The sequence below is a fragment of the Mesoplodon densirostris genome, chromosome 2 (genome assembly GCF_025265405.1).
Source record: "Mesoplodon densirostris isolate mMesDen1 chromosome 2, mMesDen1 primary haplotype, whole genome shotgun sequence".
NCBI classification, from domain to species: domain Eukaryota; kingdom Metazoa; phylum Chordata; class Mammalia; order Artiodactyla; family Ziphiidae; genus Mesoplodon; species Mesoplodon densirostris.
In genome coordinates, this window is record NC_082662.1 from 19,859,649 (window position 1) to 20,148,006 (window position 288,358).

At 45.5% G+C, this 288,358-nt stretch overlaps 4 protein-coding genes, 1 long non-coding RNA gene and 1 other non-coding gene across 13 annotated transcripts; 3 read left to right on the plus strand and 3 right to left on the minus strand.

The window, feature by feature from the left end:
• Nucleotides 1–56,010: 56,010 nt before the first annotated feature.
• GRHL3 (grainyhead like transcription factor 3) lies at nucleotides 56,011–78,786 on the plus strand. The gene is made up of 15 exons (XM_060080915.1): nucleotides 56,011–56,190; nucleotides 58,960–59,021; nucleotides 61,216–61,561; nucleotides 61,819–61,892; nucleotides 62,352–62,505; nucleotides 62,711–62,822; nucleotides 64,217–64,311; nucleotides 66,562–66,720; nucleotides 67,300–67,378; nucleotides 67,500–67,633; nucleotides 69,344–69,378; nucleotides 70,577–70,665; nucleotides 71,517–71,602; nucleotides 74,095–74,159; nucleotides 78,672–78,786. Exons 1-15 carry the CDS (start codon nucleotides 56,125–56,127, stop codon nucleotides 78,784–78,786), a joined length of 1,671 nt encoding a protein of 556 aa, XP_059936898.1. The 5' UTR covers nucleotides 56,011–56,124.
• Nucleotides 78,787–84,307: 5,521 nt separating this feature from the next.
• Nucleotides 84,308–134,294, minus strand: STPG1 (sperm tail PG-rich repeat containing 1). Its single transcript, XM_060080929.1, has 9 exons — nucleotides 134,222–134,294; nucleotides 126,130–126,270; nucleotides 118,137–118,255; nucleotides 107,633–107,734; nucleotides 103,138–103,308; nucleotides 98,316–98,424; nucleotides 94,375–94,540; nucleotides 86,165–86,364; nucleotides 84,308–84,384 (listed from the first exon to the last, which is right to left on the minus strand). The coding sequence occupies exons 2-9, from the start codon at nucleotides 126,254–126,256 to the stop codon at nucleotides 84,308–84,310; spliced, it is 1,071 nt and encodes a 356-aa protein (XP_059936912.1). The 5' UTR covers nucleotides 126,257–126,270; nucleotides 134,222–134,294.
• Nucleotides 134,295–138,321: 4,027 nt separating this feature from the next.
• On the plus strand, nucleotides 138,322–187,788 carry NIPAL3 (NIPA like domain containing 3). 4 transcript variants are annotated; one of them, XM_060089152.1, is made up of 12 exons: nucleotides 138,322–138,431; nucleotides 141,290–141,622; nucleotides 157,845–157,913; nucleotides 159,530–159,701; nucleotides 162,281–162,340; nucleotides 166,305–166,450; nucleotides 170,553–170,649; nucleotides 173,086–173,221; nucleotides 175,106–175,194; nucleotides 177,224–177,287; nucleotides 178,993–179,087; nucleotides 183,940–187,788. In XM_060089152.1, the coding sequence occupies exons 2-12, from the start codon at nucleotides 141,530–141,532 to the stop codon at nucleotides 184,137–184,139; spliced, it is 1,221 nt and encodes a 406-aa protein (XP_059945135.1). In that variant the 5' UTR covers nucleotides 138,322–138,431; nucleotides 141,290–141,529; the 3' UTR covers nucleotides 184,140–187,788. The 4 variants fall into 4 exon arrangements, with proteins under 4 accessions (XP_059945135.1, XP_059945138.1, XP_059945137.1 ...); XM_060089155.1 differs by having other exon boundaries at nucleotides 141,290–141,595; XM_060089154.1 differs by lacking the exon at nucleotides 138,322–138,431 and adding an exon at nucleotides 138,463–138,522.
• A 3,683-nt stretch (nucleotides 187,789–191,471) lies between these two features.
• On the minus strand, nucleotides 191,472–208,129 carry LOC132483653 (uncharacterized). Of its 4 annotated transcripts, XR_009531097.1 has the most exons (5): nucleotides 208,034–208,129; nucleotides 198,817–199,069; nucleotides 192,608–192,791; nucleotides 191,936–192,054; nucleotides 191,472–191,826 (listed from the first exon to the last, which is right to left on the minus strand). It is a non-coding gene; the product is annotated as an uncharacterized LOC132483653 (long non-coding RNA). The 4 variants fall into 4 exon arrangements; XR_009531099.1 differs by lacking the exons at nucleotides 191,472–191,826; nucleotides 191,936–192,054; nucleotides 208,034–208,129 and adding exons at nucleotides 203,321–203,373; nucleotides 205,404–205,453 and having other exon boundaries at nucleotides 192,081–192,791; XR_009531098.1 differs by lacking the exons at nucleotides 191,472–191,826; nucleotides 191,936–192,054 and having other exon boundaries at nucleotides 192,081–192,791.
• Nucleotides 208,130–208,412: 283 nt separating this feature from the next.
• RCAN3 (RCAN family member 3) lies at nucleotides 208,413–236,935 on the plus strand. 2 transcript variants are annotated; one of them, XM_060089157.1, is made up of 5 exons: nucleotides 208,413–208,503; nucleotides 215,788–216,042; nucleotides 232,155–232,328; nucleotides 233,433–233,604; nucleotides 234,606–236,934. In XM_060089157.1, exons 2-5 carry the CDS (start codon nucleotides 215,848–215,850, stop codon nucleotides 234,788–234,790), a joined length of 726 nt encoding a protein of 241 aa, XP_059945140.1. In that variant the 5' UTR covers nucleotides 208,413–208,503; nucleotides 215,788–215,847; the 3' UTR covers nucleotides 234,791–236,934. The 2 variants fall into 2 exon arrangements, with proteins under 2 accessions (XP_059945140.1, XP_059945141.1); XM_060089158.1 differs by having other exon boundaries at nucleotides 208,414–208,503; nucleotides 215,791–216,042; nucleotides 234,606–236,935.
• Nucleotides 224,841–224,913, minus strand: TRNAS-GCU (transfer RNA serine (anticodon GCU)). The gene has a single exon. It is a non-coding gene; the product is annotated as a tRNA-Ser (tRNA).
• Nucleotides 236,936–288,358: the final 51,423 nt, after the last annotated feature.

A 288,358-nucleotide genomic window follows, 5' to 3' on the forward strand; every position in this document is an offset into this window, starting at 1 on the left:
GTCCGTGTCTGGAGGCAAACCGGTCCCTTGGGTGACTCGCAGCCCTGGCTCAGCTGATTGGGTCAAGGCACAGGGAGAGGCGTGTGGGTGCGAGGCTCTGCCCAATAGGAGAGCTCAGTGTTGGACGGTGGCAAGTGGACCCAATCAGAGCTTCCCACGATCAGTACAACCACGCGGGGCACCCTGGGACCGGAAGTTCACATTCAGGGACCCAAAAGGTGGTTCTTCTGGGCGTCCATCTTGTTTCTGGAGGAAGGGGGCACTCCTCCTCAGGCTTTCACGTGAGGCCCCTAGGAGGTTGTTTCAAGGCTGGTGGCATTTCCCCCCAACCCCCGACTCTTTCTTTAGTCCAACTGGAGGTCACAGGTGTGCCCCTTGGTGGCCTTATCCGGGGAGGTTTGCTATTCCTTTTCCCTGACATGGTCTTTCCTGTGATCATACACAAGCCCCACCTGCTCCAGGACGCGTCCTAGCACCGCATTCTCTTCTTATAAGAAACAGAGCCCTCTGAGAAGTTGGTGACTTGCACAGAGGTGCACAGCTAGCACAGAACAGTTAGCAGTCAGTCCTTGGTCTGTCACCATAGCCTGCTCTTAGCCAGGCACCTGTAGTGTCTCCTGGAAGCGGTCCTGAATCCCATCCTGTTTTGCACAACCCAGCAGCAGTATCAGCCGTGGTTACTGAGTAGATTTCTCTTAGCTCCAGTTCACAGGCTCAGAGGGGTGCAAGGAGCTGCTCCAAATTGCCACAGATGAGAGTGTCAGAACACAGTTTTGAACTCCGGTCTGTATGAATCCAAGATCATAATACAGTATTTGGACTTCAAAGTAAAACTTAGCTTCTGATTAGTGTTTTGTTGCTGAAAATTTCGCCAGTGCTTGCCTTGGCTCCTCACAAACCTGAAGGAATAGGAAGGGCATGATATCTATATACTGAGGGTTTAGCATAGGGCTGAACACACAATAGGTCACAAATATGCGCTGGCTTGGTGAAAGCATTTTCTCTCCACTCTTTGCTTCACTGCATAGTGTCATGATTAGGTCACCCAAGAGACACCACTACCCGCATATGAATCCATCAATTCCAAAGGAGTGATTGAAGGAGGAACAATGAATGGTCAGCCTATTGCTTCACTGGCAGACCTGTGGTGAATTTCCAACCCTTCAAGGCTGTTGGCGGGGCCCAGCACATGGGAGAGAGTACAGGCAACTGAAGCAGAAATAGACAAGTGGGACTACCTCAAACTAAAATGCTTCTGTGCAGCAAAGAGAGCCCATGGGGCATAGCCCTTGCTGTGAAACCACTGTTGGTTCCAGAGCAGGGAAAATTCTTTCCTACCCACCTTGGGAGGGATGGGCTCCCAAGGGCTGAACACCCAGGAGTCGAGGATGTTAATAGGGCCAGATGCAGGTGTGGTAGGTGGTCACGAACTTTTCCAGTCCCTTCCCCTCTCCTGGTCCTGTGACCGTCTCCACAGCCAACAACCAGTCATCCTATGTGCTGGAGTTCACAACACGCTTTCACATACATGAGCCCATGTCCAGCCTCACAGCAATGCCTTGCAGGTAGGCATGGGTGGGAGGCAGCTTGGCCTGGTGAAAGGATTCAGGTTGTAAAGTCCTCAGACCTGGTTCAGATCCCAGCTCCACCACTTACTAACTTACTAAACTTCTCTGAATCTGGGCTTCCTCTGTAAAATGGGGATAAGAATAGTCTCTCCATCTTAGGGTATTGTGGGAATTTGTGTTAAAATTAGGTATGCCTTAAACCATGATGATAGAGTCTTTTGCCCATTGGATACATGACTTACCCAAGGTCATCCAGCTCTTAAGTGGCAGATCTGGGGCTCACACTCAGTTCTCCTGGCCCCGCCTCAGGGACAGTACCAGGAGGTGCTTATTATATATTCCAGCCAAGCTGTATAGGATTGGAAAAGGGATTCAGGCTGTCCTTCAGTTTTTATCATGCTTCTCAGGGACAGGAGAGGGCATCAAGCTAGGAAGTCGTTTGGCATTCAGAGGAGGCAGTGTGGGTGCAGGGCAGGTGGAAGGAAGCAGGGACTCCCTACGATGTGCCTGCATCCTTTCCAGCCCCCCCTGCCTAAGGCCTCCTTCCTGCTAGTCTTCTGCCTGGTGCTGGAACTTTCCAGTCTCGGTGATTTCCCAAGATGAATGCACCACACCTCAAATAAGCTATTTGCCTAAATGATAGGATGCTCTTGGTTCATCCAGTGAATGAATATTTAGGAAGTCTCTACGAAACCCTATAATCAGGGCTGGAGGGCGGAGGTGCCAGACAAAAAAAGATCTGGGCCCGCAAGCGTCTTCCAATATAGCAATGGATCCAGGAAGTAGTAGTGGGTGGCTGTATTGCTGTCCCCTCCACCTAATTCCTGGTTCAGACACACTAAGTTTCTTTTAAAATCAGGGTCAGTCCCTCTGTTTAACTTGCATGCAGCGGGTGGAGTTTGGCTTCTTTTAGTCCCCAAGGGCTGTCTGGCTGGGTGGGTTTTGAGAGAGCCAAGAGCAGATAGCTAGTTAACATTCCCTGGGAGAGGGAAGAATGAATCATAGGTTGTCTCGGGCAGTGAGTGCCAACTGGCCCTGTATCATATCAATACTCGGCAGTGGTAAATAGACTACCAGAGAAGAGATCACTGCAGCCACTATGCCCCTGGCTCTCAGGCCCTACCCAGAAGGCAGCTGGTGTTCTGGGAAGGCAAGATGTCAGGCAGAAGCTTGGATGCTTTTGGCTTCGTATTGGAGTCTTCTTGAGCCTATGATCTCCTTTGTTATAGGTTATCATGGGATGTGACAAATTTGAGAAGTGCTATTTTCAAGGCCTCTTTGGCCCACTTTCTTTTCCTTTTCCCCCTGAAAAAGAAATGAGTCATTTTATTATTAAACAAGTAATACACATCTAAACAATTTGGAAGAGGGAAAATGTAAAAAGAATTTTTTAAAAACCATATTTAGACCCACCACCCAAAGTCAACCACAAGTTTTGGTATATTTTATTTGAATCCCTTTTATAATATCATTTAATACAGACCCCCTCCCCTTTTCCCTTGACCTGCACCCACTGCTCCAGTGCAATTCTTGAGTATAGGAGAGAGGCCATGGGTCAGATTTTGCCACCAGAGTCACCAAACCCCCAGAAAGGCCCTGAGACTGGCTTTGGCCCAGGAAGTGGGTCAAAAGTCACTCCTCATTATCAAAATATTAGCAAAGGCCTGAGATGCTTAATCACCACTGGTGTGACAGATATCTGGGGAGGAGGGGAGGGAACGAGGGCAGGGCGATGTGAATAGCTATCTCCAGCCCACACTCCCTTGGGAGGGGTAAAGGAGAGGATGCACTCAACGGCTTAGCGCAGGACCTGACCTATAGTAAGCGCTCAGTAGGTGGGAGCTGCAATTATTTGTGTTATCAATTATCATTAAAGAAAATTAACTGCTACTGAGGGCGTGCTTTACTCTGGCTACATCTAGAAAGGATTTCAAGCCCATGGTTTCAAATCTAGAAAGGATTTCAAGCCCATCGTTTCAAATCCGAGTCCACGTCACACCCCACAGAGGTGACAATAAAGATAAAAAGGAAACATTGGGTTTGGTGCCAGGCAATCTATAAAATAGAGTGCTGGGCAGCTATTAAAACCATGCGAGTTGCCGTATTTATTGCCAGTATTTCGACTGCCGTGTTGAAGTGTTCAGGTGTGAAGTCAAGGGGAGCTGTGAGCTTCTGTGAGTCACATACTCCCAGAGCCTCAGTTCCTTCTCTGTCAAAGTCCTCCCTGTGGACTTGTTGAATGATTCTATGAGTGCTGGTGTCCCCAAGTCTGGCAATTGGATGAGAATCTCAGGAATGATGATACAAATACAAATCCCTGTATCTCCAGCAAGCCCTCAGGCAGGTCTAATGCGGTGGACGGCAAACCTGCTTTGGGGAACCGTGGAGTCAAGGTTTGTAAATGAGCTTAGCACAGTTCTTGGCATTAGCAAGTGCTCAGTAAATGAGAATGATTGCTGTTACCAGAAGCCTCTGAGCTGTCCTTGAGCTCCCTATTCCTCACATCTGTTGGCTGACTTCATAATTAAGTCTAAATCCATCCAGTGCTCACCATGTCTACTGCCACACCCTAGTTACTCTAGCGCATGCCATGTGGATTCCTGCACTTGGTTTCCTTGCTTCCTCACTTGGTACCCCCTAGTCTAGTCCTCACCATGCAGCCACAGTAATCCTGTTTTTCAAATGGCTAAAATCAGATCTTGACACTTAAAACAAAATCCAAACCCTTCTCCATGATTTGCAAGATCTGGCTCCTCCCTGTCTCTCCAACTGTATCTTGATGTCTCACTCAGCTCCAGCCACACTAGCCTTCTTGCTGTTCCTAAAACAGACCAAACTTGTTCTCACCTCAGGACCTTTGCATTTGCTGTTTCCTCTGCTGGATCCAGTCCAAGCCCGGGCCATTCTCATCACTCAAGACTCAGTTCAAATGTCACTTCCTCAAAGAAGGTTTTTATGACCACCTTTTCAAATGTTGCCCTGACATATTGCATTTTCTTCTTTTAAAATTTTTTATTTTTAAAAAAAATGTTATTGGAGTATAGTTGATTTACAATGTTGTGTTAGTTTCAGGTGTACAGCAAAGTGAATCAGTTATACATATACATATATCCACTCTTTTTTAGATTCTTTTCCCATATAGGCCATTACAGAGTATTGAGTAGAGTTCCCTGTGCTATACAGTAGGTCCTTATTAGTTATCTATTTTATATATAGTAGTGTGTATATGTTAATCCCAACCTCCTAATTTATCCCTCCCCTACCCCACCTTTCCCCTTTGGTAACTATAAGTTTGTTTTCTACATCTGTGACTCTATTTGCATTGTTTTCTTTACAGCAGTGGTCCCCAACATTTTTGGCACCAGGGACCGGTTTCATGGAAGACAATTTTTCCATGGACCAGGGTGGGGGAAGGTTTCGGGATGATTCAAGCACATTACATTTATTGTGCACTTTATTTCTATTATTATTACATCAGCCCCACCTCAGATCATCAAGCATTACATCCCGGGGGTTGGGGACCCCTGCCTTACAGCACTATCTGAAATGAACTTTTTTTTTTTTTTTTTTTTCAGTACGCGGGCCTCTCAATGTTGTGGCCTCTCCCGTTGCGGAGCACAGGCTCCGGACACGCAGGCTCAGCGGCCATGGCTCACGGGCCCAGCCGCTCCGCGGCACGTGGGATCTTCCCGGGCCGGGGCACGAACCCGTGTCCCCTGCATCGGCAGGTGGACTCTCAACCACCGCACCACCAGGGAAGCCCTGAAATGAACTTTTAAATTTATTTTACTTTTATTGGTTTATGGCCTGATAACTCCAGTGAGGAAGAGACCTTGTCTATTTTGTTCATTTTTATTCTCAGTCCCTAGAGAAAGGGCCTGGAAAATATTTATGGATATCATAAATATCTTCTTGAATGAATGAAGGTATTGTTACTCTTGTTATTAATATATTAAAATGTCTGTGGTAGGCTAAGGGTAAAATGTGGGTTTCAAAACAGTAGGTCGTGATTCTCCTTTTTCTAAAATTTCATTTCCAAAAGTAGGTCGTGATTCTCCTTTTTCTAAAATTTCATTTCCAAAAGCATACACACACATGCAAAATTATACTTACCCAAATGTATATGTAAATTTACAAGGGGATACATCAAAAAGTTGAGTTTTTTGTTTAGAGTTAAGATGCATGTATTTAAAATCAGAAATAATCTATAAAACAATTTCTATTTTGAACAAAACTGTGTTTAAAAACTCTTTTTTTAAAAAAACAAAGAGAGCAACCAATAGGAAAAAGAGAGGGCTCAGTGTACCTAGAACGTGGGCTTACAACATGAACCTCATATTTCACTTCATTTCCAAATTTTTCACTGCCAAGGAGGTATTGAGCTGCCCCAAGGCAGCATATGTGTTTGTCCCAAGAGACACAGTCTCTCCTAGCGTTCGCCTCTGGGAGGAATAAAGCACGGGAGGAATCTCGAGGTAAGGGGCATTGTGTATCTTGGGGAATAACATCCTCGCCAGTGACACCGACACATTCTTCAGTGACTGCTTATCACATTCACCCTCTATAAAAATCGAGGGAGAATATCCTATCACAGCTCATCAAAGATATTTTTGCATGCAGCAAAATTAAAGTAACTTGGGTACATTGCCTAATACATGGCACTCTCAGACGCTCCTACGTTGCTGACAGCAGCATCGTGCCAGGCTGCGCTCCAAGCACTTTATGTACATTAACTGCTTTAATCCTCATAGTAACCCTATGAGATAGATACTGTTATACAGCTAGCATCATCCCCATTTTACTGAAAAAGTTCAGCAACACGCCTAAGCTTGCACAGCTAGCAAATAGTCAAGCTGTGGTTTGAACCTAGGTGGGCTGGCTCTAGCATCCTGCATTCTTCACCACTAAGCAATACCACCCCCTGAACTAGGGGCTTCTGGGGCAGTTATGCATCTCTTTCGACTCACGGTGATTTCTTCGTTTCCTGTCCACCTGGATATTTTGACGCTCAACTGCTTTCATCGTTCGAGCCAGCTATGTCCCATATGGTCCTGTTCTTTACTGAGGCGTGGCTGAACATAGCTGGTCCAGTAGGATGAGATGGTAGGAGTGTGGGTTTGGGGGACAGACTGCCTAGTGTTTGAACCCCAGTTCTAACACTTTTAGCTGTGTAACAAGTTATTTAACTGCACTGCACCTCAGTTTCCCCATCTAGGAAATGGGAGAACTTACACCTACCTCTTGTGGGGGCTGTGGAGATTAACTGAGATCACCAGTATGAACGTACCTGTTCTGATGCCCGGCTTTATTGAGCAGGCATGTGATAAGGACGAGTTCTTCTCTGGGAGCCAAGTCCAGCAGCCATTCACTTATTCAGCTTCCTCTTCCATGGGGAATAATCTTAATACCTGTTTCATAGAGTAGTTCTGGTGATTTAATACAATAATGTACGTAGAATGCTTAGCAGGGTACCTGCTACATCCTCCATACTTAACAAACGTTAGGTACCCTCATTGTCATCATTGTGGTGCTAGCATAGCAAGGTCGGTAAGAGAAGGGGCTCTCCAGAGTCACCTCACCTGGATTCTGGGGCAAAATTTCTTCACCTTTCTAAGCCTCGGTTTCCTGGTCTGAGAAATGGGATAATAATAGTACCAAATGTGACAGTGTGTGTAATGCTTTGGCACACGGCCCTGCAATGAAGCCCTCAGCTACCACACTTGCTAATGTATGTTTACCCAGTGCCTACTCGGTCCTAAGTACCCGTTCCTCTGGGGCAGGAGTTGTGCTGATTCTCCATCTGAGGGTGCTTGGCTTGTAGACCACTTGGCCCGTGCCTGCCACATGCTCTACAATAACCGGCTGTCCCCAGGAAAGCTAGCCGGGGCCCTGGCCGAGTGGGCGGGTGGAAGAGATTCTGGCTTTAAGCTCAGGAATGAGCACATCCTGATGATTCTGTGCTTGGCAGATGCTGTTGGAAAGCAGAGACCTACCTTCAGGGCTGGGCCCTGGCCGAGGTCCAGAGGAAGCCCTTGGTCTTGCCGGCGCCCTGAGCGCGCACCAGCTTTGGGGCTGAACAGAGCTTCCTTTGTGCAGTGACAGCGGCAGGTAGCTATTTCTGGGCGGCAAGTTCCTCACCAAAGGGCAGCCATTGACTTAGTAACTGGGGAACTGCTGGGCTGAACCAGCTGGGCTCAGGGGCTGTTACTGTACCAAGGGGGGACCCCAGGACCTCACAGCTGGGGCCCCTCCACCCCAGGATGTCCGGTCCTCACACAAAGCCTGAGGAGAGATGAGCCAGAAGCAGCACAGGAGCAGGTGACAGATGTTATCCCCACAGTGGGCTTTGGAAACTTCGAGGAGGGGAGGATTCTCAGAAACCCCGGAGTCCTCAAGCCAGCAAGTCTCAAGTTCATCAAGTCCTCACAGCAACTCTGCCAGGCAGGGATTTTTTTTAAATTAATTAATTAATTAACAAGCCGCTCAGCTTGTGGGATTTTAGTTCCCCGACCAAGGATTGATCCTGGGCCCTTGGCAGTGAGAGCTAGGAGTCCTAACCGCTGGACCACCAGGGAAGTCCCCAGGCAGGGATTATTATCTCACCTTAGACGATGAAGAGATGATTCTCAGAGAGGTTGAAGTTGAGTGGTCCAAGGGTACCCAGCTGACTCCAAAGCCCTCCCTCCTGCCCTGCCTGGTGGTGTTGAAAGAAGAGGAAGACGAAGAGAGCTGGAGTCACTATTTCATCCTACTGAACATTCAGTGAGCATTTACTATGTGACAGGTGCTGAGCCAAGCAATGTATGTGCATTGTCTCATTCAGTCTCAACATTTCCACTCTGAGGTGGGTACATTATCACGCCTCTAACAGAGGAGAAAACTGAGACCCATGGAGGTTATTTGTCCCAGGGCACACCACTAGTAAGTGGCAGAATCAGAATTTGGACCCAAATTTCTCTGGCCCCCAAAGCCAGGAGCTTTCCTTTCCATTTTGCATGACTCTTCCACATGCTGTAGAACCTGGAAGAATGCATTTCAGAGTCAGGGGTGGTGGCTGCAGTGGTTGAGGAAGTGGTGGGGTGGAGGGTGCTGGGGAAGAGGGGGAGGAACAAAGGCCAGAGCAGGCAGGGTAAATGGGGAGGTATTACTGCATACTGACCGAAGCAGGTTGGTAACACTGCGAGGCTCTCTAAAACCCATTGTAATAACGTATAACACACTTACATACAGAAAAGAGTAATGTACATTATAGAGAAGTGTAGCGATCATGAATTTTCACAGACTGAACACTCCCATCAGCACCTAGATGAAGAAGCAGATTTCCAGTGACCCAGACCCCTCGTGCCCCTGTCCTGACCACATCTAACCTCATCAATTGATCATATCTATTTTGTTCTTCTGCTAAATGAAACCACACATCATGGATTCTTTTGTGCCTGGCTTCTTTCATGCAACACTATGTCTCTGTATAGCAAGTATGTTCTTCAATATTTTATTTTAAACATTTTCAGACATACAGCAAAATTGAAAGAATTTTACAGGGACTCCCACAAATCTGCCACCTCTATTCTGCTCTGAACCTTTTAGTGCACTAGCTTTTCTTACATATAAAGCTATCACTCTATCCATTCATTAACATATGTATTTTATTATGCATTTCAAACAAAGTTGCAGAATTCAGTTTCCTTCCTCTAAATACTTCAGCATGCCTGTCATTAAAGAGTTGAATGTTGGGCTTCCCTGGTGGCGCAGTGGTTGAGAGTCTGCCAGCCGATGCAGGGGACACGGGTTCGTGCCCTGGTCTGGGAAGATCCTGCATGCCGCGGAGCAGCTGGGCCCGTGAGCCATGGACGCTGGGCCTGCACGTCCGGAGCCTGTGCTCCACAACGGGAGAGGCCACAGCAGTGAGAGGCCCGCGTACCGCAAAAAAAAAAAATAAATAAATAAGAGTTTAATGTTTGTTCACAATGTTTGTCCTGTTGATACAAAATTTATATATAATGAAATGCACAAATCTTAAGTGTGCAGTTATTGAGATTTGATAAACATATACACATGTGGAACCCCCAACCCTATCAAGATATAGAACATTCCCATCACCCCAGAAAGTTCCCTCCTGCCCTATCCAAGTCAATACTCATGCTTACCTCCTCCTACTCCCCCACCCCACACCTCTAGGTAACCACTCTTCTGATATTTTTCTACGATAGGTTATTTTGCCTATTCTAGAAGCTCATATAAATGGAATCATACAGTATATACTCTTTTGCGTAAGGCTGCTTTCACTCAGCTTAATGTTCTTGAGATTCATCAATACTGTTATACATATCAGTAATTTGTTCCTTTTCATTGGGTAGTATTCTACTGTAGGAATGTACCACAGTTTTTTTGCCCATTCTTCCACTGATGGATACATGGGCTGTTCCCAGCTTGGAGCTACTGTGAAGAAGATGCTATGAACACTCTTGTACAAGCTCGTTTGGAAATATATGCTTTTATTTCTCTTGAATAAATACATAGGACTGCACTTTGTTATTATAAAAAATTGACATCCTTTTCCAAGGTGATTGGTCATTTTCTGTTACCACCAAAAATGAATGAAAGTTCCAGTTGCTCCACTATCTTGTCAACATTTGGTATTGTCAGTCTCTTTAATGTTTCAAATAGGTATATACTAATATCTCATTGTGGTTTTAATTTATATTTCCATGAAAAGGTGGATATAGCTCCATGCCAAGGGTCACAGCTTAGCGAGCAGAGTACATGCTCTCTTGCACAGACCACATCCTGTCCAACTGTACATGGCATCCCTGCTTCCCATCTTCCTGTCTAGTGGGCACAGTGAATAAGAGCCAGCCCTTGAAGTACCATCTTTATTTTAAAGAAAAATAGCATTTATAGTGGTTGAGAATGGCCTCTACAGTCAGACTATCTGGATTCAGATCCCAGCCTCACCACATAACAGCTGGGTGGTGATGAGCAAATTACTTAACATTTCTAACTTGTTCTCTCAAATCTACTCATAAGTTTGCTGTGAAGATTAAGGAGATAATATACATAATATGCTTAGCACAGTGCCTGGCACACAGTAAACACTAGTAAATGTTAGCTGTTTTGTTATTGTTATATCTGACTAGAAGAGTTATATATGATTATTGTAGAAAACTTAGAAAGTAAATAAAAGTAGAAAGAAGTTTAGAGTCATCCTAACCCCACTACTCAAAAATAACTGTTATTGGGGCTTCCCTGGTGGTGCAGCGGTTGAGAGTCCGCCTGCCGATGCAGGGGACACGGCTTCATGCCCCAGTCCAGGAGGATCCCACACGCCGTGGAGCGGCTGGGCCCGTGAGCCATGGCCGCTGAGCCTGCGCAAGCGGAGCCTGTGCTCCGCAACGGGAGAGGCCACAACAGAGAGAGGCCTGAGTACCGCAAAAAAAACCAAATAAATAAATAAAATAACTGTTATTAACACTTGGTGCTTTTTTTTTTTTAGTATTTCCTACGTAAAATTTTTTTAAAAACACAGTTGACATCATACTCTATATACAGTTTCATATCCTCTTTCCTATATTTAACTCGACATCATTAACATCTTACCATGTCATTGCATATTCTTTGAATATTCTACACTTAAAGGGTGTGTAATGTTCCAGCAACAGATGTACGACACTCAGAATGTGTCCTACGTGTGTAAGGTGATAAGGCAGTGAGTTCAGGATCAACGACTCTAGATACAGTCTTGACTACATGGGATATTTCCTTAGGAAATTTTTAAAGCCATTGACAAACATTGCCAAATTGGAGCACCATGTTAAAAACATATGTTTTCACTTTTCCCTGAACATAAATGTATGAGGCAATAAAAAATGAAAAAAAAAGTGTTGTAAAGAAAAAAAGTGAGACAATATATGAATGTGAAAAAATATTCTACAATATAGAAAGTAAAAGTCTCTCCTCCCTCTCTTTATAATCTCACTAGTAAAGGACAATCACTTTGACATACGTGCTTCCAGACCTTTTTTCCGTACATATACAACCATAGGTATAAGTATACTAACCCAGGGGTATGGGGGTTCTGGATCCTGCCCAAGCCTGGTTCCAGTCCTGACTCTGCCATGTGTAACTGTGTGACCTTGGGCAAGTTAACTAGCCTCACCGGGCCCTGTTTTAAAGGTCTCAGGCTATTGTTTCTGTAGGGATATTCAAACATCTCCAAGGCCCTCAACCTCCTCAACCCTGGATAGCAGAAGGAAAGTGGATGAGCGCCCATTCTTGAAGCTGGGAGTCACCTGAGCCCCTTGGGCCAGACTTCCCTGCTGAACTGCTTCCCCATACTCCCCACACCACGGGCAAATTTGGGGCCTCCGAGAATTGCAGCAGCTAGAATGGATTCACCTGGACAAATGGGAAATAGTACAAATTTCCTATGCAGATGGGTCGCCCAATGCTCATTCAGGAGGGTGTGGTTACCTGGGAATAGGTGGGTGTCTGGGCCTCACGTACCACTTAGAGGCCCAATCAAAGTCACCCTGTCCCTGTCGTGGGGGTGGGAGGGATACCACCACTTAGAGCTTCCTCAAAAACAACATCACCCTCTCCAGCCCAGGGAGTCAAGCTGTGGTTGTCACTGTGGCACAGGGGGACAGCTCACTGGACTTCTTTTGTTAATTTAATTTTTACTTTATATTGGAGTATAGTTTATTTACAATGTTGTGTTAGTTTCAGGTGTACAGCAAAGTGATTCAGTTACACATAAACATATATCCACTCTTTTTCAGATTCTTTTCCCATGTAGGTTATTAAAGAATGTTGAGTAGAGTTCCCTGTGCTATACAGTAGGTCCTGTTGATTATCTCTTTTATATATAGTAGTGTGTATCTGTTAATCCCAAACTCCTGATTTATCCTGGACTTTTAAATAAATGTGGAGCAAGTCACAGTGAGCAACCCTCACCTCGTTTAGGTCTTCACCAGGAATTGCCAAATGCCACCTTCAGTTTACTAGCCCAGGATCCCAGTCACGTGGGTGTTTTCATTACCTCTCCAAGTTGACCTTATTCAACAACACAGGGAAAATCAATGGTGTGATTAATTATTAATCAGTGGTGTGATGAATTGAACTAAAACCACAAGACACGCCCTGTTTTGTCTGGAGACTCCGCAGAGCTGCCTCCTCCAGGGGGAGGGAACTGGGCCACTTGTTTGGCTTATTTACTTACGTGCAGGCATCTGGCCTACTACATCGCATAGTGATTCATTTCAGGACAGGTCCATCGGATGGGACAGCACCCAAGATGGAACCAGGCTGGGAAAGGATGCTGGAATCCGGGAATCAGCTTCCCTGTAACCTCAGCAGCAGAATTCTCCTGTTTTCCATTCACCCTCTCTCTCTTTCATGATGTGTTTCCTCCCCGGAAATCTCATTAACCCTGAGACTTTCTGAACATTTTCCCCAGGTAGATGGGGCTGGCCTTTGGAGGGAGGGGTTACTCAGGCTGAGTTTCCAGGAAAACCCCACGTGCTCAGGATGCATCTGTGGAGCCCCGGGAAGGTTACATAACCTCCTCAAGCCTCAGTTTCCTCACCTGCAAGAGAAGCTTCCTTGTGGGGCGTTGCAGGATTTCAATAAAATGACACCGTGTGCCAAGCTTGCTTCCAGGCCTTTGCATATGCTGTTCACTCTCCCTGAGACACATTCCCCTCTGCCCACCGCAGCCCTAGCCCCTCCGCTTGATTGACACCAACAATCTTTCCAGCGGAAGGCAAATGTTACTTCTTCAGAGAACACCCACAGCCTGGTCAGGTGCCCGGTAAAGAACACCCACAGTTCCTCCTACTTGCCCTCTCCAGCATCTCCACAGCTATGGTTTAAGTAATGTCCATTTCCTCGGCCCATACTGGGGGCCCCACAGAGTAGGGCTGGGTCTGAGTGGCTCATGCCTCCGTCCCCAGTTCCTGCACAGATCGGAGCCTTGGTGGGCACTCAGGAAACATCAGAGTCCTTTTCAGAACCAAGGCCTGTGGATCTGAAACCTCCGACACCTGCCCGAGGCCCTTAGGCTTGGCATCTTGTGGGATAAAGTTTGAGCAGAGGCCAAGGAGACTGCGGCAGAAGCCTCGGAGTTCAGCCTGGGGTGCCCCGTGGCTCTGAGCCCCAGGCTGAGCTCCCCTAGAACTTGGGGTTCAATCTGTTCCCTGATTCTGAGGTCAGATTAGGGGTGGGCAGGCTCAGACAGGCCAGTTCTGAAGCACAGCCCACTGGGGCGGGCAAACCCTGGGCCTCACCCTGTACCCAGCGCACACACAGGCTGCTACACGCCTGGTGAAACTCAGAGGGCTGCTTCCCCCATGCAGTTCCACCTTGTGTCCATTCCAAGAGAAAGGAAAGCGCCTGACAGACAGTGTGGTCCCATCAGTCTCCTGCCCAGAAGGGAAAACACACAGACACACAGGCTAATAAGCACACACGTGCACACACACACTCCACTCAGAGAAAACTCTGGAGCCAGGCCCAGCCCTCTGCTGTGGTTTTTCACGGGCCCAAATATTTCTCCTCCTTGGGTTATGGGCTGAGGAGGGTGGGAATCCTGATAAACATGGCCCAGGGCCACGGGGACCTGGTTGTCTGTGTGCCCTGGGCAGTTACACTGAGAATAAGAATAATGCCAACAGCAGCAGGCCTTTTATCAGAGACTTACTATGTGCCAGGCACTGCACAAGGCTCTTGGGAGACAGCAATGAAGAAAAGAGGTAAGAAGCTCTGCCCTTGTGCAGCTTATGGTTGGCGAAGACAGCTAATAAATGAACTAAATAAGTAACTTATATAGCGGGTTAGGTGACAAGTCCTACGTAGGAAACTAAAACAGGAAAGAAATGTGGGGCTGGGCAGGGGACGCTGAAAGTCTAAACAGTGTGACCAGGAAAGGCCTCCCTGAGAAGGTGACCCCTCACGGTCTCACGTAACCTTCTTAACAAGCTCCTGAAGTTATTGCTATTTCATCCCCATTTTATGGATGAGAGAGCTGAGGCTGAGAAGGGAAATGAACTTGCTCAGGACCTGTGAGGGCAGAGCTGGAATTTGAACCCAGGCCTTCCTGACATCAAAGCCCTAACCTGCCCTGAGAGCCTGCCTGCCGAACTGAGGCCCCAGCCTGCCATGCCCCTTGAAGTGCAGGCCTGCAGGACCTGGAGCTGTGTTCAAAATTCCAGCTGCTGGGTTACCTGAAGAGGGCCGGGCATGTGTCTCCAAGTCAGACCTGTTTGGGCTGGACAGCTCGGCCCCTGAAAAAGTTCTTTTGTGTTTTCTCAAAGGGCCTCACAAGAAGGTTAAACACCCTCACATTAGTGCTAATTTGGGGCTGCCTTTCCTATTCAGCCAGTGACAAAGCCGGGTGTTTGCACAAGGGCCTGAGGAATGGGACCACACGCACTGCCAGGGAGCAGGCTCCGTGCCCGCAGCCACCCTGCCCTCCCAGGCACCTGTTTCTCTCTGCAGAGATTCCTGGTCCTCCTGCTCTAGCTCTGCCCCGCCACCATCTGAACAAGACTTTGTCCCCCGCACCCATCCCTGTAAAAACCCACTGGGGAAGAACAGAAGCCCCATGTACAAAGGAGACCGTCGGATCTTGATTCAGTTATGAACCCCCATTGACATGATCCAAAAGTGATTGTCATAACGAAAAATGGAAACAACCTCATTGTCCATCAAAGGGAGAAATGGTTAAATAAACGAGAGAACATGCACACCACAGATATTTTAAAAGAGTGAGGCAGATCTGAGGGTACAGAAACACAAAAAGTGCTGCGCAACCTGCTGTTATGTGAAGAAAAAAACCTGCAAAATAATATATATATATATAGTGGGCTCTTATTTAAGCTAATTTAAAAACAGTCCCAAGTAGGTGCCTATAGCCTTTGATATGATTGTAAACACATACGAGTCTGATTAAGAAGATTTAAAAATCATTGCACTTTGGTCAGAAAAATAATAAAAATATGTTATAAATGCTTAAAAATATAGAGGGTCTGAAAAGAATCCATCAAATTATTAATGGGGAAGGAGCAATTGGATGCAGGTGGGGATGGAGAAATGAAGGCAGACTTTCAATGTTTCGTTGCATTTTCCTCTGAAAGTTTTAAAATAATGGGAATATATGTGTGTATATATATGTACTTATGTATGACTATATCTGTGTGTGTGTGTGAGAGAAGTACTTTTTTAAAAATAAATTTATTTTATTTATTTATTTTTGGCTGTGTTGGGTCTTGGTTGCCGCGTGTGGGCTTTCTCTAGTTGCAGCGAGCAGGGATTACTCTTTGTTGTGGTGCGCGGGCTCCTCATTGCGGTGGCTTCTGTTGCGGGGCACGGGCTCTAGGCGTGTGGGCTTCAGTAGTTGTGGCACAGGGGCTCAGTAGTTGTGGCACATGGGCTCAGTAGTTGTGGCTTGCAAGCTATAGAGAGCAGGCTCAGTAGTTGTGGCGTACGGGCTTTGTTGCTCCACGGCATGTGAGATCTTCCCGGACCAAGGCTCGAACCTGTGTCCCCTGCATTGGCAGGCGGATTCTTAACCACTGCACCACCAGGGAAACCCGAGAGAAGTACTTCTAATGAAGAACTCCCATTTTGTTATGCACAGCCAATTCTCGTTATTTGTGACAGTTACATCCTATGACGTTGCCACGAACCAATGAATTGAATGAGACAATTCTGAACCAATGATCCTACAGGAAATACAGGGTTAAGTTCCTGCAAGCCTCTGATCACAATATTTTCATCCACTGATTAACATACAACCTTGTTTTGTGTGTTTCTGTTTAAATGCATCTTATTTAATATAAATCGTTGACTCACTAACATCGACCCCAGCCTGTAACTCGTGGCCGATTGAAGCTTCTGACACATGTGTGTTCTCCGTAAGCCCCCTCACGGCTTTCCTACTGTAGGACACCGGACAGCACTTCAGCACTATGCTTGGGAGCCATTTTAAACAGCGAAATCAGCAAGAAAAAGCACAAAAATGTGAAAAGCACGACACCAAATAGCGCATAAAAAGGATCCATGTTTTTGTTTTTCTTTTCCAGCCGCACCGAGTGCTCGTGGGATCTTAGTTCCCTAACCAGGGATTGAACCCGGAGTCCTCGGCCGTGAGAGCATGGCGTCCTAACCACTGGACTGCCAGGAGATTCCCCAGGACCTATGTTTACAGTATAAGAACTGACATGAGAAGGCAGAGCCACGGCCGGGAATGTGCTGCTGGGCGACTCAGGTTTTTGTCACTTTGTGCGTGTCCCAGGATGATCACGAAAAGTGCCTTGAGTATTGATTTGGAGATTACAAAGAAATTTTAGCGAGTAGGCATGTTCACAAATGGGGATTGACTGTATATACTTCAGCCTTCCTCCCACACTTGGGATCCCTCTTATCTTGGGTTTTTAAGGTTCCATTTGGCTTCCGCAAGCTCCCTGGTGCTCACAGCAGACCGCTGTCAGGCTGTGTGATCAATATCTGAGCTCAGTTTCCTCTCCGTTGCAGGGTCGAGCGTCTGCACACTGCCTAACACAATGCCTGACATGTAGCAGGTGCTCAAAAACGGCCACTGTTACCATCACCACCGTCGCCCCGTGATGGGCACTGGGGGTTCCACTGAGGTTTGGCAAAGGGCTGTTTACACCAGAACTCCAGGCTGGCATCCTTTTCATGTATTCTTTGTCCCACCTTTCCCTTCTCTGGCTGCACCTACAAAAGCAGACGACAATCTGAATATTGGAACATTGAAGCCAATAAAATTACTTCCTAACACCAGGTCGAATGGGAAATTTTCCCTTTGAAATGATGGTCCTCTTCTCTTCTCTCCCATTACCTCCGGTGTGACCCTGGGGCTCTGCTCTCTCCTTGGGATTCCCATGAGTCTGCTTAGCACAGATCTCGCTGCTTTAGTTAACAGTCAAAACAAAAAAAACTTCAGGCTCGGAGCCAGGTTGGCAACTCACTAGGGCTGGGCTGCTGCTTACTCATCAATATTCTCTGTGCTCAGCACAGATCAGTGCCTTGTGAAAGGCTATCAACTGAAAAAATAGGGCCCAGGAGTGAACGGAGCTTCCCACTCCAAACCTCCCCCAGTACCAAGTAGAAGGCAAAGAACACGTGTCAGCAGTGTGTGCTCAAGAAGCAGTATCTCACTTACTGCTATTTTTCAGCTTAGTCTAGTGTATCTAAACTTCCTAAATGGCCCTAGACAAATTTTTTCACTCTAATGAAACTGTGATTTCATTAGAAATTTCACCCTAATGCAACCTGGGAGAATAATGTAAATTTCAATTTTTAATTTTAAGAAACTTTTAATACTGGAGAGAATAGTCAGAAAAACGAAGGGAGCAATGGACAGAGTTAGCACTCAAAATATATTTGTGGAGGGGTAGGGAAAGGGAGGAGGCTAAATGCCTGACAACTGGATGACCAGACAAACTAGCAAATGAACCAATGCATGAATGAAATGGAACCACTGTATCTCCCCCACACCTGACCACAGCTGGAAAGGGAGAGTGGTGAAGTGAGTTGGCCAATATAGAACAGGCATTAGCACAGCAGGTATACTTGTTATGTGACTGGCTCTGTGCTGTGCCTTTTGAATGTATTAACTAACTGAAACCTCAAGCCAATTTCTAGAAGATAAGTATTACTGTCCCCATCTTACAGATGAGCAAACTGAGGCCCCTGAGAAGCAAAGCAACTTGCCCAACCTCACGAGGCTGGTTAGCAGGGCAACTGGACTTGAACCCACACGGCTGGCTCCAGAAGCTGCCCTCCCAGCCACTACAAGACACTGTCCCTCTGGGCTGTGATGGCTCTGGCTCCTCAGAGACACTCCCAGGAGGCCAACACCCTACTTGGTGGTGCGAGAGAGGGGTTGTGCCCTGCTCAGGATGGTGCCTAGATCCTGCTGCCCAAATCACTGGGTCTGGCCTCCTTTGCTGCCTCTTTCCCATTTCTCCACAGTCTGGTTCCAACAGAACTTTTTGTATCTTATCTCCTTCTTCTTCTTTTCCTACACTGAATGCTGCGTCCCAACCCAGCTGCTCCCTGGTCACACCCATGCGTTCCTGTCTCTACGCCTATCCTACTGCTGCTCCTGCCCTGGCCCAGAATGCGTTCTATTGCAATCCTCCCCACGTTTCCAAGCCAAGCTTCCATGCTACCTAGCCCATGAAGCCCTCCCTGGTTGTCCCTGCTGGAATGCATCGCACCTTGCCTGCCTTTAGGCATCAGTATCTAACTCTTATCATACCCCCCCACCCCACCCACGCCCCGCCCTTGTCCTCTCCCACTCTTCCCACCATTCCCACCCTAAGAAAGTCTCATTGACCAACAGCCTGCGCTGCACCTTCACACCCCTCCCCACCCCAGACCTTAAGATGCCGGAGAGCAAGGAGCTTAGTCCGCCTCATGCCCTTGTCCCCACAACCTGGCACCACAACTGACGTAGTAAATGAACACGCTTCTGACCTTTTGGATACAATGAGGGTATTAACAGTAAAAGTCGATGACAGTTTAAAAGTCACCTGCTCCATGAGTCCATGTTCCGCTGCTAGCTGCTAATAACATGCTGGCGTCCCAAAGTCCTTAATTCCAGGACTCCTTAAGACTCCCTCGGTACACACCGCTTTTCATCACGCTTCTGTGCCTTTGCCATGCTGTTCCAATATTTGGAATGTTCTTTCCCATTTCAGTTGCTCAGAGAGAGAATCCAATCCTTGTAAACTTGGTTCAATGTCCCCTCCTCTAAGAAGCCTTCCCTGACCACTCAGCGCCCTCCTTTGCCCCAGAGTGAACCACTTCTTCTTTCGAGTTTCTCTGCACGTCACACCTACCTGGGTGGTTACCAGGCTTGCTGCTGTACTGCAATGGATATTTCCATGTGTCTGTCCCCTGAAAGCTCTTTGAGGCCAGGAACACGTCACATCAGCTCTATGCCCCCAGGACCAAACATGGTAATGTTCAAGCGTATTTTGGGGTAGATTTCTCCCAAAGTAAATCTATGTGTATTTGGATAAATTACTACACATGTAGTGCTTAGAACAGTGTCTGGCACATAATAACTGCTACAGACATATGAGCAATTGATACAGCCCAACGGAGCTGTGGTGAGGATTAGATCAGATCATACTTAAAATGTGCCCTGTCCAGAGCCTGGTATATGGTAAGAGTTCAATCGACGGAAGCTGTTATTTAGTATGAATTTAGCTCAAATTCAGCACATTACCTATGAGCTCTTGGGGAAGAAAAACAAACCTGGACAGAAACTCCAAGGCTTTCGATCTCACTCTGCAATCTCCTGTGAAAGGGAAGTGGGTGTGTCCTGCTGCCTGACTCAGAGAAATGCACCCCCTCCCACCTGGTCCTACCCGTCTTCTTGTGTCTGCCCATCCATGCAGTGATCAGACTTGACCTTGGAGAGTAGCAAAGATCCTATCACTGCCCCAGGGTGGGGGCTGGCAGGAGGGGTTATAATTATGGGTTTCACTGAAATTGTGGATATAATGAACACTGCTTTCTGCAGCTCCTCTAAGGGTTCTGTGGGCCCCTCCACGACCCCTCCTGCCTGGGTGCCCCCAGAAGCCGGCACTCCCAGCCCAGTGACTAACTTAACTTACTGTGTGTGCTAAGCACTTTATGTGAAGTATCTCATTTAATGCTCACAAAGGGCATTCTTTTCCCCATTTCACAGATGAGGACACTGAGGCTCAGGGAGGCAAAGCGGGTGGCCAAGACAGACTCCAAGGTCTTTTTGACCCTCGGGCCCGTGATCTTAACCTCCACCCTAGTTTGCATCCCAAATGGTACCAAAATCTGGTAGTAATCATACAGTTAGGAAACTGGGCTCTGGACCCCAAGAGCCCTGGGTTTGATTCTTGGCTCTGACCTGTGTCATCCTGGGCAGTCACATCACCTCTCTGAGCCTGGGTTTCCTCCCAGGTTTGTTGTGAGGACTAGCTGAGAAAATGTATGTAAGTGTTTGTAAGTGCCTGGGACAGATAAGGGTTCAGTAAGAGTCGGATAACATTCATTCACTGTCATTGTCGTTGTTAGGCTGCAGAGTCCTGAAATCACTGTCTACATACATACAGACATCAAGGCATTAAGAAACCTCTTGGTATTAGACATGCCACATGTGACATTTCCAATTTTGTCCAGATCCTGAGTCATGAAAAAATGCACTGAGTCCTGGGGTTTCCATTTTGCTTTTATTAAGCCATCAAGTTGTGGGATGTACAGTAAGCAACAGGATCTTGAATGGAAAGCAAATGAAATGGATTCCCGATTTGCTGCGTGAGTTGCATCCAGTCAATGAACCTCTCTGTTCCTGAGTTTCTCTCTGAGGCTCGTAATGACCATAGGGTAGAGCCTGGAGCTCTCGGAGGGAAAGGGGTTTTAGAAGCCCTGGGTCATCCTGGCCTCGTTTCCCTTTTCCTGTCTCCTGTTTCCGTGATGAATGACTGGGAGGGGAAGATGTGCAACAGGGAGGAGGAAAGGGAGGGGACTGTTATTTACTGATCTGGGAGCACCTCTCCAAGACAAAGCACAGAGCCTCGTGTCTCCTGTGACCCACTTCCCTCTGTGGCCCCGAGCAAGTATCACCCTGGCTTGCGGTGACTATGCTACGATCACCTCCCTCCAACTTACTCACCTCTCCCGGCGAGGCAGGAAGGAAATACCGTGCCTGGCATTGGGCAATGCCAAGGCCCAGGCAGGGCTCCATTAAACCCTGAAATGAACCCCGGGTCTGCCAGGCCCCATCCCCAAGTGTGCTGGGGCTTCCTAGGTAATTTGTGAGCTTCTTCACTTTGCCTGTTATTATGTTCCTCTTATTAACGTGTGGGCTTAGGACATTCAGGACTTCCTTAATTATGGCTTCCTCCTTCCTGAGCATTGTGTCTTAGGATTTTTGACACTGTTCCAGACAACTCGGTCTTTCCACTGGAAACGATGAGAGACGTTTGAGAAGGTGCGGGATGAGAGACGGAGATGCCTGGCTCCTTCTGGTGGGAGACTGGGAGCTACTTCAGCTCAGGCCCAGATAGGCTCTTGCTCCCAAGGGCCACCAGCCCACCACCTCCTGTCCCCGGCAGGCAGACCCCACACACAGCCAGAGTGGAACTGCAGAGATTCCGTATACACATTTCTTTTAAAATTCAGAGGCCTGGCACTTGGTCTCTAAAGGTAGTAGAGTTCTATCTGGTTCACTGCTCTTTTGAGCTTCCTGGTTTCTGAGGTAGGTCTGTGGGACAGCTTTTAACTTTTGAGGCACTTTTCCCTCAATTTCTCTCGGGCTGAGATGGGTGGGGGCGGGGGAGGGTTGGAGGTGAGGGGACACAGTCCCAGTGAACAAAAACGCCTTTCTTTTCATTCCATGGCATTCGACACACCAGCACGCTTAATAAAACAGGTGGCAGGCCCTGCGAATCCAGGTGCTGATTCAGCCCTGACACCACTTCCCTTTCATCTTGGGCCTCAACTGTTTAACAGCCGCTTAAGGAGAAGAGATGGAAGAGTTGATCTCCTTAATACGCCCTCCTGAAACTGCTGTGCGTAATCCTGCTCCTCTCCCCAGAGGCTGGGGGCATCATTTCTGGTTATATTAGTAATTTATCTGGTGTGTCTAAGAAATATTGATAAGGTCATCCTAAAAAACAACAACAAAGATGAACCATTGATATGGTTTTTTGGGGGTGAAAAAAAAGCAAGTTTATAAAACACAGAATCTGGTGTGCAATTCCATTTTTTGGTGGAAAAAAGATCCACTTATGGACAGAAATACAGTTTGGAAGCTTTAAAAGATAGCATTGAATGGTGGTATAATACGGTTTAAAATTTTTTTAGTTATTTATTGCCTTTGGCAATTTTGAAAAATTTCTCCAACAAACATACATAATTAGAAATTTTCTTAAAAAAAGAGAAACCCACACCCCCCAGGATATCCATAGTTAATCAAACCCAGGCTTAGCTTAAACTGTCTCTCCAACGCAGACAAAAAATCTAGATGTCAGTAGCTAATTTCCACTTTTATCCCTCATTCCTCAATTCAGGCCCACCTCCCCCCAAGCCCAGGGGGTTGAAGCTAATGAGAAATTATCGTTCATCATTTGTGTTTGACTCTGTAGCACATTTTTTTCCCCTAGACCTGGCTTCTCCCCATAATAAGAGCTGTCACCAAAGTACGCAGGGGTGGGAACGGCTGTCTTTCCACAGCCCGAAAATGTTTAGTTTCCCCAGCCTCTGCTTTCTCCTGAAAGGCCAGGGATTAGAACTACTGTTCCGTTCTCAGAGGGGGTTTGTTTATAAAAATTTTCTGTTTAAACCTGGGTTGAGGCAACCAGAACCTCAACTGTGGAACCAGCCTTCTCCCTCCCGTCTGGCTGGGGCTGTATCCTCTGCAGAAGCCAGGAACAGGCGAGGCCTCAAAGAGAGGCTCCTGTTACTGTCTCTTCAGCTTTCTCGAAAATGGCCTGCCTCCCCCCTCACCTGAAGTTAAGCCTGGAAAGTCTTGGCATCACGTCACTTTAAGGAAGGAGAAGGGCTTATAAAAAAAGATCTAGAAGATCGGGAAGATGACAACCGGTCGTTTGAGAGTAAAACAACATTTTTGGCTGATGAAGCTTGAAAACTGATTTTGAAACCCCAGATCCTAGTTCCCCGGGGAAGGAGAGAAAAACCCTCCAGGCAGGAGTCAGCTACTGCGGGCCATTGCTCCTCAGATGTTCTCCTGAGCTCCCTTCCACGCACGGTCACAAAGCACCGTGGCCCATGAGGAGGGCCTTCCGAGTGGCCCAGCGCTCCCTTGGGCCTGCTGCCCTGCTGCTGTTTCAGATGACAGGATGCAAGCTTCAGAGGGAGGTAACCTCCCAGGAGATTATATTCACCCCAAGGACGACTGGTGTGAGGAGGGCTTGGGGGAGACAGAGTATTCGAATGAATACCACGTGCACAGCGGGCACTCGATAAATGAATCTTGGAAAGCTGTCGTTAGGAATGTGAACTTTGGAGCTGGTGGATGTGGGTTCACATCCCAGTGCTGGCACTGAGACCTGAGTGGTCCCGAGCAAAGGAGAGCTGAATGCCCATGACCTAGGGCTGCCGAGGAGATGAAGTAGGAAAGCTGTCATGCAGTGCAGAAATGAAAGCGTAAAACAATAACTTGCAGCACGAGGGAGCTTAGGGAGTGTCAGAACTGCTCTGTATCTTTTTTTTTTTTTTTTTTTTTGCGGTACGCGGGCCTCTCACTGTTGTGGCCTCTCCCATTGCGGAGCACAGGCTCCGGACGCGCAGGCTCAGCGGCCATGGCTCACGAGCCCAGCCGCTCCGCGGCATGTGGGATCTTCCCGGACCAGGGCATGAACCCGTGTCCCCTGCATCGGCAGGCGGACCCTCAACCACTGTGCCACCAGGGAAGCCCCTGCTCTGTATCTTGATTATGGTGGAGGACACACAGTGTCATGCATTGTCAAAACCCACCGAACTGCACACCACAAAGAGTGAATTGTACTTGATGTAAATTTTTTAAAAATTGGTTATCTCAAAGATTTCTTCTGATTTTGACATTCTATGGATTTCCTCACCTGTAAGACAGAGTTGTTATTGGAAAGGAATGAGTAAACTGCTATGTTTTTGCATTGTGATGGGAAAAAAAGATGTGTATCCTTTTATAATTTCATTCATTCACCTCAGTGTCCTGATACCCGTCTGCCTCTGGTCCCTTCAGGATTTACCCAGGCCAGAGATGGCCAAGGATGCCACTCAGAGCCTCTTGTGGTCACCTGGAGCAGCAATACCTCAGAGCTGCACCATCCAGTATGGTAGCCCTGGCATGTGTGGCTACTGAGACTTGAAATGTGGCTATTGCTACTGAAGAACTGAATATTAAATTTTATTTAATTTTTAATTAATTTACATTTAAACTTGGAAACTGAATCAGTGTAAAATATTTTCCTATTAAAGATAACTTTATTCAGACAAAGACAAATATCATATGATATCACTTATATGTGGAATATAAAAAAATGATTCAAATGAACTTATTTACAAAACAGCAACTGACTCACAGACTTAGAAAACAAACTTATGGTTACCAAAGGGGAAAGGTGGCAGGGTGCAGGGTGGAGGATAGATTAGAAGGTTGGGATTAACATACACACACTACTATATATAAAATAGATAATCAAAAAGGACCTAGTGTATAGCACAGGGAACTCTACTCAATACTCTGTAATAACCTGTACAGGAAAAGAATCTGCAAAAGAATAGACATATGTATATGTATAATTAAATCACTTTGTTATACACTTGAAACTAACAAAACATTGTAAATCAAATATACTCCAATATAAAAAAGAAAAAAAGAAAAAAAGGATTAAAGAAAGACAACTTTATTGCTTTGGTAGGACTACATTTTTTATTTTTAATATATTGTATAATTAATTTTTAAAATTGAGATATAATTCCTATATCATTAAATTCACTATTTGAACGTATGCAACTCAATGGCTATTCATACATTCGCAAGGTTGTGCAACCGTCACCACTAATTCCAGAACACCTCTTCACCCCCAAAAGAAACCCTGTACCTATTAACAGTCACTCCACAATCCCCCCAACTCCCAGCCCCTGGCAACTATCATCTACTTCCTGTCTCTATGTATTTGCCTATTCTGGACATTTCATATAAATGGAATCATGCAATATATGGTCTTTTGTATCTGGTTTCCTTCCCTTAGCCTCTGTTTTCAAGGTTTCCTGATGAATAATACTCTATTGTATGAATATACCACCTTTTGTTAATTCACCAGTTGGTGAACATCTAGGTTTTTCCACTTTTTGGCCATTAGCCCTTGAAAATGTAGCATCCAAATTGAGATGTGTTATAGTATAAAATATATACCAGATTTCAAAGACTTGTACAAAAAAAGGAATATAAGATCACCTCATTAATATTCTATTTATACTGACTACACATTGAAACTATTTTTAATACATTGGGTTAAATAAAAGATATCATTTTTTAAAAAGAGAGCCTAAGAACAGGGCAGGGGAGGTGTGAGCTGTTGAGGAGGGGGCGGGGACTGTCCCCCCAGGATCTCGCCCTTCAGTGCCCCCTGCCCAGTGGTGAGCCTGAATGAGGAGCAGGGTGGGCCAGGCAGCAGGAACAGCCACTCTTGGAGTCACCCTGCCTTGGCACCGAGGGGAGCTGCAGAGAGGACAAGTCCAGGCGGGAGTTGGTGAATGATCTCCCCCCTGGGAGGGGAGCCAGGACTGGAATTATTGGACAAAAGGAGTCATTGGAGCGGCCAGTGACAACAGCGCCTTCTCCTTGCATCTGGCTTGTGCCGGCCCACAGAGTTGCATCAAGTCCCCACAAGCTCCTGGGCTCCTCTCCTCGCCTGGGAGCAAGGCAGCAATGGGAGAGGCTTGTTTCCTCTGGGCATCAGGTGGCTGGCTCCTGAGCAGCCATTGTGAGGCTGGAGCCCAGGCCCTGCTCCGTCACTACCTTGCTGTGTGTCCTTGGGCAAGTCCCTTCCACTCTCTGGGCCTTGTCAGAACTGGATTAGATGATTTGGAAGGTGTTTTCCAGCTTTAACGTTTTAGGGTTCTGCAAAAAGTCCTGAGTTAGATGGATGTGAGCTCAGTCCTGGCTTTATCCTTACCAGCTGTGTAACTTCTCATTTCCCCGTCTTTAAGACGGAGAAAATAGGGACTTCCCTGGAGGTCCAGTGGTTAAGAATCCGCGCTTCCAATGCAGGGGGCGTGGTTTCGATCCCTGGTCGGAGAACTAAGATCCCTCATGCTGCATGGCGTAGCCAAAAAATAAAAAATAAATAAAAAAAAAAGATGGAGTAAATAATTGTTACCTCACAGTGATACTGCAAGGTTTAAAAGACATAGTCATTGCTGACACTTAGCACTCACTATGTACCAAGCACTGTCGTAAGTGCTTTGCACAGATGAGTTTATTTAATCTTCCCATCAAACCCTCTAAGGCAGGCCTCATTAGTCCCATTGTCCAAATTCATATAGTGAGGATGCTTCAGAGCAAGGGTTTTGAACCCACAATGCCCCGCTCCAGAGTCTGTTTCCTTATCCACAGGCCAACCTGCCTCCAGCACAGATGGGAAGCATAATAAATCCTGGATTTTTATAATAAATGTTGGAAGGGAGAGGAAGGCAGAATCCCATGATTCTTAAAATACCTCTGTTGGAATCATTATTAAGCAGATGGGGACACCAAGTCCCAAAGGATAAGGTGACGTGTCCTGGGCCACCGCCAAAATGGTGACAGTATGAAACCTGATTATCCTGGCTCAGAGATCCCCTAAGTATTTGAAACTGGACTGGATCTCTAGTTATACATGCAAATCTGCTGGCAGATACAGAGCCCCGGCCCAGGCTGATCTCAAAACTTATCACATGGCTGATTAATATCTGAATATCAGGACAGTGCTTCTGGAACTGCCTTTGCCTTCCTCTGTGCAGAGTCTCTGAATTTCCGCCAGGTACCATTCTTAGTTGTTAGGTTTTGCATTACTAAGAACTGGCTGTTCAGGGCACTTAAAGTCACTCTGTCTTCTGAGACTCCGTTCAGATATTTCGTGAGTGTTTATTATGAATAGAGCATGTACTAGGCATGGGAGCTACACACAGAAGGAACTGCCTCCCTGCCCTGCCCTCTGGGAGTTCCCAGTTGAATCAGACAGATAGAAGAAATCTCCTTGCTCAAGAATAATTGCTTATAGATGGACAAAAACGATAAAAGCCAGTGTTGGTGATGGTACAGGGAAACAGTCACTCTTATTCCTTGCTGGTGGGGAAGGAACTTGGTGCAAACTTTCTGGAGCGCAGTTTGGTAACAGGCATAAAAAATCATAAAATTGTGCCTACCCTAAAAACCCCTGCAATTCTACTTCTTGAAATTGGCCCCAAGGAAATAATGATGGCTGGGCACAAAGATTTAGCCATAGTTAATTTCACGCAGCATTGTTTATAATAATGAAATATTGGATATGACCTAAATATCCATCAGTGGGGGACTGATAAATAAGGTCAGGTCTTCCATATAAAGGTCGTCACGGAATATCTGATGTTGGAAACAGATTCAGATTGTTGGCTAGTGGGGGTAAAAAAGCAGGTTACAAACAGTATCTATGGTGTGATGGCACTTTTTTTTTGGAAGAATATGCATTTGCTATAATAAGAGCTAACATTTTGTTGAGTCACTTTTAGGCATTGTTTCAACCCTATAACATAGATGCTCTGTTTAAAATTAAAAAAAAAATTTATATCATAGATGCTCTTTTTATTTTCATTCTACAATTGAGGAAATGAGGCTCAGAAAGTTCTAGAGACTAGCCCAGGGCTTCCCTGGTGGCGCAGTGGTTGGGAGTCCGCCTGCCGATGCAGGGGACACGGGTTCGTGCCCCGGTCCGGGAAGCTCTCACATGCCACAGAGCGGCTGGGCCCGTGAGCCATGGCCACTGGGCTTGCGCATCTGGAGCCTGTGCTCCGCGACGGTAGAGGCCACAACAGTGAGAGGCCTGCGTACCCCCCCAAAAAAAAAAAAAAAAAAAAAAAAGAGACTAGCCCACAGGTATATAGCTAGGATTAGAGTCCAGCCAGAGAGGCTGTGCATTTAATTGTGGGGCGATGGTCTTCCTCTAAACAGAATAAAGGGTAGGGAAGAACAATGGTGGTTCTCTTTGGATGGAAAATTATCAGAATTTAATTTTTTTCTTCATTACATTTACCTGCATTTTCATTTTTTTCCCCCTCTCAAAGACCATGGGTTGCTTTTGAAATGAGAAAAATCATTATTTTATTTCAAAAAACACTGACCTGTTGAATTCTACAAATCAAAGAAACCAAAAGCTTGACCTGTCAAGAGGGTTTTTCCCTGGCAAGTCCTCCACTTGCCAGAGGGTTGTTTCAGGCTGAGGGCAGAGAACCCTAAGTCCTGATCTTTAGAACTGTAATGGGGGAACCTCATCCCCTGCCAGTCCCCCTCAGGCAGAACCCCAAAGGGCAAGGTTCCAGCTGGTGGGTTCCAGTCTTCCCATCAACCCCTGAATTCCAAGGCCAGGACTTCACCAGCAATTCAAAGGTGGGCACTCAGGTCATAGTGGCACCATTCTTCATATTGCAAGGCTTCCAACCAATCCATTTCAGAATGAGGTAGGCAAGGAGAAGCCCAAAGCAGGTGGCAAAGATGCTTAAAAAACAAAAGAAAGATTTTTTTTTTGTCCCAAATCAGCTAGGGATCCCCTGGAGTCATCCCCACCAGGGAGTTAGCTGACTTTTTTTTCTCTTGGGCTGACTGGCTGCTGTGATATGTTTATGATGAAAGTATCTGTCACAACAGCTCTTAGAGGACTATAGCCTGGGTTTCCACCCTCTGAGGAAGGGAGGGGTTGGGAGCAGGCCAAAGCACTGTTGGGGGAGGGGGAGGAGGAGGCAGGCAGTTGTAATCATAGTAAAAATAGCAAAATGATAATAATAATAAGCTCAACAGACGTTTACTGAGAACTTACACATTCTGAGAGGTTTACATGCATTGTCTCATTGAATGAATCTTCCCTTAAAAGCCATGAGGTAGGCACTGTTATTATACCAGTCTCGACGGTGGGAGAACCCAGGCTGAGGGATATTAAATAACTTGTCCATGGTCATGTTGTGCGGCTGATAAATGGTAAAGTTAGGGTTATAAACCCAAGTCCTCCTCTTGTTAAGTACCCACTTCCTGGAGCTGTGGGAACCCCCCAAAGCCTTTACATTTCCCAGAAAACACACACACACACACACACACACACACATTTTCAATTTCAGGGAAACTGCTGTTTTCAAGTCTCTTGGCTAGAAAGATGTCACATTTCTCCTGGATTTATGTGAAGCCACTTTGGAGGCAGTCCAGCTAAACGGCTCTGAGATCAGGCAGTCCTGGGTTTGCATCCTATTTCCAGCACGACACATTTCTGTGACCTTAGGCCTCAGTATTCTCGGTGTACAATGGAGACTCATAATAATAATACATACACACACACACACACACGCACGATCACATAAATCTTGGAAACAAAGATACTATTAATTTGCCTGTATTATAATGTAATACAGCTAAACCATTCACATTTGTTATGCATGTTTTTCTGTTTTCAGACTTAATGGCTACTCTGAATTTATCTCATGGGGGTTGTGTGTGTGTGTGTGTGTGTGTATACCTATATATACTTGTGTAAACACATGCATATATACATATAATTAAATATATGTGTAAGGAACTTAGCGCACAGCTTGGCACACAGCAGGTGCTTAATACATGATAGCTGTTTATGTTGTTCTTTATTTTTATGAATCTAGCCTCAACTCAATCTCGCAAACATTTGTCAAATACTTGCTGTGTGAGGGCCTTCCAATAATAATTCTCACGGAAGGCTGTCTATGTTGAGTGACGGGCTGCCACTATAGACAGAGTGCTTTGAGAGAATAACAGACAAAGGAGTGCATTCTTGGCAGGGAGATCTAACTGGTAAGATTTTAATATTTAGATTAAATTTACAATACAGGGAAATACACAAATCTTAAATGTACAATTCAATGAATTCTGACAAATGTACACACTCATATAACCACCACTGGAGTCAAGATATAGAGTATTTCCATGCCTCAAAAGCCCCTTTGCATCCTTTCCAATCAATTCTACTCCTCAAAGGCAATCACAGCTCTGATTGTTTTTTTCCACAATAGATTAGTTTTGCTTATTTTTGATCTTCGTATAAATGGAATCATTCATAATGTCCTCTTTTTGTGTCTGGCTTTCATTTAACATGGGTGGCGGGCTCTGAACTGAGTCTCGTTGCTAGGATTGAATAAGTATCAGTGGGGGCAGGGGAGGGAATCTGAGGCAAAAAGAATAGCCTGAGAAAAGGCTGGAAGGGAGAAAGACAAACATAGTGTTTTGGGGGAGGTGCTGTGACTAGAATAAGGGGTACTCAGTGGGGAGTAGTAAGAAAGAAGGATGAAAAGGTAGGTTGGAGTTTTATTTTGCAGGGTTTTCAATGCCAGGTCAAGGCATGTGGACTTGATCCTGAAGGAAGCAGGTTGCCACACAGGATTCCTGGACAGAAAAGTAAACTGATGAGACCTGGGTTTTGAGACGATATATACACAACAGGAAGCATAAAATGGAGTAGGAAGAGTCTGGAGGCCAGGAGACCAATTATTTGATCATTCATTCATTCACCCAAAAAGTATTTATCTGATTCTGGGCTCTGGACTTTGATTATTCTCCGGTACATTCCATCCCTGGCTCTGGTCCTTGGAATAGGAAGTGAGTAAGTGCTGTAAACCCTGTCTGCTGGTTGTTTCAAATTCTACTCCTCCTCTTCCCAAATTCTGAAAAATCCCTGATTTTTTTCTGAAAGTAGCATCCTCCTCAAATCTTGTTAAGAGAATCTTCATCCCCATTTAGTATCTATTTCTCAAAGACCCTACTGAGCAGACATCACCTTAGATTATTTTGCATGTTAGATGAGCCCAGAGAAATATGAAGGTCAATTTTATACTTTGGTGGTGGGCTGGGGGTAGCACTTCTCTAAGTGTGTTCCACAAAGGATCACTGGTTCTATGGGTTTTATAGGTATGTGGTGGAGATGGGGGCAGGGGGAGATGATTTCATGGTCATCTCAGTTTGGGAAATCTTGGGTTGAAAAAACAAACAAAACAGGATTCCTAACTGCAGAATTTTTCAGAGACTTGACTTAATAGCTGTATATTGTTAATTTCTAATAAGAGCATCTGGTATGAAGCTTTTCGATCCCAGAACCTTTTCTGCCTGGAGCATCTTTGGCATTCTTGGGTCTCCCAGAATGCATTTGTGGGATTCCCTGACATGACTTGAGAGGACTCGGAAGCAGTTTGGGTCCAGGAGAGTTACAGAGCAAACTGCCCAGGAAGGTTGAGCCAGAGCAGGGTAGAGCCCACGGCTGTGAAGAAGAGGGAGCTACTCCTCAGGAAGGCAGAGGGAAAGGAGCAAAGGAAGTGGGCTTGAGCTGGGCCTAGCAGTTACACAGAAGTAGGAAGAGGAAAGAAACTTCCAGCTAGAGAAGGAACTGGCTCAGGGCTGGACTGGAGCCTGGAAAGGACATCCATACTGCAGAATTCTTACAGAAACTTTATCTTCAAAACTGGCTGCATCTGGACCCTGCATTTGCTGGACAGGAGGAAAAGGTCCATGGTTACTGGCCATTGGACATGACAGTGATCAGGAAACAGCGTCTCCTATCGCAATATCTATCCCTAGAACCAGCCTCTTTCCCACAGACAGAGGAGCCCTGAGCTGTCAAAGGACAAAAAGATGATCAGGTGGGTCTTCCAGAAAACAGAGTCTGAGATTTCATAAAAGGTGAGCAGATCTCTGCCTGGGCAGACTTCACCAAGAAAGCTTCACTTAAGTTTGCACACTGAAGTCATGGCTACAGCAGATGTTCTGCAATAACACAAGTCCCAGCACCACCACTTACTCTAAGCAAATCACTTTACTTCTCTGGACCTCAGTTTTCTCACCTGAAAAATTTAAATCATATTTTTTCCCCACAGTGAAGCCAATTTTTTTTTTTTTTTAAGTAAGATAATGGGTATAAGATGTCCGGTACGATGTTGGGTATTCAGGGCTTCATAAAAGATACCTCTGTTTGTTAGTTACCACCAATAAATTCCTCTTAGGCCCACTGTCTCTGTAAAGGGAAATTTGTTACGTTAAAATGGTTAAGTGATGTTTCACTATAGAGGGTAAAAACTAGTAGAACGAGTTGAAACCAATTGCTTTTCATTTTCTACAAATCCCACACACCTCATCCCCCTGCGGGTTCAAACAGAGCATAAGAATAACTCAGTGGGACTCTGCACTAACGGAGACTCACTGGGGTGGGACTCTTGTTCTTAGGGATGCTGACCGCCTCCTCCATTCCCAGCAACTGTCTCCTGCAGGGGGTGGCTCAGACTGCTGGGGGGGCCAAGAAGGGGGGTAGTGTCAGAGGTCACTAGACCAAGAAGAAAGCGTTCTAGTTCCCTGGCGGGGCCTGTTTTATGACAGATCAGAACATTCCCAGGCTCCAGAGGAAACATCCCTCCCTTGCCATAAACTAATCCATTCTGGTAGAGTGAAGGGTGGTGCTTGCTCAAGGCACAGAAGGGTAAAATCCCAGGGTATGATGTTGGGGGCTGGCTAGTTCACTGTGATGCCTGCTTTGCTTTCTACACGGAGTCCTGGATGTGGCTCCAGAAAGCATCTTGGGGTCTTTTTTAACAGTTCCTTGGGTCAAGAAGCTTCAGCCTAGAGGCTGCTGGATGGGGCGGCTTTTGAAGATGGTGTCAAGGTCCTGGGATTTGTGAAATGTAATCTTGTCAGATAAAGGCATCTGGTACTAATTCTTTTTTCCTTTTTTTTTTTTTTTTTTTTGTACCTTCGAAGTCACAGTTCACAGATCTTACACAGCTAGAAAGAACCCGAGTGACCTTCAAACCCAAAACTTTCATTTCACAGTTGAAGAAACTGTGGCTCAGAGAAGGGAGTTAACTTGCCTAAGGTCAACACAGCCAATGAGCAGCAGAGTTGGAACTCAAACCCCAATCTCTTGACTCTGGGTCCAGTACTGTCTCCCCCACTGCAAGACTTTAGTACTGATAACAGCTATGTACTGGGTACTGTATTAAATGCTTCACATGCATTTAATCCTCATAACCACCCTATGAAGTAAATACTTTTATTATTCCCATTTTACAGATGAGCAAACAGACTCCGAGACACAAGTTAGGGAGCTCAGGGTCCTGGCTAACAAAAAGCTGAGCCAGGTTTTGAACCTGGGTCTAGGGCTCTAGAGACCTGGAGCTTGTCATCATTAACACTAAACTATCTAATGCACAATAAGTCTTTAAATTGAGAACTTTAACTTTCAACACCCCAAGCCACCTCATAGGCTTCAGGGAACCCCCAGGGACTGGAGAGTAGAAGAGAGTGAAACGTAAGCTCCCGAGCTTGTCCCATCCAGACAGGGTTGTGTCTGAGATGCCACTTAGTCCAAATGAAATACTGTGACCCTCTATTGCCTCATCAATCCAGAGGCCACTAGTAGTTTGGAAATATGTACAAACAGCCAAAGCCACTGGCTAGAGAGTCAAGTCATGGTCATCTGCCTATCAAGACTCGTATCTCCACGGAGATTTCCCCAGGGCCCATCAATGGGTAAAACTGTGGGTATCTGCACATGACCTCAGAGGGTACGAATGACTGAGTTTATTGTGAAAGGGGAGTAGGTTGAGGCTGAAGGAAATCTCTCTTTAGGGAGAGCTGTCAAGCTGTGACTCAGATTTCAAAGGCTCCTGGGCAGAGGGGAACACTGATGCTCACATTCCCTGTGAGGCTGGGGAACCTGGTGACTAACTTCCATCACCAGGCACACCTGCCCTGGGCTGAGTGGCAGGAGCAAAGGAAGAGGCAAGAGAGGAGCTCACTGTTTCACTGGGGAGGCCAGATAGGCCCATCCCTAAGGAGAGCAACAATAGCTCACTTTATCGGGACCTAGTGTACAAGAGTGGTGTAAATGTTTGGCATGTGTTACCTCATTTAAAACCCTACGGTGGGGGGAGGGTAAGCTGTGACAAAGTGAGAGAGTGGGGTGGGCATATATACACTACCAAATGTAAAATAGTAGGAAGCAGCCGCATAGCACAGGGAGATCAGCTCAGTGCTTTGTGACCACCTAGAGGGGTGGGATAGGGAGGGTTGGAGGGAGATGCAAGAGGGAGAAGATATGGGGATATATGTATATGTATAGCTGATTCACTTTGTTATAAAGCAGAAACTAACACATCATTGTAAAGCAATTATATCCCAATAAAGATGTTAAAATAAATAAATAAATAAAATAAAAATAAAAACAAAACCCTACAGGGACTTCCCTGGTGGCGCAGTGGTTAAGAATCCACCTGCCAGTGCAGGGGACACGGGTTCGAGCCCTGGTCCAGGAAGATCCCACATGGCGTGGAGCAACTAAACCCGTGCCCCACAACTACTGAGCCTGCACTCTAGAACCCGTGAGCCACAACTGTTGAGATCACGTGCCACAACTACCGAAGCCCGTGCGCCTAGGGCCCGTGCTCCACAGAAAGAGAAGCCACCACAGTGGGAAGCCCGCGTACCGCAACCAAGAGTAGCCACTGCTCGCTGCAACTAGAGAAAGCCTGCGCACAGCAACGAAGACCCAAGGCAACCAAAAAAAAAAAAAAAAAAAAAAAAAACCCTACAAGGTAGGAGTGACTTTAAAGATGAAGAAACTGAGGATCAAAGAGATCAAAGGACTTGCCCAAGGTCACACAGGCAGTAAATAGTAGAGTCAAGATTTGAACTCAAGTAGTTCATCTCCAGAATCTAAGCTCTCAGCTAGATGTGCTGTACCGTCTGTGCGTGTGTGCATGTGTGCATGTGCATGCATGTGTGTGTGTGTGCTGGGGCAGGTGCTCCTGCATCACGTGGAGGGTGAGATTAGAGAACTCTCATGGAATCCTCCAAGACACATGAATCCGTGAAATTCGATAGCAAAAAAGATCGAGCAAAACTCCAGCTGTAGATAGAGAAACGAGGAAAGGTTTTCCCCAGTAGAAGGATTTGATGAAGGTTCACCCACCAGGCTTCCTTGTGGGCAGAAAGAGACAGTATTCGTTTCTCTCCGCAGCCTGTGGTACACATGCTTGACCAGAGCAGGTCCTCACTAAATTTACTGAATGACTGCTTGTTCAGGCAACAGAAAGTGGTGGCTCGGAAACTGAGCTTTTGAGCCAAACAGCCTGAGTTCGGTTCCCAGCTTGGTCACTCTAGGGCCGCGTGACATGCTGAGGTTCCTTAGCCTGTTTCCACACCTGTAAGACAGAGATGATGGCTGTAACTAAATCTTTGGGCATTTGTGAGGATTGAGTGGAACAGGGTGGGTAATGTGCTTAGCACAGTCTGGCATATAGTTAAGTATTAAAAAAATGAGAGCTACTCATTAAAGAATACCTTTTTAAATAAGTATTAAAAAAATGAATAACGTGTGAACACAGCCGGGTCAAGAAGTGGAGGAGGTCCCAGAGCAATTGGGGAATGCAAGGGGGTGGGTGATGGAGCCAAATAAATGAGCCTAGTCTGGGAGGGAAAGCTGGCCACAGCATGGCACGTGCCCAGGCAGTGTGGGCAGCCTGTCCGGAACACCGGCTGAAAGGTGAGTTGGGGCAAGTGAGGGGCGGTGAATGGTTGGTGACCTTTGAGTGACCACCTTCCCAAGGGCAGAGTCCGAGGGGCCTGATCCTGGTGTAAGATATGGCTCTTAGGCCCCTCTAGGCCACAGTTTCTAAATCATTCCCCTTTCTCTTCCCTACTGCTTGACCACCTTTCCCCAAACTGAGGGACTTAAAATTCTTCTGGGCAGGCCAGCCGTGGATTCAGAAAAACCCTTCCCTGAATGCGCAAGGTCCAAGGTCAAGCACTTAACCTCTGACCACATGGCCTCTGCCTTCTCCAGAAGGTACTGAGCTCAGAAGGCCCTAGCAAATCCCTTCCCCTCCTACCACATCCCCCTCCAGTGAGATCAGATCTAAACAAACACCAGAGGCAGCCTAGGAAGCAAAACCCTTAAGGAAAAGGAAGGGACCTTATGGGTTAACTGTGCCTATTTGAACCTCCCTGAGCCTGAAGCAGGCCACACCCATCCCATCCGCCCCACCCGACCCCACCTCACTCTAACCTAGGAAGGCAGCCCTGACCCCAGACACTCACTTCTTCCATTCAGCACTGGGGTACCAGGACCCCCTCTGTCCAAGCCAGGCCTTGGACATTTTTCCTCTGTAGTTCCGCAAGGAAATCCTCATCTGAATCCCCAAGTCCCCAGTTTGACCCCTTCAGATAGATGAAAGAGAGAGGGAAATACATTTTTAGCCTTGTTGCCAGGGTGGTAGGGATTAACAGGTGTTTCTCAGCGAACCTCTCTTATTTGGAAGTGGGCAGTATCTTAATGGCCCTTTTCTGATGCAGGCTGATGATGGCCCACAGTAGCAGGTGGGCTACTAGGGCTCGAGGCCAGGTCCCTGGAGAGAGTGGACCTCATGGGCTGAGCCAGCTGGGTTCTGTTCTTTCCAGTGGGTCCTCTCCTTCCAGGATTGAGGCTACATTCTTCCTGGCACTCCTCTCTCTAGCTGCCTCCTGTTCTGTCTGGTTCCTGGCAACAGAGAAAGAATCTCCAGACAGCACTCTGGCCGCTTCTTCCTTCTCAGCTCAGGGGTAAAAGCCTTCTCTGATTTATTACTCTTTAATAACTGTAAATAGTTTCTTTTTTTTCTATTAACGGAAGAAATAATGTCGACAGATAAGCAAAAAGAATAAGCTATAAATCACCCCTGATCCTATCACCCATGATACTCTCTGGTGTGTATCTTTCCTCTTCTTTCTCTATTCATGTAAATGGATTTTAAAAATAGGAATCGATTAATTTACTAAAGGTAGAGTAAGTGAAAGACTTAAAGTAGGGAATCAGACCCAGGTTCAAGACCAGCTCAGAGACTCCCTGGAAATGACCTTGGGTAAGTCACTTCACTCCTAGGCCTCATTTTCCTCATCTGTAAAATAAGGATAATAGTACTTACTTCACAGCTGTTGTCTTGAGGATTAAATGAGATTAAACAACTGAGCCCGGTGCCTTGCACACAGCAAAGACTCAAAAATGCTAAGTATAGAAAGTAATTTCCATGGTGCTAAGGGGCCTTCTGTAGCATCCTTTTGAACCATGACTCAGTATCCAACGACAATTCAAGTACCTTAGTTTACTTTACTGAGTCTCTGCTGAAGGGTATTTATATTAATTCTAATTTTTCAGGATTGTAACAGTGCTCTGATGCATATCCTTGCAGACAACTCTTTGCATACAGATTTGCTTAGGTGAAATTCCTATGAGTGAAACTGTTAGATCAAAGGATGGGCTAAAATCTAAAGCCAAAGTTTGGACTGATTCACACTCACTCTAGCAAGGAGAGAGCCTGTTTTCTCTCACCCTTGCCAACGCCAGGGTTCAGCATCTTTTCTTTCATCTTTATCAACTTGATAAGTGGAAAAAACAAACAAACAAACCCTGCTTGTTTGCTTGTCTCCAGGGTTTTCAAACTTTCTCTTTTTTTTTTTTAAGGGGAGCTTTCACGATGACCCCATGATTCCTCATGTCTTTCCATTCCTCTAGAAGGAATGTAGGTCATGTTATTGGCAGAACTGTGATAAAAATCTAAAGTACAGAGTGTAAAAGGGCCTGGAGGCTGCCCACTCCTTGTCCTGACTCTTTATGAGCACAACTTCCAGGTCCTTCCATGCCTTCAAATCAGGGCTATATTCTGTCTGCTGTGTGGCCTATCCCTCCACTTAAGTCCAGTGACAGGGTACAGAAGAATATTAGGATGAAATAGACCTTTAGGTGAACATCCAGGATGGTACTTACGGGACCCACAGGATCCATAATGGTGTCTACGGTAACGCTTTATCCCAAATTTGAGGTTCCAATCCAAACTCCTTTGCTTAAGTAGAGGTGCTTTCTCTAAACCTCAGTTTATGTATCAAATGGGGCCAGTAATACATTCTGCCTCCACCTCTCTGTGGCCTTATCAGAGGAGATAAAGCATAGGAAAACACTTTGTAAACTGAAAAGAGCTTTACACATAGAAGGGGCTGTTTCTAAGGGAGGTTGAGGGCTGAGTGCTGTGAACTAAGCTGTGTATTGAGGCTAGAAATAGGTGGTGGCTGGGGACCCCTTCCTAAGCTGGGTGCTCACCTATAATACCAGCTACCTACTCCTTGCCATTGGCTCTACATTGAGATCTTATTTAATCCTCAGGTCAACCCCTCTGAGGGATGATGGGGACACTGAAATTTACAGAGTTGAGTCACTGGTCCAAAGGTATACGCTAATAAAAGGGAGGGCAGGGATTCAAACTTTGGAGGTCTTCCCTGTGAGGTGGGCGTAGAAGGCCACACAGCTGAATTGCCCAGAATGTCAATGATCTTGTGTAAATTATACAGTCATTCATCTTTCATTTATTCAACAAATATTTATTGAACACTTGTTGAGACCTGGGACAGGTGCCATGTGAGATTTATTTTTCCTTGTAGAGTTTCTGCAGTCCAGAAGCTAACAAATCCTTCCTATCTTTCTTCCCTCCTCACCTCTTTCCTTCCTTCCTTCCTTCCATCCATCCATCCATCCATCCTAGGCTTTGTTCCAAAAAGGAACTCAGGAGACTGAAAGGACTGTTTCCATGGTTTTGGGGTCAGGTAGAAGTTGATTTGATCCTATTTCTGTTACTAAGAAGTAGATAGCCAAGTGACCTTAGATGAGTTACCTCACCTCTCTGAGTCTGTTCCTCTTCTGTAAGATGGGGATAATTATGACAACTACTCCATAGGACTCAAGAGAATTACATGATATGCAATAAAGCTCCTGGACTGTGCCTGGCATGTACTAAGGACACTGGGTTATCTCCTTTAATCCTCACGGTGATCATTTCACTGAGGAGGAAACGTGGGTAATGAGGAGGTGAAGTCGCTTGTCCAAGGTCTCGGGCAGTTGACTCCAGAGTTACTCCTTTAGTAACTTGGTCAGTCTCTAGGAGTTTGCCAATCTCTGTCTGGGATGAATTATGCGATCGCATAATGCAGGGAGGTGTGAGATAAAGCACCTAAAGACAGTATCATAGAGTAAGTGCTCAGTAAATTATAATAATTCTAATTAAGATCCGATTCCTGAGCTGACTAGAGCCTGCAGGTTGGATAGCCCCCCAATCTCTATCCATGGACCTCACAGGGAAGCTCTGAGCAAGGACTGAATTTTTACTATCTTTAGCTCCATCTTTACTCCAGGAAGAATAGGGACATGATGACCATTTAGTCAAAGGGCATTTATTTTGGTTTAATGACATTTACACTGGGGCTTTGTTTAGAATTTCTAATTACAAAGGCACCATCAATACAGAAAATTTGGTGGGAAGGGGAGATAGGGAAACAATTAAAATCCTATCATTTCAGCACCCACAGAGAAGCACTGCTGACATTTGGGTATTTGTCCTTTCTATATTTTTATATAGGCCAACAAATTTTCATTAAGTTTGGGATAATCATGAAGTTGTTTTTTTTTTTTTAAATAAATTTATTTATTTTTGGCTGCGTTGGGTCTTCGTTGCTGCGTGCGGGCTTTTCTCTAGTTGTGGCAAACAGGGACTACTCTTTGTAGCGGTGCGTGGGCTTCTCATTGCAGTGGCTTCTCTTGTGGAGCCTGGGCTCTAGGCATGTGGGCTTCAGCAGTTGTGGCTTGTGGGCTCTAGAGCTCAGGCTCAGTAGCTTTGGCACATGGGCTTAGTTGCTCCATGGCATGTGGGATCTTCCCAGACGAGGGCTCGAACCCGCGTCCCCTGCATTGGCAGGCGGATTCTCAACCACTGCGCCACCAGGGAAGCCCAACCATGAAGTTTTAATGTGTTAGAAAAGGAAGGGCTGTTAGCAGGACCATCATGCTCAATAGTGCAAGTCTGCTGTAAACAGCCCTGTGACTGTGCAGTGTACAACCTTCACAGGTGTACAAAGCAGCCCTGGCTCTCAGCACTCACTTAACTCAGTGGTCCTAACCTTTACTCCTCCACAACATGCCAAGAATGTCACACTCTTTTGGAACAGTGGCTCACGGGCAGTCATGACCCTGGAAAGCAGAGGGAGGAAAGAAGGACTGTGCCATCCTCCAGGGGGGCAGATCACGATGTCTGGAGGAGGAATATTTCTTTTCCAGAAGTGATCTAGAAAAGAAAACCTAGGTGACAATATGTACCTCCGCCCTTACAGTGATTCACTAATCTTGTCTTATAGAGAGGGAAACCAAGGCTCTGAGAAAAGAGATTTACGCAGTCACACAGCTAGCTGGCAAGCGGCCAGCGGTTGGGCAGAACTTGAACCCAGGATAATTCCTAACTTAGTCTAGTTCTACAAGAGTGGAGGCAGAAAGATGTGGGTTCAAATCTCAACTCTTTCACTTAATTAGCTTTTGACTTTTGACAAATCATTTAACCCCTCTGAGTCTCAGTTTCTTTGCCTGTAAAGTGAGGTAACAGCTTCCTCACTGGGTTTAAATGAGAATTAAATGAGGGGAAAAAAAGCTTTCCTAACAATTACTGAGTTCTCTGTGCCAGGCGCTGCACAATGCATTTCACATACATTATCTCATTTAATTCTCACAATAAGCCTATGAGGCGGATACTATTTTTATAACCATTTACAGGTGAGGAAACAGGCTCAGAAAGCTTAAGTCACTTGCCCAACATCACACAGCCAGTAGGTGGTTGGGCTGGGATTTCAACCCAGGTCTGCCAGTCTCAGAGCAATGCTATCAGATGACACAGATAACTCTTAGCACTGTGTTTGCAAAATACAAACATGAAATAAATAGCAGCCATCATTATTTACTATTATTGTGAATATAATTATTATGTCACATATGATTGGATAGTCTCTGTTTTCAATCTCCTCTGGCAAGAAACCAAGAACTGGGCCAATCTGAGAAGGGGAAGAGATGCCAGCCCAGCCAAGCCCTGGGCCATGCCCATGCTACAGTGAAGGAGAGGGGCAAGAGCGGGAGCAAAGCTTGGGTAGTGAATAAAACCTTGGCGTCTCTGAGGCTTTCAACGAAGGCCTACAACAGCCAGTACCTCCATATTGGGAGGCTTAGCTCCTGCTGGAGGGGTCTGGTGACCTTATAAACTGACTCATGGTACCCTGCCTACCTACTCCAGACCACTAGTCCCTCCATCTCATCCAGGGTGCCTTCTGGAGCCTTCCATGTGTGGGGACATAGAAACCCTCTGCCCCATGATTTGGGCCTCTGCTGATCTCTGCAGATGGGTGCGGGTGATTAAAGACACAAGATCCAGAGGTAGAGGGAAAGGACCCATTTTAAAGAGCCCAGCGAGCACAGACACGCTGCCTGGAATCCCAGCCTCCACCTGAGCCCAGCCAGCATGAGTCACCCCCACGGCCCTTCACCTGTGAGTTGCAACACAGCTGACAGAAACTCCACAGCCTTTCAGGAGGTGGGCGGACAGGTACACAGACAAGTGTGCCATCCCTTGGGCTATAGTAAGCTCTGCAGTTACAACTGGCACCAAATGGCCCTCCTGCCACCAATAACCCCTGTCAAGTGCTTGGATACCCAGGCTATGCTGTCAGATCAGATTCCAGATCTAGCTCTACCACTGCCAGGCCCTGCAGCTCGAGTAACTTATTTAATCACTTCGTACCTCAGTTTCCTCATCTCTAAAACAAGCATAACAGAAGTGCCCATCACATAGGGTGGCTGTAAGGATTAGATGAGACAATGTATGCAAAGGCTTAGCACAATGCCTGACGCACGCGGTACACTGAGCGCCCACCATGTGCCAGACACTGTAGAAGGCGCTGAAGCTACAACAGTGAACAAGACAGACAAGGTCTCTGCTCTTATGGAGTTCACACTCTAGAAGAAGGGGAGAAAGACAATAAACAATTAGAAACATGTCCAAAAGTCATAAGGCATTTGCAGAGAACCAAAATTAAGTGGTGTGATACAGTGACTGAATGTCTACTTTAACAAGGGTGGCAGGAGAGGCCTGCTCTGAGGAGGTGGCTTCATTAGCAATTATTATTATTATTTGCTATTATTTGTCAGGACCCCCTTGGCTATCTCCAACACAGCCTCCAGTGAGAAACCAACCTCTGACAGTTCTCAAACCCCCTTTCCATAGGCCTGACTGCAACCCAAGGGGGCTCCTCTGGATCCTTACTTTACCTTGAAAACCTCCATCAAATTGGCAGGAGTAGCTGAAACCCCGCCTTTCCGTGAGAGAGAAAGGAGTGGGGCGAGGTGAGGCTCCCAGGAAGACAGAGCAAAGAGATAATTTGCCAAGAGGTGGGTGGTGGGGGGAGAGCAGAAAGAGAGAAAGGAGAAACAAAAGGTACCAAGATTGGCTTAGATTCAACTTCAAATTAATCCTGGTGGAAGCTCTAAAAAAAAGCTCTAGCCTTCTCCTGTTTGTGTTTGTGGACCTTCTGGGTTTACCAACCTTGTTTTTTACAGGAGACAGCTCATGGCAATTATTCCACAATTACTTAGTCTAACGGGCATCTGATTTCTCCTGCATTTCCAACACAGAATGAAGCACTTATTAGAGTTCGTGAAATGACTGGCGAGCCAAGGCTTTGGAGGTGACTGACTTCGACTTTTCCATCCCTTCTGTGCTGGCCGGAGGTATGTGGTTTGCTCATCCCTCATTCAGATCTGTATCACACCAAATAACAGGCTGCCTCCCACCCCACTGCCTCACTCCCCCACCACCAACAACCACCCCCCCCCCCGCCAGACTATAAACTCCTCTAAGAGCAGTGACCCTGTCTTTTTGGCCTCTGTCACCTCAGAACCCAGAGTAGGGCCTGGCACACCACAGGTGCTCAATAAATGTCTGCTGAATTGTGGCCACTGACTTCAGCTCAAAGGGAAAGCCAAATTTGCAGTGAGATGACTGAAGATTCAGATCTGGGCTCTGACACTCACTAGCTCATGCCCTTGGGCAAGTCACGTTACCTCTCTGGCTTCCATTTCCTCACCTGTGAAGTGTATTGGGGAGGAAGAGAGCGTGATAATAATAGCTACCACAGTGGGTCACTGTGAAAGTCAAAAGAAATCACCTGAATAACTGTAGAAGACTGTTCAGAAATAAGATGTCGTTATCTTAAAGGGAAGCTCTAGGAAAAAAGGAACTTTTACAGAGACCCACAGGGGAAGATCTGCTCTCTCCTTTGAGAATTCCCTGGTGGCTGTGAAGTAGCTGATGCTGGGTAGAAGAGGGGCCCAAGGAATTTGTGGGGGTGGGGGGATGTTCCGGGGTATCCAGGATACTAACTAGAAACAGGAATCGAGATTTCCTGCAGCCAAGTATCTGTTTGTCACTGTACTTTTCCTCTGGCTATCTTCTCTCCAACATTTTTTTCTCCTCCCTCCTCCTTAATCTCCACCCCCCACCCCCTCACCAAGGAAGGAATTGGCCAGCTCCACCCAAGGCTCCGCCCCCAGCTCGGCAGGCCAAGAGTTAACAGCTGCACCTGTTGAGGTATACCTGCTGTCGCCGGCACCTGTACCTGTAGCCAATCAGCGGCAGAGCTGCCGGGAACCTACCTGTCAGCAGAATCCCGACACTGAAACCTCAACATAAATCAAACACTTCCCTGGGCAGGGAATGTCTGTGTCAGGCGAGAATTAGAGACAAGCGGTCAGAAGAGCCTTGGTGCCCGGTGCCGATCCATCCGTCAAGCCTGGGAGCCTGGGAGCAGGAAGATGTCGAATGAACTTGAGTGAGTAAACACCGGTGGATGCCTGGCGCGCTGTGAGCATGGAGGCTGGATGGGGTTTCTAGAAGGGGAAAGAGCAGGGAGGCTGGCGCCAAGATTCACAGAGCAATTTGTAAGGGTAAATGAATGGGCTGACGATCTCATTTTGGCGTGCTGAGGCAAGCCCCGTCTCAAGCTAGAGCTGAGTGATTCCCTGGGAAAAAAATTTTTTTTTCCTTTCTCTCTCTGCTGAGCAGTTTCGAGCCAGGTAGGGAAACACAGGACTGAAACTGTGAAGGCTTTCAGCACCACTTTCTGATACTGTGAAGGGGGCCTTGGAAATCAGAGACAGCTCCAATCCCATCTAGGCTTTCTATCTTCTTGCCAAAAGGAACTTCTTTGAGGTGGTTCTAAGAACTGTCTTAGGCAGAGGGTTGGGTTTCTCTAAAGGGACTTGTTTGTTGGATTGGAACAGTCCCAAGTGGGAAAGTGAAGTGTGCTGGTTAAACATATGCACTCTTTAGTCAGCTTGACCTAGGTTCAAATCCAGGCTCCATTCCTCATGGGCTGAGATCTTGATTTGGGCAAGTCATTCAGCTGACCTGCGCTTCATTTTCCTCATCTAGAAAATGGGTATAAGAATGTTTTGTAGGATTCTTGAGAGAGTTGTGTGATAAAGGCTGTAAAATGCTTAGCACAGAGCCAAAGTCTGAAGATGCATTCAGTAAAATGTGGTTGATTTCATTCCAAGGCGGTTCTAAGGCTGAGGAGGCTGAGATATGGTTTTCAGTGAGGTCATCCCTATTGCCTGACAGGACACAGGTGCCTTCCTGCCCATATGTGGGATTTAGAATCCCCGCTGGCTGATGATGACTTTCACCATGGACCCCTGGCTTGGGGTCCAGACCTCGGAGAACGTGGGATGAGGCTGGGATTCTGGGCTGCCGTAGCCTGGGTTTGGGAAGCTGGCAGAAGCCAGGCTTCTAAAATACAGACTATCCCTCTTCCTGCCACCCTCAGAGGTGAGTAGGCAGAGTCAGGGATTGAACAATCTTTGTTTCTAGCTACTCCTTAATAGACCGTTTTAAGAACTTGAAGACCTGAGAGCAGAGCAGTTGGTGGGTCCTGACCGCAGACAAGTCTCCACGATACCAGTCAGCTCTTGGATTCTCTGGGGTTAGCTAACTATGTTCATGGTACAGTCACTGCGCATCGGATTTCTCTTGAATGGGCTTCCTGGGGCTGATAACATGGTAACAACTAGGATAAGAACAGGGGCAGTGGAGCCAACACCTGGGTTCAAGTTCCAGCTGCCACTAATTAGCTGTGTGACCTTGGCCAAGTCACTTCACCTGTCTGAATGTCAGTTTCCTCATCTGTAAATTGTGGCCATATTGGGACCCACTTAATGGAGCTGTTGGGGTATCCAGTAACTTTAGACAAGCAATTGACTTAAAGGCTGGTAAGGAGCAATCTAAAATAGCCTTGTTACTTCATACAGAAATAACCAATCAATGAGCATTTCTGAACCTCTTGCCTTCTATTTTTCCATACTTTGAAAACAAAAAACATCTTCTGATGTGTCTCCATCCCACTCAGATCTGTTGGTTAAAACAGCAGAGGCTGCGGACAGAAATGTATTCATTGGTGCCCCTTAGGGGGTAAATGTCCTGAAGCTGGATTACTTGAACAAAAAGGTTTCCTGCATTTCTCCTCCTTAATGATTTGAGTTTGAAGTCAGAACTCCTGACTGTAGAGGCTTCTCCAGTTGGGGTGGGGTGAGGGGAACCTGTGCCTGCTGTGTAATTGCTGGCAGACTCTGAAGTCACCACTAAAGATTACAATGACAGCGTCTCAGTGCCTGGGGGCTCAAGTGCCTTTACTGATAAGGGGGGTTGAGGGGTGGAATCCGCTGCTTGGCCTGCAAGTTTTGAGCTCCTGCTGCTGCTGCATTCCCCCCAAACGTGTAGAGTTAAGAGGACTGGTCCTAGCATCCATTCTCATCCCGACAGAATCACCACCTCTCGCTGGGCCTTGGTGTAGTAGGAAAAGCCGGACATGCACATGACTCTAAATTCTGCCACTTAGCAACTTCAGGGTCCTGGGGAATCTGCTTCTCCTCCCTGACCATCAGTTTCCTCCTTTGTCCAATAAGGACTATAAACACCCACCTGGTCAGGGAAACAGTGAGCTCCCGTATGTAGGCCAGCCGGCCCGGAGGAGAAGCTCCATAAACGTGAGCCCTATTACTAGGCCACTTCGAAGGCCAAGGTGGTGGAGTTAAAAGCCAGCTCGAGGCAGCTGGCGGGTGGAGCGCACGGGACTTTTATGTGGTCAGGCCGGGAGCATCTGCCAGCCTCCAGGACGCCGCAAACCTCCTGTGCCTCCATCCCGCTTTCCTGGGCGCCTCGGGGGCTAGAGCCGGTCGCAAAGGATCCTGGGGGTGGCGAGGGCGCAGGAAGTCGCTGCCGGACGCCCACTTCTCGCGGGAAAAGAGCTCCCAGAGCGGGCGACGGGCCCCAGCCGGCCGCCATGTTTAGAGTCCCATCTTTAGAGTGCGCGAGGGCCTACTGGGTGCCCGGCCGGCCTGTGCTGTCCTGTCCCAGCCCGTCGAGGATATGAGAGGATTAAGATTAAGTGATCAGCACGTAGTAAATCTATCGAATGGACGAGAGGGAAGTGAGCGAGGCGCGCCAGGATTCCCCTCTGCAGCCCCACTCGGGCCGCAATCTGGGCCCCCAGCCGCCGTCTGGAATCATCTTCCTCCCCAAAATCTTGGAGAGCCGAAGCGGAGGGTGGGAGGGGGACCCGACCCATCCACCGCTCCACCCAAGCTCCGGGAGCGTTGAGCTCCAGACTGCCTGCAGCGCTGAAAGAGTTAACTAGGAACGCCTCCCGCTGTGGTTTTGTGGTCGAAACCGTGATTGCCAGGAGCAAATTTTTGTCGTGCACGGGGAGGTGTGTTATTAAAAGTCGGAGCTACGCTGCTGGTGAATGAAAAGTTAAAAATCCTCGTTAAGGCCGGGCTGTAAAACAGGCGGACTGGGCCCCCAGTCCGAGAGGCCCCTCGACGACCCAAACGGCGGCGGTCCCTGCCACTCGGCCCGCTGCCCTCGCCCAGGTGGCCGGGTCGGTGCCTGGAGCCAAGAGGGTCGTCAGGGGTCCACATAGAGGAGGAGGTGGGGGAGGAAGGGCCTCAGGGCTGAAAACACAAATAGCATACCCGAAGCGCCCTTCGGTTAAAACAAAAATAACAGCCAAGCCTTTTCTTGAGCGCTGACTCCACAGCGGACACAGTGTCCGGTACTTGATAAATACATCATCTCCTGTAACCCTCCCAGCAATCCACTGAAGGATGGGAGTATAAATATAAGGATGAGAGGATTTCAGCTTGCCCCAGGCAATATCTTCCCAACATCTCGCTGAAAAGCTGAGATCTTACCAGGGGCCAAAAGGATGCCCACACCAATGTGCTACCCTGCTTCCTACCAGCACAGATGTTGAAAAAAGACTAAGAGTTGTGCCAACTGCTACCAGTGCTTATTTCTGAGCAGAGGAATGCAGGTGAATTCTAGCCTCTGCTTCTAATTTTTCTATATGTTCCATATTTTATATACTATGTTTTACAAATCTGTGTTACTTTTGAAATGAGGAAAGGAAGGAAAGAGTCATTTTTAAAATTTTATTTATTTATTTATTTATTTTGCGGTGTGCGGGCCTCTCACTGTTGTGGCCTCTCCCGTTGCGGAGCACAGGCTCCGGATGCGCAGGCTCAGCAGCCATGGCTCACGAGCCTAGCCGCTCCGCGGCATGTGGGATCTTCCCGGACCGGGGCACGAACCCGTGTCCCCTGCATCAGCAGGCGGACTCTCAACCACTGCACCACCAGGGAAGCCCAAGTCATTATTTTTAAAAGAGAGAATTATTGGTTCACCTAATTAAAGAAAAAACAGTGTTCTCAAAGTGTGGTCCTTGGACCAGCATCATCAGCATCATCACCCGGGAACTCCTTAGAAATGCAAATTATCAGTCCCACCCTAGACCTACTGAATCAGAAACTCTGGGGGTGGGGTTCAGCAATATGTGTTTTAACAGGCCCTCCAGGTGATTCTGATGCATGTTCAAATTTAAGAACCATTGGAAGGCAGGAGATTCCCAGATCTACCGCTGACCTACAGTGTAGTAGCTGAGTCAGCAGGCTGAGAGCTTTGCTATGGGGTCACACCTGTGTTTGAGCCCAGCTCTGCCATGTACGGACTGGGTGACTTTTGGATGAGCTCCTTAACCTCTGTAAGTGTCAGTTTCTGCATATGTAAAATGGTGATAACACCCACCTCACGGCATGTATGAGAATGAAAAGGCACAAGGGCTGACACATAAAATAACTTAGCTCCTTTCCTTCCCTTGTCTCCTCTCCCCTTTCTGGAACTCAGCTTTTCCATTTGTAAAATGGAGCAAATAATCCTGGCTGGCTGCCCCTTTCTTCTGTTCCTTTTGCCTCCTTAAAAAGGTCAGAGCAACTGATCTAGTGAAAGTCTTGAAGGGAAATTCTCTCACAAATATTTGATATTATTTCACTGGGCCTTCCTAGGAGGTCAGCAAGAATTGGGAACTTTTGAGGGTGGGGACAGCATGATATTTACGTTTGTGTCCCAGTACCCAGCACAGGGACTATTCAGCAGAGTGAATGAATGAATGAAAGGATGTGTTGCCCTGTGTCTAGAGGTAGATTGCAACTTCTTTCACATCTCAGTTGAATAACAGAGGAAAAAAATAGGAAAATTGGACAGGAAACCAAGAGGAGAATATAGCATGAAAGAAAAATTCCCATCGAGGAAGGGATTTTCAAAGGGGAGAAAGTGAGTTTCTGGTATAATTAGAAAATGGCATATAATTAATTTACATGCAACTAGAGGTGTTGGCTGGAGCCTGACGGCTCTCAGTTAACTTGCCCACCTGGATCCAGATGGTGAAGCAGGCAATGCTTGCCCCTCTTTATCTGGGAATCTCCAAGCATCAGGTCTCCTTCTGCCACTAGTAGAAGGAGAAAGTGAGGTTGTGAGTTGTCATGCAATTTTCTGGGGGCTACCCCACTAAGTGAGTATTAGTAGTAATAGTTCATGTTATTATGTGCTGGCATTGTGCTGATCACTTTGCCTCCATTATCCCATGCCTCCATTATCCCATTGCATTTTCCAACAGTAATACTTCACAAAGTTCTAAAGATTAAACAAAACGATGACTAGAAATTTTTGGGCCAGCACCTGGCACTTAGTAAGCCCTCAGTGAACAATAGCTATCATAATAACTCTGTGAGGTTAGTGCTCTCATCTTCCCCCTATTTTTTTACAGGTAAGAAAATTGAGGCACGGAGAGGTCAAGTTGCATAAAGTCACACAGCTAGTAATAGCAGAGCTGAAACTGGAACCCAGATCAGCATAGCTCTGGGGCCCACCCTGTAACTATTAGTTCACACTGCCTCATTCAAACTGGAGTCATTATAGAGCCATGCCCTAGGCACTGCCATTTCCCAATTGAGGCCCCCAAGTGAGCCCCAGCATGTGATAAGTCACATTTCACAACCTGTGCATCAAGAAACTAGATGGGCCACTGTCAAGCACAACAACCCCGGAGAGCTCCTGTCATGCCCAGGGAACACCTTCCATGGGGATGACTGAAAAATGATTCCTCCGTGAGCAGCTGTGGCAGGGCCTCCCTGTGGGTAATTAGTGAATGTGATTGATCACTGCTGATGAGGCTGTGTGGCTCACAACAGGGTTTGACAAGTCATTGGGTATATCTGGGTGTCAACACCCAGCTCAGGCAGCCCCTGGAACTCTTCCTCCTCAGGCTGGAGGGAAGTGGGGCCCAGATCACCAGATCTGTCCTATGTCAGGCACCTCCTTTGGTGAGGTTTGAGGCTACCCCCTTGGTGGTGAGTTTTCTTCCCCCATCTGTAAGATTGAGTCAGAGGCCTTACTTTTCCATCTCTAAATTATTGAAATGCCTTTGAGATAAGGTAGTGATTGAGCTGAGTACTGGACAGGAAGCTAGGAGACTTGAGTCCCAATCCAGTTCTGTGCTGTGTGTCCTTAGGCAAGTCACACCTGCTCCCAGAGACTAGATTTCTAGGGAATTCTCTGGCAGTCCAGTGGTTAGGACTCGGCTCTTTCACTGCTGAGGGCCTGCGCTCGATCCCTGGTCGGGGAACTAAGATCCCACAAGCTGCGTGATGCAGCCAAAACAAACAAAACTAAAAAAAAAGAGAGAGAGATAGAGACTTGATTTCTAAAGTCTCTTTGCACCCTAACTAGAACCCAGAAAATCTCAACTAATGGCGGAGACACATTTACTTACTCTCACTGGGAGTTTTAAGTGGCTCAGCCAGAATGCAGTGAGCGTTAGAGTCTGAAAGGACTTGGGATGAAACCCTACTTCACCACTCTAGGCACTTCACCCCTCCAGGCTTCTGAGGAGGCAGCCTTGTGAAGGTTCTTGATGATGGAAGACAGAGACCTCTGTTCTAGGCCTGGCACCATGAGGTACCATCTGGGTGGCCTTAGGCAAACCGGTGGCCTTCTCTGTGGCTCATTTTATCCTGCTATGAAATGGGGATAGTCATACCTTCTCTCCCTACCTTACAGGGGCGTTGCAGGATCAGAGGTGATGACAAATGTATGAGAAGCATGTTGAAAAATATAACACGCTATGCAAATGTGAGGGATTATCAAATCTCAGACTTGAGTTTCCTTCTTAATGGGCTGGCCTTCCTTGAAACAAGGCAACATATGCAAAAAACCTGGCTCACACCTGTCACACAGTAGGCAGACAAGCTCTGGGAGCTGTCCCAGGCTTCTGCCTTTGTCTTGCCTTTCACCTGGAAAGTCTAAAATCCTCCCCACCCATCTTCACGCCCCTCTCCCCCTCCACCCCTCTTCTCAGCCAACATCTAGTCATTCCCCAAAGTTTAGGCAGGTCAGAAGTCCTCCTGCTTCTTTTCCTTCATAGCTTTCTTCACCTGATAGTAGCTGTCCATTTGTTTTTGTGGTCATGTCTGTCTTGCCTGCCACTAAAATGCAACCTCTGTGACAGTAGGGATCTTGTTGTCTTGCCCACCTAGGACAAAGCCTGGCACATAGTATAATAAATATTGATAAATATTTAGTAAAATGAAGCACAGATGGTTAGGTGGATGGATGCCACCCAGGTTTATTGTTTTTTCCCCTCTCTTCTACATCCCTTCTTGGAAACTAGTGGTTGGTGGAAAAGTGACTAGTCATGGAGTTAGATTCCAGGAGTCTGGCCTTGTAACTCACTCAGCCAGTCCCCTGGAACAGGTCACCTAACGTCTCTTTCCTTTGTCTATTTCCTGGTCTGTAAAGTAGAGATAATAACATGTCATGTATGTCGGGAGGCTCCACGAGATAATGAATGTGAAAGTCAAGGCAAGGGGTTATTACACTGTCTCTTTTGTTTTTGATGTGGAACCTGGTTCACAAACAGGAGGCTTGGAGAGGATGTTAGTTTAAGAACCTTAGGCAGAGTCTCCGCTTTACTTTCATTTGGGGGTTCTAAGAAGATGATGATCATGATGATGATGACGGTGATGATGCCAATTATTTACTAAGTGATGATTCTCTGGCAGGCTCTGGGCCAAACACATTTCTTTTTTTTTTTCCAATACACGGGCCTCTCACTGCTGTGGCCTCTCCCGTTGCGGAGCACAGGCTACGGACACGTAGGCCCAGCGGCCATGGCTCACGGGCCTAGCCGTTCCGCGGCATGTGGGATCTTCCCGGACCCGGGCACAAACCCGTGTCCCCTGCATCGGCAGGCGGACTCTTAACCACTGAGCCACCAGGGAAGCCCCAAACACATTTCTTATGTTAATGTACTTAATTCTCCCAACAACCCATGAGATTATCCCCACTCTAAAGTAGCCAGCCCTGGTAACTCCATCACGTGACTGTGCTCTAATTTTCTTCACAGCACTTATCACTAACTAAAATGAACTCATTTATCTACTTGTTTACCGTCTGTCTTCCCCAATTAGATTGCAAATTCCAAAGGGAGAAGAGCCTTATCTGTCTTGTTCTTGGCTGATTCCCCAGTGCCTAGAAGAGTCCCTGACTGGCACACAGAAGATGCTCAATAGACCCATTTAACAGATGAGGAAATAGGCTTGGAGGGGCTGAGTACCTTACCCAAGGACACATGGTTACTCAGGTCTCTCAGGCTATGACCCTGTTGCTCCTTCCTCCCATGGTGTTACAGATTCTTCTGTGCTGCGGCCTGGTGGAGACCTGATGGCTAGAAGGCTGCCCAGAGCCACTTCTTCTCCCTATACCCTCCTCCCCCATTCCCCTTTCACCTTCTGATGGCTGAGGAGTTTGGCCTTGGACAGGGACACCAACAGAGAGTTTGTGGAGGCCCTCGGGGAAGGTGACCGCATAGGTTCCAGTCAGCTGGTTTCCCCTCTTTGTTCTGGCTGTCTCCCGTTAGTAGGGCTCACTCCTTCCTGGAACGCTTTTCACATCCTTACCCACTGGGCCCTCAACTCTCAATTCTAATCTTTAAGAGAACAGGGAGCGAAAAGTTTTTGGATCAGTACTTGGCACTGAGTCAACGCTAACTAACCTTATCCATAGCCAAGACTTTCTAGAAGCCAAATGCTTAGTCTTGGAATGTGACACTGACTGGTAGCATACTTGGGAACCGGGGCTCTAGAGCTCCCAGCGCCCGGCCAGGAACTTTTCCACTCACCACACTTCCTCACTCAGTCCCTCTTGACTTATATGGGTGGGAAATCCCTTTCTGTCTTGCAGTGGAGGATTGGTTCAGTTTATTCCAGAGGAGGGGAACTGCCAGAATAAAAGAGGCATTTAAAAGGAGACTAGCATGGGGTTAAGAGCTGCGTCTCGGAGTCCAACAAGTCCAGGTTCAAGGTAAGCCTCTGCCACTTACTAGCTGAGTGACCTTGAGCAGGTAATATCACCTGAGTCTCAACTTCCCCTAAACCTATTGTGCAGAGTAGATAAGATGATGCATAAGAATAGATGGAACAGTGTCTACCTATGGTAAATTGTTGAGGTACGGTAGCTGCTGTGTATCAAGGAATCAGACTTTGGGATCCCAACAGGATGGATTGGTGACCACTGTAGACCAGAAAAACCCTCCAAATGAACAGCAAACATTGCCTGTCCTTTCGTTTCTGATGTGACTTTATCATTGTCTTCTAAAAATTAACTTTTGAATAGGGTAAGATAACTGATGGCTCATCAAAGCCGATAATGGTCATTCCACCAGAGTCAGCAAATTGGGGCTCCAGGCCCAGATCTGCCAGTGACTTGCAGGGTGACCCTGTCTTGTACCACGTTGCAAACCTTTGATGTCTAGCTCCAGGCTGGGCCGAGAGCACAATTTTTTTTTTTTTTTTGGCATATTACTCCTTTATTAGAAATTATAAATGAGGAATTATTTCAACACCTGAAGACCAAACTACAGCATAAGATTCCATAGGCTCAAGATTTTTGACATTCTGGAAAGAGTATTCTGTAAAGTATATCCTTTCCGTGGCATGGCAGCATCATTCTTTTTGTATTAAGCACTTGTTATGTGCCAGAGACAGTTTTAAGCATTTTTCCTGTGATGTTGTGCTCAATCCTCATCATCCTACATGGTGGGTGCTTTTATTAGACACATTTTATAAACGAGGAACAGTGCTAAGCACTGGGATTCCTTATTGACCCGGAGAGTGGTCCACCAGGCCTTTCCCTGTTTCTCCTGTGCCCCCTTGGTTTAGGAGTTCCATTTAGGCTGGTACTGGGAGGGGTTGGGGGCAGCCATCTGGGTTTGCTCTGTAAGTTCCTCTAACCCCAGGCCCAGGAGGCAGCTGGGAGGGGCCTTTTCTCGCTTCTCCATCTTAAGACCCTTGATTTATAGAAGCAGAAACTTGAGGTGTGCCTCCCTCTACATGCCCCTGGAGCAGGAATGTTTCTGTCATCTCTCTTTCCTGTGTGATAGCTCCCTCTCCCTCCCTTTCAGAGCCCAGTACCCCACACCCTGGGGCTCAGTGAGATGGGAGACACTGCCCTGGAAGAAGCCCCTGGGAGAGTGCCACCCTCGGCCTGTCTGGGTGTGGCCTGGCTGCTGTTCCCACTCTGTGTCTGAGAATGTAGGCTTGAGCCGCAGGGCAGCAGGAGGGCACTTCCTGTGGTGTGATTTGTGAAGGTCCTTGCCCACCCACCAGTCTGCCACAGTGCCTGCAATTCCACAACTAGAGCATTTTTCTGTTGTGGCAGGGATTGCCCTCTTGCACTATGGTAAAGCTGTATGACTTAGTGGAAAATGTGTGGCTTTGGTACTAGACAAGCCTGGGTTTAAATCCTGGTTGTGTCATGGACTAGTTGGGTGATTTGGGGGCATTTTCTTGTCTCCTCCATGTCTCGGGTTTCTCCATCTGTGAACTGCAGCAAGTGATCCTTACCTCTACAGTTCTTGTAAGAAGCAGAGCTGATGAGTGGCAAGTGTTCATATATAGTATAGTAAGTGGCAGCTGGCATTATTCCTGTGTCTAACATTAGAGAATCTATGAGACTCACCTAGAAAGGGGGGCACCGGGGCACCAGGACACCAGTCTCAGGAGTTCTCTTTTCTCAGCCTGGCTGTCCCCAGCTTCTCACCTACCAGTATCCTTCACACATTCTTTGTTCTAAAGTGAACATAAGCAGAACTTTCCCACCTCTGTGCCCTTGCTCATGATTAAGAGCATGTTCTACACCAGTGATTCACAAAGTGTGGTCCCCAAACTACCAGCATCAGCATTACCAGGGAACTTAGGGGTGGGGCCTGGAAATCTGTGTTTTAACAAGCCTTCCATGTCATTCTGTTGCAGCGAAAGTTTGAGAACACTATTCTATATTACAGCAGCATCCTGCTCAAGCTTGAATCCCCTCTGGGCCACTCGCTAACCCACTTACTGGGACCTTGGGCAACTCCCTTAACTTCTCGGAGCTTCAGTTTCCTCATGTATAAAATAGGAAAAATAATAGTACATGCCTCACAGTGGTGTTGTGAGAATTAAATGAGATAATCCATGAAAAGTGCTTAGCTCAGTGCCTAAAACATGGTCAGTGTTCAATAAAGATTAGACATTATTTTTATCATCATCATCATTAATCTGTATTATGTTCCTATTCCTGGGACACTCACCCTACATATCTGAGTGATATAATCCCCCATGCTGAGTGTCACCAACTAAAATGTCTGCCTCCTCCAAAGAGTCTTTTCTGATCTCTTGCCTTTGAGCCTATGTGGCTTGTATTTGTCCAAGTTCTCAGCGCAGTGCCCAGGTTCTGCCTGCCTAGGGGTGCCCTGCAGCATTCCACTCCAGTTCCTGGCATCTGAGCAGCTGCTTGGGCACTCCACAATAAATGTTGGTCTGAAATGCCATTTCCCAAGACCAGGTTCTGCCTATGGGCTTCCTTGCTCTGGCTCTTTCTGTCCCTCACCACACTCTCTAAGTTGAAATGATCTCCAGCCTTCTGTGTCTTTCTCGGTCTTGAGGAGAATTTCATCAGAAGAACTCATGCTGAGTTACCTGGAAATTTTATTCTTTGCAGCTTGTCATTGTTGTTTCCCATCCTTGTTACACTAATTCCCCTTGAATAAGTATCTACCATGGGAGCATTTTACTGAATCTTCTCTGAAGCCTTGCGAGGTTGGGATTATAGTCTTCATGTTGTAGATGAGGGAGCTGAGGCCCCAGGTCTACAGCTTCTACATGGTAACACTTGGTGGTGACCCAAAGCATCTGGCTCCAGAGTTTGGATGCATTCTACTGCTCCATCTGCCCAATGATGACAGAAGAAGCACTTTCAAGTTTTCAAGGCTGGTAACTCTCTGAATTCCTGGGTGTTGCTCTGAGGCTGACCATTCACGGAAATTCTGCTGGGACAGCCTAAATTTGACCTTCCTTACTTGCCTTTCAGTTTCAGATCTGTACGGCTGCTAAAGAACGACCCAGTTAACTTCCAGAAATTCCCCTACACTAACGAGGATGAGGCCTGGAAGACCTACCTTGAAAATCCCTTGACGGCGGCCACGAAGGCCATGATGAGAGTCAATGGAGACGATGAGAGCGTTGCAGCCCTGAGTTTCCTCTACGATTACTACATGGTACATTTGCCACCTCTGGGCATGCCCCCCTCTAACTGACTGTGTGTCTTCGCTTTCAGGCCTCATGGCTCACTAGCCCACCATGACCACCCCTAACCCCTCACCATGGTCTTTCACACCTCTGGGCCTTTGCACATGCTGTTCCCTCTGCCTGGTACCCTCCCCTTTCCCCTAGCTAAACCATACTCTCAGCTTTGGGCCTCAGCTTCATTGTCAGCTCATTCCACCAGAGGTGGGGAAGGCTTTCTGGGGTCTCCCATTCTGTGCCCCCTCTGGGCACCCTCAGCAACCACCATCCTTTTCCTTGAAGCTATCCTTAGAAACTTGCTGTTTGTGCATTTATTCCCCCGTCTCCCCCATGACACTGAGCTCCTGGAGGGCAAGAATCATGTCATGATCATTACTGAGCCCCCAGCACCCCATACTGCCTGCCACACAGTGCTCAGTACATGTTGATTGAATGGATCAATGCCTTGGCCTTACACACCACAGCAATACCCCCAACCTACCATCTTCTTTCTGCCCCTGTACCTTAGGTCATCCCAGTTGCCCTGTCATCCCCACCTGCCTATTCCACCCCCACCACCTAGAACATGCCTTTTGCTCTTGAATCCATTCCCTTCTTTCAGGGCCCTTCCCAAGGCCCACCTTCTCTTGGAAGCCATGCTGCCACATCACCTCTCCCTCTCCTGAGTGTCTCACCGTCCTTCATACCCTCGCTGCCATTATATGCATTGTAATACCTCCTGACAGACCATCTTGTATTATTCTATACTTGTTTCCTGGGCCTTGGCCTTGACTCTGGGAGACTGTCAGTTCCTGAGAACAGGAATTAGGCCCTCTCATATATGCTAAGTGTGCTTAAACCTGTCAGTAACCATAAGTACATAACACACGACATCACCCCTCTTCCAGTGCCTGTGCCACACATTGCTAATGGATTACAAACTGTATTCTCACTGAGGGTATATGAGGACACAAAATCTTTTTCAACCTAGTACTCCAGGCAGCCACTACCCATCTGTCTGAATTGTCATATGACAGCAAACTTTCTTGCTCTTCCTAGGCTGGGTTATTGCTCCAAGAGACTTTCCCAGATCTCAGGCTGGGGGACATGAATAGCTAAATGTTGTGATAACGGAATCTGAACTTGAAGATTTAAAGCCACCTTGTAAATAAGCCCTCAAATTCACAGGCCCAAGAAGTAGTTTATCTATTCTACTACACAAAGGAAGGTAAACTCTATGTAAATTCAGAGGCCAAGGGGGGAAGTGGCCTCAGATATGAGAAAGCCCCAAATTATCTCTCTGGCTTTGGTTCTCATCCTGGAGTGGTATGGTTACCCTACCTTACCTTCTCCCCAGCAGACAGATAACATCCTCATAGCATTTGATGGAAAAGAAATTGGAGCCGACTGCCTCAGCCTGGGGACATGGTAGGAGCCAGAATTCTAGGTCTGAGCTTAAACTCCAGCCTGGGATATATAGCTTGAGGTTGGGCCATAAAATAAAATATAGCACCATCTCCCCTGGGCAAGAGGCCATTCTCAGGGCTAGAGTGGTGGGGACAGGCTCTGAAGGTGATGCTTGCAGTGGTTTATTGCAATATAGTGTTCTGGTGAGATACACCTGCCCACCTCTTCCCATCCCAGAGCATGTTAGATTCAGAGCAGCACTATGTATAGTAAAGACATGATCTAATGGTGTGGAAAGAGCACCAAGTTGGGAGTTCGAGACCTGTTCCTACCACAAGCTGGCAGTGTGGCTTTGGGCAACATAGTCCTAAAGGTGACCACTTACCATTTCTTACTGAATGCTGGTTACTGTGCCAGGCGCCTTTCCTCATGCTCTTCCATGGGGTGAGACTAAGAACCCAGGCGTTGGAATCACTAGGCTGGGTCGGAGACCTTGTTCTGGCTTTATTAGCCTCAGGGAGAAATGACCTGGATGTTCTAAGATACAACAATATTATGATCATAATCATGAAAGGTAACATTTACATAGTCCTCTCCCTGTGTCAGGTGCTGGTCTAAACATTCACAACAGTCCCAGGGGTTGGTATTACTATTATTATTCCTGTTTTACAGATGAGGACAATGAGGAGCAGAAAGGTTAAGGGACTTGCGCAAGATCACGCAGCCAATATGTGGCAGATCTAGGCATTAAACCCAATAAGTCCACACTCCTAATCACTAAGATGACGGAGCTGCTCTTGGCTTCAGTTTCCTCATCCATATAATGGGGATAACATTAGTAGACATTATAGAGGTGTTGTAGGGATTAGATTAGAGGACACAGAGAAGGCACATAGCACAGGGTCCAGTGCATAGGAAGTACTCCATTAAAAAACAGTGAACAACAACAAAAAAAAACCAGTGAACATTATTTTTATTAATAAATCTTCACAATCCCTTTGAGGTAGAGTTCATAATCCCCCGCTTGACATATGAAGAAACTGAATCTCAGAGAAGCACAGTCATTTATCCAGAGTCACACAGCACTTTTAAGTGGTAAAGCTAGAACTTAAGCTAGGCCTGCTTGACTCCAAATTCCATGATTCCTAACTGCTAATCTTGGGGTACTTCTCCCCACTCTGTAACTTGGGGCTCAGACTAAATGATGGCCTGACAATTCGAAGGACTGGTGGGTTTTCTCCCAGTGACCAAGGTAGCTACCCTGCCTGGCAAAGTCCCCTGGCGGGGGTTGAGGCTCCTAACAGCCAGATCTTACCCAAGAGCTATGCATAAATCCTTGCTTCCTCTCCTCTCAGGTCCCCAAGGAGAAGCGGCTACTGTCCTCCAGCAATGGGGGCCGGAACGACCAAGGAAAGAGGTGAGGCTCGTCGGCGCCACCATCTCTGTCCCTTTGCCCTTCCCCACCCCCACCTCTAGGCCCCTTATCCCCTGGGCACAGGAGGTACAGTCCCTAGGGCCCACCGTACTCTTAGGGACCCACAAAGGCATTGTAATCTATTTTAAAGTCAGAAGAAAACAATGAATATGATCCAACCTGGGTTATATTTGTACTTATATCAATGCAATTGTAAAAGGTTTTTAAAATATTTTTATGGAGGAAGGGATCTATGAAGGCAAAAGAGAGTAGGGCCCACAAAATCATAGTGAGACCTTGCCTGAACACACAGATACACACACAAACACACACATCCTAGGTGCCTGTAGGCCATGTGGGCTGGAGTTTACTGAAAACAAACTTCAAAGCCATAGTGGTGGAAAAGCCCTGACGGAAGCTTTTCTGTCTTAGCTCCAAAACCCTCCTTGCAGCCTCAAAAGGAGGGGACACCTATGTTCCCGTATTTCTTTCCCTTGGCTCTCTTGGGCCTCTGCCTGGCATTAGTGCCTCGGGGCACTGATGTTCCTTTTCTTGTAGAAAGCAGCCCAGGCCGTGCTCATGACCAGATGGGCACTGGAAGGACCCTGCCCCCCTTTCTCCACTTTTCCTTTCCCCCCACTGGGCAGGGCTTCTGATGGGAAACCTTCTGGTCTCCTCTCTGCCTTCGAGAACATCCAAACTGCTAAGGCAGGCATTGCGACTCTTGCAACGGCCTCAGGGCCCCTCCACTGCTAGAAACGGTAGGCTTTGGTGCGGGAGACTTTTCTCAAAACTAATTTTTAAAAATGTGGTCAGCTTTTCTGATTATAAAATAATACCTACTTGTTATAAAATATTCAAACTCTTTAGAAGTGTATAAAGTAAAAAAGGAAGGAAGGGGAGGAGGGAGGAATGAACTGGTGGATTACATAATATATTTGTTGATCTGAAGAAAATTGTTCATAGGTGTATGACAGTTTTAGGGAAATTATGAATAGACAAGTAGAAAATTATTAAATGAAAAAACTCATTAATATCATAATTCCAATAACAACAAAAGTTGTTCTAAGAAAAGTTATAGTAAAATATTTGGCCAGCCAGGAAACAATATTGGTATAATTATAATAATTAAACTATCTATTGTTGTAACTATTTTAAAATTTAGTTTACTTTTTAAAAATAAATTTGGTGTAGTAACAAAATAAATATCCAGGGCTTCCCTGGTGGCGCAGTGGTTGAGAGTCCACCTGCCGATGCAGGGGACGCAGGTTCGTGCCCCGGTCTGGGAAGATCCCACATGCCGCGGAGCAGCTAGGCCTGTGAGCCATGGCCGCTGAGCCTGTGCGTCCGGAGCCTGTGCTCCGCAATGGGAGAGGCCACAACAGTGAGAGGCCCGCGTACCGCAGGGCCAAAACAAAACAAAACAAAATAAATATCCATACTGGGGCTGGGCATTGAGTAACAGAAGTATGGTGGTGGGAATGGAAGACTGGCACAATTAAAGGAGAGCACCCACCGATAATAGAATCATCTTATTATAAGGTCTGTGTGTTCACTCAATGTCTCTGATTCTGTGAATCTCTGGGCCTTATGTGTGAAAATAGTCTATCTGGCTCTTTTGACAACCAAGTGAGGACCATATGTAAAAATTCTTTGGATTCTGTAAAATTAAATGCCTGAAAGACACTGTTATTTTAGCTAAAAAATAAATAAAGTAAAAAAGTAAGTTTCTTGTAATCCTACTTCCCTGCCCCCCTTAATAGTTTGGGGTATATCCTTTCAGCCCTTTTTCTCAACGTACATTAACTGTACTCACAAATACCCACTCTTCCCCACACCATGGACGACTCAATATGGTTTTTTTTAGTGTGGGGACATTTGACTCTGGATAAGAAATAAATAATTAAACTTTCAGTTTTTTTAATTACCAAGTACTGTAATGGATAAAGCAGACATTTGCCCCCTGAACTCTGAGCCTGTACTTGGTTCCATTCATGACACCCTCCTCCCTGCTCATCCCTGTGACACACTGGCTTGCTGCAGTATCTTGTTTCACACATGTTGGTAAGACCTAACATTACCATGGGTTAAAAGAGGTCAGTATGTCAGTGTGATGGTCACCCTCCAGTCCAGCCAAGGAACCCCCGCCCCTCAGAGAGAAGAGGTGCACCCACTTATCCCTCCTGTCTCTCCTCAGGTACTACCATGGCATGGAATATGAGATGGACCTCACCCCCCTTGAAAGTCCCACGCACCTCATGAAATTCCTGACAGAGAATGTGTCTGGAGCCCCAGAGTACCCTGATGTGCTCAAGAAGAATAACCTAATGAGCTTGGAGGGGGCTGCACCCACACCGGGCAAGGCAGCTCTCCTCACCCCAGGCCCCAGCAAGCTGGAAGCTGGCTCTGTGGACGGCTACCTGCTGCCCACCAGTGATGTGTATGATAATGGCTCCCTCAGCTCCTTGTTTGAGAGCATTCATGGGGTGCCTCCCACACAGCGCTGGCAGCCTGACAGCACCTTCAAAGATGACTCACAGGAGGTGAGGGCCCACCCCCATATCCCTCACGGCATCCCTGGGTCTAGTCACACGTGTATGGAAGGAGAGAAGACAGTGAGGCGGTCAGAGCTTTGGAATCCATGGGAAAAGGAGTCCTTGAGCTGAGGCAGGGCTGCCATGTACTGTTGTCCAGGTTGTACACTATGCAACCTTCACAGTTGTATGCAGTGGCCCTGGGCTGAGGTCCCAGCAGAACTGAATGTGGTCATTTATTTTCTCTGGATTGTGTTTCTCTGCAGTCGCTGCTCTTCCCAGATATCCTGAAAACATCCCCGGAACCCCCATGTCCAGAGGACTATCCCAGCCCCAAGAGGTAAGTCAGTCTCCCTGGACCCTTGGCCACCTGGGCAGTGGGCTGCAGAAAGACCCTACTGTCCCCAGAACAGCCATCGTCAGTGAATGAAAAGAGGGGAGTGAAGGCACATAAAAGAAGAGAGTCATTTCTACATCCCTTTCCTGGGCTGTGACAAGGACCTCAGAGCTTAACACCCTGTTAGAAAACCAAGGTTCTGTTGTCCTAGTCTTCCCTATAACTTTGTCACCCCTCAGGGGTCTCTGGTTTCCATTATTCATTATTCAGGAGGATTGTGGCTCAACAAAGCCATTAAATAGAAACTCTGAAAAAGAGGAAACTGAGGCCCCGGGAAGTAAAGTGATTTACTGAGGTCACATAGTAAGGCCATAGCAGAGCCTCGGGCTTCCTGCCCTACTGCCCTTTGGGATACTCCTGCCTCGGAGCCCAGCCTCACTCTCCTCTCCCTCCTCCCCGCAGTGACTTTGAGTACACCCTGGGCTCCCCTAAAGCCATCCACATCAAATCGGGTGAGTCACCCATGGCCTACCTCAACAAGGGCCAGTTCTACCCTGTCACCCTGCGGACCCCAGCAGGCGGCAAAGGCCTTGCCTTGTCCTCCAGCAAAGTCAAGGTACTTGGGCAGTAGGTACGGGGATCGGGTCAGCCCTGCCTGCCAGGGACCCCAGGGAGAGGGTGCTGTTGTATGACTGCCCGTTGCCACGGAGTGGGGGAAACTAAGCCAAAGGGCTGGGCCATTTGACCCGGGCTCTGGCAAGGGATGAGGCTGCCTGGGCCTCTTCTGAGGCTGGGGGTCACAGTGACTGCTGTGCTTGCAGAGTGTGGTGATGGTGGTCTTCGACAACGAGAAGGGCCCGGTGGAGCAGCTGCGCTTCTGGAAGCACTGGCATTCCCGGCAACCCACCGCCAAGCAGCGGGTCATCGATGTGGGTGAGAGCCCGCCCGAGCCCTCCGTCCCAGTCTCTCTTCCTCTGTCTCACAACACACACACACACACACACACAGACACACACACACACACACACACACACACACCCCACTTAGGCCTTGCTTGCTGTGCCCCTTTTTCCCAGCCCCCTCTGACCTCTGCAGGACTTATTTCTGACTCCAGCAGCCTGCCTGGCCCCTGTCTCCAGTTCAAATGCTGTGGGGTTTGCAGGGATTTGCATCTGTTGGCTGGAAGCAATGACTTCTTTTCTGTGTTGCTTTGAGATAAACAGGACCCTGGGGACCCTAGTAGTGTCAGATAAATACACCCCTGGGATGCTGACCTGCTTGTCCCCATCAGGGGGCTTGGCCAATTGAGACACAAGTGCATAACAGTGCAGGCAGTGGGTGATTTGGAAGGCTTGAAACACAGTGCAAGGGCAGGTCTGCCTTGAAGCTGGAACCTTTGGGCTTTGTCAGAGGGAAGGGTACAGGGGAAAGGCCTTCTGTGTGTGCCACCTTGTCCCGGGCCCCGAGATGAGTGGGAGGCACAGTCCATCCTCAGATCTCCAGGTTCTGGCTCTGTCACTCTCTTCCTGGCTGTGTGACCTGTGTCACCTCCCCTTCCTGGGCCTTGGTTTCTTCAGCTGTCAGTTGGAAAAACGGCCGCTGCCCTGCCTGCCTACAGTGCTGTTTCTGCCTTGGAGCCACGTGTACTAGAGAACATAATACAAATAGGGATGATTCAGTGACCTATCTGAGAGGCCAGTTAGTACAGTGGTTAGGAGCCTGGGTTCAGGAGCCAGACAAAGCCGGACTCCAGTCCTTACTCTACCTTTTATTAGCTGTGTGACTCTGGGCAAGTGACCAAACTTCTCTGAGCTTTATTTTCCTCATGTGTCAGCTGAATATTCATAGCATTGTTGGGCTTGCCATATTGTAAGTGTTCAGTAAATGACAGTAGTCCTCTCATTTATTTAATATGACTGGTTCAATACTAGTAGTACTGGTACTACGACTTTTACTATGGCTATTACTACCACTATGACTGCGATTGTTACTACTACTACTACTGCTTTGTCTGGGAGATGTCCTAAATCACAGTCCCATGAAAAGTATAAGCTCCACCACAAAATCATGAGGGCCCTGGCCTAGTTGGCAAAGTTAAGGAGTCCCTCTGGAGTTTGGACAGATCTGCTTCTCAGGCTGGACCTCAGTTTTTCCACCTGTAGCCCAGGGCACAGTAACTAATTTCCTCCCTGCATTGAAGCATGGTCCTTGGGGGAGAGGATACAAGTCCCTGCCAAGAACAAGGCCCACCCCCTAAATGACCCCTCCCCATGGGGCCCCCAAATCCCTTCCCTTCTGACTCTCCTTCTGGTCTCCTGTGGTTTCAGCTGACTGCAAAGAAAACTTCAACACTGTGCAACACATTGAGGAGGTGGCCTATAATGCACTGTCCTTTGTGTGGAATGTCAACGAGGAGGCCAAGGTCAGTGCTGGGGGCACGGCCAGGACGGGGCTAGGCTGCCTGGAAGTCCCCATCCTGGGAATAGGGCTTACCTGTACCTAGGACTGTGGCAGCTGCTCCGATGAGGGCACCAGTGGAGGAGGCAGGATACATAGTGGTGGAGAAGCCAGAAACACTGGGCCCACTTCCCAGCTCTGTGACCTTGGACAGATGCCTTAGCTGAAAATTGGGGTGTAACCATAGCACCAACTGATAGGTTGGCGTGAGGATCAGGTGAGATAAGGAAAAGATAGAGAACAGCCTGGCACATAAGCAGTGGCTGTTGTTAATTAATCCAATCCACCTATTTACCAGATAGGAAAACTAAGCCTTGCGCGTGGCCACACAGCAAGCTGCTGCTGACACCAGGTTTCCTGACTTGTGGGCTAGAGCTGAGTGTTGCAGGAGAAGTGCTTTGGAGTCTGGTAGATGAGGGCTTAAACCCATTACCTCATTTCTTGAGCGCATAGGAAGGGAAGAGTAATCTGCCTCCTAGAGTTGTGGTGAAGGTCCTATGAGATCACGCACGTCAAAGAGACAGGCACGATGCCGGGCCCATCAGAGAGGCCTGAGAAATGGAGCCTCTGGTGATTTTTTTTCACACCAGTGATTAAGCCGTTTAGTGCTTGAGACCAGACTTGAACTCACCTGTGCTGCAGTGTCCCTCTGTGTCTTGGTTTTCTGTTTGGACAGGTGGCATCATGGAAAGGGCACTAGTCTGCGACTTGGGGACTCGAGTTGGGTAACCCTGGGCCTGTCCCTTCACCTACCTGGGCCAGACTTACCCCATCAGACCAAGGTTGGGTCTGGCTCTTGGCAAGGGCCTTTCTGGCCTAGAAAAGCTGGGGACCTAATCCCTGTCTCCCTGGCTTGCCTCATGGGGCGGTCCAGGCTGCCTGGAGAAAATGGAGGTGAAGGGACTCTGAAAACAACAAAGGGAGGCACAAAGGCGAGGGATTATTATTATTCAAACAGACACCAGGGACTGGGGGAGGAGCTGGGGCCTCCAGTTCAGGGAGGTGGGGAATGAGTTTCGTGGGAAGGGAGAGGTGGGTTTCGGTTGGGATTTTCTCACAGCCTCTTAAGCCCCCAGGCTTGGGTCTTTCTCAGGCGTGAGCTGGGTGGGGGCTGCATTAGGGCTGAGCTGGCTGAGGGGGAGGTATGTCTGGCATGCACCTGTGGGCCTGGCTCCCCCAGCCAGGGAAGGAAGGGGGTCTGCTCAGGGACCACACCCCACCCCCACTTGTGCAAGTCAGGGTCGTTTCCAAGGGAAATGCCCCAAGGAACAGGGGCCAGCCTGGAGTGGGGTCTGGCCTAGGGTCCCACAGAGGAGTCAGCAATAGGCAATCACTAGGTGAGCTTGCCAAGAGATGCCCAACTAAGACTGACCCCAGACTGCCATCAGCTGCACGTAGGCTTCGGGTTGAGACTCCAACTGTCCCACTCACAACAGTTACAAAATATCCAAGCCCCCTAGGTGTTCTACCAGCCTCACAGCCACAAGAGGTAGGTTTAATTGTCCCCATTTTGCAGATAAAGAAACTGAGGCCCATGAGATTAAAGGACTTACCCAAAGCCACATGGCTTGAGTGGCAGAGGTCTAAGTGGCCCGATGTCCAGGCTCATTCCACCATGCCACCCTGCCCAACCCCCTGTGGAAACGTTAACAAGTCACATCCATGCTCAGAGCCTCCATTTCCTCAGCTGTACAATGGGGGTGACTGGTTCAGCTATGGCTAGAGCTGGTGGTTGCCATGCATAGGGGCAGTGTCTCACTCTCTGTGGCCCAGGGCCAGCAGGAAAGTGGTCTTCTGGAGCTGGGAGGGAGGGGGATTTGGCCCTTCTCTACCTCCTTGCTCTGAGTTGGAAAAAAATGGGCTCTGGATTTTAAGCTCCTAAAGGACCCTTAGTCTCCCTCCCAGGGCCTTGATCCTTTGGGCTGCCCTTGGCAATCTAGTGGAAGCTGCATTGTCCACTGATGAAGACCTGAGCCCAAACTCCGGTTCCCTTATACATTCCCTGTGTCACCTTGGGACAGCTGCCACCCCTCTCTGAGCATCAGTTTCCCCATCTGTAAAAGAGAGGTGGTGATGTTTGCCTTCCAGGGGCGTTGTGAAGTTAAGAGTGCCCACCAGACACACAGTAGGCTCCATAATTATACAGGGTGGTTATGGAACAGCAGGCCTGGTGACCTGGGTCAGCTGTTTAGCTAGCTCCCTCATCTGTCCCCAGGTGTGTATCGGCATCAACTGCCTCAGCACAGACTTCTCCTCGCAGAAGGGGGTGAAGGGTGTCCCCCTGAACCTGCAGATCGACACCTACGACTGTGGCTCAGGCACTGAGCGCCTGATACACCGAGCTGTCTGCCAGATCAAGATCTTTTGTGACAAGGTGGCTGGGGTGGACCCTCTGCTGGGCCCTGGGAGGGAGAAGGGCCAGCCCCCACCTGTGCATCCTCCCCAGCCATTCTGGGTGTGTCTGTCTCTGTTTCTTGCTCTCTGAATGTCTCTCCCTGTGTGCTTGTCATTTGTCTGTCTTGGTTTCTCTATGTATATTTTCTTCTGCTCTCAGCATTTCTGTCTCTCATCCCTTCCTCTTTCTGAAGATCTCTTTCTAGATCTCTGTAAATAGTTCTCCAGGTTTCTTTTTCTCTGTGTCTGTCTGTCTTTTTCACATTTCTCTTTCTTCTTATCTCTCTCCGAGTCCCTTTCTCTTTTCTGTTTCTCTCTCCCCACACCTCTCTGTCTCTCTCAATTTCTTCTTTCTCCGTCTTTCTATTTCTCTGTCTCTCATGGTCTACCTGACCTCAGGGCTGGGCTGCCCTGGGCTGGGCCGAGGGCTGGTACCTTCCCGTCTCCTGGTCTCACTCTGGGAAGAAAGCAACACCAGAGGGCTGGCCCACATTTAAGAGGCAAAGCAGCCAGCCCCTCCCAAGACCATCGGTGACCCCCTTTCCCTTATCCCCCACAGGGAGCGGAAAGGAAGATGAGGGACGATGAGCGGAAGCAGTTCCGGAGGAAGGTCAAGTGCCCCGACTCCAGCAACAGTGGTCAGTGGGGACGGGTGACTGCGGGGCTGGGTCAGGGTGAAGGGTACAGGAGACTAGAGGGCAGCGGTCGGAGGCGTGAATGGAGGGACCTCAAGGCACGATGCCTTCCTTTTCCCATCAGGCATCAAGGGCTCCCTGCTATCCGGCTTCAGGGGCAATGAGACCACCTACCTGCGGCCTGAGGCAGACCTGGAGACCCCGCCAGTGCTGTTCATCCCCAACGTGCACTTCTCTGGCCTGCAGCGCCCTGGAGGGGTAAGGGTCTTGGGCTGAGAGAGGGTTGTGGCCCCTGGGAGGAGCTGTCTTAGCACAGACCAGCAGGGAGCAACCTGCTACTCAGCCATTACAGGCCAGTTTAGATGTTGATAGGTCCTGATATCATCAAATTATCTTTATTGAATCCCAGGGGACTAAAAAAATGTATATATGGTCATGTAACTTCAGTGACCTTTTCTACTGAAGAGAAGAATGTTAATAAAGAAATGGACTTCATACCCATCGAAATGTTCACTCCTGGAGCACACACAGGGCAGGTTTCTAATATCAGAGTCCCACGTTAGACTGTAGCCACATCGAAGCTGGGTGGATAATAATCATCATAGCAACACTTGTGAGCGCTCACTGTACTCCAGGCGCTGCTCTAAGTGCTTTCCCTGCATTATCTCCTTTAGCCCTCACTACCTCCCTGTGAAGTTGTTAATAGGATTCTCCCTGGATTCATGGCATGGAAATTGAGGCTTTGAGACCAAAATTACATAGGACGTGGCAGAGCCAGGATTGGGACCCAGGCAACCTGGCTTCAGAAACAGTGCCCGTTACCCTGAGTTACACCACCTCTCAACACAGGGAGCCATTTACCAAGCACCTTGACCGGCCAGCGGTGCTGGGCCCAGCCTTTTGCTGCATTGTCTCGTTTCCCCCTCACCTCACCTGGGCAGCCCAGCCCAGCCATCCTTTGAGGTAGAGACTGTTATTCCCATTTTCCAGGCAAGGTCACTCAACAAGTCAGTGGCAGAATCAAGACCCCAGAGCCTGTCTGTGAGTTTGCTTCCATATTAAACAATCTGACTGTTGCCTTCCACTGAGCTCCCACCGTTTAGGTGGGAATGTTTGCAGAAACGGCCCTCGGTGTACAGATGTGTTCAGTGCAGTGACTTCAAACAATAAGATAGATTATGGTGCTGAAAGAGTAGCCAGTCCTGAGGTCAGCCCTGGCGCACATTCAAAGCCTTCTCTGCGTCCGCCACACCCCCTTCACTGCCCTGGAGTAGTTCTGTGGCCCCCATAGCACAAGAGGCTGCATTAACCCACTCTCTCTCCCCAACCAGAGGCCTCAAGTAGGGAGATGACCACTTGAGCTCAAAGCTCCCTGTGGGAGGAAGAAGTGGGGCGCCAGCGCTTGTGCCTGTGAGCCTGAGAGAGGGCACCCGGGGAGCGGGAAGGCAGAGAGCCCGGTGCTGAACCACAGTGCTGCCCGCGTGGTGGTGCCCCAGCGACCCTGCCCTCTCGGGGCCTGGCTGTGCCACCTCACAGGGCTGCTGATGGCTGCACCAGGTAGTGCAGTGCCAGGCACACGTGACGGTTCAAAACGACTGCCTCTTCCCCTTCCACTTCTTTTACCTCAGCTCCAACTCCCTAGTTACCAGCTGCAGGACAGTCTGCAGTTCCAGCCCTTCTGGGCCCGCTGGGGCTCAGATGGGATTCACTGATTCTGCCACCCTTTCCTTAGCACCTCATGTGTTCACTGAATCCTGACTCATCCAACTGGGGCTTGGTACTTCCTTTCAACTCAAGGTCTCAGCTCACTTGAGGGGACACATCTGAGCAGAATGAGCTAGAAAGCCATCGAAACTGCATTCCCCCGTATCTCCCCACAAAGATTGTTCATCCCAGAAAGCCTCCAGCAGCTGAGGGCTACTCGCATCTTCCTGTCTGTGACGGAAAATGTCTTTCTCTTCGTTGCAGGCAGTGCCCTCAGCAGGACACGGCACCTCCAACAGGTACGCAGAGAAGCAGCCAAGGGCCTCACCTCCCTGTCTGTCCCCCCTTTACTGCTCATAAGCTCCCAGCCTGCTCTTCCCTCTGCTGTCCCCCAAGCCAGAGGCTGGGCCCGGAGGAAGCAGCCTCGAGACTCTGCCCCCAACCCCCAAGCTAGACTCATGCTCCTTTCTCACTGAAATTGCCTGAGTTTTTATGGGTTTGTTTTATTTGAAAAGTTGGAGAATCTTTGGCGAGACACCTGCTTGTAAAATGGGAAAGAGAAAGCCTCTGAGATGGTGGTACAGATTCGGAGAGTAAGGAGGGCAACTGTGTGGGAGGACCTGGGGGGATCAACCCCGTGTCCCCTCCCCCCACACCCACCAGACCAAGAGACCAAGGGGGTGGCCAGGGCCCCTTGGGCCTTCAGCCCAGGATGGACCTCCACGTCCTTCCCTCTGTCAGCCACAGTCCCTTCCCCTCTTCAAGCCTCAGCTAGAAATGTGTCAAAGAAGGAAAATGGCCTCATGAGGATGAGGCAGATATGAGAAGTGGCATGTAATAGAATCTTTGTAAATGGGAAAGCACTTTATGAAGATCATGTATTGTTGATATCAGTCTCCTCCTTATAAATAGGAAGTACTTTTCATAAGGTTCTTTCACACCAAATTATGTCACTTATTACCTCACAACAGCCCCAGTGAGTCAGGCAAGCAGGGGTTATTGCTCTACTTTATAGATGAGGAAACTGAGGCTCAGAGGAAGTGAAATGACTTGCCCAAGGTCACACGGCTTTTAGGAAGCAGAGGCAGGCTGGAAGCTAAGTCTGACTCACTCTAAAATCCACAAGCCTCCCTCCTCCCACTGACTCACGTCCAACTTGATTCTTTCAAAAAAGAATAGTACTGATGATGAAACAATAGTCCATATTTATGGAGGGTCTGCTGTGTGTCACACACTGTTCTAAAAGCAGCGTGCATTATCTCCTTCAGCCTCACAACTTTACGCAGCACCCTGCTATAGATGGGGACACTGAGGGGCTGTCACCCTGCTAGTGAGGGGCAGGGCTGGGATTTAAACCCATGCAGCCCAACTCCAGAACCTGCTCCTGTAACCTCTGTCCCACTGCTTTGTGCCCACCCTCATAGGGTCTTCTTCACCTCTGGGGCCCCTCAGACTCTGGCTTCCTCACAGGCCTCTCTCTCCCTGCCATCCCCACAGGCTGCCTCTGAAGCGTACCTGCTCACCCTTCACCGAGGAGTTTGAGCCTCTGCCCTCCAAACAGGCCAAGGAAGATGATCTACAGAGAGGTAGCCTCACTCCCACCCCATCTGTCCTCTGATCCCAGCCCCAGCCCCCCATGAGGCCTCCCCAAAGCCTCAGACTGATTCTGGTCCAGGCAGCCAGGGCAGCGCCCACCCCAGCGGGGACAGCACGAGGGGCTGCTTTACTCCCTGGAGTGTGGGGCTGGGCCAGGATTTGAGTGAGGGGGTGGAGCAGGTAAGGAGGGCATCCAGGGTGCTTGGAGAGACAGCCACGGAGCTGGGGGGCTTCTGCCTCTGACCTTGTTTGAACGTGGGCATCCTGGGGCAGCTGGTAAGGCAACAGGCTCATGATGTTGGGCAGGTCCTCCCCACTTCTCTAATGGGGGTAGGAGTGGGGTGGGTTTTCAATACCTGGCTTTCTGTCTTTGACACAGTAAGTCTGTGACTTCCTGAGAGAGGGGTGCTGTAGCTGACCATCAGGAAGAAACCAACCAGCAAGCAAGATCAAGAGCTTCCAGCAACCTGGAACTGAGCCTTGCACCCCACTTGGTGTTATATCAATACTGCCCACAACAACTCTGTGAAATAGTGGGTGGAGCTGCCTCCATGTTCCATCTGGAAAAAATGAGGCTCAATGATATTAAAAGAACTTCTTCAGGGTCACAGAGCTGGCAGGTGGCAGAGCAGGGATTCAAACCCACCAAAATCAGCAAAGTCTGAGCAAGTGTGTGGGACCTGCAGAGCCAGGTGGGGTATTTCCCAGCTGGGTACAGACCCTCAGCAAGGATTTGCTCTTTTTGCAGAAATCAATCTTAGGTTACAAATAATATTTTTTAAGATTCTCCCACCCCCAGATGTTCCCTTGCACCATTAAAAGCCACCCCTTTGCTTCTCAGTGCTGTTGTACGTGCGGAGAGAGACTGAGGAGGTGTTTGACGCCCTCATGCTGAAGACCCCGGACCTGAAGGGCCTGAGGAGTGCGGTAAGAGGCCTTGTGGACCCTGGCCGCGGCCCTCTCTGCCCTCCCATCTCCCCCGACTCTTCGCCATATAGTTCTGATTTCCCACAGGAAGACTCTGGGAAGGAATATGCTGGAACGCTGGCTTTCTGGTGGCCCATCCGTCCCACCCATCTGAGGGTGCCTGTGGGGCCCGGCTGGTGGAGGTGTGCCTCTGAGATGTTATCTCCCAGCCAGAACCCGGGCTCCACCCTGGGAGTCGCACACACCATAAATCCTCCTTAATCTGATGGCTGCTGTCTGACAGGCCAGAGCTTTTTGTTGGCTTTGCAAACCTGTTTCTATTTTAATGGGAATGAAACCCCAAAAGGCCAGGCCCCAGAGATACCCTTTTTTCTTTCCCAGAGGGCCTCATTCCTCCAGCTTGTGGTTGGACGGGGGGCGCTGGCTGGGGCGGCTGAAGGTGGTGTCTGGGCAAGGAGACCTTCCCCAACCCCCCAAACCGCCAGAGAGCAGGTGAAACAGCCCTGAACAAAATCCACAGCAGCTTTGTGGTTCAGCTAAAAATTGAGCAAACACAGCCTCCGCCAGGGCCAGCTGTGTTTCAAGGTCGAACCACACAGAAAAGCCTGATGGTTCTAAGATGTCAGGTTGGGGAAGGGAAAATGAATCAAGTGATAACCTAGCTGCCTTTTATTGAAGACCCACTATGTGTCAGGCATCTTGTCAGGCATGCTGCATTTGCTAGCTCACCCTATTCTCTTAACAACCCTGAAAAGTGGGTACTATTAATGATCTCCTCATTTCCCATAAGGAAATAGCCTCCCAGAGGTCAGGTGACTTGCCAAGGTAACTTAGAAGTGACAGAGCTGAGGTTCTAGCCCAGGCTCTCTCCACTCGGCTATGTTATCCTGTTCTCTTCACATAGCATCAGCCCTGCTTGGCACCAGCCCCAGGAAGTTGGGCTCACAAAAGGCCATTAATGTCACTAGAATACAGACTCAGAATCTTTGGGTTGGACGGTACCTTAAAGGGTCAGCTCCCCATCTGGTGCCCAAGCTCTCTCCTCAGTAGCTCTTCCAAGTGGGTGCCCTCTCTTGACTTGCATACTTCAGGGATGAAGAGCTCATCGCTCTTGGGGCAGCCACACAAAGCAGTTGTCTTTGTACAACATATAGTTAGAAAGCTCTTAAGTTCTTGCTTAGACTGACTTGAGATCTTCCTGATAGCCTCTAGCCACATTGCCTGCCATTAAGATAAGTAGTCTAAGAACTTTTCTTGCCTGGAGAGACCTCTGTCAAGGCAGAGACCAGCTGAGGAGCTGAATCGGCTCCTCTTCCTGAAAGGCCCAGAGAGGACAACCTCCACCTGAAGCTTGTTGCTTGCCGTTCCCTGCAGCTCCAAGGCAGCCAGTAGTACTAACCAGCAGCATTTGACCGAGCTTTCCCCAGGGATGGCACTGGGCCGGGCCCTTGACATAACCGTCTCAATTCCTGTGCAGAACCACCTGTGTGTACATCCCATCCTGGCACCCATTTTTCAAATGAGGAAACTGAGGCTCCATGAAGTAAGGTGACTTGTTCAGAGTTCTGCAACCCCAGGTGGTGGAACTGGGACCAGACCAGTCTGTCTGCCCCACAGGAGACTTCAGGAGGTCTGGGGAGAAATGGGCTGACTGTGTGAGCTCAGCCAGGTCGCTGAGGCCTCTGAGCTGCAATTTCCTCACTTGTAGACTAAGCTCCAATGTTCTGGGATGTGATGGGCGCAGGAAATCTGGGTTCTAGGCTAGGCCTTGGGTGCATAACTTATCTTCTTCAAGTTCAGCATCCTCACCCATCAAATGGGGTAAATAATTCCTGCTAGAAAGGGTAAGTGGGTTATCCACCCCTCCCCGCCCACACAACAGGACAAGAGCATCCCTGTTGCACCACTTCTGAAGTAATAATGACCATTTATTTGAGTACTGACATTTATTTAGTACATGCCAGGAACTGTCCTAAGTGTTTTACATAGATCAATTCATTTAATTCTGTCAACAACCCTGTGAGCTAGGCACCATTTCCATCTCCACGAGAGGCTTGCACAGCTGGTCAGCTAGCTGGTGAGTGGGGAGCCCTCAGCACTGGAACAATCCAAATGTCTGATGATAGGCAAGGATTGAGGGAAATGGCAGATGACCTTTGGAATAGTTTACAACCACTAAACATGCTGTTGGTCAAGAGTTTGTTGTGATATGGGAAGGCTTATAACATACGATGATAAGTAAAACTATCTATGTGGGATATAAAAATACCCGTGTATATGGCCAAAAGACAGGAAGGAATACACTCAGATGTTATTAGTGTTTATCTCTGGGATACAGGACTACGGATGAGTTATAATTTTCTTCACTGTATTTTTCTACAATACGGGTATATATTACTTTTATAATCAGGAAATTAAAAATCATGATAGAAAAGACTGGTATAAACCCAGTTTTGGCAGCAGATGGTGAATCTCCTGTCATCCTCTTCCAGATCTCTGAGAAGTATGGGTTCCCTGAGGAGAACATTTACAAAGTCTACAAGAAATGCAAGCGGGGGTAAGTGCCCAGCACAGCTCTCCCTCCTCACACCCCCACCCTGCCCCTTTCCCTCTAAAACGTTGGCTCAGGGAGCTCCCAGCAGGTTCGCCCTGCCTGGCAGAGGCCTGCTGCTCGGAGTTGAGCTGTGTTTGTACTTGGCTTTGTGGAGAGGTAGAGGTGATGTGGAGTTGGGGTGGAGAGTGCCCTATCAGGCCAAGGCCACCTGCAGAGACCAGACACTGATCACTGTTGGGAAGGAAAGGAGTGGGAGACAGATGCAAGGGTCCTCATACACCACCTACTCAGGGGGAGAGGGAAGCACAGGGCCACATGTCAGAAATAACCAAGGTAACCAAGTCATTTGACTCTAATGGTAATGATGATAGTGACTATCATCATTTAACCACCTACTACATGCCACATACTAGGCTAAGCTTATCTCATTTAACCCTCACGGCCATACCATGAGGTAGATACCATTACACACATTTTACAGATAGGGAAGTTGAGGCTCAGAGGTGATAAGCAACGTTCAGAGGGGCAGGAGCAGTGGAGTAAAGGCACAGAAGCAGAAGGGCCCAGAAGAGTTGCTACCGGCTGAATCAGAGGGTCCGAGAAAGAAATGGCTGGCGATGAGTCTGGGAAGGGAGCTGTGATTGGACGTCATTTTTTTTAAATTAATTAATTTATTTTTGGCTGTGTTGGGTCTTCGTTTCTGCGCGTGGGCTTTCTCTAGTTGCGGCGAGCAGGGGCCACTCTTCATCGCGGTGCGCGGGCCTCTCACTATCGCGGCCTCTCTTGTTGCGGAGCACAGGCTCCAGACGCGCAGGCTCAGTAGTTGTGGCTCACGGGCCTAGTTGCTCCGTGGCATGTGGGATCTTCCCAGACCAGGGCTCGAACCCGTGTCCCCTGCATTAGCAGGCAGATTCTCAATCACTGCACCACCAAGGAAGCCCCCTGGACGTCATTTTGAGGGAGCCCAGCCAGGGATGCTCCACAGGCCTCCTCCATCTTCAAGTCTGGATGAGGCAGGAGGGAGTAAAGCTTTACCTTCCAGGGGGCCGGGCAGTGACTGCCGCCTGCCACGGGCTCCAGAGGATTAGTGCTAAGGACCACAGTAGCCTTTGCTCTCTGCCCAGGAGATCCCTCCTTGGCAGGGGTGGCATGGGGGGGTGCAGTTGGAGGGCCACATGGTGACGGCCCTCCCAGGCTTCCACCCCCGTCAGAGCCAGTGAGCTGGGCCTCTGCATGCAGCCCTTGCTGCGTAGGTCACTTCACCAGCCCAGCATGGGGGCCCCTGTGCAGTGAGGAATTGTGACTGCCATTCCCTGCCTAGAGGACCCTGGACTAGGGCCCTGGGAAACACCCACAGCCCCTCCCTGCCCCTGAACAGCTCGGACTGATCCTCCAGCTCCAGACAGCCTGAGACTCAGTCCCGCTCCTCTTCGTGGCTCTTCCTGGAAGGTGCTCAGGCTTTGCCCTGGGGCTACTGTCTGTGGCTCTTCTTTCAGGGACTGCAAAATGAGGCATGTTTTGTACTCAAGCTGAGGGCCCATCCAGTCAGGCCCAGGGGCCACCTCCTTCCTCACAGACAGGCCTCCTTCCCTCCCCTTTTTGGCTCCCACCCAGCCTCCCATAGAAGGGCCGGCGGTGGGGGGAAGGTGTGCAGCCCTGCAGCCCCTGGGAAAGGATCGTTTGGTTTTGGTTGTATGAATGTCTAGGGTTCTTTGTGTATTTTTTTCCTTCCAAGTTTCGGTTTCAAACTGGGAACTGGAGCTCACATGCTCTGTGGAGCGGAATCCACCTCATAGCGGAGGGCAGGCTCTGCTTTGCCCAGACAAGCCCAGCCCCACTTCCCCTTTGGTGCCAGTGTCCACACCCCCTGACTGCCACCCCACCTGCCACCGCCGTCCTCTCTCACAGATCCCACCTCAGGCTGCGCTGAGGGGCTGGGAAATGCCTTGTGTATGACTGCGCACAAAGATGCCCCATAGCCCCACTGGCTGAGTTGCGAGTCTTTCCCTTAAGCCCCAGCCAGATATTTCAACTATAATTATAATAACTTCCATTTGTGGAGCACTTCCTACATGCCAAGCGCTGGGTTAAGTAACTCCCAAGCATCATCTCGTTGACCATTTGAATTTGGTATGATTATTTCTACAGATGAGGAAACTGGGGTTCGGGATAGTCCCAGGGTTACAGAGTTAGTAATGGCAGGAGGAAGCATGGCCTGTCTAAAGCCCACGCAGGCACCCACTGTTTTATCTTGCCTCCTGCTTGTTCCCTTAACCGCTAAGCAATGTGCAAATAAAGGCTGTGGCCAGGCCAGAAGATTTATATTTGCCCAGCTCCATAGCCCAGGGCATCACCCAGCAGCCCTTCAGAAGCACCTGCACCCCATACACACCCCAGCCATGAAACCTCAGGCCTAGTATTGTCTGCGATGCCTAAATGAGAAGAATCCCCCAAAAAACCTATCGGGAGAGCAGAGGCAGGCTCATTTGCTGCTTCCCTCATCTGAGGAACAGGAAATTGTAATCACTGGCCTCGTTTATTTTCACAGAACCCTCCAGAAAGTCCTCTGGACAAAGGTAGATACAATCAGCTTTACAAGCACCACTGAGTGTGCTTGAAAGATTAACAAATACATTGTTTTTGCTGGCGGCTGGCCAGGGGTTCTATGCGAACTAGGACAGAAGACAGCCAGAAGCTGGCAAGTGACAGGAGGCCCACATTGTGGGACAGCGGTTCCTGACAAGCCCCTGCCTCTAGGGCCCGGTTGTCATTGACCTCTGAGAGGAAAGGGTCTGTGGGCCTGTCTGGGATCCCCTGTGCGAGGGCATGCGCTCTGGGCCTTCTGGGAGGCCCTGCCTGAGAGTAGGCCTTCAAGTTAGTGCACGTAGGGCACTTAGTGCCTGGCACCTAAAGCACTCAGTAAATGCCACTATAGGAGGAGACTAACAAAAGCACCAACACTGACAAACCGCCCACCCCTCTGCCCCAGCCCTGGTCTCCTCTGGTCTGTTCCCAGCTGGCAGCTCCCAGACAAAGATCCCTCTGTGAAATGAAGGAACTGCACACAGGACCCAAGGAAGCAGGATCTTATAATTAGATGCTGGCAGTCAGCACCCAGCCCTCGGAGCCTGAGCCCAGACCTCCTTCCAGAAAGCAGCAGCTGCTTGATGCTATTGCAGAGACGACTGGACGTGGGCCGTAGGCTTCAGCCCACTGCCGTCTCCATTACACATCCTGAGCTGGGGGACTCGGGTTGGGGGACAAAGCCACTGCCTCTCCTGGGGTCCCCGGGGAAAACAGACGGCTGGCTACCTGCCAGGAGTAGTAGTCTGGGATTCTCACCGCCCTCCCTCCTGTCCCATTTAAATAATCTTGCCTTATCTTGAACTCTCCCCCAGCCCTGGATTTTGCCTTCCTTTTATATGCCACTTCCTAGCTTATAATTATAGGGTTTTGGGTTTTGTTGTTGTTTTTTTTTTTTTCTAAAAAAATAATGCAGTGGAAAGAGACAAAAGTCAAGATTCAAATTCCAGTTCTGCCATCTCTTAACTGTGTGATCCCAGGCAAATGACTTTGCTCAGGTACCCCATCTATGAGCTGAGTAATACGGTTATAAGGATCCATTCTCCCGGGCCCTGGTAGATTCAAAACTCCTGGAGGGCGGGACCTAGGATCTCTATGTGGCCCTTGTTTTTGTTTGGAGCAAGGTCTTGAATATGGAAAGACCTCAGCAGATGCTGGTGAAGTGGATGGAGGGGTGGATGGAGGAAAGCACCCGCCCCCATTACAAAGAGGAAGCTGCTGTGCTCAGGACAGGTCACAGCCTGGTGGGTCCTTCACTGGGGAGGCAGCTCCTAGAGGAGTGCCCTTGGCTATACTGTGGCTTTGACCCTCTGCAGAGGGCCACATGCACGGAGGCTCTGTCCCTCTCAGGTTGGCTCAGGTCCTTGCCTGAAGACTGTGGGGGGAGAGACAGCCAAGCCCCTCAAGTCCACGATGCCATCCCTGAGATTTCAGCTTCCTGGGGTGAAACCGAGGGGGCCTTGCGTGGCACCTGCTTGTGGGTCAGGCGGGCACATCCGAGTGACACATCGCAGCCTCCTGCTGAACCCAAACCCCACGGGTCCACCCGCCACACCTCCTGCACTTGAGCTCACACTCCGCGTCCGAGTGCTCAGTCTGGCCTGGCGACTAAGGTGCGCTGTGCTGGTTGCTCAAAAGTGTCCACACTCGTGTGTTTGAGGAAAGGCGATGTGGTGCAGTAGGTGGGCGTGGCTGCCAGCAGGCCTGGGTTTGAGTTGGGCTCGGCCACTTGGGAAGTGTGTCCTCCCCCGTAAAGTGGGACGGTGAGTGGTCCCCTTGTGGGTTGTTATGAGGATCAGAGAGAAAGTCCAAGAGGTGCCTGAAGTGCTGGGGGCGCCCGGTAGGTAGCAACCACTACAGTCCCCCTTTACTCAGAGGCCCTGTAAACAAGGGGCCCAGCCCATTCTACACACACCTTCTCTTCCCTTCCAGAATCTTGGTCAACATGGACAACAACATCATTCAGCATTACAGCAACCACGCGGCCTTCCTGCTGGACGCGGGGGAGCTGGACGGCGGGGTTCAGGTCGTCCTCACGGAGCTGTGAGCCCTGAGCCCCACGCCTCAGGCCTCCTGGAGTGGACTGCAGGCAAGGAGCAGCTGGGCAGTGGCCCCCGCCACACACAACCTCTCCGCCTGCCTCCGTGCTGTTACCTGAATGCCTTCCCTGAGGGAAGAGGCCCTCAAGTCACAGACCCACAGACGTCAAGGCCAGGAGGGGACCTGGGAGGTGTCCTGATCCGAACCCTCATCTTGTGCTTGAATCTATTCTCTGAACTTCCGGCCAGAGCCTGCCCGGCCAGGGACAGCATCACGTTGGTTAACAAGCCCAGCAGGCTGTTCCCTCCTCGCAAGACCTGCTCTACAGCCCCTCTCCCGCAGGCTGCCGTTCGGATGCGGGAAGCAGATCCTGTCTCCACAGGCTGACTTGACTCTTCCATCAACTTCAGACCAATGAGTCCTCACCCTTTGGTCAGTTAGTTAACTTGAAAACACTTGATTTTCAGTGCAAATGACTTTTAAAAGACACTGTAGTGGATACACTCTCCTCATAGATGTACTTCCTCAACACTAGACAGCAGTCAGAGCCGACCGACTGGAACAAAGTGGCCTCGGTGTAAAACGACTGCCATGCCTGCTCACTACTGTATACATTTCTTATTTACAATTTTCATTTATGTTTTATATATATATAAGTATATATTGTATATATATGCAACATTTTATATTTTTCATGGATGCGTTTTTATCATTTCAAAAAATGTGTATTTCACATTTCTTGGATTATTTTTTTTAGCTGTTATTCAGTTATGCATTTTGTATACTCGTATGGTATTCAGTAATAAAATTCTATGTATGTATTACTTCAAATGCTACACTAGTTCCTTTTGTGAAAGTCTTCCAGAAGGAGAGGGTGAAAGTAAACAAGGCCTCTCTCCTTCTCTATCCTATAAGTGGTTTGCCTCGAACTTGAAGGGCGCTGGTAAGTGCTGGGCCCTGGTGAAGCAGAGGTGCCACCGTGGAAGGCGGCCGAGTCCTGATGCCCAGCCTGTCCTGTGTGGCCTGTCCTGTGTGGTCCCACAGGCTGAACGTTATGACGTCAGGATCACTGACTCTGGCCGTGTGACCGCGCTCTCCTGCCAGTTCTGCCCCCATGCTCTCGACCAACTCACTTTTCCTGTTGCCGGCTCCTACCGGCTCACAGACGCGATCCAGCCATCTCTCCCCGACTCTGAGGTCAGTGACGTCCTGTTGGTATGTTGGAGGGAGTGTTTACACCACAGGAATTGACAAATGCTACAAATCAAGGCCTTATTTTCCCTAGAGAACAAACGGCAAATCAGAGCTTCCTCCCTCCCTCGTCCCTTCTGGCTTACCAGCACACCACCAGCTCTAGTCCTCAGCTTCTTTGGCTGTAAAAGGGGCGGGGCTGTAAAATGGGTCATCAGGTAGCTACAATCTTTGGAGCCCCAGGGTTCACTGGTGGGTCTCAAAAGCCCCTACAATGTGGGGGAGGAGATAGCAGGCAGCCCTTGGGCATCCTCCCCAGACTCAGTTATAGCAGCTCTGCTTTCCTTTGTTTACATACTAAGATTTATCATATTAACTTTTGTCTGAACTAAACTTAAAGAAGTATGAAAACCGTGGATGTCTCCAAGGGCCTTCCGGCTCTGACAGGAGGTCTAGAGTCTTAATTCCCAAGGCCCTGTGGCCAGGACTCAGGTCAGGCAAGTGAGGCCCTAGCCTCAGGCGCAAAATTAAGAGGAGCCAAAGAGCTCAGTAATCAAGTTAATTCACAGTCCAATGCAATGCTTTTTGAAATTAAGGCCAAAAAAACATGATAAAATATCAAAACTTTGACGAGAGGGTCAGTATTACTGATGTTTCCTGTGGCCTCTGACTCCAATACAGCTTGCCTGGCACTGCTGGAGCGACCCCATGGAGCACCCAGAGCTGCTCTGCCTACTCCGGGCCTCGCTGCTACGTCACCCTGGGTGCTGCGTGAGGGTGAAATGGCAGAGCGTATGCAGAGTATCAGCACGCGGCCAGGCACGCAGAGGTGTTCCGCGTCTGTTCGTTTCCTTCCAGAGCTGCCAGAAGCAGGAAGACGATCTTCTCAACCTTGATTGCACATGGGAATCACCTAGGCAGCTTTTATCCCCACTGCCCAGACCACACCCTGCAGCAATTAAATCAGAATTTCTGGGGTTGGGGCCCAGGCCTCAGTACTTTTAAAGCCCCCCAGGTGATTACAATGTGCACTCAAGGTCGAGAACCACTGCTCTATGGCCGTCATTCCATAGGCCTTGCTGCCTTTGCAACCTGCCAGTGTCTGGCTGGACTAATGCACACGGGGAACTATGGGGACCAGTGCAAAGCCTGCTGCCGAGCTCAGGGGTGGGGCCTGCAGCTCCACATCCACCTCCACCCACGGCCTCCAGCCAAGATGCCAGGGCCCATTTCTCTACCCTCCACGTGAACAGACAACAGATGAGGCCGTCTATGGCTAGGAAGGCCATTTGGACCTCAAGCAAAGAGAGCTCTGAAAGGCTTGAGGAAATTCTGCCCTGCCCTCAGAGAAGGTCGGGGAGCAAAGGGCAGCTCCTGAGTCCGACAGCAGCCATTCCGGGGTTGTCCTTCTCCAAAGAGTGGAAAGGTGAAAGGAGTGAAGGTAAGTCCTTTCCAAACGGGGGTCACTACAAAGGCAGCTGGTGGCTGGAGGAATTGCCATCCCCTGCCCACAGGTAGCTTTGCACGGTAGACGGCGAGTGAGTGAGGGGAGAAAAGGATGGATGAGGAACGTAGGAGTGAGGGAATGAAATAATGAGGAGAAAGAAGGAGGGAGGGAGGGAAGGATAGATACGTTGACAGGCAGTTGGATGAACACATGGAGGGCCAGACGAAGAGTTCCACAATTAGGTGTATTTACTAGACCTTTGCTGCTCTAAGTGTGGCCCATGGACCAGCAGCATCGGCATCACCTGGGAGCTTGTTAGAAACACACCTAAAACTAATACAATGTTGTATTTCAATTATATCTCAATTAAAAAAAATACGTAGACTCTCGGGCCCCACCCGAGATCTTTTAATAAGATCTCCAAGTGATTTGCATGCACATTAAATTTTGGAAAATACTATCAGTACATCCTAACCCTAACTAGACACTTTGCAATCACACCAAGAATGTTAATAAAGATACCACTGCCCAGGGCTTCCCTGGTGGCGCAGTGGTTGAGAGTCTGCCTGCCGATGCAGGGGACACGGGTTCGTGCCCCGGTCCGGGAGGATCCCACATGCTGCGGAGCAGCTGGGCCAATGAGCCATGGCTACTGAGCCTGCGCGTCCGGAGCCTGTGCTCCACAACGGGAGAGGCCACAACAGTGAGAGGCCCGCGTACCGCCAAAAAAAAAAAAAAAGATACCACTGCCCAGACCCTACCTCAGATCAGAACTTTGAGGGTCGGGCCTGGGCAGTCTCTATAACAGCTCCCCAAGTGATCCTACCATACAGATGGGGCTTGAGAACCACAGGGCTGGACAGAGCTGTGAGCAGCCTATGACATCTTCAGAGAGGCTCGGTACAACCCAGACAGACCCTCTGAGCTCAGGGCCTCAGCTCCAGCTGTGTCTTCTATGGAATACCCCGATTCCGACTGGCCAAGAGCAGCCCTGCCATCCTCTTCCCAGAGTCTCTGCTTTCCTGACCCCACTTGGAGGGGTTTCTATAGAGACAGACCTCACCTGCTGGTGCTCAGCCCAGCTGCCCCAGGGAGGAGCGGCCTGTCCTGTTTTCTATGCAGTCCCGCCAGCCTCTGCCTGCAGTGATCCCAGGGCTGGCTGCTTCCAGCCCAGTGGCCTGCTAAGGTCTCCTAGGGTCAGAGGGACCTAAAAGCCAAGGCCTTCAGGTCTGGCCCTATTGTCAAGAGTCTGGGTTCAAAGAAAGGTGCAGCTTCAAGTGTCAGCCTTAAAGGGGTCTTCCAGAATTTCTAGCGCCGAAGTGGACAACTGATGGTTAGCAGAAGAGTTTCCTTTAGCCTGAACAAAAAATTTTTAATTGAAATATGGTTGTTAACATCTCCAATCAAGAAGTTTCACATTAAAAAAATTCCCAGGTTCTTTTGAAAACTCTGCAGATCTGGCAATAGGTAGCTGCCCTTTACATGGGCAGCCTTCTCAGCTCCTGGACCTCCTCTCGCCTCACCTGTTTTTCTCCCTTGCACTGCCCATCCAACCCTGGAAGTGCTTGACCTTGAACCTCCAAATTCGAATCCAACTCTTGACCTCTAGGAGAAGCTAAGGACCTGAGCGGACTCAGCACAGGGTGTCCACCTTTAGGTCCAGACCTTGGTCGCTCTTGGCGCCATGCTCCAGGCTGCCTCCCGCTCATCCCAAAGCAGCGGGGCACCTGCGGGAATCTGAGGTTCACAACAAGGCCAGCTTTTGTGAGAAATGAGAACTCTGTTTAACTGGACCGGCCGTTCCATCCTTCTCCCTCCCTCTTCCTCACCTGCCCCTCCCTGAAGGGAGAGGCAGTCAGCGACCAGTTCTGGACTAACAGTCACGGAGGAAAGTCAAAGGAGAAAGCCAAGGGCAAGGGAGGGACACGCAGAGGGGAGGGAGGCGGCACAAGAGGCTTCCACTTACAAAAGCCCAAGACAAGTGGATAGTTGGGGAAGGAGGGGACGTGTGGTTAACTCCAGTTCCTCTGGGTTCTTTGAGAATCTCATCCTCTTGCTGAGGGGGACCGACTCGGCAGGCCAGAAAGGATCCATTAAAGATCATATTGAACTTGAGCACAAGGTGGGAGGGACGGAGACCAGGCCAGGGAAGGGGAAAGGCCGGGCAAAAGTAAGAACCTGCAGGCGCCCCTCAGAACCGCTGTGCCCAGGGCTCTGGCCCCAGAGGGTCCTGCCCACATCTGCCCTTTGTGCGCGGAGCCAACAAATGGATGGGGAGGCCTCTCCTGAAAGTGGGTGATGAGCTCACATGACCACGGCGATGCTGCTATGCTCTTCCTAGGGCGAGACACGAAGGCTGAGCTGGGGGTGAGGGCCAGGCAACCCCTTCAGGTCCCTGTCACAGTGCCTGTGGGCCTTCCCGGCTCCTGGAACTCCGGGAGGAGTCTGGAGGTCAAGGCCAGAGCATGGGAGTGTGCCGGGGCTGCGGCCTTGCGCCGCCCACCCTGTGGCCCCAGAGCCCTGGCTCAACATCAGCCTTCCAGACGGGGCATCTGCCATCGGCCACCTCCTCCTGGATCCTGAGCTGCACGGGCTCTGAGGGCTGAGGGGAGGCGGGCCGAGCCAGGCTGGAGGGCACGTGGCCAAGTAACCCAGGGGGCTCTGTCTGCTCAGGAATCCACGGGGGTCCGTGGGGCGGGGGTCCACGCTCCAGGGGGCAGCTCAGGACAAGGACAAGCACGGCAGGCCAGCTGTAACACCAGGCAGGGGGCAAGGATGTCCCAAGTCATCAGCCGTCACACACGAGATGGGCGCTCTCTGAATGACCGTCCAGGGTGCCTGGGGGGACAGCTGGTGGCCGGGGGGTTCTCCTTGAGCTCGGATGAGGTGACTACAACACTGGGATCCATTTCTTGTCCACATTGTAGAGAAAGGACTGCTTTCCAGGGAATTCCGGCTTGTATGTGGCTGTGAGAGGAGAGAGAGACAGTGTTGAGAGAGAAAAGGCCAATTCTCAAGGTCCTGGCACTCGGCGTCGGAGCGGGTGAGGCCGGCGGGACCCCTGCACCTGACATGTGGGGAGACAGGGAGGGAGGGACTGGCCCTAGGTCATCCGGCTCTGAACTGGCCCAGGCGGGACTCGAACTCCAGCTCCCCACCTTCTTCAACTCACTACCTTTTTTAACAGAAGAAAATTTACGGAAGAGTTTTGTAGGAAATTTGAAAAGAAATGAATAGAGCAATACTCTTATAGAAGCAAGGTGTCAGCTTAATGCGGTTTTGCTTTGATTTAGTTCAGAAATTTCGGGAAAACTGAAAGCTATCACAATAGCAGCCAGGACCACGCAGGGCTTGGGAACCACAACCTGGGGTGGCTGGAAACTCTCGTGTCGATGCTGATGTGTTCACGAGGGCCACGCACGGCCTCCGGTACACCCTCAGGAAGCTGCTGAGGGATCCAGGTAGATCTGCGCCCACTGGAAGCCAAGAAGGCAGATGTTTGCATGTACTTACTCTGGGAGGCCCTCAGGGAAGCCCACCTTGGCCTAGGTGATCACAGCAGCAGGCCCTGGTCTGCACCTGCATTCCAGGTGACCGCATGGAGAAGATGCTGGGAGAAAGCTCCTAGGGGACTGGGCCAAACAGGGTCAGACAAGGATCCAGCTGGTCTCCGGGGTCCTGGCACCACCACTCCATGGGGCATTCATACATTTGCGGGACCAAGCTGAGTTCTGCCTGGACTGACCAGATGACCCGTAGGTCAAACCTCTGCCATCTTATTGGCTTATCACTACGTTTCCAAGGACAGAGCCGTGAAAATTATATTCTCCCTGTCCCGCCTACCTTACGTTTTGCTCACCTGTGTGTGTGGAGGGAAGGGGACGCCTCGGGGGGGCAGCACTGAGCCTCAGTCACCTTTGCCTCCGCAGGGTGGGAGCATCAGCGATGCTCATTGAGAGCCTGACTTCCACGGGCCTGGCGGCCGCCTCAGCTCTCACCTTCCCCCTCCCACGCCACTAGCCCATCAGCACACATGTCATCCCCCAATGCCATAAACTCTGGCCAGTGTCGGGGGTGGTAAATAGCTAGGGGCTCCAAGTAGGCAGGGGAGTGCAGGGACCACCCACGGGAAAAAGTCCCTCAGACCATCAGCTCTCAGGCAGATCCTGGGGGTAACTCTATGGCTTGAAAGGGCTGCTCGGGTGGAGCCCTGTTTTATTTTGTGACAGACAAGGCGTTGAGGGGAGAGAGTCTGGGCCTCTGCCTTCCACTCACCCTCCGCAGGGCTATGACACCTTGCTCTCCGGGCCTTTCCCATCTGGGAGGTGACCCCACCAGACTAGACCCGCGATTTAAACATTCTTAAGGACATGAACTTTTTAAACAAAAGCTATGGCTCTTTTCCCCAGAAAATAATATCAGCGTGCTCCAAATCTGCAGACAATTTCAGGGTCATAGACCCCCTGGAGCCCAGCTTTGTGTCTCTTGAAACATTCAGAGTCCTCAGTTATAAATCCCTGACCTGGATCATCTCTAAGAGCCCTTTCACCTTAAAAAAGTAAATAAAAAATAAAACAAAAACCCACCTTTCATACTCTGAAAGTGTAAGCTGAAAAGTCTTCTAGATCCACTCTAACCCCTGTAAACTGTTTGGCAAACAGCCTATAAATCAGTGGTATTTGATGGCCCAAGAATGACAAACAATTCCAGGTTTGGTTTTTACAATCACTGAAAGCAATCCTCTGACCTGGGCCGGGCGGGTCGGGCAGGCCTGGCTGGGACGGCGCCACTGTCCACCGGCTGGTGTTGGACACGAAGGATGCACTGGAGATGAGGTGCCTGGGGGGCCCCGTGTAGTCCACGATCTCATACTGCCCAGGGCCTGGAAGAGGCGGCTTCGGGGGAAGAGGCAAAGGCCGGGCAGAGAAATTTAGGATGGGGTTTCTCCTTCAGAAAAGACAAAAATGGGAAGATGTCACTAAATCAGTCTATTGGAGAAATGGCAGTTTTTTGACATAGCCAGGACCTGCCCAGTGCCCAGCCATTTGCAAGAGGACTGGATGAGGCACTGGGAGACTTCTTCCTTCTTCCGGCTCCACTGCTAGTGATCTGGGGACCCTGGACCCCAGTCTTCTCGCCTGCACAAGGGCAGTCATAACGGTACCTACCCTGTAGGCTTGTTTTCAGGGTTAAAGGAGAGGACACACCTAAAACACGGTAGTCAGGACAGGACCCAGCACAAAGTGAGAGCTCAGTACATTTGTCGTTGTGGATGACGGATGTCGTTGAGCTAATCAGGAATGGCAGAAGGCATCGATGCCATGTCCCAATACTGATCGCTTGGTAGTGCCTGGCTGGAGCTCCATGTAAAGAACTGAGGCCTCGTTTGGACTCTATGGGAAGAGCATTGGTGAGCCACTTGTGATGTCTGCCATGGCCAGGAAATGGGAAGAGGCATCCCAAATTCCAAGGATTTGCTATCCCAAGACTAGTAGATCTTTAGAGGCCATTCTAGCACTGACATCTCAGAAACTTATTAACATCTTTTTGGCAAGGCAGGATGTAGGAGTGGAAAAATACTGGGTTGGAAATCAAGAGACCTCTGAATAACGATCACCACTTAGATTGCAGTTGTTTTCAGGTCTATCTTCCCCCCTTCAGGAAAGGGAGTCTTTTAAGCCTGTTATTGAGAGAATAAATGAAAGAGAGAACCTGTATTTGAGCCCTCACTCTGTTACTAATTCACTCTGGGACTCAGTCTCCCCATCTGTAAAATGAGGGGGTTGGACATGACGACCTCTGAGGTCCCTTCCAGCTGTGACCTCCCATCTGGCCTTGATTCAGAGAGGTCTGCTGGGTTGTCCAGGAATCCTGGGATTGTTAACAGGAAATGTCCTACCCTCCTGGCCATGCAATAGAAGGGCTGCCCACTTCTGCCTCACATCTCAAGCTTCTTCTAAGGTCTCTCACCAAAATGAAAGAGAGATCTCTCAGAGCCTTGAATGGCCCCAGGAGACTCACCACAGCTCAAAGCCAACCCATCCAAACAGAGGAGGGAACTGGGATGCCCAGCCACTGGAACTCTGCTGCCCTTTGGCCAACACCTTCTGAAGCAGAGGCATTCTTAGACTCGGAGAGCTAGAGGAGACCTAGAGATGTCTTATCCAACATCCTTATTTTGCTTAAGAAGTTGGTGCCCAGAGAGAGAAAGTGAGTCACCCAATGTCACAGAGCAGGTTCGTGGTAATGCCAGCACTGGAACTCAAGTCTTGGTGACTAGCAAGATGGGGAGGGCATTGTGGTAGAGGAGAATTTTCAAGTTTTAGAGTCACACAGACCTGAGTCTGAATACCAGGCAGCCAAGTCCCTGGACCTCTCTGTTCCTGGCAACAAGGAGCAGTAACACTCACTCCTTATATGAGGGTTGATGACTGGAGAAAAGCTATGCAAGGTGCCTAGCAGAGCGTCCGAACACAGTAAGTGCTCAGTAAAAGCTGTTGTGTTATTAGTACGATCCCTTGCAGCACCACCATCCGCTGCCTGGATGGGCAACGGAGGCTCAGAAAAGTGAGGTTAGGGGGCCTCTCACCAGAGTTACCTTGGGGCAGGGTGGACAATCCCACTGCCAGTGGAGGCTGCTGGCAGCCATCGTAAACCTGCTAGAGGCTCACATCTTGGGATGGAGGAACAGCTGGCTTGGATGTATATATTTAGGATAAAGGTGCCCACAGGAAAAGGGGGGAAAACGTTGCCTCCTTTCTTTCCCTCTAGTCTGCGTGGAAGAACTGGTTACAGGGTGTGATCCACCACTCTCCCCTCACAAATAAAAGCTGGCGTCTCCTTGCTCCGGCTGCATCACCCTTTCAGAGCACCCTCAGAAATCTGATCATTGAGAGACAGGCTTGATTGCTGGAAGTTAGAGGTGGAATGAGCCAATCACTGCATGAGGTTACTCCATGGGTCCGGGTCGCCCTGAGTCTTTGAGGAAACTGTGAGATGTCTGCTCTCCTGACCAGGGACAGCCTGCAGGGAGCTGCGCGGGGTGGGGGTGGGGGTGGGGGTGGGGGGGTCAGCGTCTCACCAGATTCTTGCTGAGAGTGAGTGAGACAGGTCCCTCACCCTCCCCTCCATCCACATGCCCAGGAGAGGCTTTGCCCCACCAACTCAGCTCCCTGGATCTTCGGACAGTGTCAGCCCCGTGTGCAGCTCTGTGCCAAACAGTCTGGGGGTCCAGACTGTTCTGTGCTAAGACACAGACCCTGAATGCCCCGGAGGGCTTGACAATCCACTGCCAGTGACAATCATGACCAGTGACAACTTATAGGCTTTGCACTCAGGCAGACTTGAGTTTGAATCTCTGCTTCCCCATCCACCAGCTGTGCATCCTTAGAAAAGTCTCTTAATCTCCTTAAGCCTCAGTTTCTTTATCTGTAAAACAGTGGATAATAATACCTGCCTCCCAGGGTCGTTAAGAAGATTAACAAGTGCTTTACTGGTACCATTTTTTTTTAACATGAAATATTAGAATAGAGGTGAGAGAGACTAATTCCAACTGGGTGAATCCAGAAATCTACCCTAGAAGAGGTAACATTTGCTCTGAAAGGTAAGCAGGAATTCTTTGGGTAGAAAAGGTGGAGATGGGGGCATTTCCCACAGAGGAAACAGCAGGGGCAAAAGCCTGGAAGAGGGACAAGCCGTGCTCTGTGGGGCCGGGATTGGGCCACAAGGAGCCAGAGGCTAAGCCCCTGGACCACCTTCAAGCCTCCTTCCACCCGTGAATTCTGGGTTGTTCGCTTGGGTTTCCGACCAACCCCCGTTACAGGCCCTGAGGAGGAGCTAAAGGAAAACTCCTACCAGTGGCCTCTCAATGCAGCCTAACTCCCAGGTCACCTCCCAGAAACACCCAGCACAGGGACTTCCCTGGTGGTACAGTAGTTAGGACTCCACGCTTTCACTGCTGTGGGCCCGGGTTCGAACCCTGGTTGGGGAACTAAGATCCCGCAAGCTACCCTGTGCGGCCAAAGGAAAAAAAAAGAAATGACCAGAAATACCCAGCACAGCGTTGTCCAACGACTCCGTGCCTTTGCCGTGCTGTTCCTTCTGCCAGGAGCACCTCCTTTCCCTGCCAACTCTGATTCCCTCTTTGCTTCTCACCTCCTCCAGGGAGACTCCCCCCGGCCACATCCTCCCCCTCCCCCGCCTCCCTTCCTGGGCTCCATAGAGGAGGACCACAGGTTTTGGAGTCAGATGGACCTGGATTCCACCCTCCGCTCTACCACCGGGGAGAGTCTGCATCCCCTGTAAACTCTATGTAACAATCCTGACCTGTGGGAGAGTTGGAAGATGAAGCTGTAGAAAGTCTGTGAAAACTCTGAGTGGCTGGAAGCTGGCCTCTCAATACATTGTAGCCATTCTTCTCTTCTCTGCACAAGACACATTACTTTTCTATGCTTTTTACTTGCCTAGCTCTTTAATGCAGGGGATGGTGTCTTATGCATCACTGAGGCCCTAGTCCCTATTCCCGAGGACATTTGCCTAACTGCAGAGAGAAGCAGAGGGGTTGAAGCAAGTAGGGGAGCCCAGGCATCTGAACCCCACCTGACAGTTTTATCATCACCCAGGGCTGGTCCTTCCATGTCATCATGGGGCTGGGCAAATCACTGAGGTCAGACCGAATCAAACCCTGGGCAGCCACAGTGCATTGTAACCAGGGCTTTTATGAGCCTCATCGCCCAGTTTTAAAAGCCAACCTGGTCCTGCCCCGTGGAAAAAAACATCTGTCAAAGGCTCTGAGTTGGCCACAACTGGATTAAGTTGTGTTTGCAGCTTCCAGTGTGAGCTGTTTGCAAATCACCAAAGAATAATGAATGTCTCAGAGAACTCAGCAGGTCACTTGGGGAGGGCATCCGAGACCCTCGGGACACTCCCAGGCACAGATTCACTCTGCCTCAGGGATTCCCAGGGTCGGGAGGGATAAAGGGGCAATTTTTTCTCATCATTAAAGGGCAGCCGATTGCCTCTGGGGTGGAATGCGGTATCTGTTTAACAGGGAGTGGGTGACAGATTACAGCTGCTTGGGAAGAAGCATCCCATAGCTAATTGAAAATCCCAGGGGAACTTTAGGTGGGTCCAATGTAATTACCCAAATTGGAGTGGGGCCGATGGGGCTTGATTCTTCGGCTCTGGCTGTGACAGGACAGCGTGTCTGAGCAAAACCAGTGGTTTGAAAACTCCAGGAAGCAGATCAAGGGTTAGAAAGATGTCAGTGGGTGTTTCACCTCCCAGCTGGCGTGAGTTGGAAGGCAGCACCTAGGAGGAAGTATTCTGATCTCCAAAAGCCCTTCCCCTGACTCACCCTGATCCATTGAGTCATCACTGTGACGGATGCTGAAGACCTACAGAAGTGAAAACCTGGCTGATAGCCTCCTCCAGAGACCCCCGGAAGCTGGTAAATCCTCTTAGCTTTTGAGTCAGCAACGTGGCCATAACAAAGAGACACTCTGTGATGTGTTCTTCAGCTGAGGAACCCAGAAATGGCCACGCCAATGACCCTACAGCCCCTCACAGCATCTGTGCTGCAGGGCCACTCAAGAAACATCAGGCGAGTGCAGAAGGCTCGCTCACACGTTTCCATGAAAGCACAAATCACGCACGTCAAAAGCTCACAATTTGCCAGACCTGGTGAGTTATGTGGGTCATCTTTTTTTATCCTTGCAAGCCTGTTGTAAAGTGTGCTTGCCCCAACTCACAGAGGATGAATTTGAATTCCCAGGGAGTTAAGTGTCCCGCCCCCCCCCACCCCTACCCCCAGCCTCCCAGGGCTGGTGAGAGGGGAAGGCGGGAATTTCAGCGGCCCGACTCCCTGCCTGTGCTTACGCCCTCGGTACCACGGCCTCTGCAGCCGGTTCCCAGCTCAGGAGGCCAGCAGGGGTCGGTAACATGGTACCAGTGACCCCAGCGAGAATTAACGTCTCCCCCGTCCTCCTGCATCCTGAAGAAAGCAGCGCCGAAATATCATCTTTGCAAACTGGAACACCACCCAGGAATGGGGAGCCACACACTTCCAAGCAAGAGAAACAAGGGCAGGCCTCACATCCTGTCACATGCGTGTGACACCTGGGCAGCCCGTGCTTCCACAAGAGAAACACTGTGATGATTCTCAGATTCTCCACCACTGCCCCATGCAGCCCCCGGAGATCTGAGTATGATTAGGCTTGATGTAGACAAAGTCTCAACATATCAATGGGGAGGAAACAACGCAGACCTTCTCCGGGGCCTGACAACCCCAGGATGGGCCCTCAGGTGCTCTTGCCCCTCTCTTCCCTCCAGGGTCACAGGAAAGGAAACAGAATGTGAATTTGAGAGACTGGAGTTTGGATACTCCTTCAATACCGTCATATTCAGCTGTATCTCTTCTTTATATTATATCCCTTTCTCCACTGTCCCACATAAACAGATGGATGCTACTTTGGAATAACCAACAGCACACTTTAGTTTTATCTCTTTGCTTTTAAATGAAATTACAGATTCTCAACTTCATCCTTTCCATGTCAGTTCAACAATATATACTGGACTTCCTCTGTGGGTCCTGCCTGGCCCCATGTTCACTGCCTCCGTATGCTCTCCGAAGTGACATGGTGAGCAAAGCTGGGGTCACAGAGTGTGAGAAATGGAAAGATTTCCCCTCTTTTCATACATGGAGAAACAAAGGCCCAGGGAGGCACTGAGAGCAGCCCCAGACCACAGAGCCTGCCATGGAGGCTGGGGCACTGTCCACTCAGCAGGGTGAACCCACGTTTAAGAGACACTGGGTTTGACAGGTCTCTTTACTGCGGGCCTTCTCAGAGCCTTTAATAAGCTCATGTATACTGTGATGCACCCAGGGGCAGAGGGATTGTATGCAGTGCTTCCTAGGTTTATTAACCGAGGATCCACCATTCACAAAGCATCACAGAGAGCCAGTGCCCCCCAGATACCCCCAGACACACCAGCACTACTGCACTGCTCCCATCAGAAAGCTGGCGCCCATGGGGGGGTAGTGTGGTCATGCAACCTTGGGGCCCACACGATCCGGCGTTTTGTGGCACGTTCCTCTGCCTTGCTCTGGAGTTGTTGCCAGGTGAGCCTGAAGGTATGGATGGTGCTCTGTCCATGTGAGCTCCCTCATAGCCCTCAGCACAGCACCAGAAACCTCCAGGGCCTGCTGACTGACAGATGCCAATGCCCTAAAATGAGGCTACTTCAAACCACTCGTCCAAACTTGGATGCATGCCAAATGACACCGCTCTGGGGAAGGCGGTTAAACACCGAGTGCCCCTCACCCTCCTCTCATCGTTTCCCTGAAGAAGCTTCCAGAGTCAGGGTGGGGGCCTGAGCCTCCATGCCGCGAAACAGCTGCATCCTCTATCGTCTCATATCCTCTCTAGGATATAGAATAATAGCTGCTGTAATAAGAAGAGTGAGAGCTATTTTCAAGCACTTTCTCATCTAACCCCCATGAGATAAGGTTCTTATCTCCACTTAATACATGGAAACACGGAGGCTCAGGGAGGAGAAGTCTCTGCTAGAGACAGAGCTGTGATTCTCACTCAGGTCTGCTAACCTCAAAGCCCGTCCTCTCTCCCACTCCATCTGGGGGCAGCATAGGGAAAGGTTGTGTGTAGTGGTGCCCAAGCCAACCCAGAGGCAGGAAGTCCCTGACGTTTGGAGAGAGCCTTTTCCTGGAGACTTTCCCGCCCCGGTCCCGAGTCCTGCAGCCTATGAAGGGTCAACCTGCAGAACCCCAGATCCGAAGGGCAGAAGGGACTCAGCTCGTGGACTCCATCCGAGGTCTGAATCCCTTCCGCAGGTCCTGGGTTGGACTCAGCAGGCTCATGTCTTGCTCCTCTCCCTTCTCTCCCTTACCCCTGACCCCTTGCCCTGGGCTCATGGTCCGAGTAGACCCAGTGTTGCCAGCCTCCCCGGGCCACCCAGCCTTCTGACCCCCTGTGGCTATGTGCCCAGCCAGCTGCCTGACCTCTTTGGAGGCTCCCAGGTGGCTATACCCTTAGTCCCAGCCCTGCTGGTCAGCCCTCCCAACAGCCAATCCTGTTGAGAGTGACAGGATGGCTGACCTTAATGGCACTTAGTTCTAGAAGTTCTAGACCCATTTGAGGAATATTAAGCCTTGTGAATTTTTGAGCCTCTGAGGTGAAGGTAACATTAAATGTACAGGAGATTAAAAACAGTAACACAAATCCCTGTCTTTTAAATTTTGTGTTATTGACTCACTCTTTGTACCTACTATATCAAATATATTTTTTAAATCAGAAAGCAACTTTCGGATAAATTATCCCCACTTTACAATCGAGGGCATGCAGGCTCAGAGGCGTTAGCACTGTGCTGATGGTCACACAGCATGAAGATAGCAGAGCTGACGTTCAAATCTAGCAGGTCTGACCAACTCCAAAGTCTAGGCTTTTAACCTATCAGTACAAAGCTATGAGGGTTTCACCACTTTCGTATATCCTGCCACCCCAGTGGAGATTTTATATTATAAAAGTAGAATAATATCAGCACCAGGAGAGTACAGCATCATGGGGAATGTTGGAAGATCCAAACAGTCCTGAGCCTGAGTCCCAGGTGCATCTCAAGTTAGCCGTGTGGACTTACGCAAGTCTTTCAGCCTCGTTGAGGCCTGGCTTCCTCCTCTATGAAGTAAGAATAATCATTCCTACAACAGAGTTGTTATGAATGATCATTGAAGAAGATGTTAAGTTCCTGGCATACAGTAGTTACTCAGTAAATACTACGTATTCAGCAAGTATTTCTTGAGCACCTGCTATGTGTCAACAAGGGCCCCAGGAGAGCAACTCGGCCTGTGTCTGCCAAGCTGTGACACCCCTTCTTTTTCTCCCCAGGTTCGGGTCCTTCCTCAGAATACCTTTCAGAAGAAAGATCAGGATGATCAGTACTCACGGGATAAGAGTCTTTTTTTGAACTTCAGTGTGACCTTTTGGGTTGTAATAACCGGGTCCTGGGCCTGTCGACGTCAGTTTTAATCCACGGCCAGTTTTTGATTTAAAACAAGACATTAATATCTTTGGTGACTGCTTCACAAGGGATTCGTTGACATTATAATGCCCTGAGCAGAAATAAATTTTAAAACAGAATAAAGAACTCCTCTCAAATAAATAAAAAGCAATAAGAATACATTTAATGACTATAAGGCAGTATCACTCCAGGATGGTCAAGTAGAAGGGGCCTGGAATAATTGAAAATAACGCTCACCATTTAGAGAACATGTGTCCGTGCATCACATATGTGGCTCATTTAATCCTCATGGCAGCCCTGCAAGGTGGGTATTAGCACCTCCATTCTAAACATGAGGAAATAGACTCAGAGATATTCAGTAATTTGCCAAAGGACATTCATCTAACCAGGGCCTAAGCCCAGCTTCCTCCTCCATAAACTAAGGATAATAATTCTTCCAACAACTGGGAGGCTATGGTAGAAAAAGAACATTTTAGGTTCCTGGCACACGGTAGCTGGTCAGTAACTATTATGCAATCAACAAATATTTACTGAGCACCTACTATGTGGACCCAGACCCACCTTTCTCCAAGGTCCATGCTTTCCCACCATGCCTTGTCTCAAGAAACTGTCAGAATAAAAGTAATTTGGCTGTGCACAAAGCTTTAAGGAAGAAGAGAATGATCTGAGCCGGGGTAAAGAGGGAGCAGTCTCACCCTAAATAGCAAGTAACCCTGTAAATGGGGGCAGGCATTTTGGGGTGCAAAGCGGCAGTGCTAGGCAAAGGCCTTCAAGATGCTGCACACTTTGGCCCTGGCTTCCTATTACTTGGAAATTAAGGAAATTATTCAACATAATGAAAAAGCTCTAAGCCTAAAGATGTACACAACAGCAGTAGCTACAGTGTGAGAAACAATGAATAGCCCAAAGGTCCAAGTACAAGGGCACAGTTATGGGAAAACAGCCTAATCTGGTGGAATATCTGCCCTGAGGGTGGTAAATGCAAAGGCCATGAAGCCTATGGCAATGTTCTCAAAAATAAAGGTGAGCGAGAAAAGTAAAATAAAGCCTAACAGTCTATACTATATATACTATGACATCAATGTGCAAATGGATACATGTGAATAAAAATAGGTGGGAACCCAAAAAAGTGGGAAAAACTATATTAATGGTGGCATTGTGGGTGGGAAAAATATTTCAGATTTTCTAACCACTGTAAAGTTAATTAAAAAAAAATAAAATCGACTTTTTCATTGCAAAAGCACTGAAAACAACAATATGGGACATATTAGCAAGATTTTATTTAAATGGTAATACTCATTGATGGCAAAGGTGAGGGAAAGCATATTTCTCATAGAAGCAGGAGGATAAATTATCTCTGTGCTGAAGGGCAACTTGGTCACAAATATCAAAAACCTTAAATATTTTACATACCTTTCGACTTAGCAATTTCACGTTAGGCAATTTATGTAAGGAAATAATCTTGATTGTACACAAGTTGTGAGCTATAAGGATGTTTGCTCCCACTCTATTTATATGAGTGATCCATTTAAAACAACCTAAATGCCAGCAAGAGGGCATTTGTTCCTTACCTGATGTTACCACCAGATAATGGAATACTATGCATCCATTAACAAAAGATGTTCTAGGAGGATTTTTAATAACATGAAAAGATGGTCCCAATATATGCTTAAGTTAAAAAAAAAAAAAACAGATGTCCAGTTAGCAGCATTTTTAATACTGGTATCTATCTCTCAAATTATCTTTCTGGGTTTTTTGCATATATTTATTTTTTATTTTTATTCCCCCTACCAAAAAAAATAGTTTAAAGCAATGCTTGATTATAAAATGTTAAAAAGCAGAAGCAAGGGGGAAAGGCATTCATGCTCTCATGGCCCAGAATAAACCAGGGTTGAACTCTCTGCTGTATTTACCCTGGTCTTTCCATCATGCACTGGACACTGTCTCATGGTGTTGGGCCCACAGCGCGGATTCAATTGTGTCACCCACGTTTTTCAAGTGACACTTTACCATAGTTGTTTCCCCAGGACCTAATAACTTTTTGTTTTTAAGGAGAAATAGAGAGGAGGATGTTGGGGAAGTGATTGGCCTTGTGTTTGATGCAGCCAGACTTTAGAAAATCCAGCCAGCCAATGTGTAAAGGTGAGCATTTTGCTCAGAACTGAAGGCAGATCAGACCCGGCCCTCAGCCCCTGAGCCTGGGCACTCTGAGTGGGCGGAACCCAGCAAGGATGCCAATCATGGCTCCACATCTGGTTTCTTCCCACAAGGGGGAGAAGCAGAAACCACAGCATTTTTCTGAGAGGTCAAAGCAGATTGTTTCTCTCAGAGAAGCAGATTCCCCAGGCTGTGGCCCCTGGCAAATTTGGGGGATGTGGGGAGAGTCCTGAAGGCACCAGGCATCGAGCTGGATGTAGGGGGGGCCTGGATTCAAATCCAGCAGTGGGACCCTGGACTGGTCACCTGTTTTCTATATATCATTTTTGCTTGTAAAGTGGGGATATAATAATATTAATAATAACCCACACTCTCTGAGCACGTATGTGCCAGGCAACCCTCCATTGGGTTTTGGAAGCTCCTGGCACACAGTAGGAGCTTAAAAGATGCTGGTGCCCACCTCTCCCCTTCCTTCTGTGTTACAAGGGGCCCCTCGGGACCCTCCCAGAGGGAGGAGCTGCCCACTTCCCAGGGCTCTCTGGTGGAACCTCTGGCCAAACCCCAGGGATGCTGGCTTTGTTCTCCTGTATAAACAAACAAGGTGGGGTTTTGCCCGTGGTGATGCAAGGCAGGGAGCTTTAGCCAGGCTTAGCCTCCTAATTAGGGCTGGTTTTGTTATTCAGCCTCAGACTGATCTTCTCAACATTAATCTGGATTTGCTGAAATCTGACATGCGCTGAGATTTTGTCCACACCCCCATCCAAGAAGCATGATTGCAGAGGTAAACCCTCCCAGCTCCTCCTCTGGGCTCTGGGGCCCAGAGCTCCCTCGGGGGTCTTCTGGACCTGTTTGGGAAGGTCTAGTCTAACCAGTGCTCCTGGAGTATGGACTGCTATGTCACCAGACCCTTCTGGAAATTTTTCACTAAGGCTGGTGTGGGGAGGAGGTCTGAGGGCACAGAACAGGTGCAATGCCTTTCCCCAGCCCAGCAGGGAAAACATCTGCAGGTGAGCCCTTGTGTGTTCCTGAATCCTGGAGGCTTCAGAAGTCACACTGGGATGACGGGGTTAAGAGGTTCCTCGGTCAGACACTTCTGGGCTTAGGCCTGCCATTTATTAGCTGTGTGATGCTGAGTAAGTTGCTTCAACTCTCTGGACCTCCATTTCCTCACCTGAAACACAGGACTAAGAGTGTGGCCCTATGAGGACAGATGTGTGAAGACCGCGTGGAAAAACTTAGCACTTGAGCAGGCGCTCAGTGAACAGAGCTATTTCCCATCATTTGATGATAGATGATGAAGCCGCTGTGTAGGCATGGGAGGAAAGGAATATTGCAGCCGAGTGTCCAAGGATCAGAACGTATTGTGTGCCCCGCCTCCCCCCAGCGCCTGGGATGGCACCTGGGGTATGCGCATGGGCACACTTCTGGCTTGAGAAGTCTCCCCCCAGCTGGCCGCCCAAAGCAGGTGCGCTGGGTCTGGAAGGCAGGCCAACGTGATAGGCCGCCCCGGGGTCCATTTCCAGAGCCGGCTGTTCTTCCCCTGAATGGGGAGCCAGTCTTCTCCTCTTTGTACGATACCTGCCTTCACCCCCTCTTCCCCCAATGCCTACCTCCTTCCAAAGAGACTCCCTGTGAAGGAATGGGTGCCCTGCTGATCAGATCTGGAACAGGAAGCCTTAGGTCAAGGCCAGTGCGAGGCAGCTGCTTACCTGGGGCAGGTCCTGTTTTATTAATAGTGAAAAGTCCTCTCTGGGTTTTGGACATGAACCCGGCTCGGGCACAAACGTTGTTTGTCTGTTTGCAGCAAGAGACAGAGGTCTGGGGGAGAAAATAAGCACGGTGTGCTCAGTGTCTTGCCTTTCTTTGTCCTTGTTGTGTCTGGATGAGGGGCACTTTGGGGTAAAAAAAAAAAACAAATTTAAACCTGTCTTCAGAAAATGAGCGGACGTGAGTGGAAAATGTCACACTGGCTGTGCCCTCACCTTCACCCCAGCTGGAGTGGAGGAAGAGCTTGTCATCGCTAGCCAGTGTCTGGCGACCCAACACAACACGGAGGACGGTGCCCTGAACCAGCCGGTGGACCTGGCTTCCGGGCTCGCTCCCCGCACACAGGGCAGGGCATCCTGCTCAAACGGATTAATTTCTCTGAATTTGAGTTTTCTCACCTGTAAAATGGATCAGATAATCCCTGCTCGACTTGAGGCAGAGTGCTGTTGGGTTGGGGGTAGGGGACAGCCGGTCAACACAAATCATCTGTTTTTTTAAAAAGTGTGTAACGTTACATAGGCAGATTATTTTCATCATTTTTTCTACGATTTTCATTCTTTTCGGAACACTTAGTCCTACATATCCCCACCCTGATTCCTCACTGCTCAAATAATCCTTCAATACGTGTGGGATTTAGGACATACAAAGAAATTGTGTAACTTAAGATTATGATCAGATTTGTAAGCACTGTCTTGACTTTTCTGGGCTGACCAGAAATTTAGAATTTTGGTTGACCCAGGCAATATACATTAGAGAGTGTCCAGTGAGTTCAGAAAGCTAAAAATAATTTTGGAAAAAAAAAAAAAAAAGAACCCTGAGATCATTCTTATGATGAATCATAAATAGTTTAAATGCTAATTTGCAGTCAGTCTCCTGTATTCATTAGATAAAAGATGCAATAAAAATTGTGCCTGCAATGGCTGGAATATTTACTGAATGAGTGAAACTATTTGCTGAGGCCAGGATGGCTTGATTTTCTGTGCTACTCCTTTGTCAAAAAAAATGTTTCTTGAGAAATGCAGATGGCATTTTGATTTAGTGTTGACAAAGGCAGAGGAATTTAGCTTTTCCCAGGGTCCTAACGGCCAGACTGCCTGCAGAGAGGGCAAACAAAAAGATCAGATGGACCAGGCTAATTACTGGACACCGGGAGAAGAGCCAGGATGCCAGAGAGGAAGTAATAACAGGTACCAAGGGAAAGGCTTCCAACAGAGAAGCGGGGGATCGCAGTAAGCAAAGGTAGAGAGGTCTTGACAGCCTCAAAGCACAGTGTGGCTAACAGGATTACCGCATTTCTGTTCCTTGCCAGTTGACTCAACCATTGTTCTCCAGGTCTGAAAAAAGCCTCCTGTAGACAAAACACTACTTCAGCTTTATTCCTCGCCCAGACAGAAAAGCAACAGAAAAAGGGGGCATTTTTGTATACACTGAGTGTGTGTGTCACTGGAAGGTTTTCACCATTAGTCTAGGAAGAGTCAGCTCCACTGGCAGGTTAAAAAAGAATGAAGCAGATTCATTGCATTGCCATAAGGGAAAGAACAAATCCCAGATATAATTAAGTAGAAAACGCACACGTACCGTGGACAGCATAATCCCCAAATCAAGGGAAGGACCAAGGGAGGAAGAGAATATAAACAATATTGCCCCTGGTTTTTGATGTTTGTTTACAGAGCAGAATGATGAGGGACTTCCACTTTCTGGCTCATGGGTTTCTGTGATGTTCGAAGATATTTTATGATGAGCATGTATTATTTTCAGAGCCACATTAAAAAATAATGAACAAAAAACATGCAAACTAAAATTGATCTGGCGGCAGAGTCCTGACGTGGGGGATGGTCATTTCTTGATTAACAAAGGAAGTTATTCCTTTGGAGTCATAAACGTTTATTGCATGATTACTGCATGCCAGGACCTGAGCTGGGCCTCGGAGATAGGAAGCCAGGGTGAAGGAGCAGTGGGCTGGGGAGGTGAAGGCACGAAGCACTAACACTACAGTGCCCTTCAGCAGCCCCCAGGAGGACGCAGAGGGGGCACTCACACGGAGACAGCCTGCACTTGTGTCTGTCTGCCAAGGAACCCAGCCCTCTTTCAGGAATGACAACGGCGCAATGGCCAAGCACCTTCATTTTCACTCGCCTGGACCAGACCTCGACCTCTCTTTTGTTATCATGACAGCTTCCTAACTGGTTTTTCAAAATCCACCCTTAACCCACACAGCCACTGGAGGGATCTTTTTTAAAAGGTACATCAGGGGCTTCCTTGGTGGCGCAGTGGTTGAGAGTCCACCTGCCGATGCAGGGGACGCGGGTTCGTGTCCCGGTCTGGGAGGATCCCACATGCCGCGGAGCGGCTGGGCCCGTGAGCCATGGCTACTGAGCCTGCACGTCCAGAGCCTGTGCTCCGCAACGGCAGAGGCCACAACAGCGAGAGGCCTGCGTACCGCAAAAAAAAAAAAAAAAAAAAAAAAAAAGGTACCTCAGAAGACGTCACTCCACACCTCCCATCCTCCTCAAGGAGGGCTTCCCAGCACACAGAGAACAAAATTCGAACTCCCTCCTGTGGTCTTCAGGGCCTTGCATGAACTGGTCCCTGCCTATCTGTCTGGGCTCTCCTCATCCCCTCTCCCCCGAGCCCCCCTAGTTCATTCTACTTTAGATACTTTGGTTTATTTCTGGCTGCGCCGTGCGTCTTACAAGATCTTAGTTCCCTGACCAGGGATTGAACAGGGGCCCATGTCAGTGAAAGCGCCGAGTCCTAACCACTGTATCACCAGGGAACTCCCTCTAGCTACCTTCTTACAGTTCCCCATGGGCTAAGGTGTTTGTTGTCCCAGGACCTTTGCACATGCTGTTCCCCCAATTCTGGCTCTTCCCTCAATCCTTGAATCTCAGTCTCAGGACCTTCTCTGACCACCCAGTCTAAAGTACATGGTATTGCCAACCTCCACACCCCACACATACTCTCTTTCTCAGGCTCCGACTGTTCGTCTCCCTCAGAGCTGGCCACAGTAACTATTTTGTTTGTCTGTCTCCTAGTTCTCATCTTGAGTTCCCCACTGGAATATAAGCTGTATCAGTGGTCTGGCACAGAGCAGCCACAGGATTTAAGAAGGGAAGCCCGGCAGGGCTGGAACATGGGGACTCTGATCACTCCCCAGCTTTATACCCGTGCTCACTGATGTGGGAATAGTCCCTTCAAGCTGGGTAACTTTGGGCAAGTCCCTTCCCCTCTCTGAGCCTCAGCTTCCTCTTCTGTAAATTGAGAATAAGAGAATCCACTTCCTGGGTTCTTGTGAGTATGAAATAAGTGAATACACAACTCTTAGAACAGCACATAGGCCATGAAAAGTGCTTCATCATATCATCATCATTCTTATTTTCAGGCTCTGATTACCCTAGGAGAAGAGTATCTAGAGCTATACTACCCCAAACAGCAGCCACTGGCCACATGTAGCTATTGAGCTCTGCAAACATGGCTGGTCCACATTCAGATGTGCTGCAAGTATAAAATATACACTGAATTTTAAGGACTCAATATGAGGGAAAGAATGTAAAACTTCTAATTAATTTTTATATTGATTAGATATTGCAATCTTTTGAATATATTGGGTTAAATAGAATATATAATTAAAAATAATTTCATCTGTTTCTTTTTACTTTTAAATGTAGCTACTAGGAAAACTTAAATGACGTATGTGGCTCCTGTTATACTGATATTCCTTTTGGACCGTGCTGGCCTAGCAGGCACTTATATTGCTTTGAACATGTTATAATTGATTGGATTCATCATAGAAGGTAGGCAGGATCTTTGTAGTCAGAAAAATAAATATTATTTATAAATATTATAAAAGAAAAAGGAAATTTAAAATGAAGTATTCTAAGACCAAAATATTCTTAAATATAGCGTAATAATATTACTACCTTATGTACAATTCATGTCTTTGGTATTTCAGAGTGCTTTCACATTTGTAGTCTCATATGCTTCTTATAATAACCCTGTAGGGCAAGTATAATTAATTCCCTTTTACAATTGAAACTCAAGAGGTAACGGGGCTTCCCTAAAGACAGTTCTACCAGTTTTCATATATTGTAGAGTCCTTGTGCACCAGATATTGTGCTAGGTAAGCACTCAGCCTAGACTATCTCATTTAATGTTTGCATTAACACCATGGAGTAGACATATAACCCCACTTTACAGATCAGTAAACTGAGTCCTGAAAGGTTGAGAAACTTGCCCAAAGCCATACACCGTTAGAAAATGGCAGAGTCGAGATTTGGACCTGAGTCTGTCTCTTACCTGTTAATCACACCATTCTGCCTCAGTGACTACAAAGTGATGGGAAATGGTGAACCACTGCTGTTAAAAAACCCAATTTTCTGATATGGAAAGACAGAAGTTTATTTTCCCTGTAAGAATATAATAGTGTCTGCAGATAAAGTGGTACGTAATATAATCATTGCTACAGATGAGAAAACCGTCCCAGAAAGCTTATGTGATAAGAGTAATTGCAATAAGTATTTTCCAGGGCAGTGGTCTTCCCACTGCTCCATACTGACCTCCGTGTTGCCCACATGTTTCTCTGGGTTCTGCAAATTCCCTATGAGAGTTTTGCCCAGCCTCATGTAGCCATTGGGTAGTCAGCAAATACTAACTGGCTTACCAATTGCAGTAAATGCTATTCCCCAAAGCTCCCCCCTTCCTTTCTTTTATTTTAGCAAACCATTAATTCAATATATATTTAAGAAGCATAGGCAGTGTTCTTACATTGTAATGGTTTGGTGCGGGAGTTTCAGATTTGAGAACTTTCACGAAGCTTGGCAACTGGAACATGCTGGAACAGGAATTATTGAAGTCTTTCTTCGAAACAAAACATGATGGTATAGTGTACGCGTTAGCTGCAGGGTATTTAGAGACGATGGTGTCCAATCGGTCACACTGTGAGGAGAAAGTCAAAGGAATCCACATCATCACGTATCTTATGGCTCCGAAGGGCTGACGTCAAAAAGATGGTGCCCGGCACCAGGTCTAAAAACATTTTATAAAAGGTGAAACCCTGGCAGGTAACAATGATAAAATGACCTTGGGCTTTGAGAATTTGCTCTTGGAAAATGCAAGTTCAGACCTGTGTTAACTTCTGTAAACTAACTCTAATTATTCATCTTATGTTTGGGACTTGGCAAAGATAATTCTTCCATAAAAGCATTTCCACACAATCTCATTTCAGGACACTTATACTTGACTCATCGGCTGGTGCGTGATTTATATGATGGGACGCTTTAGACTTGCTTCTTCCAACCTTGGTTTTCTTTTGAGTAAAACCCTCATTTTTTGTTTCTAAGTTTAAATAATCCAAATTTCCTAAATAACAAGTTTGCTTCTAACACCTTAAAAGTACAAGGCTCCATAGGGCTTGCATCCCACCCATACCTCCTATCCACCACTTAATCACTGATTTCATAAAACTCTACGATATTTTTGCTGTTTCAACAGAAACCAACCCTACTCCTTCCAGGAAGCCATGATTTTCAGTTAAAAAAACAAACAGAATCAATGTTTGCCAAATGAACAGGGACAAAAGCCATAAAAACTAGGTGATAACATCACCTTACCCTGGGATAGTATGGCAAGTATTGAAGTCTGATAAGACAACAACAAAAAAATTTCATTATTTTATGGTTAAAAGCTTGAGAACATTGCCCTGAGTTTCCTCCACTTGACAGGGGTCAATAAACAAGCACAGAAAGTGGGGGAGGTGTGGGAAGGCATTAGCCCCTCGCCCGACTTCACTCTGTACGTGGCGGCAATGGTTCTCACCATCTGGTTCATGGGCCACCAGTCATGTGGGTGGATGTGCCGCCAGAATCAGGAGTGTTCTTTCCAGAGTCTTAGCTGTCCTGAGTCTAACCTGGGTTCGAGTCCCAGCTCCACCTCCCCCTAACTGTAAGGATTCATTGATGTTCCCAGAAGTAAGGTCACCCCAGCCTTGGATTCACTTTACCTTTGCATTTGGGGCAATAGTTAACCCAGTACTTTGCAGGGGTGTTGCATTGGATCCTCATGACCACCCTGGGTCGAGGATATTATGAATATCCCCACTTTACAGAGGAGGACACTGAACTTCCTCAGCTAGCGAAGTGTTGGAACCAACATTCTCGCCTCCATGAGAGGATATGGATCAGATTTCCATTCTGAAGAAGCCAAGAGGAGTCACAGCAATGTGTTTGCATCGACAGGATGAACAGCTGATAAATGCCTGTGGGAGGTTTTAGTTCTGGAAGAATCTACCCGAAATCTGCTGTTTCCAACGGGGCAGACACACCTCTGCTCTTTCCTTCTGACTTCACAGAAGAACGGTGGCAAGGTCAGACCTTCCTTGCTGCTGCCATTTGCAGCGTGTCTATCCTGAGTCACCCAACAGAGTGTGCAAAGCGTGTTCTTCTAAAGCGCTCGTTCCCGAAGTGTGTTCCTCGGCCTTCCAGGTCTGTGAGATAAGCTTGTGTTGGTGGTAGCAGCAGCAGGGAGAGAGTTCCAGGGTCCAATACATTGGAGAAGTTTCACACCATGTTCCCATTTTGAAGATTCATAACACACGTTGGTGTAGTAAATGCTCTGGGAAGGTCTGCAATAAAGAAACCTCTCTAGCTTTGGTTTCTGTTTTTTTTTTTTTTTTCTTTTAATATTTATTTATTTATTTATTTATTTTAGTTGCTCTGGGACTTCGTTGCAGCATGCAGGGTCTTTGTTGTGGCGTGTTTAGTTGCAGTGTGTAAGCTCTTAGCTGCAGCACGTGGACTCCTTCGTTGCAGCATGCATGTGGGATCCAGTTCCCGGACCAGGGATTGAACCCAGGCCCCCTGCATTGGGAGTGCGGAGTCTTACCCACTGGACTACCAGGGAAGTCCCATGTCTAGCTTTGTTTAAACAGCCTTTCCCAAACTTCCTACATCATAGAACCTTTTGGCCTAAGATACCTACTAACATACTCTTTGGGAAAAACTGTACTAAAAAAATTCCTATTCGAGGCCAAGTTTCATAAAGCATTGCAGTAGAATTAGTCTGAGTTTAACTGAAGTTGACAGTCACTCACCAACCCTCTCCACCCCTTGGCTTTCTTTTCATTGCCAGGCCTCTGGTCTCCAGTTTGGCCACAGTCTGGCATTTGTGAACCTTTCTCCAGCTCTTCCAGAGCCACTGCTGCCACCACACCAATACAGAAAGGCCATGGACACCTCCTCCCACCTGCCCCATTTAACTTCCTGGTCTGTCCCGTGAATACTTCTGGAGCAAAGCTTTGGAATACAGTCGTGAAGCTCTTCAGATGATTTGAATGTAGGCGGATGACACGTCCTCTCAAAAGGCTGGGTGCTGTTGCTCCAATAGTCATCAGGAAGTTTTTAAAACGTGTTGACCCACAGAGTCTCTTGGTCAGCCTCACCCAGAGAGGCACGCTCCTGCTGGCCATACTAGCTCCAGTAAGGCAGACCTTTCTCTGACGGGAACTACTTTTAATTCCCTCAGGGAACTGGGATCCGGAAACAAGAGGCACTGAATGTGAAAGGCAGCAAAAAAAAGGGGCGGAAGAATGAAAGTCTCGTCCAATTTGGGGAGGAACTAGGCGAGATGTGGGGATCTCCTGACAGACTTCCACCAACCACTTAAGGTCCCTTCCCAAGGATATAGGAACTTACGTGTTTACAAACAGAAATAGAAACCCCCATATCCGTCACAGCGGGGAGAGGAAGCCTGAACAACTCACCTTCGGCCTTCTTTTGGGTTTGGTCTGAATTTTTTAAAGACCTGATTATATCCTGTCATGCACAGAGCTTCCCTTGGACCCCTTCTTCTCCAGGCGGCCCAGCCGCATCATTTGGAAAGTTACTACATGGAAAGCCTAGCAGGGAATCGATGGTGTGCTCTGATTCAGTGCCTTCTCTGGCACCAGGCAGGAATGGGCAGTGCCATTATTTGGCAACGTCTCAGAGAGAAAACCTAGGTGCTGCAGGAAGTCTTGTTTGTGACTCAGGTGGTGACAATCATAACATTCAACATGATTATAAGGCTCTGCAATTTCAAAGACTATTTTACTCATTGCAGCGTCAATTTGCCCATCGCCTCCAGGGAGTCTCCACTCGATGAGGCAACTGGGACACAGAGGGTGACGTGCTTGAGGTCACGTCAAGAACCCACAGCTGAGTCAAGATTGGGTCTTAAGTCCTGTGTCCTGGGCCAGGCCATTGTGAGATGGCACTTCTTTTGCAGATCGCTTTGGAGTCTCTTTACTCTCAGGGCTTGGGACAGGAGAAGTAGAGGCGTGGTTGTTCTGGGAACTCACTGGGGGCATGTGCAGCCTCAACGTCTTTGTTAATAAGGAGTTAACTCCAAAGTCGGTTTTCTCCTTGAGTATTCAACCCTGCCAAGCTTGAATTCCAATAAGTGGCTGCATTCAGTGTGTCTTAAATGGTCTCTTTGTGTGTGGTTTAAAAAAAAAAATCAATTCCAGTGTCAGGTATCGTAATACATTTTTGCAAGAGATTATTATAACTTTTAAAGGGACAGACGGCATATGTGTTTTGTTAATGCTGGAGTTTGGGTTTGCTTTCTTTTTCACTTTCCTCCCTCAGCTAGTCTTACCCTACCTTGACCCTTTCCCCTTGTTATATCTATTTTTCTTGCCAACTGATAGGTGTTCAAATAAAGACTATCCTTGCCCAGGTCTGGTCAGAGACATTGGAACTTCATTTAGCTACTTGACGGTTGTAGCCTTCCACAAAGATAAAGACCCACATCTTACAAAGGAGAGAAATGGGGAGGAGAGGAATATCCCTAAATTACCTGCCTGCTGCCTGTTTTCTTTTTGGTCCCATCAGATATCTCAGTAACTCGAATAACCAAATTAGATTAAGCAGTGTAAGAAGTCCTATTAGGGCAAGATGTATAATCATAACTTTTTTCCTGGTTTGCCTAAAAATCTCAAGAAAACATGTGTAAGCCCATTCCACGCTGACAAAATTGGTTTTGGATGAGCAGGTCCTGAATATTCTTCTAGCTTCTCTTCCCACTCTGGCAATGCATAGCAGTGGGGAAAAAAAATTCCTTAAAGACATAGGCTCCAGTTTACCTGCAGGAAATTTGAGGAGGCTGTTACTCTCTAATTAGAACTACGGGCCTTTGGAGAGAAGGGACCAGTTGTCCAATGTATGATTATGCAATGAATGAAGGAAAGTACCGAGCAGTTAACGTTCAGAGAAGGGGTTCTCACCATAGAGGGAAAAGTACATGTCCCTTTCTTAGACAATGACACACTGTCAAACACAGGTGACTGGTGAATGACGTTGTAGAACCCAGGACCTGGGATATCATCCTGAAAGGGAAGAGAACGTAGTGTCATTGGGATACTTTCAATTCCATGGTGCTTTTCTGCAAGCTTTACATCCATTAACACTAAGCCTTCCTGTAATCCTCTGGGACAGGCAGGGATGCCACCTCGTGGATGACAGCCGGGCTCCACCAATTCCTGACCTGCCCAGTCACCGTCTCAGTTAGCAAGCACTGGGGCTGGAATTCCACCCCGGGTCTGGGACCCCCCAGGGCCCTTGCTCTTTCCACTGTGCTGTACTGCCTTCCAGGAGAATGCTGTTGTTTCTTTGTGCCATTAGAGATATGAGCAGAAAATGCAATCCTGAGTGCGGCAGTGGCTGTGCAGTGTGTGTGTGCAGTGTGTGTGTCAGTGTGTGTTGACTGGGTTCACCAAACCCACGGCGAGGGAAGGGTGACCGATTTCATGTTCACCACACCCCACCTGACTCAGCTTCCTCCCCAGCCTTTCAGAAGAGAAACCAGGGAGTGTTTCTGTTTATAAAGCAAAATGAAACAAAAACAACCTTCATCCCAAACAAGACCATTTCTCACTCTCAGACAAAAAGAGGCAGGTTCATGGGGCTCAAGTCCTAAGTGATGTGGGTACGTTAGAGAGGAACAAACAAAAGCTTGATTTCTAAGCTCATTTCTGCTGTGGCAGTTAGTTGGGCTTGCGTCTCATTTCCCATGCTAGTTACCAGGGGGAAGTAAATGTTGACAGAAGTTGGCCAGGCAAGTGACATGAAATGATAAGGATGCCCCACCGTCTCAAGAGTTTACTGGGTGCCTCCTTGGTGCCAAGAACTTTTCAAAGTTTGTCTCGTTTAATCCCCTGGTGAGAAAGGGATGCCCCCATTTTGTAGATGGAGACACTGAGGCACGTAGAGATGAACTTGCCCAAGGTCCCACTGCTGTCAGTGGCAGCACCTGAATTCAGTGCTACATGATGGTGTACACAAGCCTTTTGCAGTGGGGCTATTATCAGGTCCATTTTAAGGAAAGTGAAGCCTGGAGACTTTGGGGCCGCAGCTAGTAAATGGTGAAGCGCAGATTTAAACCCAGGCAGCCTGACTCCAGAGCTTGCTACCTCCAAGACCTGCCACCCAGGCTCCTCCTGTCCCCACCATCCCTACTACCTTCCTCAGAGCAGAGAGAGAGCTCAAGGCACCATCAGGGCCTTCAAGGACTCTCCAGTGTGGCCCGAGCAGTGTGTGATTATGGTTTAATATAAGGGCTATTAACAGGTTCTTCTGTGCTGAATTTTAAATGCAGTGAACCTTTGAGCCTTGCAGGTGGGGGCAGGGGAGCTGATTCCTACCTTGTAGGTGATTATGGTCCCTGGTGGACAGAGGGGGAGCTGACTACCAGGAGAGTGAGGCAGGAGATGCAGGAGATGCAGCCCGACCAGAAGAGCCCTGGCATGTGGGTGCGATTTGAGGTGCTACAGGAAGGAACAGAAAGAGGTTTTTCTAAGGGGCTGTTTGCAGGACTGGCGTATGGTTTTTTTGGGGGGGGTTTGGGGGTTTTTTGGGGGTTTTTAAAATTTTATTTATTTATTTTTGGCTGTGTTGGGTCTTCGTTGCTGCACGCGGGCTTTCTCTAGTTGTGGCGAGCAGGGGCTACTCTTCGTTGCGGTGCACAGGCTTCTGAGTGTTGGTGGCTTCTCTTGTTGTGGAGCACGGGCTCTAGGCACGCAGGCTTCAGTAGTTGTGGCACGTGGGCTCAGTAGCTGTGGCTCGCGGGCTCTAGAGCGCAGGCTCAGTAGTTGTGGCACACAGGCTTAGTTGCTCCACGGCATGTGGGATCTTCCCGGACCAGGGCTCAAACCCGTGTCCCCTGCGTTGGCAGGCGGATTCTTAACCACTGCGCCACCAGGAGGGCCCTAAAAGTACTGTTGTTCTGATTTCAAAAGCAGGGAAGCCCATGGCATATGTTTATTGATGGTCACTGCATGCCGGGCACTGTTCTGAGTACTTTATACACGCTAGCTCATTTAATCCTCATTTTAAAGATGAGAAGACAGGGCCCAAAGGGATAAGGACCAAGGTCACGCAGCAAGTAACAGAGCCAGAATTTGAACCCAGGCAGTGTGAGGACAGTCTACTCTTGACCACTAAGCCAAACTAACTCTCAGACGAGTGCAGGATAAAATGTGCAGGATAAAAGGAAAAACAATCCCACTAAGTTTTGAATTAGGATTCTAGCATCAGTGCTGCTACTAGCTAAGTAACCTTGATCTAGTCACCTCTCTAGACCTCAGTTTCCTCATGTGTAAATCAGAGATGTTGCACTAAATGACTTCGGGCACCTTTTAGCTTCCAGAGTCCCTACAGTGAGGGAAAGCTGAAGCAGGAAATGTAACTGCAACTCTTCTAGGTTTAAAGAATAAACAGTCTTGGACATCTCCAGCCCCCAGTCTGCTGCCACACCCCCAACACCAGCATCAGCCCACAAGAATCTTCTGGGCACCTATATGTGTCTGAGGATCTAGGGTTGCCAGATAAAACACAGGCCTGCAAGGCTGCCCCATCCCACCCTGCCCAGTTAAATGTGAATTTCAGATAAACAACAAAAAGCTACTTTAGTATAAGTAGGTCCCAATCAATATTTGGGATATACTTATACTAAAGTAGTTTGTTATTTATCTGGAATTCTAAATTAAGAATCCTGTATTTTTATCTGCTAAATCTGGCAACCCTACTGGACCTTAATCACATTTTAATTCTGCCACATTGCAAACTGGTTTGAGCCCAGGACAAGTAGGAAGAGAACTGTCACCTCTTAGCCTGGAGGGAGAGGGTGCTGCCTATTTGCTGTTAATGAATATCCAAGAAGGGTCCTCCAGGCAGCAGGATGCTGGGGCTTGCCGGTGGTGGCTCATGAGGGCGACTGTTAAATATTCAGAAATGTTGCTCGTGGTAGCTTGAAATTGACCAGAGTGGGGGGCGGTATTTACACCACAGAGATTGGCCAATGCTCTAAATCAGAACTTTCTTTGTGGAGGAGAGAGCTGGTTTACCAGCACACCACCACCTGCACTCCATACCAAGTTAAGTTTCAAAGCTGCCTGGAGGGAAAGGTCCAGCTGTAGGGAGTTCAAGCTTTCTCCTGCAAAAGCTAGAGGTGGTGGATGGCTCCCTGGGAGGGCAATAAAAGTCCAACCTTTGGCCTCTGGGATAACAGCTCATATGACTAATGTTACATGAGGTTGATGAGCTCTGGCCTCTCAGCATCTCCCAGAGAGTGAGAATCCAAGTCGAAACTGGTGTGAACTCAGCCAGCCCTTGGCTTCTTGGCCAAGACCACCCAGAAGGCAAAAACCAAATAAACCAACCAAATAAAATGGGTGTGGGGAGGGAGAAGGGAAGAGCACTATTTATTTATTTTTTTTTTTTTTTGCGGTACGCGGGCCTCTCACTGTTGTGGCCTCTCCCGTTGCGGAGCACAGGCTCCAGACGCGCAGGCTCAGCGGCCATGGCTCACGGGCCCAGCCTCTCCACGGCATGTGGGATCTTCCCGGACCGGGGCACGAACCCGCGTCCCCTGCATCGGCAGGCGGACTCTCAACCACTTCGCCACCAGGGAAGCCCAGGAGCACTATTCATTTGAGCTCTGCTGACTGCCTGTTGTGTGTTCCACAGGGAGCTCTGTGCCAGGGCTACACCCGTTGTCCCCTGTGCACGTGAAGACTGAATGAGTCAATGCACGTCCCACCGGCCTCATCATTACCAGTCCTCAAGTTGCCACAACAGCCTCAAGGGAGCCAGGACCTTCCCTCAGCGGTGGTTAAAGGCCCTCAGCGCGGGATGGAGCAAGAGATGATTGGCTGATGTTGCTGGGCAACATTTGGTGGAAATGCACTTTGAGAGCTCTTTTGAAGGATTAAAGTCCCAAATGGGCAGCACGTGCAAAGGGCGGGACACAGATTGACATTCACTTGACCTTGGGATAGGTTTAGAGAGGTCATGAGGAGGAGGGGAAGAGAGGGAGCAGGGCATTTACCCCCTCACCCCAGGCAGCTCCTTAGGGTATGGGAGGGCCTAATGTCCACAACCTGGACCCAGTCACATCTGCACACAGCCTGGATTTTCTCGTCCCAATTTCATAGCTTCTGTCCAATTAAGACTTTCAGGTTTGTCAACCCATTTCCTGGTTGGAAAATGCGCTCTCTGCTGGATCATTGGCCAAAGCCCACAACACTAGAGCTGCCTTTTGACCCTTCAGGGATATTCCGCCCTGCTTTGGTCTATTTTGGGGGTGGCCAGCTGGGGTTCTCAGGAGTGCACGAGATGAATGAAAACTAAGAGTCTGCGGAAGGGCTAGCGGTATATAACAGGAGGAAGACACGCCTGAGGTGGAAACAGAGCCCTGCCCTGTGGTTAACCCACTGGCAAAAGTGCCCAGGAATTTGGGGTTCCTGCGGGAACAATTTCCTTTTACAAATGCCTCTGGTCTTAGGGTCTCAGGACAATGCATCCATCCACCCTTTTCTCAGGCTGATGTGGCCAAAATGGTGATAGCATGGGCCAGAAGACAGGAGAGCCAGTGTCTGCCCCCAGGGCACGTCCCCTCACTGGGCCTCAGCCCCCTCATCTGTGAACCCACAAAGAGGCAAGTGCGGGTGTGGAGGTCTATAGTTTTCAACCCCACTCCGGGCCTCCATGAGGAACTCAGGGAAAGGGGGCCCGATTGGCAGTGGCTTCGAGCAGCAAGTCCCCTTTACCCGCTCCACCGACAGGCCTCAGCATGGGATGCCGTCACAGATGGGGCCTCTCTGCTGAGTCCAGGGATTTCGGGGTCACTGAAGCCCTTCTGGTTCAAACTGTCTACAACCCTGAGAAGTGCCCCTTGTAAGACGCCCTTCCTCCTTTCTGCTTTCTCCCCTCTCCCCGCCCCAACTCCATACACTAATGTCTGGCATCAAAGTTTCCATGCCTCTGATAGCAGAGGAGAAGGGAGAGGCAGGGAGCATACTTCAAGCAAGAAAATGACACCTTTTTGTTCAGAATGGGGATCTCAGAAATGAAAGATCCCTGGGCGCCCTCAGGGAGCAACCAGGAAAAGTGGGATGAGTTCTCTCTTTTTTTTTTTTTTTTGCAGTACCCGGGCCTCTCACTGTTGTGGCCTCTCCCGTTGCGGAGCACAGGCTCCGGACGCGCAGGCTCAGCGGCCATGGGCCACAGGCCCAGCCGCTCTGCAGCGTGTGGGATCCTCCCAAACCGGGGCACGAACCGGCGTCCCCCACATCAGTAGGCGGACTCTCAACCACTGCGCCACCAGGGAAGCCCCGGGATGAGTTCTCCTGAGGAGATTGTTTCTTAGTACCCAGGTGAAGAGCAGGTTGGGGGGAAGCCCAGGGACACTGGCCACCTGGGCAGACGAAAATGGGGACCAGGTCTTTGCCCATCGCTGGCCTGGCTGGGTTGGAAACAGAGTCAGACATGAGAAGCCAAACCTGCATTTTCAAAGCATCGGTTTACATCAGTGACGTCTCTGAGCACCCGTGCTCCTCTTTTGCAGAGCCCTCCTCTTCGTTAACTCTGGTGTCAGCTCGTTAGCAGGCCTTTGAAATCCCCTGAATGGAATGTGCGCCAAGACTCAATTCAACAAGCACACACTGAAGTCTGCTGTAGGCCAGGGCCCAGGAGGGGGCACCAGGATACAGGCGGTTGGCAGCTTAGATGTTCTAGGAATGGGATGGAGGAGATGCAGCAAAGCAATGCAAGATGGGTGGGACAAGTTCTCGTGGCTCGTAGACTTGAGTTGGGATCATTCATTCGACCCATTTTTGAGGGGCTTTGGGGGTCTGGAAAGGACAATGACTGCTGCCCAAGGAGTTCCGGCTGGGTGGAGACAAGATGTGCATGCCCATTACCACCCTGCCAAGCAGAAGGTGCTCGGGCATTCAGGGGAAGGTGTGCTGGCTTCCACCCGGGAGACGCCAGGAAACGGTGTGGGAGCCTGGAGCTGCTGCCAGGCTCATCTTCACTCTGCCTGACCCTGGCTGTGCCACGTACTTAACCCTCTTTGTGTCTCAGAGTCATTATCTGAAAAGTGGGGATAATAACGGGACTTAGCTCCCAGGGTAATCGATGATGGGGATTAAATGAGTTCATAAAGGCAACATCTTCAAGGGGAGCCTGGCACACTGTCTGTGCCAGCCAAGTGTTTACAGTTTCCACCAGCGTGTCCTGCAGACCCCTGAGGAAGGGGTGCTGGTGACTGATATGGAAGAGGTCAGGCTTCTAGAGCAGGAAGGTCGGGCAGACCCCACTGTGGTTCAAACACGCAGCTGAGTGCACATGTGGGGAAATTATCCCCTTGAATGTGGCGGTCTCTGCAAACTGAACTTCCTTTCATTGAAAAAATCTCTGACATTGGGTTTCCCTGGTGGCGCAGTGGTTGAGAATCTGCCTGCTAATGCAGGGGACACGGGTTCGAGCCCTGGTCTGGGAAGGTCCCACATGCCGCGGAGCAACTAGGCCCGTTGAGCCACAACTACTGAGCCTGCGCGTCTGGAGGCCGTGCTCCGCAACAAGAGAGGCCGTGATAGTGAGAGGCCCGCGCACCGCGATGAAGAGTGGCCCCCGCTTGCCACAACTAGAGAAAGCCCTCGCACAGAAATGAAGACCCAACACAGCCAAAAAAAAAAAAAAAAAAATTAATAAATAAATAAAAAGTCAAGCATTTGAAGCCCTTTAAAAAAAAAAAAGAAAAATCTCTGACATTAAAAAATGCATTTAAAAATATCTCTGGTCTGGTGCCTTACCAAGGCAATAAGTGAACCGTATTAACTTTGTACAATTTCACCACAAATTAAACACTGTCCTGCTTACCACTGGGGAGGGTGGATTTGCTGTCAGGCTATGTCTGAAATTAACAAGTATTTTAAAATTGTGCATCTAGAGGAAAGGGTGTCTGTATCCTACCAGTATCCCTTCATGTGTGCCTGGAAGGGATTAATCAGGTTTAGGATCATGGAATAGTAATCCCTGGCAAGGGCCTACCTATTATAACATCCTTATTTTTAAGATGAGGAAACAGAGGTGCAAAGACTTTAAGGGAGTGTCCTTAGCGTTACACAGCTTGGGAAATAGTGACCACAATCCAGGGTGGCATGGGGACAGAATCGGGAGGTGGGGGAGGAAAGTGTCTCTCGGGTGGCTGGGCTATGCTCTGTCCCAGATTAGGCATGTCTCTTCATGCCCCCAGTGTCAGCAGCACATCTGTAAATAACTGTAAAATATTCAGGGAAGCAGACTTCATTTCTAGCAGCCAAAATTGCCAGTCTGGACACCGAGCTCAGTGAAGGATTCCTCGTACACAGCAGTCAGATTCTCATGGGGGATGTGAGCTGGGCAACGAGGCCCTGAAGTTTCTCTCCAAAGTCAGACTGATAAGGTAAGAGCACATTTCAGAGGGCACTGATTCTCTGTGTTAAAGGTGTGCTAGGGGCTTCCCTGGTGGCGCAGTGGTTGAGAGTCCGCCTGCCGATACAGGGGACATGGGTTCGTGCCCCGGTCCGGGAAGATCCCACAGGCCGCGGAGCGGGTGGGCCCGTGAGCCATGGCCGCTGAGCCTGCGCGTCTGGAGCCTGTGCTCCGCAACGGGAGAGGCCACAGCAGTGAGAGGCCCACGTACCGCAAAAAAAAAAAAAAAGAAAAAAAAAGGTGTGCTAGATGTGTCACAGAATGAATGTGAGGACACAATCAAGTCATGAGATGAGGCACAGGGTGTGTACGATTAATGTCATAAGAAGGGTGGTGAGACACCAGAGTTTTAAAATCTGCTTTTAATTTGTATTGCCTCACTAAATTATTGGGTGATGTTAAACAGAATTCTTAACTTCTCAATGCCCATCCCTCTCAGGAAAAATGAAAATAATGAGCTGGCAATAAGACATTTTCTTCCTGTTTTTATAGCTTGAAGAACCTAAAAAAGTATAATAATCCAAACTGTACATTTCAAATGAGGAAACTGAAGCCCGGAAAAGTCAAGCGATTAGTCTAAACCCAGTCAGCTAGTAACAGAGCAAAACCCAGGGGACAGGGTTTATGGATCCCATGCCCTTTCTAAAAAATTCCATACTTATTTACAAAGTGCTTTCAAATGCTTAGATGAACATTTTCACATTGTCAGACCAACACAACCACGTTTGAAAAGTACTAGTCAAATTTCTGAGCTATTTCTCTCTTTATCGGATGCTGCCTATAGCTCTGGCTGGCTGCCACCTTGGTTCCTTCAGCAGAAAAATTTCTGAAAAGTAATAGTCATTTAAAATGCAAACTTTAAAAGCCAGACCATTCAGTTTCTGGATTTAAGTCGTCAGAACATGATCATGTAGAATGGGGCCTACGCACACGACATCTTCCCCTATCTTGAGCTTGGTCTGTTTGGCGGAAGCATTTTCAGAAACTCACTCGCTGACTTTCACAGATGGACTTGATGGCTTTGTGGGCCACAGAGGGAGGTGTGGTGCCATGTGTGGACAGAGCATGAGGCTTAGGAGTGAGCTGGGCCTGGGTTTGAGGTCTAATTCTTTCAACGTTGATTCAGCCGATATTCATGTGGGGCCTCTTATGTGTCAAACCCTGCATTGTGAGACCTCGGGTGGGTCAGTCATTTAACTTCCCTAAGCCCGGGTTTCCTCTTCTGTTAAATTAAGGTATAAACCCTTCCTCTTAGCATTGTTCAGAAGATTAGAAATATGGTCTAAAACTGGTTTCACGCATAGTAGGGATCGGTAAATGGTGGCTGTCATTATTTTTATTGGAGATTGGCTGCAGATATCTGAGAGATGGACAGTATATTATCGGTAAATTGACAAATGGAAAACCAGACAAAAAAGAGACAGAGAGACAGATGGACAGTTAAAACATAGAGAGGAGGGCTTCCCTGATGGAGCAGTGGTTGAGAGTCCGTCTGCCGATGCAGGGGACATGGGTTCGTGCCCCAGTCCGGGAAGGTCCCATATGCCGCGGAGCGGCTGGGCCCGTGAGCCATGGCCGCTGGGCCTGTGCGTCCGGAGCCTGTGCTCCGCAACGGGAGAGGCCACAACAGTGAGAGGCACGCGTACCGCAAAAAAAACAAAACAAACAAACAAAAAAAACAACATAGAGAGGAAACTCCTGAGCGGATAGCTTATTTATCACCGTTGGAGAAAAACTGCAAGTAATTAAAAATATATGTGTGTGTGTACACACACACTATATTCTTTACTACTTTCTTTCTTGGAATCCTAAAATATCAGAAGTGGAGGGAACTTAAACATTCTCTAGCTCAGCGCTCTTGTTTACAAAGGAGGAAACAGGCCAAGGGGCACAGGGCTTGCCGAGGACTCACCTGCGTTCAGGACCCAGATCTCCCCATCCCCTCTCGCCATCTTGGCGAGGGGGTAGGATGAAAAACATTTTTAGAATGCAGCAAAAGGTAACTGACATGATGACTCCTCCAAAAGAATGTTATTCTAAAGGTCCTAGTTAAACGAATAAAGGAATGAAGATGTTAAAAGACTCTTGCGTCTGCGAGTTGCTTCCTCCCCCTGCTGGTGAGAGGGGAGAATATCAGACCTGGGCTTTCAGCCGGTGAAATTACAGAAGTTAGGTGAGGACCCGGCAGGACCCAAGCAGAACGTTCCAGATCAAAGAGAAAAAGAGACACAGATATTTGGGGAAGAGGGTAAGGAAGGCGGAAATGCAGGAACAGTTCTAACACATTGTCAAAGGAAGCTTAAAAAAGAGGGGGGTGTCATCACAAAGGTAATTTTACGTTTATTAGACTCGTTTATTTTTCTTTTATGTTATTTGAAGAACGTCTTGTTCTTCCTGTCATGTTTTGAGTGAGGCTGGGGGGAGGGGGGAGGAAAGGATTTTTATCTTTTACTTCATACGTCTGGGATTTTTGCATATTTGATTTTTATAATAATTTTTTGTGTGTGTGTGTGGTACGCGGGCCTCTCACTGTTGTGGCCTCTCCCGCTGCAGAGCACAGGCTCCCGACGCACAGGCTCAGCGGCCATGGCTCACGGGCCCAGCCGCTCCGCGGCATGTGAGATCTTCCCGAACCGGGGCACGAACCCGTGTCCCCTGCATCTGCAGGCGGACTCTCAACCACTGCGCCACCAGGGAAGCCCCTATAGTAATTTTTAAAATACATTTCTTGTTAAAAAACGTTTAGTTTCAGTGTGGCCCCATAAGTCCAGACATGTTTTCCACTGGATTTAATATCTTTCCAGCTCATTCCTCCAGCCCAGTCAGAGCGCACAGCTGGAGAGGGTGCTGCAGCTCCTTGGATGACACTGCCCTCTACTGGTCACAGAGGCAGACGCACCAGCCAGACTCGCGTGTCTGTCCCCTGAGGCTAAAATCCAGACTAAAAGTAAAGTATCTCTAAGACAACGTCATTACCTTTTTATGGTAAAACCTCTTGGCTTGACTATTAAATCCTTTTTTTTCTGATTCTGGAATCCTGGAAGGCTGATATTTAAAAGGAATGGAGGATTGTGTTGGATACGCAGCAGTAAAACCTAAACAACAAAAATAGAATAAAAAATAGCACAAAACACAGAACTGACGAATGCACAAAACACAGAGCTATCTGTTAACATTTTATTTTAAACGGAATAAAAAGAGAAACTTGCCTTTTGACAAGAGATAAACATGAAACTGGATTTTTTTTTAAGACCCTCTTAGTAATTTATTGATTCCCGCCCCGCCATCCACCGCCCCCGCCCTCGCACCCAAGCACCTCCAGCTCTTAAACTAGTGAGACTTGGTCACACAGCTGAAGCATATTATCAAGGGAAGAGGAAGGATCTGACAGGAAAGGCGTTCTTGCCAAGGAGGAAGGGGACACAAAACCATTTGGAGCAGCCTTGGAAGAGAGCCAGGCAGGGGGACAGAGCAAGAGTCCTCACTCATCCTCAGCCCAGAGTCACAGATCAGCGAAGCACCGTAAAGATACAGAGAGGTCAGGAAACCCCAGAGCAGAGTGGGGCTCGCGCTCATTCTTCAGGACACAGTGCAACACAAGTGTAAGTTTAGGTTTCTGCTTTGAGCAGACTTGGGGTGAAAAAGCAGAAGGGGATCATTTATAGAAAATCAAGTTAAAATTTTATATGTCTGGGTTGTGATGTATAAATGATATATGAACTCCCCCTTTTCCTTCCTTCCACTCCCGATGAATGGTGCAGAGAACCAGAGAAGAGAGAGCTACACAGAGAAAGAGTTCCAGAGACGTGCACTAGGTTCCCCTCAAGTAGCTTCCTGAGTATCAATCAGCCCAGGCATGTGAGAAAACTCCCCAAGGGGAAAGATTCACCTGAAAAAGTTAGGGTAAACAATACCTGAACACTGGGAACAGGAATAGCTCCTGTTCCCACAAGTCAGAGTGGAAAACCTCATAATTCATGGGACACAAGGAGAATATGCAGAAGGGTTTTGCCTCAGAAATAGGGTAAAATTACCCCTAGGCTAAATGCTTCTCTGGTTCCAGCTAACAAAGCTTAAAAGCAAGACTTGAAAAAATCAAACTTCCCAAGTAATTTAACTGCATCCCAGAACAAAGCACAAGAATTCATAGGACTACTAAAATATACAGTACCCAACAGGTAAAAATAACTGGCATTTGATTAAAAATTAATGGGCATACAAAGAAGGGAAAAAATGCAATTCACAATGAGGAGAAAATAAACAATCGATCAAAGCCAACTCAGAAATGATATAGATGATAGAATACAAGAACATTACATTATTACAATAATAATTGCATTTGATATGTTCAAGAAGCTGGAAAAAAGATTGAACTTATTAAGTAGGTACATGGAAGATATCAAGAAGATCCAAATCAAACTTCTACAGATGAAAACTAAAAAGTCTGAGATTAAGAATACACTAGACACTGCAGAAAAAAGACTAGTGAACTTGAAGACATTGAAATACAAACTATTCAAAACAAAACACAGAGAGAAAAAGGACTAAAAAATACAGAGTATCAGTGAGCTTTGTGAAAACTTCAAGGAACCTAATATATGTTCCACAGAAGAGAGGTGGGAGAGAGGAAATAGAAAAAAATTTTTCAAGAAAAAAGTAGCTGAAATTTTCCAGATTTGATTTAAAAAAAAACATAAACCTGCAGATCAAAGAAAGGCAGTGAAACTCAGGCACATGAAATAGGAATTTAACTACACCAAGGCACATAATAATCAAATTGCTTTTTGGTTTTTTACTTTTAATTTATTTTTTTTTTTTAAGTTTTTGGCCTCACCACATAGCATGTGGGGATCCCAGTTCCCTGACCAGAGATCAAACCTGTGCCCCCTGCAGTGGAAGCATAGAGTCCTAACCACTGGACAGCCAGGGAAGTCCCCATCAAATTGTCTTTTTAAAGTGATAGGAAGTCATAAAATCAGGCAGAGAAAAAAAGACACATAACACACAAAGCAACAAATATAAGAATAACAGCAGATGACCATCAGAAACAACATCTGTTAAGGTACCAGAAGGGAAAAACTATCACCCTAGAATCCTGTACCCTGTAAAAATATCTCTCAAAGATGAAAGCAAAATAAAGACTTTTGAAGATATACAAAAACTAAAAGAATTAATCACCAGTAACCTGGAACTACAAGAAATAGAGGGAGTCCTTCAGGCAAGAGAAAAATGATACCGGTTGGAAATCTGGATCTACATAAAGGAATGAAGAGCTCTGGAACTAGTAAATATGTAGGTAAATGTAAAATGTAGAACCCTGAGTATAAATTGATGCATTTAGATATAAACATAAAATTTAAATCATTTTTAAAATAATTGACTATTTAAAGCAAAAATAATAACACTATTGTGGCATTTATAATGTATGTAGAAGACGTTTGACAGCAACAGTGCAAAGGCAAGGAAAGAAAAAATAAAAATATACTGTTGTAAGGTTCTTCTACTATATGTGAAGTGTAATACTATCCCTTGATGGTAGAATGTGATAAAATTAAAGATGTATATTATAAACTCTGTAGTACAGATCAGCAAACTTTTTCTATAAAGGGCCAGATAGTAAATATTTAAGGCTTTGCAGGCTCTATTGTCTCTATTGAAACCATTCAGCTCTGCCATTATAGAGTGAAAGAGCCACAGACAACACATAAACAAATAGAGGTAACTATGTTCCAATAAAATTTTATTTATAGAAACAGGCCACAGGTCAGATTAGGCCCAAGGGCCAAAGTTTGCCAACCCTTGCTCTAAAGCAACCACAAAGAAAACACTGCAAAGAGTTATTCCTAAAATGCCAACAAAGTAGACAAAATAGAAACAAAAAAAAATTCAATACAAAAGAATCCAGAAAATGTAAATAAAGAACAGATGGGACAAATAGAAAGCAAATAGATAGATGGTAGGCTTAAACTCACACACCAATAAGCACATTAAATTTAAATAGTCTAAATATCCCAATTACAAGACAGAGATGGTTGGATTGGATAAAAAAGAAAGACCTAACTACATGATGTCTACAAGAAATATACTCAATATAAACCCAGGAATAGGTTAAAAGTAAAAGTATGGGGAAAAGATACACTATGCTATCAAAAGAAAGCTAGGTATTAGTATCAGACAAAGCAGATTGCAGAGCAAAAAATATTACATGCAATAAAGAAGGTAATTTCATAATGATAAAGCAGTCAATTCCTCAAGAGAATATAACAATTCTAAGCACTGATATACTCAATAACAAGAAATTCAAAATACAGGAAATAAAAACTGATAGAACTGCACAAAGAAATAGAAGATTCCACAATAATTGTCAGAGATTTCAAAATCCCTCCCTCGGGCCTCCCTGGTGGCGCAGTGGTTGGGAGTCCGCCTGCCGATGCAGGGGACGCGGGTTCGTGCCCCGATCCCGGAGGATCCCACGTGCCGCGGAGCGGCTGGGCCCGCGAGCCATGGCCGCGGGGCCTGTGTGTCCGGAGCCTGTGCTCCGCAACGGGAGAGGCCACAGCAGTGAGAGGCCCGCGTACAGCAAAAAAAAAAAAAAAAAAAAAAAAAAAAAAAAAATCCCTCCCTCAATAATTTAAGCAAGTAGATAGAAGATCAATAGACATCCACGACTCGAACAATACTATTACCTAACTTGACCTAACTGACATTTATAGCACACTCCACCTATCAATTCTATACAATCTATCCTAGAAAACTGAAGAGAAAAAGACATTTCCCAAATCATTCTATGAGGCCAGTTACTACCATGTTACCAAAGCCAGACAGAGTCATTACAGAAGGTGAGAGGGAATCACTATAGATCATTAACCCTCATAAATATACATGCAGAAATTCTTATAAAAATGTTAGCAAATTAAACTCAACAATATATAAAAAAGATAATACATCATGATGAAATGAGGTTTATCCCAGTGATCCAAAGATAGGTTAACATTTGACGATCAATGTAATTCACCATATTGACAAACTAAAAAAGAAAAACTATATGATCATGTCAATAGAGGCAGAATGGAATCATACAATATGTACTCTTTTTTGTCTGGTTTCTTTCACTGAGCACAGTTATTCTGAGATTCATCCATGTTGTTCAAGTATCAATACTTCCTTGTTTTTTATTGCTGAGTAGTATTCCATTGTATAGAAATGTGACAATTTTTTATCCATTGTTGATGAAAATTTGAATTGTTTCTAGATTGGAAGTATTTCAAGTAAAGCTATTAACAACATTCAATCCTAAGTCTTAAAATGGACATAAGTTTTCATTTCTCTTGGGTAAATACCTAGGAGAGGAATGGCTGTATCATAGTTTAACATTTTTGAGAAACTGCCAAACCCTTCTCCAAAGTTGTTCTATCTTTGTATATCTCCACTATTAGTGTATGAGAGTTACTGTTACTTCACATCCTCAACAACAATGGGCAGTCTTTTTTTTTTTTTTTGGCTGTGTTGGGTCTTTGTTGCTGCATGCGGGCTTTCTCTAGTTGCGGTGAGCAGGGGCTACTCTTCGTTGCGGCGTGCGGGCTTCTCATTGCAGTGGCTTCTCTTTTTGCTGAGCACACGGGCTTCAGTAGTAGTGGCTCATAGGCTCAATAGTTGTGGCTCGTGGGCTCTAGAGCACAGGCTCAGTAGTTGTGGCGCACGGGCTTAGTTGCTCCACGACATGTGGGATCTTCCCAGACCAGGGCTCGAACCCATGTTCCCTGCATTGGCAGGCAGATTCTTAACCACTGCACCACCAGGGAAGTCCCATGGGCAGTCTTTTTAATTCCAGCCATCCCATTAGATGTGTAGTGGTATCTCATTGTGACTTTAATTTGCATATCTCTAGTGACTAATGATGTTGAGCATCTCTTCATATGCTATTTGCTATCTGTTTATCTTTTTTTTGTTTTTTTTTGGTGAAGTGTCTGTTTAGTAGACGGTGAAAGCACTATGTAAAATTCAGTGTTCTTTTATGATTAAAAGAAAACCCTAGCAAACTAGAAATAGAAGCAAATTTCCTTAATCTGATAAAAGGTATCTATGACAAAAGCCTACACCAAACATGATACTGAAAGCTTTCTCTTGAGATAGAGAACGAAACCAGGTTGACTGCTTTCATACTTCTGTTCAACATTGTACTGAAGAACTCTAACCAGTATAAAGGCCAAGAAAAATAAATAAAAGTACATAGATCAGAAAGGAAGGAAATAAAGCTGTCATTATTCATAGACAAGATTGTATATGGAGAAATTTCAAAAGAATCTATAGATAACCTATTAGAGGTAATAACTGAATATAGCAATGTCAATATACAAAAATCAATTAATTTTATTTCTATGCCAGCAGCAAACAATTAGAAAATGAAATTAAAATAGTACCATTTACAACAGCATAAAAATCAAATGCCTAGAATAGATATATAGAAGATATGCAAGGCCTTTGCATAGAAAACTATAAAACATTATTGAGAAAAATTTAAGAAGACTTAAATAAAAGGAAGGATACACATGAACTGGAGAACTCAATATTGTAAAGATGTAAATTATCCCCAACTTGATGTCTAGAATCAATGCAATCTAAATCAAAATGACAGTAAAGATATTTTTAGGACATTAATGTGATGATTCTAAAATTTATATGGAAATTCAGTGTGGCCAAGAGTAGCCAAGATAAACATAGTACATAGTTGAAGGAATTATACTAGATAAGAAAAAAACTTTGTTATAGAGTTACAGTAATTAAAGGTGGTATTTGAACAGCATAAAGAATCCAGAAGCAGACCTGCATATACATAGACATGATTTACAACAATGATAGCACTGCGGAGTAGTAGAAAAAGAATGCTCTTTCAATAAATGGTGCTGGGCAATTGGATATACATACTGAAAACAATAGATTTGGACATCTTCATACCATGCACACAAACAATTCCCAGTGAATTGTAGGTCTAGATGTGAAAGGTAAAATAATACAGTTATTAGAAGAAATTATTTTGGGATAGGCAAAGATTTCTTAAATAGGACAGACATATACACTATAAGGTAAAATATTGATAAAATGGCCTATAGTAAAATCAAGAGCTTCTCTTCATTAGCACACCATTAAGAGAATGTAAAGGAAAGTCACAGACTGAGGGAAGATATTTACCTATAGCCAACAAACGGATACATTTCTAGAATGTTTTCAAGAACTCCTAAGAAAAGAAAAACCCAATAGAAAAAATGGGTAAAAAACTGGAACAGTCACTTCTCCAAAGAGAATATCCTAAAAGTCGGCCAACACATGAAAAAGTGCTCAATCTTTTTGATCAAAGGACAATGCAAATTAAAACCTTTATGAGCTAAAAATGTTGGTGAGGATGTGGAGCAACTGGAATGATCTTACATTGCTTGTAAGGAAGTAAAATTGGCACACTCACTTTGGAGAACTAGTGGTATCAACTAAGCTGATCATAAACACACTCTATGACCCAGCAATTCTCCTAGGTATAGACCCAAGGAATATATACATACATGTCCCAAAAGACATGAACAAGAAGAGTCATAAAAGCTTTTAGTCATAGTACCTCAAAACAGGAAACAATCCAGATGTCCTTCAATAGTATAATGGATAAACTAATTGTGGTATATTAGAACAAAGAATGCTATGCCATTTTATGGCAATGAAAATGAACTAATCACTGATACATGAAACATGAAGTTAAATCTCTCAAACCTGAGAGAAAAAAGCCTGAGAGAAAAGAGTTCACATTGTAGGATTCCAACGTATATAAAGTTCAAAACAGACTAAAGTAATTAATGATATTAGAAGTCAGGATAGCTGTAGTGTTTATGTTTGCAGAGAAGGGGGATAATGCCCAGGGAAGGGACAAGACAAGGGCTTCTGGGATGCTGTTGTTTATCACGGGGTCTGAGAAGTGATTCCATAGGTGGTGGTTTCTTTGTGAATATTCATTAAGCTGTACAATGATGATTTGTTTTCTGAATATATATTAAGCTTCAATTTTAAAGTATTAAAGAAAAGGAGAGAGCACTAATCAAAAGATGGGAGGAAGAAAGAGAGGTCCAGCTGTGGGTTTGAGAGCAGCAGGGACTCTAGAGGCCCACCAGGGAGGTGGTCATACCCCTAAAAGAAAAAGCAGTGGAGTGAGTGAGGATGAGTGGGGAATCAGCAATGATTCCCCAAGCCCAGAGGTAGTCCCGGATTAGTGCATACTAACAAAACCAAAGGAATACATGGGCTGAGACAGTGGACCTCTCACCTGTCTGGATGGATGACCCATGATCTGAGTACTTCTCCCCTCCCTCACCCAGACTCCCATCATCACATCACCTTTTTCCACTGAGAAAGATCCAGAACTTGAAATAAGGAGGAATAGCATTTGTGCCAGTAATGGCTGGAGTTTAACTTTCCAACAACCTGGCAGAATGGGGGCTTGGGTTAAGTTTTAGGAAATAAAGTAAGATCTCTTCCTCCTTCTCTCCCCCTCATCCTTTCTTCTCATAGTTTCTTCCCAATTATCACCCTAGAGGCAGTGGGAGAATGACCAAAGCAATCTATTTGATATACTTAAGAGTGGCCTTGGGGCTTCCCTGGTGGTGCAGTGGTTGAGAGTCCGCCTGCTGATGCAGGGGACATGGGTTCGTGCCCCCGTCCGGGAGGATCCCACATGCCGCGGAGTGGCTGGGCCCGTGAGCCATGGCCGCTGAGCCTGTGCGTCCGGAGCCTGTGCTCCTCAACGGGAGAGGCCACAACAGTGAGAGGCCCGCGTACAGCAAAAAAAAAAAAAAAAAAAAAAAAAAAGAGTGGCCTTGTAGGTATAACCCAGGATTTACTATATTCCCCTAAAATTTGCTCTTACATACTAAAATGCACATATGTCAGGAGCTCTCGTCCCCAGAGACCTCTGTTATAAAATTCACTAGACCTTTCTGTACTTTGCCAGCCTTTCTGGAATATTTTTTGCCAGAGTGTTGGTCTTTTTGCATGGAGTTGCCCATCTTGGCAAAGTTCTGTGATATATTCCATGTGTTTGATGAAAAACTTGACTGCATGTTCTTCTAAGCACCTGAAACAGCAAAATACAGCATTTGTAGGATCACTTCACAATCTTGGTAAGTATGTTGATTGGGTTCTGTTGTATCTGCAGGATAAACTGAGAAATCTTGTGGGTAGAGGCTGAGATTTACCAAGTTCTATGACCCCAAATCCCAAACACATTGCACTGCTTGTAGTAGGAACTCTGTAAGTGTTCTCTGTTGATGTTGCTTACAGAGCTCCTGTAGGCTTGAATTTTATAAATTTATTTCTACTGAGATAAGTTACATACAATATAATTCATCGGTTCAAAGTGTACATTTTTAAGTTTTGGCAAGTGTTTACAGTTGTGTAAAATACCACAACAATTAAGATCTAAATATATCCAACCTCCCCCACCCCAAAGCTCCCTATGTCTCTTTGCAGTCAATACCCTCCTAACCCTGGCATCTGGAAACCATTGCTTTTCTTTCTGTCACAATAGTTGCCTTTTCTAGAATGTCATATATGTGTAATCATACAGTATATACTGTTTTGTGTCTATTTTTTTTTCACTTAGCACAATGCTTTTGAGATTCTTCCATGTGGTAGCATGTATCAATAATTTGTCCCATATATGTATGACTGATTCACTTTGTTATAAAGCAGAAACTAATAAAAAAAAAAGAAAAAGAAAAAATAATAATAATAATTTGTCCCAGTTGCTACACATTCTCACCAACACATTTGGTAAGTCTTACTAATTTTAGGCATTCCAGTGATTGTATAGTGGTATCTCATTGTCATTTTAATTTGTATATTTTCATGTACTTATTTGCCATTTGTTTACAACCTTTGGTGAAGTGTCTGTTCAAATCTTGACTATTTTTTTAAACAATTGGATTATTTCACTATTGAGTTATAGAAGTTCTTAATATATTCTGGATACAAGCCCTTTATCATATATGTGTTTTAGAAATATCTGCTCCCAGTCTGAGGCTTGCCTTTTCATTTTCTTTCTTTTTTTCCAGTACGCGGGCCTCTCACTGTTGTGGCCTCTCCCATTGCGGAGCACAGGCTCCCGACGCACAGGCCCAGCGGCCATGGCTCACGGGCCCAGCCGCTCCGCGGCATGTGGGATCCTCCCGGACCGGGGCACGAACCTGTGTCCCCTGCATCGGCAGGCGGACTCTCAACCACTGCGCCACCAGGGAAACCCACCTTTTCATTTTCTTAACAGTGTCTTTTCAAAAGCAAAAGTTTTCATCTTGATCAGGTCGAATTTATCGATTATGATTTTTTGTTTGTTTGTTTGTTTTTTGTTTTTTTTCTTTGTATCGATTTTTTTTTATGGTTTGTGATTCTTTTTTGTCTTGTCTAAGAAATCTTTGCCTAACTCAAGGTCACAAATATTTTCTTCTATGTTTTCTTCTAGAAGTTTTATACTTTTAGCTATTATGCTTAGGTCTAAGATTCATTCTGAATTAAGTTTTATATTTGGCATGAGATATAGGTCAGGTTTGTTTTATTGCATTTAAATATTCAATGGTTCTAGCACCATTTGTTGAAAAGAATATCCTTTTCTCTATTGAATTATTTTGGCATAGTCATCAAAAGTCCAAGAATTCTGTTCTTTTGACCTATATGTATACCCTTATACCAACAGCGCACTATCTTGGCTTTATAAGTTTTGAAATCAAGGTAGTTGCAACTTTGTTTTTCACTTTCAAAATTATTTTGACTATACTAGTTCTTTTTAAAGTTATTATTATATAAGTTTCAGGAGTACAGAATTGTAGTTTGACACCTGTGTACGCTACAAAATGATCACCACCACAGGTCTAGTTACCATCCATCACCATACAGTTGATGCCCTTCACACGTTTCACGCCCCCCCCCCAACACACTTCCCTCTGGGAACCATTGGTACTAGCCCTTATAAGCTCTTTCGAATTACCATGCAATTTATACAACTAGCAGGTCAATTTCTACCAAAAAACCTCTTTGGATTTGAATTGAAATTTCACTGAACCTATAAAACAATTTAGAGAGAATTAATATCTTAACTTTGTCGAGTGTTATGATCCATTAATGTGGTATGTTTCTCCAATTATTTTCAACATTAAGTATGACAATGTTAATTGTAGGTTTTCTTATAAAAGCATTTTATCACTTCCAATCCTAGTTTCTTCAGAGATTTTAACAGGAACAGGTGTTGAATTTTATCAAATACTTTTTCTGCATCTATGGAAATGATCATATTATTATTCTTTTTGGGTATTCTAATGGGATTATATTGATTGATTTTCAAATGTTAAAACAATCTAGTATTTCTGGAATAAATTCTACTTGATCATGATATACTATCAATTTTGTATATTTCTGAATTCAATTTACTAAGATTTTGCCAAGGATCTTTTTGCATCCACATTCATGAAAGATATTAGCCTGCAGTTTTCTCTTTTTTGTAATGTCTTTGGGTTTGGTATCAGAGTAATGCTGGATTCATAAAATGAGTTTCTCTTTTATTTTCTGGAAGAGTTTGTGTAGAATTGGTGCTATTTCTTCCTTAACTTTTTGATAGAATTTATGAGTAAAGCCATTTGGGCCAGGAGTTTTTTCAGTGGGAAGGTTTTTTAATGACAAACTCCATTTGCTTGTTAGATATAGGGTCTTCAGATTATCTATGTCTTCTTGAGTGAGCTTTGGTAATTTGTGTCTTTCAAGGAAGATTTTCCATTTCATCTCTGTCGTGTAACTTATTGGCATTAAGTTGTTCATAATAGTCCCTTTTTATCCTTTATGTCTGTAAGTTCTGTAGTAATATCCCTCCTTCATTTCTGATATTGGTAATTTGCATCTTATATCTTTTTGTTAAGACTGGCTAGAGGTTTATGGATCTTTTCAAAAGAAAACAGCAAGGGGGTTCATTGATTTTTTTCCCATTTCTGTTTTCTATTTCATTTACTTCTACTATTACCATTATTATTTCCTTCTTTCTATTTACTTTAGGCTTCATTTGCTCTTCTTTTTCTAGCTTTTTAAGGTGGAAGCTTAAATCATGGAATTTAGACCTTTCTTCTTTCTTAATATAAGCATTTAATACTGTGAATTTTCCTCTAATCCCTGTTTTAACAGCATCTCATGTATGTTGAAATGTTGTGCCTTCATTTTCTTCCTAAACTAGCTTCTATTTTTCTTATATCTTTTGACATATGGTTTATTTGGAAGACTGCTGTTTAATTTCCAAGTAGCTGGAGGGATTTTGAGTTTTTCTGTTGTTATTGGATGGAGGTTTTTAAAAATAAATGTCAATTAGGTCAAATTGGTTGATAATGTTGTTCAAGTCTTTTATATCCTTATTGATTTTCTCTTTATTCATTCTATCAATATGGAGAGAAAAGTGTTGAAATCTCCCACATTATATTACTGTGAATTTGTTTATTTCTTTTTTAAGTTTTGTCAGTTTTTGCTCCATGTATTTTAAAGTACTGTTTGGTGCATGCACATTTATAATTTTTACCTCTTCTTGGTGAATTGAATCCTTTATCACTGTGAAATGCCCCTCTTTATCCCTGGTAATAGTCCTTGTTCTGAAGTCTATTTTTTCTGATATTAATATAGTCACTCCAGTTTTCTTTTGACTACTGTTAGCAAACTGTATCTTTTTGCATCCTTTTACTTTTAACCTATCTGTGTCTTTATATATTTATATATATATATATATATATATATATATTTTTTTTTTTTTTTTTTTTTTTTTTTTTTGCCGTATGCGGGCCTCTCACCGCTGCGGCCTCTCCCGTCGTGGAGCACAGGCTCCGGACGCACAGGCCCAGCGGCCATGGCCCACGGGCCCAGCCGCTCCGTGGCATGTGGGATCCTCCCGGACCGGGGTACGAACCCGTGTCCCCTGCATCGGCAGGCGGACTCTCAACCACTGCGCCACCAGGGAAGCCCCCTGTGTCTTTATATTTAAAGTTGGTTTCTTAAAGGTAACATATAGTTGAGTTGGATCTTGGTTTTTAAAAATCTGTTCTGGTTATCTCTTTTTTTTTTTTTTTAAGAAGATGTTGGGGATAGGAGTTTATTAATTAATTTATTTTTGCTGTGTTGGGTCTTCGTTTCTGTGCGAGGGCTTTCTCTAGTTGTGGCAGGCGGGGGCCAGTCTTCATCGCGGTGCGCGGGCCTCTCACTATCACGGCCTCTCTTGTCACGTAGCACAGGCTCCAGACGCGCAGGCTCAGTAGTTGTGGCTCATGGGCCTAGTTGCTCCGCGGCATGTGGGATCTTCCCAGACCAGGGCTCGAACCTGTGTCCCCTGCATTAGCAGGCAGATTCTCAACCACTGTGCCACCAGGGAAGCCCTGGTTATCTCTTTTTGATTGGAGTGTTTAAAATTTTTACATTTAATGTAAAAATTTATATGGTTGGATTTAAATCTACCATTCTCCTATTTGATCTTTGTTCCTTTTTTCCTTCATTCTTTTGGATTAAATGAGTATTTCTTATGATTCAATTTTACCTTCATTGCTGATTTATTAGCTATACCTATTTTATTTTTAGCAGTTGCTTTAAGGTTTAGCGTTTACATCTTTAATTTATCACAGTAAAAAAAAAACACCACTTCACATATAACGTAAGAAGTTTACAATAGTATACTTCCATTTCCCACATTCCATACTTTTTGTTATTTTGAGATACATTTTAGTTCTACATATATTATGAATCTCATGTTATTAGTTTTTTTAAAGACTTGTTTTAATTTTATTCATTTTTTGGCTGCATTGGGTCTTCGTTGCTATGCGCGGGCTTTCTCTAGTTGTGGCAAATGGGGACTACTCTTTGTTGTGGTGTACGGGCTCCTCATTGCAGTGGCTTCTCTTGTTGCAGAACTCGGGCTCTAGGCGCGCAGGCTTCAGTAATGCAGCACCCGGGCTCAGTAGTTGCAATATGTGGGCCCTAGAGTGCGTGGGCTTCAGTAGTTGTGGTGTGTGGGCTCAATAGTTGTGGCACGCAGTCTCAGTAGTTGTGGCACGTGGGCTTAGTTGCTCTGCAGCATGTGGGATCTTCCCAGACCAGAGACCGAACTCATGTCCCCTGCATTGGCTGCCACCAGGGAAGTCCCTCGTGTTATTTTTCATTTAAACAGTCAATCATTTTTTAAGGAGATTAAAATAAGAAAAAATGTATTTTATATTTACCATTGTCAGTGTTCTTTAATTCTTTGGGTTTATCTAAGCTTCTGTTTGGTATCATATTCCTTCTGTCTGCAGAACCTATTTTAACATTTCTTGTAGTGCAAGTCTTCTGATAATGCATTCTCTAGGTTTTTGTTTGCCTAAAATAATCTTTTTTTCTTTCATTTTCTTAGTCATTTTTATTGGTAATAGAATTCTGTGTTGACAGTTTCCCTCCTCTCCCCAACTTTAAAATATATTACTCCATTGTCTCCTGACTTGCATAGCTTATGATGAGTGATCCACTGTAATTCTTATCTTATGTCCTAATATATCTTTTTTACCCACTATTTTAAAGTTTTTCTGTTTATCACTTTTATTCAGAAATTTGATTTTGATGATGACTTTGCATCATTTTATTATTTTCTTTATGTTTTTACTATTTTGGATTCATTGAAATTCCTGAATCTGCAGATTTATAGTTTTCATCAAATTTGGAAAATATTCAGCCATTATTTTTTCAAAAAATTTTGAGCCTTTCCCCATCCTGGCTTCTTTCCTGGAGCTACAAGTATATGTATATAGATTACTTAATATTTTCCCACAATCACTGAGATTCTGTTCTTGCCCCTCCCCCGCACTTTCATTTGGACAGTGTATATTGCCTTCAAGTTCAATGATCTTCTGTAGTTTCTAATCTGCTGTTAATCCCACCTATTATATTTTTATTTCAAATATTGCATTTCTCATCTCTAGAAGTTACATTTGGGTCCTTTAAAAAAATATTTTCCATTTCTATCTTCATTATGTTCATGTTTTCCTTTACATATTTGAGCATGTTTATAATACCTGCTTTAATGTCCTTTTCTACTAATTTTTTTTTAATTTATTTATTTAATTTATTTATTTTTGGCTGCATTGGGTCTTCGTTGCTGCACATGGACTTTCTCTAGTTGCGGTGAGTGGGGGCTACTCTTCATTGCAGTGCATGGACTTCTCATTGTGGTGGCTTCTCTTGTTACAAAGCACGGGCTCTAGGCGTGCAGGCTTCAGTAGTGGTGGCTCAAGGGCTCTAGAGTGCAGGCTCAGTAGTTGTGGTGCATGGGCTTAGTTGCTCCACGGCATGTAGGATCTTCCCAGATCCTACTACTAATTTTACGATCTCTGTCACTTCTGGGACTCCTAATATTGACTGCCCTTTCTCTTGGATATGTGTCATATTTTCCTGTATTTTTCATGTCCAGTAATTTTGTACTGGATGCTGGACATTGTGAGTTTTACACTGTTGGGTACTGGATTTTGAAGTATTTCTGTAGAGTGTTGCATTTTTTTTTTCTGGCGTAATTTTCAGTAACTTACAGACCCATATGCTCCTTTCCAGCTTTTTAAGCTTTGTTATAGTGACTCCAGAGCAGCTTTTATTCTAGGAATAATTTATCTCCACTATTAAGACATGATATTTCTAGAGACTCTGCCCAATCAATCCTCATCTGATACAGTGTCTCTCTATTCTGGTTTATGGGAACATGAAGTAGTCCCAGTTCTGTGTAGGGCCCAGAAATTGGTCAGCCCACTGCTTTCTGGTTGTTCTTTCCCCAGTCTTAGTTTCTTCTCATGCATGTGCCCATCATTCCTCAGCCAAAGACTTGAGGAGAACTCTCTTCCTATTTCTGAACTTTTTATGTGCAGGTCCCTCCTTTACGGGGTTCTACCCTGTAAATTCCAGCTGCTTTGGTCTCCCTGAACTCTGATTTCTATCTCCCCAGCTCAGAAACTAAGGTTTCCCTCACCCTGAACTGTGGCCTAGAAACTGCCCCCAGCACTAAGCTGGAGCAATTGTGGGGCTCACCTTGTTTTTCTTCTCTCAGGGATTACAGTACTGGGCTCCCTGTTGCTCAATGTCTAAAAACCATGTTTCCTATATTTCTCTGTTTTTTTCGTTGTTAACAGCAGGAGCATGATTTAATTTTCATAGAAGTTAATCTTTCATGAACAGACTTGAGTTTTATTTTTATTTATTTATTTATTTTGCGGTACGCGGGCCTCTCACTGCTGTGGCCTCTCCCGTTGCAGAGCACAGGCTCTGGATGCGCAGGCTCAGTGGCCATGGCTCACGGGCCCAGCCGCTCCGCGGCATGTGGGATCTTCCTGGAACGGGGCACGAACCCGCGTCCCCTGCATTGGCAGGAGGACTCTCAACCACTGCGCCACCAGGGAAGCCCTTGAGTTTTATTTTGCTCAGCTTTTTTCCTAAGGAACTTACATCATTTATAAATACTAAGGAATGAAGGATTGAATAAATGATGTTATGCTCTACCAATCCTTTGCTCCTTCAGTATTTACTCTTCACTTTATTCTATCACCCTCACAGCAGCAATTCTCAATCGTTTATGGTGGACAATCTATACTAAAAACTTAATATTTAATATAATTATTGGCAACACACTCAAAGAAATTAAGAAATCAAAAACAACAGAAACAAGTCAATATTGATCACAGCACAATCACTACTCTAGTATAAGAATGTCTTTTAGGATCTATAAAAGCAGCCACTATTCACTTATCACATCTCAGTGCAGTGTTGTTGTCTTAGTAATAACCATCTACTTCCCTAGCTGCAATAAAGCTGTTATTTTTTAAATGCATTAGTGTGCTAGAATTATGAGTAATTCGAAGAGATTTAAGCTTCCTATTACAATGGTAATATGTACATATTGTCAAATTTTTGGAAAGATAAATTTAAAAGATTTAAAAAACAATCCATATTCCTACCACCCAAAGACAACACTATTAATAATGTTTTCCAGCCTTGTTACTGCGTACCTGTGAAGCCAGGATGAGAGAAGGTGCAGCCCAGGTGTGAATGGAGCACTGTGCAGATGTGCCTCACTGGTGCACTTGCTTGTATAACTGTTCATGACAGGATGTCATGGGCCTGGAATCTAAGAAAGAGCAATGAAGATATATTAACTTCCTAATCAACAGCATATGTTTAAGCAGTTCCCAGGTGAGGGCCAGTGCAGTGATCAAGAGTATCCAGTCCTCTGTTCAAGGTTAATAGTCCTGGGTTCTGCCACTTAATAGTTCTTATTTGGATGAGTCACTTGACCTTTTAAATCCATTTCCTCTTCCATAAATGGAGATTGGTAACAGTACCTTCCTCTCACGTTGCTTGTGAGGATCAAATACGATGATCCACAAGTAGTATTTAATGCTGCTTAGCCTACAGTAGGCTTTTATTAACACTAGATTTTAATACATGCACGGGGATAATATATTAACAGCTTAAAATAATAGCTGTCATTTCTTGAGCCCCTACACTCTTAAATGCCTTGTATAGAATACTTCATGCAATCCTTACAATAATCCAGTGAGGTATTATCCCCATTTTACAGATGAGAAAACTGAAATTCAGAGGGAGGGGTTAAGTGACTTACTCGAGGTCACACCAGAAGTGAGAGGTGGGATCAGGCTTTGAACCCAGGAAGTCTGACTTCTGCTTGTTCTGAACCACTATAATAACCTCTAAGGCAGCACACACTAAATGTTAACATGCTAAATGTTGACATTTACTATCCTTGAGTGTGTATGGTTGGTTTTTTAAAAATTAGGACATTGCATATAGTCCTGTGCAATGTACTATGCAAATAGAGTCCTATGCAAATATTTAGGCTGTCTTGAATTTTCACAGGATGCTGGGGGTCCCCAGAACTCAGTTTGAAAATTCCTGAGGCAGTTCATTGTTGGGTAGTTCTAACTGCTAGAAAGTTCCTGCGTGAATCAGCTCAGAATAAGTCTCACTCCTCTTCCACATTGGTGAGTTTTGAAATGCAGGTCATAGCTTGTAGTCTTTTGTGAAGCTTTTGTTTGTTATGTGCATGTGTATGTTTGCTGGATCACAATATAAAATGCATTTCTTACCATGGGTCACAGTCAAAAAGTTTGAAAGCCGCTGTTCTATATGACTATTCTTCAGGTATTTGAAGGCAGCTGTCATAACCCACAACCTAAAGACTAATTCTCTTCTCCATAAGGGACCTCTTCAGCTTCTGCAATACCCTTGTAACATGGGGATTCCTCCCTTATACTGGGTACCATCCTCTGGCCCTGTCACCAGATTCATCTGGGCCTCTCCTCAAATTGCCTTTGGGATGACTTCCTTGACCACTCTCTCTTCGGAAGCACCACCCATCTCTCTCTAGCCCCTGACCCTGTCTTATTTTTCTCAAAGCACTTTTCACTACCCAACATCATATTTTATATGTAATATATAAAATATTTTTTTATGATCTTCATCAATAAGATGTTCATCACTGAATCCCCAGTCTGTTTCCTGGCACATAGCAGTTGCTCAATAAATATTTGTGGACTGAATGAAGGGATGAATACTAGGAGTAGACACATTTTTTTCCATAATGTATATAGATGTACTCATAATATTAAATACAACTCTTTCCATTAGGAGCTACATTCTAGAAAGATTTAACTCACAAAACTACAACAGTAGGCATGTTTTCATTCTACCATCTCTATGTTTTAAAAAACCCTTATTATTTATCTTATAGTATTATCACATATTTCATATATTTATGCATGTATTTTACTGTACAAGTATATTAATATATACTAACTCATGTATACTGTTACCTTTATATGGAATTTTATGGGACTTGCATGAGTATAGTTTTGACTATATGAGATTTTTATTGATTCAGTTACAATGCTATGGTGCATCTTGGAAGTATTTTACATTTTTCAAAGCAATCTCGGGTAAATAATCTATTTGATATTTTTCTGAAGCCGAGAAAGTATGTCGGAGAGCTGGAATAAACTTCCGCTGCCGGCTAGTGACCTCTAGATTCCAATCACAGCCTTTCGTTTCACAGATGGGTAAACCGAAGCCCCGAGCAGGGGTGGACCTGGGATTAGAATTTAGCTCTTTGTGGTCCACCTGCTGCCAGACGCCCCCAAACGTTTGTACACTCGCCGGGGCTGAGGCAGGGGAGTCAGATGCCCACGCCCCTCACCGGAGCTCTGTGGGGAAGGCATGCCCTGGTTATTATCACCACTTTTCAGGTGGGGACTCTGAGGCCACACCTCCAGGGAGGGGAACCTCCAACAGTGGCTTCTTCCGGCCCTCACGGCACCACCTAGCTCGGCAGCGGAATTCCGCACGCACCGGGCAGGCGGCGGTCTCAGTGGGTGTCCCATGCGGTGAGCCGGGTCCTCCTCCCCACGACCCTGGCATCCATCCCCCAAAAGGGACATCTTCCTACCTTGTCGGGTGCCCCAGGGCTGAATCTGGCCTGTCAACCTCCCTGTCGCTATGGCAACCACAGGCCTAAACATTCTAACTTCCACCTTCTGCCCGCTTCCTGATGAACTCGAGCCAATGGTGTCCTCCGTTTCTTTAGCGTGAAAAGTTGTTGGCCAATGATCAGAGGCATTTCAAAAACCGCTGGGAAGCTGCCAGAATTTTAGGGTTCAGGTTAACTACGTCAGGATGGGTGGGGAACCTTAATAGGGCTTATCTAGGCCACCCCACGAAATCTTGTGATAGACCCAAAGCCTTAGACTTTTGCTCACCCAGAAATCCTACTTCAAGGAATAAACCTAAAAGAACTAACATTCATCGAAGCCCTGTTTATAAGAGCCAAAGAAAAAAGACTGAAACGGGCAACATACGAGGGCAGCCATGTAGTGTTCCAGGAGCCCCTCTTTACACACTTAAGAGCAATCACAGTGATCTTGTCATTCTCCCTCTTAGAACACTCCAAGGGCTCCCCTTTAAACTTAGGATGAAATCCAAACATCTTCATATAAGCTGTCCCTTGTCCGTCCCGCTCCCCCTTCCCACGCGTCAGAAAAATCTCGCACCAGCCACGCTGTCCTTTGGGCAGTTCCTACAATATGTCAACCTTGTCCTGCTCTCGGGTGTTCCCTCTGAGTTCGCTTGGTGTCAGGGTCTGAACCACAACTGCCTCTTTCTCATCATCGAGGTCTCTGTCCAAATGTCATGTCTTCACCTGTAAAATGGGCATGAGCCCAATGTCTCACTCGGGGGGTTGTTGAGAGGATCTGGAATGAAATGCATGTGAGTGAAAAAGCAGAAGCTCCATGCACGTATTAATTATCTTTTAAATACAACTCATTTTGTAAATTTTTAATTTTTAAATTGAAATATAGTTGCTGTACAATATTATATGTTACAGGTGTACAGTATAGTGATTCACAATTTTTTAAGGTTATACTCCATTTATAGTTATTATAAAATATTGGCTATATTCCCTGTATTGTACAATATATCCTCGAGGCAATTATAACTATTACACTTGTACATTACGGAAGCATTCAAGTGCTGGGCTTACTGGTGGACCTTAAGTATGGCTGAGCTGGGGACGTACCGGGAGGGTTGGTATATTGTGCTGCCAACAGGTGTTCCGGGAAGACAGGCAAGGGGAGATTTTTATGCGGGCCTTGAAAGATGTGTAGGATTTGAATACCTGGTGAGAGCGTGGGGTGGGGCAACAGCAGGAGCAAAGCCCGGGAGGGGCCTCTGAGGATAAGGAGGCAGGACACCTGGCAAGCTGCCCACCTGTAGGGCAGGTGGAGTGAGCAAGTCACCGGAGCTTTCTAGACACAGCCCAAGGAGGGAGCGGAGTTTCGTTCCAACGTCCTTCCTGTGGCCGCTAGAGGGGACCCTCTCTAGGCGAGCGCAAAGCTCCTGCGGGGCGCCGCCTCCTCAAGGCTCTCCCCCTACACTTCAAGCAAGCTTCTCGGCGGAGCCAATGCCGGAGGTCTGTCCCACCCATCCCCTCCTCGCAGCCACTCGCCTGCGCCAAATGTCCGACAGCTTTTGACTGGCAGGCAGTCTGGCAAATCAAATCGCTGCCTTTGAAAGCAAAACACTGCAGCACTCGGGCAGCTCTGGGTTGCGGAAGGAATCTAGGAGGCTGTGCCTCCGGGTTGCGCGAAGAGTCTAAGTCATTGCTCAGAAACCTCTGATAGGTGGGCCTTAGCGGAAACGCCGCCGGTGAGTAGTGATTAAGACTAAGGGCGGGGGAAGGGGGACTTGAATTCACACTTCGTTTCAGGAAAAGCGAATGCATTTGTGATCACCTACCGTAAATATCTTGCTTCTTGTCATTTTGGGTCTCATTGCCTCAGAATGCTTTTTCCATTTTCTAATCGAGGAGAGGGGCGTGGATTTGCCTTAGTAAAGGTGATGCCAGGCGTTACCAAATCAGGAAGTGAAATAGAGTAACTTCGCCTAAATTGTTCCTATACACGCCGGCTTGGGCGATACCAGATGGTGGAGTTAGCAGGTGGATGAGAGAAGACCTTCTTGATCCATGCTGGCCTCTGGAAGTAGTTTCCAGCGCATTGGGTGGGGACTTTAGCGTGTAACCCTTTAGTGAGCCAAAGCCCAGGAAAGGGAAAGCGCTTGGCCTGTAACTGGCACTCAGCAACCGGAAGCTGAATTGGCAGGTGTTGGGAAAGGGCGCGTTTGAGTTGTTCGTTCAGGCAGAGCCACATTCTATCAGTAGGGTCTAACAAAATACAGACCCTACTCTTAGCAGCCACGAGCTACGTTTCTCTAGGCTGGGAAACCGTATTCTGTGGGTCAGTGAAGTAATTCATTGAGATGAGGGCTGGGGGATGGAGTGGAAGCCATCACCTAGTGAATTATCTTTCCTTTTTGAGTCAGCGACCCTGTGCTCACTGGTGGCTGTGAGGGCCTCAAAATTAAGGGATGGCTGGCAGCACAGAGTTGGCTCCTTGCCTCTAGGGCATATGTTAGTCCTGGAAAAGTGCTTTGAAGTCAGGAAAAGAGAGTCGCTGGGCAAAGAACGTGTGCCTTATAAGGAAGGGCAACTTGCAGAGAGTTCCTCCAAGGCTTTTAGTCCCAACGGCTACCCAGCTGAGGGAGAGTTTTCTGTCTTTGCAGGCCATGATGCCTCAGAGGCCTGGGTTTCCTGAGGCAGAGAGGGAAGCTGCTTTTTCAAAGCGAATTAAATGAGAGTAACCACAGCCTCTACAAAGGAGGGCAAAAACAGAAACCCACCTGGAGGAACCAGCTGATCCAAAGGAGGTTAGTTAGGGGCCTGGATTCCCATCAGCCCCTTGGCACATCCCTGTGGTCTCTCTGACGTGCTGTGGGCGGGGCTGGCTATACGGGCTGTATCTCTGGAGTCGTGGTTGGTTAGGCCTGAGTAAGCCGTTCTCTTCTTGCCCGTGAAGCAGCCACGGTGCCCCAGGTGCTTCACAGGCCTGTCTATAGCCAGTCAGCAGGTATGTATGGAGGTCACCGTGCCAGGCTCTGGGCTAGATCTCAGCAGGGAGCAACGGAGCAGGAGATTCAGCAAACTGCTTCCCAGAATTTGTGCTCCAGTGCCCCTTCACCTCCAGGCTGAAAGCCTCTAAGAGGGTCTCAGAGATCAAGGGAACCCTGGGCCACCCTTTCTTCCTAAGGCATAAAAGTATAGTGAAGAATAATTACGCTTTTCACAAGATTACAAACAAATATTCGTAGGGCTTTACAGTCAGGGAGGTCTGGTTATGGGATGTGAGTTACAAAGTTGTCTGATGAGTGTACTTCATGTATATATATATACCGAATATATAACCTCATCTAGAGGCAGAAGCAATCCTTTAACTTTGAGGCCCTTTGACAAAGTGAGACCTGGGCTACATTGTCTAAGTGCTGCCCGTGTGCTAAGCCCTGCATCTGATGTCTTCTAGATACTGGACTCAGTGTTAGTCCTATAACATAAGACTGTGCTGTTCACACCAGGAACCAGAATTCCTGGGCCTAGGGCTAGATAACAGAAGGAACTGGAAGCTACTGGAAAGATAGGAGGCAGCTTTCTCACACCTTGAGGCACAGCAGAGACTTTGTTTGGCACGCAGTAAGCCCTCAAATATTCGTTGCTTGAGAGAAAGAAAGGTGTATTCATAGGCAAATTAAATAATTAGACTGATAATAATAAAATTAATAATAATAATAACTGACATTCATTGACCATTCACTGTGCACACATTTTATATGCATTATGTCACCAAATTCTCATAACACATGGGTGCGGAATATCCATGTTTCACAGCAGAGGAGACTGGCTGAAAAGTTAAATGACTTGGCCAAGGTAAAACAGGTAGCACATGGCGGATCAAAAGTAATTTTAAATATTTTTATATTAAAATAAACATAGACCTTGCAGTAGAATCCAAATTTCTATTTTTTTTTTAAATATAAGAAGACCTCAAAGAAACCTTTAGCACTTGCAGAAGGTATTTTGGCCTATAACACTAAGGGCGTACTTCCTCTTTCTCTGTTTGGTAGAAAAGCTTGAGATGCCCTGAAAATATCAGTCCAATGAAGTTAATGGGAATTACCATCATTGCTGGTTTTACTTGAGGCCACATTTTACCCCTGTTCTACAGATGAGGCAACTGAGACTCCCAGAGGCAAAATGATCTGGTCGCTTAGGTCTTCCCCCTCCTGGTCCAATGTTGTATCACCTGTGCTAGGCTGACCCTCAGAAGCAGGACAATTCTTCCATCTTCCATGGAGATAACTTTTCTTCTCATTCTTTCTTTCCTGCATCAGAATGTAGATGGTTCCTGTTTTATGGCAGTGGGATTTTTTTCTTTTTTTGGAGTCCTGGAGAAGTAGATGTAGGTGGTGTTCTACTTCTTATGTCGGGGAGCCTATAGAAAAGTAGCATTTAAATTAGTATATGATGGAAGGAAGGAAGCAAAGGAGGCGAGGGATGGGGTTTTTAAAGGGCCGGGAAAAGGCTTTGAGGTAGGTGAGCCATATCTTTATTTGAGATGATAACGTTTCAATGTTTCATTGTACATGCATTTTTAATGTTCTTCCCCACCCTCTAGAGCACCTCGAGAATCAGGAAACGCATCCCTGTTTGTCTGCCTGGGAAGAGATCTAGAAACTGGCACGTCTCTGAGGGAAGATGAGGAAAAGGCTGTAAATCGGCCAAAAGAGCCTTGAAGTACTCTTTCCGCGTGGGAAAGTGATGGCTGGTGGAAGGAGGCGAACTCCACAAGGAAAGATGGCTTAGCAGCAGCTGCAGCTGCCAAACCAGACCCGGTGGGATATGCCCTTAGACCACCATGGACGGAGCCCACAGAGCAGCCCTGCAGCTGCAGCAGCTCCCGCCCGCGAGCAGTGCTGACCCTGTGAGTGAGGCTTCCTTCTCCTACAAGGCAAGAGATTTATTTTTTTGGTTTGGAATTTTATATTTTTCTAACAAGAAAGTAACACGGTACAGCATTGGCTAACGGATAGGTCCAGGGTCCGCGTGCCTGTCGCTGGCAGAAGCAGGCAGACCCTCCACGCGTACAAGAGAATGTGTAATCAAAAGAAATGTTCATTAAAATACATAAAAATAGGAAGGTAGAGAAGTATTTTAAAAGGAATTCATTCCCACTTAGAAGATTTGATTTTTTTGAAAAACCACCTGCTCCATTACTCCGAGACAACCTTTGTTCATATTTCTGTATATTTCCTTCCTGTCTTTTTCTGGTATTACAGATTGGGGATCAGATTGTACAGAGAGTTTTGTTTCTTGGTTGTTTCCCTTAACCTTGTTTGTGGACTATTTCCCCACGTCACTGAGTAGTGATTGAAAGCATGCTTTCTGAATGATTGCACAGTAATCTGTTGAGCTGCTGTATCAAAATTTGCTGGAAAGACCTCCTATTGTTGGATGTTTAGGTTGTTTCTAATCTGGGATGACTGTAAATGCTGCAGTGAACATCCCAGAGAGCATGCCCCTTTGCTATCTCTAAGAATTGGATAGGGCTTCCCTGGTGGCGCAGTGGTTGAGAGTCCGCCTGCCGATGCAGAGGACACGGGTTCGTGCCCCGGTCCGGGGAGATCCCACATGCCGCGGAGCGGCTGGGCCCGTGAGCCATGGCCGCTGAGTCTGCGCGTCCGGAGCCTGTGCTCCGCAACGGGAGAGGCCACAACAGTGAGAGGCCAGCGTACCGCAAAAAAAAAAAAAAAAAAAAAAGAATTGGATAGCCCTGGAAGAGGCAGTCTCTCCCCAACAAGCGAGGTCACAAATGCCAGTGCATCAAGAATACAGCAAATAAGAAAATATAGTTAATATAATTGCCCTTGTGGTGAATGGATGCCAAATAGACAAACACAGAATTTAAGAAAACACAGAACACTCTCCCTGATGAGGTTTCTAATAAGTTTCCATTTTAATCACAAATTTTATTCAGTTACTTATTACAGAAATATCTTCATGCCAGAGCAAAGGTAAATAAGTCATAGTGACTCTACCAAAGAGCTTAAGAATTGAGGTGGCAGATAGGCATGTGAACAAAGGGTGATGAGCTGACCGAAGTACCAGGGGGGATAAAGGGAAGAAGGCTAGGCTTCAAATCCCTACCTGTTCCTATCTAAGTGATTAGACGTAGGGCTTAGGTAACCCTCAGAGCTTCTCTTACGGGTAGGATGGTGGTAGCAACACCTCCCTCCATCCCCCATCCTTCCTGGGCTGCATGGATCAATGAGAAAGCACGTAGCCCAGTGCTAGGCATGCAGGAGGGGCTTGACTCACCGCTTGACTCAGAAATGTCTCGTGGTTACAAACAGGAACAGATGAAGGTGCACAGAGCAGAGGAAGGAGTAGTTAATTCTGCCTGGGGGAAGGGGAAGGGGTTTCTAAGGGGAAGCTGTCTCTTTCCTCCTTGATTTTAAGGGTATTTTGGTTGCAAGGAATAAAAATCCATGTCAGAGACGCTGAAGGGAAAGGTAAAATTATTATAAGGCTACAGGGTAGCTCATGGAACCCAGGGGCGAGAAGGGCCGTGGGGCTTGAAAGGTGGTAGAACTCTTAATCACACGTTCAAAAGAGGGAGGATCTGATTGACCCAGCTTGGGTCAGGTGTCTACATTCGTCCAATCAGTAGTGGCTGGGGGTGGGGTCCTCCAGCAAACATGGTGTCTCCACGCTGTGGGCTTGTGGCTGGGTGGGTTTTCCCAGAGGCATCTCCTACCTTTGGGGAAAACATGGAGAGGCCCCAAGTCCACGCTGATCGGGGGATGGCGTTAGAAACAAGCAGTTTGCCCTGAGTTACAGCCCCACCCTCACCCTACCCAGCAGGGAATGGATTCTGGTTGTTGGGGGAGGGTGGTCTGTGAGACCAACAGGCTGAGCTGCCCGAGGGGCGGCATCCTTGCGGGTCTCTGACACTGGAGGCTCTGCTTCAGCCTGCAAGAGTCGGGCCTCACTTTCTTCTATTTAGCAAACAGGTCTTTCAGCTGAGCACCTGCCATATATGTGCCTATGCTGGGTGGGGCGGGAGCTATGTAGGTAATTGAGATATCTCCTCCCTGAAGGAGTCTAGAAGGGTGGCGGGGAAGCCATTTCCACAAGTATCTACCCTTCAGGACAGAATTTGGCATAAAAAGAGAGATTCAGCAGGGTGTTAAGAGCATGGCCTCTGGAATCAGGGAGACCTGGCTTCCAGTCCCAGCTCTGTCACTTTGTAGCATTATAATTTGGGGAAAGTCATGTAATTCCTCTGCGCATCAGCATTAAGTTCATCCTATAGGGTGGTTATGAGGATGACCTGAATTTACAGAAAAGGAAACTGAAGCTGCCTGCACCATCTCCTGTTTTCTGCCTGTGGTAATCCTACCCACCCTTCCAGCTCCAGCTCAAATATCACCTTTTCCATGAAGCCTTTGTCAGTCTTCCTGGCAGGAAAATATAGGTCCTTTATCCACACTTTTATAGCCAATTCACAATTAGTATGGTAATCATCATCATAATAATAGCTACTAACATTTGTTGTGTTTACTATAACAGGGACTGTGTTAATCCTCACAAAAGTCCCATAAGGTAAGTACTATTATATCCCCATTTTACAAATGAGGAAACTGGCACAGAGACGTTAATTAACTTGCCCAAGACCACACAGTCAATAGGTCATAAAACTGGAATTTGAAAGAAGCCTGTGCTCTGCCAAAGCCCGTGGTTTTATCCACCACTTCCTCTTGCCTACATTGTGCTCGGCACTCTGCAAGGCCCCTTCTCTCCCTGATACTGGTTATTAAGTGTCGAAATAGCAGTCGTGGATAAGGTAATGCCTTACCTGCTGGAGAAGGTAAACCTGAAGCCAGGTCACAGGTGTAGCAGAGCCCCTTAGCCAGCCTGCTGCATCCCTTGCATTTGAATATGAGTAACCCTCAGAGCAAGCCAGAATGCAGTTTATACTTAACTGTTAGCATTTTAAGCCCAAGGGACTATGAGAGTTCAGTTTAAATAGCAAGTGATGACAGTCTTGTCACTGTGGTATGTAAATAGATGCTGTTGTTGGCAGATGTAAAGCAGGCGCTGGAACAGGAGATCTGAGCTGAGGTTTCACTTGGATACCAATATCCAAGGTTTCCTGCCCCTGCGACCTTTGGCTGCTTTTCTGCGAACAGTTTCTTTTCTTTCAGAGTTGTAGCTGGTGAAAGATCAATTATTGGATCAGAGAATATCAGAGCCAGAAGGGTCCTTAGAGCTGTTGCTAATGCTAACGATAAAAATGAAAATTGTAAAAATAATAATGGTAGCAGCTAGAATTGTTTTAATATTTATTACATGAGGGTTTACAGTCAGCTTCATTTTTCAGAGGGGAAGCTGAGGCTTCAGAGTGATTGCCCTGAAGTCACACAGCAGTAAGTGGCAGAGGCAGGACCCCAGCCCAGGTCTGCTGGTTTTCAAAATCTGTGTTGGTAAGCTGAAGCAGAGAGGGAAGTGACTTTGGGTCTGCTGCCCCCTTCCCTTGATGGCTGGGTCTGTTGGAGCCATGGCTTGAACCTGCCCCTCAGTGGGAGCACCGGTGTTTCAGTCTGCACCTTTTCGTAAGGCACAGAGTCATTGATCCCAAGATCGAATCCCTGTCCTGGGTTAGCCGTCCACATGTATTTATGAGCACTTAACACTTTGAATAACTTTGGTGAAGACCCCTGGGTGGTTCCTCAGCCAAAAGCAGAGCATGCTGGGTCGAGACGTCTCCCAGCAGTGTCCAGAGCTGGAGGCTCCGGTTGCTGTCCTCCTCCCTCCCTGCCAGTAGACCTGGACACCACCATTTCACAGTTTCCAGTGCTGAGGTTTGGAGGAGGAACTTAATGTCAGGAGCCCTGCTGGTTGTCGCCTCAACTCTGAATTGCCCTCCACCAGGAACTTGAGGGCGGCTGGTAGGTGTGTGTTCAAATTGTGTAACCCCCGGGCTACTGGCAGCTTCCTTGCTTGACTTTAAATGCTCATAAAATTGAACCCATCACCACTTCACAAGGGTTTGGGGCATAGTTAGCGTTGATGAAGCCCTTTGAAACCCTTGGATGAAAGGGCATGAAGTTGTATTGCACTGTTACTGTGTCTGTAGCCAGTCGTTATGAATGGAGATTAATATGCTTGAGGTAATGGCTTTTAAAAGAAACCTCAGCTTCCTGTGTCATTAGTGGGAATGTAGCCCTTACAAGGTGAGGATCTTTTTTTCTTTATTTTGCCACCTTTGAAGGACACCGCAGAGAATATAGTGGGAGACAGATTCTCATCAGAAAACTGGAAGTCAGACCTCTAGCTTTAAGTCCTCCCATCCTCACCTTGTACAGGTTATTTAACTACTCTGAGTCTTCCTTCGTTCATCTCTAAACTCCTTCCAACTTGCGTGCTAAAAATAGGACTCATAGTAGTACCCACTTCGTAGGGTTATTTGTGGCTCAAAGGTGATGCGTAGAAAGGGCTTAGTGCCATGCCTGACATATATATATATATATAATACATGTGATATATAAATGCTCCATAAATATTATTATGGTAACCTTTTAACCTTGCTTTTTTGTTGTTGTTGTTGTTGTTTTTGCGGTACGCGGGCCTCTCACTGTTGTGGCCTCTCCCGTTGCGGAGCACAGGCTCCGGACGCGCAGGCTCAGCGGCCATGGCTCACGGGCCTAGCTGCTCCGCGGCATGTGGGATCTTCCCGGACCGGGGCACGAACCCGTGTCCCCTGCATCGGCAGACGTACTCTCAATCACCAGGGAAGCCCTTAACCTTGTTTTTGATGCTTAGACTGGTTTATCCCTGTGAGCTTCACAATTTCATTTCCTGGTTTCACCCCTCCACAGCCTCCTCCCTGAAACAGCATTGACTTGTCTGTGTGGCCACAGCTGCTTATTTCCCATCTTCATCTCTTTACTTGCCCTTGGCGAGTTGTTAGCAACCACTGTCGACCTAAATAGACCTAGAAGGCAGTAATCAAGCAAAAAGTTCATTTGCGATCCAAGAATTACAGTTCAGGGCACACAGATTCAGGTGTCAAGTCGAGGGCTTTTAAAGGTGAAGAAGGGAAGTTTGCATCACAAGGGATTTTCATTGCAGTTGGAGGGAGAAGCTAGTCTTGGCTGAGCGTGACTGAGCGCTCAGGCCATCACTGGGGGGGTGAGGGGAGCAGTCTGGTACTGTGACAAACGGCAAGCGTTCTTGCAGAGTCCTTAGAGTATTCATGGTTTGGCCTGGTTCAGAAGTTCATGGCTCCAGCCAGTGAGGACATATACAAGGTCCACCTCCTTAATGGCCTCCCAGCCCCATTTCATTTTTATTTATTTTTAAATTTATTTTTATTTATTTTTTATTTTTGGCTGCATTGGGTCTTCATTGCTGCACACAGGCTTTCTCTACTTGCGGCGAGCAGGGGCTACTCTTCGTTGCAGTGCACGGGCTTCTCACTGCGGTGGCTTCTCTTGTTGTGGAGCGTGGACTCTAGGCATGTGGGCTTCAGTAGTTGTGGCATGCAGGCTCAGTAGCTGTGGCACGCGGGCTTTCGTAGTTGTGGCTCACTCGCGGGCTCTAGAGTGCAGGCTCAGTAGTTGTGGCGCTCGGGCTTAGTTGCTCTGTGGCATGTGGGATCTTCCCGGACCAGTGCTCGAACCCGTGTCCCCTGCATTGTCAGGCGGATTCTTAACCACTGCGCCACCAGGGAAGCCCCCCAGCCCCATTTTAAAACCCTGACTTAAATGACTCCATTTTATGTCACATTTCACAGCACATTCTCCAGCAGCCTTGTGGATTCAGTCTCATCAGAGGACAGCTTGGTATCTCTGGGTAATAATAATGTAGTGGCTATCAGTTATAGGTCAAACCATAAGAAACTACCACTTTGGTAGGTCAAAACTGGTTGGATATTGGCAATTTCTATGGTTCACCCTAATTCTTAGTTACTGAGTTAAGTGTTTCTACCAAATGATCTCAAGAAGTTCATACACCAGCTCTGACAGAGGGGCACCGTCATCCCAACTAGCAGAAGAGAGCAGAACCAAGGCTTAGTGAAGCAGATCTCAGCAGCCTGCCTACTCTGAACCTGCAGCTGTCCTCTGAACAGCCCCCGCTCAGGTCTCCATTTCTGCACAGTTCCTGGGGCCTGTTTCCAGCTCTCCCCTGTCTCCCACTAAGGTGTTAAAGCAGCTTTGAAGTGTTTTTGGAGCAGCAACCAGAGTCTTTTTGTCTCCTACCTGCCGAAGGCAGTTCCTGCAAAATCACTGCCACTTATCACTTTGTAACAATTTACTCATTAGCGTAGGTAAACTGAGTTATTAGGCAGAGTGCCTCCCTGGCCCCAAGTTCTTTGCCTCCCATGAGGTTGAGGTCCTTGCTTTCAATCCTTAGGAGCCACACGTAGTGAAGGGCTTCCTTTGAGGTCCTCAAACTTGCCCCTCTAAGGAAACACTGTGTATTTCCTCACACTTTCTTTTCATTGACATCTAAAACTTAAAACTTTTGATTACAAGTTTAAATATTCACAAAGTATGTAATTCCTGACACATTTAAATTCTTTTTTTTTAAACTCTTACACATACTTAACTAAAGCCCCCAGAATATAAAGACCACTTGATCCCTACCATCAGACTTCTGAAAAGACTCTTCTTGAACAGTTGGAAAGTTTACATCATTCCTTTTCCTTCTTGAATTTCTATTTCCCTTCCATTTCCCCACAGAATTTTATCCCCAAATTGTGTCAGCTTGAAGAAAAACACACAACCTAAGAGTTGTGACTTAAGTTTTTTTCAGAGACCTTACTGAGGACTATAGCCTGGGAGACAGACGCTCAGTAGCTCTGAGGAAGCTGTTCTGAAGAGGTTGAGGGGGAAAGCAGTTTCTACGTATGTGATTTTTGGCTAAGAAATACATGCGGTAAAGTATACGTCTCTGTCAAAGATTACTGCTGGTCACAGAGAACAGATATCTGAAGTTAATGATTTAGTGCTTTTTTTTATGTGTGGGAAGATGCAAGAATCTGGGTTCATTCAAATTCTTCCTGAGATGTGCATCTAACTATCTAAGGGGCCTGCTTGTCCAAGCACAGAGCACCCTGTCATTGTCTTAATTTCCGTTCAGAGTGTACTGTCGGTCATCGACTACAACAAATTACAGCTTAATCCTTGCAGAATTGGGTGGTGAGCAAAAACACTCTTGTTCTTCTTTGTTTATATGTGTCTGTCTTTCAACACTTAAAATTTTTATGGACACCTATCATACTTCTCTACAAGAAAGAATGTAGAGTATGTAACCAAATTTCTTTTTAAAAATTTCCTTTGATATAAGGTTCATAGGTATTGATTCAATACAGAATTTTTTATACAATTAAATAAAAGCAATTGATTAATGCAGTATAAATTTTTATCATCATTATTGAACAAAAATAACTTTGTGTTAGAAAAATGTATCTGAAAAGATTTGGACTTGATTTTCAATATTCAACGTAAATATTATTAATTGGTAGAATGAGATAGAGTTTAGCATCAGTCCTGTTGCAAGCTTTGGTTTTTGTGGCTAGAAGTGCTGAGGCTCTTCATGTACCCCGAATGGAAGAAGTATTGTTACAGCAGTATCACTGAATTCTTTCAACTCCTTCCAAGTTATGTGCTAAAAATCACGTAGTGATAAACTAGTTTTATTGACCTATCAGCTAACAGTATGATTAAGACCTCATTCATTTTTGTTCAAAGCAACGTACTAGACACACAATTTAGAACAGGATTTGTTTTTGCTTTTACAGTTTCCGTGAAGTTTACCAAAAAAGCATGATCAATTATGCCGGTCGCTTTTTTCACTTAGAGGCACATTGGGTTAATCTCATATATCCAGAAAGGATTGGGGAAATTGAAATATTATTAATTTTACTACACCTTTGCCCTTACTATATTGTAATACATATATGTGTACATATATTTTAACTGTAGAATATAATGCAAATATTTACTATATTTGTACATGTATTTATCCCTTGCTTGAATATATTTTTGTCAAAACTTAGAACTGTAGGTGTAACCTAATTAACAAAGCTAGTCTTTATCGTACAAACATCAGTTAAATCAGACTTTCTGATTTCAGTATATCTTAACAAGGGCCAAGTTATCCCATTCTGATATCTGTCATGGCTTACAGGAATACGTATGAGAGAGGGAGAGAAAACAGTTCCTAGAATGGGCATTTATCACTAAAGAAATCTCCCAGGAAACAAAATTTCAAAATTCCCCTGGGTTTCTTAGTGGTTTTACAACCTGGGGCAATGTACCAGAGTAAGATTCCACATGAGTGAAGGACAAGCCTGTCTTTGATAAAGTGGGAGGAAGCTACAGAGAAAAGTAAGAAAGGGGGACAATAGGAAGCTAGCAAAGGGCACAGATGGAAATGAGGATATGGTGATTGAATCCCTTAAAACTGTCAGTCTTGGGCTTCCCAGGTGGCGCAGTGGTTGAGAGTCCGCCTGCCGATGTAGGGGACACAGGTTCGTGCACCGGTCCAGGAAGATCCCACATGCCGCGGAGTGGCTGTGCCCGTGAGCCATGGCCGCTGAGCCTGCACATCCGGAGCCTGTGCTCCACAACGGGAGAGGCCACAACAGTGAGAGGCCCGCGTATCGCAAAAAAAAACCCAAAAACTGTCAGTATCAGCAAAACCTTTGTAGAAAAGAGTCTCTGGGCCCCCCAATCTGAAGGATATGGCCTTCTAGATCTTGCTACCCTGATTTCTCTTTTAGAAACAGTCCTAATGACATCACTCAGAGCCTCCCTATCATCTCCAAGCCCAAATCCAAACCCTTTGAAGTCGAGAAGCCCCCTCCCAATCTGACCAGCCCACCCCTAAGCCTTATCCCTCTACACTCAGGTTTCTTCTATCTTCTGTGGACCCTCGCCCAGCTATATAGAAGCCCTCGTTGGTCCTCAAGCTTTCACACACACATCCCCTTTTACCTCTCAGTGCCTTTGAGCCCACTTCCTGGGTCTTATCCCTCCACATCACCTTCTTTCCATTCCACAAAGGCACCATGCTCATTCCCATCATGGGGGCTTCCCACCCCACCCCCATCACTCTACGTCTTCAGATCTCTCTCTGAAACCATTCTTCAGAGATGCTTCCCTGACTTCCCTTAATCCTGGGTCTCTCACACACTAGATCAGGCCTCTGTGCTTCTCCTAGGTAGCTCTAACTGAAGTGTGCTTAAAAATAATCAGGTGTTTAATATATACTGCATGAGGACCGGGACAGCGCATGGCACGTTGGCAGTCAGTGCATGGCACACACTAGGCACTGAATACGTGAATAAGTGTCTGGAATGCTCTTCTTCCCTCCTCTGTAAAGTGTCTGTATTCTGTACTAGCCTAGGAACCTTTGAGTCAAGAACCAATTCCCCAGCCCTTGATAATAGCTACTAATTATTGAATATCTGTCCTGTGTCAGGCATTGTTCTAGAGCTTTAAATATTCCATAGCTTGACATAATAGTTAAGAACATGGGCTCTAATGTCAGACTACCTGGGTTCCAGTCCTGCTTCATCCACTTACCAGCTACCTCATACCCTCTGTGCCTCAGTTTCTGCACTGTAAAATTAGATAATAATACTACCTACCTTATAGGGTTGTTATGAGGATTAAATGAGTTAATATATATGAAGTACTTGCAATAGTATTTGGCATGTAGTAAGTGCTTAATAAGTACTGTTGTTTTTCATTATCGTTGTCGTGATTATTTCTAATATTTACAATAAACCCAGTCTGTCAGTTTCCAAAGGCTGAGCTCTCTCTAGTAGAAGAGCTGGCCAGCCATGTAAAAAGAACTCAGGCTGGGACTTCCCTGGTGCCACAGTGGTTAAGAATCCACCTACCAATGCAGGGGACACAGGTTCGACCCCTGGTCCAGGAAAATCCCACATGCAGCAGAGCAACCAAGCCCATGCGCCACAACTATTGAGCCTGTGCTCTGGAGACCGCGAGCCACAACTACTGAGCCCACGCACCTCAACTACTGAGCCCATGTGCTGCCGCTACTGAAGCACACGCCCTCTAGGACCCGTGTGCCACAACTACTGAGCCCGCGTGCTGCAACAGCTGAAGCCTGCGTGCCTAGAGCCCGTGCTCTGCAACAAGAGAAGCCACCACAATGAGAACCCCATGCACTGCAATGGAGAGTAGCCCCAGCTTCTCTTGTGGCTTCTCTTGTTGTGGAGCATGGGCTCTAGGCGCGTGGGCTTCAGTAGTTGCAGCACATGGGCCCTAGAGTGCATGGGCTTCAGTAGTTGTGGCGCTTGGGCTCAGTAGTTGTGGCGCGTGGGCTCTAGGGCACACGGGCTCAGTAGTTGTGGTGCATGGGCTTGGTTGCTCCGTGGCATGTGGGATCTTCCCAGACCAGAGATCGAACCCGTTTCTTATGCAGGGAACCTGTGTCCCCTGCATAAGAATCCTGCAGGCAGATTCTTAACCACTGTGCCACCAGGGAAGACTCAGGAGCAAAGTTTTGTATACTACTGAAATTAAGATGGTAATTATAATCCCTAGTATAACCACTAAGAAAATAAGTCAAAAATATATAGTAAAAGAAATAACGAGGGAATTAAAATGGTACTCTAGAAAACATATCTATTTAACACAAAAGAAGGCAGTAATGGAGGAATTGAGGAATAAAAAGAGACATAAGACATACAGGGGAAAAAAATAGCAAGATGGCAGAAGTCCTTCCTTATCAGTAGTTATATTAAATGTATATGGATTAAACTCTCTCCAGTTAAAAGGCAGAGATTGGTAGAAATGATTTTTTAAAAACATGACCCAAGTATATCCTGTCCACAAGAGATGCACTTTAGATTTAAAGACACAAATAGGTTGACGGTAAACAGATGGAAAAAGATATTCCATTCACAGTGGAATATTCCAAAAGACAGCTTGAGTGGCTATGCTAACATTGGACAAAATAGACTTTAAGACAAAAATTGTTATGAGAGACTAAGAAGGACATTATATAATGATAAAAAGGTCAATCCATCAAAAAGATATAGCAGTTGTGAAATATATGCACCTAACAGAGCCCCAAAATACATGAAGCAAAAATTGACAGAACTGAAGGAAGAAATAGTTCAACAGTAATAGTTGGACACTTTAATACCACATTTTAAATAATGGATAGAACAAGTAGACAACAGATCAGCAAGGAAATAGAAGACTTGAACAACACCATAAACCAATTAGACCTAACAGACATCTATAGAACACTCCACCCAACAGTAGTAAAATACACATTCTTCTCAAATGCACATGGAGCAGTCTCTGGGATAGGGCATGTGTTAGGCTACAAAAGAAATGTCAAATAATCATATAAGCATGTCCTCTGATCATGGTGGGATGAAATGAGAAATCAGTAACAGAAGGAAATTCACAGCAGCAAAGAGGGAAATTCACAAATATGTGAAAATTAACCCATGGTCAATGAAGAAATCACAAGGAAAATTAGAGACAAACTGATCCTAAAATTCTGTGGAAATGCCAGGGACTCCAACCAGCCAAAACAATCTTGGGAAAAGAAGAACAAGGGCTTCCCTGGTGGCACAGTGGTTGAGAGTCCGCCTGCCGATGCAGGGGACACAGGTTCGTGCCCCGGTCCGGGAAGATCCCACAGGCCGTGGAGCGGCTGGCCCGTGAGCCATGGCCACTGAGCCTGCGCGTCCGGAGCCTGTGCTCTGCAACGGGAGAGGCCACAACAGTGAGAGGCCTGCGTACCGCAAAAATAAATAAATAATAAATAAATAAATAAAAAAGAAGAACAAAGTTGGAGGACTCATGCTTCTTGATTTCAAAAATTATTACAAAACTACAGTAATCAAAACAATGTGGTATTGGCATAAGGACAGACATACAAATCAATGGACTACGATACAGAGACCAGAAATAAACCCATACATCTGTGGTCAATTGATTGTTGACAAGGGTGCTAAGACCACTCAATAGAGAAAGAATATAAAGTCTTTTCAACAGATGATGCTGGGACAACTGGATATCTACATGTAAAAGGATGAAGTTGGACTCCTTCCTCATACCATGTAAAAAAAATTAATTCAAAATTTAAAATTTAATTCAAAGACCTAAATCTAAGAGCTAAAACAATAAAACTCTTGGAAAAAACATAGGTACAAATTTTTGTGACCTTGGATTAGACAGCAATTTTTTTTTTTTTTTGTACGGTACGTGGGCCTCTCACTGTTGTTGCCTGTCCTGTTGCGGAGCACAGGCTCTGGACGTGCAGGCTCAGCGGCCATGGCTCACGGGCCCAGCCGCTCGGCAGCATGTGGGATCTTCCCGGACCGGGGCACGAACCCGCATCCCCTGCATCGGCAGGTGGACTCTCAACCACTGCACCACCAGGGAAGCCCCTAGACAACAATTTTTTTAAATGATGACACCAACAACCATACAAGAAACAAAAGAAAAAAATAGATAAACTTAATCAAAATTAAAAACTTTTGTTCATCAAAGCACACTGTCAAGAAAGTAAACTATAACCCTCAAAATAGGAGAAAATATTTGCAAATTGTATATCTGACAAGGGTTTAGTATCCAGACATATAAAGAAATCTTACAACTCAATAATAAAAAGACAACTCAATTTAAAAATAAGCAAAACGTTGCACAACATTGAAAATGTACTAAATGCCACTGAATTGTATACTTTAAGATGATTAATAGTCAACTTTATTATATGTGAATTTTTTAAAATAGGCCAAGGATTTGAATAAACAGTTCTCCAAAGAAGATAACAAATGGCCAATATATACCTAAAAAGATGCTCAACATCATTAGTCATTAGGGAAATGCAAATCAAAACCACAATTAGATACCACTTCACACTCTTTAGAATGGCTGTCGTAATTTTTTTTTTTTTAAGGAAAATAACAAGTGTTGGCAATGATGTGGAGAAATGAGAACCCTTGATTCGTGGGAATGTAATTTGGTGTAGCCACTATAGAAAACAGTTTGGCAGTTCCTCAAAAAGTTAAACATAGAGTTACTATATGACTGAGCAATTCCACTCCTAGTGGAATATACCCAAGAGAACTGAAAACATATGTTCATACAAAAAGATGTACACAAATGTTCATAGCAACATTCATGATAGACAAAAAGTGGAAATAATTTACATGTAACTGATGAACAGATAAACAAAATATGGTATATCCATATAATGGAATATTATTTAGCCGTAATAAAGAATGAAGTACTGGTTCATATGAACCTTAAGAACATTATGGTAAGTGAAAGAAGCCAGTCACAAAAGACCATATATTGTAAGGTTCCATTTATATGAAATGTCCAGAATAGGCAAATCCATAGAGACAGTAAGTAGACTAGTGGTTGCCAGGAAATGAGGGGAGGGGAAACAGGGAATGAATGCTAGTGGGTTTGGGGTTTCTTTGAGGAATGACAGAAATGTTCTGGAGTTAGATATCAGTATGGCACAACTTGATGAAATCTGGACGCTTTCAAGATTATGTGGCACCTCTGGCTGTTTGGTGGTTAGAACTTGCGCAGCCAAAAAAAAAAGATTATGTGGCAACTCCGGAAATCAGATCCACACCCGGCCTCCTGTTTGTTGTTGCTGCTTGTTGTGGTTTCTTATTGTTTGCTTGTTTAGTGATTTTTCTCAACTTTTTTTTGTAAAGTCTGTGTTTTCTGTTGTGTGTGGCCTATCCAGGTCTGTGTCTGTTAGCTTGGTGGTCAGTTTTGTTTTGTTAGTTTCATTAAACGCCTAGAGCCAAAAAAAGGAAAAAAGAAAAAAAAAACCTCTCCCAGTCTTTGCAGACTGACTCTGTGCTGGGGCACTAATCTGTCGTTTACCAGTCTATTTACAGCTCTGCCTTAACTTTTACTTGCTGCTCTGCCCAGCCCGAAGGCCGCCTGAGGTGAAGGCTTAGCATCTTCTCAAGTGTTTTTGGAGCACGCATCCAGCCCGGGGTATATGAATAGTCTTGATTCCCCAGGATACACTGGAGCTTTTAAAAGCCCTCTCTCTCTCCACCCTGCACCCCCATATCTTCTTTCCCAACCTCTTCCTGCTCAGGCTTTTCCTTCTGTGTATTGTTCATCCCAGTGCTGTCCCTTGCCTCAGGATGCTGCAGCCAATACTTGTGACTTTACATTCTTTCAGCAAAAGCATCCCGGAAGCTGCCCCCACCCCCAGCCCTGGTACTGTTCCAAGTCAGGCAAAACAAAGGCAAGCCCTTGTGCTGTTCCTTCAGGGAGCAGCCAGACAGGTTGGAATCCACAACCTCAATTTTTTTTTTAATTTTAATTTTATATTGGAGTATAGTTGATTAACAGTGTTTTGTTAGTTTCAAGTGTACAGAAAAGTGATTCAGTTATACATATACAGGTATCTATTCTTCTTTAAATTCTTTTCCCATTTAGGTTATTACAGAGTATTGAGCAGAGTTCCCTGTGCTATACAGTAGGTCCTTGTTGGTTATCTATTTTAAATCACAACCACAATTTTTTTTTGTGTGTGTGTGCGGTACGCGGGCCTCTCACTGTTGTGGCCTCCCCCGCTGCGGACGCACAGGCTCAGCGGCCATGGCTCACGGACCTAGCCGCTCCGCGGCATGTGGGATCCTCCCAGACCGAGGCACGAACACGTGTCCCCTGCATCGGCAGGCAGACTCTCAACCACTGCACCACCAGGGAAGCCCAGGAGGAGACTCTTGAGCAAAGGAAGAGTTGGGAAAGCCCATGCTGGGAAGAGAGGATTCCTATTTGGTTAAAATGATGCATTCCTTTGGTGTTTAGCGGGGTAATGCTGGAGGGTGTGTTGAGGACATAACATAGTGTGGTTTCAATGCTGGGCTGTGTACACTTTGACCCAGCAGTCCCACTTCTAAGAATTTATCCCAAGGGCATAATGCACAAAAATGCATGAACTAGGATGTTCGATCACAGCATTGTTTTTAAAAAAGGAAATAGCCTAAGTATCCAATAATACAGAAGCAATGATAGAAAATATGGCACATCCAAATGGTGAGTTATTTTGACATTTATTAAAAATGGTGAATTAGATAAGCCTATCAAGAGAATGTATTTATAATATCTTAGGTAAAGGAACAGGTTATAAAACAAATTATAATATTATTTTTATAAAAATAAATTAACATTGCCATTGACATCAAAATTCATGGACAGAAAAAATTTTTTTTTTTTTTTTTTTTTTTTTTTTTGCGGTACGTGGGCCTCTCACCGCTGCGGCCCCTCCCGTCGTGGAGCACAGGCTCTTGACCCGCAGGCCCAGCGGCCATGGCCCATGGGCCCAGCCGGTCCGTGTCATGCGGGATCCTCCCGGACCGGGGCACGAACCCACGTCCCCTGCATCGGCAGGCAGACTCTCAACCACTGCGCCACCAGGGAAGCCCCAGAAAAAATTTTTTACAAAAACCAAAATGTTTGCAGTAACTATCTCTGGGGGTTTTAGAGTGACAGGTGGCTTTTTATCTTTTTTGCATTATTGTTCTTTTCATTTATATTTCCTAATTATTCTACAGTGAATATACATTTGGTAATCATTGTATAAAGTTAAAAAAAAAATGCCGTGCTAAGGAATCTGAACCTCATTCTTAAGGTGACGTAAATTAAATTTTTATAAATTAAATAATTAAAAGTGCCCTAAGCAACTTTGCCACTTAAAAGAGTCTCACTGAGACGCCTCTGGAAACAGGAAGACTCCATTGATTAGATGGCAAATAGTATCCCTGCCTGTGTTTTTCTTGTAAATTCTGATTTCTGAACATTGCTTTTCTGTGCAAGACCATACCAAGTCGATACATTAAGGGGACTGAAAGAGCAGATTTAGGCCTTATCAAGTCCTTGTGACTGGAGGACAAAGGATGGTGCTTTCTGGTAGTGTCCCATTGCAGGCCGTGTTCTGTAAACCAGCAAAGCAGCCAGAGTAAACTCAGGTAGAAAAATTCCAATAGAGTGGGGGTGGGGCGTGGCTTTGTGATGAATGTTGTTGGTTTTGTTTTGGGACAACAAACAGTTGGATTCAAATGTGTCCTGGGGCCCTTTGGCTTAGGCCCAGCTCATGTCTGCTCCTGTGAACTTTCCTTACAGGAAAACTTGATCGGTGCCCTCTTGGCGATTTTCGGACACCTTGTGGTCAGCATTGCGCTTAACCTCCAGGTACGTTTCAGTCACCAGCACTGCCTGGGGCAGAGATACAGTCGACAGCCAGGGTATCTGGTGCAGGCCCGGCTGCCTCCTCTCTGGGGGACATTGCCTATTCCATCCCAGGGCTGGGACAATACCTTTTAGGTTGTTCCAGAATCTCTCTTGATTCTTTGCCCCCGCTTCATCCCCCATCCCCCCTCAACTATGAAGGCAGTGCTCTCCATTACTTAAAAGTCTCTGGGGGGTGCCTTGGAGCAGCTGCTGTGTACACCCTGCCCCATAACTCCTCGGCCTAGTTGAGCTCACAGGCAGCTGTGGTTTAGAGCCAGTTGACGACACCATGGGAACTGGCCCCACTGGCTGCAGGTGCAGCTGGGAAGCCAGCTGTGTGTGTTGGGTGCTAGTGGCGGTTGTTAATGCCCCGGGGCAGCCTTCAACCAGTGGGGGTTGGGAGTCAGTGGATAAATGCTCCAGGCCCCCGTCCTTGGGTAGGATGGTTCTGAGGGGAGTTCACAGGGTTTCTCAAAGGGACTGAGCCCCAGTTGCCCAAAGCACTAACTCACCGTGAAAGCACCCTTCACTGGTCCTCTTCCCTTCCCTGTCTCACTTTCCCACTCCCTGACTTATGCTTCCTGGAATCACCTCCCAAACCAACTCCCTGCTCCCCAGCCCTTGTTTCAGGGACTGCTTCTGGGAAACCCAGTCCAAGACTTGACACTTGCCAGCAGGACAAATCCCACAGCACGCTGGCCAACGCTTTCCCCCAGCGCTGCACAGCTTCCAGCTTCGGCGAGCCGCTCTGCCCCTCTGGAGCAGGCACATGAACACTCTGCTTCCACATACACACACGTGTGTGTTTCTGTGTGTTTCCGAGGGTGCATGGTCTCTTAGCTTCTTATGTGGTTCCCTCTCTTCTCTCTGCAGACCAGCACCTCTGCTTATGCATCTGCTTCTGTGCAGCCCTCATCAAGATCCTCCCCACATGGCAGCCTTGACCCTCTAAGTCAACATGCCTTTCTGGCTTTCCTTAGTCACTGCCTCAGGGTCTGTGTCCCAAGTTCACATGTCCAGAACCAGGAATATTGTCCATGCTTGGGCCAAGTATCCACCCGAGGGAGGGCAGGGTCCACTAGCACCCACAGGGCTGCCCAGCAGAGCAGCCAGCATCTCTACAGAAAGGAGTGTATCCAAGTGGGCACACTGAACACGGGGACTCCTGGGCATTGCTATTAGAAGGAAAAGTCAACCCAAGGGCCAGGCTAAAGCGGGGGTCCTTAGATCATGGCTCCCACCCCAGCCTGCTCGTTGCCTGTGATGTGCATCAGAAATGCACATTTCCAGGCCTCACCCACATCTCCCCACTGAGGATGAGGCCCAGGCACATGTATTTTTTCAAAGCTTCCCAGGGAATTTAAGGCTTCCCAGCCAATGTGAGAACTACCGTCTCAGAATAGCAACCTAAGATTTAGATCACTACTGCTTTACTCTTCTCTGAGTCAGAACTCCAAAAAAACTTGACAGGTCTCCCCAAACTATTTTTAAAAGTGGGGAGTGGATTTAGGATTCGTGTGTCTTAGCATCCTTTTCCCGGAGATCTGGACAAATCGCATTCTTTCTCGGATTTCTAGAAGTACTGTCACATCCGCCTTGCGGGCTCCAAGGACCCTAGGGCCTATTTCAAGACCAAGACATGGTGGCTGGGCCTGTTCCTGATGCTGCTGGGCGAGCTGGGTGTGTTTGCCTCCTACGCCTTCGCCCCGCTCTCGCTGATTGTGCCCCTCAGTGCCGTCTCCGTGATAGGTAAGACCCAGCTCCCACCCCGCCCCTCCCTTGGGACTTGCCCACCTCTGTGAGCAGGTCACCCGCCAGGATCAATGAGACTCACCAAACCAGCTTTTGCTTTGCTAATAATACCTAACACTTACAAAGGGCTTCATACTCAGCAGGACTTGCTCTAAGCACTTTACAGATAGTGATTCTTCTAATCCTCCTGGCAGCCTTTTGAGGGAGATACTGTTATCCCCATTTTACAGATGAGGAAACTGAGGCACAGAGTGGTGAAATTACTTTCCCCAAATCACACAGCTAGCGAGAAGCAGGGCTGGGATGCAAACTGGCTGTCTGCCTCCAGAATCTGTTTAAGGTTTGGAAAGTTTATCAGTATTGCTTTTTATTTCTACTGCAGAAGGAAGATAAACCTTGACACATTCATCCTAACACTGTCAAGATAAACTAAGCTTTCAGAGTTCAGGTATTTCACACCTCTAAGAAATGCACATTCAGCTTATTCTCTGATCTTTTTACATCAACTGATACCATTTTTAAAACATTACTAACTTTCTCATCTGCCATTTTTCTATGATTTCTGTAATCACTGAACCAAGTGTTTCAGAACGTTTGAACCAACTGGAAGACAAAGGAGTTTTAATGTCCATGAAGTCACAAATAAAATAGAATTAGAAAAAAAATTCTTTTCTTCTTAAGTAAAAGATGTTAGTAGATTAGTGAACAATAGTTTTTTGTACATAGGAGCAGGGACAGTGAACTTGCTTTGAAATGTTTCCTTCCATCATGCTGGTAAGCATTACAGTGCCGAGAAGCTCTTCTCTGCTCTTAAAGGAGAAAATCCTGCTCTGAGTCTTAATCCTCCTGGAATTAAGAGGGCCTCTTCAATACCAAGGATGGCATATGCATGGCATTTATATGCCCCTGCAGTACCCAAGGCAGATATCACTAATCAATCATAGTGAGCCTGGATGGGCCCTCAGAATTCTCAGAGCTTCAGGCAGTCATTACCAATTACTAGGAGTTGGCAGAGGAGCGGTAATCTATTTGCTTTCCCTGATCCTATTTATTGAAAGCCCCTCTTTTTCTTGACCAAGGTTGGTAAACAGGCAGCGCAGCCTACAAGATGACTGAGGTCCTCAGGCATGCTGTGTTCTTTCCCACCCAGTATCGTTTCAAAATATCATTTGAGTGCCTTTAGTTGAGGCAAGTTGTCTGCCGTAGTCTCAGCTTCTCTCTACTGTTTTACATCTGGCCCGCTTTCTACATCTGTGTTGTTGCCCAGCCCCAGTAGGTATTTAGGTTTGTCCTCTGCCCATTGCTCATCTATCCAAAGGGCTCTCAGAACCTTTATTGACAATGAGGAATATGTGACTGAATGATTAAGTGCTTTAAATCTTAGCCGTTGAATTTTAATAAGGATCAAATAACCAAATTCTTAAAAATGGGCTGAATTATAATGATGGGACTTCACATATCATCTGCTAGAAATTAAGGGGCTCTTAGAGTTTCTTAAGTCACCAAGTGAAAAATAATATTAAAAATAAATATTAAAATAATAATCACCATTTATTGGGTACCTATTACTTATTAGTCACTGTTCCAGGTACTTTAATAATAATAATAATAATAACTCAGTTATTGAGCATGTACTAAGTGATTTGCATATATTATCTCATTTAATTACCCCTATGACTCTGAGAAGTAGGTATTTTCAGTGATGTGCTGATAAACCAACTCGAGAGAATGAGAGAAGAAGAAAAAAGAAAGAGGAGGTGGAGGGAGGGAGGGAAGAAGGGAAGGGACAGAAAAGTGGAAGAAAAAGAAGACCTGATTTTTAATGTTTCTGATGTAAAGGGTGTACATACCCACACTGTCGCTGATTCCGAGCTACCAATGGTTTCCTGACTATTAACCCTCAGCAAGCTGGTGAAGGCTGGATCCAGCACACGATTTCAGAGACTAGGAGACTGACTCTCAGGTGAAGTGACCTACCCAGGTTACCCAGGTTACCCAGCCAGAGGAGGCAGACCTGAGATAGTAACCCAGGTCTGTTCACGGTGCATGCCAGCCCCATCCTTTAGGGCAGTCACAAGAAAGTTTGAGTACATCTGCAAACGTGGAAGAGTCAGGGAGTAAAAAGAAAAGAACCAGGGGGGAAATGTCAGAGGTAGGCATTGCCTTCTGAAGGAGCAAGAGCCCTGGCCTCCAACAGTCCTACGTTTGAGCCCAGCCTTTCCTTGCCAGCTGCATGGTCTTGAGTGGGTCCTTTCCCTCTCTCAGCTTCAGTGTCCCCATTTTCCACATGGAATCATAACAGTGCCCACCTCAAAGAGCAAACACGCCAGATATAACTTGTGTAAGTTGCCTGTCACACAGCAGGTATTCAACCCCCGGTGGTCCTTGTAGGAAATCCTCAGGGAGGCTCAGAGAGGAGCCTCTGTTTCTAATAACAAGAGACTGAGCTCTTGGGAGCATGAGAGCTTAGGCAAGCTCCAGTGCAGATGAGCCAACCCAGAGGGCACTGGCGAAGGGACTCCATTTGACTGATGCAGCCTCAATGCTCTTCTCCCTGTGCTTTTTTTGTTTTATAGCCAGCGCCATCATAGGAATCATATTCATCAAAGAAAAATGGAAACCTAAAGACTTTCTGAGTAAGTTCGTGGATTGGAGCTCTGTTCTTAATTTTATGCTTGTGCTTTTTTTCATTGTGAAACCAGCTCACCCCAACGTAGAGATCATTTGTCTCCTGCTCCCCAGTGTGCTTCTGTATCCCACCCTCATCAGGCTCCTGAGAGCTGGGTTTTTTAATCAGTGGTTCCCAAACTTGACTACACATCAGAACCATCTGTGCAACTTTTTAAAATGGGCTTTCATTTATTCCATTCAATCCATATTTATTGAACATCTATTGCTGGGATTTTAGGAGGCCCAGGAAAAGGCACCCTCTTTCCCTAACTGAGTTTTAAAACAGTGAGAACTAAACAAGGAAGTCAAACACAGGAGATCAGAAGTTATGCTTTATTACTAATAAAAGCTAGATTAGAACATGCAGCCACATGAACTTGCTTACACTCTCCCCCCAATGCACTCCAGCCCACAGCTAGACCTTGGGCCAGGCTCCCAAGGAAATATTTGGGTTTTCAGAATGGAACACTTATCCAGAATTACTGCCATACATATCCTGGGGCAGAGAAGGGAGAAAAAAAGATCAAAGCCTGAGTGTTTAAATTATTTCGATAGATTAACTCCATTTCAGTCGAGAAATGCAGACCAATGGGGCAAGAGACAGAAGTGTCGGTCCATTGGAGCTTCCTCCACATAGAAACCCAAGGAGTGGGGAAGAAGTTACCTATTGAGTGCCACCCTCTGTTGTAGGTGCTGGAGATATAGCAGTAGGACAGTGAGGATCCTACTCTCATGGAGGTTACCGTCTAATGTATATGTGTGTTGGAGGGGAGAACATACAGTAAACAAGTTAACTATATAACTAACTAAATAAAATAATTCTAGATCTTAGCGAGTGCTTCAGAGAAAATAGAATGCTTTTTGTTGCGGCACTGGGGTGTTTTTCCTAGACTGGTCAGGGTTAGACTCTCTGAAGAGGTGGGGCCCAGACCAAACTGATACTAAGGAGACTACCAATGCCAAAGTCTGTGGGCAGTGTTCCATGTAGAAGGAGCAGCAGGTGCAAAGGCCCTGAGGCAGGAATAAGCTTGGTGTGTCCGGTATCAGTAAGGCCAGTGTAGCTGGAGGGTGATGAGTAAATGAGGAAGCCGGACATGAGAACAAGGAGGCATGGAGGAACTGGATGATGTAGGGGCTTACAAGCCACACTAAGGAGTTAAGGAGTGACGTGATGGTGGGTCCAGACTCTATCCTCAGAGACTTTAAATCTGGGCTGGGGCCTGGGCGTTTGCATTCTCATAAAGCTCCCCAGGGTGAAGTATATTAGTCTGCAACTTGCTTTGAAATGTATCCAAAAATAACCTGGCTTGATGAATGAGTGGAGGGATGAAGAAAATGGATCACGATATGGGATACAGCAAGTATAATAAAATGTCAATTTAGAATCTAGGTGGTGGGACTATGGGTGCTTACTATTAAAGATTTTTTTTAATATAAATTTATTTTTATTTATTTGTTTTTGGCTGTGTTGGGTCTTCGTTGCTGTGCATGGGCTTTCTCTAGTTGCGGTGAGCGGGCTTCTTATTGCAGTGGCTTCTCTTGTTGTGGAGCACGGGCTCTAGGCATGCAGCCTTCAGTAGTTGTGGCACGCGGGGTCAGTAATTGTAGCTCGCAGGCTGTAGAGCGGAGCGCAGGCTTAGTAGTTGTGGTGCACGGGCTTAATTGCTTCACAGTGTGTGGGATCTTCCAAGACCAGGGCTCAAACCCATGTCCCCTGCATTGGCAGGCGGATTCTTAACCACTGCACCACCAGGGAAGTCCTTGTGTCTGAAAGTTTTTAAACAACACAAAATGTCAGGGAGAAGAAGCTCCCAAGATGCTGCAGACACACAGCCACATTTGGGAACCACTGTTCTGAATCATTGGTGTAGAGTAACAGCAAGATTGGGCCAGGAGGTGGAAAAAGAAAAGAATCTTACACTGAAAAAAGCAGAATTACTGCTCAGCAAACAATGACGCCACAAAGACCAAAAGACTCAGATTGATTTGTAGTAATTCTGCTGGGGGAGAGGTGGGGCTGGGCTGGTTCTGAGATCAGTGTAGAGGTTTATGTCCCTTCCAGGGTCATGCTAGGTAGTCCTGGAATGAGAGGCATACCCTATGTGAAGTAGAAAAAGATGCCCCTCTGGGCATCTATAGTTCTGTGGGCAAATGCCTTGGTGAGCAGAGCATGGGCTAGATTTTAGCCCTCTTCACTGCCCTTGTGCAGTGAGCAACCTGCACAACTGTACCTGGCTGCCCTGCTTAGAGTTCTATTAAGTTCAGCAAACATTCACCCAGTGCTAGACCTTTGCTGGACAACGCAGGCACATTGATGAGTAAGACCTGTCCCTGCCTACGGAGAACTTAAGACAATAGACTTGCACAGAACTTACCATGTTGAGTTTAACCATGGTTCATTCATTCACTGAGCAATTGAACAACTGGTTTTTGAACACCTTTTGAGGCCTGGAATGAAAATAAAGGACATTTAATATGGTATCACATTTCCTCAAGATAGTGAAATGAAACAGGTAGAGTTAATTCTATCACAGAAAAATCCAGAAGCCTGTGGTCACAATATGTGCAGCTCAGACCTCACAGCCCTTTTCAGCTTGCATGGGGCTGGGCTCACTCAACTTCAACCAGTTGAAAGTTGGTGAAAACCAACTTTTCACCAACCCCACAGGGTTCAACTGGAGTGTGAGAGGACCCTGGGGAAGAGTCAGGAGACCCTGGGCCTGCACCCAGGAGCATGCCTCCTGGGCCACCAACAATATCTGACAGGTCTGTGGAGTAGAACGTTGATAACATTTAGATAGTTCCCTTGGGAGTAGGTTAAATAGCCAGTTGGGAGAGGCTGAGACAGTTTTTCAAAGGCATACCGTAGGCTCTGAAGGTTTGCTTTTGAGGTTTTTTTTCTTTTTTGTTTTTATCTAGCCCATCTAGCTTTAGAATGTCCCTTGTAAAATGCATATTGAAACCAGAGTGCAATACCAGAACGGCTAAAATGAAGAAAAAATATGCAGTTTTGCTCATACGCTACTGGTGGGAGTGTAAATTGGTACAGCCACTTTGGAAAACCATTCGACAGTACCTACTAAACTGGACATCTACATCTCCCGTGACCCAGGAATTCCACTCCTAGTTTTGTACCCAATAGAACTACATGCATATGTTTTCCAAATGACATGCACAAGAATGTTTGTAGCAACGTAATTTGTTATAACCCAAGACTAGAGACTACTTAAATGCCTATCAAGAGTAGAAATGATAAATTGTATCCTATTCACACATGGACCACCGTACAGCAGTGAGAATGAAGAAGCTACCACCACATGCCAGGATACAGATGAATCTCACAAACATAGTCTTGCATGAACCCAGACACAAGAAAACGTACTGTACGAATCCATTGATATAAAGTACAAACCTAGGCAAATGGTCAGTGCTGGTAGGAGTCAAAGTGTTGGCCTGGGGGTGGGGGCTAGTGATTGGAAGGGGACACAAGTGGGGATTTGGGGGTCCTACGAATGTTCCCTTTCTCGACCTGGGTGCTGGTTACATGGGTGATTTCACTTTGTAAGAATTCACTGAGCACTTTTTTGTATGCATGCTATCTTATTAAAAAATTTTTTAACACTAAATGTATCTTAGAAAAATGACATTCAGGGGACTTCCCTGGCAGCCCAGTGGTTAAGACACCACACTTCCTCTGCAGGGGGCACGGGTTCGATTGCTGGTGGGAGAACCAAGTTCCTGTATGCCTTGAGGCACGGCCAAAAAAGTAGAAAAAAAAATGACATTCATGAAGATACTCTATTTTTTTTCAAGTAAAGAAAAACCCAAAATTCAAGCAATAGCAGGTCCCCATATGTTACCCCAAAGACACATGTTAGCCTGGGGCGGGCGCTTGCAGTAAGCCCTGTGATGGCCTCCCCCTCCCTGCAGGGCGCTACATCTTATCCTTTGTTGGCTGCGGTCTGGCCATCGTGGGCACCTACTTGCTGGTGACATTCGCACCCAACAGTCACGAGAAGATGACAGGCGAGAACATCATCAGACATCTTGTGAGCTGGCCTTTTCTCCTGTACATGGTAAGAGAAGCCTCCGGTCCTTCCACCTGAGATGGTGGGGGTGGGGATGGAGTCTTAGAAACCAGAAACCCAAATTCCCAGCAAGACGGGGTTCATGGGAATCATGATGTATTTCACAGCGCCGAACACCACACTCGCAGAGAGCACATAGTTCCTGGGGAAGTGCTTTTTTTCACTTGTGTCCTGAGTAATGTCTAAAACTGCATGTATAGTATGATAACTTGATTTTTTTAGAGGTATTTGTAGGTCTGTACATTACCTGTAAAAGATTGGATAGAAAAACAAACTCCATCAATAGTTGTCTCTGGGAGATGGAATTATGATTGTGTTTTTATTTCACCTTCGTCTTTACATATTGTCCAAAATTTCTACAGTGAGCATTTAAAACTGTTATGGTAAGAAAAAAAGTTAAAATTTTCAACAGTTAAAGAATGTTATTTTTTTTTTTTTGCCCGCTATCACACAGCTGATAGAAGCTGATAGAAACACGGGAGACACTGCAGACTTTATCTCCTAAACCCCCAACCAGAACTAATCAAGGTTACAAATAGATTACAATTAGTCAATTGTAAATTGATTACAAATAGACTAATCAAGGAAAACATCTAAGGTATTTGGTAAAGCATATTCCTGCTCCCCCTGCACCATGTTAAACACTTTTTTTTTTTTTTTTTTTGCGGTACGCGGGCCTCTCACTGTTGTGGCCTATCCCGCTGCGGAGCACAGGCTCTGGACGCGCAGGCTCAGCGGCCATGGCTCAGGGGCCCAGCCGCTCCGCAGCATGTGGGATCTTCCCGGACTGGGGCACGAACCCGTGTCCCCTGCATCGGCAGGCGGACTCTCAACCACTGCGCCACCAGGGAAGCCCCATGTTAAACACTTTTTAATGTATTATCTATCAACAAAAATAACCAGTAAACAAGGAGTTTTATTTGAGCCAAACTGAGGACTATAGCCTGGGAGACAGCCTCTCAAATAACTCCGAGGAACTGCTCTGGAGAAGCGTGGTTTTCAGCACAGTTTTATATCTTCTCAGGTCAAAGAACATTAAACAAGTCAGGGATACATTCCTTAAAGGTATAAAACAACAACAACAAAAACCAGATCAGCATGTACACAGCAAGTCGGTTTGTCCTTGGTACCTGGGAAGGGAATCTTATCATCGCAGGGGTACTAGCATTGGCATCCCATGAAGGGAGGCATTTAATATTTATTCTTAATGTGAACATTCTTTACTTCTGGTCAGTGTACCCTTTTCTTTAATAATTAAAGCAGGTGTACAATGTATGTTTGAAAGGCCACAAATAGGCCATTTTAGTTAACATAAATTTTTTTTTAATTTCTCCATTTTAATCTTTTTTTTTTTTTTCATATTTATTTATTTATTTATTTACTTGGTTGCACCAGGTCTTAGTTGCGGCAGGCGGGCTCATTAGTTGTGGCATGCAAACTGTAAGTTGAGGCATGCATGTGGGATCTAGTTCCCTGACCAGGGATCGAACCCCGGTCCCCTTCATTGGGAGCTTGGAGTCTCATCCACTGCACCACCAGGGAAGTCCCTGTTAGCATAAAATCTGAGTTAAATCATGTATAAGCCAGAATGACTTCCCTAGACCTCAATGTGTGAAAATTTTGTTTCATCACATCTCAGACTCCCTCGATCGTCCTATAACATAGGTGTTTTTCTCCCCATTTTATGGATGAGAAAACTGGATCTCAGTGTTAGCAAACTTGCTCAGAGTCCCGTGAGAGCCGAGCTGGACCTGAAGCCTGCCTGCCTGCGTGGCCTCATGTGTCACCACAGCCTGCTAACGAAAGTGTTCACTGTTTTGCCTTGACTCAAGCAGCCTGGGCCTGCTATAGAGGCCCCGAACGTCCTTTTTCCTCAGATTGCCCGTGAGGCAGATGATAGATTCCCCCAAGGTTGGGGCTGTGTCATCTTCCTAGCGCCAGCCAGCCCCAGCGTTGACCTGTAGGCGTGGAGAAGTGTCTGCCGGGCATAGCCAGAGACCCACCTCTTCAGGAAAAGCTTAACTGCAGAACACAGGCTTCTCTTTCAGAGAGTCCTGGGCTCGAGTCCATTACATACTGTGTAGCTGTAACCAACGCACTTAGCCGCGTGCTCTGCCCCCTTCTCTGTACGATAACTGGCGGGGTCACTGGACACGGGGTGGCTCTCCGGTCCATCCAGCACGTGACAGGTGCTCAGTGACCAATTGAGTTTGGCTTCCTCCATCGTCACTGTGAGGCAGTGCTGCCAGCTGGAAAGATTTGGCCAAATCAACTTCAATAAAAATTTATTGAGTGTCTGCTATGTGCCAGACACTGTGGGTATAAAAGCTAAACGAGACAGGCTGACAGAGCTCATGGTCCATCCGGAAGCACCAACACATATACAGCCATCTCACGATAGAACGCCAAGTGCTCTCCCAGCGTGCGTTTAAGCATCATGAAGAATGGTGGGGAGATCGGCCACTCCCACCCCCCTGCCCAAATGTACGCACACCAGTTGGGAACGTTGATGAGTAACCGTACATCTGCTTTATGGCATATTTTGCAACAATTAAAGATAATGATGACGACTTCATAAAACATGAAAATTGTTTACGGTAACTAACAACGGCCCAGCACAAAACTGTGCTTTGACTGTGATGACAAGTAGATAAAATATGTATTCACTGTGACAAAGACAGGAAGAAATAGGAAAATGTGCGCAGCTGTGTTTTATGGTCTCTAATTCTGAGGATTTTTTTTTTTTTTTTTTTCCTGTATGCGGGCCTCTCAACTGCTGTGGCCTCTCCCGTTGCGGAGCACAGGCTCCGGACGTGCAGGCTCAGTGGCCATGGCTCACGGGCCCAGCTGCTCCGCGGCACGTGGGATCTTCCGGGACCGGGGCCCGAACCCGTGTCCCCTGCATCGGCAGGTGGACTCTCAACCACTGAGCCACCAGGGAAGCCCAATTCTGAGGAATTTAACAATTTTTTTCTTTTTAAAATGCCCATTAATGTTTCTGCATTGGTTTTTATGATAAATGAACTTCGGTAGGAGGTTGGGATAGGCAAACAGAGCTGAGCCATTGCTTTAGTTTTGCTGGGGGCTGGGGCTGGCTTCACTCCTTGGGAAAGTATTGTCAAATGTCTGGACCTTTAAGGAATAGAAAGGACAAGCTGTTGCTGCAAAGGCGGGGAACTTCTCAAACTTCAGAGTTTTCAAACTTGCTGTTGTCTAGTAAGATTCTACTGATGGAGCAGCTTCTGAACACCAGGCACTGGGCCCCCATCTGCAGGCAGTGTAGCCTAGTGGGAAAGCACATGGGCCCTGGAGCCAGACTATCCGGGTTCAAATCCCAGCTCTGCCATTTGCTAGCTTGAGATTCTTCATAGAATTATTATGCTGATTTAGTGAGTTGAGTAAAGATAAAATGCCTAGAATAGAGCCTGGCAGATTTATGAGTTCATTAAGTATAAGCTGTGATTATCACCCTCTAAGTTAAGAACTCTTATCCCTGTTTCACAAAGGAGGTAACTGAGGTTTAGAGAACTTAAAGTGACCTGGCTAAGGTCACACAACTAGTTTAGAAGGAGATCCAAGCTCATAACTGGGCCTCCCTGACTCCAGAAGTCCTCTTTTTTCGACTCTACCAAGCTGCACGCAGTGGAGGCTTGGTTAGCAGGCAAGTGGTATATATACTTCTATACTTAACCAAAGAGCTCTTCTCACTGAACAAGCAACTCCCTCTTTGACCAACTCCCAGTTTTAGTGGGGGTTACCATGGAGCAGTGAAATGGGACACCAGCTCAGCCTGATGAATCTTGACCATCCAAGGCAGGGTGGACCTGAGGCCAGCACAGCACCCTCAGAGCCTCACCACGAGATGAACTGCTCCTCAGTATTGGGAGGAGAGAGATTCAGCATTCCCTGCTTTCCTGCAGGATATGTATCAGCGGTTTGGGAGATACTGGATGTTTCAATTTCCTTTCAACTCTGAGGGCCTGTGACTGATGCAATCAGCAGCATATACTCCAGCCCAGCCCTCCAGGCTCTCTTGGTCTTGCCTGTGGCCCCCGCTGACCTCCCCCCATCCCCTTGCTGCTCTCTGTAGCTCGTGGAGATCATCCTCTTCTGCTTGCTGCTGTACTTCTACAAGGAGAGGAACGCCAACAACATTGTTGTGATTCTCCTCTTGGTGGCGTTACTTGGTAAGTGAGGGTCCTGGGGATTGAGTTTTGCCACCACTAAGTAGCACCAAAAGGAAATGTGGGTTTTGTTTACTGAGCTGTGGCATCGGGACCCAGGAGCTGCTGGAGGCCGGCTCAGGCTGGTCCCTCTGCATTGGCGGCTGCAGGAGCTGGGTCCCTGCTAACTGGACGCAGGCCTTGTCAGTTCCATTGCGCTGCTGACGGCATTTGGTGTTCTTGCTCAAATACCGTGTCTCCTAAGTGCCAGGAGCGGTGCTGAAACTGGCTAGAGCAGTGAGCCAGGCAGACACCCGTCGCCTCAGGGTGCCACCCATTCGAGAGGGAGGAAAGGACAGTAAACGAGTTGACAAATACATAGATAGTATAAGTTTGGGCAGTGACAATTACAATGACGAAGAAGAAAGCAGAGTAAGGGTAGGGGTGGGGGGTTAAGAGGTTATTTCAGAGAAGTCAGGGGTGGAACAGGTTCCAACAAGTGAGCCCCTAAGGGTCCGTGTAAGACCATCAGAGGTTAAGACTTAATTCTGGATTCAAAGGCAAGAATTGATTTTGATTCTGCTCTCTTTTGTTTTTTTTCTTTTAAAGGCATGGGAGCAATGGGGGAAATGGCTCCTAAATCAGATTGGGGCAAGGCTCTAACCCCACATAGAGTTAGATTTACTAAGTAGAGCTGTGAGAAGCACCCCTTCTTCCTGGAGAGGGAGAGGTGGGTGCGGCCCTGCCGCTACCTCCTAGTGACTGTCCCTGTGTCAGCCACGCTGTCCTCTAAAAATGGGCCTAAGAGAACACCCAGATCTCGGGGGGAGAGGCGATTAAATGAGATGAGCACCGGTCCCCAGTGTGTGTTGTTTCCTCTGTCCTTCTGACAGCAAGCCCCCATTCCAGCGACAGGCCATAAAACACACTGATATGTCATCATAGGACAGGGTTCCACTTTTTTTTTAACAGCTTTACTGAGATATAGTTTACATACCGTAAAGCTCACCTGTTTAAAGTATACAATTCAGTGATTTTTAATATATTCATAGAGGATGTTACCATCATCATAATCGAATTTCAGAACATTTTTGTCACCCCAAAAAGAAACCCTGTGCCCACTAGCAGTCACTCCCCATTTTTCCATCCTCCCAGGCCCTGGCCAATCACTAATCTACTTTCTGTCCCTATGGATTTGCCTTTCTGGACGTATTACATAAACGGAATCATACACCATGTGGCTGTTTGTCCCTGGCCTCTTTCACTGAGCATCATATTGTAGAGGTTCATTCCTGTTGCAGCATGGCTCAGTGGTCCGTTCCTTGATGATTTTGTTTGCAAAGTGGATTGGAAGATCACAGTCCCAAAACGTTCTCTCCTGGTGAGTTGGAAGGTCAGAAGGTTCTGAGGCACGTTGGCCTTTCTGCCCCCTCCTCATCAACAAGGACAGCCTGGAGAAAGTGCTTGTCTTAACTTCCTGCCAGTGTTTGAAAACTGTCGTCTAAGTAGCTGAGGGGCCCAGAAGCCGCTGTGTCTGCTGGGCTGTTGGCAGGAGAAGGCAAAATGAGCAGACGCTGAGAAAAATAGGAAAGCAAAGCATCTCAGCCAGAACAAGGAACTTCATTTGTACCATACTTGGGAGTTCCTTTTAATTCCTGCTCTGGCAGGGGGATCCAACAGTTTAGAGTCAGAAGTCGTTTCTGCAGCACTGGGTAAAGCAGTGGTCTCCATAGTGAGGTGGGTGTTTGGGAAGAAAAAATATTAGAACTGTATTTATTTTTATCTCCACCTTTTAAGTATATTTCCTACACGTTTTATGATGTATATACCATATAAGCACAGTGTTACATGACTATAATTTTAAAATAAATAAATGTATATATATATATATATATATATATATATATATATATATATATATATATATATATATATATTTTTTAAAAGTATATACATATGCATAGGGGTATGCATTCCAAAACATGTGGAGACCTCTGGTCTAAAGAAATGTTTTAAAAAATACCAGTGAGTAAGCATTTTAAAAGACCAAAAAAACAACACAAAAAACTCCTGAGCTCTGTACGCACCACATTTTTCTTGTGATTGCCATGAGAATGATACTCAAAAGAAGTTCATTTATACATTCGATTGTTTTGACCTTTCATTGTGTTCCAGACACAGTGTTGCCACTCTGGAGTTCTGAGTGAACTCACTACCCTTTCTTGGTAGAGTTTAGAAGGGCGTTTGGAAATACCCTTCCGGGTTTTGCTTTCCTCTCTGCTTTCATGGGAGGGTACAAAAGAACCAGTGCCAATAGGATCTTCTCACTATGTAAATCACTGGCTGGGCTCTGCCCGTGTTCCCTGCATCTTGGTCACTTTGTCCTTTGAGTTTGTAAACTGTTCCCCCCGCCATGTCTCTGAGGCTCCCACCCCACACATCCTTGTTAACCTTCTGCAGGCTCAATGACCGTGGTGACAGTGAAGGCTGTGGCCGGGATGCTCATCTTGTCCATACAGGGGAACCTGCAGCTCGACTATCCCATCTTCTACGTGATGTTCGTGTGCATGGTGGCAACTGCTATCTATCAAGCCGCGTGAGTTGCAGATTCTTCTCCTGCTGGGCTTCCCCACAAAGGTCTCTTCCAGCTTCTGGGCCTGATTACAATTGTTTTTGAAGCTGTAGGGCAGGTAGAACATTCAAATATTCTGTCGCCAGGATCTGGCATGCACTGTGGAGAGAGAGGGGTCGCTAATTTGCTGAGTTATCACATGGAGGGGTGCCGTGCCGCTTGAAAAGCCTGGAGTGGATGTATTTTTCCCTCTGCCTCAAAATGTGAGAACCATGCAATCAGAGGCAGCCTCGATTCCCATCTGGACCAAGGCAGGTGCCCACTTCCGGGGCCTCAGAAGAAGCTGTGCCGTCCCCATGAGGCACCTATTTGTCTGCCCGGTGGAAGAGAGAAAGTTGTCTCCAACTTTCTTGTCCTCAAGAAATCTTTCCAAGTAGAAGAGCAAGGTGATGGTTTCTGCCTCAGAAGCAGCCGTTCTGAGGGTAGGCCTGGGCCTTGCTCACGTCAGAGATCCGGTGCCCAGCAGGGGGCCTGGGTGAGCATGTGACAAACCTGTGTGGGAACGGAGGGTGGACAGTGCAGGTTTCAGTGTGGTGCACGGGGCCGGTTCACCCTGGACAGGTCAGGCCCTGGACTCCAGCCGCTGGGGCTCACCACCCACCAGCGGTGCCTCCGGGGAACATAGCGGTGACCGCTGCCACCCGGGTGCCCAGTGTAAGCTGTGCCCTCACTGCCTTCACAGGAACTTGAATTCATTTGGTCCCCACGACAATGACATCATCCTCATTTTGCATGTAAGGAACTGCTGCGAGAGGCCAGGAACTGGCGGAGCTGAGACTGGAACCCCGGCGTCTGCCTCCCTCCCCGTCCCGCGCCCCTCACCCCTCTCCTCTAGGCCTGCTCCTCAGCTTCTCCAAGACACAGATTCCCCATCTGAATAGCAACAGCCCCTACCAACAGAATCGCAGCAGGCTCTAGTAGGATACAGGGCAACGTCCAGTAAATAGTAGCTTCTTTTGTGATTTTTGTTACTATTATTATGCTGATTATGATTATGCTTAGTCCTCCTACAATGATTCTGGTCATCACCCCTGAGCCCCTGTCCAACGCAAGGCTCTGTGCTGTGCCCTCCAGGGCTTACAAAGATGATCAGGTGCCCCGCCCTCCTCAGGAAGCTTCTCACTCACACATCACACATTCATCGAGGCCTGCTGTGTACCGGGCCCGTGCTGGGCCTTCCATGCACAGAGACATGAGCGATAGTCACTGAACTCAAGGTGCTCACAGCCCTGGTCCGAGGACAGCCAGGTAAACAGACAATTACAGTTGGGTGGGAAGTGTGTTATGGTGTAAGGAACTTTGCGACAACAACCAAAATGCTATGCAGAGAATGGACAAAGAATATATTCCTAAATGATGGAGTGTTTATCCTAGGTGGAGAGATTAGGAGTGACTCTAATTTACTCTCTCTTTTTCCTATATTTATTGCAGTGAGAGTTGAATTAAGAAGAAAATTTGTTTAAAAGAATAATGACAACACGAGGCAGGACGTGATAAGCGCTACAGGAGTTTCTTGGAGTGTTAAGGGCCCAGGAGTGGCTTTTTAGTGGGTAGGGGATGCAGGGGACACAGAGGTGAGGAGAAGGGCACTGCAGTGATAAGAACTATGTGGTCAGAGGTGCTGGACGGGGAGAGGGATGGGCCTCAGGCTGTGTGTCCAGAGGAAGAATAGGAGCGAAGCGTGGACCCCAGCCCAGGAGACACACAAGGCTGGCATCCTTATAATCCCAAGGAATATTCCTTCACGCCTCATCTTCGTATTTTCAGACCAAGCCTGCGGTCATCGGCTTTCACCTCGGCCTTTCGACATCCCCACAGCCCACTGACCAGAGTGCTTTTGTGTTGAAGGTTTTTAGGTCAAGCCTCACAGATGTATGACTCCTCTCTGATTGCCAGTGTGGGCTACATTCTATCCACTACCGTGGCTATCACAGCAGGTAAGGGTGTGGCCGCTAGATTTCTGTCTTCTACCTTGACAGCAGGGACATTACCCCAGTGTGGAGGGAAGGGGCGCTGCCTCTGTCAGAAGGCCAGTTCTGCTGACTTCTTCTGCCCGTCACAGCTGTAGATGGTTTTGTGGGGAAAGCGCAGGACTGAGAGCCAGAGAGGCCTAGGTTTGCACCCCAGCACAGACACGAGCTGTGTAGCTCTGGGAAGATCACTTCACCTCTCTGAGCCTCAGTTCCACATTCATAACATGGGAGTAATAATACTTTCCTCCTAGAATTGAAATATGTATAGTCCAAACGTCCCCTACTTTGCACTGCTTGTGTTAGGTTTCTTTAACAGTTTTTACCATCATCTGCTAACTCCACAGCCTCCACTGGCCAAGTGACCACACATTTCCTCTGTATAATTTTTAGAGATCATGAGTATATACATAACACGTGCCCAGTAAGTGATCATCATCATTATTACATTCCCCTTTTCTTCCACTCCACCCCTATATGTTTTTTCTTTTTCTTTCTGAGGTGGCTTCAGAGGCTGCAAGCATGTCTCTATGTGTCTGTGTATGTGTGTGTATGTGTGTCGGTTTTTTTGTTTGTTTGTTTTTAAATGGCAATGGTGACTAAGATTTTCAGAGTAAAAAGACCAGTAAGAACCAGTGTGCCTCCCTTTGAGGAAGGCCCAGCCGGAAAGCCATATATTTCACACTGCACTTTGGACGAGTGGTGCGCCCAAACTGGTGTTCACAGAGGTTAGAACAAGAGGGCACACAGCCTGCCAGGGCGTGTGCCATGAGCAGGACCAGGGATTGAGTGGGGCTTGACCCAGAGCAGCCAGAAAGCTAACCTCATGCAGAGATTTGAGTCATGGTCAACAGCTTCGGTCCAGGCAAGATTGAAAGGGATGGAAACGCTGTGGTTGAGTCCACAGTCAGGCAGGGAATCAGGAGCTCTGGGCAGGGTCGGGGTGGTGGGGTGTGAAGTGGGTCCAGACAGACGCTGGCTGCAGGGTGAGGGCGGCAGGCCTGTGGCACTGCCACACTGCAGTGTGTGACATCTGCCAGTCTCATGAGGTTAGAAAGCTCCGGCGGCTTAACCACGAAGCCTTGGTTTTCCATCTTAAGAAAGATGGGGGGAAAATGTGGTACATATATACAGTGGAATATTACTCAGCCATAAAAAAGAACGAAATAATGCCATTTGCAGCAACGTGAATGGACCTAGAGATTGTCATACTGAGTGAAGTTAAGTCAGTGAAAGACAAATATCATATGATATCACTTACATGTGGAATCTAAATAAAAGGTACAAATGAACTTATCTACAAAATAGAAATAGAGTTACATATATAGAAAGCAAACTTGTGGTTACAAGGGGGTAAAGGGGAGGGGAGGAATAAATTGGGAGATTGGGATTGGCATATACACACTACTATATATAAAATAGGTAACTAATAAGGACCTACTGTATAGCATAGGCAACTCTACTCAGTACTCTGTAATGGCCTATATGGGAGAAGAATCTAAAAAAGAGTGGGTACATGTATATGTATAACTGATTCACTTTGCTGTACACCTGAAACTAACACAACATTGTAAATCAACTATACGCCTATAAAAAACTTAACAAAAAAGAAAAAGAAAGAAAGATGAGAGAGAGGAGTGTGTAAAAACTGGTAAGTCTCTAGTTTAGCTCACAGTGTCGTTTCACTGGGGGAAGCTGGGCAAAGGGTACGTGGGAATTCTATACTATTTCTGTGCATCTAATATTATCTCAAAATAAAAAGTTAAGAAAAAAAAGATGGAGGTAAGAGGGGCCTAGGTGGGGGAGAAAGAGAAGACAGTCTATTCCCCTCAAATGGCTTTTATTCCATTCTGCTAATTTCTCACTAGGTGCAGTCATAGTATTTTGGACCCCTTTGGTATTCTGTAGGGAAGGGAGCTTCACCAGATCCTAAACTGACTGGAAGGTAGGTGATTTGAAAACCGCTCACCCGCATTTTCCATTCTTTGCTGCTCAGGCGCCATCTTCTACCTGGACTTCCTCGGGGAGGACGTGCTGCACGTCTGCATGTTTGCACTGGGGTGAGTCCCATCCTGCTCCCTGGCCCCGAATTCCAGGCAGGCTGCCCCTCTCTCCCCACCCCTGCTCCAGCCTCTCAGGCAGTCCCTTAGAGCCAGAGGAGCAGCTGGCAGTGGGAGCTTTGTCCCCAGAGGTGAGCGTTTCATTCCCCAAAGGGCTTTACTTTTCCTTTCTTCTCTTTTGGGCTTTAATCTCCTTGTCATTTCGAACACATCACAATTTGACCCATGAAAGACTCTCAACCTCACCTCAGATCAAAGAAATGTATACTGAAGCTAAACAAGATGCCATCATTTTGCAAAAACTAACAGGAGGGGTAATGTCCCATGTTGGCAAAAGGATGAGGAGCCCAGCTGTCTGCCACAGTGTGAGAAGTTCTTTAATGTGGGAGGACAATTTGGCAATAACAGTGAAATTTTTAAATGAGCATGCTTCTTGATGCAGCTTTCCATTTCTAATCATTTATCTTGGAAAAGTAAATGATGGACGTAACGACACATATATGAGGGTGTTTATTATTTTAAAAATTAATTGTATAAGCAAATAATTGGAAACACCCTAAATGCCCATCAGTAAAATACAGGTTAAATAAATTATACTATCTTCATATAATTAAGTACCATACTGCCATTTTGAAAAATTGAGGTCAGTCTATTGGTACTGACGTAGAACCATGTCTAGGATATGTTGAATGAAAAAAGTTACATTTTAAAAAATGTATAGTATACCCTATGAGCCAGCAATTCCACATCTAGATATAGACCCAAAAGAAATTAGTTATATATATTGACAAAATGACTTGTACATGAATATTTATAGTAGCTTTATTCATTATATACCCAAACTGGATACAACAGGAGAGTGGAAAACAAGTTCTAATATATTCAGACAATGGGTCAGATAATGCGTTCAACACAACAATAAAAAAATAATGAACTACTAATACACACAATGAAGTGGATGAATCTTAAAAATCAGGTGAAAGAAGTCAGACATAGAAGAGTACACTGTATTGTTTAACTCACAAGAAGTTGAAGAACAGGCCAGTCGATTCTGTGGACGTCAGAACAGTGGTTTCCTCTGGGGAAGGGTCTGCATGAATGGGGAAGGGGCGCAGGAAACTCTCTGGGGGTAAAGGATGGAAATGACTTCTCTATTGACCTGGGTGGTGATCCCACGAGTGTGTGCACAGGTAAGATTCATCGAGCTCCACATTTAGGGATTGTGCATTTTATTGCCTGTAAATTATGCCTCAGTTTTTAGAAAGTGTGCTTGTTTATCTAAGCTCTGGAGAAGAGAAAAAAACAAAAAAAGACTCTGGCAGAATATACACCTATAGTGGGGACGAGTACAGGGACTTTCTAATTTTTATTTTCTCTGCTCCTGTATTGATTGAATTTAGGCCATAAAGAACTTTTTAATTAAAAAAAAATCTTTAAAGGCAGGGTTCTGAGATGCAGGGTAAGTGGAGGTGAGGGTTTGGCCAAGGATGGCCTGATTTGTTCTGATTGAGGCTTGTGTGGGCTGCACGGGCTCTCGCATCTGCTTCCTGCTGATCCCAGGCCTGGCTGCCTCTCAGGGCCGCTCAGCAGTGAGCCCACCTCCGCAGCCTGCCACCCTGTTTTCCCCTTTTTCCCATTACTCGCGTTTGAAAGCATCCCTCCCAACCTCACTCTGGCCTTGTTTCTCTTCATCTGTGTTCACCAGGTGCCTCATCGCATTCTTGGGTGTCTTCTTAATCACACGAAACAGGAAGAAGGCCATTCCCTTTGAGCCCTACATTTCCATGGATGCCATGCCAGGTAACATTCAAATCCAGCTGGCCAGCCCATCCACATAGAATGACTGCTACTTCCTGTTTAAAAAGAGACAACCAGCCTCTGGGTTTGGTGCAGGGAAGGTGTGCTGTGCTATTATGATGTGACTGTCTCTCTTTTTTTTTCTTTCTGTTTTTTGTGGGTTTTTTGGTTTTTTGTTTGATCTCAGTTTGCAAAAGAGGAGGCAATGGCTGAGGCACCTCGATTGGTTTTGAGCACATCTTGCCAGTTCTCATGTCACTTTGGGGATCTTTTAAAGACAATCCTGATTCACACTGGATATAATTATGATCTGCAGCACCAGGCTTCATGCCTGCAAAAGGAAAAATCCAGTTCATCTCAGTGGAATGGAATGATCAGAGAGGGGAAGGAAAATAGGATGAATGAAATTCAAATACTATAACCTCAGTCCTTAGATTCCACAAGGGAGTGGATTGTTCTGGAGAGCCTAGTTCCCCTGGGAGCTCAGGGTTCACACCGAGAAGTGAAAGTTCAAAGGGCAGGAGCATAAATGTGTGAATCAGCTGAGTACCGCACAAAAGGGAGTGATGGGGCTTGTAGAGAACTGGAGAGCACTTTGTAGCCTCAAGGGATTCAGACGAGAAAGTTAAGATGTTGGGCAGCCCCATCTAGATTTGCTGACCTACATTCTCTAGGATACTAGTGGCCACTAGCTTTCACTCTTTAACTCAAATTTAATTTTTAGTTTAGATATATAAGATGGAACTCTCTCCAAAGCATAATCTCCCACCCTCCATTAAGACAGTCTTGCCTAGGGGTAAAACAGGAATAAAGACACAGACCTACTTGAGAATGGACTTGAGTATATGGGGAGGGGAAGGGTAAGCTGTGACAAAGTGAGAGAGAGGCATGGACATATATACACTACCAAACGTAAAATAGATAGCTAGTGGGAAGCAGCCCCATAGCACAGGGAGATCAGCTCGGTGCTTTGTGACCGCCTGGAGGGGTGGGATAGGGAGGGTGGGAGGGAGGGAGACACAAGAGGGAAGGGATATGGGAACAGATGTATATGTATAACTGATTCACTTTGTTATAAAGCAGAAACTAACACACCATTGTGAAGCAATTATACTCCAATAAAGTTGTAAAAAAATAAAATAATAGTTTTTTCAGGATATAATTCACATACCATGAAATTAAAACAAAAAGACAGTCTTGTGAACAAAAGACAGTCACAGTGATGGAGTACAGTACTACTTATTAAAGGGAGGCAGGCGTGTTCTCAGGGCTGACCGAGGTGCCCATGATTTAAATGGCCCCAGGGTTTATGTGTCTACTTTTGATATTATTTCCTCATCTCTTGCTATTAAGCTGTTGTCTGTCATTCTTGCTGTTACCAGCCTGCCTGTGTAGAGCAGCTCCGTGTCAGTCTTCTCATTTGACCCAAGCTGTTCAAATCATGTATAAAATGAAAATAAAGAAGCTCTGAGTTGGGGGCCTTAAAGTTTCTCCTACGAGTTAAGTGCATGAGCTTTAGTGCATGGATTTTTGAAACATCTAACCTGGCTGCTCAGATGCCTTTTTTGCTTACTTCCTTGTTTCTCGGCTGTGTTCCGGATAGATGAGGGCGCTGGATAGCTGAATTCCAGATAGGTGAGGTGTCAACTCTGTGTGTGCAAGTATGTGTATGTACGTGTGTGTTTGTGTGTTTATAAACCGTGTATGTGTATACATCTATATAAGTATTTGCGTATATACAGATGTGTTTTCTGGTAGAAGATAGAAGGTAACCTAAGGTAACCTTAGGTATCCGCATTCTGTGATCTGTTTGTGGACGTGGCTCTTCCTTCCTCTTTGTGCCTTGTGACCGGTGGGAAGTTGGATGTTGGAGAAAGGAGACCTGCCCTCGGCCGTGGCATGTCAGGACTTCTGAGTAGGCCTGGCTTCTGTACTTTGAAGCTGAGCATGGGCTTGGAGTTCAGATGACCTGGATTCAAATCCCAGCTCTCAACCACCTACCTGCTGAGTGACCTTGGGCGTGTGCCTGGACCTCCCAAGGCCTCTGACCTTCACTTGTAAATTGGGATTCCTTTTCCCAGGGTAGTGGGATAATATGTTAAAGGCCCCTTGCACAATGTCTGGGACCTGGTAGATGCCTGGTTGAATTTGGTTTCACTTCGTTTTTACTTAAAAGACTGAAAATTTCGAACACTTGTTTGACCTGATGCCAGGTAAAATAAGAAGAAGAAAACTCTTAAACAGAGACGCTTTTCCAGCTGCTTGGTTTCCCTGGTCAGCATCAGGACCTTCCTGGCTTTGGGTCTAACCAGATTGATATCTTCACAACCGAGTAGTAGCCACGGCTCAAGAGGCATTCAAGTTCTGAAAATTAACTACACGTCACAGTTAGGAGAGGCTTGAAATAATTTTAGCACCTGGAAGACTTCTAGAAAATGAGAAGGAGAAAAACAGTCCCTGGCAGTGAGGAGCTGGCCTGGCTGTCACAGCTGGGCCTTGGTGTTCCTGGCTGAACATAGACCATTTCACAGAACATCAACATCAGACAAGGTCATTCTGGGACTGTGATGGATCAAGACACAAACAGGACCATGCCATTGTCATGTCCAAACACAGACAAACATGAACATTGTCCAAACCATAAAAAGACCAACCATCCCCCTCACATGAGTGACTGCTGCTTCTTTACCAATCACAGCTTTAGTCTCCATCTAGTCTTCTTCCTTCTAGATAACAATCATTAAGATCCCCAGTTATAGAATTATCCCCACTTCCTGACAGCATCTAATCCAAAGTAAAGCCCTGCTTCCTTACTACTTTTTTTTTTTTTTTGGCGGTACGCGGGCCTCTCCCTGTTGTGGCCTCTCCCGTTGCGGAGCACAGGCTCTGGACGCGCAGGCTCAGCGGCCATGGCTCACAGGCCCAGCCGCTCCGCGGCGTGTGGGATCTTCCTGGACCGGGGCACGAACCTGTGTCCCCTGCATTGGCAGGCGGACTCTCAACCACTGCGCCACCAGGGAAGCCCAAAGCCCTGCTTCCTTAAAGCCTCCTGAAATCACCTGACACAACCCAAATTCTGTAGTAAGTCCTTCTAATACTCTCTCACTGAAACAACTCCCCATGACGTACGTCTCTTTCACTGAAATGAGTCAAGAAACCCAAATTTGTTAGACTATAGGTGTATTCCTGGTGGGTTTTGGCTGGGGAACATTGACAAAGCTAAACTATGCCTGGTAAGCCAACTCTCTTCCCTGAGGAATAGGCATCCCCTCATCTCCTCCCAATTCCCTCCCCCAAATCTAAACCACAGACTCTTAAACTGTACCCTTCAAATTCCCATCAGCCGGGCTTCCCTGGTGGCGCAGTGGTTGAGAGTCCACCTGCCGATGCAGGGGACATGGGTTCGTGCCCCGGTCCAGGAAGATCCCACATGCCACGGAGCGGCTAGGCCCGTGAGCCATGGCCGCTGAGCCTGCGCGTCCGGAGCCTGTGCTGCGCAACGGGAGAGGCCACAACAGTGAGAGGCCTGCGTACCGCAGGAAAAAAAAAAAAAAATTCCCATCAGCCAAGGCTTGTGCAGTGTGGAAGCAAAGGCCCTTCCACAGATTGGGTCTTCCCAGGCCATTTGCAGAGTAGATAAGAGCATGGACTTTGGTGTCAAATCCCAGCTCTGTCTCTCATTAGCTGTGTGTCCTTGAGCAAGTTACTTTACCTCTCTGAATCTCTGTGTTCTTCTCTGGAAAAGGAGAATAGTAGCATATTTCTGTCATAGGATTTGGGGGGATTAAGGTCTATAGGGAGCCCACACACCATTCTGGTTAAGAGTGTGGGCTTCAGAATTTAAACCACCTGAGTCTGCACCCTAGAGCTGCCACTTGCTAGCTTGGCGACCTCAGGCAAGTTCCTTAACTTCCAACTGCCTCATTTTCCTAATCAATAGTTGTGCGAATCAAATGAGATAAAACTTTATAACTATTTAGAACAGTGTCTGCCACCAACTAAATGCTCAGTCCTCATCAGCCATTATCATTATTGCTGTTGTTGTTACTATTACTGTTTAAAGCACTTAGCCCAGTGCGTCAGGCATAGGAAGCAGTCAGATGTCAGCTGTTATTATCATCATGGTTTCATGGAAGATAATTTGCATTCAGTTTTTTTATTACTCAACCAGGGGGCAAGAGAATTTGAAGGGTCTTAATTCCCTACCAGGAAAAGAACTGGCCTCAGAGGAGGCCAGGTCCTACTTAGCTAGGGGAATTGTAGACTACATTTAAAGGAATTAATGACTAAAGTCTTTGCCCTCAAATGTAAGTAGAAATCCGACATCAGTGTGCCCAGAGGTAATAAGCAAAATCGTACCTTACTCCATATGTGGATCAGGGATGTTAATGTCAAAACTCTCCCTCTGAGCATCATAATACATGTGTCACCATCATGTATCCATGACACAAAAGTTATCATCTTCTCTCAACAGTATAATGAAGTTTTCTGGATCCTGATTTAATTCAGCGAAAAGTGTTGGCATCTACCACGTTCACAACACAGTGCTGGTTCCACTTGCCCTGTGGCCCGGACATTCCCACCTCATTCTAAGCCAGTGGTTTCTTTTGACAGTGGCTGGTCTGTGTGCATATTTCCTGAAGATTCATCCTTTGTTGCTTAGCAACTATAATATTTCTAGTGTATATTTATGGGCGCTCTTTTTTTGTTCAATCCAAACCATTCAGGAAGTTGACAGTGCACATGCTTAGCTCCTGAGCGCTGTGATTAGTCTGTGGTGGGAAAGAGGAGGATGAGATGCAGCCTCCTTTGGCCCCACTGCATAATGATTTGGGGGAAATGGATTTCATTTCAGGTATGCAAAACATGCATGACAAAGGGATGACCGTCCAGCCTGACCTCAAAGCTTCTTTTTCCTACGGGGCCCTGGAAAACAATGACAACATTTCTGAGATCTACGCTCCCGCCACACTGCCCATCATGCAGGAAGAACATGGCTCTAGAAGCGCCTCTGGGGTTCCCTATCGCGTCCTGGAACACACCAAGAAGGAGTGAGCCCACCTTGAAAGAGACTCACCTTCTCTCCATTTACAGCTGCTCAAGCCATGCTGATAGCGGTTCAACCCTTAATTCTAAAACTTGCCTTTCAAGTCTTATTTTTTTAATCCAAGAACTCTGTGGATGGGGATCTTGAAAAGCCTTTGTCTCTGGCAAAGAGTAGATTATCTTGGTCCTGGAAGTTTCAGATGATGAGGGTGGGTCTGGGGTGGGGGGCTGAAAGCAGTATTCTAGGCGGGCAGTACAGAGTTCAGCCTCTGCCTGGTTTAGCCCAATGAGATTTGGAAAGCCGTTGTCATCCTTGAGGATGGTAACTGGGTTTCCCCAGTCAGTGACCAAAGGTGGCCACATTCTTTAGAGCTAAAGCAAGGCAGAGATTCTGCCCTTACTTTCCAAATCCACTGAAAGGCTGGAAACCTCCAAATCTAGTCTTCCCTCAAGTGCAGGCCTGATCTCTACCCACCTCCCTCTTGATTCTGTACTTGAGATAACCTTTGTGTCGCCTTCACATGGCATGGTGAACCAGCCCTGGGTGTAACATCCTGTCACTTGCCTGTAAGAAATGCACATCTGCTTTCTGATGGTCTGTGCCTCCCCAGTGAAAGAGTGCTTGATGTGTTTTTACTGGATCCACCCTGAAAACTAATTTGGTTTTGGTTCTGTGAATTACTTGGTTGCTTTCTTTCCCCTCAAAGGAACTGAGAAATTAAGAGAAGGGGAAGAATAAGAAAGACAGGAGCAGGGGTGATGAGCCTTCAGCCCATAAAGGGAGAAAAATCCGTTTTCATTTTGCAAGAGGTGATTGCATCACCTATAAAAGACGGACAGACAGTCTGGCTGTTGTATGTGTATTTTCCTGCACACCAGTGTCCTCTGGGAAAACCAGGGGTGCTCATTTCAGAGACAGCCTCACTCACCTCTCCTCTCTCCTCTCCCTTATAGATTGACGAACCAAGCTTGAGTCATTGGTTAACTTCCTTGGGGTCGATAGACTCTTTGGGTCCTCATCCCTGTGCACATACATCTGGGAGAAGCAGGCATTCTCAGAAATGGGGCTGCTGCTGGCTGGCTGGCAGGCTGCATACGCGATTGTCTTCCCCTAGACTGACTGTATGCTTTTGAGAATGGCAGGTAAAGGTCTGCAAACTTTAATGAAAATAAGGATCCCCTAGGGAGTTTATTTAAAATACAGATTCCTACACCCCAACCACAGGTACTCTGATTAAGTGGGACTGGGACCGGGCCCAAGAGTCTGCATTCTTAACTGGCAGCACAGGTGATTCTGAGGCAGTTAATCCTGCCTGTATCACACACCTTAAAAGCCTAATAACTGAGAGAGACAGTTTGCTGAAACCCTGACACACCCCTGCTGGAAAGTTGGAATTACCATTCCTTGTTTCCTCTTGGGGGTTCATTTGGCAGGCCGAATAATCCCCATAGGATCCATGGCATTTCTGCATCCAGTGATTACTTCTTAGAACTACACTTCCTGCTTCCCTAGGCAGCCTTGAACTAACCGGCAAGATAACAGTGTTAATAGACCAGTGTTGATAGATCATTAACCTTTATGGATTGTGCTTAATACTGATTTAGTACCTTGACTTCAAAACTGATGTCTGTTGCCTGTGATAACCACTTCTGTATTGTCTTAACCACTTCTGTATTGTGTCTTACATGCCTAAGAAGGCAACAGACGATGACTTTTTTTTTCCTTTAGAATAGGTATCAAAACAATATTTATGAGGCACTTACTATGTGTTAAGCATTTGGACAGTGAGGGCTACAAGTAATAAGACCTGGTTTCTGCACTCCAAGCCAGCCGTGAGAGACACAAATACCTGGCCAGCTATGGCAGGGCAGGCCGAGTGCAATAGCAGACCACAGAAAATGACAGTTATGGAGGTCCTGCTAAAGGTCAGGCCCTGAGCCCGGAACTGGGTATTCAGAATTGGAGATGATTTAGGCTCCACTCATTGATGGGTGGCAAATCTAGCTAAGGTTTGGGCAAAGCATAGAAAGTAGAGTGATCACCCCCAGGCAGAGGGGCCAGCATTTGCAAAGACACAGAGATGGGTTGAGGCGGGTGGCAAAGGAAGAGCCAGGGTAGGTAATGGGAAATGAGCCTGGAAAGGTAAGCAGTGGAGGTAGAATCATGGAGGGACTTGAAGGCCTGGCCGAGGAGTTTAAACATATCCTAGAGAACATGGGAGCCATTGATGGTTCACGAGGAAGAGGATGGCAGGATCCGCACTGGTTGGAAAGGAGGCCCTGTGCAGTTTGGAGGAAGACTCTGAAGGGGTAATAAACGTCACTTTTCAAGGTCAGGCTGCACAGCTGCAGGAACAAAACACAAAAGGGGAATTAAAATCCAATTTTGCTGCTATTCACATTTTCCCAGTGATGTTTCTAATGTGGGCCGGGAGGGGGTGTGAGGGCAGAGTGGATAAAGGGAAGGTGAGCGGGGAGGCCATTTAAATGTGTCAAACCCAGGTGATCATTTGGTATCTTATGTGCTCCCAGCCTTACTCAGCCCCCTTCCCTTGGTTTTGTGTTGGGTCTTTTAACCTGAAGTCAGGCAAGAGTGATGAATGGATAAAAGCACATTGTAATCTCAGGTCAGCTGACGATCATGGGGTCAGTGCCGCCCAGGAGCTGCCTTCAGGTTTGGGGCAACAGCGCCATCCTGTGAGGCTGAGTACAGGAAGGTTGCGCAGAGTTGCATGGTGGCTGCGGAGTGGAAGCCAGGGTAGGTCACCTGGGTCCTGGGAAGAACGGCTGATGTGGAGCCATGGTCCCCAGAATTCTGACTCTGTCGGGCTGGCATCTCCCTTTGTCCCTGAGTGTAAATGGACGGTTTGCCAGTGGCAGATAAGCAGCATTTGCTGTTAGGGCGGGGCACAAGGACATCAGCTTTCCACTCACAGCCCTAACTCTTTATTTTTCTCATGGCTCTCACGTCCCCAAGCCCTCTCGATGGCTCCAGGCAACAATACATATCCTGCCACCATCTCCCTTCTCACAGCAAGGTCACCAAACTTGGGTTTCAGCTTTCCACTTGTTCTCTGGCTTCCTCTCCCCACCCCACTCTGTTCCCCTCTTCTAAAGGCTGGGATTCTGGCGTCCCTAATCAGACACTAAAAGCAGTTCTTCACAGATGGGTGCCTGCAACTTTTGAAGGGACCTAAGCCCCATTCCACCCTCCCCCCAGCCCTCCCACGAAGCTGCAGGTCTGACATGCCATCACATGAAGACTCAGGTCATGCGAGGGTTTTGCAGGATGGAATTGAACACTGGGTAGGCAAGGGAGGATTGACATCTCCATTGCTTTTCTGGTGGAAATGAGGCAGCTTGATGGCACAGTGTGGAGACAAGATGTCCATCAAGGTACTGTTGGGGAATCTCCAACCCGCAGCCTTGTGAATTCCAAATCTGGTCCAACACTGGCTGACAGGCAAAAAATTTTACTGTGTGTTTCTCTGAGAAGCTGTGTAAATCAAGTCACCTTAGAATATATTCTATGTGGAAGCTCACATTTTGTTGATTTAGTGACTAATGTATGGCATGTCTTATTTTTCAAAAAAAATGTGTGTGCTATGTGCAAATAGCATTATGAAGTGGTATTTAATTAAAGAGAAAATCCATGTGATGCCTGTTGAGTTTGAGTCTTTTATGTTTGGTTAATACTTTCCAGAGTTATCTACGACAGTGCTGTCCAATGAAACTTTCTGCAACGATGGAAATGTTCCATGCCTGTGCTGCCCAAATGGCAGCCACTATCTACGTGTGGCTATTGAGCACATTAAACATGGTGAGTGCAACCTAGGAATTGGATTTTTAGTTTTATTTAAATTCAATTATCTTAAATATCCACATATAGCTAGTGGCCGCTGTAGAAACCGTGCAGATCCAGAGATGCCCGTGATTGCACTTAAGGCTGAATTAAGCACTTTTTTTTCCCCCTGCAGTGGTGAAGAGTATAGACTCGTGGCCACACGGCCTAGGTTTGAGTCTTGGCTCTACCACTTATTAGCTGTGTTGTCTTGAACAAGTTGTTTAAACTTTCTGTGCCTCATCTGTAAATCCGGGATAGTAACGGTCACTTCCTAAGGGTTATTATGGGGATCAGGTGAGTTAATAGCTGTAAAGTCTTAGAACTATGTCCAGCATCCCATCAGGACACTGTATGACACTGAAGCAATGGTTTCCTTATTTACTTATTTATTTACTTATTCACTTTGAAATTGTATAATGAACACTTGTGATTTTTCTTAAGTAATTCTAAGCGAATGTGTCTCTCTTCATTTTAAGTTTCCAATCTACAAAGACAGGTGTAGAATAGAGCCTAAATCTTTATTTATACACACACACACAGAATAATGTATACATACTCATACATTTAATAAGCACTTATTATATGCCACACACTACACTAAGACTTCATGTACATCTCAATTCTCCTTTATAACAATTCCATGAGGTAAGTTTTAATATTATCCCCATTTTACAGATGAAGAAACTGAGACTCAGGTCATATAGCTGGTAAATAGCAGAACTGCTATTTGAGCCCAGAACTGCCTGACTTCAAAACCTGAGCTCTTTATCCCTCTGCTGTGCTGCCTTTCCTGGTGTGGTTGAATTTCCATGGGGTAAGTTCACCACACATTAGGATTTCACCTTTATCTGACAAATTAAAAGGATGTACAGTTTCAAAGAAGGATGCAGACTTAAAGAACAGAATGCCCGCCTGCCCCCAGTTCACATGTTGAAATCTAATCCCCAGTGTGATGGTTTTTGGAGGTGGGGTTTTGGGGAGGTAATTAGAACATGAGGTTGGAACCCTCATGAATGGGATTAGTGCCCTTATAAAAGAGACCCCAGAGAATTCCCTCATCCCATCTGTCCAGTGAGAACATGGGAAAAAATACCCTACTATACTATCATTTCATTAAACAGGACATCAACACCCAAATAGTAGGGCAAAATCTCACAACAAAGGATAATCCTTGAAACTGAATAATTTAGCTTTATGAAAAATTTAAGACAGTCTCATTATTTGCCTCATTTTCTTGCAGGCCTGTAAGATGAAACCAGCATTAGGGAACCTAACTTGGTTTGATGCAGCTCAAACTTGGTATTACTTGTGAGGAAAGGGGGGCTAGTTAGCTGTAGACACAGGACTAGAACCATCTTATGAGATCTAGTCCGTCCCCTTTCCACTGCATCACTGAGTCCTGCTACATCCTACAGCCTACATCCACCCCATTCATTGAGTTTTAACTCTGTGCCAGGCCCTGTGCTAAGCACTTTACGTCCATTATCGCATTGCATTCTCTCAACAGCCCTGCAAGGAACCTGTTCAACCCCTTTTACAAATACAGAAACTGAGGCTCAAAGAAATTCAGTCATTTGGGTGTGTAAGCCGCAGCGCCTGGATTCAAACCCAGATATAACTGATTCCAAAGCCTGTATTTTTTTTTTTAAATCCCATCCTCGATATGTCAATAGACGATACTTTTGTACCTTTACATTCTTTGTTCATTTTTAAGCATAAAATGCAACTTTCTCTGAGTCTGGAGGAGCACAAGAGCATTAGCTTTCAACCTTCACCGTTGCCCTGGGCCAAGACATCTTTCGTTCCTTTGGTACACTGAGTATATGGTATTTTAGGCAACTATTGTATCAATCAGGGTCCAGTCAGGAGACAGAAACCATGCCAGTTTTTGGAACAGAAATTTTAATATAAAGAATTGGTAACTAGGAATGAAGTTCTTCACTAGGCAACTGAAAGGGTACAGAGAGACCGCTAAGTATCCTACAGATAAGACGCAGCTCCCACCCCGAAGGCTGGGGGGAATAAAGGAAGAGGTTGGAATGATTACAACTTAGATGCCTGGAGGAGGCGCCCCGGAGCTGAAACTCAGAGGAGCTGAAACGGAGGCTGATGCTCTGCCTCAGAGCTAGGAGGAAGACCCTGGAAAACTGGGACCCAGGCCCACGAGCCTCTGGATAAGCCCTGGAGACCACAGATGAAGAAGCCACACTCTCTGAACTTAAGTGGGAGAAAAAAAATTTAATTATGCCAAAAATATTTGTTAGAGTTTCCCATTCAATATGGAGCCTAAGCACACGCATTCACTTCCTCTCCATCCCAGAACGGCTTTGGGCTTAAAGTCAGTAGGTATCAAGAACAAGAGTGCTCTGGGCAGCAATCCGAGGGATTGCTGTGCCGACAGGCACAGAGCAGCTATGCCCCAGTTGAAGCCCTAAGAATTACTCTAAACAGTGGAAGTGATTTGGCTGTAGAGGGCCCACAGTAAGGATACTGTGGTGGGGGTGCGGGGTCAAGATGAAGCTGAAGAAATGAATGGACCTCTAGAATAACCAGGAGGACAAATAAGGAAAGACAGCCCTGTGCAGGCATGATAGACACTGAAGCTCCCTACCCCTAGAGTCAGTCTTGCTTATTTTTGCCTGCGTCCCCAGGCAGCCTGCCGGCTCCACACTCACACACCTGAAGGGGAAGCTGATGGAGAGACCCTGTTCACTTCCTCAGAGACAAAAATTACCCCTCCCACAGAGGGGACCGTAAGCCTTTGAATAAACAAACCCACACGACTGCGAAGGAAACCCACCCAACTGCGAAGGAAACCCACCCAACTCTCTGCAGGAAGCAATATAGCTCCTCATTCATAAGTGGGAATTGTCCACCGAGAATTACAAGGCATTTGAAGAAATCCAACAATGAAAGAGAAAGATTAAAATTGTTGAGGTGAAACAAGAATGGCAGGATAGTGTAGTCAAAGCCGGCAATAGTCCACAAGGATTCATTAAATTGTCCTCTCTGTTTTCGTATATGCTTGAAATTTTCATAATAAAAAGTGAAAAAATGGTGTTTTGAGCACTTGTCATGTGCTAAGTACAGCAATGAAAAAAAGAGAAACTCCATACAAAGGAGTCAGAAAACGAAGCAAACAATATAAAGTGTGATGGTTAATACAATTGAGGGACTGATGATGAAATTTCATGGGGCCAGGACTAAGCAGGAAACAAGAGAACCCAGAAGGGGAGACGGAAGCTGTGGACATGGCCCTGGGTGTGGTGGAGAGCAGGCACTGTGTCTCAGCCCCAGAGCCCGGGCTGAGCTGGACCTGGAGTTCAGGAGAAGGCGGAGGCGACTTTTCAGTCCAAACTAGGGTAACTGCAGGGCCAGCTACATAACATCCAGGACCCGCTGCAAAACGAAAGTGCAGGGGCCCAAAAAGTGAGAAAAAGTGCCATTAAAGGGACCATTTTTTACCATTCATTTTTATTTTATGCAATACCCATTTTAAATGCAAATATAAGAGCACTAACTCATATGGAAATCACTGATATGACACAATTCGTATTTCATTGCTTGTGCGTGACTAGGTATTGTGTTCTTACCTGAACAATGGAAATCCTACACAAAACTAACTCAACTGTTTTCATTTCTTAATGGGTATACACGTATCCTACCAACATTCTCTGCCTTCAGCTTATTGATGAGTAAAGAAATAAAAAGAGAAGGAGCTGTGGGTGGCCTGAGCTTTCCCTTTCCATCTAGGTCATCATTTTCAGCAGATGTGGTTGTCTGATAGGCTGACACAGGGAAGTAACACGTGTAAGAAGGACGTGATGGGGATACTTGTCCGTTGCCTTCTTCCTGCATTGGAAGAAAGTTTCAGTTGGAATGGAAAGTGTAGACTCTCCAGAATGTCAGTCCTTCCCCACTCCCACCCCTGCCCCCACTGAATCACAGGCCTAACGGTCACCTAGGATTTGCCTTGAGCACGGCTGGTGAGGACATCAGGAATCCTATGTGCAAAGAAAGCCACACACATGATGCTTTTAACTCCTCTGCTCACACGCATGTGGCACCCATCAGACCTTGCTGACAAACAGAAAGATGTTCAAAGATAAAATTATTAAGAACTTCAAGATGGCAAACGCAGAGCATTAAACCAAATGTGAGGCCCTTTTGAGTGTGGGGTCGTGTAGGAGTGCACAATTCACACACGCCTGGAAAGCTGGCTCTGGCTCTCTAGGGGCTTTCCCAAGACCCCCATGTGGTGCCCACTTATGTGGACTCATAGTAGCAAACTGAGAGGTCCTCAGTGTGAAAGCTGCTCTGAATCCAGATCAATCTGGGCCTCATCTCATGAACGACAGCAAACTCCTTTTACCGATCTGGGTTTTTGGACTCTTTAATCAATAGAAATTGATGAGGCCAGACAAGGAATTCAGGCAAGGCTTTATCGCTGCAGCACAAGGGAGCAAAAACATGTAACAGGTGTCCTTGCTCACTCCCTGAGGGGGTGACAAGCTGGTCCCTTAAATGGGGTGAGGGTGGGGTGGATCGGTGGGTAGGCCAGAGGGGCAGCTTAGGTGGTCTGCCCACCCCCTTGTAGGGATCATGCGCAGGACCCTGCTTTTGCTCCTGGCACCTCAGAAGTGGCAGCTGGGTTTTGGCCTTTTTGTACCCCATTGTTCATATTTTGCCCCAACTGCACATGTGGGCAGTTATTTTTAGTTCCTTAGAGTTTCTTGTATTCTGCTGGTCGAGGAGATATTCGTCCAGGTGCAAGTACTGCAGCAAAGGGTCCCAGGTCCCAGGTCCCAGGTCCCAACCTGTAATAGGAATAGAAGAGAGTTTTACTTGAGCCAAACTGAGGACTACAGCCCAGGAGACAGCCTCTCGGATAACTGAGGAACTGCTCTGGAGAACCATGGTTTTCAGCACAATTTTGTGTCTTGTCAGGACAAAGAAAACCAAATAAGTCAGGGATACATTCCTTCAAGTTTTAAAAACAAACAAACAAACAGATAAGCACATACACAGCAAGTCAGTATGGCCTTGGCACCTGGGAAGGGAGTCTTATCATCAAAGGAGTACTAGCATTGGCATCCCAGGAAGGGAGGCATTTAATCTTTATTTTTAACATGGGCATACTTTACTTCTGGCCAATATGTCCTTTTCTTTAATAATTAAAGCAGACGTACAATGTTTGTTTGATAGGCCACAAACAGGCTGTGTTAGCATAAAATCAAGTTAACCTATGTATAAGCCAGAATGACTTCCCCATACCTCAATGTGTGAAAATGTCTTTCATTGCTCTTAAAAGGTGTTGGTGTCCATTCTGACTGAAATGAATCACAGATTCAAAGAAGGAAAGATTCAAAGAAAGAAAGAAAACAAACTCTACTCTGTGGGCATTTCCAGTACGCTGCTGCTACTTTAAAAACTGAAAAACTGTAAATTCAGAAAATGGTCAAAGTTACCTGGGATACTTTTTTTTCTTCCGGTTTTATTAAGATATAATTGACATACAACACTGTATAAGTTTAAGATGTACAGCATTATGATTTAACTCACACATCATGGAATGATTATCACAGTAAGTTTAGTACACGGGATACTTTTGAAGTAAAAGAGCAAGGTAGGTGTCTGAGTCAATTCCTCTCAAGTCAAATCACCTAAAGCCGACAGCTTGATTTGTTGGATAAATGTGCTTATCTAATTTACACTTCAACTGTAACCCATTCAACCCAGGCCTCACCAGACCATGACTTTGGCTAATAATACTTTTCCTTTTTATACCCAGATTATTATAGCACAAGCTTCTAATAGCTGGAAATTAACCACTTCAGTGTGACATTCTCTTCCCCAGCCCCAACTTCTGCTTTTTTGAGAGAGTCTCAGGAAACATTTCAAGTGTACTGTGTGCTCTGTAACATCTCTTGGGTTTTCCTTTCTTAATTACTCCTCTTGCCATGACCTCTGCTCTACCAGCTGCTTTGAGACCATCACTGAGCTGGGTCAGCTGCCCCCTGCTGGTGACCTCCCACTGATATATACTCCCCCTACCCTCTCTGGTCCTTACCGTGGGCCTCCCCCTCCAAAGCATGGGTCAGGCCTTCAGCAGCCCCTGGAAATAGCTTCTTTTGAGCCCACAGGTCCAAACAGAACCTCAGGAACCCTTCACAAGCAGGACTCTCATCTGGTTCCAGGTAGGCCTCCACACCATGGGGCTAGCTGCCCATCCCCTTTCTCCTCCACCAGGTTTCTCTGAGCACCTGAGAACCCAGACCTGACTAATCCCACTGAGCCCTGAAAGAACAAGTCTTTCCTCAAGAATTTGGCTTTGTCAAAAAAAAGCCCAACTCACTGGTCCCTCCCAGAACTGAGGCAACTCAGCCTGATCCTTTAGACACTGGCAACATCAAGATGAATGCTGGTAGCATTTGAAAACCACTCAGTGGCCACACACATTGTAGTACAACTGAGCACATGATCTCTGGTCTGGTCATTTAGGTGGGTTTTTTTTAGTGTCTTCTAGATCTCTGGTGATATTGCTCCCTGACTGAAGGAAGATCATATGGCCTGTCCAATAATAGCTAAGAGAAGCACAGAGCAGGACACAGGGAGGCAGCACAGTATCAAGGCTAAGAGTACAGGCTCTGGAACTTTCTTTCTCTGAAACCTTAGGAAAGTACATAACCCCTCCAAACCTCAGTTTCCTCATCTGTAAAATCGGCATGGTAATACTGCCTCCCTTGCAGTTTGTTGTAAGGATGTAATATAGAACAATGCCTGGTACTAAGTGACGTCTCAATAACATTAGCTACTGTTATTATTTTCCTTTAAGCTAGGGAGCAGTATAAGTAGAGGCACAGAGCCACAGGCCAAAGTCAAAGAGCTAGGTGCTTAGATTTTGGCTTCTTGCATTGCATTTGGGGCTTGGCCACCTTTGGGAGGCCTTTTGAATAGACATGTATCTCATCTACTCATGAATGGATTTTTACAAGTTTAACCTTATCACCAAGCTTGTGGGTATCTTTTTGAAGATGCCCTTGCATACATAGTTTCTGAAACTACAAAGCTAGTCTCAGTCATACCGAAGGATAAAATCTTCCAGTTGCCAAGGTATGCAAATGCAATGGACTGAATGTTTGTGTGGCCCCCAAATTCAGGTACTGAGACCCTAATCCCAATGTGATGATATTTGGAGGCGGGGCCTTTGGGAGGTAATTAGGTCATGAGGGCAGAGCTGTCATGAATGGGATTAGTGCCCTTATAAGAAGAGGCGATGCCAACAAATTGGACAACCTAGAAGAAATGGACAAGTTTCTAGAAACCTACAGCCCACCAAAACTGAATCAAGAAGAAATAAATAGTTTGATCAGACCGATCACTAGAAGTAAAATAGAATCTATAATAAAAAAAAAAATTCCCTGCAAACAAAAGTCCAGGACTGATGGCTTCACTGAGGAATTCTACCAAAACATACAAAGAAGAACTTATACTGATCCTTCTCAAACTCTTGCAAAAGACTGAAGAGGAGGTAACACTCCCGAAGTCATTCTATGAAGCCACCACCCTGATAAAGATACTACCAAAACCAGACAAAGATACTACCAAAAAAGAAAATTACAGGCCAATGTCTTTCATGAACATAGATGCAAAAATTCTCAATAAAATACTAGCAAGCCAAATCCAACAACACATAAAAAAGATCATAGACCACAATCAAGTTGGGTTCATCCCAGGGTCATAAGCATGGTTCAACATACACAAATCAATCAATGTGATACACCACATCAACAAAGGAAATGACTAAAACACATGATCATCTCAGTAGATGCAGAAAAGGCATTTGATAAAATTCAACGTTCATTCATAATAAAAAAAAGGAAAAACATTACCAAAGTGGGTACAGCGGGAAAATATCTCAACATAATAAAAGCTATTTATGACAAAACTACAGCCAACATAATACTCAATGGTGAAAAGTGGAAAGCTTTCCCACTAAAATCTGGAACAAGACAAGGATACCCACTCTCACCACTTCTATTCAACATGATATTGGAAGTCCTAGTCAGAGCAATCAGACAAGAAAAAGAAATAAAAGTTATTCAACTTGGAAGGGAAGAGGTAAAATTGTCATTATGTGCAGATGACATGATACTATAAATGGAAACCACTAAAGACTCCACACAAAAACTACTAGGACTGACAAACAAATTCAGCAAGGTAGCAAAATACAAGATTAACATGCAGAAATCTGTTGTGTTTCTTTATATTAACAATGAAACATCAGAAAAATCCTTTTTAAAATCACATCAAAAAAGAATAAAATACTTAGGAATAAACCTGACCAAGTAGGTGAAATACTTATACACTGAGAACTATAAAACACTGATAAAAGAAGTTGAAGTGGAAAGATATCCCATGCTCTTGCACTGGAAGAATTAATATTGCTAAAATGGCCATACTACCTAAAGCAATCTTCAGATTTAATGTGCTCCCTATCAAATTACCCATGAAATTTTTCACAGAACTATCGATAGAACAAATAATCCTAAAATTTACATGGAGCCATAAGAGACCCAGAATTGCCAAAGCAATCCTGAAGAAAAAGAACAAGGCTGGAGGCATAACACTCCCAGACTTCAGACAATACTACAAAGCTACAGTAATCAAAACAGCATGGTATTGGCACAAAAACAGACATATGGATCAATGGAACAGAAAAAAGAGCCCAGAAATAGACCCATACACCTATGGTCAATTAATCTTTGACAAAGAAGGCAAGAATATACAATGGAGAAAAGATAATCTCTTTGGCAAGTGGTGTTGGAAAAGCTGGACAGCCACATGTAAATTAATGAAGTTAGAACACACCCTCACACCATACACAAAAATAAACTCAAAATGGCTTAAAGACTTAAATATGAGACAGAACACCATAAAACTCCTAGAAGAGAACACAGGCAAAACATTCTCTGACATAAATCATAGCAATGTTTTCTTAGTTCAGTCTCCCAAAGCAATAATAAATAAAAGCAAAAATAAGCAAATGGGACCTAATCAAACTTACAAGCTTTTGCACAGCAAAGGAAACCATAAACAAAACAAAAAGACAATCTACAGACTGGGAGAAGATATTTGCGAACAATACAACTGACAAGGGCTTAATTTCCAAAATATATAAACAGCTCATACAGCTAAATAACAAAACAAACAAACAGGGCCTCCCTGGTGGCATAGCAGTTAAGAATCTGCCTGCCAATGCAAGGGAAACAGGTTCGAGCCCTGGCCGGGGAAGATCCCACATGCCACGGAGCAACTAAGCCCGTGCGCCACAAGTACTGAGCCGGAGCTCTAGAGCCTGCAAGCCACAACTACTGAGCCTATGTGCCACAACTACTGAAGCCCGTGCACCTAGAGCCCGTGCTCCGCAACAAGAGAAGCCACGACAATGAGAAGCCCTCGCACCACAACAAAGAGTAGCCCCCGCTCACCACAACTAGAGAAAGCCTGCACACAGCAACAAAGACCCAACACAGCCATAAATTAATTAATTAATTAATTAATTAATTAAAAAAAAAAACACACAACCCAATCAAAACGTGGGCAGAAGATCTAAATAGACATTTCTCCAAAGAGGACACACAGATGGCCAACAAACACATGAAAGAATGCTCAACATCACTAATCATTAGAGAAATGCAAATCAAAACTACAATGAGGTACCATCTCACACTGGTCAGAATGGCTGTCATTAAAAAGTCTACAGATAATAAATGCTGGAGAGGATGTGGAGAAAAGGGAACCCTCCTGCACTGTTGGTGGGAATGTAAATTGGTGCAGCCACTATGGAAAACAGTATGTAGGTTCCTTAAAAAACTAAAAATAGGGACTTCTCTGGTGGTCCAGTGGTAGAGAATTTGCCTTCCAATGCAGGGGACGTGAGTTCGATCCCTGGTCAAGAAACTAAGATCCCATATGCCGCAGGGCAACTAAGCCCGCACGCTCTAGAGCCCATGCACCTCAACTAAAGAGAAGCCCATGTGCCGCAACGAAAGATCCCACATGCTGCAACTAAGACCCGATGCAGCCAAATAACTAAATAAATAAAATATTAAAATTAATAAAAAGTAAAATAAAATAAATATTTTTTAAAAAACTAAAAATAGAGTTACTATATGACCCAGCAACCCCACTCTTGGTCATATATCCAGAGAAAACCATACTTCGAAAAAATACACGCACCCCAATGTTCATAGCAGCACTATTTACAATAGCCAAGACATGGAAGCAAACTAAATGTCCATCTACAGATGAATGGGTAAAGATGTGGTATATACATACAATAGAATACTACTCAAGCATATTAAAGAATAAAATAATGCCATTTGCAGCAATGTGGATGAACCTAGAGATTATCATACTAAGTGAAATAAGAACAATAGACAAATACCACGTGATATCACTTATATGTGGAATCTAAAATATACAAATGAACTTATTTACAAAACAGAAACAGACTCACAGACATGGAAAACAAACTTATGATTACCAAAGGGAAAAGGGAGTATGGAGAGATAAATTAGGAGTTTGGGATTAGCAGATACAAATGACTGAATATAAAATAGATAAACAACAAGGTCCTACTGTATAGCACAGGGAACTATATTCAATATCTTGTAATAACCTATAATGGAAAAGAATATGTATAACTGAATCATTTCACTGCACACCAGAAACTAACAACAACAAAAAAAGAAGAGGCCAGAGAGCTGGCTTGCTCTCTCTCTCTGCCATGTGAGGATACACAAGAAGACATCTGTAAACCAGGAAGAAGGCACTCACCAGAACCTGATCGTGATCTTGGACTTCCACCCTCCAGAACTGAGAAATAAATGTCTGTTGTTGATAAGCCACCCAGGTTATGGTATTTTGTTATAGCAACCCAAGCTGATTAAGACAGCATGTCATGGGCTTCCCTGGTGGCGCAGTGGTTGCGAGTCCGCCTGTAGATGCAGGGGACACGGGTTCGTGCCCCGGTCCGGGAAGATCCCACTTGCCGCGGAGCGGCTGGGCCCGTGAGCCATGGCTGCTGAGTCTGCGCGTCCGGAGCACAACGGGAGAGGCCACAACGGTGAGAAGCCCGCGTACCAAAAAAAAAAAAAAAAAAAAAGACAGCCTGTCATTAAGATTTTCTCTCAGTTCTAAACCCACACTTCCAGCGGATGGCTTTGGGGTGCCGGGGCTGAAACCGCCTTTCTGCTTTGCCAGCTGCTCCCGGTGAGGGAAACAGTGAGGCTGCACGAGGAAGAAGGACTTACTCCTTCCTATTTCCTGTTCGAAAGTACATCACTCTGCAACACTGCTTCACTCTAGCGCAGCAGCAGCTGAATCTGGTTTTGCAGTTCTTTCCAGCACTTGGACAACCAACTTCATAGCAACCCCTCAGAGACATCAGCACCCCCTCCTCAGAGGTCTGGGGCCCGGGCCTGCTGTGCCCTCCTCTTACACATTTAACGTCCTTATTGACATAATTCACATACCATACAATTCACTCATCTAAACTGTACAATTCAATGTTTCTTAGTATATCCATGGGTATGTGCAACCATCACCACCATTAATTTTAGAACATTTTCATCACCTCTAAAAGAAACCCTAAAAAGAAAACAATAGGTGGACTTTCTCACCTTCTGAGATGGCCCACACTCTGTCTGCGGAGTGTTTCTCTCTAAATAAATCCACTTCTTAGCTATCACTTTGTCTCTCACTGAATTCTTTCTGCGATGAGACATCGAGAACCTGAGCTTCAGTTAAGTCCTGAAACCAGTTGTTCTACGGGAACTAAGACCCCCATACGCACGTGGAGGATGGCAACTACCTGCTGAGCACAAGCACTAGACCCCAGACTGTTCAGAACCAGAAGGTTGATGATTAAGATTCCTAAAACACCACACTGTTACTTCACAACCAATCAATGAGAAGAAAGTCATGAATCCTTCAGCCTTCCTCCCGCAAATGTTGCCTTTAAAAATGTTCCCCTGAGGGCTTCCCTGGTGGCGCAGTGGTTGAGAGTCCGCCTGCCGATGCAGGGTACGCGGGTTCGTGACCCGGTCTGGGAAGATCCCACACGCCGCAGAGCGGCTGGGCCCGTGAGCCATGGCCGCTGAGCCTGCGCATCCGGAGCCTGTGCTCCGCAACGGGAGAGGCCACAACAGTGAGAGGCCCGCGTACCGCAAAAAAAAAAAAAAAAAAAGTTCCCCTGAAAGCCATTGGGGAACTTGGGTCTTTTGACCATAAGCTGTCTGTTTTCCTTTCTTGGCCCTGAAATAAACCTTTATCTGCTCCAAAAGAAGAAAAAAAGAAAATAACAGGTGTTGGTGAGGATATGGAGAAACTAGAACCCCGTGCACTGCTAGTGGGAATGTAAAATGATGCAGCCAGTATGGAAAACAGTATGGTGATTTCTCAAAATTTTAAAAATAGAGTTACCATATGATCCAGAAATGCCACTTCTGGGTATATACAAAAAAGAATGGAAAGCAGGGACTCAAACAGATATTTGAATACCCACGTTCACAGCAGCATTATTCATAATAGCCAAAAGATGGAATCAACTCAAGTGTCCTTTGACAGGTGGATAAATAAAATGTGGTGTATACATACAACAGAATATTATTCAGCCTTAAAAGGAAGGACATTCTGACATATCCTGCAATATAGATCAAACTGGAAAACATTATGCTAAGTGAAATAAGGCAGACACAAGAGGACAAATACTGTATGATTCCACTTACATGAGGTACTTAGAGTAGTCAGATTCATAGAGACAGAAAGCAGGGAATGGTGGCTGCCAGGAATGGGGGGAGAGTGGTGGGGAGTTGACTGGGTAGAGAGATTCAATTTGGAAAGATGAAAAATGTTCTGGAGATGGATGGTGGTGATGGTTGCACATCAGTGCAAATGTACTTAATGTCACTAAACTGTGTACTTAAAAATGGTTAAAATAGTATATTTTGTGTTACACATATTTTACCACAATAAAAAAGAAAAACCTGTACCCTGTAGCTATCACACCCCCCCTGCCCATATTTCCTATACTCCCTATCCCCACCCTCCCAGCCACTGGCAGCCTCTAAGCTATCTTCTGTCTCTGTAGATTTCTCTGTTTTGGACTTTGACATGAATGGAATTGTGCAATATGTGGACTAGTGTGACTGGTTTCTTTCACTTAGCATAATGTTTTCACAGTTCATCGAAGTTGTAGCACATATCTGTGCTTCATTCCTTTTTATGGCTGTATATCCTCTTATCTTCTAAGTTTTAATAATTAAACCTCTTCCGTTGGTTCCTTTCATCCTAGGAATGGGAAACTGCTTCCTGCAGTTGCTACCTCTGTGATCCCTTTTTTTTACCTGTTTAGTTACTAGTGAATAACTTTATATGTAAGTAACAATTCTTTATATTAAATTCTTTCTGTTCAAATCACTAGTGTGACTTCTGTCTCCTGATCAAACCCTGATACTCAAGAAAAATCAAGATAATTTGAATTCCTGGGCTATTCACGCAGCTGCCTATTTTTAATGTTCCATTTTCTTCCCTTATTTTCTGTGCCCCACCTCCTCTCCTGATGATGGTCATCTAGCTCTTATTATCCTCTATCCATCTGCAGCTCAAACTTATCAGGAAATAATATCTCCTCCTAACAAATTCAAGAAATGCAACATTTAAAGAGCAGCTCCTTCCAGCGTGGAGTAGCCCTGCTGCTCTTGAGCCCATCTGCAGTGAATTCTGCAGCCTCTGAGTCTGCAGGCAAATAGGACTGATTCTTCGTAATTTAGAGGAACATAGCTGGATGAAATCTTACACAGCATCCAGGCTTCAGAAGGCACTGATATACCTCATCTTACAAAAAAGATTGAAAGGAAATATACCAAAATATTGAATAATCTCTAGATCATGGAGTTATAAGTGATTTTAATTTTCTTATTTATCCTTTTGTTTTCAAATTATCCATAAAAACCTAGGTGTTTTTTTTTTTTTTTTTTTTTTTTTTTTTTTTTTTTTTGGCGGTACGCGGGCCTCTCACTGTTGTGGCCTCTCCCGTTGCGGAGCACAGGCTCCGGACGCGCAGGCTCAGCGGCCATGGCTCACAGGCCCAGCCGCTCTGCGGCATGTGGGATCTTCCCAGACCAGGGCCGAACCCGCGTCCCCTGCATCGGCAGGCGGACTCCCAACCACTGCGCCACCAGGGAAGCCCCAAGTCTAGTTTTTATAATGAGAAATTTTAAGTATAAAAAATCGATATCACTCATCTCCCAACCAATGGTGCTGGTAAGAAGCTTCCCCCCTTCCCAGCCGGCTCTTGGATCATGTTGTAACTCTCTTCTTTGGGGAATGACTGATTTTCCAGGAAGAGGCGATAAATGAGGGTGTTACCAGGGAGGCTGGGTAATTAAAGCCTCTTCAGGAAAAGGTGTCATCTACAAGGCAAATCCCATAGGAGATCTAGAGTGTGTGGCAGGCTGTGAATTTAAATATCTAATATGCCTGGGTTCTATGAGCCTTTGAGACAGAGAGACAGAGACAGAGACCAATTGGCAGGCAGGCAGGCAGGCTTCCATCTTCAGGCCTCTTCCTTTCTCAGTGTGTGTTCTCTCATGAGGTGATCTCTCTCACGATCAGAAGCAGCTCTGTTTCCTCCCTCCCTTTCTCTCTTCCATATTTATTGAGCACCTACTATATGCCAGAACCAGATATTGTTATAGGAGCTGGGGATTTATCAGTGAACAGACTACTCCCTGCCCCCATGAAACTAATATTCTAGTAATGGACTTAGGCCATTAAATCAGTAACTGCATAATTATTCTCTTAAATACAACTGTGATAGATGCCATGAAAAGTAGTATAGGGAGAGCGTCCCTGGTGGTGCAGTGGTTGAGAGTCTGCCTGCTGATGCAGGGGACATGGGTTTGTGCCCTGGTCCAGGAAGATCCCACATGCCGCGGAGCGGCTGGGCCCGTGAGCCATGGCCGCTGAGCCTGCGCATCTGGAGCCTGTGCTCTGCAACGGGAGAGGCCACAACAGTGAGAGGCCCGCGTACTGCAAAAAAAAAAAAAAAAAAAAGTAGTATAGGGAACTGTGGGTCACTCACAAGGTATATCATTTGGGATTAGGTTTGGCTGCAACAGACACCTAACAGTATAGAAGAATACTTCTCTCCCAGGTAAAGGCAGTCTGGATACAGGCAACCCAGGGCTGGTATGGCAGCTCCAGTGTCACAAAGGATCCGGGATCCACATCCTTTGGATCCACCACCCCAGCATGTGGCTTCCATCTTCAAGGTTACCTCCTGGTCCAAAATGGCTGCTGGAGCTCCAGCTATCATATTCATATTGCAGGCTAGAAGAAAGAGGAACAGTAGAAGTGCACAGGGTACCTCTCCCAGCTAAGTCAGCTTCCTTTTGCTCATATCTCACTGGGCAAAATTAATTTATGCCTAGCTGCAAGGGAGGTAACACACTGCTGCCTTGAATAACATTTACTTGTAAACTGATAATAAACCAACTAATGTTTACTGAGCATCTGTAATGTGTCTAGCTCTTTAGAAAACAACCCTGCAACGCAGATATCATCACTGTCATTCAACAGACTGGAAAAGTGAGGTTCGGTGGGTTTAAAGAAACCGCTCGAAGATCAAACCACCAGTGATGGTGGAGCTGACTTCCTGAAGCCCATGCTCTTTCCATTGTATTTTGCTGCCTTCCCACCAGCAACTAAAGAAATGGAGAAGAAAGTTCCTCAGACTTGTCATTGATTATATTTAAAGAAAGGCCACTTTTTTCTATTTAAAGTGCACTGATGCTACGCAGCCAATGAAAAGAACTTAGATCTGTATAAAAGCAGGGACATGGTCTGTTTTGTTCACCACTGTCTTCTCAATGCCTAGAACAGTGCTGGGCAAATAGTAGAAATCCAATAAATGTGAATGTTCCCTGAATGTTCTTTTGTACCCCTTTCCAATCAATCTCCATCCTTCAGATGCAACCACTATTCTGATGCTGATCACCATAGATTAGTTTGGCCTTTTATTTAACCTCATGTAAATGGAATCATACATCTATTACTCTTTGGTGTCTGCCTTCTTTTTGCCCAACAATTTTTTGAGATTTATTTATGCTGTTATGTGTATCAGTAGTTTATTCTTTTTATGGCTGTGTAGTATTCCATTGTTGGAATATACCATAGTTTGCTTATCCATTCTTCTTTTGATGAACATTTATAATATTCCCAGTTTGTGCATATTCTGAATGAATAAAGATGTTAAAAAGCATTCTTGTACAACCCCTCCCCCTTTGGGGGGTTATCTGCTGACATTTTTTGTGAATATATAACTAGGAGTTGAATTTCCGAGTCACAGGGTAGATGTACACTTAGCTTGAAAAACTGGCAAAAGTTCCCAAAAATTGGTTGTCTCCTTTTACATTCCACCAGCAACACTGGAGTGTGAGATGGAGATCTTTTATCATTTCTATTAATTCCATAGCACAAACCTAATAAGAACTTTTTAAAGTATTGACTTTTAAGTCTACTCAGGTAAGAATAACAAAATCTAAAATGAAATCATCTGTCTGGAAATTCTCCTCCAAGGTAAGAGATGAGCTACTCAGGATCTGTAGCCTTATCTGATGGGTTCTACTTGAGTTTTTCAGGACAGCAAAAATGCTTATCAACCTTGGCATAGGTTTCAATGGATTGAGTCACAAGGGATCAATTTCTTTCTCTTTTTTTCTCTGCCTGTAACTCAAACCTCACAATGATGAGGAGGAGAGGGAGGGAGTGTTAGAAATGTAAAACTACGTGAAGTTCATTCATAACAAGCACTTATTATACACTGTGGGCACAATGTAAGAGGGAAGATGTGGAAGATTCCATTCTTGTTCTTAAGTTGCTCACAACCTAGTTGATAGATACAAGATGGCACCTCTTCCTCTGCCCATCACGTAAAGACGGATGTTGTTCTGGATTCAGCCCTTTGCCCTTTTTGTGTTTCTTTTCCACCTGCTCCTCCGGGGTCATCTCACCTGAGCTAATGATTTCAACTACCCCGCACACCTCCTTCCAAAATCACTATGCTTGGTTTGAGCCCACTCCTAAGCTCCAGACCTGTGTCTTCCAGCTGCTTCTATCCCAACTCCTCTCGCATGCTCATAACTTACATATAATTCATCAGTAACTTTTGTTAACTTTGCCTTTAAATTTCACCAGGAACATACTATTTTTCACCACTTCCTTTCCTATAACCCTTGTCCAAGCCACTGTCATCTCTGGTCTGCCTTATTGTAATAGCTCTACCAAATCAGTATTGCTATCTTATCACCTGTTGCCTGCTCTTTACTCATTTCCCTTTCAGTAATAAAAACTTGAATTACCTTTGGTGAATGTAACCGTCAGTGTTCCCGCAGAAGGTTAATCTGAGTTGAGTTTCGTAAAGGTTATATACAAACGTGTGGGCAGGGTTGAGGGAAACAAGAAGGAATGATAGGATGAAACTCTGGGGCTGCCAGCAGTAGGGGGCTACTACCACCTCTAGGCCAAGAGAAGGGAGACTCTACCAGAGCCAGGAGAGACCTGTATGAAGAGGGGCACTAGAAAGAAGACTCAGCAGAGGTATGTGGCCAACATGCAGTGACCCAGAAGGGAAAGGGCCTGTGAAAGGGGCCTAACTTCATCCTCCTCCAATCCTCTGCACACTTCCAGTGTCTTCTATGGATAAATTCAACTGTAAGCCAGAGAATTAGGGACCCACTGAAGCAGTCCATGCTGGTATCTCCTAAGGCACAAATCAGGAAGAAAAAAATGTAGAGTAGATAAAGGGACCAAGAGAAAATTTTTGGTCACACAGGAAGTCATCTTTCCCCAATTCTCAGTCCATGAGATTTAAGAGCTACTGACCACACCTTAGCTCTAGAGGTTAGCACATGACCCAGGTCTGGGCTATCAGAATAGTCCAGGCCCCTTCTGAAGAGAGTGGCTTAATGATGCACAAGTAACCCAAGTTAGACCAACAAGATGCAGTCCTGGGACTTCTGTTGACAGCACTGAATTAAAGAAACTCTCTAATGGTAAGGATATGATGTGAAGTTGTTAGCAGCCATTCTGCTATCTCATGGGGGAAAGGCAGCCTGAGAAAGAAGTCAACACAAAGGAAAACAGAGTTAAGAAATGGAGATCAAATCTTGATGTCATACTTTTAAGCCCTTAGATCCAGCCATGCTTGAAGCCCACAGCTTTTCTGCATTATATGAGGTAATGAATTCCATTTGCTGTTTAATCCAGTTTGAGTGATATATTGCATGCAAACAAAAACAAAAAAAAACTCTTGAATAATATTTAATACTTATCCCAAAGACCAACATAAAGGCATACCTTTATATCTCTAAATATGCCATTATTTCTATGGAATGTCCTTTTCCATATTCTCCACCTAGAAAAATCCTACTCAAATATCCTCTTAATGCAAAGCCTTCCCTCAGTTTTCCAGGTAGAATTGCTCGATTCTTCCTCTGTTTTGTCAGCACTTTGCAAATGCCTCTATCAGTGTACATATAAAGTTGTGTCATAGTTAGTTGTTTGCTTATCTGTCTCCCCTGTCTGTGAGCTCCTGAAGGTAGATTTGCGTGGCCCTTACCCCTGTAAGCCTAGTACCCAGCACAAGGCCTAAACCCTGAGTTAAACAAGGCTAAACCAGTCTTTTTTACTTTAGGACCTCTCAGAGCCATTTCTGTGTTAAGATGCATTAATGGATCCCCATGCAGGGGTACCGAATGCAGCAATTTCCAAATTCATTTGACCTAAAAACTCAATTTTTGCTGAAGTTGCTGTGTTTGAGAAATTTAGAGAAGAAAAATAACTGCGGTTCTTAGGGTGACCTTAACGCATGAAGTGGCTCTCTATAAATATTTGTTAAGTGAATGAAAGGGAGAACTTGGTGGGGAGCAAGGGGCAGTAGGGTTGGAAGCAACAGAAAAAACACAAGCAATGAACAGGAAGCCAGAGGGGTGATCCGTTGGACATATCTCTGTGATGGTGCCAGGTCAATTGTTAAAGAATGACTGGGACCATAATGCAATCCTGTTTCCTTAGTTTAAATCTAACAGAGATTAGATGTATTCTACACACTTTAATCCTTCTTCCTGTCCCATGACCCAGGGGCTAAGTGCACTGCTTCCTTGATTTTGACCTTCAATTTGCTTCACTTTGCCTCAGAGGGGACTATGTGGGAGATCAGAGCTGATTTTCCTCTAACTGCACACCCTTAAGTCAAATTCCTTTCCTGTTCTGTGCCTCTGTTTCCCTCTCTGTGAACACAGGCTCCCTTCCAAGCTTGGCTCAGACGCCTCGGGAAAAAAAATTTTTTTTTTCTTTTTAAATAACCTGACAAAGGAAGCCTACCACAGTAACTTTGGACAACTCATTGAACAGCTTAGGCCCTTGGTCTTTCTATTTGTAAAAGAAATAGAGGCTTCTGAGAGAATCAAGCAAGACTGTGCGGTGAAAAGTGTTTTGCAAACGGGGAATAAAACATGAGAAATGTAAATATTATTAGGATTGTACATACGATGAAGAGGAGGTGGAGGGCGGGTAGGAGGAGGCGGCGGCTGCAGCAGAAGCCCACCGTGGTTCAGAGCCCAGGACAAGGAGTCAGCACCCGGACGCAACCTATAGCTCAACCACCTAACTAGCTGTCTCGCCTTGGGCAATTAAGCACATGGAAGCCCTCTTCATCTATAAAAGGAGGATAATAATATTCGGTTCGCTGGTTGTGAGGTTAAATGAGGTAAATCCTGCAAAGCACGCGTTGCAGTGTACGTAGTAACTAGCCCTCAGTAAATGTTCATTATATTCCTACTAACTATTCTTGCCACCGACTGAATGGGACCAAGCAAGAAAAGGAGATAAGTCATTTCTGGTCACGGTGCAAGACCAGAAGATCGCCAAAGGTCCCGCCGTCGGGGGCACCTAAAGCCCCCTCCCCAGCTAGACCGCCCAAGCCCCTCACCTGCGCGTAACAAGAAAACCCGGACGCAGGTCAAGTGCGAGCGTGCAGCCAGGCTCCCGCCCCGGCCCCAAGGCCGCACGCGAAGGGCGGGGCCGCTTCCTGCCGGCTACTGGGCCCCGCGCGCCCCCGCCGGGCGGTCGACACCGGGCGCCTGCGCCGCGCGCGCTCGCCGGAGGTGGGAGTGGGGGCGGGGCGGAGCCGCGCGGGGCTGGGCGCGCGCGCGCGCGACGCCGACGGCCTCGCTCTCCAGGACGCGGCTCGCGCCCAGGCGGAGGCGGTCGCTCCCGCGGGCGTCGAGGGCGTGGCGGCTAGGCGCTGGGCAGCGGCCACCTAGCAGACTGTACCCCGGCGGCCGCCCGCAGCCTCTCCCCAAGCGCGGCCCCTCGCGGCGCCCCGTCTCCTGCGTAGCCCGTCCGGCCGCCCCGGCCTCTCCTTGCCTGCCTGCCTGCCTGCGGCGGCCACGCGAGCAGGTGAGTCTCCCCTTCGCAGGGTGGGGCCGGCGCCCGCCTCTCCGAGGAGGCTCAGCACCCGGCCCTCGGGAGGATGGGGGGCACTGGGTGTGGCAAGTTAAAAAAAGAAACGGTCCGCAGGTGCCGGGAGGGGTGGGAGCTCCTGTGCCCGAGACCCCAGAGGTGCTGTGCTGCGCCTTTGCCTTCCGGGTCCAGCCCCTCTGGCGTCCAGGCTCTTCTCAGACAGCTCTGGGGTCGGTCGTGTCTTGGAAAACAAAACCAAGAAAAACGTTCTCTCCCAACAGCTGTTTGACTTTTTGAAAAGCTGACAGAGCCAACGTGCTCCTGAAGGCAGAAGGGTGCAGTCCAGGGGCGACCAGAAGTTGGAAGCCCCTCCTTTTTTCTTGCTCTCCTTCCTCCGTGATGCGCGGGTAACGATCGCATTACCTATTCGATAACTTCTTGAAACTTGTCTGCTTCCATCTGCTGCCTGGACCAATAGAGCAGTAGTGGTCCGTTTTCAGGTTGCTTCGTCCCAGCTTCCGTGCAAAATCTGATCATCTCCTTCAGGGATTAGGAGTCTAGTGCAGGGAGCAGTTCAGATCCGTGTTGCAGATACAAACTAGGATTATTTAAAGTGATGTTTTAGTGCAGTGCTCAAAGCCAGAAGTATTCGCTCCTTCTTGTTGAAAGTTACCTAGCACACCACGTTTATTCAAACTTTTAATAGAAGTCTCTGCGTTTCATAGAAGTCTCAGATGTACAGTTTCATAAGCGATTGACTTATTTGTAGCTGTGATTACATAGGATTTAAAGTAATTAATTTTAAGACTGTTTCATTAGCTCTGATTCAAAATACTAAATTATAAAAACACACAATACTGAGACTCAGAATACAGATGTTTGTGTATCAACTAAGTTCGTGCTTTTTGGTGGGGATATTATATATTGGTTCTCTAGAAATGGATTTTTGATGCAGGAAGACAGTGAAAGGCCTGAAAACTCAGAGCCCCTTCTTTAGCCACGCTGTCAGCTTTATGTTTTACCAGGTTGGCAAAACTTTTCTTTCTTAGCGTGGGAAGAGATTTCAGTGCTTTTCAGGAAAACAAGATTTGTCCCACTATTGAATTGTAACGTCTGTAAAGCTTTTAAACGTTTTCATGTTAAGGATTACAAATGAGTACAAATTTTGTATGGTACTAGTGGATACGTTGGTTGAAAGACTTAGGCAAAACAGCATGAAAAATAGTGTGATTTGGAAATCTATTAGGCTGAAACCTGTGAAATAATGGGAGGTCTAAAGTTCAATACCGTTTGTTATTTAGACCCAAAGAACTACAGAAGGTGGAGGTCAGACAGTGGATCTCCACTTTTCCCCTAGAATGTAGAGGTTATAGTGAGAGGAAATGAGTTACATTCAGCGAAACAAATAGCATCAGTCTTTACATCTCTACTTCAATTATTCTTTAAAACCTGTTATTTTCATTTGTTCTGACAAATGTGAAAAGAGGGCATAGGTCATTGAAACATACAAAATTCAAAAATCTAATTTTCATCTTTACTGTTGCACCATTTTTTTTTTTCTTACCACAGCTACTAAAAAGTAGTAAGATTCTACCTAAAAGTAGTGAGTGGGGAGGAAGTGGGAGATAGAGGCTTGTAGGATAGCTATTCAGAACCCCCGCATTGACAATCCAGAGGGTTTTTTTAAAAAAAGGAATTTAGTCTAAATTTATAATTTAGACGTTTTAAAAAGGTATTTAGTAGTTCAACAGCATCTGTGAGTATTTTCCTCATTTTATGTTGAGAGGACAAATGTAATACAAAAAGCCAAGTGACTGTTCCAAGGTTATTCAGCAGGGCACTTGTAGAGCTGGAAATGGGATATTTTGTTTGCTTCCAGTATTGATCAATAGCATTTTGAGCCCATCAAAACATAATAAAGTGCATCTAGCTAAGGTATTTTAAATATGCACCAAGTTGAGAAGCAGACTATTTTGAAAAATTATTATTTTTTTAATCCTGGAGGAGGAGGAGGAATTTACCTTTTCCTGATCAGAATTTAAAATGCAAAGTCAAAGCCATGTGCTTGACATTTTCCCCTGATGGATTACTTCTGTCACTAGGCTTGTAGCAGAGCAGAGGGTCATGCTACTTGGAGTTTTCCACTCATGTGATATTTCCCTGAAGAAACAATTTGCCGGAAGCCAGCCACAGCTACCGTTGTGCTGCAGATGATGCCAAACCCTGATTAGCACAGACCTTGGCTTACAGAAGCTGGTGGATATTGGTTCAGCCCTTTCCAATCAATATTTCCCCGAGTTAGTAAACTGAGGGACGGCTTAGTCTTGTAGGAGTTGCAGTGAGGCAGAGTTAGCAACAACTCCAGTAATATCAGCGTAGAGGCTGTGTACTCCTGTAAGTTTTTTTCTTTTCCTTAATAAAACCAAACGACTTCTTACGTACCAGCGGAGTTACCTTATAAGATGATTTCTTTACAGATGTGCTAGGATTGCCTTTTCCACTGGTTGACTCTGATCCTATCTCTCTGTTCAAATCTAGCTGCATTTATGATGTCAGAAAACTGTGAAATGGTTGATGATGTTGACTTAAGCTATATCCAAAAAAATCTCTTGGCAGGCCTTTAGCAAGAGAACCATCGTATGAAAGACAACATCTCTAATACTGTGTGCACTGAATTACAACATAAAATTCTTTGAGGCCCTTAAAAAGTGCACCATGGCCTTTTCTCAGTTAGCTCTCTGTTTTTAAATCTTTAAATGATTTCGTACTGGGGCTATATTACTACTACCAGTGGTTGCTCTGGAGCTGATTTTATTGATAGATCTGCGACTGAACAGTTTTCTTGAAATGATACAAAGTGTTAGTTATTTTTGTATCCTTTTTGTTGCTTGGAATTAGATCATTTGGGTGTGCACTTTCTCATTTTGTTATTTTAGTATCAGTTCCACTGAAGGTTCTGATATTATTGGGATCCTTTCGACCCAACAATACATTGACATAGATTGTGCCTATGTAAAAATAATTAGTTATTGACCACCAACTATATGCAAAGCATTATTCTGAGCACCCAGCATGTATTCTCTCATTTAATACTTCTAACATCGTTATTGGATAAGGATTATTATTATCACCCCCATTTTATAGTTGAGGAAATAGAAAGGGAGGCAAAGTAATTTACCTAACTTAGAATACAGGGGACAGAGTTTAAATCTAGAGGAGTCTGATTATGGAGCCTGAATCTTTCTGAGATATATTTAAATATTGTTCAAACTTGTTTGCAGTTACTATGGTATTTCATTAATCCATCCTTTTAAGCTGTATCAAATATACACTACTGTATAAGTGAAGAAAATATAGCAATACTATAAAGATTATTGAAATATCTTGGGACAAAAGGCAAATAATTTAACAATAATGTAAAAAAATTGAAGGGAAAATACCTATAAAGATATTATAGGGGGGCCTCCCTGGTGGCGCAAGTGGTTAAGAGTCCGCCTGCCGATGCAGGGGATACGGGTTCGTGCCCCGGTCTGGGAGGATCCCATATGCCGCGGAGCGGCTGGGCCCGTGAGCCATGGCCGCTGGGCCTGCGCATCCGGAGCCTGTGCTCCGCAACGGGAGAGGCCACAACAGTGAGAGGCCCGCATACCGCAAAAAGAAAAAAAAAAAAAAAAAAAAAAAGATATTATAGGGGATAACTGACAAAATGTGAAAATTGACTCTGATTTAGATACAAGTATTATATCAATGTTAAAGTACTTGGTTTCGATAATTGAACTGCAGGTTGTATAAGAAAATGATCTTGTTCTTATACACTGAAGTATTTGGGAGTAAAGGGGGCATATCCTATCTCAGTCTCAATGGTTTGGGGGAAAATGTATATGTATAAAAATGAGAGAATGATTTTTAAAATAGGCAAAAATGTAAGTAATTGTATACAGGAAAAGGGTACACAGGAATTCCTTGTACTATTCTTACGACTTTTGTTTGACATTATATCAAAAGAAAAAGTTACCCCAAAACGAAGGTAGAAAACAGGAAATGAAGGTGTAACATTCTAAGAATTTTTTTTTTTAAGTCAGGTGAAGGATTGTTTCTTGTGCTCTGATTTTTTTTTTTTTTTAAGAGGTTGGAGGAAGGAACTTGAGACAAACAGAAAATCTTATCAAAAATAGCTTGACTTTCTCAAATTTCAAAATCTAGCCATTCAAAGCTCCCTAACTCTCCAGCCAGGCCAGGTGTTTTCCTCACCTCTTTTTTTTTTTTTTTTTGCGGTACGCGGGCCTCTCACTGCTGCGGCCTCTCCCGCTGCGGAGCACAGGCTCCGGACGCTGCATGGCTCACGGGCCCAGCCGCTCCGCGGCATGTTCCTCCCGGACCTGGGCACGAACCCGTGTCCCCTGCATCGGCAGGCGGACTCTCAACCACTGCGCCACCACGGAAGCCCCCTCCTCACCTCTTTTTAATGGGGAGGGGGAGGATAAAGACATTAGTGTCTCAGAGATAAGAGGTAAAGACAGCCCACTTTTAGTGATACTGAAAAGTTAAATTAGGTTGGTTATATCATTTCCCTGCCTAAAACCTTCAATGTCATGCTAATATTGACTAATTTTTATGTCAGAACTCTGTAACCCTACTTTCAAGGCAGCCTGGCCCAAACCTACCTTTCTCACTTTGTTCCGTGCCATCCCCACCAAACCTGGTCCACTCTGGCCACACCAAATCTCATGATCTTGTGCCTGCTCCTCTTTTTGTCTTCCCGCCTTTGTCCATGAACTGTTGGCTTCGCCTGGAATGCACCCCGTTCTCTTCCTGCTGAAATTCTGTTCATCTTTTAAGTCTAACCATAACCTCCTTTGGGGAAGCTGTCTCTCATCTCGTGCAGAATTAAATTTTCCTTTGTCTGTGCTGCCGTATCAGAGGGGTAAACACAATACTACCAGCTTGCGTTCAGTAATCCTTATAAAGCATATACTCTGAGCTAGAAACTGTGCCAGGGACTGGGGATTCAAAGGTACTCAAGCTCTGGTAGCTTAGGAGTGATTTGTAAACAAATAATCAGGTACATAACAGAGAAATGAACAAAGCTACGGACCCTACCTAACAATTCAGGCTTAAAGAAAAGATTACAATGAAAGTCACAGTGAGATACCATTTCCCCCCCGCCCAGCACGCCCCTGTCCAGATCAGAGATTTCCAGCACAGTCATCTACTTAAAGGAATAAGTTTTAAACAGTTGTAGTACCAGATAGGTATATTCAAAGGAAAGCTAAAAATACAAGTCTAGAACTCAGGAGAGAGAGGTGGAGTTCAGTGTGCACAGGCAGGAAAGACCTGGGGCAGATGAGAATCTTTTGGGATCTTGTCGGTTTTCAACGCATTATCGCCTCCAATGCCCAAGATTCTGCTCTTGCTTCCCCCTCAATTTCGGTGACATCTTTCCTCGCTTAAGAATTATTGAAGCGAGAGACTGTATTGATATACATGTGTTGTGTGTGTCAACCACAGGGAAGCAAGAAACAAAGTTGAGACACACTGGTGGTGGAGTAGTTAAAATCCTTGGGCCTGGATAAAACCACCCAGGGAGAGTAAGATGAAGAAGAGGATGGGGTTGGAACCTCGAAGAGACGTTGTAAGGGGTGAGTAGGGAAAGAGGAGCCAGTGACAAGGGCAGCTGGGGAGGAAGGAGAGCCGGGAAAGACGGAGCCCGGGGAGGGCAGGGGCACAGAGACCTCCCAGAAGGAATGGGTGGGCGGCGGTCCCGAGCTGCAGAGACAGGCAGAGGCCTGGGGTTAGGACACCACGAAGAGGCTGTTGCTGTCTAATGGGGGCAGTTTTAGCTGGAAGGGGGTGGCAGGAGTCCTGCTGCCCTGAATTCAGGAGTGACTGGAGTTGAGGAGACTCCTCTTTCCAGGAAGCCGGTAGGAAAGGGGAAGCAGAGACAGAGGGAGGTAGATGGAGGGGCAGGCAGACTCCAAATGGAAGGTTTTCTTTTTTCAAGATTGGGCCGGGGTTGGGGTGGGGAATCTTGAAGAGGTATGTTTGCTGAAGAAGAGGAATGAATGGGTGGAGACGGAGAAATTAAAAGTATAGGAGCCAGTTAATGGAACAAGGTCCTTTAGGGGTATTATTGAAGAGAAGAAATTCTTGCTTTGGTGGGATCTTCTTGAGGATAGGAACCATGTTTGATTCATCTCATAGCTCCCTGTACCTGGCATGCAGTAGACACTCAGAAAATGTTTCTGAAAACAAGTAAAGATTTTACTTTTTAGAATTAGTCTTTCCTGATTGATATAGTGGAATAACAGGGAAAAATAATCACTATTTTTTCCCATAATTAACATTCTGTACTGTTTTCTATATAAGCAATATATTTGCAACTTCGTTTTCTTTGAAATAAAAGAGAAAATCACAAGGGGAATATTGAGGTAGTAATAATCATGCTCACTTAATTTTTCTGTGCCTGATAAGTATTACTTAAATTCCAGCATCTTGAAATGTGTTATGTTCAAGGCAGTCTGCTTGGTGGGTGTGGAGTGCAGTTCATCAGAAGAGACAAAAATGCACATAAACAGTCCTGTAAGAGACTCTGTTCATTATTTAACAGTGGGACACTATCAGCTCCATGCTTTAGGGTTAAAATTATTGATTTTTAAGCATTCAGAGAAAGGACATTTTAAAAATTGTCTTCTATGTCAGATTTTGCCCGTTGTAAATATTTCTGATATTAGCAAAGACCAACTTTGTATAGAACTTTTGGTTCTGTGTAACTTAGTTCTTCGAGAGTGTATTCAAAAAGAACAAATTGGTTAAAAAAGGTAAAGTCAGCTTATTGCAGACCATATTTTAGGGTGCAGATGGTGAGTGAATCAGTGTGGGTTTTATTCTGCTCTGCCAATTTCAGTGTTGTAGACCTAAATCCCAAACAAATATGCAAAGGCAGTTCTGGTTCACATTTTCCTTCCTACTGCTTGTAAACTGGTGTACATGTTGATAGTATCTCATTTTGTATTATCCCCCCAGCTCCATTTCACTAGAAAACTTGCAGCCTTTTTTTCGTAATATGTCATTGCCAGTGAAATATATTACATAAAGTATGCTAAGCAAATCAAATTAATATGTATAGAATTCATTTATGAGGACTGTAATGAGGTGATTTAAACTTTGATTGATCTTTCCTGAATAAAACTGCTTCATTTGATGAGTCGCTGTCTTGAGAATTAATTGGAGCGTCATTGGGCCTTCAAAGTCTTATCTCTGTTGTTTTCTTTTTTTTAACAGTAGATGCCTGGTAGACATCTTAGAACTTTAAGAACGGAAAAGACCTGCTTTTAGGGGATAATGCTGAGGGACACTATGAAATCTTGGAATGATAGCCAGTCAGATCTCTGTAGCAGTGACCAAGAAGAGGAAGAAGAGATGATTTTTGGTGAAAATGAAGATGATTTGGAAGAAATGATGGATTTAAGTGATCTGCCTACCTCACTTTTTGCTTGCAGTGTCCATGAAGCTGTGTTTGAGGTGCCAGAGCAGAAGGTAGGCATGTACCCTGCCTTTCCCTGCCTTTGGTAGTGTGTTAAATGTGTGCGGGTCGGGGAAACAGCATGTGGCTGCCCGTTTGCAAAGTTTATTACTGGTCCGTGACAGGTAGAGAAGTGTGCACCAAACTTTAGACATTGCTGGGGCATTTTTATTATGCTTTATGAGACTATCAGTCTGCAACAGATAGGAAATATTTAAAATCCAGTCCTTCCCCCACAGACATTTTGAGAAGTACTGGTTTCTAGTGAACTCTGAATCAAGTCCTGTTAAGTTCATCCATTTATTCATGTAGTCATTCATTTTTGGAGCCTGTGGTTAAAGAGAAGCTAAGTGATTTTTAGCCTGGCTTCCTATTACTTGGGAGTTAATTCACAAAAGAAGGAATTATTTTAAGCCTTTTTCTAGGGCTAATTACATAATTAGGACTATTTATGATTTCATTTTGACAGAGTTGTTAGTATTTCTTGTTTTACTTTCTACAACCTGGCCAGGGCAAAATGATTGAGTTTATTTTCTTAAAAGGTTACTCTTCTTTAGTTCATTCATTATTTAACTGGAAAAAGAGATTGTATGTGCGCTTTTAGTTCCGTCGTGACCTCACAAAAGCTTGTGGGTCTTAGTCATACAAAAGTAAAATATTTCTGCCACTGGTATGAATTTTGCATGTTCTAAGACTTCGTTTAAAAATCCTATCACGATCCTTTTAATTTGCTATCTATGCCCTCTAAGTATTTTCCTTCCAGTGACTCTCATGGAGCAGAACTTGATATAGTTTGACTCAGTACATACTTGAGTGCTCCAGTGTGTAAGGCACTGTACCAATTGCTTCAGGGAATTTAAACAGCTTCTGCCACAGAGAGTTTACAGTCCTGCAGTGGAGATGATCAGTAATTTGATGTAAGATAGAATACTCGTGCCTTTAGAGACACTTGAAAGTACTGAGGTAACAGAGGAGTAGGATCACAGCCAGCTGGAATAAAAGATCTTACGGGGAGACGGCATTGCAGAGGAGCTGTGTGAGTTGGGTAGGAGTTTAGCAGGGAAGGGAAAGGCATTTCCAGCCAGAGGGAACAGAATGAGCGAAAGAGCTGAATCAGGAGAGCGTGGACCGCTTACTGCAGGGAGTAGTGAGCAGTTCTGTGTGGCTGGCTCTGAGGTGACATGTAGCCAAAGTCAAGAGCAATTGGGCTGGAAAGGTGAGTGTGAGGCATCCTGCAGACTCAAGGAGCTTGCCCTTCTGTGTTCAGTAGCCTCTGAGCAAAGGAGTGGCAGTCAGACTTACACATTGGAAAGGTCAGCCACAACCTGTGAAGGGCAGAGTGGTGGCAGGAGAGCCAAAGGCAGGGCCCGTTGGGGTGCGCTTGTGGAAACCAGCCTAGAGGTGCAGGAGACCTGGAAGGGGAGAGGGAGAGGGTGGCAGCCACCAGGTTTTTACCGTTTGGGTTTGTTTACATTTACAAATGCTATTTTCTTTCCCAAGTTCAGTCACAGTGTAGACATTTTGAAATCATTCTTCCTAGTTTTCTAAATACGTTTTAAGAGCTCTAAATTTTCATGTAATAAATAATTACATTGACTTTGTTGTTTGTTGTTGTGAGAAACCACATGTATTACAAGTTTATCTTAAAATTTGTAAGAATTTTTCAAGAAACCTCACAATCTTATCTGTCCCAAGTTTTTCTTTTTTCACTATAGCCTAGGGATTTGTTTAACTCGCCAAAGTGATGAATTCTGGTTGGTTTTCAATTTTAAAACCATTTGAGGTTGTATCTAACCTAAATTTATATTGGAAATCGTATCACCAGAAATTCTAGCAGCAGTTCAGTGGACTTCACATTACATACAGTTCTTAACTCATAGTAAATTTTATATAAAAACCTTCATGATACTATCTGAAGCTGCAGAATATAAAATGTTTATATAATAAAATTATATATGGATCATTACTTGGATATAAAGTGTAAGGAGAATCAAATGTTTTCTTTATAGTTTGCTTCTCACTGTCAGTGTCTTATTTTGCTTTAGTTTCTTCTGGAATAACCTGTTTGTGCAGGTCATCCACATACTTGCAAAAAACAAAGCAAAACAAAAACCACTTCTGATGGATTATGGGCAAAATAATTCTGATTGCAATTAAATGCTTTATTTTCAAAAGAATTTTAGTTTTTTCTCCAGGTTTGAAAAGGTTTTTGTCTTGATAATTTTATAATTGTTGGAATGAGCTTTGACCCTCTTCTGAATGGTAGACTGAGTAACACAGGTGCCATTGTCATGTGAAGGTGAATCTTCGTTTTAGATCGCTGGATTTGGGCTCTACATTTTCATCGGTTTTTCTCGAAAATTGCATGAGGTGGAGGAGGAAAAGTAAAGAATATAGTAAACTGTAAGAAAAATAAACCGAGGAAAAGGCTTATCTCGTGATTTCTGTTTCAGCAGCAGCACGGTTGCTAGTTTTTATACATGTGCTCAGCTAATCAGTGGCTCCATCTGGAGCACTGCAGGTTTAGTAGCTAATTTTTCTGTAACAGATTGGAATTTGTTCCAGTGTGATTTTATTAACTTGACATTTTTAACCCCAATTTTCCCTTTCTTAAAATAACGAAAAATTGCGCAGCCTTCTGGTTTGAACATGAGAGGTCTTCAAAATGCAATTTACGTTTTTATGATGGGAGAAACTGGAGTGATTCTCCTTTCTGATTTGGGTCTGTGTGTCTGAGGGGACTCAGTAAATGTTAATGCGAAGCAGCATTCCAGATAGGACTGACTTTATAAAGAAATGCATGTGGCTTTTGGATTAGTCTCTTCGCAAAGCACTACCCTTCGCACATGAAACTGTTTCCACTGACCTACTCACCATACGACATTTGATTTATTTTTCTAATGACGATGGCTGGGGTATATTAAGACATCTCTTCTTGGTCTCCTGGTCCTGCTTTTTGATCAGTGACACTTAGCATCTAATACAGTTCCCAGTACGCGGCAACACCTGTTAAATGTTTGTTGAATGAATGGATTATGTAAGATGTTTATGGAGGATTAGTGATACAGAGCTGTGGTAGAGAAACAGACTTATAAGCTGGGTGAGGTTAAGTAGTATGTAGAAGATTGAATCTGAAATTGTGATTTCAGATACACTGGCGCAAATTCTTCTGTGGTCTGTATAATCATATTCATAATATAATCTTTCTGTCGAGCGTTTGGTTTCTATACCCTCCATTTAAAGAAGAATAGAAAATATTACTTAAGAAAAATAAATGATATCTGGAAGTTAACTGAAATACCCTGAGTCTCTGGTTTTTAGACCTAATCAATTGTTGAGTGTTCTAATACAACCTTCAATCCAGGAGAAATAAATCTTTTGAGGAAAGTGATTTGTTTTAAATTTGAGAATTGAAAAGGGGGATTCAAAGGAAGAATGTTAAAGTGAACTGTATTTTTGACAGTGCCTGGAACATAATATGGTTTCAGTAAATATTTGTTCAGTTGAATCTGTAGTGCCATTCTGGCCAAGAATTAGTAAAAATTTAGTTAACTTCAAGGCTAGATTAAACACTACAGAATCATAGAAGTTTAGAGCTGGAAGAAATCCTAGCCAAGTCTCATACAGTAGTTTCAGAGTAACAGAGTGATTGAGCTTGCTTTAGAATCCATTTTTCAGTTATACACTGAAAACTACAAAACATTGCTGAAAGAAATTAAAGACAACACAAATAAATGGAAAGATATTCATATCCATGGACTGGAATACTTATTATTGTTAAGATGTCAGTACTGCCTAAACCGGTCTATGGATTTGGTGCAATCCCTATCAAAATCCCAAAGATGTTTCCTGCAGAAATAGAAAAACTCATCCTAAAATTCATAGACTTTCAAGAGACCCCCAAATAACCAAAACAATTTTGAAAAAGAACAAAGTTGGAGGACTCACACTTGCTGATTTTAAAACTTAATACAAAGCTGTAGTAATCAAAGCAGTGTGGTACTTACTTGTCAGTTATATCTCAATTAAAAAAAACAGTATGGTACTAGTATAAAGATAGACATATTAACCAATTGAATAGAACAGAGAGTCCAGAAATGAATCCTTGCATATATGGTCAAATGATTTTCAGCAAGGATACCAAGACCATTCAACGGGGAAAGGACAGTCTTTTCAACAAATAATGCTGGGAAAACTGGATATCCACATGCAAAAGAATGAAGTTGGACCCTTACCTTACACCATATACAAAAATTAATTCCAAATAGATCAAAGACCTAAATGTAAGAGCTAAAACTATAAACTCTTAGAAGGAAACCTAGAGAGAAAGCTTCTTGACATTGGATTTGGCATTAATTTCTCAGATATGACACCAAAAGCACAGACAACAATAGAAAAAATAGATAAATCGGACTTTATCAGAATTTAAAACGTGTGCAGAGAATATTTTCAAATTGTATATCTGATAAGGGATTAATCCCCAGAATGTATAAAGAACTCCTAAAATTTAACAACAAAAACCAAATGGGGTATATACAACTAATTGAAAAATGGGCAAAAGATTTGAATAGACATTTCTCCAAAGATGTATAAATGGCCAATAAGTACATGAAATGATGCTCAACATTATGAATAATTAGGGAAATACAAATCAAATTCACAATGAGATACTTCACACCCATTATTGACAAGGATATGGAGAAATTGGAACCTTTTGTGCATTGCTGGCGGGAACATAAAATGGTATAACTGCTGTGGAAAATGGTATGGCAGTTCTTCAAAGAATTAAGCATAGAATTACCATATGATCCAGTGATTTTGCTTCTGGGTATATACACAAAAGAAAGCAGGGACTCCAACAGATATTTGTACACCAATGTTCACAGCAGCATTATTCACAATAGGCAAAAAGTGGAAACAACTCAAATGTCTATCAACGGATAAGTTAATAAACAAAATGCAGTGTATACATACAATGGACTATTTTCCAGACTGAAAAATGAATGAAGTTCTGATACTGTGGATGAACCTTGAAAGGCATTATGCTAAGTGAAATAAGCCAGACACAAGAGGATAAATATTGTATGATTCTACTTATATGAGACAGAAAGTAGAATGGTGGTTGCCATGGGCTGTGAGAAGTGGGGAATTGGGAGTTACAGCTTAATGGGTACAGAGTTTCAATTTGGGATGATGAAAAGTTCTGGAGATGGATAGTGGTTATGTACAGCAGTGTGAATATACTTAATGCCACTGAATTGTACACTTAAAAATGGTTAAAATGGTAAATTTTGTGTTTTGTATATTTTACCACACAAAAAAATGCAATCCCCCCTTTTTCTTGACTTTATCATTCTTTGTAATATACTTTTATACATATATAATATATAGAAAATATGTACATATGTGTATGTACTATGTATGTATATATGTATGGGCACCTCTTTTGCCCCACTTTGCAAGCTTTTGGCCCACGTTTTCACTCCAGCTGTTGTGAGAGTACTCACCTGTGTGCAGGTGTAAGCTCACAGCAGCTGGCCTCCGTGGCACTGTGGGTATCTTGCTCTTTGTCCCAGTGTTTCTCTGCTGACTGTGCACAGATGCTCATCCGTATGGATGCAGGTGCAGACGTAGCAGTGTGAGGGAGTTAATTAACATCTCACAGGGCAGTCCTTGACCAGTGGGGGGCTGAAGCCAGTGAATACGTCCCTTCTCCTCTACTCTGCAGCCACCGGTTCCTTGGCTTCTGGCTCCTCAGAGTGCTCCTAGCAGGATCAAGCCCCAGTTGCTCACAGAGGTGACCAGCTTGGTAAGACAACCTGGACAGAAGGAGGACGGGCTTTCCCTTCTTCCCTGTTCCCACCTTGTCACATGAGGTCACTTCCCAAAACAAGCTCCTTGTGTGTGCCCTTGCCTTGGCCTCTGCTTTCACAAGGAGCCCAGGGAAGACACAGGTGAATGACTTCCAAGTTTGGTTATTCCTCCTGTGTAAAGGCACGGTCTCAGGCTCTCAAAAAACGGGCAATTTTTAGCTTGTGCAAAAAGGATAAAGACTAATATAAAGAAAAACCACGTGCCCACCCAATTTAGCAAATAAAATTTTACTAATAAATTGAACTCCTTTTGTCTTCTCCCAGAGATAAGCGTTATCCTGAACTCCATGTTTATCATTTCCCATGCAATTTTAACTTTTTATTAAGTTTAACCATATGAAATTGGTGTATCTGTAGGCCAAAATGGTCAAATACAGGTTTCCCCCTTTCTCCAAAACTAGTGTTTCTACAAAACCTTTTGTAAGCTGAAATGGTATAAAATGAAGAAGCAATTCCTTAGGACACATCTTACCAAAGGATGCACAGAATAAATCGAGGTAAAGCACAGATGCTCACAGACACAGTTCAAAGCTAAGGTGGCTTGAGATGCTGAGATGCTAAGGATAGTTCCCCGGGAAGGAGCTTGGTGGTGCCACTCTCACTGCTTGCGGTGCGCACTGCCTCTATAACAGCTGCTGCAAAACATGCTGAATGCGATTTTCGCCTTTTTTTTTTTTGTAAAAGGGAAACACCCTCTTTGGATTTCTTTCAGTTAGTGAAAACAGGTACTAACGTAGGTCTTTTGTAAAAGCAAAGTAGCATAAAGCAGACTTTCAAAAAGTGTTGGATACCTGTATTGGCATTTCTTCTGGTTCAACCTAATACTGTGTGTATGTATGTATACTATTTTTAAATTTTGCTCTATTTGCAGTTGACATGATTGTCTATTTAGAAAGGAATCTACATAAAAACTCTTAGAACTAATAAGTGAGTTTAAGAAGGTTGTAGGATACAGGGTCAATATACAATATCAACTACATGTCTCTATACTAGCAGTAAACATTTGGAAATTGAAACTTAAAAAACATTACAGTAGCACCATGAAATACTTAAAGATACATCCAACAAAATATGTGCAGGATCTGTATAATGAAAACTGTAACACTAATGGAATACATAGAATTTTACATTATTTAAAAATTTCTATAAATGGCATAATTATATGTTTTTTTCTCCATGTTATATTTGTAAGATTTTTTTTAATACCATGCCTCTCCCTTTTGACCTGCAAAGTTTTGTGTTTTTTTAAAATTAATTAATTAATTAATTTTTGGCTGCATTGGGTCTTCGTTGCCGTGCACGGGCTCTCTCTAGCTGTGGTGAGCAGGGGCTACTCTTCGTGGCGGTACACGGGCTTCTCAATGCGGTGGCTTCTCTTGTTGCGGAGCACGGGCTCTAGGTGCACGGGCTTCAGTAGTTGTGGCTCGCGAGCTCTAGAGCGCAGGCTCAGTAGTTGTGGCGCACGGGCTTAGTTGCTCCATGGCATGCGGGATCTTCCCGGACCAGGGATCAAACCCATGTCCCCTGCATTGGTAGGTGGATTCTTAACCACTGCGCCACCAGGGAAGTCCCCTATATTTGTAAGATTAATCCATGTTGAGATATGTGTTCAGTGTCCCTTGCTGTATACTGTCCTGTTTTACAAATATACCATTCTTTATTTACCCATTCTAATGTTGGACATTTAGGTTATTTTTGAGATGTTGTTACTGCAACAGTGATGTTGTAAATGTTCTGTATGTGTCCTGTATATGTGAGGGTGAGAGTGGGGGGGTCTCCTCGGGGTATATAAACAGGAATGATGTTGCTGGCTTGTCAGGTTGCACGTTTTCACCGTCTTAGTGGAGACTGTCAGATAGTCTCTAAAGTTGTACCTGTTTGCATTCCTACCAGCCATGTAGAAGAGTTCCCATTGTTCCATAGCATCACCAATACTTTATACTTTCAGAATTGAAAATTTTTGCCAGTCTGGTAGTTAACATTTTTATTCCTTTTTAACACACTTTTGCATAAACTGTAGGTGAATGCTTCTCAAATTTATTGCTTAGTGAAGGACCAGGTTTTTCCTCCAAACTGTCACAGATTTGTAAAATGCAATAAGAATGTCACAGCAGTGTAAACTTGCTAAAATGTTCCTAGACCCTTTCTCTCAATTTCTATACCAAACCTTGTTGTGGACCAGTAGCGAAGTTCATGGACTAGCGCTGGGTCCTCAGACCACTGCATCGTATATATGACATTTAGGAAGTTACAAATATAAGATTTTGAAATGAAGAAGCTGTCTTCAATTATATTTGTAGCTTCCATTGTAAATACTTTGTCTCAAAAACAAGCGTTAAAAAGGGTCTTAGATCATTTAGTTAGGTATCCTAATTTTCGGCCATATTAAGAGATCACTGAATAGTCAGGTTAGCTGTTGTGTTCTTAGAGACAATTGGTTTACAGATTCCACATTCGATCTTGATTTGTGTATTCAATAAGTGTTTATTAAGCATTGTGCCGGCCACAGTTGAAGTTCTGGGGAGACAGTGGTGAACACAATGACTCCAGCCCTGATGGAACATTAAGGAGATAAATATATTTAACATGCAAACAAGTGAATCAGAAGTTCAGATGATAACAGGTATTGCTGTGAAGAAAATAAAATAGTGGAGGGGTAGAGAGTGACTTCATGGGTAACAGTTTTTAACTAGAGTGGTTGGGGAAGGCCTGTCTGAAGAAGTGACGTTTGAAGTCACCAAATAATGAGAAAGAACCAGTATAATATTTAATACTTCCTATAATTTAATTGAGATTTATCCTAACATAATTTTTTAAATATTTATTTATTTATTTAGACTGCTCTGGGTCTTAGTTGCGGCACGCGGGATCTTTGTTGCAGCATGCAGGCTTCTTAGTTGCGGCATGTGGACTTCTTAGTTGCGGCATGGGGGATCTAGTTCCCCGACCAGGGATCAAACCCGGGACCCCTGCATTAGCAGTACAGAGTTTTACCCACTGGACCACCAGGGAAGTCCCCTAACATAATTTAAATAACTTTTCTCTCGTGTCTATATAGTTGAAACGCCTTATAATTTTTTTTTTATCTTTCTCAAAACAAATAACGCATTGAAGCTTTTTTTCCCCAGTAATCTCAATTTCATTTGGAAAAGATCTGCAGGTCCCCAAATCAAGGTAGGATTTAAGGTCCTTGGATTCTAAGAAACATCTAGATTACCCACGTATATGTGTTCCTAATCTCTCCAAAGCAGGGTGCTCCCATGGGGGAGGGCGGGATAATTCAGGAGTGAGCGAACTCGGAATAGGCACGTGTGTCGCCTCTATACTGCCTGGCACAGAGCCCAGCTTTTGAGCCTTGCTGTGCATTAAATATGTGATGAATAATAAACTGGGAAGATTATCTACAAGGTCAGGGTACCAACACTCGCCAGCGTTTACGTTGAGCCCTCCTAAATTAATTTCAGTAACCGTGTCTTTTCTGTTTGTTTTATTTTCTTATCTGATTTACATTTCTATTTTTATAAGTTTTATAGGGCATATTATATTGGGATAGCACAACATGTCCATAATATGTGTGTGTATGTATATAAATTTAAAAGTAGATAAATAAAGTATATTGGCAGTGCATATTGAAATGCTTCTACTGGTTTGGGTGTACAAAGGACTTTTTTCCCCAAACCATTTTAAGAGTAAGTCGTCAGCAATGGTGGCCATCACCCACAATTTTTTAATTTGTATTTGCTACAAACAAGGGCATTCTAAGAGAAAAAACAAAATTCAAGAAATTAACGTTGATACATTACATTGTTCTGATTCTCCGACCCCACTCAAATTTGCCAGTGGTTCCAGTAATGTCCTTTATAACAACAACAACAAAAATCCAGTCCCTTATCACGCAGTACATTCAGTTGTCAGGTCTCTTTAGTCTCTTTCAGTCTGAAACAATTCCCAGTCCTCCCTGCCTTTCAGGATGCTCACAGTCTAGGAGACTGCAGGCTGGTCGTTTTGTAGCCCGTCTCTCAGTTTGGGTTTGGCTGATGTTTCTTCAGGGTCAGAGTCAGGTTGTGCACCTTTGGCAGGAACATCACAGAAGCGATGCTGTCCTCTTCTCACATCCATCTTTAATTTGTCCTATTACCGATGAAATTCACTTTGAGCCCTTGATTAAGACAGTGTCTCCCAGGTTTCTGCACTGTCAAATTATTCTTTTTTTCCTTGTAATTAATAAGTACTTTGTGGGAGTTACTATGAAAGTAAATCTCCTGTATCCCCATCAAGTTTTAAACATATTTACTCATATCAGCAAGATTCATGGTTTCCTATTTCATTCATTGGTTATATTCTGTTACTGTCTCGATTTTATGCTCACTTCCATCCCAGGTTTGGCCAACACTTGCCCCTTCCAGGTGGTCTCTGTGTCTTTTGACATGTGCCCATCACTCTTCGGGTACCTCTTTAAACTTTCTAGCATAACAAACTATTCCAGAATTATCTTGTACTCTCCCTGCCCCAGCGCTGGCATCAGCCATTCCTCTAAGGAGCCCTGATTCCTTTCAATGGAGAACAGTCATATTTAGGAACCGAGATAGGAGTTAGCTGTGTGTGCCGGGTGCTCTCGGTGTCTCACTGTTCCTAGGCCTCTGGCACAGAGGTGGGAACTATGTGCGTATGAACATATTTGCATACATACCTGTGTTTACACGTATACTTCCAACTCTAGTCCAACAGTAAAGAATTGTTGCTAGTTTTCTCCCTTTTCAAATCTGTAACTCCTTTCTCTGACAGAAAACTAGCTTCCATTATCTTATTATAGTTACTTATTCAATCACTCCTTCTGTATCATCTTAAATTAAATCATCACCCACCCCCTTTCCCATGTGGACACCCACCTGTGTTCGAGCACCCCATGTCAGGTCCCACCCTGCACCCAGACCCACTACAGGAAAGTCCCCTTCACCCCACCTGGGTTCTGATACTCCTGCGGGTGCCCTCCTTACCCTGCTCGGGATCCAGTGTCCTGTGCTGCCCTCCTACAGACACATCCCTACCCACTTGGGCTCCGAACTCCAGGCTGGATTGCCTTCCTGAGCAGGTCCCCTCCTCAGCCTTCTCACGCCATCAGCCTGCCCCTTTGCTGGATACCTTCCCTCTTGCCCTGCTCTGGGCCGTCTTCCCGCATGGACATCCTCCTCACCCCGCTGAGTTTCAGCACCCTTTGTTGGGCTACCCCTGTGTAGGCACACTGTCCTCATCCTTGTTGGGCTCCCGCACCCCATGCTGGGCCTGCCTCCCTCCCCGGTGTCTGCCCCCCTTAACCCACCTGTATCTGACACCCTGCTCCAGGCCACTGAGGCTCCCTGCTCCCCATCAGCATGGACACCCCAGCCTTACTTGGCTACACCTGAAGGCTTCTGAACCGAATGTTCAGCAAGAGGAAGGATGCCTTATTCTTTTTAAAGGAACAAATAATACACCTTCTTCTCAGACTTGTTTCTGACATTCTTTCAAGTTTACACGTCTTTGGAAAGATGGGTCCCTAACTTGAAAAATCACCTTCATTCTCTAATGTCCATGAAGAAAACACCACCGGAAAGGAAATGAACGTCTACCCTGGAATAAATCACACAATCAATATTGTTCCTTGTTTTAGCCTCAATATCTAAGATAGTACCTGGCCTTATTGAATGAGTGAGTGGATGAACAGTGAGGAAGAATTTATCAAGACACGTACACACAAAGATCTAGATGGAGACCAAAGAAACAGAACAGAGCTCAAGTTACTGCCAATCCTTAAGCACATGGACAAGCCCGAGAATGAAATGTTTCTTGGTCTTCGTACGTAACTGACCTTGACGAAGAGGAATCGTGTCTTGCTCCTCCACGTTTTCATGCATACCATGATAGCTTCATATCAGCCATTTCCATTTGTTTTAAGTGGCTTTTCATTCTGTGCAAGCTTGGCGCCATGAATACATACATAGTAAGCAACTCCAAGGCCATCACCAAACAGTTGACTTTACGAAACAGAAAACAAAACAAAAAGACAAAATTAATAAGGAAGATTAAAAGCCACTGGCATGGAAATCGTGTATTTTTTCAGTATGTACAATTCACTTCATCACTACAATAAAAAAAAAAAAAAACCTTGCTCTCCTCTCCCTCAGTTCAAGTCAAAGTTCATAGCAGAGTAATGCAGAGTCCCCAGTGTCACAACAGAGAAGCAGTGTCCTCTGCTTCAAAGGGTCAGGGTCATAGGTCAAGTTCAGAAGAATCCTGGGAAGATGGACACTGACTCTATTAATCAGTGGTTCACTGTATCACCCACTGCAACGGAGTCTCCTGGGAGGGCATGTCTCCTAGGTGACTGCTCCATCAGCTCGACGCATCTGAATTACACTAAAGGACTGTCAGGAAGGGCAGGTTTTAATTTTCCACTGGCGACCTCCGTGGTACCTGCTATCTCGTTCATACTGTCATCGCTGTGTATTTACCTCCTTCCTGGGGAATCCACATCACACAGTAGAACAGCTATTTTTGTGACCACAGAATGGCAAATGGATTATTGCAACAGCTCTACCTATTTCTGTTAATTATAGTGATAATACTCCCTATGTATTGTTCTAAGACCTTTAAATGTTCTCTCTATCACCAATAACCCAATGAAGTGAGTACTTTTACTATCCTCAGTTGATGGTTAAGGAAACTGTGGGCACAGCAAAAGTGAGTAACTCGCCCAAGGTCACACAGATGTATAATGGAGCCAGGAGTTAAACGCAGACAGCCAAGCTCCAGAGTTCTGTGCTCAGAAGACAAGTGGCTGGTAGAAGCCATAAGACCTTGCTGAAGTGTCCAGGCTGTGAATTCCTCCTTAGGTCTTCCTTTTGTGGTCTCATGTTTGAAGAAGTGAAGAGTCTCTGTTACTGGATGCAAAAAGGAGTGTTTTACCCATGCTAAAGGCCAATGAGCAGAGAGCCTCTGGTCCTCAGAAATGGATGGTGTGTACTCATGTCCCCCTCGTAAATGCAGAGGTGGGTTTTGTACTTGTTCATCAAAGCCAGTGCTCAGTCACTGAAGTCACAGGAAAGATACCACCATGTGGACGACATTGTCCCTGACTGGGCCATTGGACCATCTACAGGCTGGCACATGCAGTTCTCTCTACTCCAATAGAAGCCTGAGGCTGGATGTGAAGTTCAAGCTGAACCTGAACTTCCCTGAAATTTATTTGAAATTTAAGAAACATCTAAACAATTCATGAGACAAGGAAGAATCATAATAGAAATTAGACTAAAGTATTTAGAATCAAATGATAGTGAAAATAATATATATTAAAACTTGTGGGAACAGCTAAAATAATACTTAGAAATGTATATTTTTAAAATGCTTATATTAAAAATGAGAAAAGTTGAAAAACTAATGGAGTAAGCATCCATCTTAAGGTGATAGAAAAAAACCTCAAAAGAATAAAGAGCAGTAATTAATGAAAAGGGAATAAACATACATGGAGAGAGCCAATAGTGTCAGAAAGGTGATTCCCCAAGGAGAAAGAATCATATGTCTCCACTTATATGGGTCTTTAATTTCTTTCAACTATGTCTTATAGTTTTCAGTGCACAGGGGAAAAGATAATCATTTCAACAACGGGTGCTGGAACAAAGGGATAGCCATATGGGATAAAAAATGAACTTTGACCCTTGTCTCACATACAGAAATTAACTTGAAGTGGGTCATAGACCTAAACCTAAGAACTAAAGCTATAAAACGTCTACAAGAAAGCATAGGAGAAAATCTTAGTGACCTTGGGTATGGCTGAGATTTCCTAAATATGACACAAAAAGCACAAAGGTTTTCTGTGGGTTTTTAAAGTTATTTATTGTCTTTATTTTTTATACTTATGTGCGTTTATACTTGATACATTTTTTAAACATCTTTATTGGAGTATAATTGCTTTACAGTGGTGTGTTAGTTTCTGCTTTATAACAAAGTGAATCAGCTATACATATACATATATCCCCATATCTCTTCCCTCTCATGTCTCCCTCCCTCCCACCCTCCCCATCCCACCCCTCTAGGTGGTCACAAAGCACTGAGCTGATCTCCCTGAAAAAGCACAAAGGATTTTTTTAAGTCAACACATGGAGTCAACACCTCATCCAAAAAACAAAAACAAAAAAACAAAAAAAACTTGCTTTTCACAGGATACTCTTTCAAAATGAAAAAGGAAAGCAAGGACAATATTTGAAAGACATAGACTTTCCAAAGGGTTTCTATATAGAATACATAAAAGAACTCTTACAACTTAATAAGAAAGAGAGCCCAAGTTAAAAGTGGGAAAAGATTTGAACAGACACTTGACCCAAGAAGTTATAGAGATGGCAAATAAACTTAGGAAAAGATGCTCAGTATCAGTAGTCATTAGGGAAGTGTGAATTAAAACTACAGTGAGATAATACTGTGTCCCAGTACAATGGCTGAAGTTAAAAAGACTGACCATACCAAACGTTGGTGAGAATGTGGAGCAGCTAGAACTCTTATACACTGTTGGTGTAAATGTAAAATTGTACAATCACTTTGAAAATCAGTTTCTGAAAAGTTGATCATATACTTGTCATACAATTCAGCCATTTCACTCTTAGGTATTTACCCAAAAGAAATAAAATTATATATCTACCCAAAAGCTGTACATGAATGTTCATAGCAGCCTTATACCTAATAGTTCAAAACTAGAAACAGCCCAAATGCCCATCAGCAGGTACACGGGTAAACATCCTTACAGTGGAATTCTACTTGACAATAAGAAGGACCACAAAAGAGAACCCAGTAATATGAATCTCAAAATGATTATACTCAGGGAAAAAACCTGGACCTCCCCCCACCACACACCAAAAATACGTTTATACAAAATGCTAAAAAATACAATCTAATCTAGAGTGATAGAAAAAGAGATGGTGGTTACTGGAGTGAGGGGGGGCACCTCATACACATCTATTTTATGTCAAGTAAGGACTTAAACATGAAAGGTAAAACCATAAAACTTTGAGAAGACAAGCCGGGAGAACATCATTGTGATCTCAGAGTGCAGAAGGATTTCTCAAGACACAACACAAAAGGAAAAAGTGGATACATTTAGTAAAGTTCAAATTTTAATATTTATGGTACCTATAATTGACAAAGAATTAGTATGTCTATAGAACTCCCATGACTCAATAAAAAAAGACAACCCAATAGAAAAATGGACAAAAGATGTGAACAGATACATCACATTAAGAGGAGCCCCAAATGGCCAATAAACATGAAAAGAGGTTCAACCTCTTTATTATTCAGAGAAATGTGAATTATAACCAAAATTAGAGCCCATTTCATATTCCCTACTTCACATTGGTAAAAATTTAAAGGTCTTTATCAAATGTTGGCATAGATATGATGCAACCAGAACACACATTCACTCTTAGAGAGTAAACTGATATAAGCTCTTTGGAAAACTATTTGGCAACATCTACTAAAGTTAAAGATGTGCCAGTGCTAAGGCCCAGGGATTGCACTTCAGAGAAACTCATGCATATGGTACCAAGAATGTTCATAGCAGCACTGTAGTAGCAAAAACTGGAGGCAGTTCAGATTCCAGCAGCACTAGAGGAGTTGTGGTATGGCTCTACGATGGAATACTATACAATCATGAAAAGGATGGCTCACAGTTACACGCAGCAACAAGGAAGAATCTTAGGAACAAAAAGCAAGTTACCGAGGAATATGTGCAAAATGATTCAATATTTAGGGATCCATATAAATGATGTAAAACTATAAAGAAAAACAAGGGAAAGATAAGCACAAAATTCCAGAAAATGGTTACTTTGAAGCTGGAAAGGAATAGGATGGGGGTAGAAACTCTGGCACACTGTGGACTTCAAAATGATAGTAATGTTTTTGTTCTATAATTGGGAATGTTTTTTATGATTTTTATACCTTATGTTTATTTTATAATACTTTACATATGATTTTATAATATGAATCTACACTATATTTAATAAGGTTATTTTTAGAATAAGTGCAAACTGCAGAATTCAGCATATGACTAACAGGATACCTGTTCTTATATACCTACAAGAAAAAAATGCTTTTTGGGGGAAAAAGGCAAATTATAATGAGTTCTATCCCATTAATTATGTTTAATGACTTAAATTTCCTCTTGGTAAAGGTTTTTCATTTCTCCCCCCGCCCCCATTCTCTCTGCCTGGCTGCCCCTCAATTTGTAGGAGAGATTTGAAGCGCTTTTCACCATCTATGATGACCAAGTTACGTTTCAGCTGTTTAAAAGCTTTAGAAGAGTCCGAATAAACTTCAGCAAACCTGAAGCAGCAGCACGGGCTCGAATAGAACTCCACGAGACAGACTTCAATGGGAAGAAGCTGAAGCTGTATTTCGCACAGGTACTTCATGGTGCAGAGGGCAGTGTTCTCTAAACTTGTTTTCCTCCATCCAGAAATACTGTCAGTTCTCCATTTTCTCTATTATTATGCCAGAGGTCTTTGATATGAACAATCCCCAAGGAGAAAAATATTTTTTCCTTTATTTTACAGATATATACATTTATTTGTTAAGCATATTTGCCGTCCTAACTTTGTTTTGCTTAAACATGAAAAGAGTTTCAACCTCTTTTTTTTTTAATTCAGTTTAAGGAATTCATTTTTCTGGCAGCTCTTCTCAACTGAGGTTGAGAAGGTTAAGCCCTAACACCTTAAAGTCAGTGAATTAACTTTTCTCCTGTGCATCTAGAATGGCACTCGTGCTAGGACATCCTTGGAAGAAGTGAGAAAGTAGTCTCTGGAATCATTTCCGTGTGCTGTGATTCATATGAGGCACCCCTTTGAAAATGGCTCCCAGCCCAAGGGGTGAGCAGGGAGGAGGCACGGCACATACAGAAAGACTGTTTTAGACTTTGGAATTGAAAAGGATCCTGTGGGTTGCCAAGAATTGGCTATGCTTATTATTCTAATCCTACATTGATAGGACTCTGAGAAGCCAATTTCTTCTCGGAAGAATTAGTGAAATAAAGGCATTAGATGATGTGTTAAGGGCACTGTTTTATTTTCAACACAGAATTTTTTCCCTTGGTCTTAGCTTTCAAAAAAAAAAAAATTAAGGGGTTTGTCATCTCATACTCCAAATGAAACCCGTGTTTGGACTTTCCTTGGTGGAATTGATGGAGATGGTATAACCTAATCTCTTCTAAAACTGGGATTCAGTGCTTAGTACCATTCATTGTTCATTCATCTCTTCACCAATTTATTTTTCTATTCAGCTAATATTTATTGAGCACATAATGCTCTGTGCTGTGCACTGGGTATTCAGTAGTGAACCAGACAGGCACAGACCCTGACCCAGCCACTGGGAGATGTACTGGTAAAGAGAAATTTTTAAGTTTTAAATATTTTCTCCCAAGAGATGTTCTCCCAAGAGATGTTACAGTTAATGTAAAGATGAAAGTGAAAAAAAATAGTCCAGTCAAATTTTGAACATCTCCCTCCCTGCAGGTACAGATGTCCAGCGAAACACAGGACAAATCGTATTTGCTGCCCCCCCAGCCGGTCAAACAGTTCCTCATCTCCCCTCCTGCGTCACCTCCAGTGGGGTGGAAGCAGGGGGAAGATGCGATGCCTGTTATAAATTATGATTTACTCTGTGCTGTTTCCAAATTGGGACCAGGTAACAAACTTCTGTCTCTCCTGTTTTTTTCCCAAGAAACTTTTGTATTAAAGGCTGTATTCAGCAATTTGTGTTCTAGCCAATGAGTAACAGCATGATCAGCATGGAGGATAAAGTCACACAGACCTGGGTTCAAATTCTAGCATTTGCTAACTTTGCGATCTTGAGCAAGTTACTTAGCTTCAATTTTCTGAGCCTCTGTTTTTTCATCTAAAATCTGAAATAGGGATCATAATAGCTACCTTCCAACGTGGTTATAAGGATTACATGATATATATGTAATAATTAATCTAACTGCGGTTTTTACCGCTATAAATTCTAGTATATAACAGGTCGTTACTGAATATTAGTGGCCATCAAAATAGCAGACAGACATCACATTGACTAGTGTATCAGGGACCTGTTGGTGATACCATATCATCCCTTCCAGATTCTTCTCCTGTATTTATTTTTCATTTCTTCTTTTCCTTCTCTTTTATTTCTCTCTCTCTCTCATCCCTTATAAACAATATAAGAAATCGGTGCCATTGTTGTTCATACAAGTTGTCCACCTAAAATAATGTTATGTCTTTTATAGGGGATACAAAAGGCATCTTGAGGGGACGTGGCTAGTTGTTGTTTTGAGACATCAGAGCTGTATCTTGGATCTCTGAGGTCCTATAATAATGAGATTGCCGATGCTGCCCGGAACCTTACAGGTGTCTACCAAGGAAAAACCAGAAACTGTTGTGAAATTAAGCAGATGTACTTGTGTTATTCATAGAACAGTAATTAGCACTTACATTTTAACCCCCAAGACCTCAGTACTTCGTACTAGCTAATGTCTTAAAATGCCAAAACTTTTTAAGAACCTTAAAGCCTCAATTCTCTAATGCCAAGACAAGATGAAGTTCTCTGAAATAGGATTTAAAGATTGAAAAACCAATAATGAGCAATGAAAATATGAGTAGAGCAAGAAGTTTCAAGGGACAGAACCCTTCCTTTGCTGTTTACCTCCACAGGAGAGAAATACGAACTTCACGCGGGAACCGAGTCGACCCCGAGCGTGGTGGTTCATGTCTGTGAAAGTGAAACTGAAGAGGAAGAGGAAACAAAAAATCCCAAACAGAAAATCACCCAGACAAGGCGCCCTGAACCTCTGACTGCAGCGCTGAGCAAGCCCCGGGCCTTCGACTGCACACTGTGAGGCTTTGGTTGTGGGGCGAGGCTGCTGCCACCTGGGCTGGGGTGGTGGGGACATGCCTGCCCGTGACCGCTGCTCAGCTGAGGCGAGGACAGGAGGGAACAGAGCGCCTGCCTTGGGGACAGGCGAGTACTTGGGAGTACAGAGTAGCAGCCGGGTTTACCTGTTCAAAACTTTAACTGTTGCTCTGAGCAGCACGTTAAATTAAAGGATTAGCCCCCAACATGTGGCAACTCTTGACCATTTTTAACAATAGCAAATTAGGAGAATGGCTCCCTCCAGCAACGTTGATTTCCCTGCTTCCGTATAGCATGGGGTACCGCAAAATGAAAACTCTAGTCACTGAGTGCAGTACCATTTTTAAGAACTTAAAAATAGTCTTTCAATTTTAATAATGTAGTGCGGGTTTTTTTTGTAATGGTCTGTTGGCTTCCAACTAACCTATTGGTCAAAGGTTAATTGCTCTTCAATATACATGGAACTTTTTGCACAGAAAGAAACCTGACATAGAGAATAATTCGTAGAAAATCATTTTTCTCAAGTGTTTTTTCCTTAACTTTGGGGAAGAAATGCCCAATTCCCTTTGACTGTCAGAATCAAGGGACCCAAATCTATGTGCACATTGTTCTCATCCCGAGAGTGACGCACAGACCCCAGTTCCTGATGTGCCATCCCTCCTGGACACAGAGCTGTTGCTTTGGAAGGCAGGACATATCCCTTGTGAGCTTGATGACCGTGACCTCAGGCGGCCACTGCACTCTACCATTTGTGACCACGTCCTGGCCCGTAGCTCGGACTGTCTTCAACCACCAGTTGAGTTTTTCTTATGCATATTTGTGTGTCATCATTCATAGGCTTTGAATTAGAAAAGGTCATGATAAGATTTTCCATTTTTAAATTGTCCATTTAAACATTTTTCAGTTTGATTTGAAAGAAAAGTCACACACATTCTTTTTCTGTGAATTAGGGAAAGATGGGGCAAACGGAGATCATTTTGTTAATTGGACTTTCTTTTGGGTGAAATTTTTTTACCCTGGCTTCCAGTTGGCATTTTCCCCTAAAACAGAAGTGTTCCCTACTTGTGTTTCAGAGTGTATCGTTGAACCTGCTAAGGTAGAAGCAGACATCTTCTTAACTCTTTGTGGTCTATTTGGACTTTGAGGTCCCTTTTGTAGAGAAGCATCAAAACTAAGAATGCTTTGCTTCAGGTCAAGTGGCTCTGCTGATTCTCTGCTCACTCCGAGGTTTTCTTTGTATGGCAAGTGACTGGGGTTCCCTGGTGTGTCTGTGCAGGGATGTGTGAGTTTGGACTAATAAACCAATATGGCTGCCACTACAAAGAAAGAAAAATGCAGAAATTCAGACTGTGCTGTCTATACATTTTTGGTAATGTGTTTCTGTGGTCTAGATGTTCTTATTACGGTAGAATTTATTTCTAAGGACATAAACTTTATTGCAAAAAAAAAAAGTTTTCTATATTTTCCTTGCCCTCAAATACTCTGAGATGATCAACTCTTCTATTTGTATATATCCACCACTGGTAAGCCTCAATGTAAATTCAGTTGAAACTTGTGATTCTGTAAGTAGTTTATTAAACTCGTTATTTGGCAGTTTAACTGGCAGACACTTAATAAATTTACTTTGCAGTTCTAAATTCAGCATTTTGTCACTTTTTAATCTTATCTGGGTGTACTAACTTATCATTGCAGGACGGACCCTAAGTCAGGAAATGTATGTATTTTCAACATTTGGGAATTTAATTTATTTATTTATTTTTGCGGTACGTGGGCCTCTCACTGTTGTGGCCTCTTCCGTTGTGGAGCACAGGCTCCAGACGCGCAGGCTCACTGGCCATGGCTCACGGGCCCAGCCGCTCCACGACATGTGGGATCCTCCCGGACCGGGACACGAACCCGCGTCCCCTGCATCGGCAGGCAGACTCTCAACCACTGCGCCACCAGGGAAGCCCCATTTGGGAATTTTTGAATTTCCTTTTAGATAATTATTTGCTATAATTTTCTAAGTGGTCAAAAGTCATGATGTTTTATAATCTGGCTTGGCTTTCATGCTCTACCTTCCAATTAAAGAATATTCTATCCCTAACTTAAAGCTGTCTTTTAAAGCCAGACAATGCAAATTACCTGAATATTTCTTTTTCTCTTTTCTTTCTTTTTTTCCAGTGTTGAATAAATTGAAGAAAAACTTAAACCAAAATTAAATATATATTAAGTAATATATATTTTTATTTAAAATATAATTATTTAATATATATTAAACTTTTCTGAATGGAAAACATTAATATTTTCGTTCTTTCTAGTATGATATTTTCCACAAGATGAACTCTAAAAGAAAAACTACTATATGCCCATTAACTTTTTTTTTTTTTTTTTTTAATTTTTGGCCATGCCCCACGTCTTATGGGGCCTTGACCAGGGATGGAACCCGAGCCCTCAGCAGTGAAAGCACCAAGTCCTAACCACTGGATCGCCAGGGAATTCCCTCCCATTGACTTTTAAATATTGTGAAATCAACCAGGATCTCCCCAGGTATTATGAGCTCTTTTTTTGGCTATTTTGTATCCAGTTCATGTATCCATCTTGTGAGAGATAAGTCTCATGCATCTTTTTTTTTTAAGTACCTTCTAATAAGTTTATCTACTTCTTCTTCTTTGAAATTGAGCCATTGCTTAGATTTAACTGATAATATGGTAGCTATGTTTTCTTTAGAAATGATAACCTCTTCTTGGGAATCAATTTATTTAGACAGTTATGAGGAAAGAAGATGATGTTTTCTGTTAGGAAAAAACATTTGCGAAGGATAAGAAAATTGTACGACAATAAAAATAGTTGACAGAACCTGTAATGCATGGGCTATTATGGTCTAGGTTCTTTCAATTTACCAACCGGATGAAACCGGAAGTTAATCTGTTTAAAAGTGTACCCCCGTGAACATCTACTAGTTTAAGGTGCTAAGAAGCAGAAATGGTAAGAACAGTTAGTTCCCTTGCTTTGGAGAGCTGAAAACCAGGTGAAAGCAAACTAGTCTTTTCACATTCTCCTTCACCAAAATATTATACACTAAAACCTATCAGTAATTAAGAGCCAAATAAAAGCTCCTGGGAACTTCTAAGTTCAACATAAAGGGTTTTTTTTTAAATTGAAGTTTAGTTGATTTGCAATGTTTTGTTAATTTCTGCCATACAGCAAAGTGATTCAGTTATACATATATATACATATTCTTTTTTATATTCTTTTCCGTTATGGTTTATCACAGGATATTGAATATAGTTCCCTGTGCTGTGCAGTAGGACCCTGTTGTTTATAACATAGAAGTTTAGATAAACATTGTGGTTTATGGGATGTTCAAATCAAAGAGATGCCAGGAGATAGAGCCAGGTTAGCACTTTCATTCTAGAATACAGTTGTTTTTGTTTCCCACTCACAATAGTTCTGTCTTTTAAAAATGTTGTGATATAGGGAATTCCCTGGTGGTCCAGTGGTTAGGACTCTGTGCTTCCACTGCAGGGGGCCTGGGTTCAATCCCTGGTCAGGGAACTAAGATCCCACATGCCGCGCAGCAGAGCAAAAAAAAAAAAAGTTGTGATACAAAGTGAAAAGATTTGATTTCTCAGAATCTCAATGACAGAGCTGAAGATGACTTTGGAAATCATAATGTACTCTTCGTGTTACTCAGATTAGAAAACAGGAGCTGTGACTTGCTGTGAAGCCCACAGAAGGCAGCCCTGGTTATAGAATTGGCAGTCCCAACTTCCAGGCTAGGGCCTTCTCTAGTTTTTCTCACCTTAGCCTCTTAAAGACACTCAGAGGCAGTGAATCCCAGTCATAAGAAAAGAAACAAACAAACAAAAGGGAAAAATTCCTTTTCCCCTGATGGGATACAATGAATAAGAAAAATCTTATCTGATGAAGCCAGTGACTTAGTAATTTTAATGAATGAATTCAATGTTCCATGTTTTGTGTCTTTGTTGCCATTGTACCATTGGATTTGGAATCTACTTAAAGAATGTCTTGGTAGCAAGGAATTATGTTGACATTTTATCAATACGTGGGCTTTCCTAGGTTTCATAGTAATGAGATTAAAATATAAATAGGCATACTTGAGATGTGACTCTCATGAAGCATCATGAGATCTAATATGATTTGAAAAGAGCTTGCAGTGGAATGGCACTCTCACTCAGTGCTTGGAAGATGGGAGTTCTGTTAAAGATTGAAGGCTGACCTGTGCTTCAGGTTTCTATATAGACTCTTACAGACCATGGCTTCATTTGTAAAAGGGAAAATCTCACACCTAATTAAGCATTGGAAAATGTAAAAATTCTTTGGTTCATCAGGCTCACTGTCTGCTGGATCTCTGTCTTTTCTCCAGAGTTGTGTACTTCATACCCGTCCTACAGGTGAGCTTGGTCAGTCTTTCTCTTCTTGGCACACTTGCATTTATATCTTCCTGTAGGAAGGGAAATAAATTACTGACAATAAGTGTGACAATATAAAGAAACTAAAGACTTGGAGAAGTAGTTGCCTCCTAGCTGAGGAGGTAAGTCCATGTTGTAGAACCTCACCTTTTAAAAGGTTAAATAAATTTAAAGAGTAAGATTTGTGAACCTGGTCCAACAATTTGATAAACACATGTTTTTTAAACTTCCTTTGAAGTGGGGTCACCCAGAACATCTTCATTGGAATGCAGTTTTTTTAAATTGCTTGGTACAGATGAACCAGTTTGCAGGGCGGAAAGAGAGACCCAGATGTAGAGAACAAAGGTATGGACACCAAGGGGGGAAAGTGGGGGCGGGGATGAATTGGGAGTTTGGGATTGACATGTATACACTGATGTGTATAAAATGGATAACTAATAAGAATCTGCTGTATAAAAAATAAAATTCAAAAAAATCATGAATTGGGGGAAATTGTAAAAATTTGTAGAGTGTTATTATTATTACCAAATATACAAGCAACAAAGCCACTGAAATTTGCAACTACTCCTATGTTCACTGACCAAAAAAATTATAAAAATGGTCAAGTTCAAAGTAGAAGTTTCCAGCTAGGGTTAAGAACTAACCTTGGACTGAGTCAAAGTGTCTCTGTCCATTTAAACAAAAGTTTAAAGGCCTTTTACTAAATCAACCACGTGGTCCATCTTGTAAACCTGCATTTCCTTTTGAAACAAAACCACGTTCTGCAGGCGCTTGGAACTCCAGCGTAGCTTTAACTGAATGTCCATTCTTGCCATAAGGGAAGATTTATATCTATGCAGCTAATATGTGTTTTTCTGTATTGTTTTCTGCGTAGTCCCCAGTCTTCCTAACTCATATTGGGGACTGAGGAGAGATGGAGGCGGCTAATCCTGTTATTGTGCCATACTCTTCCCACTGCTTTCTCAGCCCAAGTCGGGGCGCCCGTGATTTCATTCGTGCTGTATTGTGCATAGCCTCCAAGTTTAAGAAACATTTCTCCCCATTTCACTTTTCTGTTAACTGAACCCAGGAGTTGAATTTGTTATTTTATCTGAACACATGTGTGATCTTGTGTTACATTTTGGGGCACGTTACCTTTCTGGTACTATCGACTATAGTGAATATAATTGTACTTCAAAAAGCTGGTCAGTAATTCACATGTGTGTATTCCACATTTTAGCGTGTTTGAAGTGGCAATTCGTAGTTTGTAGTGCTTTGTTTTTTGTCAACCTTGGCTCTTCTGTATTTTGAGGACATTTAAACATTCCTCGTCCTATCAAGGTGATAAAAGCAGAATGTAATTTGGAGGGGAGTCTTTGTGATTAATTGTAACAGTTTTGTTTTTAAAGCTAATAAAGTTAGTTTCTTTTTTAAACCTTTGAACTGAGTTTTCTTAGTATTTTCAATAAGTATCACATTTAGGTGATAACACAAAAGGCAGAAAAGTGAAATATTATGTTTGATTCTTTAACTAGATCCCAGCTGGACATTAATGCTGGGTTTGTGCCCAAGTTAAAGCTGGTGACTCACCGCTGACTCTGGTTTGCATTCGTCAGCAAGAAAAGCTTTTACCCTGGTTTGTTCCTCAGTTAAAAATGATTTACTCTGGGAATTCCCTGGCAGTCCATTGGTTGGACTCTGCACTCTCGCTGCCGAGGGCCTGGGTTCAATCCCTGGTCCACAAGCCATGGGGTGTGGCCCCCCCAAAAAATTGATTTACTCTTGTTAAAGACTTATTTTCTGTCTTGGTTAAAAAAAAAAAAAATCTCCAAATCAAAATGTTGAAGCTAAAAATGACTGTAGAGGTCATCTAGTACAGTGATTTATGCTGTTGAACTCTGCTTTTTGTTCAGAAAAAGTCTTATGTAAATCCCAGTGTAAAAGTGATTACCAAAAACAAAGGTAAACAGAGCTGCTCCTTTTGAAGGGAGGCAGGGGGTGGGGAGAATGGGGACCCACAGTCCCCTCCAGCCCCTGTGAGAGCTCATGGAACAGTTCAGAGCACTCCACAGGGATCTGTTTCAGTAGCCTCCACACCCCCGCCCCCATGCTCCCCACTCACACCTTTACAAGCAAACGGCCCAAGAGGCATTGCCAGGTTCACACATCTGGATGGTAGGCCACCTGGGACTAAAATCTCAGTTTCTTGCCCCTGTCCCAGGTTCTTTCTACCACACTCTCCTACTCTGTTAAACAGAAATCCTTAATTTTTCGGGACAAGACATATCACGATTCAGAGGTTCTTAAAATTATTAGTGTTTTTCTTTGTTTCTTTTTTTTGTTTTGTTTATACATTTATTTATTTATTTATGGCTGCGTTGGGTCTTCGTTGCTGCACGCAGGCTTTCTCTGGTTGCGGCGAGCGGGGGCTACTATTCCTTGTAATTTTTCGGGACAAGACATATCACGATTCAGAGGTTCTTAAAATTATTAGTGTTTTTCTTTGTTTCTTTTTTTTGTTTTGTTTATACATTTATTTATTTATTTTTGGCTGCGTTGGGTCTTCGTTGCTGCACGCAGGCTTTCTCTAGTTGCGGCGAGCGGGGGCTACTATTCCTTGTGGTGCGCAGGCTTCTCATTGCTGTGGCTTCTCTTGTTGTGGAGCAGGGCTCTAGACGCGTAGACTTCAGTAGTTGTGGCACACAGGCTCAGTAGTTGTGGCACATGGGCTCAGTAGTTGTGGCTCGCGGGCTCCAGAGCACAGGCTCAGTAGTTGTGGCTCATGGGCTTAGTTGCTCCGCGGCATGTGGGATCTTCCCAGACCAGGGCTCGAACCCGTGTCTCCTGCATTGGCAGGCGGATTCCCAACCACTATGCCACCAAGGAAGTCCCTCTTTGTTTGTTTTAAAAGAACTAAGCCAGAGTTGTTGGGGACATTGCCATTGTCACACACGCTTTTCAAGCTGTGTTCTGGGGAGCGGCCTCCAGGTGGCGCTGAGCCTCCAGGTGACCGGGGCCTGGCACTCTTCACCCTAATCTGTTGCACATAATGGCCTTAAAATAAGATCTCACTGGAGCTAAGGATTCCTTGGCTGAAACAGCAAGTTGGAAAACCACTGCAAATAACCTAAAGGTAAAACACTCTTTTAATGCTGGATAGAAAATACAAGAATAAAGGTTTAAGTAATTTACCTCATAAAATTAGACTGAGATAAAAGATTTTTAAAAAGAGAAAAAATAGACAGACTTAAAAGTTAGATTCAACAATGTGTGTATCGGAGTCCTATTATCACCAAGAAACATGTTGGAACAGATATGGGGAGTGAGCAGTAACCCACTATGCTTTCATTGAATGCATCAAAATATGGTTCCAATCTAGAAGGAAAAAAAGATTTAAATTCTTAAGCTCATAGGAAGGATCTCAAATCTTGCCAAACTTCCCCTGGTCTTCTGAGACATAGAAGGTATAAATATAACTAATTCCTGGATTAGGTATTTAAATAGGGTGTATCAAAATTTGTTATATATTTGGGAAACGTTTGTGGTCTGAAATATTTGGAAAAGTTAAACAACTATATTGCAGTGCTTCTAGGAACTTCTTTTTTTCATCGAGCATGTTATTTATTTAAATATTTATTTATTTTTGGCTGTGTTGGGTCTTCTTTGCTGCACATGGCCTTTCTCTAGTTGCAGCGAGGAGGGGCTGCTCTTCATTGCAGAGCACGGGCTTTATGTGCAGGGGCTTAGTAGTTGTGCCGCGTGGGCTCAGTAGTTGTGGCTCGTGAGCTCTAGAGCACAGGCTCAGTAGTTGTAGCGCACAGGCTTAGTTGCTCTGCAGCATGCAGGATCTTCCCGGACCAGGGCTCGAACCTGTGTCCCTTCATTGTCAGGTGGATTCTTAACCACTGCGCCACCAGGGAAGTCCCACTTCTAGGAACTTTTAAATTTGCACATTCTGAGTCTCCAAGAGGATAATACTGTACTTATCAAGTCTAATAAACTATGGAGCCATTTTGCCCAGAAGTGCTTCATTGCACTGGTGCACAAACAACATTTAAAGAAACTTGCTACTGAAATCCTGACTTTAACTTATCAGTTAAAGGAGAGGTTTGCAAATTAAAATTTCTTTATTAATTTCTCTAAACAAGAGTATTATTAGATTGGGGCATCAGAAGGAGCCTTCCTGGTTTAATGAATGGAAAAACCAATGTGATTATTAGACTCTCTAAGGAGGTACAGCAAAGTTGCCAAATATAAGAATTACTTAGAAAAATTGGTAGCATTTCCTTCCACTATCAATAGCCAAACCGTAAGCAATAAGATACCATTCGGGCCAATGCAGGGGACACGGGTTCAAACCCTGGTCCAGGAAGGTCCCACATGCCGCGGAGCAACTAAGCCCGTGCGCCACATATACTGAGCCTGAGCTCTAGAGCCCGTGAGCCACAACTGTACTGAGCCCACATGCCACAACTACTAAAGCCCGTGCGCCTAGAGCCCGTGCTCCACAACAAAGAGAAGCTACCGCAATGAGAAGCCCATCCACCGCAACGAAGAGTAGTCCCCGCTCGCCGCAACTAGAGAGAGCCCGCACGCAGCAATGAAGACCCAACGCAGCCAAAAATAAATAAGTAAATAAATTTATTTTAAAAATAATAATAAGATACCATTCATAATTGCAACAGAACATCAGTGGAAACAAACTTTCAAAGTCTAATAAGAATATGGTTAATTATCTAAGTAATTCTTTTTTTGTTTCTTTTTTTGCGGTATGCGGGCCTTTCACTGTTGTGGCCTCTCCCGTTGCAGAACACAGGCTCCGGACGTGCAGGCTTAGCGGCCATGGCTCACAGGCCTAGCCGCTCCGCAGCATATGGGGTCTTCCCGGACCGGGGCACGAACCCATGTCCCCTGCATCGGCAGGTGGACTCTCAACCACTGCACCACCAGGGAAGCCCTAAGTAATGCTTTTAAATGGGGTAGCAATATTTTAGGAATGTCAGATTTTCTCCAATTTAATCTATAAATTTAGTGAAATCTCTGTCAAAATTCCAGCTCTAGTTTTATAATAAACTCATTAAGCTTATTCTAAAATGTTTATGGAAGAATAACAAAACAAATAATTAAGATAACCTTAAAAAGAAATAAGATGGAGATATGCCTTACCAAATATTAACCAAAAAGTCAAATGAGATTGGTGCAAAAACTGGCAAATAAACTAAAAAAAAAAATACTGGAGACCAACCCATGTACATATAAGAATTTAATATACATTAAAGTGCCATCATGAATTTATTTTATTTATTTATTTTTGGCTGCGTTGTGTCTTCGTTGCTGTGGGGGGGCTTTCTGTAGTTGCAGCTAGCGGGTCCACTCTTTGTTGCCGTGGGTGGGCTTCTCATTGCGGTGGCTTCTCTTGTTGTGGAGCATGGACTGTAGGCGTGCAGGCTTCAGCAGTTGTGGCTCATAGGCTCTAGAGCACACGCTCAGTAGTTGTGGCGCCTGGGCTTTGTTGCTCCGCGGCATGTGGGATCTTCCTGGACCAGGGCTCGAACCCATGTCCCCTGCATTGGCAGGCGGATTCTTAACCACTGCGCCACCAGGGAAGCCCCTAAAGTGCCATCATAAAATAAAAATGGAGAAAGGCTGGATTGTCTAGTAAATGGTGTTGGGGAAACTGGCTTAGCATATGTAGGTAAATAAAAATTGGTTCCCCATCAAACACCACATACAAAGATGGATTCCAGATGAACTTAAGACCTAAATATAGAATGTAAAACTGTAAATGTAACAGAACAAATTGTAGCAGAATGCCATTGTGACCCAGAGACAGGAAAAGACTTCATAAAACTTTAAAAGCATTGCTGTAATGTAAGTATAATTTGACTACATTGACATGAATGATTTAGGTTCAGTGAAGACTGCCATGGACAATGTTGACAGACAATAGGGAGAAGATATTTGCAATCCTAACATGGGATTAATAAAAATTTGGAAATCAAAAGGAAAAGCAGCCCAATAGGAAAACTGGCTAAAGGATACAAACAGCAGTTGACAAAAAAGGAAAAAGTGAGCCTATGAAGAGATACTCCAACCCAGTAATAAGTGTAAATTAAAACAAGATCCCACTTTACACCTATTGGATTCTCAAAAATGTAAAAAGCAAATAACGCCAAGTCTAGCCAGAGGGTGGGGATATAGGAAACCTGATATAATACTGGTGGGAATGGAGACTGTTATTCTGAAGAACTCGCTGGTAGTACTTTGGCATATCAATAAGAATAAAGTGTCTGGGGACTTCCCTGATGGTCCAGTGGTTAGGACTCTGCACTCCCACTGCAGGGCCCTGGGTTCAATCCCTGATTGGGGAATTAAAATCCCGCAAGCCGTGTGGTATGGCCAAAAAAAAAGAACAAAGTCTCTGACTCAGCAGTTCTCCTGGAGATATATATCCCCAGAGTATCCCAAAGATGTTCTCATTCAGGTCCGTAAGGAGACGTCTTGAGAATGTTCATTGTGCCATTATTTATGGAGGCAAGCTGGTGTCCCCAACTGGGAAATTGACACTGTGGAGAACTACACATCAAGAGAGTAACCATGTACACAACAGGATGGGTCTTAAAAACAGAGCTGAATGACAAAAGTGAGAGTCAGTGAGATGTATATAACAGTTGCATTACATAAATTAAAATACAAAGACAGTAACCACTATGCAAGAATATATACAAATAAAAAGACATTAAACACATATATACATACATAAGAGGCATCCTGCATGGATCAATGATGATAATGTGCTGGGAACTGAGAAGTCTGATTTACTATTAGACTTTACATAACCTTTTTTTTTTTTCCAGTCAGTGGTTTTTTTTGTTTGTTTGTTGTTTTTTGTTTTTTTTTTTGCGGTACGTGGGCCTCTCACTGTTGTGGCCTCTCCCGTTGCAGAGCACAGGCTCCGGACGCACAGGCTCAGCGGCCATGGCTCACAGGCCCAGTCGCTCCACGGCATGTGGGATCCTCCCGGACCGGGGCACGAACCCGCGTCCCCTGCATCGGCAGGTGGACCCTCCACCACTGCGCCACCAGGGAAGCCCCAGTCAATGTTTTAAAATGCCATTTTTTATTGACAGCCATCTGGAGTGGGGATGAGGTGTGTTTTATGACACTTGGCCGAGGTGATGGTTGGCCCATATTATTTCATATTTTTAAAAAATTTTTATTGGAGTATAATTGATTTACAATGTTGTGTTAGTTTCAGGTGCACAGCAAAGTGACTCTGTTACACATATACATATATCCATTCTTTTTTAAGATTCTTTTCCCCTATAGGCCATTACAGAGTATTGAGTAGAGTTCCCTGTGCTATACAGTAGGTCCTTACTAGTTATCTGTTTTATATATAGTAGTGTATATATGTCAATACCAATCTTCCAACTTATCCCTCCTCCTACCCTTACCCCCTGGTAACGGTAAGTTTATTTTCTACATCTGTAACTCTGTTTCTGTTTTGTAGATAAGTTCATTTGTACCCTTTTTTTTAGATTCCACATAAAAGCAATATCACATGATATTTGTCTTTCTCTGTCTGACTTCACTCAGTATGACAATCTCTGGGTCCATCCATGTTGCTGCAAATGGCATTATTTCATACATAACCTTTATGTAGACTTTAAGAAACTACTAATACATACCTCAGTCTCTTTCCTCCCTTGATTCTACATTAAGTTAAGTTTAAATTTTTAATGTTATTATTTTTCTTTATTATTGCTCTAGAAGAAAATATTTTGCTGTGATTTGTTTAGGTGAAATGCAGATTTTATTGGAGGTATTTGCCTTTTAGGATAGATATTTCAGAAAAATGTCAGGAATGCCTATTCTGATGCTAGATGTGTGTATATTAATGCTTTCTCCAAGTAAGTTACACAGATTCTTTATTAACTGTACTCCCATATGGATGGAAAAAAATATACCCCCCATTCATGGTTCTCTGAGCTACAGATAAGCATTGCATGTGGTTTGACTCTAGATTCACCATTTCCTTCTGCTTCAAAGAAGTAATCAAGTTATTTATTGGCCTGGTGCTGCCTTTCTTCCATGTGTTTTGAATAATTGAGATCTTTAATGGAAAATTATACAGTTTTCTGTCCTGAGAGATCTGAGTAGGGCCCCTGGCCCCAGAGCAGGTAATTAGACCACAAATGATTTCTCAGAGGTTGCCTGGATAAGTCCTGTGAATAAAAGGTCTTTAATGGGCCAGATTTACACGTCTTCTATTACTTATTTCCTTGATAACTTGAGTCATTTCCTAGACTATTTATTAGAAATTTCTAACAACTGTTGGAAAGTCTAGAATGGAGACTTGTCTCCTTTCCATATGAAAAGCAGCCCTTAGGCATTGATTGACCAGTGCCACCTGCTAATTCTAATGAATTAGTGGGTTCCTTTGTGAAAGAGACAGAGCTGCCCTCCAGCTGGGTTCCAGTCTTCAATTTCCCTTCACCATCCATACAGGAATGGAGCACCTTAAAATGTGTTTTCCCAGGGCTTCCCTGGTGGCGCAGTGGTTGAGAGTCCACCTGCCGATGCAGGGGACACGGGTTCGTGCCCCGGTCTGGGAAGATTCCACATGCCGCGGAGCGGCTGGGCCCGTGAACCATGGCCGCTGAGCCTGCGCGTCCGGAGCCTGTGCTCTGCAACGGGAGAGGCCACAACAGTGAGAGGCCCGCGTACCGCAAAAAATATATATATATAAAAAAATAAAAGAGACCCTAGAGAGCACCCTAATCTCTTCCACCATGTGAAGTTACAGCAGAAAGATGGCTGTCGATGAACTAGAAAGCTAGTTTTCACCAGACACCAAAGATTTATGGAATCTGAGTCTTGCTTTAGGGAAAGCAGGATATTTAAACATTATGTATTTTCTGATTATATTTTGATGATAAAAAAGAATGTAGAGATAGCCTCATCCACCAGAGGCAGACAGCAGAAGCAAGAACTACAATCCTGCAGGCTGTGGAACAAAAACTACATTCACAGAAAGACAGACAAGATGAAAAGGCAGAGGGCTTTGTACCAGATGAAGGAACAAGATAAACCCCCAGAAAAACAACTAAATGAAGTGGAGATAGGCAATCTTCCAGAAAAAGAATTCAGAATAATGATAGTGAAGATGATCCAAGACCTTGGAAAAAGTATGGAGGCAAAGATCAAGAAGATGCAAGAAATGTTTAACAAAGATCTAGAAGAATTAAAGAACAAACAAACAGATGAACAATACAATAACTGAAATGAAGACTACACTAGAAGGAATCAATAGCAGAATAACTGAGGCAAAAGAATGGATACGTGACCTGGCAGACAGAATGGTAGAATTCACTGCTGTGGAACAGAATAAAGAAAAAAGAATGAAAAGAAATGAAGACAGCCTAAGAGACCTCTGGGACAACATTAAACGCAACAACATTCGCATTATAGGGGTCCCAGAAGGAGAAGAGAGAGAGAAAGGACCCGAGAAAATATTTGAAGAGATTGTAGTCGAAACCTTCCCTAACATGGGAAAGGAAATAGCCACCCAAGCCCAGGAAGCACAGCGAGTCCCATACAGGAAAAACCCAAGGAGAAACACACAGAGACACATAGTAATCAAATTGGCAAAAATTAAAGACAAAGAAAAATTTTTGAAAGCAGCAAGGGAAAAATGACAAATAATATACAAGGGAACTCCCATAAGGTTAACAGCTGATTTCTAAGCAGAAACTCTACAAGCCAGAAAGGAGTGGCATGATATACTTAAAGTGATGAAAGGGAAGAACCTACCACCAAGGTTACTCTACCCGGCAAGGATCTCATTCACATTGGATGGAGAAATCAAAAGCTTTACAGAGAAGCAAAAGCTAAGAGAATTCAGCACCACCAAACCAGCTCCACAACAAATGCTAAAGGAACTTCTCTAAGTGGGAAACACAAGAGAAGAAAAGGACCTACAAAAACAAACCCAAAACAATTAAGAAAATGGTTATAGGAACATACATATTGATAATTACCTTAAACGTGAATGGATTAAATGCTCCAACCAAAAGACGCAGGCTTGCTGAATGGATACAAAAACATGACCCATATATATGCTGTCTACAAGAGACCCACTTCAGACCTAGGGACACATACAGACTGAAAGTGAGGGGATGGAAAAAGATATTCCATGCAAATGGAAATCAAAAGAAAGCTGGAGTGAGTATCTATACTCATATCAGATAAAATAGACTTTAAAATAAAGAATGTTACAAGAGACAAGGAAGGACACTACATAATGATCAAGGGATCAATCCAAGAAGAAGATATAACAATTATAAATATATATGCACCCAACATAGGAGCACCTCAATACATAAGGCAACTGCTAACAGCTATAAAAGATTAAATTGACAGTAACACAATAATAGTGGGGGATTTTAACACCTCACTTACACCAATGGACAGATCATCCAAAATGAAAATAAATAAGGAAACAGCTTTAAATGACACAATAGACCAGATAGATTTAATTGATATTTATAGGACATTCCATCCAAAAACAGCAGATTGCACTTTCTTCTCAAGTGCGTACGGAACATTCTCCAGGATAGATCACATCTTGGGTCACAAATTAAGCCTCAGTAAATTTAAGAAAATTGAAATCATATCAAGCATATTTTCTGACCACAACACTATGAGATTAGAAATGAATTACAGGGAAAAAATGTAAAAAACACAAACACATGGAGGCTAAACAATACGTTACTAAATAACCAAGAGATCACTGAAGAAATCAAAGAGGAAATCAAAAAATACCTAGAGACAAACGACAATGAAAACACAATGATCCCAAACCTATGGGATGCAGCAAAAGCAGTTCTAAGAGGGAAGTTTTTAGCTATACAAGCCTACCTCAAGAAACAAGAAAAATCTCAAGTAAACAATCTAACCTTACACCTAAAGGAACTAGAGAAAGAAGAACAAACAAAACCCAAAGTTAGCAGAAGGAAAGAAATCATAGAGATCAGAGCAGAAATAAATGAAATAGAAACAAAGAAAATAATAGCAAAGATCAGTAAAACTAAAAGCTGGTTCTTTGAGAAGATAAACAAAATTGATAAACCATTAGCCAGACTCATCAAGAAAAAGAGGGAGAGGATTCAATAAAATTAGAAATGACAAAGGAGAAGTTTCAACAGACACCGCAGAAATACAAAGCATCCTAAGAGACTACTACAGGCAACTCTATGCCAATAAAATGGACAACCTGAAAGAAATGGACAAATTCTCAGAAAGGTGTAACCTTCCAAGACTGAACCAGGAAGAAACAGAAAATATGAACAGACCAATCACAAGTAATGAAATTTAAACTGTGATTAAAAATCTTCCAGCAAACAAAAGTCCAGGACCAGATGGCTTCACAGGTGAATTCTGTCAAACATTTAGAGAAGAGCTAACACCCATCCTTCTCAAACTCTTCCAAACTATTGCAGAGGAAGGAGCACTCCCAAACTCATTCTATGAGGCCACCATCACCCTGATACCAAAACCAGACAAAGATACTACAAAAAAAGAAAATTACAGACCAATATCACTGATGAATATAGATGCAAAAATCCTCAACAAAATACTAGCAAACAGAATCCAACAACACATTAAAAGGATCATACACTATGATCAAGTGGGATTTATCCTAGGGATGCAAGGATTCTTCAATATACACGAATCAATCAATGTGATATATTAACAAATTGAAGAATAAAAACCATATGATCATCTCAATAGATGCAGAAAAAGCTTTTGACAAAATTCAACACCCATTTATGATAAAAACTCCAGAAAGTGGGCATAAAGGGAACCTACCTCAACGTAATAAAGGCCATGTACGACAAACCCACAGCAAACATCATTCTCAGTGGTGAAAAACTGAAAGCATTTCCTCTAAGATCCGGAACAAGACAAGGATGTCCACTCTCACCACTATTATTCAACATAGTTTTGGAAGTCCTGGCCATGGTAATCAGAGAAGAAAAAGAAATAAAAGGAATACAAATTGGAAAAGAAGAAGTAAAACTGTCACTGTTTGCTGATGACATGATGCTATACATAGAGGATCCTAAAGATGCTACCAGAAAACTACTAGAGCCAATCAATGAATCTGGTAAAGTAGCAGGATACAAAATTAATGCACAGAAGTCTCTTGCATTCCTATACACTAATGATGAAAAATCTGAAAGAGAAACTAAGGAAACACTCCCATTTACCATTGCAACAAAAAGAATAAAATACCTAGGAATAAACCTACCTAGGGAGACAGAAGACCTGTAGGCAGAAAACTATAAGACACCGATGAAAGAAATTAAAGATGATACCAACATATGGAGAGATATACCATGTTCTTGGATTGGAAGAATCAACATTGTGAAAATGACTATACTACGAAAAGCAATCTACAGATTCAATGCAATCCCTATCAAATTACCAATAGCATTTTTTACGGAACTAGAACAAATCATCTTAAAATTTGTATGGAAACACAAAAGACCCCAAATAGCCAAAGCAGTCTTGAGGGAAAAAAACGGAGCTGGAGGAGTCAGACTCTCTGACTTCAGACTATACCTCAAAGCTACAGTAATCAAGACAATATGGTACTGGCACAAAAACAGAAACATAGATCAATGGAACAAGATAGAAAGCCCAGAGATAAACCCACACACCTGTGGTCAACTAATCTATGACAAAGGAGGCAAAGATACACAATGGAGAAAAGACAGTCTCTTCAATAAGTGGTGCTGGGAAAACTGGACAGCTACACGTAAAAGAATGAAATTAGAACACTCCCTAACACCATACACAAAAATAAACTCAAAATGGATTCGAGACCTAAATGTAAGACCAGACACCATGAAACTCTTAGAGGAAAACATAGGAAGAACACTCTTTGACATAAATCACAGCAAGATCTTTTTTGATCCACCTCCTAGAGTAATGGAAATAAAAACAAAAATAAACAAATGGGACGTAACGAAACTTCAAAGCTTTTGCACAGCAAAGGAAACCATAAACAAGATGAAAAGACAACTGTCAGAATGGGAGAAAATATTTGCAAAGGAATCAACGGACAAAGGATTAATCTCCAAAATATATAAACAGCTCATGCAGCTCAATATTAAAGAAACAACCCAATCCAAAAATGTGCAGAAGACCTAAATAGACATTTCTCCAAAGAAGACATACAGATGGCCAAGAGGCACATGAAAAGCTGCTCAACATCACTAATTATTAGAGAAATTCAAATCAAAAGTAAAATGAGGTATCACCTCACACCAGTTAGAATGGGCATCATCAGAAAATCTACAAACAACAAATGCTGGAGAGGGTGTGCAGAAAAGGGAACCCTCTTGCACTGCTGGTGGGAATGTAAATTGATAGAGCCACTATGGAGAACAGTATGGAGGTTCCTTAAAAAACTAAAAATAGAATTACCATATGACCCAGCAATCCCACTACTGGACATATACCCAGAGAAAACCATAATTCAAAAAGACACGTGCACCCCAATGTTCATTGCAGCACTATTTACAATAGCCAGGTCATGGAAGCAACCTAAATGCCCATCGACAGACGAATGGATACAGAAGATGTGGTACATACATACAATGGAACATTACTCAGCCATAAAAAGGAGCGAAATTGAGTCATTTGTTGAGACATGGATGGATCTAAGGACTGTCATACAGAGTGAAGTAAGAAAGAGAAAAACAAATATCGTATATTAACGCATGTATGTGGAATCTAGAAAAATGGTATGGATGAACCAGTTTGCAGGGCAGAAATAGAGACACAGATGTAGAGAACAAACGTATGGACACCAAGGTGGGGAAACCGCAGCGGGGAGGGGATGGTGGTGTGCTGGAAAAAAAAAAAGAATGTAGTTAAGAAGTAAAAATAAAAACCACTCCAACAAAAATAATTTTCACTGGAGGGAAATCTTTAAAAATGTGGCTTTCATGTAACCAGTTCAGGACAGGAAAACTGTCCTCACATATCACCCACAGTGGAAGTATCACTGTGGGTAATAAAACATTCGGAAAACACAGGTAACCTGACAGAACAGGGGGAAGTCAGGTAAGGAAATATAAAGGAGAAAAGCATATTAATATATTTTTTAAATGTAGTATCCCTATCGCATCTACTGCATTCATGTGACCTTGAATGTGTGCCTTTGCCTAAGTCTGTTTCCTGATGTGTAAAATGCAGATGCAACATCTGCCCCATATCTCAAGGTGTTGTTAGACTCAAGTGAGATGATGTATATGCATATGCAGAAATTTTATAAATTGCAAAGTGCTGCACATATAAAAAGAATTGTTATGTCTAGATACCAACTCCTCGAAAGCAGAGGACACTGTAACCTTGTGTCTCTCATAATACCAAACTCAGTTCCTTGCCCCTCATATACTCTCAGTGTGTGCTTACTTAAATGAATCCACATGTGGCTGAGTTAACACATGTGTGTCCTGGAAAAGGTGACGTCCACTCCCTATAGAATAAGTTTAACAAAAGCCAACTCTATGTGGACATGTACCAAAATGTTCATTGCAGCTCTATTTACAATAGCCAGGACATGGAAACAACCTAAGTGTCCATCATCGGATGAATGGATAAAGAAGATGTGGCACATATATACAATGGAATATTACTCAGCCATAAAAAGAAATGAAACTGAGCTATTTGTAATGAGGTGGATAGACCTAGAGTCTGTCATACAGAGTGAAGTAACTCAGAAAGAGAAAGACAAATACCGTATGCTAACACATATATATGGAATTTAAGAAAAAAAAATGTCATGAAGAACCTAGGGGTAAAACAGGAATAAAGACACAGACCTACTTGAGAATGGACTTGAGGATATGGGGAGGGGGAAGGGTAAGCTGTGACAAAGCGAAAGAGAGGCATGGACATATATACAGTACCAAACGTAAGGTAGATACATAGTGGGAAGCAGCCGCATAGCACAGGGAGATCAGCTCGTTGTTTTGTGACCACCTGGAGGGGTGGGATAGGGAGGGTGGGAGGGAGGGAGACGCAAGAGGGAAGGAATGGGGGAACAGATGTATATGTATGACTGATTCACTTTGTTATAAAGCAGAAACTAATAAAAAAAAAGCCAACTCTATACATCAGGAGGAACTTTCTAGAAGCAGTTTGGTAGTTTTCCAGATGCAGCTATTTGTACAGAAATTGTTTTATATTTAGAACTGTGGTCATATATAACTCTAAAGACATGCCTGTATTAATTAAACCAACAAACTTAAACTAGGTTTAATACCAAATATTCTCCTAAATCACATGAAAACATCACATCTACAAGACACATACCAACAGACACAAACAGAGAACCCGTAGCTCCTGTTCCAAAACTTCAGCCATGAATCAGGTACAATAACAAAAACCCCACAAGTTACAAAAGAGGTCTGATTCAAATTGGATTTCTGGCAGATGGAACAAATCAAGGTCATCTGTTCAGATGGCTAAAGCCCTTTTTACTAATGTTTGTGGAGAAGACTTAAGATTTGCATTTCTCCTTGACAGGTCAAGCTCCAAATGACCTTTACCCCATTTGGTTTTTTTTCTTTTGATAAGTTACCTTCCTGAAATTTGCATTTTTAAATAGATAGCCTGGGGACTTCCCTGGTGGCACAGTGGTTAAGAATCCACCTGCCAATGCAGGGGACACAGGTTCAATCCCTGGTCCGGGAAGATCCCACATGCCACAGAGCATCTAAGCCCGTGCGCCACAACTACTGAGCCTGCGCTCTAGAGCCTGCAAGCCGCAACTACTGAGCCTGCACGCCACAACTACTGAAGCCCACATGCCTAGAGCCTGTGCTCCGCAACAAGAGAAGCCACTGCAATGAGAAGCCTGCACACCGCAACGAAGAGTAACCCCTGCTTGCCACAACTAGAGAAAGCCTGTGTGCAGCAATGAAGACCCAATGCAGCAAAAATAAATAAAAATTTAAAAATAAATAAATAAAGGGATGGCTTGAAAAGAGTTCCTAGAGAAGACCAGGTAGAACATTTACATCTCAAAGGCACAGGGAGAGAAATGCAAGCTCCATGACTTTGATCCATGAGGAGTTTATTTTTGTAGGTGGTGTGACAAATTAGGACATGGAGGTACATGATCCGTTTGGGGTTCCTGTTTGAGGTATGAAGTTTAGGTCAAGGGTTTTTTGGTTGTTGTTTGCTGGCTGGCTTACTTGCTTGTTTGGGTGTTTTGCCTGCAGATGTCCGATGGCCCTCCTCCCACTGGAAGGAGAGGCCATCTTTTTGCTTTTTCACTTTTGCCAAACATATGGGCTTGGGCATATCTTTCTGGGTCTCCATTCTGTTCCACGGGTGGATCCACAAGTCTCTGAGTCTGCCATCATCAATACGTACAAGCCTCTTAAGATAAATAGGGGAGATTTGGGGAGTAGTTTAAAAAAAAAATTGATGGGCTTTGAATTGTTTCTGAAGCCACACCTCTGGTCCTGTAAAGACAAGATTTGTAAAACAAGGACAGCTGCTTTTAATTCCTCAAAGGATTGGGTGGCTACCTAACTGATACTAAAGGACTGATGCAACCATCCACTTATGTTTTTCTTTCTCACTGGGTACATTTAGTTCCCAGATTAAATGCTGTAGACTCTGAGAAATTTTCTGAAACCATCCAGGCAGAGCTAGATGATATGCTCTCTGGTTCTCAAAGCCTTCCTTGACCATCCACAGAAGTCCAGGTTAGGGCCCCTCCCATTTAATCGCACTGGAGCTCTCCCCCACCAGGCTATGAGCTCCACTGGGACAGGAATCATGTTTCTCTCATTCATCACCACATTTCCATGGTGCTTGGTACACTGACATCACTTGAAATCGGCAAGTGCTGTTGAATTGGATTGTAATTACCTGCCCATAATTCTGTAGTCAGGACTATGGCTCTATCCTTAGTGCCTATACTGTGCCTCAGATCAGTCAGCTCTGGATGAAGGGATGGATGGATGGATGCCATGGAAATTCTGAGGGTGGAGCGATCACTGAGATGTGAACTCAGCAAGAAAGTCCTCATGAGAGAGAAAGGATGAGTCAGGCTGGGAAGAAAGAATAAGCCTCATGTGAGTAGAAAAAAAGAGGAAAGATCCTGCAGAGAAGAGGAAGACCTAAGCAAAGGAGCAGCAAAAAGCAGAGTCACTGAATTGGCCTGGCCTGGACTTTGTACAATAAAGAAAACAAGCCTGGGGATGTGGTGGTCAAAGTCTGGTTTGCAAAGGATTTGGATTTCACCCTGAGTAAGGTTTTCAGGAAGGGTGGAAGTGAAGGAGAATTGTGCAAGGTGGGGCTGCAGGACAGTTGATCTGGCAGAAGTGGGTGGGATACCCTGAAGTGAGGAGGAGGCAAGAAGCCCAGGTAGGAGCCTTCTGATGGAGTCCAGATGGTGAGGATCTCTGCAGGGGATCCTAGACCCAGGTTTTGGAGTCAGACAGACCTGGGCTCAGATGCTGATTTCACCACTGTGCAACTTAGTGCAAGACTCCTAATCCTAACCTCTGTAAACCTTAGTTTCCTCACCTGCAAAATGGGAATAATAAAATACTGCAGTAAAGGTTAATGATAATGAAACAGGAGGGAAGGAGGCAGGGCACAACCTTTGAAAGAAAGACATAGCCCAAGGACATGACGTAAACTGATTAGAACCAAATGGGTCCAAGATGGCGGACAAGTCGACTTCCACTAGACCTTGAGCCTCAGTATACACTCACATCAGGAAGCTAAATGAGACACCCGCAGGCGCCATGACAGTTCCAAAACAGACCAGAAGGATCAAAAAGTGGGCAGTGGCCCAATTCCTGGAAATCCCTGCCCCTTTCTAAAATAGCTAGAATACTCCTCCCACTCATTAGCCTATGAAATTACCCACTCCTGTCAAAACTGACAACCCCATGCCCTGGTACCTTGCTCACCTCCTGAGATGGCCCACGCTCCATCTGTGGAGTGTGTTTCTCCCAAGGCCTTTCTCACCTTCTGAGTGTTTCTCTCTAAAACAATCCACTTCTTACCTATCACTTTGTCTCTCGCTGAATTCTTTCTGTGATGAGACATCAAGAACCTGAGCTTCATTAAGTCCTGAAACCAGGTGTGTGATCTCAGTTGGAAGACTGGGTTTTGGCTGGGTTCGCGTCCCAGCCGCGTGGGTTCAAGTCCCAATCCAGGCTGGCCATTCCAGGAGATGTTTTGCAAGACTGATGGCCCTTTTTACTTTACTTCCTCCCCGCCTCTCCCTCTCTATTCTGCCTTTTTACTTTCCTTCCCTCTCTGATTCTATAAAGGAAACTGGCATCCAGACCCCATAAGATGGTTTTCTTGGGGACCCTAGTCCGCCATCTTCTCGGTCTGCTGGCTTTCCGAATAAAGTCGTCTTCCTTGCCTCAACACCTCGCCTCCCAATTTATTGGCCTGTTGTGCAGCGAGCAGAGCGAGCTTGGACTCAGTAACACTGGCAGTGTTCTGGTATCTAATATGCTCTAAATAAGTAATAACATTATTGAGTATTTGGTGGCTGCCCTGGTAGGAAGAGAAAAATCAGATCAACTTCTTTACATGCAGAGGATTATTCTCTCTGCCTCTTAAGTCAGAAGAAAAAGACTTTTCCTTGAAGGCTTTGTATTTCCTTACAGTACAGAAGCATTAAAGATACCCACTGGGAAAATAACATCTTTGAAATCTAAACAAAGCCACCAAGTTTTACAGAAGAGAAGCAAAACTTTGACCACATTCTTCCCAAGCGTATTTCTAAGAGCAGCATCTGACCTCAAAATGCCATTCCATGATCAGTTGTGTAAAAAGAGCTCATAGGATGCTTTACTTTATTTCCTAAGCAAGCCTCATCCTTGATTGACAGGCGTCCCTCAATTGCTGTTAATAGTTCTGGACAATATTGCCCCACAACAGATTTCACACTAGGCTGTAACACAGTCACGATGTTTTGTTCCAATCATTATGGATCTAATTATTAATTATTGTAATTAATTTGACATTTGTACCTGAGAGTTTTCAAAGCATTTTCACAGTCGTTATCTCCTTTGGTCTTCACAGTAACCCAGAAGGTCAGCCAGGCATGTGTGATTACTGTTTAACAGACAAAAACACAGTTGTTGAGCTCAACAGAAACTCAAGGAAGTGCCTGGGGAAGTCGCGAAGAAAAAGAACACAATGTGGATCTTGAGAAGAGGTGAGCACATAGGATAAAGAGGAGAGAGGACTGGCACTCCAGGCTGGGAGGAAAAGGGACACAGGCGGACAAAGTCATGCTTAGGGTACCATCAACCCATCTAAAAATGGACTCATCTCAGAGACAGCAGTCAGCTTTGAAACAGCCTGCCTAGGGCGTTCGGAAGAAGTTCACAGAGGAGATGGTATATGAACAGGAAGGGAAGATTTTAATATATATCGTAAGATATATGGTAGACAAAAAAGAAATATAGATAACAAAATGTTAAATAAAAATTAAACAGCTTAATTACATATTATATGTAACAAATATATATTGCATTACACAAAATATACCTTGTATAATAATATTATCTAGTATCATGATACATAATTATGTGATAGATTATATAAATACATAGATTATGTGTATATCTTTATATATAACTTTGTACCCCAAAAAGCACATTCTTTTCAAGCATATATCTAATATCACTAATGATTATCAAGTGTTAGTCCACAAGGAAATTTTCAACAAATCCCAAAAAGCAGAAATCTCATTGTCTTAATTTATTCGGGCTGCTATAACAAAGTACCATAGACTGGATGGCTTATAAACAACAGAAATTTATTTCTCACAGTTCTGGAGGCTAAGTCCAAGATTGAGTCACCAGCAGATTCAGTGTCTGATGAGAGGCTGCTTCCTGATTCGTAGACTTCTGTCTTTTCACTGGGTCCTCACACGGTGGGAGGGGCAAGGGATCTCTCTGGACACTCATTTATAAAGGCATGAGGGGACTTCCCTGATGGTCCGGTGGTTAAGACTCTGTGCTTCCAGTGCAGGGGCACTGGTTCCATCCCTGGTCAGGGAACTAAGACCCACATGCCGTGTGGTGTAGCCAAATATATATATATATATATATATATATATAAAATATATATATTTGTAAAATATATATAATATATATTTGTAAAATGTATATTACATATATTTATAAAATATATATAATATATATTTATTATATGTTATATATAAAGGCACCAATCCCATTCATGAGGGCTCCACCCTCGTGACCTAGTCACTTCCCAAAGGCTCCAACTCCAAATAATATCACTTTAGGGATTAGATTTCTACATATGAATTTGTGGGGGAGGGGAGACACAAATATTCAGTCTTACAGCACCCATGTGCCACATTCATTGACCATAATATAATAAAATTCAAAATTAACCATAAAAGCATAGAAAAACCAATCTAACCACTTGGAAATACAAAACTACCCCTCTAAATAGTTCTTTAGTTAAGAGGAAAACAAAACTGTTTTTGGAAATGAACAGTGAGTGTGCTCCCTACTAAGACATTTGGGATGTGGCCATGGTTGTATTCAGAAGAAAATGCACAGTAGCCTTAAGTCCATGTATTAGAAAACAGAAAGAATTAAGTCTAAATAAACAACACATTCAACTCAAGAAGCTAGAAAAAAGAGCAATAAAATGAACCAGAGCTTACAGGAGAAGCAGGAATTTCACACAGTGGGGTTGGAAGGAACGGCTCTCAGAAGAGAGGAAACAAAAGCCTAAAGATAGTGCTTAGCATTTGGGGGAGCAAGTGTAGTTGTTCAAGGGTTGGGTATAAATAGGTGCGTAGTAGACGGTAATGCTGGAGAGATGAGCTGAGGACAACTAAGGCAGGCCCTGAATGCCGACCTAATGACTGTTCTTGATCCTAAAAGCAATGGTGAGCTGGATGTTGGAAGGTGGTTCCATCAGCAGTGTGCTAAATGGTTTGGGCATTACTTTGATTTTGTGCCATGGCCTCTGAACTTGGCCTTTATAAACTCTTCTGTGTTTTGCATTTGACAAACAGCAAAGGGCATGGTTTTGAAAACAAATTTTGGTACATTTCCTGTTTGACCAATGTTGTATTGGGGGCACTGCCACCAGCTTCTAAAGCTGGCTGCTTCCCTGGGATCCCAACAGCTCTCCTGTTGGACCGTCACTCACCACCTGCCCCAATTGGTGAAATGATATTTCTCTGAAACAGGCTCTGGTTTCACTGGTCATGGGTTTTTACACTTGACACCTGTGTAGGAAAGAGCCAGTTGAAAGCCCAGGTTTTAACCTGGACTCCTCCTGGCTCCCCAGGTGACCATAAGCAAGTCCCTTTCTCATCTGTGCAGTGGGAAGAGCTGGACTAGGTGACACAGTCTAAGGAGACGCCTAGAAGAATAACCGGCTCCCCTTAAACTCAGTCTGATGGTATTTAATGGGATGTCAGTTAGGGGGTGGAGGAGAAGCAGGCTGGAGGATTTGTGTGCTTAAAATCTGGAAGGAAATTGGGATTCAGAGTTAAGTTGCTGTGCTTCAAGTTTTGCCTTCCTGGCATCTTGGCCACATCATTTTGTGGCCCTTTTTCTTGTGTGTAAAACAGGGGTAATGATCCTTCCTGCCTCACAGGTTAACCGTAAGAATAAGTGACCAAGGAGTGCAAAACTACTTGGCAAGTGCAGCTGGCCAGTGACAGAGGTGCCCAAACTTGACCTGACCTGCTGAATCTCCAGACTCTCACTTCAGCAGAGTGAATGAGCTGTGTGAGCTGTACAAATGCCACAGAAGTAGAGGACGTTGTCATTTGACCCACGCAGGCTGTTGCAGACATACTTCCCCTGTGCTGTGCCCCACTCAGTTCACCTTGTAGAGAGGGACAGAGAGAAGAAGGATGAGGCTCAACCTGAACAATTCTCTAATCCGCCCATCCTGGGAGCAGACCACCCCGGGGACACCAGTCTTTCTAGAAAATTCCACAATGTCCAGGCCTGTGGGCAGCCGGGATTCTGTGATCTTTAGCACCCCTGGATGACTGGGTCCTCCCTGCCTAATTCCTCTGGGTGCCTGATAAGTAAATCCCAAAATGGTTTCCTCTCACTGGAATGTTTTGCTTTTCTATCCCAAGGCAGAGCAGTTCCAGGCAAAACGAGAAGCCATCGGCAACTCTTGGGATTGGTCCTGGATATCCTGTAGCCCTACCAAGCGTCTTCTGTCAATCTGCTGCTGGCTGCCTCTCCCTACCATGTCCACAGTTGGGAAAGGCCAAGTCCATTCAAAGGAGAGGGTGCTATAAGGCAAATGAGTTCATTTTGCAAACCAACACATTTTAAAAAATCTGTTTAACATTAAATGCTCTGGGAGGGACTTCCCTGGCAGTCTAGTGGTTAAGACTCTGTGCTTCCAGTGCAGGGGGCACAGGTTCGATCCCCAGTTGGGTAACTAAGATCCCACATGCTGCACGCCTCACGGCATGGCCAAAAAAACCAAACCAAAACAAAACAAAAACCTAAATGGTCTGGGAAATATAAACTCAGGCCTCCAAAGCCCAGAACAGAACAGGAGAGATGGGTCTGCAAATAACCAGCTGTAGTGCAAGAGAGAATCACAGGTGATGGTTTGGGGACAGACACAGTGCTAGGGCTCCCCAAGAAGTGGGGCCAGACTTTGGCTGGGGGCTTAGAGGGGCTTCATGGAAGGATGTAGGATCTTGAAGGAAGACCATTTGTGACTGGGAGGGACAGGAGAGCATCTCTCTGGAAGGAATGGCCGGCTCTGACCCAGAGTGCAGGGCAGGTTTGAAGAGCAGAAGCCGCCCACGGGGCTGGGGCGAAGTCCAGATAAGACTGGAAAGGACAGCAGGTCCAGAGAGTGGTGGCCACAGTGATGGGAGCAAGAGACGAACAAATGGTCAGATCAGGATCCTTAGTGAAATTGAGGATGGAGGGCATATGTCCCTGAAGGTCAAGCACCATCTTAATCTCCAGACTAGACAGGCTCTTTCTGGTTCAACTCCTACTGTAGGGCTAACCTCATGGTGGGTAAGCCTGAAAGCCCTGGGGCCAGACGACCTAGGTGACCTTGGGCAAATTGTACTGACTTGTTCAAGCCTCAATTTCTTCATGTGTAAAATGCAATAAATAATAGTATCTACTTCATAGAATCGTCTAGATAATCAAATGACTTATGCATGTAACACATGCTCCCTAAACATGACCTATAATTTTAATTTTTATTATTCACTCTTACCCGATGATCCAAGAAACCCTGGCCAAAGACTGTATTTCATCTCTTCATTCATGACTTTCCTGGACATCTATTAAGTTTAGAGAATTGTGCTTGATGCTGTGGAGGACACACAGGTGAACAGGACCCGAGAAGCTCATGGTCTATTTGGAGAGGAAGAATAACACCCACCGTGTCCATAACAGAAGCAAGTAAAGGTACATGCGATTGGGGTTATAAAAGTTCCCTGGGAACTGACAGTTGAGCTTAGTCTTGAGAATTGAAGGGTACACAAGGTTCTTAGGCTGCAAGGGAATCAAATAGGCTTTCTCCTTCCAGTGCCACAGGGGATGGGATGCCCCATGGTGTGACCAATTACGAGGTGGTATGAGTTTGCTAGGGCTGCCAGAACAAAGTACCAGAGACTGGGTGGCTTAAAGAACAGATATTTATTCCCTCAGATTTCTGGAGGCTGGAAATCTAAGTTCTGGGTCCGTTTCTTCTGCGAACCTCCCTCCTAGGCTTGTAGATGGCCGTCTTCTTCCTGTGTCCTCACATGGTCTTCCTTCTGCGTCTGTGTCCTAGTCTCCTCTTCTTATAGGGACACCAATCACATTGGATTAGGGCCCAACCATACGACTTCATTTTACTTTAATTACCTCTTTAAAGGCCCTATCTCCAAATCATATTCGAAAGTATTAGAGGTTAGGACTTCCAACAGGAATTTTCTGGGGGTGGAGGGGTGAGTGACTTGGGGGTGGGTGTGGGGGATAATTCAGCCCATAACAGAAATTGAAGTTGGAATGATCAACAGCCTGGCCATCACTGAGAAGTAACACAGTGTCTTAGCCTTCAGGTAAGAGGGCCGCTCCGGCTTGCAGCAAGGTGGGAGGAGTGGCCAAGACCCTGTGACAGCCCCGTGGGGGGTCCCAGCACGGAAGGGAATGAGGTGCTGAGCGGCACACAATGACACTGGGCCTGGGAGAGGAAAGATCTCAGGCCTGGGTACCAGCCTTTAGGCAAGTCACCCCCCTCTCTATGGTCAGATGCTGCTCTCGACCCTGATCACACATAGCATCACCAGGGCAGCTTGTAAGAAACAACGTGAATGCCTGGCCCTGCCCCCAGAGACTCTGGTTCAAGGGAATCTGCAGTGTGACCTTGACCTTAACAGTTTTTCAAAGCACCTGGGTGATTCCGAGGGACAGCCAGATCCCTGGGCTAGCGGATGTCCAAGTTCCCTTCCAGCCCCAGGCCATGATTCAAGCTGACTTGGGTTCTCCATCCCTGGATCACCACACTCTCTGGGCCTTTGGGATCTCTGTAAATGCTTTCATTGAACAAAATGTTCATTTATATATTATAATTATTCTTTATATTTGCACAGCCCATTACTGTTTGAGGAAGTAATTTTATGACCATCAGCCCATTCAGTCCTCATCACGACCCTTAGGGGTAGGCAGTAGGCAGACGACACTATTCCAACTCCTTTTTATTCTTCTCCAGATCACTTACCACCTTCCGACATGCCATATCACTGGCTTATTTATTTTTATTGTTTTCCCCTCATCTCAGAATGTCAGCTTCATCAGGACAGGGATTATTGTCTCTTTTGTTCATTGCTGGTACATAGCAAGCACTCAGTAAATATTCTTTCAATGAATGAATGAATGAATGAATCATAGAAGAGTAAACTAAAGCCCAGAGAGGTTAGGAGATCTGCCTGAGGTCACACAGCAGGTAAATAGAGTAGCTTCTCTGTGTGTGTGTGTGTGTGTGTGTGCTTTCTATTCTGCTCTGGGTTTCCTAGGGTGACTGTGATATTAGGGTGGACCCAGGAGGTACCAGGGGAGAGCGAATCCAGCAGCAGAGATAGCTGCAAATGGACTGACTGCTGCCAGGAATTGCTCCTAGAATCCCAGACAAAAGCACAGTTTTCTTGCCAGGGTGAGGAAGGGCAGCTTCTGCTGGTGGCCAAAGGGCTGAACTTAATTTACAGCCTCTCATTTTCATTTTGGGAACAGAAGTTTCTCCCTTGCAACCAGTGAAATTGAATCATGGGTTTCCTAAAAGTGTAGCATAGAAATGAGGAAGCTGCCAGGTAATGACCTGGGCTGGCTATTTAAAGAGGCAGTCATTACAGTCAGACTCACTGGAAGAGGCCTCAGGAACAATACGGTCCAATCTGCCATTTTACAGATGAGAAAACAAAGGCCCCAAGAGAGCAGGTGGCTTGCTGGGGGTTACAGAAGCCTGGCTCAGCCTTCGTCACTCCTGTCTTCACCCTCCATCACCCAGATTTTCTCACAGCTGAAATGGGAATTAACCCAAATGCAGGACCGCTGCTCGTCTTGTGGATCACATCTCTGGGTACCACAGGGTACACATTTATCTGGGTAGCAGTCACATGAAAAACCACACGGTGTGCTCTGTAGCTAATTAAGAACCATGGCTTCTGAGCCTTTTGCCCTTTGCTGCTCCCTCCATCCCCTTGGCCGAGAGGCAAGGAATTGATTTCAGAATCGACTGGCCTGGGTATGTCCGCTTCCTCTTTTTTCCTGGATGAATCAGTGTGGACTTGTATGTCTCTGGATTCATGATTCTCTGTGCTTCGTCTCCCCCTGAAATTGCCTTCTAACCCTACATGACAGTTGTCTTGTTTCCCCAGCAACCATCTCAAAAGCCATGAATAGCAGATTAAGGCTTTGAGGGCAGAGGTGAGAGACCACACAGTCCCGGCCAGGAGATGAAAACCTGGGGGCTCAAAGGCTGGTTTGCAGCAACACCCTCTGCTAACAAGAAAGGGAAGGTTAGCTTGGTGCATGTGAGTATTTTCTATGTGGAAGGAGCAGTTTTTTGTTATTTTTAAACCTCCTGGTGCCTAAGCATCCATATGGTATGTCTGAAACAGGGGTGGTTTGTTGGGTAATTTTATAAGCCATTTTCATTGACTTATAAAACTGTTTTACATAAATATCATCGTCTCTGCAGAAAAAAAAAGAACACGGAAAATCCCCACGCTTTATTTACATTCCACCAAATTCCCTTCAAATCTTAATCAGTATGTGGACATACATTTTATACAGTTGTCAGAGTTTGCGCCTGCTGTTTTCATTTTCTATTTATACACTCATGTGAAAGCGTAATCTTGTGTCTTCTCTACTCTCAACACCCTGCTTTACTTCTGACACTTCTGGCCACCACGTGTGTCGGGGGGCGGGCTGGAGGAGTGGGGTGGTCTTCTCAAGCAATTCTGCGACACCAGCTGGGTGTCCTACAATGTAACTCAATTCGGACTCCATCTACCTGGAGGCAACATCAGATCCCCCAGGCTAAGGGCTCAGTCCTACAAGACTGACCCTCACTTCAGATGCCAGTCAAAGGTCCAGGTGTTACCTGTGCTTTTGACAACCTGGTATAAATCAGAGGTTCCCGTGACCCCCTCCTTGGGCTTGATTAATCTGTTAGAGTGGCTCACAGAACTCAGGAAGACAGTTTACTTACTCGATTACTGGCTTATTACAAAGGATATTAAAGGATACGAATGAACAGCCATAGCATGAGGTCCAGAAGGGTCCTGACCACAGAAGCTTCTGTGCCACCCTCCCAGCACATGGATGTATCCTTATTTGCCAACTGGGAGGCTCTCTGAATGCTACCCTTTGAGGTTTTTTATGGAGGCTTCCTTATATAGGGCACAATTGATTAAATCTTGGCCATTGATGATTGATTCAACCTCCAGCCCCTCTCCCCTGTCTGGATGTTGTTCAGGGAGGGCAGCACTGAAAGTTTCAACCCTCGAATCACTTGGTGGTCTGGCAACTAGCTCCCATCCTTAGGTTACCTAGCGGCTTTCCAAAAATCACCTCATTAACATAAACTGAGGTGTGGTTGAAAGGGGTTTGTTGTGAATCACAGAAGACACTCATTTCACTTTTATCACTGTGAAGCTATCTTAGGGACTGAGGATAAAAACCAAATATAATTAAAGATGCCCCTATGGCTCTAATCACTTAGGAATTACAGGGTTTGGGGAGCTGTGAGCCAGAAACCTTGGATGAAGACCAAAATACATATTTCTTATGTATCTCCACAGTTGGAAACACCTGAGTATTTACATGTCTGGTGCATCTGTTATGAAGCACAATTGGCTAGGCCATTCTCTATCGCTTGGAATTGTGGTCATTTCTAGCTTTTACATGCAGAATATCACTCGATAATCCCTTTGCCTGGTTTGGCACCTTAGAGGACCAGTTCCTGGTTTGCCCAAGGAATAAATCAAGGCCAGTGGGTCAGGCAGGTTCTGGACTGGGAGCTAGGGGACCTCTGCCTTTACCTGGGCACATTTCCCCACCTCCCCGGGCTCACACTCTGTGGATGTAAGATCCGGGGGTGACCTGAAGGTCTCCGAGTTGCATCCAGCTCAGCAGAAGGAGGGTCAGGGATTCTGGTCATGGGAGCTTCCACTGCTCAGGGCATGAATTGACTCAGCAGCAAACAAACCACCACATGGCCTTCTTTGAACCTTCCTCTCCATCAGCAATTCCTGTCTGCGGGTCCTCCAGAATATATCCCAAATCTGATCACTTCTCTCCTTTTCCACTGCCACCCCCTGTTCCACACCCCCCTCCTACCTGGGCTCCCTTGATCTGTTCTTCTTAGCCAGCCACAGTGGTCTATTTTTTTTGGCCACACTGCAGAGCTTGCAGATTCTTAGTTCCCTGACCAGTGATTGAACCCGCATCCTCAGCAGTGAAAGTGCAGAGTCCTAACCACTGGACTGCCAGGGAATTGCCCAGAGTGGTCCGTTAAAAACAGGTCAGATCAGGCCATTGCCTTTCTTAAACCCTCCCATGGTTTTCCATGGTTCTTGAAATGAAATCTGAACTCCTCACTCTGACCTATAAGACCTCACAAGATCTGACCTCTGCCTGATTCTGACCTCATGCTGTCCACTCTGCCCTCTACCCCCACTCTGGTCCACCATACTGGCCTTATGGGCTTTCCCTCCATCCAGAATGCTCCCCAGCCCCAGCCTCTCCCACACCTGCCGGCTTGTCCTTTAGATCTCAGCTCACCTGTCTTCTCCCAGCAGATGGTCCTTGCCCTTCCCTCCTCTTCTGAAGGAGCCCCTACCCTCCCACGGATAATGATCAAAGACGGCATGTTATTTCCTTTGTAGAACTTTTCACAGACTGTCTTTCTCTTGTGTTACCATCTTTTGTGCTTGGGTATCAGCTGTCCTCACAGCCCCACTGGAAGGTGAGGTCTACTGGCTGGGGCAGGGCCCCCACTGACTCTGAGTGCCTGGCCTGTAGTGAACATTCAGGAGGACTTAATGAATAAATAAACTGAGAGAGGAAGGTTACCTAGAGCCTTTTTATGCTTCTGCCTCACTGAGCTTGGCTTGTGTGTCTGACCCTGGTCAACTCCTTATGGGGGAGGCTGGTGAGAGGAAGAGTTGTTACCGAACTGAACTCAGGTCTGCTCAGTTGACACCAGCAAAGCCAATCTACTGGGTTGTGGTGAAGGAAAGTACAGTGTTTATTGCAGGGCATCAAGCAAGGAGAATGGGTGGCAAGTACTCAAAAGACCTGAACTACCCTGGCCTTCAGGCAAGGGTTTTAAAAATAGCATTAGAGGTAGGGCTGCAGAGTACATGATCAGCTCGTGGACATTCTTCTGATTGGCTGGTGGTGAGGTGATGTTTTTCAAATCTCAATCATCAACCTTCTGGTTCCAAGCAGTCTGAGGTCTATGTCCCTGTGGTCAGCATGTAGTCACCATGCTCCAGCAGGTGAGACGGGGTCTTAGTTTCTGTAGGACAACTCAAGGATATGTGTCAGATTGTTATCTATATCCCTTCAGGAGGAACTAGGAGTCCTGTGACTCTGTTTTCTAATCATTAACTGCTTGAGTCTGCTCTTTGGAGCCCAGGGAAGGCCAAACAAGAAGTGGGGGACACGGAGGGACTTGTACCAGGGAAGGCCCTACAGGGTCCTGTTTGGTTTTAGAGTTTCATTCCCGAATCCCTCACGGCAGGTGTGTGCAAAGCCATTCTGACATGGCAGGTGTCCTATGGCTTGGTTGGCCTGGGTTAAGGGAGAAAGCAGAAGGTGGGGTAGAGCCGTGGATGACAGAAGGCTGAAGACCACTGAATTCCTCAGAGGGGGACCTAACAGAGACGCTAGGTCCCCTTTGTGTTGGCGTGTCTACCTCCCCAGCGTCTACCACTTAGCATAATAATTCTTCCATTTATCTAGACTTTTATAAGCATTATTGCATTTTTAATTCTCACCACAACTATACTGAGGGAAATATATTATCTTCATCCAACCGAAAGAAACTGAGTCTCAAAGAGGTTAAAAACAACAACAATAAAAACAAAAAACCTGCTCGTGCCTTGCAATTAGTAAGCAGTTGAGTCAGGATTGGAATTTGAGACCATCCGACTGCAGAGCCCTTGACCCCATGCACAACCCAGCAAGAGCTTCTGGAAGTATCTTGAAGTGGTCTCATAGATCTCGGGTCTCAGGACCAGAGCAGTCTCCCACGGGGCTCTCTCTGCCTTCTGCCTTCCTTCACAGCCCCTGCTTTGTGGACAGATCTGCGTCTCCCACCACAGAGAAGCTCTTTGAAGCAAAGGATTGTGTCTCATGTATTTGGTGAGAAGTAGAATCACAGGCTGCTCGCACTTTCCAAGACAAACTCATGCCCTGGGGCTGCTCTGGCCTTCTGAGATGGACAGCATTCTGCCTTTGGAATGTGTATCTCTCTCAATAAACCTGCTTTCACTTAAAAAAAAAAAAAGTAGAATCACAGAATTACACTTCTTTTTTTTTATTGAAGTACAGTTGATGTACAATATTACATAAGTTACAGGTGGACAATATAGTGAGTCAGAATTTCAATTCTTAATCAATCCTTGTTAATAAACACCACCTGAGTTGCCTGTGAAAACACAGTGGGCTCTCTCTGTTTTCAGCCAACTTGGGAGGAAGTTATCAAGGCTTTGACAGCATCTCACAGGCACCAGTGACAAAGCATTAGGCCCCAAACCAAACACTTTCTAGAAATAATTTGAAAACACAATGGGGAAACGTGGCTGTACTCTTGATTCTGTCATTCCCCTGCTGTGTGATTTTGGGCGACTTACCTCTGCTTCCTGGGCCTCAGTTTCCTGTTTGTAAACAGGGAGATCCCCTAAGAGACCCCCTAAGATCTCTTCTCTCTTTTTATAAATATTAATTGAGGGCCCATTGTGTGGCCGGGATAGAGTGCTGGGCTCCAGGGATCCAGCCGTAAACCAGTCTGATGCAGGAAACTGCCGGATTCTACAGGGCAGGGTTTTTGACATTTGCTAGCTGGCAAACCTCCTGGTGTAACATTCTGTGATTGTCTAGACCCCAACCTCCCCCCAAAGCCTTCAATCAAATTAGCACAATCCCACTTTATTTATTTATTTATTTATTTATTTATTTGGCCTCACCATGCAGCTTTCGGGATCTTAATCTCCCAACCAGGGATCAAACCCATGCCCGCTGCAGTGGAAGCGTGGAGTCCTAATCACTGTACTTCCAGGGAATTCCCAGCACAATCCCACTTTAAAGACACCTAAACAGGTACAGCCACTATGGAGAACAGAATGGAGGTTCCTTAAAAAACTAAAAATAGGACTTCCCTGGTGGTGCAGTGGTTAAGAATCCGCCTGCCAATGCAGGGGACACGGGCTCGATCCCTGGGCCGGGAAGATCCCACATGCTGCGGAGCAACTAAGCCTGTGCACCACAACTACTGAGCCTGCGCTCTAGAGCCCGCGAGCCACAACTACTGAAGCCCAGCGCCTAGAGCCCGTGCTCCGCAACAAGAGAAGCCACCGCAATGAGAGGCCCGCGCACTGCAATGACTCGGCGCAACTAGAGAAAGCTGGTGTGCAGCAATTAAGACCCAATGCAGACAAAAAATAAATAAAATAAATAAAATGAAACTTTAAAACAGCTTTAAAAAAAAAACTAGAACTGCCATATGACCCAGCAATCCCACTCCTATGCATATACCTGGAGAAAACCATAATTTGAAAAGATACATGTACCCCCAATGTTCATTGTAGCACTATTTACAATAGCCAGGCTATGGAAGTAACTTAAATGTCCATCAACAGAGGAATGGATAAAGATGTGGTACATATATAAAATGCAATATTACTCATCATAAAAAAGAACAAAATAATGCCATTTGCAGCAACATGGATGACCTAGAGACTGTTATACTGAGTGAAGTAAGTCAGACACAGAAAGACAAATATCATATGATAACGCTTATGTGGAATCTAAAAAAGAGGTACAAATGAAGTTATTTACAAAACAGAAGTAGAGTCACACATGTAGAAAACAAACTTATGGTTACCAGGGGATGGGGGCGAGAGGGATAAATTGGGAGATTGGAATTGACATATACACACTACTATATATAAAATAGATAACTAATAAGAACCTGCTGTATAGCACAGGGAACGCTACTCATTACTCTGTAATGGCCTATATGGGAAAAGAATCTAAAAAAGTGGATATGCGTATATGTATAACTGATTCACTTTGCTGTACACCTGAAACTAACACAACATTTTAAATCAACTATACTCAAATAAAAATGTTTTTTAAAAGGCTATAAATGGGCTTCCCTGGTGGTGCAGTGGTTAAGAATCTGCCTGCCAATGCAGGGGACACGGGTTCGAGCCCTGGCCTGAGAAGATCTCACATGCCGCAGAGCAACTAAGCCCGTGCGCCACAACCACTGAGCCTGCGCTCCAGAGCCCATGAGCCACAACTACTGAGCCCGCGTGCTGCAACTACTGAAGCCCACGTGCCTAGAGCCTGTGCTCCGCAACAAAGAGAAGACACCGCAATGAGAAGCCCGCGCACCGCAGGGAAGAGTAGCCCCTGTTCACTGCAACTAGAGAAAGCCCTCGCACAGCAACGAAGACCCAGGGCAGCCAAAAAGAAAAGGCTATAAATATTTACACAAACCCCCTGCAGCTCACACTCGGCCTGGTGTATTTGTAAGGCCCCTTCTCCCCTTCTGCCCTGGCAGAAGTCTGACCTGGGAGACGTGGCCTTGGTGCGCTGAGCGCCTGGGGGTGGGTGTGGGTGTGCCAGAACTGGAATCTCAAGAAGGACCCAGGCCAGGAGAAGCGCGAGGACACTGCGGTGAGGCGCCGCCCAGCCAGCGTCCCGAGCCTGGCGCCCCCATGACGGCCCCCGAGGCAGGGACCGAGGGGGTCAGTCGGCCCCTCCCCGGGATCACCTGCGCGGGGCGGGGCGGAGCCGGGGGCGGGATTCCGGGCGGCCGGAGCCGGGGCTGCTGCGGTGGCGCCGGCGGGAGGCGGAGCGGGCGGCGGCCGGCGCGCAGGGCTCCCCCGAACAGGTAGGAGGCGCGGGACTCCGGGGACGCCGGGTCTGCAGGGAGCACGGGCGGCCTGGCTCAGGCGCAGCGGCTCGCTGTCCACCTGCCGCGCTCCGCGGAGGGGTGACGGGAGAGGGAGAGTGAGGGGTTCCCAGTCCCACCCCCATCTGCGTTGGAAGGGGTGCCTGGGTTCTGCGCGCGAGGGCGGTGGCCGGGGTGGAGGGAGGGATATCGGTCACCTTTTGCGGGTTTTGGAAATGGGGATGGGGCATGCGTACAGGTGCCCGGAGTGCCGAGCAAGCTCGACCCTCGCGGAGAAGTGCCCCGAGCGCCAGCCTGCGTTTGGGGGGTTGATATTCCGGGCATCCAGCAGGCAGGTCGTTTCCTTGTCCCACCCCCCTCACCAAGCCTCCCGCTGAGGGTCCGAGACTCCCCGGAAGAAAAGGGAACGGACTCGGCCAGCCAGGAGGTAAAGGGATTTTGAACCACTCAGGACCTGTGTTGGCTTCATCTGTGAAATGGGCGTCTGGATGGGTGAGCCCTGTGCGGAGGCCCCTCCAGGAGGAAGATCTGCGATGAAAACCCACAGCAGGGGGAGGAAACCAGTGTTCTAGCTCAGATCAGCAAACTCAGCAGCTCCGGGGTGGCTCACTGGACTAGCTGCTCCAGAGGAAAGAGGTGGGGACACGTTCTGTGGTCTGGATATCTGGCAGGAGGAGAACATGGGTGTGTCAAATACTAGAGCAGGCTTAGAGGGACCAAGGAAGCCATCTAGTCTGGGAGGAGGATCTGGAGGGGTGCTTGGAGGAGGTGGGATTGAGTAGGGGTGGGGAAGAAAGCATAGTGCTGGTGCTTTAGAATCAGTCAACCTGGGCATTGGAATCCCTGCCTTGCCCCTTAGGTGGCCAATAACTTAGTCTTGGGCAGGACCCTGCATTTCTCTACAGTTCCCTTTGCTCCGTAAGTGAAACAATTTCTTTGACAGAGTGCCAGGTAGTCCATATAAAGTGCTTAGTACAAGGTCTGTATATTATAGGCACTCCGTAACTATAAGCTGTTAATTTCCACTAGACTGTAGCTTCTTTTTTTTTAATACATAAATTTATTTATTTATTCACTTATTTAATTTTTGGCTGTACTGGATCTTCGTTGCTGCACGTGGGTTTTCTCTAGTTGCTGAGAGTGGGGGCTACTGTTTGTTGCCGTGGCTTCTCTGTTGCGGAGCACGGGCTCTAGGCACGCGGGCTTCAGTAGTTGTGGCACGTGGGCCCAGTAGTTGTGGCTCGTGGGCTCTAGCGCATGGGCTCAGTAGCTGTGGTGCGTGGGCTTAGTTGCTCCGCAGCGTGTGGGATCTTCCCGGACCAGGGCTTGAACCTGTGTCCCCGGCATTGGCAGGCGGATTCTTAACCACTGCGCCACCAGGGAAGCCCTAGGCTGTAGCTTCTTGGGGGCAGGGGCCATGTCTGTTTGGTTCACCATTATATGGTACTATAGTAGGTCTCACTACGTATTGGTTGAATGAATGAACAGTGAATGAGTATGTAGTACAACAGTTGGCCTGTGGTAAGTAGTCAATAAATAGCAGTGAATTTAGAGATGATCAGATCCTAACAGATGGGATGATGTAGGAGACGGTGGTTTAGGTGGATGGAGCAGCATAACAGATTAAGATAAGCCCAGAGTAACAGATTTGGGGCACCCCCTTTTATGGGGGGCAGGGGAGTAACATGATAAGCTCATCCAGAGCACAGAGGTAGGGAGGGCACACAAAATCCTGGAATCCTGAGTCCCAGCAGCCACATGGGCGTAGATGAAGGAGCTGGAACTCTAGGTAGGCCAAATACCTTTCTCACATCCTCTAAGTGTCCACCTCCAAATTACAAGGGTAAGGGGAGGTGGGTGGGCGTGGGGGAAGACACAGCAAAGGACTCTGAGTGCCTGATGGGAATGGAAGATGAAAGGGGAGAGGGGCTCCCATGGCCCCTTCATGGGGTGGGACACTCCTCACCTTGTCCTGCTGTCTCCTGGCTGGCGGTGAGGTAGCTGAAGGGGGCAGTGTGGTGCCAGGCGGACCAACTACTGTGTGTGTGCTGAGCCAGGCTCACAGTGAGTTGGGCTAGGGGAACGTGTTGGGTCTCTGGGGGAATCTGCTGCAGTGGATTCAAAGCTTATCCCCGTGGCCGGTTCGCACACCCCTTATCACCCCTGTGGACAGTGGCCACTGATGCCTCAGGCTGGGAGGGAGCTATGTCCTTGAGGTGGAGCCACTCTTAGCAAAGTTAGGGACCTTCAGCCTGTCTGACATCCTGGCAGGCAGCCTCATTGGGTTTCCATCTCCCTGTGGTGACTAAGAGTCCGTGAGAAGCAAAGATCTGAAGTGAAGGTGAGAGATTTGGGGGAACACATCAAGAGGAGATGGGAGGCACTGTATCCCTCAAAAGAGCCAAGTTCAAAGCTTCTCCTTTTAGCACTTTCCATAATTGCTCATAATCATTTAATGTCTGTGTTTCCCACCGACTGTAAACTCTATGGGGACAGGGAGCAAGCCTGCCTCCTTCCTTACTGCATCCCCACCTACGACAGTGTCCGGCACGTGGTAGGCATTCAGTGAATGTCTGTGGAATGCACAAACCTGGGCTGAGGACTGGGGCTCTTGGCATTGAGAGAGGAGAACACCCCCTGACAGAACTGATGTAAGTGCCTCAAGTTCTTTTTCCCCTGTCCTGTCCCTACCCCACAGCTTGAAGGGTGCGTCCCCCTGTCACATGTTCTGTGCCTCCACCCTCTCTCCTGCCACCATCAGCGTCTTTTCTCAGGGAAGAATCCACTCCTAGTAGACATTTACACCTCAGGGGGAGGCCTAGGCCCTGTACCGCTGCTCCCAGCCCTACTACCCTTGACAGTCAGCCCCCTGGAGACCGCTGGGGCTTTGAGAGCAGGAAAGCACCATCCAAGCTGATCCCCATCCCATTGCTCCTGGGGCTCAGGGTCACAGAAGGTAGGAGCTACAGAGACCCTTAAAGGTAACAGAGGGCTCCCTCCATTTAAAGGTGAGAAAATGGGGGTCCGGAGAGGATGAGATACACTCGGTCAGTGGAGGGTTAAGGGGAGACCTCAAGTCTCCTAATCCAAGTGTTTTGTCACTACAGTGGGCTGTGAGAGTCTCTGGGAATTGTAAATCCTGCAACATTTCTCTTTACTTTCCCATCTTCCAATAAAATGGAATGGAAGGTTAAAAAAGGAATGGTAAAGTGGATTTTAAGTTGCCCAATAAACCCTTTTAATTTAAAAAAAAACCTCATATGATGAAAATAGACCCCAAATTATGTATGTCCACTTTACTTTTTAAAAGATGTATGTTTGATGTTGGAGAAAAATAATCCAAAATAGGAACCTCTCTAAACTAGGCTAAGTATTGCTGGCCAGCAGTGCCTGTGTTAAGATGCCCCCTGCACGCTGCCATGCGAGAGCCTCTGAAGGCAGCCCAGAAGCAGCGGCGTGTTTATTTCTCCTGGACAACCTCCAAGCGCCGAGCACACCGCCCTGTTGGGTTCCCCATCTCCATCCATCTGGCCTCCTGATGCAGTCATTGACATCTGGGCTTCTGGCATCCCACTCTTTGCTTTGGGATCTGGTAGGGTGGATCCCTCTTTGCCTTCTTTCAGAGGAATTCCTTATCAGGAGGAAAGATCCTCGGTGGGCAGGAGGGGGGCAGGAAGAGGGGAAGGGGACTGAGCCAAGGCAAGAGCCTGCCAGCAGGTCTCTGGATTCCTGAGCAGGGCTGGGTGTAGGTAGAGTTGAGCGGGTAGGGGCAGTGGCAGCTGGGCTGGAACCTATCATGTGGTTTGAAACTTCTGGGGGTGCTGGCTGCAGTTTGGCCTAAGGAAGGAAAAGAGGCTGTGCCAGTCTCTAAGACAGAGAAGCCTGTTCTTCAGCCAGCTTCCAGGCCTGTTGTGAGGGGCCTCCTGCCTGGGCCAGATACTCCTGAGCTGTTGGGGCCCTCAGTGGGGCTGCCAGATCCTATGGTACGTCCTGGGCAGCTTCAGGAGGTGGAGGGGACAGTCTTAGAAGCTCCTGGCATTTCAAGGACCCGTGCAGACCCTGGACTGCCAGCACACCTCGCTCCATCCAGGGCAGCCTCAGCCAGCAGTGAGGATGGGGCACAGAGCAGGCACATAGGCCTCTGCTTTTGAGCTGTGGGATCTTGGTCAAGCCACATCGCCTCTCTGAGCCTCAGTTTCCCAATGTATTAAAGAGGATACTATCCACAGTCTTCCCTTAATAAATATTAGTTTCCCTTCCCCTTCAGAGAAGCTTGTGTCTTGGGACCTGTCGAGCCAACTTTTAGGGCCAACAAGCCTCAGGATTTTCCAGTTCCTCCAGAATCCATTCATCATTCGTTCATTCATTCACTCACTCATTCTCCAAGGCTAACACCTGCCTCGGGCCTGCACTGGAAATTCAGCTCTTTTTCCTGCTGTTTGTCTGGTTTCTGGCAGACTCCGGCACACACAGCCTGGCCTTGAAGCTTCCATCTGTTCCTCCACCGGGGGTGATCTCTTTCAGTCTGTCGTGCAAAATAAAAAGCAATTGTGTAACTTGTTCCCCCGCTGCTGTCCCTAATCCCCTAACCCTCCTCCAGGTTTCCTAAGGTTTTAGCCTGCAGGTCTCAGAGGGAAATAAATGGTTAACGACTGCTTGCTGAGAGCCTGTGTTTGCTGGTGCCCACACAGCGCTAAATGCTCCACATGCCTCAGTCCCTTTAACACCCACGGCAGCCCAGGAAGTGAGTAGTAGTATCCCCTCAGTCCCTGCTGAGGTTCAGAGACCACTTGCTGGTGGTCACAGAGCTTACCAGGGACGCAATTTTGCCTTCGTGGACCCCTTCCTCCCTAAAAAATATTAACAGTTATATTAATGACTGCATTGGTGTATTAAAACATTTTCTTCATCCTAAAAGTTCCTGTTTTCTTCTGATTTTGACAGAAATGAGAACATTTTTTGTGAGCCTGGGAAAGTATTGTGAGCCCTGGCACTGTCTCCTGGGCCCAGGAGAGATGCAGGCCCTGAGGCTAGGGAGAAACAAGGCTGAGATTCCCGCCCACGCTGCTGAGGAAGTTCTAACCTCCTCCCTGTACTGCTCTTTAGCAATTTAAAAAAAAAAAAAAAAAAAAAAAAACAAGCAAGAAGCTGTAGAAAAAGGACTAGTTATCTGAAATCTTAATGCCTATGGTGGTATTAATAGTTCTCTCTGGAAAATGTAACGTGGTTTTTTTATTCACCTCCCCACCAAACTCCCACCCTCTGCCTCGCTACTTTTTTTTTTTTTTTTTTTTTTTTTTTTTTGCGGTACGCGGGCCTCTCACTGTTGTGGCCTCTCCCGTTGCGGAGCACAGGCTCCGGACGTGCAGGCTCAGCGGCCATGGCTCACGGGCCCAGCCGCTCTGCGGCATGTGGGATCTCCCCAGACCGGGGCACGAACCCGTGTCCCCTGCATCGGCAGGCGGACTCTCAACCACTGTGCCACCAGGGAAGCCCCTCGCTACTTCTTGACCAAAGCTTTTCAAAGAGCCAAGACTACTCTATCCTCTTTTGTGGAAATTCTAGACACCCCATCTTGGCCTTCTATCCGGTCTCAGACCTAAAGGGTGACTGGTTTGCCCAGAGGACAAAAGGGGATTCATTTATCTTCCGGGAGCAGCTCCAAGTTCCTACCTAATCCCCAGAAACATGATCATTGGTCATAGTAATAATAACAACAGTAATTCATATTTTTGAGAGCTCTCAATGTGCTGGGCATTTGCTAATCACTTGGCATGAACTGTCTCATCTCCATTTTACAGATGAAGAAACTGAGACTTAGGAAGACTAAGTGAGGTGCCCAAAAGGAGGTGCCAAGAGAGGGACCTTAGTAGGGAACTAAGCTGAGTCTGTTAGACCGTTGTAGTTACCGAGTCCAAGCTCTCTCTGCTCGCCGCACGACAGGCCAATAAATCGGAGACGTTGAGGTGAGGAATAACAACTTTATATTCAGAAAACCGGCAGACCGAGAAGATGGCAGACAAATGTCTCTGAAAAACCAACTTATTGGGTTCGGATGCCATTTTCTTTTATAGAACAGAGAGGGGAAGGAGGTGAGGAAGTAAAGTAAAAAGGCCATAAGATTTACAGATGCCCCCTGGAATGGCCAGCCTCGGTGACCAGACGTGTTAATTTCTTCTTTCTTGCAGCCATCCACAGGTGGACCGGGGCGGGGGGGGGGGATGTTTCCCTGAACAAAGGCACTTTGGTTTAACATTCAGGCACAGGGGCAGGGTTCCCCAAGGCAGGCCATTATGTATAGACACTATCCTTTTAATGAACAAAAGCAGCTGAAAGCAAAGGTTAAAGTAAAAGAAACAGATCCAATCTGTAGTCAGATTTAGCTCTTCCGTGTTTCATTGTCAGAGCATGACCTCCACGAGGGCAGGGTCCATTTCCCACGGTCTCCCGGTTGCCCAGCACAACTTTCCGTGTGGAAAGACACACTTTCAGTGTGGAATGAATGAATGGTGGACTGACCTCTCCACTGTCCTGCTCTCTAGGACGCTTACCCACTTCCTGTTCCTGCTCCTTGTCTTGGGACAGTCACTACCTCCTGCCTCTGCAGTGCAGAAGTTGGCAGCTACAGCCCTGGGGGGAGTCTGGGGCAGCTCAAAGCCCTGCTGGAGTAAGGGACTGATCAAAGCAGGACAAGCTTCAGGCATTCACTCCCCCATCAATGCCTGTCCAACCCCACCACCCACCCCAGCCTGTGGGATCCCACTGGAGGAGTCTACCTCCTGCCAAGTCTGCTTCTCCCTGGAACTCCAAGATGAAGCCTGACAGACACACAGGCAGAGTGCCAACAGGAAGGAGGTGGCTGAGGGAGTCTGTGTGGCTCTCTGGCCCAGGGCTCATCTTTTTTCCTCTTAATGCCTTTGGTTCTTCCCCAGGGCACATTACCAGACTAAGAGCAAATACCCCCAGGGGGACATGAATTCACCCACGAAAATAATCAGATGCCCGAGAAGTACAACTACTATACAAGAAAGACAATAAATCAAGCTGCATATGTCATCTAAAGCAGAATGATTGAAGTAGATGGACCAGGATTTTGAAGTAAAGCACGATAATTATGCCTAAAAAGATAAGGGAAGACATTTGTAAAATAACGCAAGGACAAGAAGTCACAGGAGAGAACCAAGGCAAAAGATTAGCTACGAAAGATATACTCTTTAACATAAAGGACACAATGGATGGTATAAATATCAGGTTGGATACAAGTGAACTAACAACTAACTAGTAAAGAGGAAACTCAGATTGAGAACTGTCCCAGGATGCAGGAAAAGACAAAGAGAGAACAAATGAAAAAGAAAACCTAAGAGATGGTGGGTAGAAGTAGGTGTCCCTAAAGGAGAGAAAAAGAAAAATGGAGAATAGGGAAGAATTGAAATAATGGAGATTAACTGTTCCAGAATTAAAGGAAAATGAATGAACTCAGATTGAAAGGACTCACGGGGTAGCCAACAGTAGAAATAAAGAAAAATCCACACAAAGATATCATGGTAAAATCGAGAATATGACAGAAAAAGAGGAAGGACAAAGAGAAATAGCATCCCTTACCAAGGGCCAAGAATCAGATTGACGTTATACATCTCAATAACAGCACTTGATCCAGGAAATCAAAGAGTAATGTTATTATAAGAATTGAAAGAAAAGAACCCTTTCAATCCAGAATTTTAAAGCCAGCCAAATGGTCATTCAAGCATGAGGTCATACTAAAAATATTCTTAGGCAAATAAAGCCTTAGAAGGTGGAATACACAGAGACCCACATTGAAAATACACATGAAGGAAATACCTAAATACTAAAAGAAACAAGTCCAGGACGTGCTGCAAGAGCTATGGGAAGTCAGGGTGTTGAAGTCAGGGGTCAGTGCACGAAACAAGCAGAACTCAGTATTTTCGGTAGGAAGGGATTTTATGCACCTAATTCTTTTAAAATATTGGAAAGGCTGGAGGCTTCCAAAACAATACAGAACTGGCCAGACTGGAGAGCTATAGCACCTGCCATAATCAGGAAAGTGAAGGAATCACAAGGGCTGCCCAGAGCTGTTGAATTTAAAGATACACAACCATGGCCATGTGATCCAGGAATCGGGAAGCTGGTATGCTGTAACTACCCAGATTCTGGAACTCAGAGTCTGGCTACAACACTTGCTCATCTTTTTAACGGAGGACCAGCCTTGGGCCCAGACACTTTGAGAGGTAACACTGTCCAGCTAGAGTTTAATGACATTGATCCGTTTCATCTATTTTATTTTGTTACTTTCTGTTGATGGCAAGTGACATTGGTTTTCCATTTTCAGAAATGGTAGAACATTTCTGTTTAGAGCACACTTTTAAATGTTTTAAAGGAAAAGTAGGTCCAGGGATCTCACTGCAAAGCCATTGTGATTGGTGCAGACAATTATTATAAGTAGTCAGAGGTGGAAGAGGTGACCTAGGGAGGCGGGGACAGTTGGGTCTCACAACAGAGGAAGGTTTAGATTGGTGTAGCACTGGGAAGACAGCACTGGAGCAAAGGCCAGTATGCTGATTATCTATCCCTGTGTAACCAACTACTCCAAGACTTAGTGTCTTGATGCTGTCTGTCGCGTGGTCTCAGTCAGACCTTCACATCTGAAGGCTCAGCTGGCCTGGGCGCCCCCAGTGGCTCACTCACTTGACTGCCAAGTGACACTTGACTGTCATTTGGGAGCACAGCTGGGGCTGTCAGCTAGCACATCTACCTGTGGCCTCTGCACGTGCCTTGGGCTCCTCACAGCATGTCAGCTGGTTTCCAAGAAGGAGGTTTCCAGGAGCAAGCATTCTGAGAGGCAGGAAGCAGAAGCTGCCACTGAAGGGCTACACCTGGAACTTCCAGTGTCACTTCTACCATATTCTAGTGGTCCCAGCAGTCATAGGGCCCACCTAGATTCAAAGGAGTGGAGAAATAGACTCCACCTCTTCAGCGGTGAGCAGTGGGATGGGAAATACTGTGCAGCTAGCTTCCCAGTGCTGGGAAGCATGGGTGAGTTTAGGAGACAGGAAGTCACTCATTCCCTGCCTAGGACCAGGGAGAAAAGGAGGAGACAGGTGCTGGTGGATAAAACTGGAAAAGTTTCATGGAATACCTTAGTTGATGAGATGAAGAATTAGAGCTTTATTCTGTAACCAGCCAGAAGCGATTGATGGTATTGGAATGAAGGAGAGACACCGTACAGAAAGCCAAGGTCTCAGCAATCCTTTCTGCAACGAGTGGGTCCCCAGGGAAGAAGCCTGGTAGCTTCTGTTCCTTTACAGTAGAATATCCCAGCAGCACGATGGAGTGAAAAAACACACTGCCCCCAATCCACTAAGCATTTGTTAGACAGTTATCGTATGCCAGGTGCATGACCAGGCCAGGCATTGTGGAAGTAAGTCTACAATTCATAAACCACTGGACTATCCTGCAAATTCCAGTATTTCTACATTCATTCTATAGCTTCTAGATCTCCTCTTGGACTCCTCATGGACCCAAAATCTTTTGCTAGGACAAGTGTCCTGGGTTTTGACTAAAAAATTATGGTGCAGGTCCAAGTCCAAGCCCCATAAGCACCCAGAAGAGGGTGTGGCTTACCTCTGAAGTCTGCATGGAGCTGAGCGAGGGCCTCTGATGGCCATCAGCAGAGCTCAGGGAGCCAGAGCGCAGAGAGTTCAGTGTATGTTCAAAGCCAACCCATCCTAGAGCATCTGCGGAAGCCCATCTCTTCCACGCAGCCTCTCTGTGTGCATGAATTCACTCCCTGTGGAGCTCCTAGAATAGAAGGGAAGACAGACCTGTCTACTAATTACAACACTTTCATATGATAAATGCTGTAAGCAAAGTACCTATGAGATGCTGTGACGTCTCAGAAGACATCGACCTACTTGAGATTGGCGAGGTTGCTTTGGGCAGATCTTGATGAAGGAAAGCAGCATTTATCAGTGCCCACTATGCATCAGGCACTCACTCTTCTAGAGGCTTGACATGCATTCCTAAATGACTTATGCATGCAAAACCCTCACACGTTTATGCGATAAGGCTAAGTAATTGGCACTTATTAACAATTGTTATCTCATTTGATTGTTGCAACCAGGAAAAAGACAGGAATCACCAAGCCCAGTTTACAGATGAGGAAACAGGCCCAGAGAGGTTAAGTCACAGGCCCAAGGCCACTCAGGCCGGAATTCAAGCCCATGTCTGACTCCAAACCCCACACCTCTGTCCCCTCCACCATACCACCATTTCGAGGGGAGGGGAGGACTTCCCGGGAGAGGAACAAATCCTGTTGGGGGGGCGTGGGGGACTCAGTAGTCCCAAAGAGCCAGGGTTAGTGGTGTGTGGGTTCCAAGATGGGATAGGGGAGAAGGCAGGAGAGAGGGCTTTGAATGCCAGGCCCGGGTGCAGGGAGAAGGCTGGATTCTCTCCCCAGGGAAGGTCCCGCCACTCCCTAGCTCACACTGTAATCTCTCCTCCCAGGTCACTCGTCGCCTGAGGTCCACGTCCTTCGAGTCAGGGCTAGGCCTGGAACACGGTCTCCTGACTCCCAGCCCAGAGCTCACTCCTCACCCAGCTTCCTCCTTGTCATGGCCTCCCTCTCAGGCTGTGGTGTTTGCTCGGAACCCGAGTCCGGGGCAGAGAGCAGAGAAATATTTACTTATGTCACCGCCAACCCTGCCTCCTGGCGGCCCCAAGGGCTACCTCACAGAGAAGTTCAGTTATATAACCCTGAGTTGACACAGCAAGAAGGAGAAGGAAATAAATTATAATTACTCTTTTTCCTCAGTCTTGGACATGCTTTGGCTAGCTTGATATTTGCTTCTCTGCTTCCTCGTCTTACTGACCTGGGGTCTCCAGGGACCTTAGTGGTTCTCGATCAACTGTTGATTTTAGCCTTGATTCTGGTGAGGCTGGGGATTTGGGGAGGTCATCCTAGAGGCCGGGAGGGGAGAGAAATGAGATATCAAAGGGCTGCTTTATGCCAAACTCTGCTGGGGCTTTGTATGCATAACGTCATTTTACTCAAGCAAGAGCCCAAGGAAAGCGGTCCCGTTTATTACCTCCCTTTTGCAGAAAAGGAATGGAGGCACAGAGAGGTTAAGTAACTTCCCAAATGACACTCAGCAGAGCCAGGTCAGAAGCTCTGAGGCTCCTAGTTTTCAAACATCTCACATGGACTCCGTGGCGTAGGGATCCTGGAGAGAGCAGAGCATGCCAGCATCTCCCTGTGGAGGAAGTTCCTCCATAGCTTAATCCCCAAACATCCCTCACATCTCATCTCCTCTCTGGCCTTCCCTGGACACTCAGCTCCACCGCGCTGGGACCCTCACTGTCCCACCCCCCTCACCAGTCTCACACTTTCCTTCCTGAAAGTGTTCATACTCACCCCCACCTCCCAGTCTTCACACCCAATGTCCTTCCCAGGTAGAATGTCACTCCTCCCTTCTCCACCTGACAAAATCCCAGCAAAGTAATAATAATAATAATGCACCTTCAGGGGCTTCCCTGGTGGCTCAGTGGTTGAGAGTCCGCCTGCCGATGCAGGGGACACAGGTTCGTGCCCCGGTCCGGGAAGATCCCACATGCCGTGGAGCAGCTGGGCCCGTGAGCCATGTCCGCTGAGCCTGCGCATCCGGAGCCTGTGCTCTGCAACGGGAGAGGCCACAGCAGTGAGAGGCCTGCGTACTGCAAAAAAATAATAATAATCATAATGCACCTTCACAGAGCAGAAGCTGCGAAGTGGAGTGGTTAAAAGAATGAACTCTGAGTGTTCTGCATGGTTCCAACTAGTTTCATCACTTTTGCTGGCTGTGTGACCTCAAGGCAAGTTAGTTAACCTTTCTGGACTTCAGTTTCTTCACCTATAAGATGGAGATAATGATACCCAGCTTACTTACAAGAAAGAGATAAAATTATGGGATGAAATGGGTTATAAAAATAAAAATGATACAAATAAAAACTTACTTGTAAAGTTTTTAGAAAAGTGCTTGGCACCTAGTGAGAGCCCATCAAATGCTTATTCTTATCATCAAGGCTTCAAATGTGGAGCAGACTCTGAAGTCGGATTCCTTGAGATCACATCGCATCCCAGTTGGTGAGCTTAGACAAGTTAGTTAACCTCTCTGGGCCTCAGTGTCCTCTATAAAAAATTTAAACTGTAATGTGCTTTCCACTGAGGGTGGATGAGACAATCAAATAGACATAAAGCACTCAGAGGGCTTGGCAGTTAGAGACAGGTAAATATAATCTACTATTACTGGGGTTCAGACCCAGATCACTGACCCCAGAGCACAAGGGTTTAATGACCACAGGGTGCCACTCAAATTTTGCCTCTCCAGGCAGCACGCCCTCTTCCCCGACCCCCTGCTCAGCACCCTCTCCCACTCTGAGCTCCATAGCACTCACGGCCTATCTTGTCTCTTAATGTCATGTCTGCATTACCAGCGGCGACATGTGGTGGGAAAGCACAAGACCCATGCCCTGTGCTTGGTCCTTGTTCGATGAGGCAGTTCAGTCATCTGCTATTAACCCCCCACTGCTCATTCACTTAGCAGGAGTTGATTTCATTTGACAACTATGTGTTCATACCTGCAATGTGTCAAGCAGTATTTGAGGAGCTAGGGATTCAAAGGGTGAATAAAAACTGACACATTGGGCTTCCCTGGTGGCGCAGTGGTTGAGAGTCCGCCTGCCGATGCAGGGGACACGGGTTCGTGCCCCGGTCCGGGAAGATCCCACATGCCACGGAGCAGCTGGGCCCGTGAGCCATGGCCGCTGAGCCTGCTCTTCCGGAGCCTGTGCTCCGCAACGGGAGAGGCCACAACAGTGAGAGGCCTGCGTACCGCAAAAAAAAAACACAAAAAAACTGACACATCCCCTACACTCATGGGGCTCAGAGTCTGATATGGGACACAACCATTCATCAAATGGAAGGTGCTAACTACAACCAGTGGTGACAGAGGGACACAGGGCTGTGAGAGTGCACAGCATGGGAATTTGAAGTGATGCTTGGGTTAAAGTATCAGAAGTGTCAATAAATGAGAAAAGAGTGCTCTGGCATATGCAAAGGCCCTGTGACAGCAATGGGACAGAGTGACAGAGGGCAGAGCTCAGACAGGGAGGAGACTGGAGGGGTCTGAAGGATCCAGATCCTGTACAGGGGACTTGCTGACCATCATAAGTTCTAGTCTGAAGTAGTCTTGAGGTTTTTAAAGATTGCTGCAGCTGCTGTGGAGAAGTGTTGCAGTGGCCCAGAGCAGAGACAGCCTTGACCTGTTAGGAAGCTATTGCAGCATCCAGGTGAGAGAAGATAGAAGCCTGGACCTGAACAGGGATGGGGAGGATGAGAGAGGTTAGTAAGAAAATGTATAAGACATGGAGGTAAATCTGAAAGGGCTTGATGATGGGGGTGGAGGACTGGTGACAAGCAGTGACTTTAGGTTTCTGGCCTCAGAGGCTATGTGAGTGGCAGTGACATTTCCTGCAGTGGGGAACCCTGGAAGAGACCAGATTCTGTGAAGTGCTGGGGCATGACAAAGCCCAAGACACTGCCTGGGCCCTCAAGAGGGGGAAAGCAGACATATAATAACAACGACGATGGTGATAACAGTAGCTAATTGAGTGCAGGATTTGAACCGAACAGTCTGGCTCCAGAGCTTCTGTTGTAACACCCTCTACGGCCATCATGCCATCATCTTTATTTTCTAAGTGCCTACTAGGTGCCAAGAACTGTGCTAAGCCCTGGGATGTCAGCTCTGACCAAGAAAGACAGTAGCCCTGCCTGGCCGAGCTCCCTGCTGGCTCAAGATGCACCAACCCATGGAGGCAAATGCTGGCACACTGACCTCCCAGCCACCTCCCGCCCTGCTCTCACAGAGCTTAGGATCTGGGGGTTGGATGGGTCACAAACAAGACAGTTTCAGCTGGTGGTTATTCTGTGAAGAAGGCTAAAGAGGGTAAGTGAGACAATTCCTGGGGTTGGGGGGAAAGGGATAATCTTAGAGTGGTGACATTTAAACTGACATGATAGTAAAATTGCATAATCACACAGTTAATAGTTCAGAACCCCAGCAGGGAGTGGGGGTGGGAGTGAACAAACTGTCTGAGGTAGATTTTTTTTTCAAATTGAAACATTTGACATAAGTGCTTGAAGTGTTTGATGGTTTGGGTTTTGAAGTATAAATAGGAGTTCACCAGGCAGACTGGGTTAGGAGGTCATTCTAGAGAGAAGCATGAATATGAGCAGAGGCAAGTAATGCTATGCGATGTGTGTGTGTGTAGAACACAGGCTCTTCGGTATCTCTAAAGTATAGTTCATAAGCTCCCTGTGGGCTCAGGCCTATATTGTTTCCTTTTTGTCTCCAGTGTTTAGCACGTAGCTTATGATTAATGAATTTTTACTGAATGAATAAATGCATGAAGAAATGAACAAATGAATGAGCTAATGTTGATAGGAGAGGCAGCAAAGAGAGAAGGACATAGTATAAATCGGTGTTGTTCAGTAAATAAGCCACATATGTAATTTTAAATGTTCTAGAAGCCACGTTAAAAAAGTAAAAAGAAACACTACATTTTGATAATATATTTTATTTAACCTTGTATATCCCAATATTATCAAACATCTAATCAATATTTTAAAACTACTGAGGTATTTCACACTCTTTCATTTTGTGCTACGTCTCTGAGTTCCCGCAGGTATGTTACACATACAACACATCTCAATTCAGACCAGCCACATTTCAAGGACTCCATAGCCACATGTGGCTACCATTTGGCGAGCACAGGTCTAAATGCTGCTGGGCGGTAAAAGGCCTGCTGAGGGGTTTGGACTTTCATTCGCCTTAGCTGGTGAGAGGCCACTGAAGGTCTAGGCAGAGGTCAGCACGGTCAGATTTGTTGCTAGAAAGCTCTCTGGGGTAGCTGTGCAGCCGATGGGCTTTGAGACAGAGAGTCCCTTTCCATCCTCTCCACTCTGGCATGGAAAGGTCACACTCGGCATACTCCACTCCCCCTGGCTGTGCGGTGTGACAGGTGTGGAGACGGGCGCCCTGTCCCCAACTAAGAATCTCCCTCCTTTGGCGAACGTCAGAGCCTGAGGTCCCCAGCCCGCCAGCAGCCACATCCTCCTCTGCGACTCTGAGCTTCTCTTTCCCGAGGCAGTCAATGCTCCCTGAACAGCATGGCATCTGCTGTGGTTTGTAGCTAAACAGACATGGCTCTGGGCAGTTTGGAGAGAAAATGAAGTGCCTATTAGCGTGTTTTGCAGTAGCCCCACCTGGCCAAGCACCTTGCCGGCTCAAAACACACTGGCCCGTGGAGGCAAATGCTGGCACGCTGGCCCCCGCCCTTGCCCCTGCACAGCCCAACCCCGCCCCCGGGGTACCCAGGTGCCCCTGGCACGCTCAGTCCCTGGCACACTCACTCCCTTCCCCACAATGCTCTCCTGCTCACTTTCATATTTCCTTGGGCCCCAGACTCACACGTGCCCTGAATGTTCCGCACACCCTCAAAGCCTGCTTCATGTGCCCTCTGACTCTTCAAGGAGGCTGGGGTGGGTGCTGGGAGGCCCCTGGTTTGGGAAGCAGAAGACTGGGTCCCAAGCCTGCTCTGGTAGCTCTGTGACTTTGGGTGAGTTACTCGGCGTCTCTGAGCCTCAGTTTCCTTGGGTGTAAAGCGGAATGGGCGTGACGAGGGGTAAATGAGATTATGAATGTGAAGCCCCAAGCACAGTGCTAGACACAGACGAGGTCCCAAAAGGGAGTGGTGGTGACCGTGAGTGGTAAGTGCCCATCGCCCCCCACCCCAGTTCCTTGAGAGCCAGGCCGGCTTACACACCCAGGGCCCCTGGGTTCTCCCACCTCCACACCTGCCGTGCTGCTGGGGCCCGTCATCCTCACGTGACAGGGCTCGGACTGCATTGACACTGGAAGATTTGGCAAAACTGGAGGACCGTGGGCTCAGCTCTGGGGTGGGAGGCATCAGTGATCCACGGGAGATTCTTCAGAGACAGCACTGGGGGCTCTGCCCAGGACAGGTCAGCACTGAGAAGACCCTGATCCAACATCAAGCCGACTTCTCCGCCGGGCACAGCAGACACAAGGCCCACAAGACGTTCAAGGGCTCCCGAAATGTTTTAATTTCTTTTAAAATCGGCGGGCGGGGGGAGAATCCCATTTTAGGGCAGAAGAAAATGTTTCCATTTTTTTCTCACATCAGAAAAAATAAACTGTTTAGAGCCCATGACACTTTATTACAGTGAAAGCAGCCCTGCGGCCACACTGCGGCCCTGACCAATTCTTCATTCCTTCAAATGCATTTTTGGGGCAGGGTACGTCCCATCTGTTCTTTTTTGTTCCTTATGATCT

Excerpts from the sequence above, each read along its gene's own strand:
- GRHL3 (XM_060080915.1), top strand. The coding sequence starts at position 56,125 with ATGATGAGAGTCAATGGAGACGATGAGAGCGTTGCAGCCCTGAGTTTC. Across the intron at positions 56,191-58,959 it reads TCCTCTACGATTACTACATG|GTCCCCAAGGAGAAGCGGCT; the intron begins GTACATTTGCCA and ends CTCTCCTCTCAG. Across the intron at positions 69,379-70,576 it reads GGACACGGCACCTCCAACAG|GCTGCCTCTGAAGCGTACCT; the intron begins GTACGCAGAGAA and ends CCATCCCCACAG.
- STPG1 (XM_060080929.1), bottom strand. The coding sequence starts at position 126,256 with ATGCAGTCAAGTTTTTCATCAAACACATGGAATATATCACAGAACTTT. Across the intron at positions 118,256-126,129 it reads GGCTGGCAAAGTACAGAAAG|GTTTTACTGCTGCGTATCCA; the intron begins GTCTAGTGAATT and ends TTTGTTGTTTAG. Across the intron at positions 107,735-118,136 it reads AGAGGTTTTACCATAAAAAG|GATGATATCCCAGGTCCTGG; the intron begins GTAATGACGTTG and ends CTTCCCTTTCAG.
- NIPAL3 (XM_060089152.1), top strand. The coding sequence starts at position 141,530 with ATGGACGGAGCCCACAGAGCAGCCCTGCAGCTGCAGCAGCTCCCGCCC. Across the intron at positions 162,341-166,304 it reads GAAACCTAAAGACTTTCTGA|GGCGCTACATCTTATCCTTT; the intron begins GTAAGTTCGTGG and ends CCCTCCCTGCAG. Across the intron at positions 166,451-170,552 it reads GGCCTTTTCTCCTGTACATG|CTCGTGGAGATCATCCTCTT; the intron begins GTAAGAGAAGCC and ends TGCTCTCTGTAG.
- RCAN3 (XM_060089157.1), top strand. The coding sequence starts at position 215,848 with ATGCTGAGGGACACTATGAAATCTTGGAATGATAGCCAGTCAGATCTC. Across the intron at positions 216,043-232,154 it reads TTGAGGTGCCAGAGCAGAAG|GAGAGATTTGAAGCGCTTTT; the intron begins GTAGGCATGTAC and ends CTCAATTTGTAG. Across the intron at positions 232,329-233,432 it reads TGAAGCTGTATTTCGCACAG|GTACAGATGTCCAGCGAAAC; the intron begins GTACTTCATGGT and ends CCCTCCCTGCAG.